The sequence below is a fragment of the Phyllostomus discolor genome, chromosome 6, assembly GCF_004126475.2.
Source record: "Phyllostomus discolor isolate MPI-MPIP mPhyDis1 chromosome 6, mPhyDis1.pri.v3, whole genome shotgun sequence".
Taxonomy (NCBI): domain Eukaryota; kingdom Metazoa; phylum Chordata; class Mammalia; order Chiroptera; family Phyllostomidae; genus Phyllostomus; species Phyllostomus discolor.
In genome coordinates, this window is record NC_040908.2 from 16,978,667 (window position 1) to 17,260,416 (window position 281,750).

At 45.8% G+C, this 281,750-nt stretch overlaps 1 protein-coding gene and 1 long non-coding RNA gene across 5 annotated transcripts; one reads left to right on the forward strand and one right to left on the reverse strand.

The window, feature by feature from the left end:
- Positions 1 to 40,896: 40,896 nt before the first annotated feature.
- Positions 40,897 to 60,060, reverse strand: LOC118501045. Its single transcript, XR_004903611.1, has 3 exons — positions 59,794 to 60,060; positions 52,127 to 52,190; positions 40,897 to 41,912 (listed from the first exon to the last, which is right to left on the reverse strand). It is a non-coding gene; the product is annotated as an uncharacterized LOC118501045 (long non-coding RNA).
- A 26,545-nt stretch (positions 60,061 to 86,605) lies between these two features.
- LCLAT1 (lysocardiolipin acyltransferase 1) lies at positions 86,606 to 237,190 on the forward strand. Of its 4 annotated transcripts, none has more exons than XM_028517438.2 (6): positions 86,606 to 86,771; positions 146,483 to 146,651; positions 156,461 to 156,659; positions 177,265 to 177,411; positions 183,866 to 183,982; positions 233,160 to 237,190. In XM_028517438.2, the coding sequence occupies exons 2-6, from the start codon at positions 146,487 to 146,489 to the stop codon at positions 233,660 to 233,662; spliced, it is 1,131 nt and encodes a 376-aa protein (XP_028373239.1). In that variant the 5' UTR covers positions 86,606 to 86,771; positions 146,483 to 146,486; the 3' UTR covers positions 233,663 to 237,190. The 4 variants fall into 4 exon arrangements, with proteins under 4 accessions (XP_028373239.1, XP_035883692.1, XP_035883691.1 ...); XM_036027799.1 differs by lacking the exon at positions 86,606 to 86,771 and adding an exon at positions 86,809 to 86,969 and having other exon boundaries at positions 233,160 to 233,662; XM_036027798.1 differs by lacking the exon at positions 86,606 to 86,771 and adding an exon at positions 110,704 to 110,769 and having other exon boundaries at positions 233,160 to 233,662.
- Positions 237,191 to 281,750: the final 44,560 nt, after the last annotated feature.

Here is a 281,750-nt window from a genome sequence, read left to right on the forward strand (position 1 = left end):
AATGAACGTGTGTTGCCATACAAAAGTTTTCCCATGAGTGTTCATAGCAGCATTATTCTGATGGTAAAAACGTGGGAACAATCTAAATGTCCATCAACTGGTGAGTGGATGAAAAGAAAAGTGCAGTAGCCATACGACTAAGTATTATCTACAACAACACGAAAAGGAATGATGCATCCAAAACATGAACCAACCTTGAAAACATTATGCTAGGTGAAAGAAGTCAGACACAAAAGGCCACATATTGTCTAATTGCATTCATATCAGATGCCCAGAATAAGCAAATCCATAGAGACAGAAAGCAGATCAGTGGTTTCCAACGGCTTGGGGAGGGGGAAATAGGGAGTAATCACTAGTGAGTACGGGGTTTCTTTTTGGGGTGACGAACATGTTTTGGAATTAGGTAGTGATGATGGTTGCTCGACTCTGAAGAGTCTAAAAAACCACTGAACTGTATCCTTTTTAAAGGGTGAATTTTATAGGAGGGAAGTTACATCTCGATAAAGGAGACACAGAGGGAGAGAGAGATGACATCTCAAGTCCAGGATGTGAAAAGTGACAGAGTTTGCTTAAAAAGAACAGAAGAAGTAAAAGACATCTTACATTGGTAAGAATTGCAGATAGTAATTACTAGGGAGCATTTGCTTATGAGAAAGACTGGGGAAGAGGAAAAGAAAGTCCCTGGAGCCAGGAGGGACCCAAGGGCAAACCACATCCCTCATCAGCTCCCTACGTGTAGTTTGATTTTGGTCGGTAGCCTGGGATCTCCCCATGTATGTTACATAGTGTTTTGGCTCCAAATGGACCCTGAAAGACATAATTTACTATTAGGGATTTATTGAGAATTTGTTACATGCTACATACCATGCTGACACTCTGGGGAATAAGGAGCCGTGTCAAGCATGGGTCCCCAAGAGTTGCACGCTGGCTGCCCCTGTGTCCTCCAGCCCCTGAGCCCACCTTTCCCTGTCACGTTCAGGTCAGCTGTCTAGTTCTCCCACCCCACTTGCAGTTAGATTTCCAGGCCCTCTTTCCTCCTCCCTGCCCAGTCCCTGGGGGTTCTGCATTCCATTGATCTCAGTCCAATTTACTATTCTGGAATTCTTTATCGGCACTCTTACAGGTCCGTCACCTGGAGCTGCCCCCGGTTCTCCATGAGGCTTCACTCCACCCATGACATCCTCTCTCTCTCTCTCTCTCTCTCTCTCTCTCTCCCTCCCTCCCTGCATTCCCCAAAGAAGCACCGATACAAGGTTATTGGTGTAACCAACTTTTATTGTTTGGTAGGAATAGGGGGGGTGATCACAGAGCAGAAGAAAGGAAGAAGCTTGAAATTGAGCAGAAACAGCCACTGTGCAAAGGTTCCTTTGCCAGCCCTGCTTCGGGAACCTTCCCACCAGCCAGCCGCTCGGTCCTCATGGTGTCACCCACCGCCACCACTGTAACAGAGAACTACCCCTTCTCCACTCTCCTCCCCTCTTCTAGATTCCACCACCTCTCAGGAGGAAAGACCCATACCTTTCTTTTTGGGCTTTCAAGAATTCCTTACAATTTCTGTTCCTGTATTACATGGAGCAATTTAATCCTCCTTTTGTTTGGCCCCCTCCTGTCCAGCCAGGGTGCAGGCTGTGCCCGGTGTGTGTGATGAGGGAATGTGAGAGAGGGAGTTGCTTTCCAAATGGACCATTGCTCCCGGAGCGGTTCTGACCGCAGCCAGCTGGTACAAGCGTTGCTTTCCAGCCATGAACCGCAGTACCTGTCCTCCGAGCTCAGGAGCCAGGCCAGTGAATGGCTCCTGGCAGCTGATTGCAAGCAAATCCTGACACCTTGGTCAGCCTCAAATTCCCAACTGGCACCTTTATGTCGTGGAGGCTCCACACTGCTCCTCAGACCCTTCCCAAAGGGCTAGGGGGGTGAGGGAAAGGCTTGCCTGCTGGGTCAGCGTCAGGCTGCCGTAAAGTTACCGCCAACTGGCTGGCTAATAGCAGCAGAAAACTATTCTCTCACAGGTCTAGAGGCTAGGAGTCCAGAATCAAGGTGTGCCACAGAGCCACACACCCTCTGATGGCTCCCGGCGTCCCTTGGCTTGGAGTGGTACAATTTTACTTCCTCTCTCTGTCTTCATTTGGCCTTCCTCGCTGCGTATCTGTGTCAAATCTTCCTCTCCTTTATTTTATAAGGACATCATCACTGAATTTAGGGTCCACCCTTGGGATCCTTAACTTAAATCTGCAAAGACCCTGTTTCCCAGTACGGTCACCGAGACTGAGGTCTTGGACACATCTTTTTGGGTAACTCGATTTAACCCATTATACTTGGACTAGGGCTACATTAAAATTCGGGCTTGTTAGCTTTGTGGCTTTAAAAACACTAGAGAGGAGGGTTACAGAGGCAGTAAAAGGGAAAGACTGGCAGGCCAAGGGTCGAGACAGTGGAAAAGCGATAAAGAACAGAGACAGGAAATTCTTGTGTGTGGAGTACCTTACTCCCATCCTGCCCTGTTTCTCACCCCTGCCCCTTAGCGGCATCCCAGACTCTTCTTCTCTGGGTGAAGAATGAACGAGTTGCCCCCTTCCTGAGACACCCAGTGGAGCTGGCTAGGGGACATGCGAGAATATGTCAGCCCAGGAGCTTAGCCAGCCCATCCTGGAAACAGACCTCTATCGGGGCGTTTGCCTGCTGAGCCCCCCTCTGTGGTGGGAGAATATGACACCTTGACCTCGCACAGTTCTGTTATCCAGAAGTAGGTTCACACAGGGTGCTGGGGTGAAGTGGGTAAAAGTTACATGCCAGAAGCTTGGTGTGTTGGGGGTGTTTTCCCAGTACCTATTTCCAGGTCCATAGAACTGAACCTGATTCCAAGGAGAGAGGAAGAGGCTGTGGCCAAAGGGCAGGCTCTGGAGTCAGACTGTCTGGGCCGGAATCCCAGCACTATCTTCTTGCCACCTGCAACTTCGGGCAAGAAAAACAGGTGAAACATCTCTGAGCCTCAGTCTTTTCATCTGTAGAATGGGGAGGTGCATGTGTCTGCTTCACACAGTTGTGAGGCTCCAATGAGGCGACGAGGCGTGGAAAACACGGTGCCAGGCACAGGGCTGCTGCCCAATATTCACCAGCTGCTGTAACTACAAGGAAAAATCGTAATGGTGTTGATTAAGGAAATAATAAAAGACCCCAGTTGCCTTGTTCAATGAGGCACTCCCAGAAACAACGTTTCAGAAGTTTACAGAGAGGTCAGTACTTTGAATCATGTCAGCCCCGCAGCCACAGAAGTGCTGACGAGGCACCGGGCTCCTCTCTGTTCCGGTCTTTTTGGTTTGCAGGCGCGCTCCTCGTCTGTCTGAGAGCCAGTGTCCCCGCTGACAGATAACAGAATGGACAGGGAGGTGGACATTGTTCTCCGGCAGGCTGGGGCGAGCACTTCCTTTCCAGCGTTCTAAGAGGTGACAGTCCCAAAAGATAATGAAAAATCAGCTGGCAGCCACGGCCAGTGTGGCTCAGTCGGTTGGCGTCATCCCGAAAACTGAAAGGTCGTGGGTTTGATTCCTGCTCAGGGCACATGCCTGGGTTACGGGCTCAGTCCGAGGTCAGAGCATGTGCAAGACCCATCGGTGTTTCTCATGGTGATGATCCTCTCCCTCCCTTCCCCTCTGTCTAGAATCAGTAAAAAACAAACAACAAAAAAATGTAATCAGCTTGCAGTGGCAACTGTGAGACAGCTGCTGAGCTCCTCAAGCTCAGGGCAGGCAGGGCAGCCCAGGTTATTAATTAAGTGCACTCGCATTTACATGGTGTAGAGGAGAACCGTCAAGTCAGTAGCTGTCAGCTCTGAGTGGCGTTTGTGCATCTGGATGACTCGTGGGTGATGGGGGTCAGAGAAGCCCTGCAAAGCCAATTTTTAGCTGCTTGGAGGAATGGTCGACACACAGCTTGCATTTCACCATGGTTTACCCTGCAGCTCCATGGGGATTCCAGAAAGCCTTGGCTGTAATGGTTTCGCAACATGGGCCTGTGACATGGGTCATATCTCACTCCCCCTGCCATCACTGGAAAAATTGAGGGACAGAGAAACAAAGCATGTGACACAGCGTGACCAGGATGCAGGAGTCCAGAACCTCCCAGATGTGTGTGACTGAGTGTGGACAGCCCGGCAGACTGCGCCACCACCATCTCTGTGACCAGATGGAGGGGTGACTCAGGCCTGGGCCTGCAGTGAAAGAATCAGGATGTGATGGACTTCAGTCCCTGGGACGCTTCAGGGACCAGGCTGCTAGAGAAGATCAAGGCCACTGTAGCCAGGTAGCTGGCTGTGCCAACCTCCGCCAGGGTCAGAAGAGGGCCAGCATGGCATCTGGATCAGGTCAAGGTGAAGTTTTCCTTCTCATCTACCTTTTAAATGTCATTCTTACCAATAAGGGGTAATCCACAGACTGGCAGTTAGAGGGCTCATTGACTAACCCTCTCTCCTCCACGCCCACTCCCGTCCCACATGGTCAGAACAGAAGCTGCCATATTCCCACAATGTGGCCCTGTCTTGGTGGCCACAGTTGATGGGTCCAGATGAAGAACCTCACCCAAGACATTGATCAAGTTAAGAGACGACTTACTTTCTCTCCAGGTATTCCAATGACAGGTACAACTTGGAAGCCGTGGGCAGTCATCTTCTGCCATGCACATTGGGAACAGAGAAAGCGTACAGTGAGATCAAGTTCAATCATACTGAACTTGAATCCCAGCACCACTATTTACTGGCTGTGTGTCTTAACTTCTCTGAGCCTATCACACAGGATGGCTGAGAGGCTTAAATAAGATGATGCTTATCAGGAACCAACCACAAAGAGGTGATCAGTAAATGGTTACCCTCCTTCCCTCTTCCTTCCTTAGTTTCCAATATAAGGCAAGGTCCGGGCAGCTGGGGCGATGTGGTCCTAATCCACTGTCTATACAGAAGCAGGGGTCTTAGGCCCCAAATATAGGTCTTGCTGACTCATGAAGGATTTATCGTACCACGAGAGCAGAATCATGTGTAGCCTTAAGTTGCAGAAACACTCGTTAAGGAACACAAAGGTGAATGCGATGAGTCACACTCTCACAGTAGACGCATGCCACACACACACACACACACACACACTCTGTGGCAGTTGGCAGAGCCCACGCCCAGGATAATGTGATGGGGCAAAGCCAGCACTGGGGCTTCACTGGCCAATGAAGACCCCTTGTCCAGGGTCAGGAAGGACTGTGTCGCCTGACCCCTGCCAGAGTGAGCTGTGCTGTCCCTAGTGGACCACTAGCACAGTTGTCTGTAACCGGAGGAGGACCACAGTCTCTCAGCTCCTCTGCTGCCCTGAAAGGAAGAGTTTTCTAGAATGTGCTAAAGCGGGGGGAGGGGGGGGGAAGGGGCACGTGTAAAGTCCCGTAAACAGAGGTAGCGGTGCCATGGTGCCGGGAGGAAGGAAGTCCGAGGGCAGCACTGAACCATGCAAGTAAAGGAGGGGGCTGGCGAAGCATGGTACCAGCCCACAGAGGGGTAACCATAGGCCTTTTTTATTAACGGTGACCAGTACATACTTCGCTCCTGCCATGGGCTAGGTCTTAGCACTGCACGCTTTCTTTGCATAGTCTTACTCAATCCTCAGACAACCGTGTGGAGCAGGTACTATTATGATCTAAACTTCACAGATGAGAAAACTAGTGCTGAGTGGTGGGCCCAGGACCCTAACCCAGGTCTCTGTGAGTCTAGAGCCCCCGGGTCACCATTTCTACACAACTCCCAATATTGAAGCCAAAAAAAAAAGCCTTAGTTAGACATCAGCTCTGGACTTCATGTGTGTCTGTTGGACCGGTAGCATCAGCATCCCCTGGAAGCTCATTGGAAATGCAGAGTCTCAGGCCACCCAGGCCTGCTGAGTCAGAATCTGCATTTTACCAAGAGCCCACGGTATTTTGTACACACCTTCACATCCGAGAAGCCCGGCTGTGGAACAGACCATCACTTCGCGTGTGTTTTTCTCCAGTCTCTAGGGCTCCAGCATGTTAACAGGAATTAGAACTTTTCGTGGTCAAGTGGGTTTAAGAAAATGTGAGTCGAACAAAGCCAAACTGGTTTCTTGGTTACCGGATCTCTCCGCACCGTTAACAAGCTGAGATGTATATTACGATGTGCTAATTGGGGGTGGAGTTTACAGCATTCCTCAAACTTATCTGACCTTAGAGAACTATTTTTTTTTCTTTTTCTCTTCGAAGCAGCTTGCAAAACGAGTGTACCAAATAATTAGCTTTGGGGAAGGACTGATTTAGACCAGCTGCCTACGGCCCAACTGTGTGAATGAGGCTGAGCGCCGCCCTCCCTTTGCCCAAGGTGGCACTCAGCTGGGGGCTGTGTGGGGGGCTGCACGCCAGCCTTGCAGACTTTGCACACTGTGCTCTTTCCAAGGTCTGGGGCTGGGAGGCCCAGGAATTCACCTTTGATCCTGACCCATCACGTCCTCAGCTCTGTTTTTTCCAGTTGTGAGGAAGTAACCATGCCCTTGGCTCGACAGGAGGAGGTTGGAGTCAAACAGGTTAATGAGCTCCTATCCAGAGGCCAAGCCACAGAGCTAGCAAGTGGCCAGGCAAAGGAGGGAACACAGGTGTGTCTGGTCCCAGGGCTCGGGCTCCCTCCCCGGGGGCAGAGATATTTCCAGCTGTGCAGCCGCACAGGGCAGGGCTGAGCCCAGAGACAGTGTGAGGGTTGAGTCCTGAAGAAGAACCCAGGTCACCCCCTGGCCAAGCCCACAACCGCAGGACCACAAAAAACAGTGAGTCGCAATCCAACCCTTGGGAGATATAAAGGACAGTGTGTGTGTGTGTGTGTGTGTGTGTGTGTGTATTAGGGGGCGGCGCATCAGAAAAGCTTTTCTGGACTTCTAAAAGCGAGAAGGGTTTGAGGAAGTGTCTACCACCTGGCGGAGGCACCGAGCTGTGAAGGGCCTTCTCTGGATCTCAAAGACGCAGCTCCTCCAGTTTACGCCAGGTATTCGGTGGTTGGGCTGGACGAGGCAATTTCCTTGTGGAAAAACAAGCCCTGCAGCTGGGCACCCCAGGGAGGGGGGCGGTGAGGACCTGTGAGGTCACGGAGATGACCCCCTCATCAGCCAAAAAAATAAAAATAAACAGTTCACCTTCTCTGCACGCATCTGCCTGTCTTCCCTCTGGTCCTTCTCCTGGATCAAGACTCTGCAGTGCGATCCCCCAACCCAGACCTTGTAGGTACAGAGGGCGTTTCTTTGGAGGGAGCAGGAGAGGAGACAGAGGAAGGGCCCTTCTGAGTGCCAGGCACTGAGTCGGTGCTTCCCCCATGCCATCTCCCTCTCCCAACAGGAAAATAGACAGGCACTATTCTGCCCCACCCCACTGTTTTACAGGTCAGGAAACAGGGGCACAGAGAGGGTACACAGCGGGCCTGAGGTCAGCAAGTGAGAGCCCTGAGGTGTGAGCCCCCAGGTTCTGCACTCTAGCATGCTCTTGGACAGGAACATGTTTAGTCTGAGGAAGCAGACCCAGGGAGAGGAAATAACCTGGGGGTGAGCAACCTCCATATTTCCACAAGGGGCAGCCCAGCTCTGGCCCTCCTGCCCTCGGCCCCTCGTACACACTGCAGAATCATGGAAGGTGAGACACTCAGACCCCACCCTGACCTATTAAAGCTGAATCCCCAGGCGGAACCCATGCATCCCTTTGTTAAAAGTTGTCCAGTGATTCCAGTGCAGTCAAGGTTGAGAGCCAACCTCCTCACTTTATAGATGGCGACGCTGAGCCCAGGGAGGCAAAGCAGCTTTTCCAAGGGTGTGCAAACCATTCACACCACAAGGACCTCAGCCGAGGGGTCTAATTCTCCATCAGCCAGGACTGGTCCTTCGGACCACCCTTCCCGCTGACTAACTGTATAGGCTTGCATGACACATGTAACCTCCGGATGAAAGATTGAAATGTATTTAAATACTTTCTATGGTATAAGTGTTCAGAAAACACATCTTCTCCCTCCCCATCCTCCTCTCCAAATTCAGTCCACTTTCTAACTACTATATAATGATGGACGGAGTAGATTGTGAACAAGGGTGACACTGAGAATCTGACTGTCCTTGAGCTTTAAGGACAAGGCAGGACTCGGGGTGCCTGGGGGTGTTGTCTGTCCAGAGGGTTCCTGGGGAAGGACTCAGGCACCATCCAATGACTAGCTCGAGGTGACCGGGGGTGGGGGTAGCAGGGAAGGAGGGCACAGGGCTGAGATGGCTGCTGTTGACTGGAAGGGCAGCCGGAGCTGGGCAAGTCCATCCTACCGGGAAATGCAGGTACTGCAGGCAGAGCCTCCTGCAGGTGGACAGTGATGCTGTGTCTGAAAGAGCCCTGGCAAAGTGCCCTCTGGGCAGGGACGGCTCAAAGGCGAGCTGAAGCAGGGGCCTCTCCTCCTGCACATGCCTTTGCTACATAAATAAACGACTGATTAAAACCCTCATATAAATATCCTATGCTGTGAACAGTGTTTATTTCCAGCACGGTGGAATTAGCGGGGACTTTCGCTTTCTTGGTCATCTGCTTCTTTGATATTTAGCTTTTCCCGAACAACCATTGTACTACTTTTGTCATAAAAAATAATGAATTTTAAAAAGCTAGTATAAATATTTGCAGAACACCATTTACTTATGCTTTCAAAAGGACTTTCAGGGGAAATCAGTCTCTGGGAGGGAGATTTTCAGATTACTGCAGCCACGGCACAATTTGGTGCCCTCTCCCTTATCTCGGCCATTTAAAGTGACAGCTTCCTCGATCCCGGCAGGTCCTGCGCTCTGCCGACAGGACGCGTTTTGGGCCTAATCAGCTCTTCTGTCCCTACTATTGCTGTGCCGTCGAAAGCCCTGCTGCCTTTCTCCCCAGGCCATGCCCAGGTGCTCTGTCAGCTACAGCCACACTGGACTCTCACTCCTTGTTCCTCAAGAGCAAGAAGATTGCTTACCCTGTTAGCAAGTGGTTAACTTTCAGTGCAAGAGAAGGGAGAGGGACGAGGCTCTAAAAGATGATTGTACTGAAGAAATGCCATTGTTTTTGTGGCCCCAAGACTGGCTGTGCCCAGATGTCATGTAGTGAGGAGAAAGCCACAGGGAGCACTTCAAAACGAGAAACTCTAGAAAACAAAGCAAAGGTGGCCTGGTGCACAGGGTTCACCCCTCTGGGTGGTGTTCACCCCAATCCTGCTGCCTTGCCCGGCCTAACACACCCAGGCACAGAAATGCTTAGCAAAACACTGTGCAATGACATCTCGTTAGCTTAGGGAAGATTGTAGGAGCACCTAAGGCCTGCCATCCAGTGGGTGAGCACAGAGGTGCCGGAAGACATGGGTCTGCCTGAGTCATGGGTGAGCCTGAGTCTAGTGCTTAAAGCACACACTTTTCACACAGCATGGTCCCTAAATGTAAGACAGCCACCTCTCCGCAAGCTCACCCGAAGTCACGGCATCTGTTCCCATGCTGATGGGAACACCGGCAGGCGCGACTCAGTGACAGACAGCTGGTTGGTCTCCAACGTGGTACTTCTGAAGGGGGAGCCAAGATGACGTGGACTGGGCACACGTTTTCCTTGTGCACCGATTTTGGAGACTAACCTTGTATCAGACATGACTTCCGTCAGTGTGGGATCCCAGCTCCTGCCTCACTGGCAGCGCCCACCATTCCTTTGTTCTCTTCCCATCTGGCTCCAGACCCTTGACTCTAGCTCATGACACCATGCAGGCCTCTGCTTGGGGTGGAAAGCCAACTGCTCCATCACAGGGGATACCTGGGGTGTCTGGGTGGGACAGGTGCCATCAGAATTTGGGACGATTCTTCTAATCCCTTAATTGCCAAAAGGACACGAGGGCCTGGTATTTAGTGAAAAAAGCATCAGCTTTCTCATGGAGCTAAGCTGGAAGGGTTCACACTCGGGGATGCCAACCCCATCCTAGTTACAGGAATCTGAGCTATGAAGACACTGGACGGGGGACAAGGCCCTGGGCTCGGAGACAGAGCAGTGTTTCTCTGGAAAGGAATCTTGGCCTCTTGCAGACCTGGGAAGTGCCAGGGCTTAGCTCCTGAGTGAAGATGGCTGGTGCCGACAGCTGGGGTCAGGGCTCTGGGGCAGCTCTCTGCGCAGGCCGGTGGTCCTGCAGCGGGAGGCGCTCTTCCAAAGGTGGGGCTTTGGATTCTGCAGATATCCCCAGGCTGGCCCCTCGGAGGGCCCTGGTGGTGTCAGAGCCATTTCACAAGCACTTGCCACAGTTATCAGCTCGGGCTGAGTGTTTGTGGAGTGTGGAGAAAGGGCGGAGGGAGAGGAGCAGCTGCGGGCTTCCTCCCCAGCATCTGGGCGGCCCAGAGGGGCTGGGGAGTCATGGGACACTCATCACCGATCTGTCTCCAGCCGGCTGGTTCAGAGCATGCACGCGGGGTCTGGGAGGCTGAGATGCCAGTCCTGTTCCAGCTACACACAGGCCGAGGGCTGTGGACAACTCCCACTTGACTTCTCTGAGCTTCAGTCTTCTCACCTGCCAAGTAGAGATAATAAGACCATTGTCACAAGGCTGTTGCAAGGCTACGGGAGAAAAGGGACAAAAGGGACAAAGGCATGTCACGGAGTCTGAGCCTGCTGAGGAAGGCTGGGCCACATGGTGGTGGGAGCAGACAATGACAAGGCTCTTTGCATCCTCAGTGATGTCCTCTGTCTGTCTCGTTTCTAACGAAGGCTTGGAGGAAAGGAGAGGAGCTCCCTGTGAGGCGCGGAAACGGTCTAGAACTCAGAGCGCTACTGCAGGGAGGGAAGCCAGGACTGGCAGGGAACCCTCCTCCTGGGGGCCATGGGGTCTGCCCACATATGTTTGATGTCTCATATATCAGGCAAAGGCTCCTATTAACCAAAATAAACTGTTCCCCTGCTTATAAAATGAAGGGATTGGATGGGCTGAACTTCAAGCTCTGTCCAACTACAATTTGGTGTCTCTAGATACACTGAGAAACCATCCTACACATGCACACGTACAGGTTCACATGCATGTACACACTCACATGGAGTCATGGTTGCTCACACCGATATACACTGTTCCCTGGGTTCAAGTCCGAATAAGCTGGTCTTGGTGGAAATGCATGGGCTTGAGCTCCAGGCTTGGGCACACCTGTGCTGCTACTGTTGGGCCTTCCCTTGAGGGAGATAAGAACCAAGGCCTGGGGCCACTGTCCTGTCTGGTCTCTCTGCATTACCCTAGTGGCGAGGCAGACAGCCAGGCCAAGGAGGATGCAGTAAAGAAGAGGAGGATGAGGATCCTCCCTGAGGTGAGCCAGAAGGTGGTGGTGTAGGGACTTGGCTGTAGCACAATCCCAGATGCCCCCTAGAGAGGACAGAATGCCAGGCTTAGCCCAGGGAGGCCCAAGAAGACCAGCCAGTGCTCAGTTCACACCTTCATGCTTGGGGTAAAGCAGGGGGACTCAGGGGTGACATTTACAGTCATCGTCCATAGCTCCCCTGATGCAGGACCAAGCAGCGTGGCTCCCGAGGGCAGCAGCATTGAATCAGGAAGTGATTCGTGCAGTCACCTGACATCCTTCTGAAGCAGACCTAGATCCTGCTTCGGAGGAGCTCAGGGCTCTGTGCCCTGATGTTCGCCGTACAGTGGATTTCCCGGCAGGATTAGGGAGGCCTTCTGCTGGCCTGATGTGAGTAAGCCTCGGTGTAGCCAAGTCCAGGGTAGGGCTGAGCGTACAACCTCTGGGTTTTGAGTCTCCTTCCAAGCCTTGGAGCAGAGACCTCCTTTGCCCCGTGTGCCCCATCCCTGGTTCCCACCCTGTGCCTTCTCAGGCTGATGCCAGGCTGGACCCTGACACCTGGCCTGACGTGTCACCACACTTCCCAGCGCACACACCGCAGGTCAGGACCAGACAGACGCCACAGCCCAGGGGTTAACAGCCCTGCTGGAAGAACAGATGGAGGCGATACTTCTGGCTCGGGGAAACAGGGAGAGCCTCGGAAGAAGGAAAAGGAACGAGCGCTGAGAGAAGGCTAGGGTACTGACGGAAGCCTGAGGGAATGTTATATCAGCAAAGACTTGGAGGCAAGAACAAATGAGGGCCGAACACATTTTTGGCAGAGACCTCAAACAGCTCCCTTGCTCAGAGGCGATCACTCCTTTGTACATGGGCGAAGGGATAAGGGTTTTGGAACCCAAAAGATCTGACTGCATACTAAACATGTGACGTTAGGTAAAGCATTTAAGCCCTCTGAGCTCCAATGCTCTCTTCTGAAAAATGAGAACGTCCCACAGGGCTGTCGGAGCTTCACATCTATTGTCACGTGAAGTGGCGCGGCAGGGCCTACTGAGCACAGAAGTGATGTCTCCTCCCATTTCACCTTCCCTGCAAAGGCAGGAAGGTGCTCCGCCCTCACCCCAACACCATCCTTCTCAGCAGATGGGTGGATCACTGAGGTGTCCCACTTCCGCAGAAGTGAGCAGCGCAGAGGGAGAAGCCAGGCTTTGGGCTGGGCAGGCATCAGATGCATACAGGATTTCTCCGGTTACTGGTGCCTTCAGACTCCATCAGAAGCCGAAGCTTCCTTGGAGAGCTAAGGGGAGAACTGGGCACCAGCCGGGACTGGGAGGGAAGGAGACAGAGGAGGGAGGGCCGATTTATTTTTCATTTGCGCGACTTCCAGCTATTTAATTGCTATTGGCATCACAAAGCCAGACATCTTGGCTTGGGCTGGATTCCGCAGCCCCACCCCCCACCCACCGTTATTTTTTTAAAATCCAAAACTGAAGAATGTATCTCCTTTAGAACTGTGTCTGCCAGCCCATTCCTTTCTGTTCCTGAGGGTCTAGCTGGCGTTAGTCCCCATTTGCCAAGGTCAAGGGCCGAAGGACGTTGGCTCGGGTAGGGCACACTTAGGACGAGACAATGAGATGCTGCAGAAGGCCAGGCAAGGAGGGTCTCTTCTGGTGGAAAGCAGGCCTTCGGGATGCCTTTCCATCAGTCTCTTAGGCTCCCGTCCTCCTTCTCGTTCCGGTGCATGCGTGTGCCTGCGTGTGCCTGCATGCCCATGTGCTGCGTGCCCGCTGTGGGGCCACATTCCCAATGGGAAAGCGTTTCTACATCTGTCTAAAGCTAGAATGCAAGCATCCAGTAAAATGGAGATATTAGACAATTATTCTAGTTCTTCAAGTTTTATTTAAGCTGCTTCAACCTAAAATAACCAGTGAAGTGAGGTTGGAGCAGGTGGTCCTTTCTGCTCAAATGACCCATATAATTATCTTGATTTTCCCATTTGCTTTGTGTGTACATGACAATATGTATTATTACTATCACCCAGATCAAAGAGAAAGAGGTATTAAATAAACCTTGTAAATAAAGATAGAAGTTCCCAGCCCAGTCTCTTCACAGGTGGCATGTTTAGTCTTTTATTCAACACATCTTTTTCAAACAACAAATATTTATTTTGGCAGATACCACACTAGGTGTTGGGGATACAATGATGAGTAAGCTCAGATAAAGTGTATATTTTGGTAGGAATAAAAACCAAAAAAAAACCCAAATATAATCCTTGAAAATTAAAGGAAGAATCAAAACTTTTCTATGCTCATTGTAAGCAATTTTTAACAACTGTCCAAAAAAGTAATGAACACCTGTGTGAAGTCAGATTACCTATGATAATACCCGGTTATTTATCTAGTCACCACCACTAGCCTCTTCCAAGGTCAAGGGCTCACCTCAAGGCTGTTAAATTAACAGGTGTGTGGTGGGGGGGGGGGGAAACCATTGACTCTGGCATGAGAAGCCTTGAGCTTCCAGTCTCTAACAGACAGATGAATGACCTTGATCAAGGCACTTCAGTCTCTCCTTTCTAACCCATGAAGTGGGCGTCCCATCTGCCCTAGCAAACCACAGCAGTCTTGTGAGGACCAAGGTCACGGTGCAAGTGCTCTGCAAACTGTAAAACTCTAGATAAAGGACACAGTGTTGGGAAGGTTCTCCACACAGAAGTTTGGTAAATCCAAGAAGGAAGGAAAGGGGAAAAGAAGGGAGAGAGAAAAAGAGGAGTGATAGGGATTGCACTGCCATAGTCATACTTAACCGCCACGACAGCGCTATAGAAGTATCATCCTCATCTGCGGATGAGTAAACTGAGGCACAAAGAGGTTAAAGAAGCCATGTTGCTGATCTGTTGGGAGCTGGGGTTTGATCTGCCCTTCTCCAAAAGCCTAGCTAGACCTGTGCAGAGAAGACACCAGCCTCTCTCTCTCTCTCTCTCTCTCTCTCCCCTTTACACTTTAAGACCCAAATTGAGCTTGCTGGGGAAGTGCCGCAGTTGATTCTTTTTAAAGGAAGAATGTGACAAAGAAACATAACTTCAGGGAATCAGGGAGATATTGGCCAACCCCTTTTTTCATGGATTAAAAGAAAAGGCTCCAGAAAGTGTAGGTGGCTTCTCCAAAGCCACGTCACCGATTAGTGACAACATCAGAGAAAAGACAGAAGGTAGGATAGACGGATCGCCTTTTCAAACCATGGATGCTTCTCCCCAGTGGGTCATTAAATTCATTAGTGAGTTATAACCAGGAGTTTTAAAAACTGAAATGAAATAGGATAGAAAATAGAAGACCTACTAAAAGAAAGCACTGCTCCCTGATACTCTTCAGTTCTGTGTGCACGGAGCCCGAAAGTCAAATGACTGGGAGTCATGGTCAAAACCTCTGAGTGTCCCGGACGGGAGAGTGAGCGTGAAGGAGGAGGAGGCCCATGGGACTGACAGGATGCTTGAGCCAAATCCAAGATCTGATCCTCCGATTCAAGCAAAACAGCTCTAAAATAACCACAGGGCCTATTTTTAGCACATTCCAAAATTACCTTTCCTTCATCTCTGGCAGTGACCAGGAGGGCTCCTCCACACCCCACAGCTCCTAGGGAGAAGACAGGGGCCCAGAAAAGCCGTTGTGCAGGAAGGAGGCCAGGGGCCAGACTTTTATATAAACCCCCAAGCTGTTTCCCCTGCCTTACTTCCTCTGCCTGCCTGGCAGGGCCTCGGAAACAGGGAACAGCATCCTTCACAACAGGATGGAGCAGGGGGACCACACACCGCTCTCTGAGTCAGGCCCCCAGTGAGCCAGGCTCTGGCCCTGCTTAGTCACTGCAGGACACCTTAACCCTTCAGAGAACAGGAGCAGGCACAGCAGAGGGGCTGAAGGGAGGATGCAGGGGAGCTTTCCAACCTGTGGCCATGTGGACAGGCCTTCCACGGCCTCGGCGCCCACATTCCTGCTCCTGCACCTGGAGCCCACCCAGCACCCTAAGCTTGAGGGCAGAGAATAGATGGCATTTTAAGGGTGCCTCCTATGTCAAAAGGCATGCTTGGGTGCACGTGTATGTGTGTGCATGCGCATGTGTAATGGGGGGAGGGGTGGGTGGCAAAGAAACTAGAAAAATCAGGAAGCTCATCTCTGGACCATGGGAGGGGTTGGTGGGGGCCCCGCCTGTTGGTTAGCAGAAGGGCTGACCTCTGCCTTTTCATACGTGTGGGGATGGGTGTGTATGTGCCTATGAGGAGTGGGAGTACAGTGAGAAGAAAACTATTCATGACACCAAGGAAAATGTCAACCCTGACAATGGATTATCACTCAAGAGCCAGCCAAGTGAGAATAGACAAAGTAAAAATTGAACACTGAAGTCAATTTCATGAGCCATTCAACACTGAGGTCTGATTTCCATACAGATCGCTAGGGATTATGCTTGTCATTAAATCTCACGTGAGACAGACTCTGTTGTGGGTCTATCTGATTACATGAAGCTCTGCTCATGGGTGGTCTGCCTTCGCTGAGTGTTGCTCCTGAGACAGGGCTGCTGTGCTCCCAACTTAGAACATTCAAGGGGAATCCTGGGAGCCAGTTCCCATCACTGCCCAGAGCCAGCCTCCTCGGGAGGAAGTGTCTGCTCAGGCAAATGTGGCCAGTGAGAGGTAAAGCCAAGTGCCTGAGTGTTCCGACACCCAACTCCCAATCTGCAAGGCTTGGCTGTTCACAGTCCCCCCGTCTACACCCCAGATTCTGGTGCAAAGGGCTCCTGGGAAAGAGATTCCTGGGAGAGACACCCCGGGTGGCTCTGCAGCATGGCCGAGTTCCGTGGAGACGCACAGAACCTCTAGGGAGCGAAAGCTCCTAGCCCAGGGTAAGCAGAGTAATCTCAACACTGGAACTTTCCCCCTTTGTAAGGGTGGCGTTGAATTAGAGCTTATCCTCAGGGCACAGAGGCCCAGAGTCCCCAGTGTGCAGGCTGGTCTCCTGGCAGCTCACGCTCTTAACTCAGTGAGGTCTAAGAGTTCTCTTCCTTCTAGCACGGCCTGGGAGGAGCTCCCAGGGCCCTGCAGGCAGAGAGCTGCTGCCATGGCTCCAAAGCAGTTGTGGCTTGGAAAGAATCTCTGGCATGTGTCATGTGTCCTCCACAAGCCGTGATCCATGGTGTGTTGGAGAAGCGCTTTGTTCCGGGGCCAAGAGGTCAGTTCGTGGGAGGGTCGCCCATAAGTCTGCATGCGAGGCAGCTCCCCTCCCCAGAGCCATCTGCTCTGGATCACAGATCCAGCCAGGGAGGCTGGGTGGCTCAGGCCTGAGCTCACAGAGGGCTGCTAATGAGCTGTGGCTGGGGGTCAAGGCTGAGGGTCAGAGAGGAGGGGCCATGGAGTAATTGGCCCACTTGGGTGGACCCGTAGGGACAAGAGCTGATTTGGGACAGGGTGGTGGGAAAAACCCAAGAACCAGGCTTTCTCAGCTCAGTCACCTGACTGCATGGGGACCCCACACAAGTCATGTCCTTGCCTTGGGCCCCAGTTTCCTTCCTGGTGAAATGAGGGGGCTGGACAGTCTCAAAGTTCATGTCTAGCTTTGGCATGTTTAGGCGATCATTTTCTGGGTTTCTGCAAAGACCCACCCTTCTCCTGTGAGCAGGAACCACAGTTCAGCAAGTTGGAATGGACAAGATGGGGTACAGAATGGGGAAAGGGGTACTGAAGGCAAGAAGTAGATGCAGAGAGTTTGAATTTCCCAGTCAGACCACTGGTGTGTACAATGTCATTTCCTTTATTTTTCTGTAATTGGGTTTAATTTTGTATCTCAAGCCCCTATTCTGGCTGATACAGAGAAACTAGTGTAGTTACTTTCAGGTAAATTGGTCACTTAAGTCATTTTCTCAAACATTTGAGTGCTCAGTTCTATTAAATTCAGGGTGCTCATTCTCATTTCCCTCCCCGGGGCTGAGGCCGAGTGCAGGACCCACCAACTCTGTGGAGAGAAGGAGGCTGTGCCTCTGCTTGGTCTGCCCCGAGTCCTCCTTGTGATGTCACATGTCCCTGTCTGGTCTGCACACATGGCCCCACCACGTTTTGGCCTGCCCTTGGCCCAGTGCTCCACGCTGCCACACCTCCCTGCACCCTGTCTTTGTTCCTGCCTAGACCCCTTTGCAGGCTTGCAGCCACCTCATGGTCACCCTTTCTGGTCTCATTTCCACTCCCCTGGGTAGAGCCATGGGGACCTGGGGGTGGGGGATGGCCCGGGGGAGGTGTTCTTTACCTAGACTCACCACTTGCACTTCTAGTCTGTAGCACACCATGGTGGCCAAGGGGACTCCCTGAGGCCCCCCTGAGGTACCCATGCCCATCCTTGTAGGAGTGTTCTGTCATCCCTGCCCCCCACCCCAGGACCCAGGAGGAGACAGGGTTCAGGGCTCCAGAAAGCCCTGAAGGTGCATCTAACTCTCCAAACTGTCTTTCTCTTCTCCAGCTTAGCATATTAGTTGGGGATGGAGGAGAGTGTTACAAAAATGATTTACACATCTCATATGTCATCTTTCCATCGTCTTCCCTGACTCACACCTGGATGGAGACCTTGGGCCTCAAAAGCCAAGCACTTGGTGTCCTGGCTCTGTAGTTTTTTTTAAGACAACTACCCATTTCCTGCCTACGTGGGGAAGAATCACACAGCATTAACACTTCACATATCAAATCCCCCAGAAAAAGCTGGGCAAAGGGTCGGCACCAGTCCCAGGCTCTGAGATGTCTAAGACAGTCATATGAAGAAAAAAAAAAGCAAAAGCCTCTGAACTTTCAGGTCTTCTTCCTTATGGACCACCTCAACTTTCTTCTCTCCACCGCTTTCAACTAGAACTCCGCGGGCCTCTGGGCAAATTTCCTTCATCTCTCTGAGCCTGCTCCTTCATCTCTCAAATAGGGTTGCTCCTTTATTTTTCACTGTGTTAAGGTGAGAATTCTAAGAAGTACTATAAGCAAATCAATTTTAATCAAAACTGGACTAGAAGTGAATTCTGTCCCAGGGCCTGGCGTTGACGGCAGGTTTCACAGGACTCAGTCTCCTCCCACCACGATCTCCGGCCAACCCGAGCGCTCATATTCATCCAGCTCTACTAACGTGCCTCCGCCCTCACCAGATACACTTTATCCAGCTTCCACCACAAAGGCACCTCTAAAATGCTACCACCTCCCGGAATCCCCTGGACCAAGATGGCATTGTCCTGGCCCTTCTTGTGTGATAACTACTTAGGCTCACAACTCCTCTTATACCCTTGATGTTTTAAGCTTACTAAGGGCATGAACTCTGTCTTATTTTATACACCTTGCCTGTAGCCATTGAAACCAGCCTGAGGAACCCACGGACCACACCCCCGCTGTCTCACCGGCCACCACTTGGCATTCCAGGCAGCTGCCTGGGGCCACGCCTTTCCTCCCAGCCCACTTTTGCCCCGATCTCATTTCCAGCTGACTCTCCCTCTTGGACCTGTGATTCTGACCATACACATCAGCCCCTGACCAGTCCACAGATGTGTACAGACTCAAGGATAACCATGTGAAAATGCTCATAGAGGATTGCTCAGGAGGTGTTTGAGCCAGTGTCTGGGGCGTGAGGTTCCCATAGGTTTGACCCAGCCAGGCTGGGGGGAGATCCGTGTGGGACCCCTGAAGCCATTATAGGAGAAGAGTGCTGTCAGCATCCTGAAATCAAAATGGGTAAAATAAACCTGGAAGATTCCTCCAAAGTAGGACAGACCATGGAGTGAGCTGCTACGCAGCCTCTCTCCATCTACCTTGGGGAGAAGTCATCCTCCCTGCGTCCTTCCTGTGGGATCCAGGCGCTGTGCTGGGCACCGGGGTGTGGCGATGAATGAGACATATACCGGCCCTGCCCTCTCAGAGCTTGAAAAGAGTTATAGACAACAAACAAAGAACAATAAAGTACAATGGCTACCGTGACCCACCTGGGAAGCCTCTGGGTGTGGGGAGCACTTGGGGAGGTAGGGGCAGTTAGGGTTGGTCAGGGAAGACTTCCTGGGGGAGGTGACAGTTAAGGGGAAACTGGTGTTTTAAGTCAAGGAAACAGCAGATATGAATAAGTCACCGGAGGGAAGACATCGTCTGCTAGGACCTGAGAGATGTTCAAGGTCAGAGCACCAACAGGGTGGAGGAAGGTGAGCTTTGAGAGGTAAGAGGGAACAAGAGGTGAGTGAGTGCACTTGGTTAGATGGTGGTGACTAAGTACTTACTCCCTCACTCCCTCTGACCTTTTCATGGCTTACATGGTATCTAGCATGGGCCTGTGCATACAGTAAGTGCTCAATTAATACTTGTGGAGTCCTTGACCCAAGATAGGGGTAAATGAGGAGTTAGGGACCTAGTTCTACATACACACCCTTAGAAAATTGTAGCATGCACTTCCAACCACATGACCTGTAAATTTATGGCCCTGTAGTTGTGATTTTAAAACGAAAACAAAATACTCGTTAAAAACTAATAGGAATGTGTAAAATCAGCACTGGCAAGTCTCCGTTGGCAGGCAGGAAAACCTGGCTTTCTGAGAGGCTGCCTGGCTCCATGGCTGAAACATGCCTGGGGTAGAGATCCAGAGGCGGAAAGTCATTCAACTCAAACCCAAAGGAGTAGGCTTCAGCTCTCTAGGGCAAAATGACCCGGTGCGCCTGCAATCGTTACAGATTGCCAGCTCACAAACACATCCATTGCGATGGGAACTCAGAAGAGGCAGGCAGTCCTAGCCGGGGTCGCTGAGGGGAAGGTGCAGGATGCCAGCCTTGTGCTGTAACTGGGCCTCGGCCAGGTCAGAGGAGCCCAAGGCCTCCTGGTGCCTACTGTCTCTGTCCTTCAGAAGCCCACTGGCCTCCCAGACTTTGTCCCTTCCAGCCACCCCCTCCCACCTGGGCCCCACTGCCCACCTGCCTATGCCTTCTCAGTCTACATTATGCACACACAGGCCACCTCTAAGCCAAACACTCACTCCTGGACCAAACACCTTGGATGACTGATTTCTCAACATCATGCTAAATGCAGAGAGTCTTGTCTTGCGGTTAGACAACATCCTCAGATACCTTCTTTTCTTACCCCCAATCTCCATCCCAGGCCTTCCTCCCCTGCCCTCAGGCCCTCCTTTGTTTGATTTAGGAGTCGATTGAGTTTTCGAGAAACACGCCATAGAAATAAATTCCTCAGAGGCAATGCAGTAAATTATCTGAGATACGCATGAGTGATGGAGCCTTTTGGTAGGAGACGCTGAAGAATGCTAATCGTGGAAAAACAAACTTCAAGGGGCCAGATTCGACAGGGAGCCATCAGTACTGAATGAGAACATGTCAGAGGAACCAGGGCATTGGAAACTGGCTGCCACTGCCTCCTTTTGCAAGCGGGGCTTACTCAATGGAACATAATGATATGGAACCAAAATACTGGGAGCCCGTTTCTTTGCTCAGGAGACTCAGCCAACAAACACAGTGGAAAAATAGGAGAGATACCTTTCACTCTGGGAATGTCTCTATTTTTCAAAGGACAGAACCTAGAGCCTTGAAAAGTTCTCCCAGTCAAAAGAATCAGTGGGAAAAGCTCTTCGACTCCCCTGAGCTGGGTGCAGATAAAAATATCACTTTTACAGAAAGACAAAGCTGTAATTGTTAGGTTAGATGCTTGTATTTGCAAACCTTCTGTCCCCTGTTAAGAAGGGGATCTTTTTTAGAATAAAAATCTGTGTTGTCATCTAGATGATTGGCTGGTTCATGCCCCCGTGGGGAGTCTAAAGAGAAAACTATTTGGGGTTACAAAATGGGAAAAATTAGTCACCAGTGATTCACAGAGACTATAAATATGTGGCTATATTGTTCTCTTATTTACGATCCAGCTGGGATGAGCTGTTGGGGAGGAAGCAGGAAGACATACACACAGAGCCAAAGGGATACAAACAGCGCCCGGCTCCAGGTTCCCTGAGCGAGGTTGCCCCCAGCCCTCCCCTCGGAGCCTCCGTCGTGGTACTCAGTCCGGACTGCAGAGCACCAGCCCCCACCGAGGGCTGTCCAGGAACTTTTGCCGGAAAAGAGAACAGGCGAGCACCACCCTGCTGTCCTTTGTGCTGCTGCAGGCAGCCCAGGGGGGATGATCGTGTTCTGGGGGGTATTAGTGGCTTTGCCTTTTCTGTGCTGACGAGGAAAGCAGGGATGAAGGGAGTTTCCAGCTGGTGGAGTCTACTGCCTTTCTCTCAGAATACCAGAAATTTTGCTTACACACACACACACATTCATTCACTCATTCACTCACCTATTTACTCACCCATTCACTCATCCACCCACCCACCCATTCATCCATCCACTCACCCATTCATCCATCCATCTTCCAAGGTATACTGAGCCCCCGTGTGTGGAGTGTTGGGAAATGGTGGTGAGAAAGACAACCACACGCCCTGCCCTGGTGGAGCTTTCAGGCCAGTGGAGAAGATTTGCCTCAGCTTTGGGGGCTCTCGGCCCTGGTGTTGCTCTGGTCTGGACCCACTATCTGTCTGATTCACACTGACCCCCCCCCCCCCGCCCTATCTAGGCAAAAGCTCAGGGTCCCAGGAGCAATCTCAGGCTTGGCGGATGGTAATGGTGACCTGGACGATTCTGCTGAGTTGATCTCCTAGTCTCAGTCCCACCTCCTGGACTCATCCCACCTGCCAGCCACCATCTGGATCTGCTTGAGTTCCTAGGTGCATGTCTTTCTGCTCTGGCCCATCTTGGTATCACCTGAGCACTAAACAAAGACTTCCTGAGGCCTTCAAGACTGCCAAAGACCGAAAAGGTTTAGAAAAAACAAATCTAGAAGATAGACTATGAGCCCGTCGTCTGCATGCTCACTTCCCCATTCCTCAGAGAGTGCCCTGATGAGACCTTGGGAAGATTACTGTTGATGCCTTGTTTTTATCACGTCATCCCTTCCTTTCTAAGCATCCCTGGACTGATTCATACCCTAGTACTTCTGACTGATGAGGCAATATTTTGTGCACCTGTTTTACCTGCTGTTTAAACCTGCTTTCTTTGCATCTCTAAGTTTGCCTTGCCTCAATCTTAGCTTTCCAGCACATGGGTCAGCTTAAACATTCCTTGTTCTGCGAAACCCTTCCTGACCTGTGACAGGATTGGGTGCACCTACTGTGTATTTCTATTTCAGCAGAACTTCCCCATCTTCACACTCATCATTCTCCATCATAATCGCTGGGCAAACATCCTTCTTCTCCACTAGGATGAGAGTGAAGCTCTAGCGCACACTTGTCAATAAAATGAAAACTTGAATTCAACCCTTGACTGTATACTGTGAGGCTAAAGACAACAGGAACTGTACATAGACACTGTGCTCTAACTAGTGTATGAGATGGGCCCAGACCGGGAGGACACCCAGAGAGTCGGCATGACAACATACCCCGTGTGCTTGGACAGTCACTGTTTATACCTGTTCTCCTGGCATCCACTTTAATAGTGTCCCCTTTTACTGTAAACGTGTCCTGGTTTGAATAATAAATCATATGGCCACCATACACAGAGGACAAACTTAACTTTTCTGGACCCACTGGCTGGGAAATGATACCCTGGACCCAGGGGTAGCAGGGCCCACCCCGTGGGCCTTAACCATGTCAGCGTGACCCTCTGGATTGCCCGCTGCCAGTAGTTGCCACTGTCAACTTGAGGACTTTTTCATAAGCCACAGAGAGCTGCTCTGGCCAAGTCACAGCCCGCTGATGATGCCCGACACCCACATCTCCCAGAGCAGCCCTCAGCCAGTGACGGAAGGGGAACTGTGTGCAACACAGCCCCGCATCCTCACCCCCATGGTGTGAGAGAGCCCAGGCTCCACACCGTTTCCCAGAATTCCCTGCAGGATTCTGCTCTGGTCACCCACAGCAGTGGCTGCTTCCTCTCACACCCTTCATTAGCCGCTGCCTCCCCTGTCCCATTTCCTCGTTCCTCTACCAGCATGTCCTGCACTTGCCCTATAAACTACTTGCCCTTGAGTCCTTGCCTTGGGATTTGCTTCTGGGGGAGCCCAAGCTGAGATACTAAGCTACCTTCTTTTTCCTCCTCAGAGCCTAAGGTGCCTTGTTGTTATGAACTTCCTTTGCACCTCTTTCCACATACCACATTCTCAGCCAATCCTGGCTCCACGAGCTTCAGCCCTTCACCTGCCTACGCAGTTCTCCCAGCCTGAACCCTTCCTTCTTTCTCAGCTGAGCCAGGGCGGGACTGAGTCACCAGGCGGTTGGAGAGGGCCGGAGTCTGGGTGGCTGAGACTTCCCGTTGGCCATGCCCTCGCCCTGATTCCTGATGCTTTGCAGCTTCTCTAATCAGGTGCTGCTGTGTCGGATTCCAAGAGCAGTTCAGGCACCCTGGTGATCGATCCACTTCTGGATCTGGCTGTAATATCCGCATCCTTGTCCATTCTGCAAGGAATGGAGCCCACGGGGATGGCCAGGGCCAACAGGGGGAAGAGCATGGCCAGTTCTGGGGTGCCCCATTAGTATGTTCTAGGCTGGTAGGCAGGCGTGGCCTTATACCAATCATTAACAAGCAAAACAGATTTTCATCAGATTTTAAAAACTAAACATTTTACCCTCGATAGAAGAAATAATCTCTATAGAAATTTCAGAAAAAAGGGGAAAAAAGAAAAAAGACACCGCCCATGTTTGGACCATCCGGAAACTATCTTTGTCCGATGTTAGTTTTTCTTCTCCTCACCCTTGATCCTTGTGTGTCTAGCAATCGCCCTGGCTTCCTTTTTCACTCAGTGCTAAAGTGGGAATGTTTCTCCCGTGTTCCTTCACCCTTTGCAAAACTGGGACAGAATGTTTGTCTCCTGCCCCCATTCCACATGGTGGAGAAAGAACACCCACGCCTCTCCCAGGGGCCAGGCGCTTCCGGGAAGGATGTTCCTAATGCCGCTGATCCTTGATAGATAGATAGATAGATAGATAGATAGATAGATAGATAGATAGATAGATATCGAAATAATCAGCTAACGCAGTTGAAAACAGTTGCCTCTGGGAAAGGGGAATGGGCACGAGTTGGGGAACTGTCATTATTCTTACAAGTCTCATTGAACTACTGGCCTCTTCAACCTGGTGTAACTTCAGTGAAAATGAAACCACTTCAATGAGGGTGATAAGGTGTGATGAACTGACCCAAGAGTAAACACAGATTTTGTTATTAACTTTGTAAACATTTTTTTTCATCTTGTTTTTTATTCAGTTTGCTGCTAGAGCACAGTCAATAATAATAGAAATCACAAATGTTATTTTGATTGGCTCACAAGCCTGATCCGTAAAACCTGAAAAACAAAATGTTACACGAGCTGCAAAGAAAGTGAACCCGCTGAGTTCACTGACATGATAGCCAGTGGAAATACTATAAATGCAACAGGTGTTACCATTTAGAACAGCATTTGTAACCTGCTCCTTTCTGGACAATTGACACCCTGAGGCAAACCCTTCGTGTATTAGTGCTGATTTCCTTTGACGTGAACCAGGACGTTACAAAATTCTTCCTAGGCCTTACTCTTGCTGAACCTGAGAGGTTCCTATTCCTACAGCGAGGACATAAGTTGTCAGGGTCTCCACTCTCTGTTTGGTTTGTAGAGTCATCTGAGCTTCCTTCAGCTAGTCCTGAGCCACTCCTCTTTCAACTGATTGACAGCCTTTGCTGCCAGCTCCAGATCACCATGCTCAAGGCAATAGAGGCACATGATAGTAATTTAAATGTGTTCATATCCTCAGGGCGGAGCTCCACTGGTGGCTGTTGTTGCTGAGGCAGGAATGGGAGCAGGGAACAGAAATAGCAGAAGTATCAGTATCAGCTACTGCTGGTCTCATCATTCACTGCTACCCTTCATGCCAGTGTTTGGATGCATAATCTCAAATTTACAGGAAAAAAAGCTTTATGCACAGGGTTGCTCATCATGATAGTATCTCAATACAATTTAGAAGCAAATGACATGCAGTAACAGGGAAATAGACAAAGTTTAATATAGCCACACAATGGGATGATATGGAACCATTAAAAATGATGTTTATGCAGCTCCCTGCCACCACCACTACTGGATTAGGGGCTCCCCCTAGTTGCCTGGTTTCTGGCCTGGAATGATAGGGCTGGGGACAGTGGCTCCACCTGTGAGAGCTCCATAAAGGAGGAAGTTGGCAGGTTGGGGCACTGGATTGGTTGGTTTGCCTATGAAAAGCACACTTACAGAGGGTCATTTGTATCTCCAGGCACTAGCCAGCCCTGGGTGGCCCATCTTTAGGATCAGCAGGGCCCCACAAGCCACAGCATCAAAAATACAGAAAATAAGAAAATATAGTTAGTGTGTTCATGTAGTAAACTGGGCTGCTTTGGGCCTCTTGTCATAGCTAGAATGATTATCATCAAGCACCACCAGAACCATAAGAACAATGCCCTATTCTTGTACAAGTGTGAAGTCCGGGAAGGCAGTGATCATGTAGCACCCAGCACACAGCAGCTCTCAGGGAAGGTCTGTGGGATAAGGGAATGAAGGAATGGTCCCAGGCCTGCTGAGCCTAAAGTTTCTTGCTCTATGAAGGACACATATGTGTAGGTGCCCAATAAATTCATTATTTTCTTCAGGTAAGCAAGAGGGAAAGAAAGCCATAGCAATCCTAGTAGCCAGGATCTAGAACTGTGCTTGCAAAGAGCATTTCCTAGAGGAAGATATGTAGTTTTCAAATTTTGTCTAGTGAAGATCTCTTGAAGTCACCAGAACTGACTTTTCAGAAAATACGTGCTGACTCCTTACCTGACTAGTGATCTGATTTTAATCCTCTGTCTCTAGGGCCCAAATGTGTTGGGAACCACCATGCCTGGTATCAGGTAACCCCCGCCTAGGCTAAGGCTAAGGGAATGCCCTTGGAACCATAAGCTAGCAAGGAGACAAAAGCTTATCTCCCTGGCAGGAGCACTGCTTCTGCTGCTTCATTCATAACTGAACCCCAAAGCTTGGTTGGTTAGCCAATGATGGGTAAGATTCCCCAAGGGGGGAATGACCTAAGATGGGCACGATCATGTGGGAGGCCCCCAAGAAAGGACTTTGGGGGCTACAGCAAAAGGGGGTGATGGACCCTTGCTCCTCGGCTTTGACATAGCCTGAGTCCTCATCTTCTGGGAGAAAATCTCGTTATCTCTTGGTTGCCTTAGTTCCCTTGCTCCACCTAAGCCTGAAACAATGACAGGGTGGTATAGCTCTGTGCTGAAAAGGGCGGGTTCCCCGGGTGATCAGGCCTAAGAAAGAACATGTAAATTCCTGTGAAACCTGCTTTGTTTAGAATGCTCTCAGTTGAATGAGAAGGGTCCAAGGAGGAAGTTAGTTTGTTCCTTAAAGTTTTACAGCTGTTTGACCCTGACTCAAAATAGGCCCTCAGAGTTCCTTGTTATCTATTGTTTGATCCTTCCTTCCTGGCAATGAGTAATGAGCTTTTACCTGAATTCTTATTCAAACGAAACCAATAAAAAGCCTCTCTGGAGGGGGAACAGCGCTCTCTCCCCACCAGGGAGGGTGGCCAAGCGGTGCTTTCCCCACATGAGGAGTGGCCATTGTGCCCTCCAGGAGAGAGAGTGGCCAAGGCGCTCCCCACATGAGGAGTGGCCCTGCTGTTCCTATTCCCCCACAGGACCTGGTTGTCTCTGTGTATGTTTTTCTCACATTTCGATGAGCCATCCACAGTGTTCCGTGATCACTGTTGGCCAGTGACCCACGCAACACAAATGCCTTCCCTACTTGGGCTGTCAGTCACCTGAAGAACACAATCAGGACATCCTGGCATTTTTCATCCTCACATTTCAGCCCTCATCCCCAAAGTCATCCCAAGCATCTTTAATCATTTATATTTATGCATACACTTAAGCGTGTTAATTGTGCATAATAATTTGGACTGGTCTAGTTCAAAGTTTACAACTGTCTTACAGGACAACCTGCACAGGAGAGTCCTATTTAATACATTTCAACCATGTGTCAGCTTTTGGGACCCTGGCCGTTGACAGGGTCAACGGGGCCATTGACAGGTAGAGAGCGGAACACAGCCTTTGGGTAGGCATCCTGAGCCCTAGGAGCATCCCATGCCGCTGCATCACACAAGCTCCACCAGCTGAGCAGAGGAGTGCTCCGGTGTTGTGCAGGAACCTAAAGACAGGCCTGTCTGCCTTCAAGGGGTTTACAAAGGCTAAAAAGCAATGGAAACAAAAAATCCACAGCATTATGGTACATTTACACAATGAAATACTATGCAATAGAAAGAAAGAAGGAGCTCCTACTCTTCCTGACAGCATGGATGGGACTGGAGATCATTATGCTAAGTGAAACAAGCCAAGTGGTAAAAAACAAGTACCATGTGATCTCACCTAGAAGTGGAACATAATCAACAAAACAAACAAGCAAACAAAACACATCCAGAGACATTGAAATAAAGAACAATCTGACAGTAACTAGAGAGGAGGAGGGAGAGGGATAATAGGGAATAATGGGGGAGGGGCATCAAAGAACATGTATGAAGGACACATGGACAAAGCCAAAGGGAGAAGGTTCGAGGGTGGGAGGTGGGGATGGGTGGAGTGGGGGTAGTGTGGTGGGGTGACAATGGAGACCAGTTGTATTTGAACAACAGTTTAAAAAAAGATCCACAGCATTAAATATTATCGACATGAAGTGACAAATATATTTTCAGGGGATCATTGACAAAGGAAATAGGCAAAAGTAAAATAATACAGCATGAATTAGATGCTGAGCTCCTCCGTCCTCCAGAAGTTCCCAAGGCTCACCCAAGCAGCTTGACCTCCCATCCCTCTCCTCATGTTAGTGGGATGTCCGACCCTACGCTCTTGCTCCTTCCCATGTCCAGCCCCATTGCAAAGGTATTAACTGTGGAAAAGATTTTTTCAGAGAAAACAAGAACCAATGACTGTGCAAAATTAGAAGGGCCAGAGAGTTGGAGAGATAGATGAGGCTTCAACTCAGGGAAGAAGCAGAAAGGCTCACCCCGTATCCAGAGGCTGTCATGTCAACTTTCTTTACCAGCCACAGTCCGAAGACATCTCTCTACAGTTATTCAGGGATGCCTGTTGCCATGACTACTGGGTGACAGAGGCTTTTTGAATATGGTATGTGAAGAGCTCTTCCAATTTGGAATTCGACCTGAAACAGGTGGCTATTTTTAGCCATATGTTGCTAAGACATGCTTTAGAAAAGTCAGTTCTTCGCCCTGTACTTAAACATCACCTTTCCCCATACTCCCCCATTTGACTGCTGAAGTGGCTTGAGTCACTGGCAGGAACTTTTATTTACCATTACTACAATGTGAAAGACACAATGAAGACCCTAAGGTTCAGGCTATGGATGCTCTATTTCAGACTCATGAGGAAGCCAGCACAAGTCCCAGGCAGCCAGGGAGGGGCAGCTTTCTCTCTGAGACCGAGGACTGCCCTCTCCAGGGCAACTGTGAGTGTCAATTCCCACTTGATGCTCAGAGTGGCTGGCCGCCACCTTGCTCAAGGACTCTTGTGCTTGCCTCATTCTCCATTTGGTCAAGTTCTCCATTTCACATGCACAAATCTGTGCTATTATTTGCAAAATGATACTTAGGATTCTGTGTTTATCTCATGCATGTGTGAAGGCAGCTTAGTCTAAGCATATGAAATACAGACTTCTCTCCCCTCCAAGTTAGTTTGGCATTGAAGTCCTTATGGTGTGTCCTGAAGTTATCTCTCTAAACTTCTAAAATCCTGTAAACCCCAAGTTTGAAATCCTCAGGGTGTTCTCCAAATACACAGTGTATTTCCACTGGAAAGTCACATGATTTTCAATGCCTACATCAGACTCCTTGTGCCCAAGAATTCCTCCCTCTGCCATTTCTCTTCACCTCCTAGTAAAAAGCATTTGAGCATTCTTTCCTTCCTCTTGGCTCTCCTATTTCATGAGTAAATGTTTTAGAGCTTGAATCATTGCACATAGCACCTGGTACTGGTATTTGACCATTTCTTTCTTAACTTCCTGTTAACCACTGCAAACTTCATGAAACCAGAGAGTGTGGTTTTTCTCTATCTTGTATCACTAAAGGCTAATTCAGTGCCTTGCTGATAGTAGTGACTCAAGAAGTATTTGTGGAATTGAATTGCTCTATAAACATCTTCAGACCGTGTTTCTAGTATCACCTCTGTCACTGACCTTGAACATGACTTTTCCAGATATCAGTTTCTGTATCTGTAAAAAAGAAATGAATATATATATATTCTATCTATCTATCTATCTATCTATATTATATATATATATATATATATATATATATATTTCACTTCTCTCACACTTTTGTCCTTAGAACCAAACTAGCTTTGCCTTGTAAATGGTACCTTTTATGATAAAAACAGATGTGCTCTAGAAATGACCAAAAAAAAGTGAGGAAGTACTATAGGAATACTGGAACTATTCAAACTAGATGCTAGAGCTTTAGAAAACCCCAGAGCAATTCAAACAGGCTACCCAAGAGGAAGAATAAAGAAAAGTGGGGTTAAGGTGAAGGACAAGGAAAAGGATGAGGAGGAAGGAGAAGCAGGAGGAGATGGATTCTATAGGGCAGTGTGGTACAAACCATACACAGTTCAGTGGGGGCCAGAGGACAGCACAGTAGAAATGGTCACTGAGAGGAATGCAGTGTGAGGTCTCAGAAAGGAAGAGCTCAGATCTACTTTCTCAGTGCTGGCCAGGCCTTTGCTAGGGATAGAGGTTTCCAAGTCCATAAGAAGGGAAAGCAGAAGGGTCCCAGGTCAAAGCAGAAGAATCAGTCCTAAATGGAACCCAGAAATCTAAATGTTAGTGATATAGCTACAGAGGATTATGATTCAGATAGACTAAGGGTCATTTTTGGGAAACCCTAAGCCAGGTAAGACAAATCAACACTAAGAAGCATATTGGTTAACTATTACCTGAACCAAAGCCCTAGAAGTAGGAAGTGGCAATAGGAGCTTGAGGAGTAAAGAAGAGACAAACAAGACAATTAAAGAAAAAAAAAACCAAAAAGACCTGAAGGAGAAAAGTCATTAACACAATATTGGTAAAGCAAGTTGGAAAGCACATATACATGGAACACATAGCATAAATGTGCAGAAAGGTAAAAAGAAGAAAATGGATACAGGTTGATTTTTATTTTTCAAGGCTGAAGGTGAATAGGGAAATTCATTATTTGTCAAGGAGCTGGGTTCACTCCTGGATTCAGAAATAGCAACATGTTGGGAAAAGCTTTTATGGAGCATGTATGGAACTCTGGACCCATAGACACTGCATATCCTGAGACCTGCTGAAATGTTAACCAAGAAGAGAAATAGAAACAACATGAGGCAGAATAGTCAGTGAGATTCAAAAGAATAAATATTGCAGTAGTGGCCAAGTAATGAACAAGTTCAATGGGCAAGAGCGCTGGGGGTCAGTGCGGGCTCAGGACAAGTGATCTCAGGACCATGGAGAGCTCTGTGCCTGCTCTGTGTCTGGGATAAGCAGGCCTATAAACACAGTGGTACCTTCAGGGGTAGCACCACCTGGATCCCATTTTGGATGTTGAAAGGATCTGCTTACCCAGGTAGGGTATAAGTCTTTAGATCTGGGGAATAGTTCTTATCTATCTGGTGGCCTGGGTGACTCTATTCGGACATGGTATAGGACGGCAGAAAGGAAGTACTGGACTTGGAGCCAAGTGACCAAAGTTCCACTCCTAGCATTGCCACTTGCTAGACATGTGGTTTAGTGAAATCAGTCTTGGTGAAGCTCAGTTTTCTCTTCTGTAAAATGGGTTTCTAAAGGTTTTCCCCTATTTTCTGTAAACACCTACTGGACAAATCAAATAAGATTATGCATGTGAAAGCATTTTAAACTAAAACCCTATTTAAGAATGAGCAGTCGTGGGAATTAGTTTCCTGCAAAATGAAGAAATGGGTTCCACAGAAACTCTGCAGGGTCGGGAGACAGCGGCGACAGGCCAAAGATGTGTCGGAGCCCCACATCTCCGCAGTAGGAGGAGGGCCCTGAGAGGCATCTGGGTTTTCAACAGCTATGGAAAGACGAATGAATGTGGAAGAGAAAGTGAAAAATAAGAGGAAAAGAGAAAGTAAAAGAAGAGACTTGCAAATGTGAATGACTTTTTCCCCAAAAAAGGGAAAAAGGGAAAGGTTGTTTTATGTCAATTTATGGATCACACCTGAACAGGTTAAAATAACAGACAGGTGAAATAAATTACTCAGAAATTTAAACTCATTTCATTAATATCAAACTTCTTTGGCAAAATTGGATCTCCTTTTTATTATTTTTAAAGCCTTAGTTTTAATCGTATTACAAAAGTAATATATAATCATTATAGAAAAAAACAGAAGAAATAAACAAGCCTAAAAAGATAATATTTAAAAATGCTCTTAATCTGATGAACCCACAGATAATCTTCAGCTCTTCTTCTAACTCTTCTGTGCATGTAGAAGAAACTGGGTTCACTCACCTTTTTAAAAAACAGATTTGGGACCATCATGATACCATTTTGCAATATGTCTTTTTACATAAACCACATGTCAGGAATATTTTGTCATATAAGTAACAATGAATGAATTTGAGTAATACAGTTTTAATGGTTATATATAACACTCTGTATAGTTATGTTGTATTTACTCAACCATTCCTTTATCGTGGGATAGTTATTTCCAACATTACTTAAGTGCACACTGTGCTGTCAAAGTTTGTGTAGTGGTTAAACTTATACAACCCAGTGACAACCTAACATCAGTTCCCAGATTCCCTGCATATTGGCTGTATGCTTTGGGAAGTTAATCTCTTTAAGACTCAGTTTCTTCATTTATGGCATGAGTTTAATAATATTATCAACACCAAAACCTATTGTTAGAATTAAGTAAAATAATATATTTAAAAACAATTTATGCAATGCCTGTGCGTATCATAGATACTTAGTAATAATGTTCATAATTAAAAACCTAGTAATAATGTTCATAGTTAAAAATCTTATAGCTAATTTATGTGCTCATCCTTAACTGTTTCTATAAGATAAATTTCCAGAATGAGAATTTTCTGAATCAAAGGAAGGACATATATAATTTAGCACAATGCTGTATTTTAAATGTAGAGAGAAGCATTCAGTTGCCAAAAAGAAAAGGGATAGAGCTAAGTGTTAAAAATAAAGAGTAGTGTATGGGTGCAAGAACATAGGGACCATTGCTATTAAACTAAAAGTAAGCATATCCTAGAAGCAATAATTCTTTCCCTAGGAAAATACAGTGTCTGGCAGAAGTAACACCTGCTTGCGTGTGGTTGGTAGGGTAATAATGTGGGTGTAATCATTTATAGTTTTAATTTGAACATTTCACCTAAAATGTCATATGGTGTGCCTGAGCGTGGTATTGTTATGTTACAGAATTACATGCATACCATTTTGTAGTAAAAAGGGGCATTATTTGTGTAAGACCCTGTATATTAAATAAAGTTTGCATACACACACATTCACTGTAGTATTATGTATAATAGCAAAAAATAAAAATAATCTAATTATCTCATTGCTATGAGAATGATTAGATATATTATGGTACATCCATACAGTTGAATATTAAGCAGCCATTAAAAAGAATTACTAAAGCTACAAATGTTAAGTTTCTAATGAGTTCCTGGTACAATGTTATGGGGGAAAAGCAGAGTGGTAGAAAGAAAGCATACCTTGATCATACATTGATGTAACAATTTTTAAGGATGCAGGATTCATGGCTTATTAGTTACATGTGCTAGCAATAGAACAAAGCCAGATATTGCATATGAAAGGTATGTGAAAACCGTCAAGTGTTGTACAAGCTTTATTATCTCAATCATCTGACAAAACTTACTAAAAGAAAAGTAAGAGAGAAATAGGCTAATAAAAAGAACAGGATATGCAAGAAATAAAGGTTATTACAAAATAAAAGCTGACTTTTCTGATCATAGAAGTCCAGCTGTTAAGCAGTAAAGATACTGGGAAACTGTCTTATCCTTCGACTTCGCCATTCGGTGAAGTATATTTATCCTTCGTGAAAAAACGGAGGTTCACAGAGCTAAACGACTGACCCTAAAGTCACATGGCTCAGGAAAGTGGAGCAAAGACCAAGATTCTCTCACCTGATCAAAATGGAATTCTCAAAATCCTAGAAACCTGAAAAGATCCAATAGAAAATATACAATTTTTTACTGGAACAGGAAGAAATTAGAACTATCATCAGTGATCATTAAAGAGAGAGAAGACTCTTTTTTCAAGATGCCACAAAGAAGGAAATGTTAAACACACACACACACGCTCAAGGGGAAGCATCAAGCCAAGGTCTTGAAATAACGGAATAGCTGGCCCCTTGCTCAGGAATGATCAATGCAGAGTATTTTTTCCTCCTGTAAAGGTGAAGAAAATGGACCTGAAATAGCAAAAACCAAAGAACAAATGAGCAAAGTCTTCCTAAACAGGGTCTTGGAGAGGGGTGCAGATGGAGAAGGTTAATCACGGGAAAGGGCTACACCTACGGGCACCTTAGAGGACAAGGGGAAGGATGGAGTGGCACGGAGGAGGGAGAGGTCCCGAATGTAATGTGCCTCCCAAGAGCCACTCACGGGACAGCCCTGCGAAGGACCACACAGACACCACTGCTCAAGGAAGTAGCACCATCAGGCTGACAACAGGGACATGCTCCTGAGCATGTAACCCCACTGCTGAAAACCACACGATTTCCCACAAATGTAGCAAGGTATAGAGAAATAGAGAAATAACCAACAGGTGCAGTGAGGTGGTGTTAATTTAAAATGACGTGGGACAGGACATGACGTTGGGAAGGAACTCAATGGGTCAAGGAGGGAGAGCTGGTGAAAACTCTAGATGGACACACAATCTCTGCGGTCTTTCCATCCTTTGAATTTCTGCTTCTGCACTCCAGCTCACTGGCTTCTCCCTCCTTCTTTCCCTGGGAGGGTTGGGAGCAGCACTGTGAGTATCTTTACATTTCTACACTCTGTGTAGTTATGCTGTATTTATTCAACCATTCCTTTATTGTGGGACAGTTATTTCCAACATTATTTAATTGTGGGTTTTTCTCTTTGTGAAAAGAGATACACTTGACATTTTTCAAATGAAACCTACAAAGAAGACCAAGAATATTTGGGAAAAATAAACCCAAATACTCAAAAATACAATAATCATCGAAATAGATTCCTAAAGCTTGGATTGGCGTGGCTGTCACAGAGTAACGAGTATGCCATATACCCTAGGGTTATTCACAACTTAACTCATCTTCATCTTGCCCCGTTTTCCTGAACTGCATTCAGGAGTCGGTCGGTCCCACAATTGCTCTGCTGGCCCATTGTTCTACACTTGTTTCTCGGCCCTGTTCTCACAAAAGGTAACATTGGCCATCTTCCAAGGAGCATCTTGACCTCGACTCCTGCTCGAAAGACAACCTTCTCGTCTTCTAGAACTAACAGCTTCTGGTTGAACAGAATGTTCTCAACCCCCCAATCACCTCAGCTCTTCCCTGCTCAAATGGCCAGCTCCTTGCCCATCCCTAAGTGAGTGCTTCAAGGGAACTTGTTCTTAGGAGATAGTTGTTAACTTAAAAAAACTAATATCCCTGCTTTTGTACAAGGACTGCAATCAAACACAAAATAAAAGTTCAGGAGATTGGTTGCACACACATGTGAATACACTTAACGCCACTGAATTGTACACTTAAAAATGATTAAGAGGGAAATTTTATATTTGTATTTTATTGCTATTGTTTATTTTAAGCTCCTTAGGAAGCTATAGAAAAATTTTAAAAATAGGACAAAACAGTATCATACTCAGAATGAGTCTTATTAATAATGGTGCTGGCAGAACACCTTTTAATTCAGAATGCACTTTTTTTTTAAAGATTTTATTCATTTATTTTTAGAGAGGGAAGGGAGGGAGAAAGAGAGAGAGAAACATCAATGTGCAGTTACTGGGGACCATGGCCTACAACCCAGGCATGTGCCCTGACTGGGAATCGAACCTGTGACACTTTGGTTCGCAGCCCACGCTCAATCCACTGAGCTACGCCAGCCAGGCAGAATGCACTTTTATACACTTTCTGTTTGATTCCTACCGCCATGTAGATTGATGAGTACAGACGATTTTTATTATCGCCATTTAATGCACATGCAGAGTGAGCCTGGGATGAATGCCCAAGGAGGCAAAATCTGGAATTAAACATAAATCTTGGATTCTACAAACATGTGTTCTTCTCTTCTCACAATACTTCACTCCTGGTTGGTGGGAAAAGAGGAGAAAGTGCGATGGGGAGCTTAGGAACTGACATTTGGGGACCCCACACCATGCCAGGTACGAGGCTCTATAATACCCAGGCCCCATTATCTCTTTAAGTCTTTACCATAAACCTATGAGGTCAGTGCGACAAGTATCCTGATGTTAAAGTTGAGGAAACAGAAGAACAGAGAGGTTAAGTAACTTTCCCAAGGCTGACCAGCTAGTAAGGAAAGAGCTTATATATTCTGGACAATATAATATTTAGGAGCAGAACCACTGGAAGAGGAGATGATTCCACAGCACCCATCTTTGTGCCTGTGATTGTCCTCCGGTCATGAAAGAATTTAAAGACTGTTGGCTAATCTAACGCAGGGGGAGTAGGTAAAGGGGCAGTGACAGGTACAAAGAACAAACCTTCTGAAAGTAAGTGGGAAAGGGAACAAAGGAGTACAATGTTGGAGATGTAGACAGGAACGCAAAATTGCAAAACAAACGAACAAACAACAAACCCTATAATTATGGTATCCAGAGAACTGCCAGAGGAGGAAAGACTGCTTTAGAAGAGATGGAAAAAAAGGTCAAAGGAACTTTTTTTGCATGTGCTGCATTTATAAGAAAGTGATAGACAATGTTTGTAGGAAAATATGTGAGTTGGATAGGACAAATTATAAACACGTTTAACATTTCGCTAATTTTTAAACAATGTTAGATGCTTGAGGATCCAAGAGATAATGCACGGGAAATGCTTAAATTATAAAGTGTTATATGAAAGCAGAGTGGTACTTGTTTTTCTATGAGTGTACTTCTAGTAAAAGGAGAAAGAAAACCCAGGCCCATGGGCTGGGCTGGTGCTCCCCGGGCTCTGTGGCCACTCTCGCCGCACAAGTCTCGCCCCCAGGCCTCTCTTTATCTTGTTGAGTTACGGCTCCTCTCCGGTTCTGCCACTGAGTTCTGATGCAGTGCAGCTGTTCAACAGCTGGCCCACGTTTACCCTAGGTGGTGGTATTTGAGGAATCAGTTGAGCAATTCCTCTGCTATGTGTTGTTTGGGGCTTGCAAAATCCCATCACAGTCCTGAAAGACTAAGTCATCTCTGAGGACTCCCTGAAGCTACCACCCCGTGTTGGAGAAGTGGGTCCTGCAAGTGAAGGGAAGGCGAGAGGATCCCCGTGGCCTGGGGTAGAGGAGGGACCTGACGGTTGCAGGGAAGGCACCCTTTCCTTCGCTGAGGGTTTCTAAAAGATACAGTCGGCTGCGTGGCCTTATTGTTTTTCAGGCGTCACTAGTCATACGCTTTTTTTTTTCTTTCTCTTTCCTCAACTAACTCTTTTTCCCTCTTTCACTTCCCTCTCTTCACTTTCTCCTTTGCTTTTCATTATACTCTTTCTCACTCTGCTCCTCTGTTTTCCTCCTTGCTCTTTTCTTTTGGCCAGTTACCATTATCAGAGCAGATGATGTGGGAGGTGAGCTAAGATGTGAGATTTTTTGAAAGATGAACTCCTCTCGTATCAAACACCACCCAAAGGCAGCTTCTCCCGCCACCATGAGGGTCAGGCTGTGCAATCAGAGGCCAGGGCTGCAGAAGGGTATTTGCAGGAGCTTTTCAGTGCTGGCCTTCTTAGAATCAAGGCCATCAGCCTCCCTCCAGGAGAGCCTTCTGGGAGCCCTATGCTGGGAGTTTCGGCATTGGACGTGTTTTCTGCTCAGTCTAACCTGATGTCTTCACACTGCTCCCTCCTGGCTCCTGGATCTGCTCTGCTCTTAGAAAGGTGGATCCTTCTGGGGACTGAATGTTTAAAGGAGTGACTCCCAATATTTTTGCCTCCAAGCGCCTCTCCCTCAACATTTGCTTTGGAAAGCTTTGGTCTCCAAGCAATCAAAGGTTGTTTTTTTTTTTTTTTTTTTTAAATGACCCATTAAATGACTTTGTTTCTCCATGTTCTAATTAATCATAGATGAATGTGTTTGCCCGCCAGGCTTCTGATGAGCACAAGGCACTCAGTGTCCCCACATGAGCAGGTACAATTGGGCCTGGTTCAATGCCAGCTGACATTTCAGTTGACCTTTGAGGTCTGATGACAGACAAATGTGCTTCTTCCCTCGGCTTCCCGAAACGTTTGAACACTGTTGGAGACCCCAGACGCCCAATCTACCTTCCTGGGGAACATTGCTTTGAGGCACAGAAGATGACAATTAAAGTGACTGATGAAGGGGACGCTCAGAACCAAGGAACCCGGCATTTAAAGGGGCACTTAGGAAAGGACTGATAGCCTCAGGGAAAGGGGCAGGAGAAGCCATGCCTATAAGGGAGAAGGAGGAGGGAGATGCTCTGGACGGGGCTGGTGCAGGTTTGGTAGAGTGTGAAGCTATGCATTTAAGAGATGCTCTTTAAGGTAAAGGTTGCAAAGTTACAAATGTAAAATCAGGGGCCAGGCCTTGTTTGTGGGGTCCGGCAGCTTTAGGTTTATCTGCTCTGGCCCCGTCATCTGTTCCTTCTGAGGGAGGCCCATGGCAACAGCCTTCACGCCTCCAGAGTGTCCACCTGTGGCCACAGCATGGGAGCCAGTGACTTGCAAACTACATTTTGTAAACACCAGCTGATGGTCTAGCTTCCCGCTAAGGGGTTTCCAGAAAGGTAGAGAAATGTAGTATTTAAGTTCAGAAACTTTGCTGGAACAGCTCCCATGTTATCCAGGCTCTCCGAAGCGACCTAAGGCAGGAAGAGAGCTATGAACAGAAGGGCTCTAGACTCACACAGACTTGCACTGAAACCTCCAGCTCTGCCACTTACTAGCTGGGTGACTTTGAACTCAGCTACTCCATCTGCTTCTCCCCTATAGGAAGAAGGTTCTTGTGAAGATTACATAATAAAATCTATGTCAAGGTCTGGGCTAATCAATGAATATAAGTTCCCTTTCCCCCCGATCCAGAGTGGAGCAGATATGGCACTGGTACCCACAAACATACCTGGAATGGGTTTTCTGTGGGGCAGTTTAGTATGTTTGAGTTGGACTTTTGTAGAATTTTAAAAATCCCTACTGTACCAGTATCTACTCTCCCAAAGCGCTGCTTGTATCAAAAGACTACTTGTGACAACCCTGAATATGATTTTTTAGATAAACGATTTTGCCTTTATTTAAAACAAAATGCATTTATACAGTCTTTAAAGCATGCATTATTGGACAGTACTGGTAAATCACCCCACCCTGGCACCCCTTTGGACTATGTAAGCTAGGGATGTTTCAATGCGCTTCAATGTAGATTGTGACAGCGAGACAGATTAGAATGTGGCCAGTCCAGGCATTAGAGTGAAGGACATTGTGGCAAATCGTGACTATATTGAAGTCATTCTTAATTTAGCAGATATTAAAACTGGATATTAATTATATTTTTAAAAGCATTTAATGTAAAGATGCTACATATTAAGGCATTTGCTAGTTGTGAATAATTTTTAAGAAAAAAATGTATGAATACAATTTTTAGAAAACCATCAAATCGTGTACTTTAAGTGAGTGAATCGTATGCTGTGTGGAAAATATCTCAACAAAATTGTGATTTAAAAAAGAAGGATTATTTGTAGAGGTCAGTTTTCTGCAATCAAATTATGTGGCTACAAGGAACCAAAGAGAATGAGATGTAATTACACATTGAAATATCATTGTTTGTGCTTTTCTCTTCCACCATCCCAGGCTTACCTCCCCTCAAGACAGCCATGTCACCTTGGGGGTAATCAGGGTTGTTCAAACAGAAATGCAAAGGGGAAATACAAACCAATGTTTGTTGTTTTACTTCCAAACTTTAAAATGCTGAAAACTAATTTTTAAAAATCTATACGAGGAGCGTTTTATTGAAAGGAGAGAAACCCGTGACATCAAGGGGGCAGCCCTGCGAGAACAAGGCAGGGAGCTCTGGCCGGGTAGCTCAGGCGGTGAGAGCGCCGTCCGCACTACGTGCCAGGGTTGCAGGTAGAACAACAAATCAATGTTCCTCTCTCTCCCTCCTCCTTCTCTCTCTCTAAAATCAATCAATAACTTTTTTTTAAAGACATTGACTGGCAAGAGCATGGGGAGACCAGATCACCCCACTTTAGACCCTTCCCCCAGGCTTGGGGTGTCAAATTCATTTTCACCGGGGGGCTAGCTACATCAGCCTCACAGTTGCCTTCAAAGGGCCGAAATAATTTTAGGACTGTATAAATGCAACTATTCCTTAACTAGGGGCAAGGAGCTCTGTATCTGGCCCTTTGAAGGCAACCATGAGGCTGATGTGGCCCCTGGTGAAAATGAGTTTGACACCCCTGCCCCAGAGGAACCAGAGAAGGTCCCCTGCATTGAGATCTGGGTGGGAACAGGATGGAGCAGGGTCCTGGAAAGATCAGTGGACTGACTGGAGAGATGTGACATGGGGGGTGAAGAGGTGGTCCTGGGAGAAAGCAAAGTCAGCAGGGACTGGGTGAGTCTTCTCCATTGACAGGACAGGGGGCTGCTCACTCCCAAAGACCGTGCCTGAAGGCTGCTGTCACCACTCATGCTGAAGAATAGTATGGATGCAAGTCACTGTCCCATGAGGGCCTTTCCTCCCTACTTGCATGCTTGTCACTGGTGGATGTGATAAGTGACATTTGTGCATACCCTAAGATTTTGCTAAGCCCAAACCCAGCGGCCCCAATTGCCTAATGTCATCACTCTCTTCCTCGGTGGCCCCAGGCATGAGGAGGGGAGTTCTGTAGATTCTGAGAACATCTCATAGGCAGAGAGCGGCAACAAAAGATCCACAGCCATGCATGGGTCTCCACTGAGTACTTTTCCTGAGTATTTTATGTAGGGGTACTTAGCTGTGGTTGGGTTGTTTTCATCTTCTTGCTCGACTCCTACTGTGTCCAGTTCTTGCATCAGCCACTTCTTTCCTCCCTGGCACTAAATGTGAAGCATGAAGGACCCATTCAGCTCATTTTCTGAATCATTTGATGTTTTCCAGATTCCCTAGCCTAAGGCTAGCCAAGAGGAGGAGGAGACTCGGGAATGTGACCCATATATGATTTGTCACCTATGACTTGACTTTGTCAGGAAAATTTCCAGCTCAAAAAGTGGGAGGACTGAAAGGGAGGACAGGACAGGGTAAGATTCTTGTCCAAAAAGAAGAAAGCAGGACGCCTGGGGGCAGGAAGGATGAAGTCATTCAGCCTCTCCAGAAGGCCCCTTTCTGAGGAGTGCCCCCCTCCCAAAAAGCCTTCACAAGAGAGTGTTAAGATCAAGATCAGGGGAAGATAAACAACTCAGCAAGGATCCAGGCTGAGCTGGGTTCTGGCTGGCATTGATGTCCAAGTCCAAGTTAGACCCTGGCTTACTGAGCCCAGCCAAGCTTTGAATTTTAAAATTATGACAAGGCTTTGTTGTGATTATTTTCAAAGGAAGAAAAAGATGAAGAGAGGCAAGATTGCATTAAGTGTTCTTTTCTCATCCCAGAAAATGTCCCCTGAAGCTGGAGAGACAGAACTAAAAGCTAAATCTATATAACTAACTCTTCATCTGAGAAAGGATAGGGACCAAGTGCCTTAAGGACAATTCATGTGCAGAGGTCCCACAGGCATCACCTGAATGCCCAGCAGTTGTGTTGAAGCTTCAGAAGGTCATGTGCATTCCAGGCTGGGGCTTCATTAAAGGCCAAGGCCAGGAATATGGAGATCGTCCCTTTATGCCTCTCACTGGTTGGACCATGTTTGAAGTACTGGGCTGACTTTTGACAAAAAGGAGGTCTTCCAGGTGGCAGGCACCCTCAACCCATCGCTCTTCCCCTTGCTCCACCCCAGGCCTGGTGTCCCCAAATCCAGAGCTAATCTGATGTGAGTCAGAGCCATGGACACCTCCCATCTATGCTTCCCCTGGATCTCACTTCCCTCCATCTGCCCCTGCCTTACATGATGAGAGGTCTACCTCTGAGCTCTGCAAATATGCACATGACCCAATTCTGGGACTTAGTATTGAAATTCTTAGGAAACATAAGCTCATTTTTCAGCTGAATATGAAGCCGGGAGGAAGTGAACCAAAGCTGCTAGACACGCCCCCTTGGAAATGTCTGCCTGAGAGGAACAGTGGCTTAGTTGCTTGGGTCCAACAGTTTCTGCAGCAGGAGCTGCCCTCGGCCCCAGTGCCTTGGAGCTATTAGAGCCAGTAAGTTTCCTCTGTGCTGAAGATGAGGCCGGGTGGGCGTCTGCCCTTCCAGGCTGAGCAATCCTGAGAATATAGACAAGGGATCAGTCAGCATTCTGTTGAAGCTTAGAATGAAATAACAATTTTTTTCAAAATTTGGATCTATTTTTATTTTATGTTTATAGTAGTATGTTTATATTGACCTCAGCTGTCAGAAACATTCAAAATAAAAAAAAAAAAAAGCATAAGTGGGGGAAAGGGCACGAGTCCTCTGAACAGCCCAAACTGGGACCATAATGTTCAGGTTTTCATTAGTGAGCCCCTCAGGCCCGCGGTCACTGTGCTTACCCCTGTTCACTTTTCCTGTACTGAGATTTTATTTTACTTTTTTACTGATGTGTAACTGACATGCAGTATCCTATGTGTTTCAGGCACATCCTAGTGATTCACTGTTTATATACATTACGAATAATCCCCCCAATAATTCTTGACTCAGATGGCTTCTCTAGCCTCCTTCATGTCACTGTTACTACCCAGGACCCATACCCCCAGGGCATGGGGCTTACAGATTTGAGTTGTCTTCACTTACACTGACCTCTCTGTCCTGATCCCAGCCAACATCTCTGCACTTGGTCCTGGATTCTGACTCGGTGGCCTGGCCCCCCAGCCTGCAATGCATTCTCTGGTCTGGAGCTCTGTCTGGCTACCCCTGAAGTGCCTCCCTCCATCCTGGGAACAAGGGTCTTGAGCCAGGCACTCTGAGATCTACCCCTAAAGAAGCTTCCCCTTAATTCCAGTGTGGTTCAGACACACCCAAATGGGAACCTCAAAGGGGACCAACCAGGATGGCAAGGAGCCTGGAGACCATGTCCTTAAAGTCAGATTCAATGGGATAGGGTGGCATTTGGCATGAAAAAAAAAAGGAGGTTAAAGGATAGACTTGATGTCTTTCTATAAATATTTACAGGACTCTCATATAGGACTGGAGCCAATGGGTGAATGTCCCAGGGAGATGAATTGGGTCAATAGAGGAAGGAACTACTTTGGATTGTTTTTATGCACTTGAGAATTGCCCTTGACTTTAGCAGGAACATCTTTAACATCCTTGTCCGCTCTCAACGTCCTCTCCCTGTTCAATCTGGCAAATTCTTGTGGATGGATTCCTGGGAATGGCACCTGGGAGGGGCCTGGGGAGACCAGAAGGGGCTCAGAGTGGCTTTCATGGGGAACACCCACAGCCCAGAGCTGGAGCAAACTAGTGGACTTCAGAAGTCTAGGAGTTAGAGTCATTGCCCATAAGCCAAGCTCATTGGGGGACAAAAGAAAGAGCCCCCTGTGCTCAGTCCAGAGGCAGCCATTTTTACAAAACTGGTGGGAAATGGGGGCCCAAGTTTAATCATGGTACATCTATCAGAACCAAACGGACATATCTCACATCCTGTGGGCAATAAACATCCACAGGTGAAACTTTATGAGGTTTTTAAAGAGAGCTTTATGAGTTTTGAGGGAACCTTTGTAAAAACTGAAACCAGCCATGGAAAAAACAATATAACGTGAACTGTGGAAGGCAGTATCTGAAAATTCTGTCACTGTTACCAAACCAAAGAAACTGTTCAGGAGAAGAAGAAAGATGTGCTAGACTTTAGGGCTCCCCCATGATTTCTGGTGAGGTAGACTGTTCTACCAGCAACATTTTTAGCTCCTTGAGAGCAAAGGCTATTAAAGGTCTCCTGTTTCCCACACAGCACCTCGGATAATGTGGGTCCACAGGCGCATATGCAAATGCACGGATGTGTCTGAGGGATGGGGACTGTTGGTGAGGACTTCCGCAGGAAGCACCCACTGTTCTGGGGGCTTTTCGTACCACAGGTAGGAAAGTTGAAACTGAACGTTGAGAAGATTTCCCAAGGTCACGTGGTTAATAATAGCTGAATCCTAACTTGAACCCACATCCGTCTGTCTCTAGAGTCCATGCCCTTTTGACCACAGCTGTGGCTACCAGACTTTTGGATTTCATCAACCAGTAGTTTCAAAAACACTTGGGACAACCCTGATTAGGTTGCCAACATTTTATTTGAAAGGATATTGTTTAAAACTCAGAAAGTTGTACTAACAACAGTCCAGAAAGACAGGACATGATCTCGGAATAAAGAAAATTAATTTATGAAATACTCCATTCCTTACTGCACATGTGTGCATGTGAGTACCTGTAAAAACATTGCCATTGACGCGCACCAGATGAGCTCTTAGAACTGCTGCTCTCTGCCACACTTACCCCCAGTCCCTTGTAGCACCTGACACAGTGTCCCGCACAAAGTAGGTGCTTAAGTCTGTTGAATGACTAACACTATTTGCTCTTTCTCTTTGATCCTCCAAAAAGAGCTCAATTGTACATGTTCTCAGTAATGTCACAGACCTAGATGACTTGCTTCATCTTGTTTAACTTTGTATTTATGGCTTAGTGAAAGCTGAACTTTGCCACCACCTCTTCCTCCTCTTGATGGATTTCTCCTCTTGGTGGATTTCTCCTCTCAGTAGGCTCTATCAATACAAGTTCGTCACTGCCCCTCTGACCTAGAATCTTATCCTCAGAGTTTCTTCAAGGAAAGGGCTGTGCAACCCTCAGAGGTGGGTGGATACCTGGGCCTTTGTGTTCTGTGGTTTAAGGGTCTCATTCTCTTGTCCCAGCTCTTCCACTGGGTGATCTTAGGAAATTCTGTTTTCTTTTTGGATCTCAGGGATTTTGTTTTTTAATGTACAAAGTGAGGAGGATTGGCCAAAACATCTGGAAGGGTGGGTGCTCCCACTCTTGGCGACCTCCACATCTCTCCCATCTGGCCGATTGCAGCTCCGTTCACATCAGGGCTCCTTTGGTTTGAGAAACTCTGGAATTTGGGGATGGAATCCATGACAAGTTGGCTCTTGAGGAAGATTCTGTAATACAATCACACAGCTGTTTAGTGATGCTACGTGACTGCAACATCACTTCGGGGAGGAACATCAAAGTTTACCAGACGTTATCTTGGGCCAGTTCTCCCATTTCCATGAGACCAAATCATTGTCCTCAAAAGCATCACTAATCGTGCACATCCCCGAGATGCCGGGAGGCCCCGGCTGGGAAGCAGAGGACCCATGCTGGGGGCATCCACCTTGCTCGGGTTTCTCCTTGGCTGAACATACGCCGGAGGGCCTGGCAGGTGGCCAGGCTGTGCCCTGAAATCAACGACTTGTCACGCAACCAGCCCCAGCCCCAGGAGGTGCTCTCACTGTCGCTCGGCCTTTCATTTTTCTTTACAGCAAGGAAACTAGGATGGCAGACAGGTTACCCCAGAAAGCCTACCTCACGGAGAGGGGAGGGTTTTGTTACAGGGCCCATGTTTCAAAACACTTTTTTGAAAAAACATCCTTGCCCTTTAATTTTAGAATAGCTACTCTCTGGCACCCATCTGAAGAGGGCTATTTGGATGTTATCTAGAAACAGAAGAAAAAGAGAGAGCTAGCCAACTGGGCTGCCTGCTGGATCGATTTTGGTTACTCTTTCACACACAGATCAAAAGCCTCCTGAGCAGTTAACCCTCAGCCAGGCAGCGACTCTCCAAATAGAGTGGATCTAGCGGAAGTGAGAAGGCACTGAGTGCAAAGGCACTGCATTAATCAGTGCTGGAGCTTTCCGAGAGCCTCTGCAAAAATATCTGGGAGATGAGTTTTGGCTCCACTCTGCCAACGGCCCTGGGATCTACTAGCCTTCTTAACCTGCAGGGGCTGAGTTTCCCCAGACCCTTAGGGTTTGCATGGTGGCCCTTTCTCAAGCAAGATAACTGGGGTGAGCAGGGGGAAAGGGGCATTGAGTTACAAATGATCTCTTTGTCCTTGGTGATACTTTTCTATATTATCTCTGGCCATTAGTACAAGAGCTAGAGTAAAAATAGAAAATTGAGGTGTTGGAGAAGGGGCAAGACCACGAAGGCAGATAACAGAGTCAAGGGCTCAAACAAGAAATATGGGGAATGAGTGGGTTCAGAAAAAGCCTTCAGGGAGTGGCCACAGAAAGAGTTTGGAGAGCAGGCGGGACCCCAGAGACCCTCCGAGAAACTGACTTGGGGAAGGGATGCCCCAGACTAGGGGTACACCTCCGAGGGAATGCCTGTGAATGGGAGACTGGGGAAGACCACTGCTCAGGCGGCATTCTGAAGTCAGGGTGCATCTGACCTCTACCGAGGGCCCAGAGAACCTGATGGAAGGGTTCCCAATCACTCTGCAGCCAGGGAAGTCAGAGGAAAAAAGCCGGTCTAAGGGCAGCTGGGAGAAGAGGAAAGGGAAGGAAGAGACTGGAGAAGGAGGTGTTAGGGGGAATTTGATGGGGCTCTAACCACTAATGTGGAGTCCATGCGCCCTAAGGAAAAGAGCTCTGACCCATTGCAAAGGGCTATGGAGAAAGCGTCAACAAACTGAAAGGGCAGAGGGAAGCCTTCTCTTTGGGATCCACGTGGACCATCCCACCGCCAGCCTGGGGAGCTACAGAGGCTCATTTCTTTCTGTTGATGGATTCCCTCTACAGCTGCCAATACAAAACCAAGTCCTGTCAGCTTCGCAGAATTAGAGACCCATCCTGCCCCTCCTTTTACCAGTGAGGACACTTCAGGTCCCCTGAGAGCTGGGGGTAGAGCCCCAGCTGGAGCTCTCCTCCTCCCCTCACCCCGAGTCCCTCCACTCCTGCACCAACCTCTGACCCCCAGAGAGCGTGTGTCTAGGCCCCCATTTTTGGAATCTGAGAGCCTCCCATGGTGTCTGCCTGTGGCTCCGCCCTGAAGATCCTCCCATCTCGGCCTCTTGCCTACCTGACTTGTGTCTTCTCCTGCTGTGTGTGCCATGTCAGTGTCCCCTGGGCTCAGAGGGTGTCAGCCTCTGCTGGCTAGTGCGGGCCAGTCTGCTGCCCCCTTTCACCTTCAGCTCGGGAGCCTCTCCTGGCCTCCTCAGGGGTGCATGCTTTTGGTCTCAGGCGTGAAAAAGACCAAACGTTCTCACCCCTCACGTTCCTCTTCTCATTTCAGGACAGGAATGTGTGCAATTCTGAGAAAAAGGGGGGTGGTGCATTGCACAGGGAGCAGGAGAGCATGCAGGCAGCTGCTGAGACCCATTGCCAGCCGCCTTCCAGACACACAGATGGGGGATGATCACATGTGCGTCTATGGGTAACACATGTGTGAGCGCAGCTTACATTCTATTCTAGTCCAACAGTGAACAATGAGACTCTTTCGGAACTGAGAAATGTGACTTTGCCGGGCGTCTGATTAGGGTTTCACTGCTTAAGCCCAAAAGTTCTGTCATTTTGCTTGAGAACCAGTGAAAGGCTAAGAGGATCTGTTCAACCGAGGGTCACAAAGGTCATTGGAAACAGGTTCCGTTAAACCAAGACCTCGTACAAATCCAGGTGCAGGGGAACAGAAATGAGAATTAGAGACGAGAAGAGAGGCTTCCCGGGAGGAGCTGGTTTCTGTCTGAGGGGGGTGAGCTGTCACATCCTTTGCTCCGGAGGATCATGGGCCCCCGAGTGGCCTTGACCTGGGATGGACTCAAGGCTGACAGACGGGATATAAGAAATGATCTTGCTCAAGGCCTAGCCTGTGGGCCTTGCCCAAGTCTCTAGAAGCCCCCTCTTTGTTCTTTCAAAGGTGAATGACCCTAGCTCTCCTACCGAGACCTTGTAGGTGCTACCTGTTTCTTCTAAACAAAACAAAACAAAACAAAACAAAACAAAACAAAACTTACTAAATGTCTGTTCTGAGCCAGGCACCGTGGCTGGGGCTCATGGGGATGCAAACGTAAGCTGAGCAGGATCCTCGGCTTCCCAGAACTTAGAACAAGGTCAGAAGAAGTCAAACTTTCTTTAATTTGGGAAATGTTCAAATGTTTCCCAAAATGCTTCCCCTGCGTTGCTGAGAAGTCTGCTCCGCAGCAGGTCTGATGGCAGGTGGCTCTAGAGCCACCCTCTGATGGAAGCACGTGGCTACGCAGTCATCTGCCTGGGTCTCCTTCACTTTCCTTTCTATAGCCACTCCCTGAGTGGCTACCTGAGCCAGGTGCTGAGCCGAGGCCAGCTCCTGGCCCTGGGGGCATTGCTGGCCAGGGCTGGGCACCTGGTGCTCCGGACCATGTTTTATGAGTCTAGGTGGGGACCTGTCTGTGCCTCAGCCCATCCTTAGTACCTCCTGGGTTGGCCCAGGATGCATTGCTCCATTTCTGTCTAGAGCTTTCCTTAACGTCCACGGATAGAGGTATTGAATGGACCCCCAGGGAAGCTTTAAAACTTGAACGCCAGCCCTGCCCAGGGCCCCACCGGATGGTGAGAGAGCAAGGGAGGAAACAAAAGTGCTTGTGTTAACAGAATGTCATTCCCCAACATGATTCAGGCCCCGGCGCTCAGGCAGGAAAAGGAGAGCGAATGCCTTGCCATTCATCACCTCGGACACAGTTATTTTTAGAGTGCACACCAGCCCGGCGCTGGGCTCCAGGGCGCTGCCGTGGAAGGAAATGAGGCTGGGCTGATAGAGCCGGTCGAGAATGCAGAGCCTGCAGGCGTTTGAGTGAGTGGGTATGTGTGTGTGAAAAAGAGGAGTGGGCAGGTGGCCCTCCTCCCAACTGTAGGCCCTGAGCTTGGCACTGTACGTGAGCAAGAGGAAGGAAAGTGGGTATGGGGATGGTCATTGGGGGAACCCTTAGAGGAGAAGAGAGGGCCTGGAACTCTAGTGGGCCAAAGCTCAGGAAGGATCCTTGGCCGTTCCCATGGTGGCCTCACCTGCCCTTGCATAAACACACAGGAAGTCCTCCCAGGTTGAGGTCAAGGCAGCCTCTGTCCTAGACGTGGTAGGACACCCCATCACAGCCTTGGAAACATCTGGCCGACTCAAAGGGCTCCGTGCCCGAATGAAAGAGGGCAGACCATCTGGACCCTCTGAGCTGTCATCAGGAAATAACTTCCGCCCCCATCAGCACCCAAGCACCCATTTTTCAAAAAGACAAGTCTTACCTGGGCATGAGAAGAGACCCCTTTTTGTAGGAAAGAGGTTTCCCTCCATTTTCACCTGTTTCTGGCTCCTTCCTCTCCCTAGTGACTGAAGGGAGAGGGAGGCCCAAGGTGGAACTCAGCCCTGAAGCAAGATCAAGCCCAGGGCTGGCCCCGGGGCCTTTCTCTGCTTTAATATCAAATACCCCGCCCTCCTGACGTCCACCTGCAGGGATCTCTGGGCCGGGAAAAGAAGGAGAAAAAGAAGGGGAAACGCCATCCAGATCCCACCTCTGGTAAACAGCCCAGGATGAGGCTAACTCTCCCTTCCTTCTTTCCACAAGGCTTTCTAGATGTGCTCCAAGGTCTACGGAAGTGTACTCTATATTACGAGGAGCTTCCAGGGCCTCAGGCATGATGTACTTGCTGTTAATGGCTCAGCTGTCCCTGAGGTCCTGGTCAGTTTTGAACCTGCTCACTGGCAGACAGGGGCTAGATGACTTCCTACTCAGCCACGGGGCAGCCCCCACAGACAACGCCTCTCAGAGGGCAAGTCCCTGCTACTGTCCCCTCCCAGGAGGCAGGCAAAGCTCACACGAAAGCCTGAGGAAGCCACCAGCGCACTAAGTCTCGCCACTGTCTCTGCTTGTCCCCAGGAGATGGTTTATCTGCTTTGCACCATGACCTGGGGTGGTAAGCGGGGAGGAAAGGAATAAGGAGGGGAGACCTCCAGTCCATTTGTGTTGCCTGTATCTCCTCTTTTGAAGAGTTATCGCTAAGAAGTGCGACCCAGCTGCCAATCTGGCAGCGAAAATGCACGGGAGTGTGTTCAAGGAATAGTGTCAGGATCACCAGTCCACAGGCAGGCAGGTGAAGAGGGCTGCCTAGGGAGCCAGCTGGCCCTGCCTCAGCTCTGCCACCCGTCTGCATCCATCGTGACTTTGAATCGACTGTTCACCTATCTGGACCAAAAAAGGAATAGCTTTGACCAAATATTCTTGGTACCTTTCCAAAATACCTCAGAACAAATATAACTAAAGAAGGGGGATTTCTAGAAAATATGGTCCCTGGAGAAGTTAGTCCTCATGCTGCTGGTGGGAGCTAACAGACTATAGGAAAAAATAATGGCTAAAAGTTATTGACCTGCCAAATGCCAAGTACCATACACGTCACTGCCCATCCTTACAAAAACCTGTGTGGAAGGTATTATTCTCCCTTGTGGGCAAAACAACGACAACAAAAACCCTGAGAATAAAAAATGTTAAAGCAATTGCTCAAGGTCACCAATGGCAAAGGCAAGACATCTTTCTGTTGTCAAAGCCCACACTCTTTCTGTCACACCATATGTCTTTCAATGAATCAAAGAGAACAACGTTTGTTCATTTGTTTTTCTTATATCGAATATCTTTTTAATGGCTGTCCCTTCTCTGCACATTTTTTTTTCTGTCCATAAAATCACTTATTGTAAAAGAATGCAATTCTATCCACCTGAGGCTGTGCTGAGAAAAGTAAAGAATGATGTGGATAAAGCTTCTGGTCCCTGTGCCACCAGACTGGAGTCTGTTACCACTCACAGTCACGTGACCTCATCGGAAGGCTTCCGTGAGTGCTGGGTGCTTGCAGCAGAGCAGGGTACGTCAGGTGCCGGCCCACTTCTTTTCCCAGGACCTGAAACCGATGGACTTCCTGCTTTCCTTTCCTTTGGAACCCCGTGTTTGGTCATGCTGGACGGTCCCTGGGAGGATTAGGCTGTTTGTCCTGGCCTATCACAGCGGGCAGGGCAGCCAGCACAGGGGCCCCGTCTGCCATGTTCTCTCTGCGAAACCTGCTCTCCTTTTCTGTTTGGCTCGCCCTGTTACTTTCACATGCATCACCTGCCCCTCTTTTAGAGTCTTCTCAGTCTTTCTTTTCTTCTCTCCAGTCGCTCTCCTTCTCCCTCTGATCTCTATGCCATTCCTTCTCCTCCTGGATCATCGGGTGGCTGCCAACTGAAGAGACACAGCACTATATGTGCGGCAGGATGAAGCCACCTTCCCGCGGACTGCAGCCGTCTCCGCGGCACTGCAGAACCAACGTGGGGGACTGCGGGTGGGGAACAATGGAGACATTCCACTTGACACTCAGCATGGTCTAGAGCTGAAAGAACTTGACTCACAACAGGAGAGGTCTCGGAGAAGAGCCCTCAGCCTGCAGGAAGCGACTGCAGGAGTTCCCTTTTCTGTTCTTTCTCTTTCCTCTTCATGATGCCTGAGTTTAACCATGGAGTATTTTGGTCACAAGGGCCACAAAGGAGTCCCGGAGACACAGGATGTTGGCAGCATCCTGGAATAATCTGGTGCTCTTCTCTTGCTTCCATTCACAGCAAGGTTTACTTTCAGGGGGAATTTACAAATAAACTCCAGCCTCAGAGACTGGTACCAGCTTCCTCTGAGCCCACAGAACTCTTCAGGTTGAAACACCAGTGAAATTGGCCTGCTTCACTGCATGCTTAGCACAAATAACCCCTTGTCCTTGGTGGGAGGATGGACTGCGAGCAGAAAGAATTGTGGAACTAAGTGGAGGCTGTGTCCAGATGCACTGATCTGAGTTGCACCTCCGACCCTCCGTGCGACCCTAAACATTTCTTTCTTTTTCTGTGTCTTGGTTTCCGTATTTATAGATAGGCTTGTACCAAGAAGAAACCGACATATAATTAGAGAAAAGAAAATGCTATGTAAATAATATTAGAGATTCCCCTGCTGTTTGCTTGACAGGAGTTCACTCAGAAGATTCAAGATCCTTTTGATCTGAGATGAGAGGGACCAGCTGCTGGGAGATGGAGTCTGATTTAATCCAGTGTTAACCTTCCAGAAAATCTCGGTGGATAATTTGTGATGCTTCTTTGTCGTCTGAATCCAGGACAAAGGTGGGGCGTATGATTTGTGGAGCTGGTAACGACCATAACCTGGCCTTTCTGGTCAAACTGCTGCTTTTGCATTTACCACTTCTGCTGTCTTGTTTACATTTCTCACATAGTCATCCTGTGCAGACTTAAGGAACCAGCGCCTCTGGACAGCTGCTTCTGACCTCACAAAAACCGTTTAACCTGTATATTTCAGTAAAAGTAAGAAATGATAGCCCCACCTATCAAGAGCTATACAAAATTTAGAATGAAAAGTAGTGCTTCCAGTATTTGGACTCCTTGCTATGAGGGGTGTTAAAAAAAAATGTGGCTCCATATTGCCAACACAGAGAAAGGCTGGTTGGTGGCGGTTGGGGGTAAGTGGCGGGGGGGGGGGTCACACAACGTACTTACTGGACTACATACAACTGTCTCCCGGCAATCCTCCCTCACGTCTCCAGGGCCAGATTGGAGCAGCCTGTGGAAAAAATTCCTGTCTATTTTCAGAAACAGATAAAAGCATTCAGATTATGCAGTTCAACTCTCAGCCTGCAAGCGGCTGGAAAAATCTGTTCCTTGCCACTGTCACTGACCCCCCGACCCCTCCAAGTAATGACATTCAGGCCCACTGCCCCTCCTCTGTCCTCTCCCCTGCCAGTACAGACTGACCCTCCACCGCACATCTGGTCCTTGTCTGCGCTGTCAGAGCGCTCATTCCTTGGAGAACTGGAGACAATGGAGTAGAAGCTGATTAAAAAAATTACCAGCTGGTTCAAGGAGAAGTCAGTGTTAAATCCGTGTTTCTTTTTATCTGAGTTTGGGGGCAGCAGATTTACAAGGCTGCCTGGGCCTCAACTCCCTACCCAGGGGTCACAAGGCGGCAGGCAGGCCCAGTGGCCGGCAGGCCTGGTTTGCTAACGAGATGCCCCCTGCGGGGGACAAGTCCACCCCGAGCAGAGCTGCCTGCCACCAGATGTCTGTCTCCCTGTCCTGATCTCCCCTAAGCACACGAGGTGTGGGGACACTGAATATTTCATCAGACTGGATTCAGACTGGATCTCTGGGGCAGGGGATTATTCCTGGCTTTAGGGAAAAGCCTGCTCTGAGACGCCTCCACTGTCCAGTGCCCTCCTGTTTACAATAGATCAGCCATGCTCTGAAGATACGAAAAGGTAAACACAATAAACCAGGCTTATGCTTCGTGCACCAGGGAGCAAATATCAGTCAAACACGCTCTGGAGGACCACTCTGTTAGCTTTATCAGCTGGGAGGCATCAGGGGGCTCAGCACTCCTACTGAAAATGCCTTTTCTTCCAGAATGCTGTGTGCTTAGCACTCCTCACTGAATCATTCATTAAGCAGCAAACTCCTCCTAGAAGAGCACTTGTTTTAGCGGCTTGTTTTTCTCCCTCCACTGGAGGCAATGGGTTCACAATCCAAATAGCAGCCCAACAAAACCAGCTGCCCAAGGAGCCAGACCGGATGACTCGTCCTGAGGGAAAAGAATGAGCCTCTCTTTCCCTCCTCCTTGCAGGAGGGCAGGGCTAGAGCGCGGAAGCCACCATCAAGCAACAGACTTTTAAAGAGGGAAGCAGGGCCTGTGCATCTGGCAAGAGCCAGTCGGTGCTTCAAAGACGGGTTCCCAGGTGGGAGACACAGAGGGCGGGAGCAGAGCTGCAGGCCTGACGGGGTCCAGGCGCTCCCACAGCCACGGGCAGGATGTGGACAGAGCAAGGGAACCTCGGGGACCCTGCTAAACCCCACCAAGGCTCAGGGCCCACATTTCCATTTCTTTCCTTTTAAATCAAAAGCTCATAGTCTATGGGACTGAGAAGCAAAGTGGAAGTGGTTGTGATATTTAATGACAAGCAGTGGCGGAATACCAGAAGGAGAGAGAAACCATAGCTCACATCATATCTCTGAGGTATGCTTTACACATCTCCAGGCCTTTGCTCGAGCTGGTCCCTCTATCTGCAATGCACTGCCTTCTCCACTGGTCAAATACCTACTCATCCTCAAACACTCGGTTACAATGTTTCCTCTTCTATAAGGCTTTCCAATATTCCCTCACTCAGAATAAACACGCCTGCCCTTGCATTCCCCCAGAACCAGCTCTCTCCATGGGGATGCTTCGCCTCTTCTGGAATGCGTTCCGGTCCGTGAAGTATGTCTCTGCATCCTCCAAGAGACTGTGCAGCCTTGGGGACAGAGCCCATGTTTTTTATTTGTATTTTTTTCCAACCCACTCCCAGAACCTGGCACAAAAAGTTCTTGTCAGATTGAATCGTATCACTTACGGGTCACAGTGGAGTCCCAAATGCCAGCTTAAACGTAGTGTGGTGATGTGTATAGGACCCTTCTCCTTCTTTTTTCTTCCTTTTGAGATAAAACTCACCCCTGTAATCACTTTAAAGCACAAAGTTTGGTGGCTTTTAGTACGAGTATGCTCACCATGCTGTGCAACCATCACCCATAATTCTAAACATTGTATCTCCCCATAAAGAGACCCTGGACTCATTAAATAGCCATTCCACATTATCCCCTCCCCCAGCCCGAGGGAGCCACTAACCTACTGTCTGCCTCTCTGCATTTGCCTATTCTGGACATTTCCTATACATTGAATTATACAGTATGTGACCTTTTGTGTGTGGCCTCTTTTATAACAACGCTTTCAAGTCCCGCCCCTGTCGCAGCATGTCTCGGCGCTACTTCCTAGCACAGACAGACCGCATTTTGTTTGTCCATTCCCCAGCTGCTGCCGTGAATATTTGCTCATGTGGTTTTCTGTGGACCTGTATTTTTAATTCTCCTCCGTGTATATACTCATAGGAATAGAACTGGTGGATCATATGGTAACTATACTTATTTAATGTTTTAAGGAACTAACAGACGTTTCCAAAGCATCTACACCATTTTGCATTCCTTCAAGCAATATATGAGGACTCCGATTTCTTCATGTTCTTGCCTATACTTGTTATTTTAGTTTTTTTTTTTTTTTATAATAGCCATCCTAAGGGCTATAGAGTAGTATCTCATTGTAAGTTTTGAGTTGCATTTTTTGTAATGACTAGTGATGTTGAGAATCTTTTCATGTGCTGATTGGCCATTTGTGTATCTTCTTTAACAAAGTATCTATTCAAGTCCTTTGCCCATTCTTAAATTGGGTTGTTGGCATCGTTGTTAGTGATTTGTAAGAGTTCCTTATATATTCGGTACGCTAGACTCTTATTTGCTCCCATTTTCGTGGATTGTCTTTTCACTTTCTCAGAAGTGACCGTCAAGGCACAAAAGGTATTCATTTTGATGAAGTCCAGTTTATTTCATTTTTCTTTTGTTACTTGAGCTCTTGGTGTGTTATCTCAGAAACCATTGCCTACTTTAAGGTCCTGAAGATTTATACCTACGTTCCCTTCAGAGAGCTTTACAGTTTTAGCTCCTACATTTAGGTGTCTGGTTTATTTTGAGCTAATTGTTTCTGAAGTATGAGGTAGGGGTCCAGATTCACTCTGTTGCATGTGTGTGTCTAGTTGCTCCAGCATCATTCATTGAAAAGGCTATTCTTTCCCCATGGAGCGGTCTACACACTCTGCTTGGAAATCAATTCCTCACCCATATTTTGTGCTGTTACTTCCTTGAATCCATCCCTTGAAATAAGGTCATTGGGATATGGAAAACTTGACAATACCAACATTTTTTAAATATAGCAATTCATAACCTGACTTCCTCTACGCGCTTCGAGACCCATTTCAGGAAAAGTTAACAACATCCAAGGTCGCACATTTCCACCAGCAGACGTGGCTTGGACTTCTAACTTGCAGTGTAAAACAAAGATAATCAGAAGGGTCGTTCCCTGGGCTGTTCTTGGAGAGCAGAGCACATGGACAGATGGGAGAAAGAGAGCTGGCCTCGGTGGGTCCTTTATGAGAGCCGTCCACGAGTGGGTGCATCTTGTTAGAATGGGTCCTAAGTTAAGCAAAACGAGAGTCATTCCTTGGCTGTTGCGGCTGTCAGCACTGAGCTTGGGAGCCGCTTCTCGGAGAATTCTTTGCCCTCCCTACCCCTGCCTCAACCCAGGCATAGACAAGAGGCTGAAGAGTGGTGGGGCAGCTGTGGGAAGTGTAAACGTGGGGTCGGAGAGGAAGGTGCAGCAAAGGCAGGCGCCCCAGGGAGAAGTGGGAAGAGCAATGACGGAACTACTAGTGAGAACAGGCGTGAAAAAATGAACCAAGAAACTGGGGGTCTCCGAGGGTGATGTTTGAGAGGGGGGCTTCTCTAGCATGATGGGGTGATTAAAAGGAGTGGATCCTGGACACTGAAGTAACTAAGTAACTAAAATAATCAGAGAGCTGAAAGGTAGTTCTTAAGCCCACTGTCTTGCCGTCTTTCAGGCTGGTATTAGCTGGATAGCAAGCTCCTTGAGACTGGGGACCATGTCTTTGAAAGCCATGGGCTTGGGACGATATATGGTGCTGAAGCCTGCTGAACTGAATTACAGGTGAAAGTAGGGTCAACCTGCAGAAAAGAACAGGGACTCAGGGGTTGGCCCTAGGAAGGGAACTAGAAAATGGAAGGGGAGAGGAATGAAGGAGAGCACACAATTCCCTCCGGTATTCTCTTTCAGTCTGCTCCAAGCTAATTGTGTATGCTCTCACTGTGTACTCCTAATCAGCTAGTCCGAGCTTTCTTCTCACGATACGGGAACAGCTGGGCACGTCGCATGGAGTGGATGCGTGTGCTGCTCTCAGGAGGCACTACGGGGCCAAGAGGGGTGTTGTGCTCGAATAGAAAGGGGGAATCTGGGAGCTGTCAAAACCATGTCCTTCCTCCTTTTCTGCCAGAATAGTGGTGACACAGAGAGCGACATCAGAGAGCCGTTGGGCAGCCAGGTATCTGAAGTTTGCCCTGTAGCAGAGTTGGGGGTGGACAATGGGGCAATCTGTCCACAAATCGCAGAGCGAAGTAGAAGTCGCGAGAGCTAAGATAGAAATAGACCCAGAATTTAAGTTCGAATCTACATGGGGAGGTTTTCCCTTCTTTTTAATATTTTTATCCAAATCAAAAATCGATATAACAAAATCAAGAAATCTATTTTTTATTTTAAAAGTCACTATCAAAGTGTCGCAGGTTCAATTCCCAGCCAGGGCACATACATGCCTGGGTTGCAGGCCACGGCCCCCAGCAACCACACACTGATGTTTCTCTCTCTCTCTTTCTCCCTCCCTTCCCTATCTAAAAAAATAAGTAAATAAAATCTTTTTTAAAAAGTCACTATCATAATACCCTAATACAAATATTTTCATACTTTTGCATTCTTTCTTCTTCTTTTGTTAAAAGGTATAATTCATTCTACATAATTATAATTATTATATTGATACAATCTTAAATATTATGTTCTCCTTCTTGTCATTTTACCATAAACAGTTTCTACATATAAATCTTTTAGTATAATTATTTTAATTCTGGTTTATGATCATAATACTTCTCTGTAATGTATCCTTTTTCTTGAGCATTTACTATCAGTTTTCGATTATTGTACAAAACTAAAACACCAATCATATCACTTTTTTTGTTGTTGATTTCTTTCTTTAGGATAAACTTCTAGAAGAGCAATGTCTAGCTCAGAGGGTATGAATATTTTTATGGGTTTTGATATGCATCATCATATTACTTTCCAAATGGTTTATAACAATTCAGATGGCCACCACTATTGTATGAATTTCCAGTGTTACCCATACCCTGACCAGCACTGGATGTCACATTTTATTTTAACTTCTGATCTAACCATGTAAATGGGGACTTCAGTGTTGCTTTGATCTACATTTATTTAATTATAGAGATAAACTTTTTCCCTTGAGGCTATGGGCAGTCTCTTGTTTCTCTTTTGTAAGTTACTTTTCATCTTGTTTTTTCATTCACCCATTGAAATCTTAATGTTTCATTTATGTTTTTAATGAGGAACTTTAAAGTATCAGTATATACTTTCTGCCATGCTTGATAAAAAAATATTCCCCAGCCTTCTGTTGGCATTTAACGTTAGTTACCATTTTTCATTATTTTAAAGGTTTAAAATTTAAACCTTATTTGTGCCCGTCAGTCTAGATGATTTATTTTATTGCTCCAAAATTGAAAAAGCTATTTTTCCATTGATCTGGAAAAGCCTTTATGCTGATGTTTAGTTTTGCCTCATAATTTATCAATTTATATATAATTCTTAGTCAAACTGGGGTTTCCTTTATGATATGATATATGGTATCAATCAAAATCAATCATTTTCTAAATGTATGACTAAATAAATCTTACTCTCTTATCACATATTAAATAGATTAAGTTCTGGATTTTTTTTTCTGTTACATTGATCCATTTTCTTTATTTTGTAATAAAATCAGTCTATTTTAATTATTTCTATTTGTTTTTCTTGGTATCTATGGTGTTGACCAGATTGACTGGCATGTAGTACGTGTTCAATTAATCTTTACTGACTTAATTAAATTGGCAGTATCTACTAATAGCATTCTAAGTTGCAATCCAGAGTATTTTGTTAATTAAAAAAAAAGTCAACTTCACTGGCTGATTGAGTTATACCTATTATCTCCAGAGTCTCTCAGTTCCTCCCCACCTTGGTTTCTTTTGAGAAGCGCAAGAAGTGGAAACAACGGCATGTGAGAGCAGGGAAGTGTCCACACTGCTTTGGCACGTGCACCATCGCCTCTCAGTCCTGGCAGCATCCCCACCCCCCACGAGGCAGGCATTCCCTCTGCACGGGGGAAGAGGAGGCTCAGTGTCACCCCCTTGCCCAGAGTCACACAGCCTGGAATCATGGCCCAAACCTAGATCCCATGGTCCTAAATCCAGTTTTCTTACACGCCCCTGATTTTATAGGCCCCAAGCTTTTACGCCCTAGTGATCTAGGCCCTATAGCTTGTGAGTCTGTCTGTATTTCCAGACCCAAGGCCGACATGATGAAACGTTTAGAAGGAGCATTCTGGCAGATCACCCACAGTAAGATTTGTGAGACACAGCACAACTCTCCACCCAGAACTAATTCTGACCACAACACACGCTGTGGGTATAGATGCGTGGCAGGGCTGAGCAAACCCAGACCCCTAATCTGATATATGACTTACCAGGGGGTGGGAGCAGCACCGGGTGCACTCAGCACTGCTTCAGATCGCAGATTGCTAAAGGAAAGCCACAGTGGTGGGCTTGCACTTGGGTGCAGATCACCTCTTTTTAAACACAAACCTTGAACTCAACCACAGGGCTCACAGGCAGAATGGCACACAGAGATAGGACTATAAATAGCAGCTGCAGCTGGAAGGCAGAAGACAGTCCTGACCTGTGCAGAGTATAGAAAGGACCTCAGGCAAAGCATCAGTCTTGCTCTGGTGCACCGAGCGCCCCTCCCCCAGCAGGCACCCTCCTCTCCAGGAGACACAGGCTGCACCACATTGCCGGGAGCACCGGGAGCCTGCACGGACCTCTCCACTCCAGTGTCAGCACGTCAGCCCTGGGTGTAGGGACAATGCTCCTCCGGGCTTGTCTCACAGGGCCAGGAGCTGATCCTTTATTTATGCTGGGCTGTCTGTCTTTGTTCAGTTCTGTCTGCTTCGCCAGATTGGAAATGGTTTGCTGGAAAAAATTATGGTGCTGTCTAACATGATGTAACAAGATGTCATCTTCTAACTCCAATGCATAAAATGGATTTACAGGGAGGAGGAGGGGAAAAAACACAAAGCCCCAGGGAGCACTTGACTCAGATAAAAACCCACTGGGTTTTGTTTGTGAATGTCAAAAAGCTGCATGTTATTTCACTTAAAAGAACATGAGAACAGACTGGCATTTCAGGGGAAAGCACAAGATATATGCTCTGCAGCCCAGAGGAAAAGTTTGCTGAGAAAACTTCAACTGATATTCATTTCACACGGCACACATACACACACGCCGCAGGGGCCTACATACAAATCAGACACACAAAATATGTCACAACTACCACACACACACACATGAACACACATTGCCACCCCATCTAAACCTCACCCAGACACAGCACATGCTCGCCACCCCTACACGTCAGCACATACCTTCTGGCATCATCCCACCGACGTCGCCACAGAGGCACACACACAGTCTTTCTCATCGGGAATTCTGCGGCTCCTGCACCACTGAGCCACGGGAGTGAGCGTCTGCTTGGGGTCCAGGCTTTTGTGACGAACATCTGCAAGTCTGTCGTGAGCTTTCCGGAGCTCTCTTTTACAAGGAAGCATAATGGAAAAGACAAAGTGGGAAAGGGGTCAAAGATTCTGCGGCTCCTTTTAAGTATCCAATGCTTCTTGAAAGGCACATTCCGACCTAGTCCTAACATGGTGCAGGGGGGTAACATGAGTAGGAAAGGATATGATAGGGTTCCCTGGTCATCTGTGTTTCTTAAAACACCATTGCCTTATTTCTGCACTCAAAGCAAGGGCTGGTGTGGCCTCTGGGGATGGCCAGTGCCCCTCCCCCCACACACACACTGACCGAGAAGGAAAGAGACCCATAGTGAACCCTAAAGCATTTTTTTCCCTCCCTTTTAGTCCTTCCTTACTCAACAGTAAGCTGAAGGTAAAATGTCATGTATAAAGAAGTGAATTTTTTAAAAAAGAAATGAAATAAAAATAATTGGCCCTGGCTGGTGTGGCTCAGTGGGCTGAGCCCCAGACTGAGAACCAAAAGGTCACCGTCCCATTCCCTGTCACGGCACATGCCTGGGTTGCAGGCCAGGTGCCCACTTTGGGGCGTGTGAGAGGCAACCGATCAATGTCTCTCTCACACGTTGATGTTTCTCTCCCTCTTTCTCCCCTCCTTTTCCTCCCTCTTAAAAAAGAGAAATAAAAGATAATTGAATTGGATTCATGCAGCATTTCCACTATCCTAGAAAAGCTAAGTAGATATGCAAGGGGGAGCTATGAAACACTTATTATGTAATTTCATGATTGAGTGAAATGCTCTTGCATTTAAAACTGACCTTGTGCAATATAAAGATGGATGGTGAAATTCACGCTGGTAATTTTTAAACTATACTTTTTTCTTAGAATGATATTACATTGTAAATTGAAAATGTCATGACAAGTTCAGAAGGGGACCACAGGGAAAAAGAAAAGACTTTATACTTTAGTGCCTCTAACAACACTTCTTCTCTCCCGTTCGAATGAGAGGCCACACTTTAGCTTTGCCCTGGGCCTCTCAAAGAATGTAGACGGATGGGATTGCCTGTCCGCCTGCTAGAGTGTAAGCTCTCCCTGGGCAGCATTTTATCTGTTTTAATCACTGTCGTATCCTACGCTCTCCTACAGTGCCTGAGACATAGTAGGCTTCCAATAAATGGTTGTTGAATAAATAAGTGAATCAATTAATGTCAGCCCAAGGTGCCGTCCCTAGTCATCTGAAGGCAGAATTAGCTAGAAAGCCTGGCACCTGTGACGTATTTCGTCCTAGAACCAACCTACTTACTTATTCACCCTCATCTCCAATGATGTCCTCATCCATTCATTGATTCGATGCACACTCATGGAGCATTTTTATTTGCCAGGCAAGGACAGATAAAGCATAGTCCTCAGAAATGCGGAATGCGGATAGACAGGTACAAAAGCAACGGAGAGTCGGAGTCGCTTGAGAGCAGAGAAGCTTGCGTGGGGCACGTGGGCAGCACTGCTCCGTGATACCTCCAGGGCCCTGGAAGGGTGCAGGGAGGGAGGAACACCGGCTTCCCCAGCATGAGCCCCGGGCTCTGTTTCAGCCGGGCTTCCCGCTGCCCCGACTGCGGGACCGAGCTTTCGCCCCCCTCACTACTCTCCTGCTTCCCACGGCCACCTCCACCCCTTTGTACCTGTTGTCGTTCCAGGGAGGGCCTCTGCCTTTTCTAGATGTCTTTCATCCTGCAAGAACTTTTTAGTTGAAATTGGACTCTTCTATTTCAGAATGACTACGGAGGAACTCAGCCCTTCAACCTTCATGGGCTCGAATTGCTCCATCCTCGCTTCATGTCGATAAGTCACTCTGCTGTCCGCCCAGCACCCCACACACAGCAGACCAGGGTGGAAGCCGCTGGAGAGCAGTGAGCACCTGTGCTGCGTCTGTATAGCATGCAGTGTGTGCCTGGGGGGAAGCGTCTGAGCGACAGCAAATGGGACACCTGTGGGCCTCCACACCCCAAAATCGTAGGCTTATTATAAAGGCCTACAGTCTGAAGCCCACTCCTTTAGGGAAGAATAAGTCAGCCCTGAGTCAGCCAAGACAGATGTGAGATCCTCTTCTTCCAACGGTCCCAGCCAGATGGGCTTGGACCTGCGCTAAGAGGTCCAGTGACCTAAAGCGCTACCTGCAAAATGTGAAGGAGTGAATCCAGGCTCCCAAGCCCCCATGTTCCAGCCAATGAGCTAAAACAGAACCCTCTGATGCAGACAAAAAGCTATTAATTAGCTAACCAAAAGCTGCTTCCTTTCTGACTAGCCTGGGCAGATGTTCTTTCTGGATTCAGCTTTTCCACAACAATCCCCGAGAGTGCCAAGACAGCCGCCTTGCATCTGAGCTTCAGCATTTGCCCTCCCACTTGGGGTGAAGCACTGAATTGCCAGTGACGAGAATTTACCCTGTGCCTCTTCCCTCACTGGGTCACAGCAGGCCGGGGCTTGAGACCTGAAAAGTGTTACCTCATACGACACAAAGTGGGCCCGCTGATTGAAGGACATGAGCTGATGGAAGAGGTGGCCATAACAATGCCCTCAAAAGCAGGATCCATGCATGGGTCAGTGGGTTCCTCATGCAACTGTGAGCACCAGTGAGCTCAAGACTCATTGGTTTCCATTACATTGACCTCTATTTAGCATCTACTATATGCCTAGCCCAAACCTGTAGAGGAATTCAAAACTTTATTTTTCACTAGGAAAAATAAGATAAGGAGAATGATGAACAGGAGTGGAGTCTAATGGACCAGGTGCAGGCCAGAACTGCCACTCCCCGCATGCACTGGGCAAACTAAACCTCAGTTCCCTCATCTGTACAATGGGAACGATAATAGCGTTTCTTAAAGATTATTTTATTGTTGTTCAATCACAGTTATCTGCATTTACTCCCCATGATAATAGTGTTTTGTTCATTGTATTGAGATGAAGGTTGCACAATATATTAAATATGAAGCTCTTAGCCCAGTGGAGTCACGGGTACTCCATATCTGCTTAGAGGAGGAGGATGATGATGGTGGTGGTGGTGGTAATAAACAGAGGAGGTCCTTGATTTTCTGTGGAACATGGCAGAAATATCTGTTTGCAAGTATATCCTCTTCCCAAACTTATTTTTGTTTTCTATCTCAGTGTGCAAACAGAAAGGTCCTGTACCTTGTGGTGGCCCAGTAAATATTCATTGGTGGTGGAGATGCTGAATTGATGAGCCTGGGGCAGGACACCAAACGGCTGAGAGCAGAATCTGGAAAGCGGGATTAGAAACATGGGGTCCAGGGCCTGCGTAGGGAGGTCGGGACCACCATCCAGCCAGAGGCTCCGCAAAGACCTGAATAAAGGGAAGATGATGATCAGACAAGACAGATGTATGCAGAGTTCAAGTCTGTACGAAATCACACACATTCAGTGTCCAGAGATTAAAATGGCCAATGTTTTAATTCTACTCACTGAGACTGATCAATAAATTCTGTGGTGTCCTCACATGAGACCTGCAAAGCTTTGGGATCTCCGAGGCTGCAGTCATCTGTGGCATTCAGCGGGGCTGCCACTGGGTCACCCCTGGGTCACCTCTGGCTTTGGGGGCCCTGCACGTATTCACAGACGTAGTGGTAAAGGGCAACAGAGTTCTCTCCTGGAAAAGGACCAAGACCCCTGGATGCTTTCAATTTTCCAATGTCTCACAAAACTTTCCTGTTCCTTGACTGAACTACCCATCCGAACCCCTGTCTTTCCTCACTCTGCTGTGTGTAAGCGGGTTTCCAGTTTGGTTCGCACACTGTCCCCTTAACTCCAGGCACATGGTCTCCACTGTCTATTTGCATCGTACCACGTCTGCCTTTGCCAACCCTAGTCACTACATAAAATTAATCTTTTCTCCTTCAGTTTGATTGCCTTGTCCTTGATTATTGCTTTGCCTTTGTTTTTACTGTGTGGTCAAAAAACTTGGATATGATATGTTGGCTGTCAGCATCCTCAAGTAATAAAATGCTCTCCCAAATCTCTTTCCAACTCTTCGTCACCAACCATTTCTTCCTGCCTTGAAATGCTTAGTTTGATGACTCCTCTTTGTTTCCTGCCCTCGCCAGCCCACATTCTGCTGGTGCCAGTTTTCCTTTGCCCCTCAGACCTGCTCTTAGAGGCCGTTGTCATTTCAGGCCCTGACAGGAGAGTCACATGGTTATTGCTTTTTACTGAGTCCCGTCTGCTTTTGGGCAGAGACCCTCCATGAACTGTAATATTTTGCTTGCAATTTCCCCCATGTCCCCACCAGCCTTTGTCTTGATGGCCAAGCCCAGGTGATAACTACTCTGCCTTCTTCCTGTAGATGCAGAGCTATGTGTCCTGGGATGTGAACACGCCCACATGCACTGTCCAAGTCCTCCTTCACTTCGCCACCAGCAGAATTGCTTTCCCATTCAGTGCCCTGTCTCGTGTTCAGATGCTCTCTGGTAGAACTTTTTGGTTTGTTTGTATAGGCTTCAAAGTCTGACTAATCAGGAAAGAGTTCGTTTGCTTTTCTAGTTATTCATGGAGATGACAAGAAAAGAGGGAGAAATTCCATAGCTTGCCGTCACTCACCCCTTCTCTCTGATTTGCTTTTCAGAAGCAATGCTTAATGCTTTGGTGTTTACACCTGAAATCTGCGAGCGTTCCAGCCTACCTCTTGCTCTGCTCTCCTTTCCATTTGAAGCCATCTCTTGGGTCCCGAGAGCTCACCAGCAGACAGTGCCTGTGAAGTGATGGTGTCCTGACAGAACTCGAAGTTCCAGCTCTATCTTCCCATCCTCACGAAGGGGTTCTGACACAGACTGGAACTTCCCACTTCCCTAAATCCAGTTGAAGCCATGGTACATTTTGGCAGCCCCTAAACACATGCTCCCCTTCCCGAATCTCTGCTGTCGGGGCGTGGGAGGTACTTCCTGTGTACCAGTAACTTTGAGGAGCACGGTTGGGCTCGCACGTTTAAACCTACTCCATGGAGAACTCGTTCTCAACATGAAGGGTTTGTTTGCAGGGTTCCCTGGAGGTCCGTCTCCATGTCTTGTTTGGAGGAGGGGCCCTGGAGTGCAGGAGGTGATTCATGGAGGTCAGAGGAAGCCAGGAAGTGGTCCTCGGGGCCGCGTGGTTTGGAAACCTCAAGCAGAGTGGTGACCTCTGAAACTGCACACACACTTCATCAGCAAGGGAAAAAGATGGACTCTACTAGTTCTCTCCCCACCCCCAATCAAACATAGTGTTATTAATGCCAATGTCTCCAAAGCAAACAAGACAGAATAGAAACCACAATCCCGCATCGCGGGCCCCAGTGAAGGGCCCCCTCTGCAGGCCATGCAGGCCTCGGGACCGGTCTGCTGGTTCTTCTGAAGCTTTTTTCTTCTCTCTCGCAATCCCTTGTATTTCTTCCACTGGTTATCTTATCTGGGAAAATCTGGCCCTGGCTGGTGTGGCTCAGGGGACTGAGTGCCGGCCTGCGAATCAAAAGGTCTCTGGTTTGATTCCTGGTCCGGGCACATGCCTGGGCTGTGGGCCAGGTCCCAGGTTGGTGGTGTGTGAGAGGCAACCAATCCATGTATGTCTTGCACATTGATGTTTCTCTCCCTCTCTTTCTCCCTTTCTCCCCCTCTCTCTAAAACTAAATAAATGAAATCTAAAAATAAATAATAATAAAAAGAAAATCTGGAGCTAGCTGGAGGGATGGATATACTTGGTGACATTCTACCCTAATAAAGCTTAACTTGGAGCACTTACAGTGAGACTAACACCCATGGAGTCTGGTCTTAAAAGTATAAAATCCTGTAAAGTGAGTTTAAGTCTACCATTTATTAGCTGTGTGATTTCAAGCAAGTCACTTAACCTCTCTAATTCTCAGTTTGTTTTCCCTTGAAATGGAAATTATAAAAGCACAAAGTTGGTAGGGTTTTATAAGATTTAAACTAAATAATTTTAGTATAAAATTTAGTATATAAAATTTGAGGTATAAATTTTTACAAAAAGCTATCTTTGGATATAACTCCATCATAAAAATATTAGAAAATAAAGAAAAGAAAAACAATCCCAACAGAATACAATAGTTAGTCAGCATTCTGCAATATTTCCTTCCATGAATCTTCCCTAAGCCACTATCTTTTTATACATAATTGCAAGCATACAATTTAGTACCCTACATTTTTCCATTTAACATTGTATGGTACAAATCTTTCAAGTTGCTACACAGAGCTAGTAACATATAGGTAGATTGTGGAACACAAGCCAGCTAAACACAAACCGTTTTAACCCAACAATGCTTCCCCATCCGACCATGAGCCAAGGGCACCTGTCAGAACCCACAGCTGGGGGAAGATCACAGCAGCCCGGGCAAGAGACTCAGCCCCATCTCCTCCCCAAAGAGCAGCCCTGACCTTCCCAGCCGTCCATCCAATCTAACATTTACAGAGCAGGCACTGTGTTAGGTGCTGAGCATGAAAACAAAACAAAACCAAACCCAGACTCCGGCCCTGCCCTCAGGGAGCACATGATCTCCTTGACAAGAAAACAAGATGAAAGCGGGTGGTCTGGCGCCCTACCAGAAGCGCTCGGAGGAGGCTGTGAGCCCAGGCAGAGGCTCACCTGGCCCAAAGTGGAGAAAGTGGGGCGTTTCCTGGAGGAACAACACTGCTGACTTCTTGCTTATCTCTTAGGCATCTTAATCCCTTCCTGGCTATCTTTTGACCATTCTTTCACTGCCCTTCACTTCATTCCATCCCTTTGACCTCTGGCCCTGCTGTCCACATGCTTTCCCTGGCTCTGATTTCTGGTATCAGCTCTCCATCATCCCCTCCTCTTAGCTGGTCAGGCCCCGTCAGGTACAGACTTGGCAGGAGATCACCTGGACATGTGAGCAGCCAGTTCATTTCATTTGACTAATGTCTTCTGAGTTCTAGCCCTGGCTGGCATAGCTCAGTGGATTGAGCGCGGACTGGGAACCAAAGTGTCCCAGGTTCGATTCCCAGCCAGGGTACATGCCTGGGTCGCAGACCATAACCCCCAGCAACCGCACATTGATGTTTCTCTCTCTCTCTGTCTATCTCCCTCCCTTTCCCTCTAAAAATAAACAAATAAAATCTTAAAAAAAAAAAGGTAAAACAAAATTGAAATAATGTTTTCTGAGTTCTTCTAGAGTTAAGACTCTGCAAAGGGCTCACAGATGTGGAGGGGTACAGAGATCATGAGACGAAATGGTTCCCTGCTTGGGAGGGCCATTTGCTTCTTGGGGGTTGAGGGTGGGAAGTTGCATAGACACAGCTGAAAGCTGTTTAACAGCCAGCCAGACTGTGACCATGCTTTGGTGAAGTTATAAACAAGAAGTAATGGGAACACAAAACAGAAACTAATTAGCAAGCCTGGTTGGGGAGGATAGGTGGAAAGTAAGCTTACAAAAGAGGGAGGGAGGAAAGTGCTCTGTACCTGGGTCTTGGAGAACGAGTGGGATTTAGTACAGTGAGGACAAGAGAGGGAACGCATCACAGAACTGAGTGTAAAGACCTGGAAGTGGAAGAAGTTGTGTGGAGATGAGTCCCACTCGTGTGGGACCCACTGATGTGACTGGAACACGAAACACACCTGGTAGTGGTGGGGGATGGGATACTGTCAGCTGCCAGGTGTTCACCTCCAGGCTGTCTCTCAAAGAATCCCCTTCAGACCCAAAGAACAGCCCCTGAAACCTGCAGCAGTTGACACTGGGGGTCCCACTGCATTGGTGAAATGACTGCCTCCTTGCCCCATCCGTGAAAGGCAATTTCTCCCCATCCACCCCTATTGTCCCTGAGAGTGTCCAGTAGCTTTTTCTGCCTCCTCTTAAATATGGACAGGTCAAGAATATTTCGTTGCTTGGTGATTGAACCAAGAATCACCTGACACTTGAGGAAAGCACCAACATAAACACAGATGAGCTAAACACACAGAAAAAGGAACTCAGAAGACAAAGAGGCAATCCATGAAATAGAGGGCAGAACTTTAAAAGGAGATATTAAAAGACAGTTTACCTATAAAACAAGAATAGGATGCAATTAAATGAGATCACAGAACAAAAAACAATTCTTGAAATTCAGAAGTTGCAGAAAAAAATTTCATAGAAAGTTGGAAAATAAAGTTAATAAAATCTTCAGAAAGTCGAAAAATAATTAAGACAATGATATATGAGGGAAAAATAAATAAGCTTCATCCCAGAAGGTCTGATAAGAAGAATCTGATATTAATATTTGAATAAGTATTTTAATAAATAAACCGACCAAACTTAGTGAATAAAAATATAGAATTCCCAGTTACTTTTGAATTTCAAAATTTTAGATAAACAATTATTTAGGGTAAGTATATCCAAAATATTGCATGGAACATATTTACATTGAAAAATATTGTACAGTATACATTTATAATAAAAATATATTCATTGATTCCCTGAAATTCAAGTTTAACTGGGAATTCTGTACTTTATCTGGCCACTCGACTGGTAAAGATAGAACAAATAAGTTTTAACAAAGAAGTTAGTAACCAAATAATTCAATTTTTTTCAGAACTGAATAACATACACGCCCAGAATTAAAGTCTCACTGAACGTTAAGAAAAATGAATTTTAAAGGATCCACAGAATGGCATTGGATTTCTCAAGAGCAACTGGGGAAACTAGAATGCAATTGATATACTTTCCAAAATTTGGCGAGAAAAAATTGTTTTCATCCTACAGTTCTATAACTAGGCAACCTACTAATCAGGTATGAGGGCAGAATCAAGATATATTCAGAAACGCAGAAATTCAGGAGACTTGCCTCCCCTGTGCCCTGGGTTGGATAGTTACCATATATGTGCTCCATCACACTGACGGGTAAACCGAGGACAAGTAGAACCCAAGACCCAGGCAGCACTGGGTCCACGGCACAGGAACAGCCAGGGGGACGGGCAGGAGGAGGGCTCTGTGACAGCACGCCGGTGGCGAGTAGAAGCAGGTGGCATGTTTTCCCTTATGGGTCTTTTGGTTCTGTTTGATATTTAAACAATGTGCAGGTATTATTTGGCTTTCAAAACTATTAGAAGAGAACATTTTAAACAAGAAAGTATAACGTTAGGTTGTGAAAGTAATGCCGGTGGCGTTTTGGTGACTGGACCGAGAAGAATGGCATCAGGACACGAGGGAGCTCAGTTCAGAGACTCCTGTGATGGATGATCTCGGTGAGGTGGAAACCAGAGGATAGCTGAAAGTCACCGCTCCGTGTTTTTGATGTGCAATGCAAGCGATACCTCCAGGCTCCTCTCTCAGTCTGAATCCCGTCACTCTCTCTGCTAGTCCCCGCATGCTCCCCTCTGCCAGCCACCAGGCTCGCATTCTGAGGCACGGCATGTGTAGCGATCATGAAGGGACCCGAGGTGTGGACATGTAGGCACCTGGCAGAGGAGCCGTGTAAGATCAGGGTCCAGTCCCCAAGCTGGCGGCAGGGAGTGGGTAGGGGCTCCCTCCGATGCTGTTAGCTAGTTACATCGGGGCCAGAGCCTAGCCTTAGGTTCGCTCTTCACACAACCATGTGCTACATGGCTGCTACCTCACCCCCTTCAGGGAAGGCCAGTGTCTGAATCCAATTTCAGGACGCCGACGCTGGAAGCCAGAGCTTGCTGGTCATTTTCATAATTTTTGCCAGTTACCCATAGTCTCTCTTAATCATATTCTTCCCTTTCGTTGAATTCCTTCATTCCTTTTTTGCCTGTGCTGTTGACATTGGCTATGGCAATGGAATTTTCCAGTTTCATAGAAACTTTAGCAGTTTTGAGGCTATGGCTGCTCAGTAAACTTTGCTTCTGTTCTAGCCTTAGCCCTGGAGCTCTTGATGAAACAAACATTTTCCAGGCTGCAGGGTTTCTCCAACAGTGGTCAAAGCACAGATGACCACTCCATCGGTTAGCTAGCAAAGACCTCCATTGTGGATTGATGTGGGTTGTTCTGACTAATGTGGCTCATTTTGTAAAGAACTGTAAGCAACTAATGACAACAGAAGTGGGTGTGGGGATAATAATAGGGTCAGATGACCATTTAAGGCAGCAAGATATTGTCAAGTGAACAAAGCAGGTTACAAATCACCGAGTGCGGCTTGGCTCCATTTTTCTTAACATGAATGCCTGTGTGCACACACGTGTGTGCATGCATACACACACAAGGACTGTCAAACAGTGATTCCCTAAGACTGGGGGGTTTATGGAAGATTTATAGTTTTTATTTTTGCTTGCTCGGTTTTTCCAATTTTTTTCAAGCTAACATGTGTTATTTTGTAATAATAAGAAAAACAAGTTACTTAAAAACATAAATAAAAACAGCAAGATCCTATTCAAAAACACCATATGTTTTTGAATTCCGAATATCCCTCCATGAAAGGCCAAGGGCCAGCCTGGCTGGTGGGGGGACCCAGTAACTGTGGGCGGTAGAGAGAGAATATTTCCCAGGTGGAAGCAGGGGACCTCCAGACAGAGGAACCAGCAGCCTGCAACCATCCGATGGGCGGCCAGAGAGCTGACAACACGGAAGAGACAGAGGCCTAGATTAAAGTTGCTCTCAAAGCCAGGCACATTCATTCATTTATCTGCTGAGCACTCACGTTGAGCCAGCACTGTGCTGAGAACCAGGGCGATGGGAGCAAGGGCGCCAGGGTGGCCCTGGGCAGGGCCCGTCATGCAAGTTTTGCTGACAGAGCTAGGAGGTAGGTCAGCCTGCAAGGCCTCACGGTCCCCGAGAAGAGGAGTCATGCTGGGCTCCACCTGGAAGGAAGAGGGACTATGCAGTGGCAGTGAGGGTCTGCCCCACCAGGACCCTCCGTCCAGCCTCCACGCAGCACTTCCTGCATGAAGCCACGTTGCCAGGTTTGTCAGGAAAACCAGGTGGCTAGGATGATGGTTATGTTTCATTTCTACATATTTCTTAATAACGTGCCAATATGCAAAGCACTTTTGCATACATTACCATCACAATAATGTTGTGGGTAGGATAAAGCATCTACTGTTACTGCAGCAGAGTAAATGGAGGCTCAGAGAAAAGAATTGCCCGTATTTGGGTAGTGGTTGGGTCAGGGCTGGTCCGACATGTTGTTTTCAACACCTCGAGTCCCAGGTGGTTGGTATACCTGGAGATGGCACTGGCTCCCGCACGTCTCACAAGACTGCCCCCATTTCAGATGCCAGTCGTTGACGGCAAGTCCAGACCTTTACTTCTGACGGACTGGCTGTAAATCCAAGGTTCCCAGGACCCCCTTCCTGGATTCCATTAGTTTGCTAGAGTGGTTCACAGAACTCAGAGAAACATTTCACTTACTAAATTATTACAAAAGGGCATACATCTGGAATAGACAGATGGAAAAGAAGCATAGGGCGAGGCATGTGGGAAGGGGCCTGAAATGTCCATGACCTCTGGGTGTGCTATTCTTCCCACATGTCCACGTGTTCATCAATCCGGAAGCTCTCTGGACCTTGTCATTTTGGGTCTTTATGGAGGTTTTATTACATGGGCATGCTTGATTCAATCATTGGCAATTGGTAACTGAGGTCAGTTCCAACTTCTCTTCCCTCCTCAGGGGGGTGGGCCCGAAGACTCCAACCCTCTATTCCCAGGGTGTTTACCCTGGCCACCAGCCCCCGCCCTTAGGTTGCCGAGGGGCTTTCCGAGAGACCACCTCATTAATATAAAAAAAGGTTCCAAGGTTTTTAGGAGCTGTGTATCAGGTACCAGAAAGAAGATTAAATATACATTTCTTATTCTAAATCAAAATATCACAGCTGGAAACATGCTTTTCAGGCCTATAGTCTAATACTCTTTCTGCTATATTGTCTCATACTTATTTTTGTCATTCATCCATTTATTTCCCCAACATTTACTGAGTGCCCTACAGCATGGGAGGCACCATGCTAAGTACCGGGATTCAGATACAAAGGCATTTACACTTTCAACCCTCCTATGTCCAGATAATCAATTACCAGCCCCAGTAACTATGTTCTAGTCTCTGACCTAGATCAATGACTCTCAGTCTTCAATGAACTTAGAATTGCTTGGGTAGTTTTTAAAAATATCAGTGCCCAGGCCCCATCCCAAACCAATACAGTTAAGATTTCTGCTATTTTAAAAGCTCCCCAGGCTATTGTAATGTGTAGCCAAAGTTTAGAACCAAGGTTCTTGAGAGTAAGCATGAAGCGTGACCATTTTAGCTACCTTATGGGAAGCAGCAGAAGTTGCAAATACCTGTGAATCACGTAATTCTAACAAGACTTCTCTGTTAGAGAAGGTTTTGCCCTCAGATACTCCCTGAGTGGTGGGAACTAAGTTGAGTCTGGTGGGCGATGACTTTGAAATAGGATAGTCCAGGAGAGCGAGTGTTCTGGACGGCCACCAGAGGCCCCGATGCATGCCTCAACCTCACACTAGAGAGAACTTGCTCTATGTACAAGGACTTCACTTGGCTCTTCACTGCCATTACTATTTTCTGAGTTGTTGTTATGCAAGTAGAGATAAATGGGTAGAAGAAGGAGCTGAGAAGCACTAGAGGAGGCTTAAAGAGGATCTTATGCTTTTACCAGCTAGGAAATTGAATCCCAGAGAGAGGAAATGACTTGAAACAATTAGAGAACAGTGCAAAACAGGACATGATTCAGTGCCAAAATATGGCTGCGGGCCAGAACTGCCTCCTCTCGGTGCTTTTGAGGACTAGTGGTTCACCATGGGTCAGAGTGTGCTAGCACTTTCCTTCTAGGTTGATTGACATTCACATTTTCATCTCCCCAGGGGCATTTAGCTGGAGCAAGTTCATAAGCTAAATTAGATAAAGGTGGACAGGAGAGGAAGAAGGGAGGAGAAAGCAATTTCCATCTGCTAAGCGTTTACTGAATGTAGCACCTTACAGCAGCTCCACAGGCAGAAACAATTTATTACTCTCATTGTACAGATGAGAAAACTGAGGCTCAGGGAAGTTAAACTAATTTGCTTGAAGTCACAGAGTTGATGCGTAGCAATGGAACTCAAATGTGTCTGTCTCCTTCTGCTGTATTTACCATGTATGAAACCATGGCTATGTCTTTTTTTTTAAGATTTTATTTATTTTTAGACAGAGGAGAAGAGAGGGAGAGAAACATCAGTGTGTGGTTGCCTCTCACATGCCCCCTACTAGGCACCAGGCCCACAATCCAGGCATGTGCCCTGACTGGGAATCGAACAAGTGACCCTTTGGTTTATAGGCTGGCGCTCAACCCATTGAGCCACACCAGCCAGGGGCTATGGCTATAAGTCTTAAATTCACTGTATATTGGCAATGCACCTGCTGGTCTGCGAACTAGACAGTACTTTCTGGCGACAAACTGAGGCTTGCGGCATCTGCTATCCTTTCCCATCATACTTTTATTTATTGGTTTATTTATTTCTATTTCCCTAATTTAACTGATGTGACTGACATAAGCTGGATGTAATCATCTAATACGCATGGCCTGGGGCAGAAAAGGTAGATGGAGAGATCAAGAAATGGAAGTTAACCCGAGGTGAACTTCACAACCTGCATCAGAAGCCTAAGACCATCAAGGGTGGAGGCCACCCCAGTAGACAGTGTCCCATAAAGAAAATGGAAATGTGGACTTTTTCTTAAGACATTTTCAATGTATCTAGGAACAGAAGATACTGTTTTTTAAATACACAAAAACACATAAATGATGGCAACGTGGGTACACTTTCTTCTTTTGTGGAAACCCTGGACTGGAAACAGTTTTGGGCTTCTTGACCGGCCAGGAGCATCGTTCTGCTTTATTCCACCAGGGTGGACCGAGCGCGGGGCATCATCAGTGGAAAGGGCTCTGTGACCTCAGGTACAACGGTCAGTATTCCCGTCATTGTAATAATGGGAAAGTTTCCCCATGCTTGCCTTTCTTCCTTCCTTCTTTCTTTTTTTTTCTTTGCCTTTTTTTGTTATTTGGTCTTTATTTGCTTGCTTGATTCTTATTGGTTCATGAGCATCGTCTCTCAACACCAGTCAACAAAATGAACCAGCTTGGATTTCCAAGAAACCTGAGTAACACATTTATGCCCGATCCTGTGTTTTGGTTTGCATTTTAGAGTCTGGGATGCTTATGGCTGAGAATCCTTGGAGATGAGGCCTATTCACTACCTTGTTGGCTCCCTGCAGCATTTTTCTTAGATGTTCTTCTCTCCCTCTCTGGTGAAGAAAATGTTGATTTTCAGGTTCTAGAAAACAGAATATACTTTGGGATACTCAGAAACCTTGGGTTGTCAGGAAGTCTAAAAGGGGGAAAGGTGAGGAAGTGCCCATATGCTGAGCATCTAACCACGCACTCTCAGCTCTAAGGGGTGAGTATTCTCATCCCCGATGTAGGGAAGGGAGGGTAAAGGAAATGGCACTTTATCACAGGCACAGGTGTCAGCATCAGATGAACACACCTGGCTGTGCGTCCCGGCTGCCCAGTCTCTGAGCACCAGGGTTTTTTCTAATTTAACTTAATAGCTTTATTAAGGGATAGACATATAACATACTAATACTCCATATACGTATGGAGTGTGTGGAGTATTCAAGCATGCACTTTGATAAGGTTCGTTGTATGCGTTTACCCATGAAACCATTACCCAGCGAAGGTCATCACAACCATCATCCCCGAAGTTTTCCCCTGCTCCTTGGCAGGCCCTCTCTTCCCTCCTCTTCACCCTTGTCCCTGGCAACGCGGAGTGGCTCTCTGCTTGTGTGTAGTAGGCACAAATAATGGGCCCCCCAAAGATGTCCATGTCCTAATTCCTGGAACCTGCGAATGTTACCTTGCATGAAAACAATGGACTTTGCAGGTGAGATTTTCCTGGGATCCTGTAATCCCAAGGGTGCCTGCAAGGGGAGAGGGAGGGAGGCAGGAGGGTCAGAGTCAGAGGAAGGGGATGAGGGTTGCAGGGGTTGGGGTCAGTGAGAGACGTGCAGATTAAGGAAGAGCCGGAAGCGAGGGATTCAGGTGGTTCTCAGAAACTGGAAGAGGTGAGGGAGGAGCGATCTCCCTCTCCTGGGAGCGTACTCAAGCCTTTCCCTCCCCCACTTCCTCCCCCCAGGCTGTCACCTCTGCCTTTCTGCCCCCTAAGCTCTGAGAGCCCTTCTTCAGCCTCTGCAACTTGCTTCTGAGCCTGCTCAGCCCAGCTGGCTCATTTCTACTACCTCTGCAACTTCCTAAATAAACTTTCTCTTGTAATTAGGAAAAGGAGAAAAAAAAAGGAAGAAGAAATGGGAAGAGGAAGAGGAAAGAATTGTCTCCTAGAACTTCCAGAAGGACGCGCGCCGTGCAGCCTACAGGAGTGCTGACCCCCTTCGTTTAGCTCAGTGAAACCCAGTGTGACAGGCTGAATCACGGTCCTCAAAAATACCCAGGTCTTCGTTCCTGTCCCGTATTACTGTTACCTTATATGGAAAAGGGGTCTTTTCAAAGATACTTAAATGAAGAATTTTAAGATGGGAAGATTAGTCTGGATTACTTGGGTGGGCCTTACATGTAATCACAAGTGTCCTTTTCAGAGGGAAGCGGAGGGGGATTTTGCTATGGGAAAGGAGGTGACGAGATGCAGGACACAGAGATCGGAGTGGTGTGTTTAGATAGAGAAAAGGGCCGCCCACCAAGTGATAGCAATGGACACTAGAAGCAGAAAAGGCAAGGAAATGGATTCTCCCCTCACAGCCCCCAGGAGGGACCAGGGCGGCCAACGCTGTGACTTTAGCAGGATAAAATTGATTCTGGATTTCTGACCTCTAGACCTGTAAGATAATGAATTTGTGTTTTTTTGTTTTTTGATTTATTTATTTATTTATTTGGGGGGAGAGGAGAAGGGAGAAAGAAAGAGAGGAAGAGAAGCAGCCGTGTGTGAGAGATGCAGAGATTCATTGCATGCCCCCAGCTAAGGACCTGGTCTGCAACCCAGGCATGTGCCCTGACTAGAAAACCAACCGGCAACCTTTCAGTTTCTAGCATGGCACTCAATCCACTGAGCCACACCAGCCGGGGCTAATTTATATTCTTTTAAAGTCCCTAAGTTTGTGGTAGTTTGTTACAGCAGCAGTAAGCAACTAACATTGAGCCTCAGTTTTACATCTGTAAAATTAGAACAATATATCATTTTTAGGGTTATAGTGAAATTCAATAATTTAGTTTGCAACAGATAGAGTTCTTTTCCTAGAATGTCCCTTATTTTCCTTTCTCTTCAAGCCTGAGGCACGTGGTCTTTGTCATGACTTAAGTCACACTAACAGAGGTGGCCAACACGAGCAGGGAGATCTGTTTGCTTTGTGGGAACTCTGGGGACATATGAGCTCCTTCTAGGGAGGGACAGTAAGACCTGACAAACCAGTCCAGGACCCACAACGGTGCAGAGCTGATCCCTAGCTAGAGAGGGCAAAGAGGTAGGAAACCACCAAGGTAAGCAGGTTATGGAGGAGGGTTTTGTTTCACAATGTAAGTCTTATTATTATTCAGGTAAGGCAAAGCCAACAGATCAGAAGGCCACCATTGAAAAAATAGCTTGTTACAGTTCCCAAGAGGAGGGAGCACACACCAACCTGGGGGAGGGGATTGCCCACAGTGAAGCCCCAGGGTCAGTCAGGGGTCAGAGGACGGAGAAAGCCTTTGTCTTGATTTCCAGGGAAAGGAACAGGGGAGCCAGAGTAGGCAGATTTAGGGTTAGTTAGTTTGGGTAATTTCAGCAGGCTCTGAGGTCCAGCAGCTGTTCCCAGTTACCTGGTACCTGGCCTTGGGGTGATTAGGGCAGGGAAAATTGGCCAGGTTATAAAAAGCCTGATAGATGGGGTGCATGTGTGTGTGTGCACCCATGTGTCTGTCTCTGTGTGTCTGTCTGTCTGTTTGTGTCTGTGTCTGTCTGTCTGTGTGTGCTGAGCTCTGGGTAGGTTAGTCTGCATAAGGAAGGCACATTCCCAGGCAATTGTTTGCTCTCTCTTGGGACTGAGAACCCAGATGCCACAGAATCAGTAATAGAGAAATAAGAACATATAGTCAATACATTTTTCTGGATGTCCATCCCAAATGGATTATGTGGACATCAGGGGCAATTCAGTGGGGTCATAAACAGACATTGAATTAAGTCTTCAAGTTCATTTCCATTCAGAGAAACAACAGGGGAGAGGTAACAGACATTTTTTAAATGGAATGATATATGTATGTATTTATTTAATTTATTTTCTCCTTTTCTTTTTTCTTAATTAATTGATTTTAGAGAGGGATAGAGGAAAGGAGGGAGGGGAGGGGGGAGAAAGACAGAGAGATTGCTTTGTCATTCTACTTATTGATGCATTCATTGGGTGATTCTTGTGCGTGCCCTGACTGCGAATAGAACCCACAACCTCGGCATATCTGGACAATGCCCTAACCAACTGAGCTACCTGGCCAGGGCTATTTTTTTCCTTTTCTTATTTTTTATTGAATTTATTGGTCTGACTTTGGTTAATAAATATATATAGGTTTGAGCTGTTGTACCATCTGCATATTGCATTGCGTGTTCACCCCAAGTCAAGTCTCTATCCATCACCATTTAACCTCCTGTACTCTTGCCAACCTCCCCAACCCCCTTCCCTCGGATAATCACCACACTGTTCTCTGGGAGGTTTTCTTAATCCCTTCACCGTTTCCACCCAGCCCCCACCTGCGCCCCTCCGACAGCTGTCAGTCTAACAAACATTTGTTATTGGAAGGTGGCAGAAATAACTTCTCAGAGAGGGACAATTGGCTCAAGGGTTCACCTACAGCCTAGGATGTGAGAAACACGTTTGGTTACTCAATTTCTATTTCCATTCCTTTTTTTTTTTTTTGCCAGTTCTACCTATGGAGTCTAGAAATTCAGATGCTTGCCTTCTCGGACTCCTTGCAGATAAAGATGGTCATGCGACTCTGTTCTAGCCAATGGGACGATTAGGGACATTTGTTGGGGGAACTTCTGGGAAGGTCTTTTCCTCCTGGATAAAACAATAAAACATCACAAGGAGAATACATTTTCCTCAGTTTACTGTTTTCTGCCTTTGGATATAATCAATGATACTTGGCATTGTGGTAACCGTCTTGTGACCGTGAAGCAGCCAACATGAATATTTAAAGTCCATATGCTAAGGCAGGCAGGGCAGAAGGTTGGAAAGAACCTGGTCCTTGTGTCATCTTTGAGTCGTATAACGAATTCTGAGATTGCTTACCTCTATACTTCGGAGTTCATAATAGTGAACATCCCTGTGGTTTAAGCCATTGTAATGTAAATTGAGTTTGCTGTTCCTTAAAGCTGAAGGCACCACATCCTGCTGGAGAGGTTTTGTGTTAACTAGCACGAGGACAAACATATGTGTCGATGTTGGTTGACTTGCTTGTCACCAGGGTTCTAAATTTACTTTCTGGCGTTTTTATCTATTTGGCCTGAGTGAAACTTGGGTCCATCAATGAATGTCAGGGTTTTGGCAAGAAACAAAGGGAACATTCAGAAGGGATGGCCAAAGGGATTATTGCAAAGGTGGAGTCAGGGCGCAGGGGAATTAAGGGAGGCTGATGAAGCACTCCAGGGCTAGATATAATACATTAGACTACCGCAGGGCGGGCCCTGCCTGAAGGGACCAGGGGAGGGAGTGGGTCCTGAAACTCAGTGCAAGCTGAGCGGTGGGTGGGAGCAGTGCTGTGGCCTCTGGCGAAGTAGAAAGCTTCACCGCCCTGCAGCCCCACGGTGCGGAGTGCGGCAGGGAGCCAAACTCCTTGATCTCTTCCTCAGGCCACTCTGCGGGCTCCCGCAGTGCCTCTCCACTGGCTGAACCCCACCAGAGACCAAGCGTCAGGGAGCCAGGAGACGTGAGCTGGACAGGTCAGAACAGAGTGTGTTGGGGTGGGGGGGAGGGCGGGACGTGTGTGGCGGAGGACAAGGGGCCAAAGAGAATGTCAGAATTCAATGCCGCACCACCGGTTTGTGTTACTGTAAACTTGTCAGATTTTCTAAACCGTTCCTTCTAGCACTAAGACTCCTGAACTACTGAAGACAAGACTGCCGCTCAGGAAATCAAAACCTTTCATTTCAAATGCCTTTTGGATTCCAGAATATCTCTGGGTAATAAGAGCATGCTACGTGCCAGTCACAGGGATTTTTGCCAGCAGGGACGATGGGGGCTTTCAGCACTGGGACCGGGGGGGCCTCCGGTTTGGTGTCCGAGGTCCGAGGCCTCTGCCAACGCAGCGCCGCCTGCTCCGTCCACGCGTTCCCACCGAGGAGAGCCATTCCGATTGTTTTGGCAGCGCCTCCTGGCTCTTTGCTGAGATCCGTTATTGAGGACACATTTTACCTCATTAACATCACATTTTGAAGAGGAGGAAGCGATGGCATGGGCAGAGAGAGTATCCCACTAATTATAAAAGCACAATGAGAACAAGGACTTGGGTTTCCTGTCTGTCACCCCGTCTCCCTGAGCACTGCAGAGAGTGGCCTGTTAAATGTGACTATTAAATCAATGGCTCATGAAGTGGAACCGTTCGTAGGAGTGTGGAGGTTCAGAGCTGTGGGGGAAATTACCCTTCTGGGCAGCAGAGCAGGTTAAACACCAGCGCTGAAGCTCACTGGCGCCTCAAAGCAGCTTTTAATTTTTTTTTCTCCCCCGAATTAAAAGAGTAATACCTACATCTGGCTAAAATGCAGACCGTACAGAAGGAAATACTTTTATGTGGCAGTGTACGGAGGTCCAATTTCTCTTCCCAGAAGCAACTACTGCCGTGGTTTCTCTGCTGTGTAGCCTTCCCAGATGTTCTAGCATGTGCACTCATAAGTAGTCTCTGAAAAAATGGAGATTTACTAGCATGTATGTTGTGTTGTAGTGCATGCTGTTGGTGCCCCTCCCAGATGGGGGCCCATCCCCCCGCTGCTGTGAGCATTTGTAGCTAATGGCACATAGCTGCCCCCTTTCTCCAAGGACCCCCCTCAGCCAAACAGGAGCTGCTTTGGCCCACGCATCAAGCATGCCTGCTCTCAGGTAGCCCACAGCCAGTAACTGGCTGATTAGGATTATAAGGGGTTGGCTCCCTCGTCCAAGTGGTATATAATTCATGCTTCACAACCTCCCATGAGATCAGGCTAAAGTAAATTTCCAGCTGACACCAGATCCTAATCTAATTTATCTCTCCTGCCACGCATCCTGCTTCTATCACTTCTCTCCTTTTGAGAACATTTCCTTTAAAAATTAATCTGCATCAGAGTCCCTGCTTCCGTAGCTGCTTCTGGGAAACATATTCTAAAGATTGGATTCTGAAGAAAAATCATTTGACGGCAGGAAGGCCACGAGGATCCACCCCATTGCCAGTAGGGAGAGGAAAATTGAGTGCCCCTGGTGTGCTGTGGCAGATTACCCCTGGTGAATCAGAAAAGGGTGCAGATCAAAGAGGAGGCACTGGCTGGTGTAAAGTCTCTGGTGTTTGAGGGGTACCGGGGAAAAGAGCATTTATAGAGATTGTGGAACTGGGTAACTGATGCTAAGTAAGCAGTGAGTGAGAGTCAGAAGCCTTCTGTAGCAGCGCTTAAAGAAGGTCTCATATGCAAACAGAGGGCAGCCAGAGCTGAAGACTGGACCTAGGGTTCAGCTGTCAGAGTTGCAAAACTTCACAGAAAGCTGAACTCTCAGCCTAGGCAAATCTCCAATGCCAAAGTCATGGCCTTGATAGAGAATAGAACTCTGAGATGACAAGAGGTAGCAAGTTTCAGTGAGGCTGTGAAGAAAACGAACCCTAGTGCTCTGTTGGTGGGAATGTTATTTTTGTGTGTGTGTGTGTATGGGTTTGTTTTTTTTTTTTTTTTTTTGTAAGAATGTTAATTTGTGCAGCCACTATAGAAAGTAGTATTGAGGCTCCTCAAAAAATTAAACCCACCCTGGCTGGTGTGGCTCAGAGGCCTGAGTGCAGGCTGCGAACCAAAGCATCGCAGGTTCGATTCCCAGTCAGGGAACATGCCTGGGTTGCAGGCCATGGCCCCCAGCAACCGCACATTGATGTTTCTCTCTCTCTCTCTTTCTCCCTCCCTTCCCTCTTTAAAAATAAATAAATACAGTCTTTTAAAAAACGCAGTGGTTCTTGACTGGGGATGATTTAAAAAAAAATTAAACCCAGAATTACCATATAATCCAGCAATCCCACTTCTGGTTATAGATCCAAAGGAAATGCATCACTATCTTGAAGATATGTCTGTACTCCCATGTTTACTATCACATTATTTATAATATCCGAAACATGGCAACAACCTAAGAGCCCATTCATGGATAGATGGATTTAAAAATGTGTTACACACATATGTGTGTGCACAATGGAATGTTATTCAGGGAAATCCCATCATCTGTGACAACACGGATGATCGTTGAGGGTGTCATGCTAGGTAAAATAAGCCAGAGAAAAAAAGACAAATTCTGTGTGATCTAACTTCTACATGGAATCTAAAAAACAAATCACAGAAAGAGTAGACTGTGGTTGCCAGGGCAGAAGGAGGGGTGCGGTGGGAAGAACAGATGAAGTTGGTCAAATGGTGCGAACTTCCAGTTATGAGATAAGTAAGTTCTGGAGATCTAATATATAGCACGGCGACCACAGTTAACAGTGCTGTACTCTATACTTGAAAAGCGATGAGAGTAAATCTTAAAAGTTTTCACCATACACACACACACACACACACACAACTATGTGACATGATGGTTGTGTTAAGTAACCTTGTGTGGTAATCACTTCATGATATAGCCATATACCAAACCATTGTTTCACAATATATTGGTATATCGAATCATCACTTTGCATACTTTAAACTTACACAGTGTTATATGTCAATTATAACACGATAAAGCTGGGAGGGGAAGAAACTTGAGATTTGGGGTTGGGATGTCTGCGTAGACGGACTTGAGCACGTTGACCCTCAGGTTCCCCTGAGCCACCTGGGCCTACAGAAGTGGGCCTCTCTGCCTTGTGGGAAGACAGAGGCTCAAGGCAAGGATATACCTGGACGAGGTCAGTAGCAAATGGCTGAGATGGCTACTGAGGGGTATGGTCTGGAAGGAGCAAGCTTAGAAGACTGGAGACAAGAAAGCCTGGGATTGAGACCTAAGAGAGTGCACAGAAATTGGGAGGATTTTTTGTATGATGTGTTAATCACCCCGAAAGAGCATTCAATACAGCTTGAGAGAAGAGTGAAGGATAGGGCTGTGGTGTCAGAGAGACCTGCATTAAATCCCTGACTCTGCCATTCATTTGCTGTGAGACTGTGTGCAAATTTGCTTGACCTTCCTAAGTCTCATCATCCCCACCCATCAAAAGGATGTTTTGAGAATTAAATGATGTGCATGAAGGGCGAACATGGTGCCTGGCACACTATCGGTGCTTAATAAATGGTAGGTAGTCGTTATTTCAATCAATATACTCAACAGTCCTCAGAGGTAAGCACTAATAGCCAAGCGTTTCAAATGTGAAACTGAGGCCCAAGAGAATTAAGCGACTTAACCATATTTTTAAATTTACCAGCTTCTGAAAATAGGATTCAAATTAAGATCTGTTTGGCCTCTAAGTCCATGTATGGCTGTAACACTCTGACTCAGAGTAATTGCACTAGAAGTGAGATAAGACCAGGGCTTGCTACTCAGGGTAAATTCTTTCCTTTATAATTCTGAAGGGTTGAAGGAAAGGAAGATCTATAAACCTGACAAGCTCAGTGCCCGAAAGTGACCTACAGCACAATCTGATCACAGACTCCTAACAGGGTAGGTTAAGGTGAGTGGTCAGCCCCAGGCCTCTCACTCCCTGGGAAAGGTTTCTCTTTGTCTCCCGTAAGCCCTGTCTGTTGTTCTTGTGCAGGTAGGTTAACACACCTTGGAAGCGCCAGAGTAATCCTCTTCCTTTAGATTCCTGGGGAGGCTTAACCACCATCTGGGGAGCACATAATTAACTCCAAATGCATGAAAGGCACTGCAAAACTCCTCACTCATTCTCCAGAGCATTTTGAGATTTTGCCTCCTGCTCAAATAAACTCATAAAAATTCTCTCCAGGTTTGGATGCTCTTATGTCCACAAGGGAAAGATTATTCTCCCCCTTTTATAGATGAAGGGACTTGAGTATCGGAGCGAGTACCTGACCTGTCTAAAGCCATATCAAACAAAACAGGTGGGATTTAACTACTGTCTCTGTGCTACTTAAATGTTTCTTTTAGTAGGAGCAGGATTTGTAACAGGATTCATTTTAGGGCAATTCTATGGGGGAAAAATCTAAGAAACTATTATTCCATTGTTGACATAAGAACATGCAAACCTGAACAGAATTTTAATAAGAGTTTATTCAAGCCAAAACGGATGACAATTGCTGGGAAGCAAGATCACAAATGCTCCAGAGAATGACAGTTTTGTAGTTCCTTTTATGTATTTGATATTGAGGAGGGAATGTAAAGAAGGTTACATGAGAGTGGAAGAAAGCAAGGTGGAAATTGGATTCCAGGAGAGTTAACAAGGTGCTCTCTTGAAAGTAGGTAAGCTTATTTCAAAAGTGTGTTAACCCAGATGCCCCAAAACAATGGACAAGGCTTGCGGAAGGCAAAGATAAACCTTTTACTACAAAAGTTGTAGACCTGGGGTGTGACAACCCAGCATGACCTGCTCAGTTAGGAATTTATGATCAGATCACCCTGTGAGGTTACTTTCCATAGAACCCCTTTTTTATCCACACCATCAAGGATAGGGGGTTGAGAATAGTTTTACCCTCGTTCTTAATGCAAAGGACCTTCCTTACCAAGCATCAGTAAGTTATGAATAGAGTTATCACCTGATGTGGGACAAAGGTGTTTTCTGTACAATTTGAATTTTTTTGCTTCCTTGGCATTTACCTAACTTATAAAGTTTATGATCAGAGATGTTCATGATCCAATTGTATTATAAATTGATGTGTTATTATTATTATTATTATCTTCATCCTAGGGTATGTTTATTGATTTGAGAGAGAGAGGAAGTGAAAGAGAGAGGGAGACATTGAAGTTGCTTCCCATACTCACCCTGACAGGTGATGGAACCCATAACCTAGGTATGTGCCCAGACTGGGAATTGAACCCGTAACCTTTTGGTGTATGGGGAGGACACTCCAAATGACTGGAAAACCCAGCCAGGTTATAAGTTCATGTATTTTAAGTAGCATGTTGAACACACAGTACAAGTAATCAACATGGGAAATCCTAGCAGATACATATTACAGGAAATGTTCAGAAGGTCAGTTGTGCATTGTGAGGGTACCTTTTTTTGTAGGGGACTCCAGACTACTCCACTCCCCACCCCTCCCCAATCTTCTGGATGACATCAGCATAAATTTACCCAAATTGCAGTAGGGTGGTTTGGGCCTCTATCTGGTCATACCCTCGTTGGGACTTAGCTGGGTGCTTGAATGCCACACTCCTTGCATTTGTCCTGCAGTCTTTCCCCTTGTACCTTCTGTAATATTGTGATATAATAAGAAATATATATTTGGTCTTTGTCCCTATTCCTAGAATAGAGCTTCTGAAAACCTTGTATTTTGTTGAGGGGTGGGGATCTTTTGTTATTCATAACAAGTCCCTTTTAGCCTGAATGTATGCTCATGACTCTTTGAGGGCGGAGGCTGCTTGCCCGAAAATCCAACTCTGTGATTAGAGAGTTTAAACTTTGAACCCCACAGTTAGACTTGCAGGGAGGGGTGAGGGGGGGGGTTTGAGTTTATCACTAAAGGCCAATGATGTAATGAAATCCTCATGAAAAAAACACTAGCAATGGATTTCAAGAGCTTCCGGGTTGCTGAACACATTGAGGTGCTGGGAGGGCACACGCTTGGAGGGGGCGTGGAAGCTCCCCACTCCCTCCCACCTACCATACCTCACCCTATGTATCTCTTCCATTTGGCTGTTCCAAAGTCATATTCTTAAAATAAATTTGGATTCTTTCTAATACCAATAAAAGTAAAGTGTTTTCCTGAGTTTAGTGAGTTGTTCTAGCAAATTCAAACCCAAGCAGGGTGTCTGGGGAATACTCAGTTTATAGTGAGTGGGCCAGAAGTACTGCAGGCCTGGGCTTTGGATTAGTGTCTGAAGTGGGCGACACAACAGACTGAGCCTTAACCTGTGGGGTCTGCATTACCCGAGTAGTCAGCAGCAGAATTGAATTACATTGTAGGACACCCAGTTGGTGTCCACAGAGAATTGGAGAATTGCTTGGTGTAGAAAACCCACCCATGTGGTGGGTGTCAGAAGTGTTTGGGGTACAAAAAAGAGCTAAAACCCCTGGACCCCACAGTTTTCATCCTTTCTTTCAGGTTCCACCACTTCACCCAAAGAAAGACCAACAGCAAAAGGTGAAATGAGGAAATCAGGATGATTCATTCAAGTCAGTTAACCTTTATTCAACATCCACTATCTATGCAAATGCATAGAGTTCTTTTTCTCAGTTGGCAGGTCTATTCATTTACAAAGATGCAGAGATAAACTATTACATGATTTTGGATTTCAAAACCCATCTCCAGGGCCTTCAGCGTTTTTCCCCTGGTCTCTGACATTAAGAAACTTAAAACTTGTAGGAGTGGGGGAAAGAAAATTAGAGATCTTTAAAAGATCTCAATTGCAATCTCATTTTAAAGATAAAAATGTGGGTAAAGTTCACAGAAGTACCTGGCTTTTGTATTGGCGTTTCCCTCTGTCAGAGTTTAGCTTCCTTTCCTAATCATGCAATTTTAGCACATCCAAAATATTTCAATATTTCTGAACAAAATCGGAGAGTTTATGAAACCAACTTAGGAGCACAGGAACTTGATTCACAGAGAATTTGGGGATATAATTTAACTATGTTGGGGCTATGCATCCCTAACCTAGAATTATTGTTACAGCATACAGTTTGTGAGGAAATGAACCTTTGTACTTAAAAAAAAAAAACAACCCTCGCCGCGTGCCTTGTTCAATAAACTACTAAGATACATAAACATAACATGAATGACAGAGGCTATGTGTGTGATCTGTGGCTGTGTTTCATTATTTTAAACATTTGAATTCACTGAATCTTTGTTGAAGGTCAGCAGGAGGAAGACATTGTGTAGAAAATGGAGAGGTTTAACCGGTCCCCACCATTATGGTGCTTTAAAGTCTAGCAGGTTAGGGACCCACATGCCACAGCAGAAAGTGATGACTAGCTACCTTTTATCAGGGGTCTGAAGAAAGGGCTGTGGGTGCTCCGAGAAGGGAATGTTTCCCCAGCCCTAGGAAATACTGCTTGTGCTGGGGAGAGCTTGGCGCTGCGTATCGGGAATCTGCGTTCTAGAACGGGTTCTTCCTCTGATTTGCCCCGGGACTTGGTGCTAGTAAATCTGACTTGTAAATTAAACCTCCCAGGTTTGTTTTCCAATCTGAAACTTGAGGAGCTGGACGGGCCATCAGTTCACTGGGGCAATGGCCACTGTGAGATTTCCTCTACTCCTTCTCGCCCCTACAAGCCTCGCTCACTCTGTCCCTCCCGGCCAAGAGGCCAGGAGAGGAAATGAGCGCGGACCCTTTAAGGAAGCCCCTCTACTACAGGAGCCTGGGGTGCCCGGGGCAAGGGCGGGGTACCTAGGACCGGGGCTTCCCGTGTAGCCGGGGACGCCTACACGTCACCGAGCTCGCAGCCAATCAGTGTGAGGCCTGTTCGGACGCATTACTACGGCGACGGGCTGGACGCCTCCCGCTTCGGGATGAATTAGCGGCGGGTTCTGCGCTGAGGTTGTGACCCCGACGGATTCCCCGACTTGTGCACGCGCCCCCACGGTGTCACACGTTGTCTCCTGCTGGTCACAGGTGGGAGACTGGAACTGTCAGGTGGGGTTTACGGTGCGGGGAAAATGGCGGCAGCGGCCGAGGGATCCCCGAGTTGGAGGGGGAGCGGTACTACCAGCTCTTCCCCCTGAGCTTCGGGCCTCTCGGGCTGCTGCCCGGGTAACGGGCATTTGACCGGGAATTGGGATCGCGACGCAGCTGGTGGCGTTGCTGGCTCAGGTAAGGGGAGGCGCTGAGAAGCGACTCCCAGAGGCAGGCTGAGGTGTCGAGGGCCGCGGGGCCGCGCGTGCCGGGTCGCGAGGGCAAGGTGGCTGTGGGATGTGGGGGACCTGGTGTCCGGTCTCTGTTTACAGATGAGCATCAGCACCTTCCTGCGTCAGATCTGGGTGGGTCTGGGAGCCGCACCACCCGGAACGTAGTCTGAGCTCTGCCGTTGTTAAATCACGTGTGCAGAACATCCCAAGAGGCCACCAGGTGTGAGTTTTGGACGCGAGCTGTCCAGCACAGGGCATGGAGCTGCCTTATCTGTGTATTCTACAGGTACCAGACACCTACCTGTAAGTGCCAGAGTGACAGTGCCATAACAGAAAAGGTAGACCTTTCCCAGGGGCTGTGGCAAGTGTGATCATTAAGATCTATCCTAACTTCTGCGTGCCCACTTGAAGAAAGATAAAGAGAGGTGTCGTTTTCGTGGTGTTTACTTCTTTGTACTTACCTGGTTCAGGTGGGTGCATCAGGGACATTGCATCTGCCTTAGAAGCTTATTAACTATATTACATGTGCACATGGCTGTAATTAAGGCTTAGGTTTAGAATTCAGATTAAGCCCAGGAAAGTACTTTAAATAAGTACTGGTAAAGGTTTTATGGAGATGAAATACTGTCTTCTCATGTCAGCCACTTATTTATGCAAAGGCATTTTGGGTTAGTTTTCAAAAAACTTGATAAACTTGTCTTGATGAGAGTCCTTTTTGCAAAACTTACAATTTTGAGGGCAAAAGGAGATTATTCACTAAAAATTATTTTCTTTTTTAAGTTTGTATGGCCACATTGTACTTTGATGGGACAGATAAACATAATATTAAGGGACTTTTGGTAGCAGGCTTGCTTCTGTGGAGTGCCTTGTTCTGTTATTCAGAAAGCACAGTGGTGCTTTGTGTTTTGGTCATCAGAGGCCGTCTGTTGTCTTTGGAGTGCCTTCTCTGTGTCAGAGGCTGCTCCTACCTTTGAACTTGAGCAAGTGGGGTAGTCCATCTGTTCCCACCGGTTTTTAGGGTGGCCATTGCTGACAAACCATAGGAAACAGTGTGGAAAACCCAAAAGGACCTTTCTTCCAAACTGGATTGGTGGAGGTTTGCTCATTTTGGCCTGGGGTTAGGTATGGTTTCCAGTTCCAGCTCTGCCACTTAAAATAGCTTAGGGAAGTCAGTGATCTCTCTGTTACTGCCTTATCTCTGAAATGGGCATAGCATGTTTGGCCAATCTCATTACACAGCTGTGAGAAAAGAGAAAAAGACCCTACGCTAACAGTTGACATTTATCACTGCTCTGCCAGTCACTGTCCCGAGGGCCTTGTGTGTATGCTAACTCAATCACCCAGAAACTTTGTGAAGTGGCACTTCTGTTGTCCTTGTTTTACGGATGAGGAAACTGAAGCACATTGAAATTTAGGTTATTGGCCAGAAGTCACACAATTAGCATTGTGATTCTAGCTGATGTTCTTAACCACCATGCAGAAGTGTTACGTGTTGAGGGGATATATATATATATGAACAAATTTTTCAGTGAAGTAATTTTGTTTGTGATCTTTTATTAGTATAAATAACTGTGATTCATTCTGTTGGCATCCAGTAGGGATTTATATGGTGATGACTACAGTTACTTTAGTTAAGTGGCATTATTCATTCTATCTTTGATGTCCATTATTTTAAAAGGTATTTTAAAACAAAGAGCTATGACTGATTTCTAACAGGAAGCACAAATCAATAGTTAAGGGAGATTTTAGTTTTTATTAAACTTTTTAATTTGCTGGGTGACTTTTAAAAGAGAAGTTAGCTTTATTGATTTGATGTATCTGCACTAATTCTTTTAGTTTCTGCTTACAGAAAAAAAAGATGACATGAGTCAAACAGGCTGGGACATTCATTTTTTTTTTTTTCATTGAGCCTTAATGGAATTGTTCTAACAAGTCCCTGGGATGTAAAGATTAAATCCTGACCTTGCCCTTGAGGAGTCTAGGGAGGTGCCCTGGCTCTAGAAGTGTATAAACCAGTGAACGAGATGAACAAATGAAATGACGAATGCAGTGTGATGTAGTTGCGGTGGGTACAGAGGGCTGTGGGAACACATACAAGGGAATAGTTGCCTTGACTGGGGTGGCCCTGGCTGAGAAAGTGAGGGAGCTGCCTGCAGGATGAAGGGAGAAGGGGCTTCTAGCAAAGGAGAAAGCAATGCCGGGTCAGGGCGAGTGAGAGATCATGGGTGTCCAGGGGTTAAACCAGAGTTTCGCAGGAGCTGCTGAGAAAGAATCCAGGGAGGGTTCGGGCCAGGTTGTAAATTCTCAGCTAAGAGGGTGACTATCCCATAGGCAGTGGGACCTATAGAAGGATTTTAGTTGGATGAATAACATGGTCAAACCTCATGTTCTGGAGAGGTGACTTTGGTGACAGGGCGAAAGACAATGTAAGGAGGAGGACAGTTTCCATGCTCCAGACAAGAGATGATAAGGGGGTGAACCAGGGTGTTGGCTGTGTTCAGAGTCCACAGCACATACTTGGAATGAAGATTGGATGTGAAGAACAGTGAGGTGGGGGAGGGGAGCAGGTGACCGCTGACGGTAAAGAGGAATAAAGTGAGTGTTTTGTTTTTTGGCAGCTGTATGTTTACAGATTGATATTAGCTCACTTAGGAAAAAGGACAGAGCAGGCAGTTCTTTGTTGCTGGGTTTTGGGAGAATTATAAATTCTTTTAAGTTTGTTGGGTCAAATATGTCACAAAATCAGACTTATAACTTCTTCTAGTCCTCTGATTTCTGAGACTAGAAAACTTAACTCTGTCATCAAAAGTCAGCAGTGTCTAGTGTAAAGTTGGCCCCATTGGAGATTGGAAGGCAGCCACACAAAAGGAGTGGGAAGAATTATCTGTCATGTTCAGGGTAAAATGCAAGAATAGCAAGAATAATGGGTATTAGAGTTTTTTTCCACATTAAGTGTTTAGTACATGTATACAGAAGTCATTCTAATATAGAACTAATCACAAATGAATTCTCTAGTTATAAAGCTGATCTCTACCGAAACACTCATAACACCAGAGTTGTCTAGCACCCGACAGCATAAAACAAATGCATTCCAAATCGACTGCCAGGTGAAATAGCAAACCTTGCGGAGACGCAGGAGTTCACGAATTCCGAGCAAGGTGGAGAACTGTTCCAAACATAAGCACTGTGAGATTCCATTTCGTTGAACTTCAGAAACAGAATAGTGTTCCTGTGTGTGGGGGAGGGGGTTGGCAGTAATGACCAAGAACCGGCATGATGGAACCTTCTGAGATGCTGGGAATGTTCTGTGTCTTGAGCTGAGGGTGGTTAAGGGGTGTATGTTCATGTGAGAATTCAGGTTGCACGCCTGAGGTTCGTGCACTAGACTGTTATAAAGAGGCTCTTGTGAGAATTTGGCAGTGTTAGACCAGTTACCTATTGATGAGGAAAATCGGGGTTAGGAGAGAGAGGTGCTCTAGAATGTTTTTTGTTTTTTTTTTTTTTAATTTTTAGAGAGGGAAGGGAGGGAGAGAGAGAGAGATAAACATCAATGTGCGGTTGCTGGGGGTTATGGCCTGCAACCCAGGCATGTACCTTGACTGGGAATTGAACCTGCGACACTTTGGTTTGCAGCCCGCACTCAGTCCACTGAGCTATGCCAGCCAGGGCTTTCTAGAATGTTTTTTAGAGGTAGTATGAGAGGCTCTAGGGGAATGAATGATGAAATGTATCTATTTTTTTTAAAACAACATTTATTCTATTTTTATTTTTTAATTTTAGAAGTTTTATTTCTGTTTACAAAAGCAGAGTCTACTCAATTGTTGTGGGTAAAAAATGACTTTTATATAATTGTCTTGCAAAAGGCAAATGTGAAGTCAAGTTTGTCATTTATGCTCATATACAGTTCACAAAATTATGTTCCAAATTCTACCAGTTGATTGGTTTCTTTAGTTTCTTGTCCTAAGAATTAGTGCATAGTTGCAAATGTAAGGTAAACTTTGGTAAATATAAGATACATCATGAAAATAAATTAATATTTTGATTTTTTGGGGGGGAAACTAATCAAATCTCTTTCTCATCATTGTGAAGTGAGGTCCCTGTTTAAGAGAAGTCATTCCCTTTTTCCTCCATGCTGACTGCTCTTGGGTAGCGAGGACTTGCCATGATTCCTTTGGCTGCAAGGTTCTAGCTGTTATAACAGAGCAAAGAAAAGCCTCTGGTGGGTTTCCTGTAGCAGTGGGGGAAAGCTCAAACAAGGCCTCTGTGGGCTTCGGTCTGATCGGACAGAAAGTGTCCATTGCGTCTCTCTCCCTGGTCCTCCGCCCCTGGCAGCAGGGCATCCTCCTGTGATAAGGAGGAGGCGGCCGGGGCGGACTCGCAAGAGCAGCCATCACTGCAGCGGTGACCCGCAGTCCTTCTCAGCTGAGGTTTCTGAAAACGTCCTTTGTCCACTCCTCGGAGGAAGCAGATGACTGTTCTGGGGACAATGAAGAGAAGGTTTGTGCTTCCCTTAGTTTTCCGTCTCAAATAGGGGATCACCCCCATTGTATGTTTATTATGGATGTAGTTAATCCTCTTGGGAGAACTTGTGGAGCAGGGAGACGGCACGTTGGTGAGCTGGTATCCAGTGGTGTGACAAAGCAAGTGATGGATAAAAGATGGGAATACGGGAGTGACGAGGGAAGAGAAGTGAGTGGTGGCGCCCTTTCTTTCTGCTGTGTGGCTCGAGGGTGGAGTGCAAGGGTTGTTTTAACCCTGACAGTGACTCTTCCCCCACAGGAATGTGCAGGTATCGTGGGGAAGGTACCCTTGTCTGTGGCTCTTACTATTTCTGCTGGCCTGTTGTTGTAATACAAATACTTTCTTAGAATTATTTTTTCTTTATATTGTATAGCCTTTAAAGAAAAGTTTGCCTGTTTGGCATTAGGAAGGAAATGATGGTAAAAAGGAGTGGCTTGAAGTAAGTAAATGTTTATTTACTTAATGCAAACATTTTGGACACTTACCATGAACTTGGTAGTTCCAGCAGAGTTGCATAAGACTTGGTTCCTGTCCTTGAGCTTACTGTCTAGAGGGGTGTAAACAAAGCTATGCCTTTAGTACAGAGATCAATGAAATTTTGTCACCAATAGGTGTTCTAAGGTGCAAGGTAAGCATGGCAGTTGCAAAACTATTACGAGGTCCGTATGTGGTAATAGTGATCCTCTATTTTAATAGATAATAATACTAATAGGAGTCAAAATTTATTGAGAGCTTACTAGATAACCAGGTTCAGTTCTAAGTGCCTTAAGTTTTTAACTCCTTTAACAACTTCATAACTTCCCCAATGAGGTAAATCTAGGAGGAAACAGAGGGCCAGAGAGGTCAAGTTATATGGATTTGAACCTGGGTAGTCTAGTTCCAGAGTCTGTACCATAATGCCTGTTTTAATCTACTTTAAATTTAAAATATACTGTACTGATGCGGCCTTAAGTGTAAGAGATTATTTGAATAGAGTATGCCTTGTATTACAAGTTATGTCCAAAATTTCTGAATGTCCATGCTGAATGAAATTTCCTATTGAAATTAGCTGAATGTAGCTGTTTGGGGTGATTCTTTCTGTAACGGAGTTTTAAATGAGACATCTGTTTGCCCTTTTCAACTTCCATGTGTTAACATGATTGTTTTGGCACTGTTTTCATACTCTCGCATGTCCCATTACAGCATTCTGAAATTCATTAAACATATGTTACTGGATTTTAATTTTTCTGCTATGAACATATATAAACTGGTATTTTATGATGTATTCAAACTGGAGAGAGAGTTTGTGAATTAAGGGAATCATATACTTGTTAGCGTGAATAACTGCAGGTTGGAACTTAAGTTGTATTTTTAGCGGGTCTGTTCATTAGGACCAATTGATTAAGGAAGAATTGTGTTACTTTGATCTCTGTAAGAATGGGAGAGACCTGTGGAAGCGGGCTGCAATGGCCTAGAGTAGGCCAGAGAGTGCTGATGGGTTCATTTGTGGGAGCGGCGAACCAGCCCCCTGCAGACCGTGCTCGCTGCGGAGAAGAAACACGCTAGAAGTCAGAGTCAATCAAGACTGGGTCTTTGCTACAGCGGCTGTCTGTTGAGATGACGAATCTTTGGTGAACTGAGTCTGCATTGGATATGGTTGTTCCCAAAGTCATATTTATCTCTCCTTTTATATAAATATCTTTGACCCTCCAATCTTAGGGGTACTATATATTATTCTTTTGAATCAAGAACTCTTCTTTTTTTGCACTATACTTCAGACATCTCAGAGGCCTTTTCCATGCATATTTGTTAGCTGTGTACTATAACGTTTCAGGAGATGGATGAGAATTTGTATTAGTTTCTTGTGGCTCCTGTAATAAATTACCACCATCTTGGTGGCTTAATACACCAGAAGTGGTTTTTTTCACAGTTCTGGAGCCAGAGGTCCAAAGTCCAGATCAGTGGGCCGAGATCAAAGCGTTGGAGGGAGGGCGGTTCCCCACTTCAGAGGATCTGGGGGAGAACCTGCTCCTGGCTGCTCCTGGCTGCTCCTGGCCTCCGGGGACCACCCTCGTGGCTGGTGTGTGGCAGAGCACCGCAGTCTCCAGCTCCCTCCTCCGTGGTCACGTTGTCTCCTTTTGTCTGGGGTCAAGTTTCCCTTGGGCTCCTTCTTAAAAGGATATATATAGTATTTATATATTATAGTAATAATATAATATTTATAGATTATATTATCTAAGTATTATAATCTATTATATTTATAATATATACCCTATAGGTACCTATTATGTTTTATTTATAATATGATCTATTTTATTTTATTTATAATATATTTATATTTAGGGCCCACGCTGATAATCCAGGTTACCCCCCCATCTCAAAACACTTAATGTAATCATACCTACTAAGGTGTCCCTCCCCTGTCCCCTCCCCCAAAACACACGAGGTAATGTTTACAGGTTTCAAGGTATCTTTCGAGAAGGTCATTATTCAGTTGTGATATTTATTAAGCTGTGTTTTACAGGTGAAGAGATTAGATTAGTTATTTAAAGTTATGAACTTAGAGTCAGTCTCTCGTTCTCTCCCTTGGCATCTGTGTTTTCCTACTAGCTACTTCCATTTGGAAAAAAGTATTGGGTTGGCCAAAAAGTTCATTTTGTCGTTTCCGTAAGATGGCTCCAGGAGTGCTCAGCTGTCTTTAACTTCAGTGGAAACAATTGTGGTAGATTGTATTGTGACAGCTGTCATATCAGCGTGCACATAAGAAAAACTTATCAAAGTTGGTGAGTTTTTGTGTAGTCATTTTAATATTAAAGATGGAAGAAAAGAAGCAATATTTTTTGATATAATGCTTGATTATTTCAAGAAAGGTAAAGATGCAACTGAGACTCCAAAAAAGATTTGTGCAGTGTACGGAGAAGGTGCTGTGACTGATTGAATGTGTCAAAAGTGGTTTGCGAAGTTTCATGCTGGAGGTTTTTCAGTGGACAGTGCTCCGCAGTTGGGTAGAACAGTTGCGGTTGATAATGATCAAACTGAGACATTAACTGAGAACAATCACCATTATACTGTGTGTGACATAGGCGACATACTCAAAATATCCAAATCAATGAAGTTATTGGTGAAAATGAAAAATGTGTCTTTTGTTTCATGGAAAAAACCATGTGGATGTTTTGGCCAACCCAATAAATACTCTTTATGTTTATGTAGATTTATTATACAGCAGCATTTAGGGATTCCTTTTTAAAAAAATTACTCTATGTTGAGATAATTCTAGAATCACATGCAGGTCTAATAAATAAGAGAGATCCCATGTACCTTTTACCCAGTTTTCCCCAATGGTGACTGATGCACGCTCACTAGCTGGCAGTGACCACGGAACGCTGCAGATGGCTCGTCAACACGCAAGAAAAATATACACAGAGACAACCAGGTCCTGTGGGGAAGTAGGAACGGAATGGCCACTCTCTCTAGTGGGGAGCGCCTCGTCTCCATTCCCAGGCAGACTTTTATTGAGAATACAGACTTAGTTTGTGGATTCACAGTCTGGCAGAAAAGATCAAAAGAAGTAGGTGACTTACAAAGGTGCAGACAGAACCCCCGCTATGATTCTGGGCAGAGCTTGGAATTTTATCATTTGAAAGTTCTAACGGGGCTCAAAGGGCTAGTTTTGGTTTCCTGTCTGTATCTTCAAATTCTAATCTAATAACATCCTCCAGCAAACAGATCTCATAGGATCTTGTATATTCTATGTCCCAGGCCTGATTACCCCGGGGGTCTGCCGACTCTGGTCTGGGCTGCACTGCCCCTGCTATTTCTGCAGGCCTGAGTTAACAGAGAAGACAAAGGCAGCCAGGAGACTTGGATTACTCACTTCTAAGAACAAGAACTCAGGCTTTGACAAAGCCAAGGGGGCAGGGGTTGATGTCCATCACCCCTTCATTTCCACAGCCCCAAGTCTCTTCCCAGAGGCCTCCTCGTGATCACGCCTGTCTTAGGCAATTCCCTCCATGGGAAGTCTTACCTGTCATTGGCTAACTGATCAAGCTTATGAGGTCAGGCACGGAACAGGCAAGCGTCATGCCAGGGAAATAAGTTTTGTCTCCTTAGTGGCTCCTGGTCCAGAGGTCTCTCACTCAGCCTAAGTCACAGGGGGTTACAGCTTCCTGAGACCAGACAGGGTGGTCCCCAACAGGTAACCTTTTGCAAAACTACAGTACAGTATTACAACCAGAAATTGACTTGGTACTGCCAAGATACATGCCAGTCTCACCATAAGGACTTCTTCTGTAGCCCTTGGACAGCCACACACTCCCTTCCCTGACCCCTGACAGCGGGCAGTGTGTCCTCCATCTCTGTAATTCTGTATAACTGCAAGAATGTTACATAGATGGAATTATACAGTGTGTAACGTTTGGGATTGTCTGTTTTCATTTATCATAAAATTCCTCAGAGATTCATCCAAGCTGTTGCATCTATCCGTAGTTTGTTTCTTTCTTCTTTTCTTTACTGTCTTCCATATTCTTTGGTATGGAGTTACCCACTAAAGGACATCTTGGGTTATTTCTTGTTTTTGGCTATAATGAATAAAGCTGCTATGAACATTCATGAATAGGTTTTTATGTGGACATTTCACCGGGATAAATGCTGAGGAGTGCAGTTGCTGGGTCAGACGGTGGGTGGTTGTATAGGCCAGCGATTCTCAACAGGTGTGCTGCAAGAATTTTTAACACATGGAGTGCCTGACTATTTAGTCAGGGGCATTGACCTCTTTTTCCCTAGATTGTATGAATGCATCAAAATTATACCTATTTTTGTCAGATCAGCAAAAAAATACATTCTTTGGGGTGTCACAGAATTTTAGTAGATTATGTATGCCATGAGATGAAAAAGGTTGAAAGTCACTGGTATGGGTGCACGGATTTATTTCTGAAATTTCAGTTCTACTGCACTGAGCTATGTGTCTGTCCTTATGGTAGTACCCTGCTGCCTTAATTACTGTTGCTGCGTGGTAAGTTGTGAAAAGAGGAAGTATGAGCCTTCCTACTTGGCTCTTTTTCAAGATTGTGTTGTCTATTTTGGGTCCCTTGCAAGTCCATATGAATTTTAGAATCAGCTTGTGAATTTCTACAAAGAAGTCAGCCATGGATCTCAGTGATTTTTAAAATGTTCATTGAGCTGTACAAGCATCACCACAATTAATTTTAGAACATTTTCATCTACTTAAAAAGAAGTTTTGTATCCATTAGCAGTGACACCTCATTCTCTTCCCCCTCTCTTCCTTTGCTCTAGGCAACTACTGTACTAATCTGTCTAAAGATTTGCCTGTTCTGGACATTTCATATAAGTAGAGTCATATAATATGTGGTCTTTTGTTTCTGGCTTCTGTCACTTAGCATGTTTCCAAGGTTACATGTTGTAGCATGTAACAGTACTTAATATCTTTTTATGGTTGTATAACATTCCATTATATAAATAGGCCATTTTTTAAAAAATTTATTTTTATTTTTTTATTGATTTATTTTTAGGGAGGGGAAGGGAGTGAGAAAGAGATGGAGAGAAATATTGATTGGTTGCTTCTTGTACACACCATGATAGGGGACCAAACCTGCAACCCAGGCCTATGCCCTGACTGGGAATTGAACTGGTGACCTTTAGCTTTGCAGGATGACAGCCAACCAACTGAGCCACACTGGTCATGGAGGATAGGCCACATTTTATTTATCTACTCATCAATTGATGGACATTTGGGTGGTTTCCACTTCTTGGTTATAATGTATAATGTTGCTGTGAACGTTTATGTACAAGTTTTTTGTAAATGTATGTTTTCAGTTTTCTTTGATATATACCTAGTAGTTGAATTTCTGGGTCATATGGTAACTATATGTTTAATTTTTGAGGAACTGCCAGACTGCTTTCCAGGTTGTTTCAGCAAGGAATGGAGGGTTTCCATTTTTCCACACCCTCACCAACACTTGTTATCTGTCTTTTTGATTATACCATCCTAGAGAAGTTGCATTGGGTTGACCAAAAAGTTTGTTTCATTTTTTCTGTAAAATAAAAGACACATATTTTATTTTTACCAATAATTTGATTGATTTGGATATTTTGAGTATGTCGGCTGTCTCCCACTATTGGCTTCTGGCGGCCAGAGGCGCTACTAAACATCTTCGAATGTGTAAGACAGCCCCACAGCAAGGAATTATTTGACCAAAACATCAGTAGTACCAAGAAACTTTGCAAACCACTTTTCACATGTTCAGTCAGTTACAGCACCTTCTCCATACACTGCACAAATCTTTTTTCACATCTCAGTTGTGTTTTTACCTTTCTTGAAATAATGAAGCATAATATACCGAAAATGTTGCTTATTTTCTTCCATCTTCAATATTAAAATGGCTGCATAAAAATTCACCAGTTTGGATGTTTTTAAAGAATGCACACTGATATGACAGCTGTCACAATACAGTCTAACAAAATTGTTTCCAATGAAGTTAAAGACGAGTAAGCACTACTGGAGCCATGGCACTGAAAAAACTACACTAACCTTTTGGCCAACCCAGTATTATAACATCCTGTTGGGTGTGAGGTTGTATTTCACTCTGGTGTTTGATTTGTATTTCTCTGATGGCAAATGATGTTAAGCATCTCTCTGTGCTTATTGGGCATTTGTTTATTTTCTTTGGAGAAATCTATTCAGATCCCTTGCCCATTTTTTAATTGGGTTATTTGCCTTTTTTCCTTGTTTTATGTATTCAATTTGTTGGGGTGACAATGGTTAATGAGATTACATAGATTTCAAGTGTACAGTTCTAAGGTATATCATCTGTATATTGTGCATCGTATGCCCACGACCCATCACTATGTATCGGACCCCTTTTCCCCTTTACTGCCTTCGCCCCACTTCCCTCTGGTAACCACCACACTGCTGTCTGTGTTTATGAGTGTTTGTTTTTCTTTTTGTTCATTTGTTGCTTTTAGTCTTATATCCCATTGAAGTCACATGGTTCTTAACTTTTCCTGTCTGACTCATTTCTCTTAGCATGATATTCTCAGGTTCCATCCATGTTGTTGTAAATGGCATTATTTAATCTTTTCTTATGGTTGACTAGTATTCCATTGCATATATGTACCACATCTTCACTATCCAGTCATCTATCGAAGGACACTTGGGTTGTTGCCGTGTCTTGGCCACTGTGAATAATAATGCTGCAATGAACATAGGCAGTGCATATATCCTTGCAAATAAGTGTTTCCAAAGTTTTTGGATAGATACCCAGGGGAGGTGTTGCTGGGTCATATGGTCACTCTTAATTTTTTGACGAGCCTCTATCCTGTTTTCTGTAGTGGCTGTAGTATTTTGCATTCCCACCAGCCATGAATGGGGGTTCCTTTTTCTCCACAACCTCTCCAGTACTTACTACCTGTCTGGTTGATAATGGCGGTTTTAACAAGTGTGAGCTGGAATCTCATTGTAGTTTTGATTTGCATTTCTGTAATAGCTAGTGAATTTGAGCATCTTATCTGTGTTGGACATTTGTATGTCTTATTACTTAGTTGTAGCAGTTCTTTATATATTGTAGGTACAAATCCCTTATCATATATATGACTCGCCAAAGCTTTCTGTTACTCTGTAAGATGTCTTTTCACTTCATATAGAGTTGCTTTATTTTTTATTTTTATTTTTTTTAAGATTTTATGTATTTATTTTTTTAGAGAGGGAAGGGAGGGAGAAAGAGAGAGAGAGAAACATCAATGTGCAGTTGCTGGGGGCCATGGCCTGCAACCCAAGCATGTACCCTGACTGGGAATCAAACCTGCGACACTTTGGTTCGCAACCTGAGCTCAATCCACTGAGCTACGCCAGCCAGGGCTGGAGTTGCTTTATTTTTTTAAAATGTTATCTTGTATCTGCTACTTGGCTGAACTCACTCACTAGTTCTGGGGGACTTTGGGGGTAAAATTCTTGGGATTTTCTACATAAATAGTAATGTCATCTGCAAACAGGAACAGTTTTATTTCTTTTCTGTGTGGCTTTTGTTTCCTCTACTTGCCTTTCTGCACTGCCAGAACTCTCAGCGCTCTGTTGAGAAAGATAGGAATGGTGGGAGTGGACACCCTTGTCTGTGCCTGATGACAGGGCCAGTGTGTCATGCGTTTTGTCTCGTGTCACCGAGCGTCGTGATGTTCACTCTGGGCTTTTTTGTAGATACTCTTTATTTAATTGAGGACGTTCCCCTTCATTCCCATTTTTATTTCTTCCTAAGACTTTTTCTCGGGAACAGATACTGAATTTTACCAGATAATTTTTTTGTATAGATGCATAATGCACATGTAAATATTTTTCAGTTTGTTAATATGGTGGATTATATTAATTGATTCTTAAGTATTGAGATGAACTTGCATCCCGGGATTAAATTCAGCTTTTTGTATATGCGAGTTATGTTGGCTGTTACGTTAAGGAGCTTGGTGTCTGTATTCATGTACTGGTCTGTAGTCTTCTTTTTTGGCACTCCCGTTTTCTTGGTTTTGCATCAGGGTCATGCGAGCTTCATAAAACGAACTGAGAAGTACTCCTTATTATTGTGCTTTCCGGAAGAGAAAGTGTTAATTCTTCTTTAAGCAATTGGTAGAATTCTCTAAAGAAACAGTGTGGGCCAGGCGATTTCTTTTCTAGGAAGTTTTTAATTACAAGTTCAATTTCCTTAATTGTTACGGGGCTATTCAAGTGATCTGTTTCCATTTTGAGTAAGTTGTGAGTTTTCAAGGGATTGGTCTGTTAACACACGAAGTGGGACTCCCTGGGGCTGCTAGGCAGGGGTGGGAGTTTCAGCTTCTTTCTAGCCCTCCCCTGGCGCTGCCTCGCTGTCCTCATTGCCCTCCACGTGGCCTCGGCTGACACCACTGGGAGGCGACGACGGCCTTCTTAATCCCAGGAGGTCGTGAAAGTCCACACTCTGCTAGGCCTTGTCTCATACCATCCCCATGGGACTTAGAAGGGGGCGCCTCAGTGCTTTGCATGCATTACTAGGCCTGAGGTCCAGGCTCTCCAGGTGGTCTGCATAGACACTCTGTGGCAGGGGAAGTGGGTCTTACTCCCTACCACCTGGCAGGGAAGGTCTGGCCTTTGATATCACCCCTGCAGGGATGGGGGGTTCCGGTGGGGCATGTGGAGGCACAACCTTACAGCCGGTGAGAACGAAAGTTGAGGATCCCTCCTTGGCCTTTGCTGTCACGGTAGGGGCAGACCACAGTTCTTGCTCTGCGTGTGTTTTTCTCGGAAGTGCAGTGGTTATTATATAAATGTTTTCTGTTTTGCTGTGCTCCTCATTTCTTGGTTCTTTGCCAGAGCAGGGACTTTTTTTTTTTTTTTAATCAGCCCCTGTTGGCATTTCTGCATGACTGGCTTCTCGAGAGCTCTGTGTCCCTGTGGTATATGATGCTCAAGGAAAACCCAGGGAACTCCTCGTTGTGTCATTGTGTGAGTCCCAAGGCCACTAACTGGTTTGCCTTCTCTCCGCCTTCCCGGTCTTCTGCTTGTTTTTGTGTGCGTGGTTGTGGGTTGCACTTAGGTGGAGCAGTGGGGGAAAGTACATTTACTTGATTTTACTGGAGATGTAAATTAGACTGGGATTACTTTCTGTTGACCTTAAACAAAAAGCCATGTATTTCTGCAGCAAAATGGATTTATTTGGGAACAGCAAAGAATTACAATCTGGAATACGCAGTTATGGTGGGCCACTTGCAAGTGTGCTAAAATAAAGCTGAGGAGACCCTTTTATAGAGGGGGAAAGGAACTTGGGAGGGCTGTTACGAAGGGGTCTTCCTGTTGTTCTTTACTGCAGAGGTAGGGCGGGAGAGCTCCCGCTTTTGGTCATGTTAAATGTGGTTTTGTTCACTAGTTCTTTACACTTTCTTATGGAAGAAAACAGTGGAAATTAAGGTGCATAAGTTGGCCATTAAGACACTAATGAAGTTAATTTTGGGGTCAGTTACTTGTAAGTGACCATTTAACTATGTCTTTATTTCTCCAGAGAGTGATTCTGTTGCTACACTGTAAAACCAAATGCTTATTTGTTTTAAGACTCTTAGGAAGCTGGACTATCCAATGAATTGATCCATGTCTGCATTTATTCATAAATTCATAGTAAGCCTAAATTTCTGCCTTAGTATGTGATAAGAGAGAAATTTATCTTAGCGAAAGATTAGTTTTATGTAGGGGACTAACTCTTTTTCTAGTGATGGGCAGAGATCTTGAAGCCTTGGATTCTTTTCTAAACAAAGAAATAGGCGCTGTGCATAGTGATTAAGGGCAGTGTAAGGAGAGTCTGTGAGAGTCTGCGAAGTGCACCGAAAGGGCCACTGGGTGCCCGATGTAGAAGCCGGGTGGGTGGTGTCCGGAGCGCTTTTCCTGAAGGTTTAATCAATCATTAGTGTCTGCAGCTTTTACTATTTCTAAATTTTCTTTTACAACTTTATAAATTGTGAATAACTGACAGCATTGCAAATAATTCTCGTCCTTAGGCACGTCAGTGAGTTTTGTCGGTTGCGGGTACAGTTGATTCCTTTTCCTCTTTTGTGGAGGAAGCTCGTTTTGGATCCGTGAAGCAAACCGGTGTCATCGTTCCCCATTGCTTCTATGCTTGTGCTCTTTGTGTGATTAACTTTTGGACGTGATGGAACATCTTGTTTGTTTTATAATTAATTAATGAATTCATAGATAGGTGTTCATTTTACATTAGTGTGAGAGACCCAGTGTTGTCTTTTTGTTTTAGTTACCCTTTAAGAACTTGCACATCGCCTGATGGGCTTGAATCCCAGTGCAGCGCTTGATTGGGAGTGGGGAATCCAATCACTGTGATTTGGAGCGGGGAATCTTTTTTTAACCCAAGGCTGGTCGCCCACTGCCGGAAGGGGTCGCAGTGCTGTGTGTCTGCTGCGGTTGTGGTGAGGGTTAGAGACGACTTTGCACGCGTCACACTTCTCACTGGACCGCCTACTTGATAAGAACTCTGTTTGTTGTTGTCCTTGTTGTGAGCGACTCATTTTATCTTCCTGAGACTTAATTTCTTAATCTGCGAGAAAAAAAAAGATGAGGAAACTTTTTACTTGGTTGTTAGGTTGCAGAGGTTCCCTGGCAATAACCAGAAAGAATCAATGGAGGTAACTGGATAGTTGCCTTTGGAGGGGAGAACATTGTTAACATGCAAGTGACCTCGCTGCTCTGAGAGAGGGAAGTGCAGAGTTAGATCTGGCGAGCGGTTAGTGAGAACAGCAGCCTGCCAGCTCAGCTCCGCGCACACTGATTGATTGAGAAGGCCCTGCCCTGCCCGCCTTTGTACGAGGAAGAAGCCTTAGGGCTGGACATGTGACTCCACAGAGTACAGAATTACCCTTTTGCCTTAAACATTTTGGAGAGTGGGTCCTGTTCGATGCAAGGCTTCAGAGCTGAGCACCTTGATAGTTGCTGGCATGCTCACCAGGGAGTATGACCTGGAAGGGGCTGTTTGCTTAACCTAGGGATAAGCAGTGGGAGTTTCTAGGACAATTTTTAGGTGAGTAAGGATGTGGGGTGATTGAAGAAGAGAGGGGGGCAGGAAAAATGGCTCAAGGATCTTATTTAAATTGATCATTCTCTCTCACCCTAAGTATTTACAAATGTGTTTACTTAAGGGTGTTTTGGGGGGCTTGAGGAGGATGAGGGCGAGCATGTTACAGAACCCCGCCAGTGCTGTTCTGGAACAGCTGTGGGGTTTGATCGCCTGTCCCCAAGAAGCGTGACTTCTAATGCGAGAGTTTGGTGAAAAAGGAAAAGGATCATTTATTTAAAGGTTATACGCGTTTGGAATAATGGCAGGTTTCTGCCATTAAGCCCCATTCTCTTTAAAACACCCCAGAACACATAATCCTGCCTCCCTTTGCAAACCAGGCCAGCTCCAGAACGCGCCAGTCAGAGGTACCGTCTTTCAGAAAAGCCGAAGTCTGCAGCTTGGCATCCCGGTCCCAGGAGGGTCCCCACGCAGCTCCGTAAGCCCTGCCACTGGCTTCTCCAGGCAGGCTTCCCCGTGGGCCTCCTCGTCCGTGCTCCAGGCCTCGTGGCTTCCTGTTCCACTCCAGACCTCCCGGCGGACCCCCTTCTCTTTCAGCCTGTCCTCCTCTAAAAGTGTGGCTGGGAACTTCCTATGTGACCTCGTCCCCTCGAATGGTGTGTTAGTGTCTGCCGTTTTTGCCAGTTCTCCTGTATCTTTTGCTTTCTTTTGGCGGCCATTTTTAATTGGGGCAGAAGTTCCCAGTGACTCACAGACATTCAGGGAGGGCATCTGCCTCCCCTGGCTAGGTCCTCGTGAGTCATGCACGCTCTTGAAGTCACGTACAGCTTTAGCCCGTCAGCCCTGGGCGGCAGCCCTCTTCCTTCAGGAAAGCCGTGGCTGTTAACTTGCCATTGTTCCGCAAAGTGTCTTAAATGCCTTATCATCCACTTCCCCTGTCCCCCAGTCAGGGGTTTTGGGGGATATGCTCTGCTATTTTCAGGGGATGCCCACTGTGCACCCCGTTACAGAGAGAGCTTGGCAGGATTGGTGAATTGGTTGAGTTGGAAGAGGGACTCCTCAGAGGCTGAGAGAAGTTAAGCTGCTCAGGAATTAGCAGAGATCTGGGGTGTGTATTAATTGGAGCAAGCTGGGGGATGGTCCAGTCCAAGGGCGTCCTCAGCTGCTATCAGCTTAGGACGCCGAAAATAAGACTCAGTGGAAAATGTCTACCTTGTAAACACACGGAGTTTATGCATAGGTAGCTAACCTATGGTTATAACTGATAAAACAGAATTAAGTACTACTGTAAACAAAAGCAGCAGTTTGCCTGACACAGGCATACTTTAAAGTCTTATGGAAAATAAGATGGTTCTTGAAATTTGGCTTGAGAATCTGAGTAAATTAGAATTGTGCCTGCTTTCTTTAGGGAAAGTCTTTGAGCTCCTGTAAGCCATCTTTGGAACTTGAGCCCCCCGGGTGTTACGGAGTGTGGGAGGGGACTTGCCCCTTACTCTCTTTCTTCTGCAGGGTGGCACGTAGGCTCAGATTTTGCCCTCACTGTCCTACTCTGGCCAGGGGTGTGCAGTCAGGGAAAAGCTGCAGCTCCAGGGTCCTGGCAGGTGTTAACATTGCTGGCCCCTGGAGTGATGGGGAGGGGGAGGGACACGGGAATGGGGGGGGTGGATAGATGGATGGGATACACAGGGCCCTCACTGCACTCTTCTGGCCTCCCGGTCCCAAGCATAGGACCATCACCGTCCTCCTGGCTTCCCGAGTGAATAAGCCTGTTAATGGATCCCGGCCGTACTTGAATGTCTCAACCAGCTCTGTGGGTCCATGACAGCATTTTTACACTGTGAACCATCTGACTGGCCCAGTATGCTGTCCCCAAACTCTGCTTTCCCTTCCTTCTCCCATTGGTCACCTTCGCTGGCTGAAAGACAAGAGTTGGGACTCTTGTTTTCTGGGAATCTGGCAGCAAAAGGATGAGATGATGTGTGCATTGAGGGGAAAAACAAATTGTGATGCTTCTGAACATGGACAATGGACAAGGCAGTTCCTAGTTATTGAATGTACTTTTCTGAACGCGTTGAGGAAGCCTTTGTGACGGTTTCCATGCCTCAGGTGTTTATCCTGCTTCATAAACTGAATAATAGGTAGCTTCCGTGAATTGATCATACACAGTTCTGTTCACGTTATTGTGTTGTTAAAATGTTCTGTGGTTGTTCATAAACTTGTCTTTGAAAAATAAACAAGTTAAAGAGATGTTAGAGAGATGCATTGTAAGTTTCCTGTTGATAAAGAATAAAATGGTACGTTTCTGTCCAAGGACAAAACCTGGCATTTCTGTTTGGCATTTGGTCATGTGATTCTTTTTGAACCTTTATGTTAAAAATAAGGTACCATTTAGTTTAGACTCCCAGATATTAAGTGGAATGTGTTCTAGAGTTCAGCTCTTACGTTTGATGCCGTGTACAATACCTTGTTCTTACTTAGATAGATGGTTGTGTGACTCCGTTAGCTTGTACCCTTTGAGTAGTGAGGGCTTTTGTGGGGGCCTCGGGGTATCTTAACTATCGACTCTGACTACTGACTCTGGATAACCCTGACACCTGATTCCAGCCATGTCGTCTCCCATCTCTAGGTTCCTGGTCTCCATGTCTGTCCAGTGTCTATCCACAATCCCCGGTCATTGCCTTTGGTCTCAGCTGGGCTAGCACCAAGTTCATCCTCAGTCCCATTTTCCTTTTCTGCCTGGATGTGTCTGTTTCCGCCTATTTAATTATCTGGACTTGAACCTTCATACTCAATATGACTACTCTTCCCTCTTTTTCTACTGCTTCTCCTTTTGCGATGCTTTTGATGGTTTTCTCTCCTTGTCTTTATGCTTGTGTTATTTTAATAGCCTACTACTTGTTTTCTAAAATAACAGCTTTCATTTATTGTGTATGTGATATAATAAAAATCCTGTCCAGTCATTGACCCTGTCTCCAGATACAGAGCTTCAGAAACCCTTGGAATTTCCTGAGTGGTAGGAATATGCTTTGTTATTCAGAATGAGCCCTTTTAAACCATACCTGAGTTTGCACTCTTAAAGTGACTCAGGGTGGGCTCCACAGTAGTTCCAGACTGGGGGCTAGTCACACCAGGAAGACCTAGCTCTCCGGTAGAGGGCTGGAATTTGACTGCCCCCTTATTTGGGCTGGGAGACGGACTGGAGATTGAGTTTGCTCACATGATTTAATTCATCATGCCTCTGTAATAAAACCCCCATGTAGGCTATGGGACCGTGGAGTTTCGGGTTGGTCAAGGCATCGGTCTGCTGGGAGGGTGATGCCTGAATTTCTTGGAGAGGGCGTGGAAGCTCCGAGTCCCACATCCTCTCCTCCTAGACCTTGCTCTGCACGCCTTCCGCTTGGCTGTTCTTGAGTTGTGTCCTTTATAATAAAACTGGAATCATTGACGTATAGCATGTTCAGTGAGTCCTGTGAGTCATTCTAGCAAATTATCAGACTTGAAGGAGGGTTGCTGGAACGCCGAATTTGTAGCCGAGTTGGATAGAGATTCTGGTAGCGTGTGGAGGTGTGAAGCAAGGGCGGTCTTGTTTGGTACCTTGCGCTTCAGTTTGTGGGATCTGATGCTGATCCAGGTAGTGACTGTCAGAACTGAATTGTAGGACACGCAGTTGGTGTCAGAATGCACTGTGCTTACCCTTTGTCAGGAATTGAGGGTTTTTGTGGTTTTTTTTTAAATGTAGTACTCAGCACAGCTAGATAGGTAAGTTCTATTTTTATCATCCTTGTTTTAAGATAAAGAAAACGAAGTGTTTAAGAAGACACACAACTTACTCAGAGTCACAGAGCTAGAAGGGCTGGAGAACCCAGTGCACCTAACCTTCAAGCCCTTCTTAGCCCTGTGTGCTGCTGAGCCCACTGCCTTCCTTCTGCGTGTTCCCCCGCTTCCCACTGGCAGCGGGGGACCAAGGACTGCGTTTTCTGAAACGCTTTCTTTTTCCTCGCATCATTTTTGAACTCAAGGACTCTCAGTTCTCCATCCCTGCAGGATAACACCCATACTTCTTAGGCAGCCATTCAAGGCTCACCGTAGTCCATCGGGCCCAAACCAATAATACCGTTCCAGGCTTTGTGTAGAGGAAAACAAATATCTATTGTGTTTCTTGGGTGAACGAGTCCGTGTGTATCTCCAGTCAGCTGCATTGGAGATGGAAGGTGTATCTTCCAGTTCATTGTAAGCTGTAATTGGAAAGTCAGAATAGATGAAAAGAACGTCAGCATAAAAATAGCACATGCTAACCTGGTGAGCTGTACAGAAATCAGAATGCGTCTGAAGTTCAAAACAAGAACAGCTTCGTGGAGCAGGTATATTTCGAGGTAGGTCTTGAGGAAGTGGTAGGATTGCGGTAACTGTCGTGGCCGGGGAGGGGGCCGTTGTAGGCAGGAAGCCGGTGAGCAAAAAGCAGTGGTGGAGGTTGTTGGGCCTGCATAGAAAGGTGGTGTTGTGAATAGATCAAGAATCACCTTTTTAATGTGTCACCTGAGCTGACCAAAGGACTTTTCAAACTATAACATTTTTGCCAGTTTATGGGAACTAGTCTCAAGTTTGAGAACAGAAGGAATGTGTAGGTGGTCGTGATTTTTGCACTCAGTGTTTACGTGGTCGGGAAAGGACGGAACGCCCTGATGGAGACGGGGAAAGAGGGAGACGGGGCCTTCAGACTCTGAGCGGTCGGTTGCAGTTGATGATTCCGTCTGCTTCCAAGGCTTCGCCTTTTGTTATTGGCTTGTGGAAAACCAAAGTTGGCTCTGCTTGTGCCTTTTAAAGTTTAGTAAGTTTTCACGTGTTCATTTCTTTCTTGATTTGAAAGAAATGTTTGTATCATTTTCTTTTTCTGAGGCCTGCACAGGAGGTAAGGGTCATGGACCAATGACTGTGTTGCAAGTTGCTCCAAAAAATAGAAGCCTGTTTTCTTTTCTCGTAAAAATGCAAGTGCCCCTGGAGTCAGAATGCACATTGTTCTTGCACTTGGTAAACGGTTTCATTAGTTGTCTTCTTTATAGATATTATAATGATAGTCAGATAAGTTTTATGCAAAATATTTTTGATTGGCCAGGTCTTGGAAATATATTTTGCAGCCAGGCAGGCTACTGTGTGTTCTTTTATACTCATTTCTGATGTTTTAAGTTTTCCTAAGTATGTTTTGGGGAAAAACCCAAGAGCCCTATTAGAATAATTTTGCTTCTTTAAGTCTTGCCAACCTTGTCCCCACTCCTGTCTTATAATGGAATCTTTTGTGTCATCTTTAGCTACTGCGTTAAATGACTTTTATGTCACGAGATGAGAAGAGAGTAGCTCTGGATCGCTGTGTTGCCTAAAACTACTTTTGCATTAAACAAGTTATAATTATGCCTTTCTCAGTATTCTCTCTGGAATTTAAAAAATTGTGAATCCATTTCTTATCTCAGAATAGAACAACTACCAGTTGTTATCTGTGTGTGGTATGTCCATGGCCTCGCCGGACAGTGGAGAGCTGCTGTTTTCTCTTGGAAAATAGTTTGCCTGGCTCTCTCTCTCTCTCTAACGTGTGGTGGGTGTGTGTGCACATCCATATTTTAGGATTCTTTGTATTCTTCTTGGTGTCTCGGGGATAAAAGAGCAGGTACATGGAGAAGAATCTGGTGGACTTCGAAGCCACCCAGTTGTCCTGAACTGGGTCACTTGCATCCGGAACATCTTCTTTGACTTTGTTGCCAACATGTTTCTCATCCCTTTACATAAATGTTTTTTAAAGTGGCCTCACATTTATTAATGAATCAACCTACTACTGTAGGAAAAAAATCAACAGAGAAATAATTTTTCCAGTAATTTCCCAGTGAAAACACCAGATGGTAGTGATCTTTTCAGCGGTTTCCAGAGGCAGACAGCATGGATAGAGCATGCACCTGTGAGCCGTCTCTGACGTGCCCTCTTTGCAGGCCCAGTGCGGTGCTTCTCCTCTTGGAGTGGTACCTGATTACATTACCAGGTTTTGCCCGAATCCACTGGGCAACGGGCTGATTCTGCTTTAGTGTCTTGGCCAGGAACCTCTTGATCCTGAAAGTCTTGTGAGAAGACATGGCAAAGAGGAATCAACCTCACGGACCACGATGGTGGAAAAAGAGACTTTTACACAAATTATTCTTGATAACTTATGAAACTAAACAGAGACTTTTGTGCTGACTTCTTCTGAAGTGACAGGAAAATGTGCCTCCTCTTATGGACGGATAGATGGACGTGGGCTTGCTCAGCGTGTTGGTGAACTTCGGAAATGTCAGCAGACGGCCATGCTTATTCGTGTGTCTTCTCCCGTGAATTCCGCTTTTGGGTTGCCCCCTGTCCTCGGTCGTTTTAACTCTTTCAAGGGGACGAGTAAGTGGGTAGTGGAGGTGACTGGGCGGCAGCTTGTGGTTGCTGTCCCTGGCTTCACCGTTGTCTACGGTCTGCGTTCAGCTCTGCGGGCTCTGAACCCTGACTCCAGTGCCCATGACTTCACTCATGCCCAGGAAATTCAGAAGGGGTGGGCATTGAAAGAAGCCAGGGGCCTGTTTATTAATTTATGTGGAGAGATGGACCTTTCCAGTTCAGTTCATATTCACTGTAGTATCCTTTTGTGTTGCTAATCTAAGTACTGAATGATGTCTTAACAGTAGTAAGAAAGTTGACTAATGTGCCAAGAGATAACATAATGGCATAAGGATAAACACACTTTAAAGGTTTTTTAAAAAAGATTTTATTTATTTATTTTTAGAGAGAGGGGAAGGGAGGGAGAAAGAGAGGGAGAGAAACATCAGTGTGTGGTTGCCTCTCATGTACCCCCTAATGGGGACCTGGCCTGCAACCCAGGCATGCGCCCTGACCAGGAATTGAACAGGTGACCCTTTGGTTCGCAGGCCAGCACTCAATCCACTGAGCCACACCAGCCAGGACTACTTTAAGGATTTTACTTAATTCATAATGAGGGCATCAGACAAATGGTATAACTGGTTCAGAGGAAAAGTAAGAACAAAAACAAAACCCCACACATTTATATGGAGTTAGGGAATGTTGAAGTGGATTGCAAATGGAGACAGAAGTGGGTTGTGGGAGGGGAGACGCCAGGGAGCTGTCGGGGAGTCAGCTGAAACCTCTGCCTGACAGCGTGGGATCTGCACACCTCCGTTACCTACAGCCAGAGAGTGGTGCGGCCTCCCAGAGAGCCGGAATGCGGTACGATGGAGGGAGTGCTGTGAACGGGGCCTGGTTCCCCGTGTTTTCTCCTGTACCAGCTGGTGGGAATTACAAGCGGGAGTTAGAGGACATTCGAGGACAGTTCTACTGGACCCTCTCGGAGCCTGATGAACCTTTCCAGTTGTGCCATCACTTTCTTTTAAAAGCAATGGTACGTTTTAAGATAATTTGGTTTTAAGTGGGTAATTTAAGTGGTTGGTTATACATAGGTCCGGGTTTGGATTTTCTTACAGAAGCTGGTAATTTTCTTTCTGCCACTGGGTCTTTTTATGATAAGCCGGTGGTGACTTGCAGTATACCCCAAGGAACAATAATAAATGTAATCTGGCTTTGCATGCTTTGCTTTAATAAATATATAATTATTGAAGTTGCTTAAAATTATTGGGAGGCCTGATTGTGGGGTTGGAAAAAGCTTTATGAGGCTCTGAATCACCACATATCCAAGAACATGTAAGTATTTATGATTTTATAACCTAATCTGCTTTTAAGTCTTTTTGAACATTTTAATGTATATTTAAACAGAATAATTTTTAAATTAGCATGCGTGCGTTATACAACTGGATGCGATATGTCTCCATTAGCCAGGATAAATGTTAAATGATTCTTTCCTTTTCGTGATTCAGGCTGATAGATAATTTTTCCTAATATTGTGATGCCCTCTAGTGAATTCAGCCTTCCTAGAAGTTCATGAGAGGCAGTCATCGGTGCAGTGCGATCTTAAAAGGAACATTCTAGTCATGAGAACTGTTCCTCTCTGTGTTGTTGAGGTGGCGAGTCTCTGTCCCTGGAAATAATCTCTCGTGAGTCTCATTGTTGAATTAAGTGTGACTGTTCCAGAGGACTTCTAACATTTCCTTCCGCTTCAAGGTTCTAGGTTCGTGAGAGCCATTAGTCATCGGTCTGCGGGGTGTGAAGGTTTCCAGGGAGGCGTCAAGTCACGCACGTGCCTTCCCGTAACCTGGGTTCCTCGGCTTGGAGAGAACGTCAGTAGCTGACCTTTACTGAACGTTTATTTTGTTCTTCTGGTGCTCAAAACAGTGTGCCTTTGTTATTTAATCTTCACAAAGTCATGGAGTAGCTACCGTCTTGAATTCCGTTTTACTACTTCAGCCGTTGAGACCCAGAGAGGTTACATAATTTGCCCCACGTCCTACAGTTAGGGGTGGGACCAGGACTAGCTTGTATCAGATAGCAGTGGAGAGGTTGAGGTCATAGTTCATTGTTGGCAGCTCTCTGATAGGACACTGAGATGTCTGTATCAAGCCATGATAGTTATTTTTGGACATATTATCTTTACATTGCAGCACTAAGTGTGTGGTTTCTTGTGAGCTTCAATCACAGATGTGGTTGTTTAATAGTTTGTACCTGATTTTTTTAGTCTGCCTAAGATTTTTGGCCATGAGGTACTTATTATTTTAAGACTTATTTGACCAAATGATACAGTCTTACCTTCCTAGTTTACCTTCTGGAAAACATTATCCATTCTTTAAAGTTTAGAGAATCTCCTGCTCATTTCTGTGTCAGAGACTTCTTTTGAGGGCATTTATGACTTAGGTTTCTTTTGGCTTTCAGAGTCATTTACCGTCTTCATTGGGTTTTAAGGCCAGTGTAGCTCTTTTTCTTTTGGTTTTCATCACCTAGAGTAAGTAGAAAATGATTTCTCCATTTGTTGGTGAGTTAAGTTCATCAGCTCAGGGGCTGGTTTTTGGGTAACCCTGGGTTCTCCTTATTTGTGCTCAGGTCAGTGTTAGTTGTACAGAGACAATAAAGGATACATCTCCGGTCTGTTTATTAGAAAGATAGGGTAAGCTATGAGCACAAAGGAATTTTATAATATGAATGATATAAGGTGGTTATTTTTTTTTTAATTTCTGGGAACTTGTCTGGTCTTAGTTTATGAACCTATTTCTTTGTCCCAAAGCATTTTTGTATAGTCCCTAATTTGCATATAGTAATAGTCCCTAACTTGCATATAGTAAGTGACAGAAGTAATTGGCAACCATGGTGGCCCGATGACTCCTTAGGCTCTGTCTCTCCCTTATTTCAGTTCAATGGCATCTAAAGACTTGGTGTTATCAAGATGCCCCTCCCTCTCTTCATTTAGGGTCCAGATGGGAAATGAGAGAGGATGTGAAATGGAATGAAATAGCAAACTTTCCTGATGGAAAGGGAGATACTTAAAAGTGCCCAGTGTAGCATTTTAAAGAGTGTGGAGGAGTATTTCAATGAAAGTAGGGGCTTAGAAAAATTCCATGTGACTTCTTGAGCCTTTTGATGAAAACAGAGTAACTACTTTTTAGGATTTCTTGAGATTTTTGTGATTTTTTTCTTCCTCTTTCTGTTTGTTTTTCTTATTTCTCTACCTTTTTCCTCCCAAAGATTTTCTAGCAGTGAAAATCTCAAAGGATTATTTAGGGGACAGGAATTATGGGATGAGTTGTGGGCAGAATTCTATAGCTCAGAACCTGGGAGCATAGAGTGAAGAGTATTGGTGAGGGATGAAAATATAGGCATAAGCTGGTCAGAGGGTATATGGGAAAAAAGACAGGGAGATTGGAGTGGGTCTCCCACAGTTTATGAGAATTAATACAAGAGATTGGGGTATTAAGATATAGTTTTATAAATCATTACTTCAAACTAGGTTTTTATTCATAGTGGTTAAAGGCCATGTTATTAGTAGTACTATTTTCAGATACGTTTGGGTGAAGTTGACTTTTGTAGGCTTATCTGAAAACCTTATCACTGTGTATCATATAATTTCCATGAGAAAATGCCTCTGAATTCCAAACAGCTGATTTAAATGCAAAGCTTTGGAATGCTACCTGCTCATAATTTGGGATTGTCATCTCTGTTCATATTTTGATAGAATTCCCAATGTGGGACATTTCTAATCTGGGAAGCAAATTTTTATTTGACTGCAAATTAGATAAAACCTTTGTGGAATAGTGATATGTATGAAAATCAGTGACCTCTACACCAAACATTGTATTCTCGTTGAATGACATCAGTAAGGGAAGATTACATTTATTTTAAAAGTTTTCAGTGAAATAACTGTGATAATCAGAGAGTACGGTAACGTCTGGCCCAGTATTTGTGCCTGAAGACTTGCTGTTGCTCTGTGCAAGCACTAAACAGAAACCTTCAGGGGTCAGACGGACTTGTGACAGCTGTCTCACATAGTGAAGGGAAAAGGAGGCCTTCTGGGGCCTCACTGGGTTGCCCCAACTGCTGTGTTTCCTTGACTAAGTTACTTCTCTTTTATGGGCTTTAGCTGCTTCATCTACAAAGTAAGAGTGTTCCTAACAGCATTATTCATAATAGCTAAAACCTGGAATACTCAAATGTTTAACAGTAGAATGAGTAAATGTTGGTACATTTATATAATGAAATACTATGCAGCAATGAAAAAGAAGGGGCCATTCTCATGCTTTATAATATGGGTGAATCTCACAAACCCAATTTTGAATTAAAGAAACCAGATGCAGAAGAGTAAATACTAGTTGATTCCATTCAAGTAAAGTTAGAAACCAGGTAAGACTGTGGTCTCAGGAGTCAGATTAGTGGTCACCATTTGGGGTAGTTAATGGTTGGGAGGCGGCGGTGTTGGGAACCGCCCTGCCTGGTATCAGAAGCTGTAACCCCCGCTAAGGCTGAGGGAATGACCTTGGACCATAAGCCATCAAGGAGACAAACGCTTATCTTCCTGGCAGGGGCACTGCTTCTGCTCCTTTTACTTCACCCAGCCTGGCCCCCAATGCTTGGTCGGTTAGCCAATGACAGGCAAGATTCCCCAAGGGGAGAATGACTTAAGACAGGCACAATCATGTGGGAGGCCCCCAAGGAAGGACTTTGGGGGCTACAGCAAAAGGCGGTGATGGACCTTCGCCCCTCGGCTGTGATACAGCCTGAGTCCTCATTGTCTGTGAGAAAATCTCCTAATCTCTTGGCTGCCTTACTTCCCTTGCTCCACCTAAACCTGAAACAGTGACAGGGTGGTGCAGCTCAGTGCTGGAAAGGGCGGGTTCCCCAGGTGATCAGGCCTAAGAAAGAATATGTAAAATCCTGCAAAACATGCTTTGTTTAGAATGCTCTCAGTTGAATGATAAGGGTCTAGGGAAGAAGTAAGTTTGTTCCTTAAAGTTTTACAGCTGTTTGACCCAGACTCAAAATAGGCCCAATAGGCCCTCAGAATTCCTTGTTCTCTATTGTTTGATCCTTCCTTCCTGGCAATGAGTAATGAGCTTTACCTGAATTCCTGTGTAAACGAACCCAATAAAAGCCGTTGAGGAAAAGGCTCCTGGTCCTTCTCCTGTGAGAGATCGGCCACCTTTCCTCCCCAGGCAGATCATGTCTTGGTAGACTTACTGTCATCTGTGGCGGCCGGGGGGCTCTGTGGGCGAAGCTCCCCCACACTGTGGGAGTGCAGGGGGCCTCTGGGTTCTGCGTTGACCTGGGTGTACTAACTTTGTACCGTTCATCAAGCTACACACTTCAGATTTGCACACTTTATTCTTTCCTTTAGTTTTAAAAAGCCTGAAAATTTTTATGCACCTAAAGAAAACACAAAATAGAAAAAGTAAAAGAAACAAGGACTGACTGGACTGGGGTCCAGGAGAACACTGGGTTCAAGCCTCATCTATACGACTAAAAAACCATTTTCAGCAATTCATTGGCCTCTGAACATTAATTACTGTATCTGTAAAATCAGAATAATGCCGGCCTTCGACATTTCAGCTGTTAGTAAATAAACATTTGAAACACACTGGAGACTAGAAGATGCTCTCTGAAGCATTATTTTTATTATATTACTTTTATATTTGTTGTACTGTTACTCGCATATAGAATGGACCCCATATCAATTTAAAAGTAGTAAAAGGATCAATAATTGAAAGATGTTTTCATAAACTGAAACATTTTTGTTTATACCTGCTTTTGAATTCCTGAAAACAAGTAAAACAACATAGCAGTTTATTTGATTTTTCTCCTTTTTAATACTAAGCCATTCAACAAGTAGCCATCATGTTCTTGCCAAGTGCGCTGGGTCTTGTGTGGAGGCTGTGGCAGTGAACCGTGTCAGCATGGTCCGTGCAACTGCAGAGCTGTGGACCTGAACTTCTGGGGGGAGTGACAGGCCAGAACCGAGAAAACAGACAGAGTAACTGCAGGTTGTAATGAGAGCCATATGGAGGCAATCGCTTAATGTGTGTGAGGCGTCTCAAAAACCCTTTCAGTGAGCTTGGGGGTTTGCATTGGCCACAAATGGCAATGGAAAGGTAGCATTGGCCTTTGCTTCCAAATGTGTTTTCTTTAGTTAACATTTGATTGTTAATTTAAAATGGTTCTGAATTTCATAGGCAACCTCCGTTTTAGAGTAAAATCGAGTGTTCGGTCTGTGTTAACTTCTGGAGTTCATGTTAAGTTGGAACTTGGGGTGTTTACCTTGTCAGGAAAGTAATTACAAGCCTTGAAAATCATGCAAGGCCGGTTTCATTTTGAAACACTTAAAAATTCATTTTGGTTTTTTGTAATTACAGTGTTTCAGTAAGAGAGACATCTAAACAGGGATTACATTTGGCAGTTATGTGCATGTTCTTGTTCTAAACTAAGCACTGTTTCTGTGGTTTAGATTTTTCCCTTATAAATAGAATTTTAATCAGTGTAGGTTAAACTTTTTCCCAGGCATGTTATAATTAGCACTGGCTACAACTTAATCCTAAAATGTGTATAATAAGTTTAATATTTTGTAAGCACTCCTGTCATTAAATGAAAGCAAATAGGAATTACTTGGATATTTTAAAAATTCTCTAGTTTGCTTTTCCATAATAGTGTGGAAAGCATGGCTGCTTCGAGAAAAGTGAATACAGGGCCTCTTTGGTCCTGTCACCGGGGATGATGTTACTTATGTTTTAGAATCACGTGGTCTCAATGTACCATGGCAGCTCATTCATATATTCTTTGGCGTATACTCTGTATTAATGCCACTACTGGGAAGGAGAGTATTACTGAGGGTCTGCTTTGCAAATGTGATTAATTTGCCAGTTCAGGAGACCTGACTTTGAGTCCTTAGCTTGGCTCTAAATAAAACAGTTAGGTAATTTGGGACGATTTCCTTCACCTCTTAGAAACTTAGCTTTCTCATTGGTAACATGCGAGTTGGCTTGAGTGATAATTCTTTGTGAAGTTGATTCACATTGACATCCAGCCGAGAAGTGTGCGGAGAGCAGTCAGTCTCTTGGGGAGGCGCCACCTTCAGGGCTCCCTCACAAGGACACTGTCATGGCACGTGTTTACCTCTCACTTCGACCAGCTTTCATTGCTCTGCCTGGCAATCCATCATATTCTCACAGAGCAGTGCCCATGTGACTCCGTAATTGCTTCAAAAATCGAAATTCGTTTTCCAGCTTTGAAGCTCTGTTACCATTCATTGAGGGTAATTAATAGAATGTGCTTGCTGAAGGTTCTGTAGGGATTTTCCAAAAAGGACTTTTAACAATATCGTAAGTATGAGCTGTCGGCCTGAATATGGGAGCCTCCCTAGTCAGTGTGCTTGAAGCCTACAGGCCTTGTTTGGAAATAATGACTTCTGGTTGTTTTTTTTTCTTTTTCAAGTTGATTTACTTTATGGGACTTCCCATTGTACTCTTTGACCCTAGATTTGAGACTCTTCTTTTAAGATTTAGTATTTTCTCAGTATCATATAACTCATAGCTTTGCCATTAGCCAATATTATTTTACTGTAACTTTAAAATAATCGCACTGGAACATGAGATCTCGATTCTTTGTCCAGAACTCAGGGGAAAGCTAAAGCTGGTCCATACATTTAATAAATCTCAGTCACCCATTTTGATCTGATTAAAACTGGTAGGAGTAGAGTGTTCAAGACACACACGGTTGCCTAAGGCTGTAACATTTAGTAACATATTTGCCAGACATTTTAAAAGAAGTGGCTCATTTTTAAATAATTAAATTGAATTATTCATCAAATACTATTTCATTTTTCAAATGTGCGGCAAATTGGATTTCAGTGGACTGAAATTCTTTCTTTTTGTAGAAATAACTTGACAGATCTTTTACCATGGTAATAGCATGTTGTGTGTTAAAATTTTAAAAAAGCAGTAACTCGGTTAAGTAGAAAGTCCTTTAGAAGCCAACTAATTATATTATCTAAACATTATCAGACTGCTCTGTGGTAGAAGTGGTTTTTGATAGTAATTCTGCTTAACTAGCCGAGGCTGATCTTTCACCAGGGGATACTTGAATGTTTTCCATGGAAAGCACTGTTGTAAGAGGTACATGCTACTGTTGGAAAGTGTTAACTTGAGAACTTAGTAGCAGATGTATCCCTTGCCTGGTTGCTTTCACTGGGTTCGCTCATCCCTCAGCTGAGGAAGTCTGAGCTCCCTAGAAAGACGTGTGGCTGACCTTCACAAGGACGTTTGGAACTTAGTGAGCTTATACCAGGGTTCCGATAAATGGAATACGCATCCTTTAAATGCCTCTCTGACAGCTGCTTTTTCTCCCTCTCCATTTTTAAGGAGGCATGCTGTGCACTATCGTCTTTTTCAGCCCTTGCCATTGGAAGTATATAGGGGACAAGGTGGAAAATGTGATTTTTATAAAGCTTTGGTTTTGGTAGAGACTAGGAATTCGTTTTCTGTCTTCAATAAGCACGTATTTCCATTGGTCGTGGTAGTTTCTGACTGTACACTTCTTTAGTGTTTCAATTGAACACTTCTTTATTCCAAATAAAATTCTTTTTATTTCAGAGTTGAATGATGATGTTTGAATTTTTCTAGTAAAAACAGCATTTTACTTTACTGCTAGTTTCAATGGTAATTAACATTCCCTCAATCTATATTAAGTAATTAGAATAAAATATTATACCATTTTTAAATTAAAAGTAGTTATTCAGAGAAGAACATTTGGGGTTAATGCAGTAGCAGATTGTTTTTTAGCTTGCTATATTTTTCTTAAATTCCTCTTTTGAGTTTAATACTTCTCATGAATGTTATATATTTATCTAAGAGTTTGAACTTGGGCACAAAAGAGTCAGCTGGGGTTTTTTTTCTTCAGTCTTTGGGGTGTGTATTTTGAGTATAGTTTACATATGTTAAACTTTCTGCCCACTTTCATGTAACTCATGTTTTTCATATTTTAACCCTTATTTGTTTAGACATAACCCTTATGTGTTTAGGACTGTAAGTCTGTTGTAGTTTCCAAAGCAATACAAGTTTGTTAGAAAATATTAAAGCATTAAAAATACATAAAAACACTGGGAAGGGAAAGTCAGTCTCCACCACTTACAGGACAGAGACTGAATCTGTTGTGTTAAGGAGAGGGCACTATCTTAGAACTGTAGTAGCCTTAACTGCCACATCTAAAAACTTTTTATTGTAGAAATTAAAGTATGAAATTGTAACTTTATGATATCACATTGTATGTAAGTTACAGAAAATTGAATTATAAGTATAATAAAATTAATTTAGCATTCTTAACAAGTTAGCAACTTGTACTGACTTTTCTCACTCCCTTATGGACCGGTAGAAACTTGGACATATATTGGGATGGGTCTTCCGTGTGCATGGGGGCACCGTTGACCCAACGGCTTTATCTTCTCTCACTGCTCTTCGGAGTATAGCCAGTCGGCTTCTGCTTAGTTTAGACTCATGTGAGTCCCTCACTCCTGGTTCCGTTCTACCTGTCCTTCCTGCATTTCAGACCCTCCTGTGGCAGCGACTGCTAGCTGTCCAGCAAACTTTGTCCTCCTCTTCCGGAGCCTGGAGGTAGCTCTTGCTTCCCATGTGGCTGAGTTCCAGCTAGTGGAATGGGCATGGAAACGGCAGGTCATGCTTGTCTGTGTTCTCTCTTCTGATGGCTGGGTGGGTCCCGTGGTGTGGAGCATGGGGGATGTGGAGCCGTAATGAGGCAGCCTGGATCCTGAAGGACTGTGTGGAGGAGAGTCGTCCACCAGCCTGAGCCCTCCTCCCTCCCCTCTGCTGTTATACATGCCTGAAAGCAACTGTTGTGTTAAGTTGGGTTCTGAAATTTGTTACCTCGGTTTTAATAATAATAATACTTTAATAATACTATTCAATGCTTACTTCTGGCAGGCAGCTTCTAACTATTCCAGTTCACTTCGATTATTATTTTTTCTCTCAAAATTGTATGGTACTTATTAGGTATTTGCTATTCATATTTTAAAAAAAGGCAACATGCATTTAATCTGTGTGTATCTGGGGTGACCGTGTCCGGTATTTCTTTTGTATTCTCTTTGGTACACAGGTTAGGCACTCAGCAGAGACCATAGGAATAAAACGCTGGGAACAAGTCTTTGAAATAAGGCAGAGATATTGGTGTCTGCAGTGGTGTTAAATTTGGTTAAATTCATTTATTTTGGTTGTCTATGGTTAGGTTTTGATTCTAAAGGAGTAACATGTTATAGAAAACCCGTAATTTAATACGTTAGAACAAAGATCTTACAAACTAGTGAAATTTAAAGTACCGAAGCCACTTCCTTTTCTCAACTCTCCCTCCCTTTTTCCTTCTTACAAACACTAGACTTTTACAACCTGTCATGTTCTAGGCCCTGGGGGTACGGCAGTAAATAAAACAGACAAAATTGCCTTCTTGGAATTTACAGGCAGTAAACAAGTAAAACATCTGGAATGCCATGTGTGATCTATATCTGGAAAAAACAAAGTGGGGGTGGGGGTGGCAGGCAGTAGTTTGATGCCTGGTGTGTGTGCTGCCCGGGGTTGGGGTTCCAGGTCTCAGCTGGGCAGTCAGAGAAGGCCTCTCCATGAAAGTGACCTTGGGCTGGGACCTGAGTCAGGTGAAGAGGTGTATGTGGCTTACTGGGCCGATAAATGGAGGAGACCACAAGTGCTCTCCAGCCAGAGGAGAGAGCAATGAAAACGCACTAAAACTGGTTGCGGTGATTGTCGCGCTGCTCTGTGAATATACGAAAACCGCTGAAATGTAAACTTTAAGTGCACGAAGTTTATGGTGTGTGGATTATACCTCAATGAAACCGCTACAAACGAAACCGTCAAAGCTTTAAAGGTCTTCAGCACCAGCCCAGGAAAAACCCTTTTATTCCTAATGCACTCCTCAGAAGTGTTCGGTGGTGTGGTCGCAGTTATTACAGCAAATCAAATCCATCTCGCCTGGGTAGACTTGGATACGGCGAAGCACAACAGTCATTATGAGCATTAGCAAACTGGTATCAATCTGATTACTTTGGCTGTAAGTAAAAATTCCAACACTAAAATCTGGTCGTGTATGTGCAGTTTTCATCACTTGCTGCTAAAATAGTAGTATCCATGTATAACTTGGGAAGAGAGGTAATGTTGGCGTCACACTCATAAATGCACGGTCTGGGGGTGCTGAGCCCGTGCCGACTCTGCAGCCGCGTGGCCCACCAGCATGGCAGGTGCCGGAGAGCGTGGCCCTCAGAGTCACGCTTGCTTTCTGGTTCTTTGTCCTGGTTTACATTCACAACAGCTGTCTTAGGCTGTCTCCCTGCTCCTGATTTTTTGGATTCTGGCTCTGAGATATTATCTTCCATTTTTCTCCTCTCTGGGATAACCTTTAGCTCTCAGTGAGTGTGTCTTTTGTGCCTCAAGTCTAGCTGGATCCCACCCACCTAGGCCGCGTGGACTTAAGTTCTAAGTATCTAGGAGGAGAGCTCTTAGAGCTAGGAAGGGTCTTGGAGTTCAACACTATATAACCAGTCGCCGCACAGCTGTATTTAGCTTCCAAACAGAATTATATACCTAGTCACTGCGTCGCTTGTATTACATTCTCAATATCCTGAATTCTGTCCTCAGTGTCTTTTTCTAATGCCATTACTGTGTTTCCGTAAGGAACTGAATAATGCTCATCAAAGCCAGTGTCCCATTGACCCTAAGGAGATTCTTTAGATTCTGTTGCAGTGTTTAAAATCATTGATTCTAAATATGTATTTTATGTAATACACCGTCAAAATCATTTTGTCTCAATCTGTACTTACTCTTTGACACACGAGCAGTCTCTGCTTGCACTGGTAAGTCATCAATGGCCCACTGTAGTTTGGAGGTGGGGACACTTGACTTTGTAGTTCTAGGTCCAGCTCTGCCACTAAGTCATTCCGTGACCTTGGCAAGTATCTTAGTCTGAGTAAAAACAAATTTTGTATTTCAGAAGTACAGCTAGATATTTTCTCCTTCCAAGTGAATGGGTTTTGTACAGAGAATATAACTCACAAGTATGAGTAAAATACAAGCAAATGTAATGTTTCTTCTTTGCCTCCCTAAGACCAGTGAGGAGGAAAAGGATGGGTTTCTGTCCCACAGAGGAAGCAGCCGCACAGCTCTGTACCGCACAGGCAGGATGCCCCTCGGGGAAAGAGCCGGCTCTGTGTCATGTCACGGGTGAAGGAGGAAAGGGTGATTCTGCCTGCAGGTCCTACCACGGCAGGGCTTGGCGAGTGCCCTGCGGCCTCTTCCTGGCCTGAAGAGAGCCACCTGCTTCTGCACGAGAAACCAGCGGTTACTCTTAAAACGTTGTAAAAAGCTGGTCACATCGTTATCTTTCAGATGAAGCATTTGCATCTAAATTCATGTGATGAATTTAATCTAGCTGTATCAGTTTACTTATAGTAATGATAGTAATAACTAGTATGTACTGTGTGCTGTGTACCAGCCAACTGCTGCTTCAAGCACATTACATGTACTAACTCACCTCATTTTCACAACTCTTGGCCTGTATTGCTGTTGCCCCTATTTTTACAATTGAGGCAGTAGTCCGTTGGAAATTTCACAATTATTAACTGGCACATCTGGCGTGCCAGATAATCAGGGTTTGGCTAAATTGTGGGTGAGCCTGATGTTTCACGCTAGGTGGCCTGGGAGTCATGAAGGAGATTTTCCTGGGAGGTCCTGTATGGATATACCAAGTAACTTTACTTTTCTGGGTTTCTCCATCTGTAAAATAGAGTTTGAAGAAACTGGGACCTTGAAGTGCTTCCTGTTGAACAAGACTAAGATTTTGACTCACAAATTTACCCTAAAGTATTCTTGTTACTTTTCAACAGATTTATTTTAATGCAGCATGAATTTTTTTTAATAGATTCAATCTCGCCTAGTAGTCGTCAGTATGCACGATGCACTCCTGTGTACACAAGTGAGTGGAGCCGCACTGCCCGAGGTGGTGGCACCAAGCCCACACGGCACCGAGCCCTGGCCGCGTGTCTGGTGCGGATGGAGAAGCACTGTGGATTTCCCAAGTGCAGTCTGAAAAAAATGGATGTGAGGTAGCTTATTAATAATGTGCTTTAAAGTGGTTATATATGGAAATGGTATTTTAGATATATGTGTTAATCTATTAAAATTAATTTTATCAGTTTTTCTGTACAAATGACATTGCAGCTCACATTCTGTTTTTAGTGGGCAGTGTTGTGGCTGAGAGTCCTGCCTGAGAGAGAATGGTGTGGCTCCAGTGGGTGGGAATGTGTATGGCCAAAGGATAACCAGTAAGCTTTTTACAGTTTAAATGAGCAGTGTCAAAAGGAAATACAGAATTTGCTGTTGGATTTTCTGTGCCGAGAGGCTCTCATTTAGGCGTTAGCTGCCGGAACAATAACCTGTTCTATACGTTTTCATTCTGGAAGGGAAACTAGGATACTTTGTCCAGGTCCAACATACATTAGATAGAGATATATACATCACATATATTATATAAATACACTTAGGTACCATCCCGAATTAGTTTGTAACCTAAAGCTAAGAAATGTATGTATTTTCTGGCTACCAATAGGCGTGAGATGCTGTGAATAATACAAGAATAGATGTCCCAGGTCTCTGTCCCGTAGAGATAACACAGACATGAAAAAATGAAATAAGTGTCAGTTTGATTCAATAACCGTGTATATCATGAATGGACAAGTAAACCTCATGGGAGTCCTGAGGAAGGGAGGCAGTTGTTTTGAACTGGTCTTCTTTGGGGAGGGTGCTTGGAGGGGGAGAGAACGAAGCTGGTCTCGTAGGCTGGGGTGAGTTTCCTGAAGTGCAGCGGAGAGGGTATCGGAGTAGACTCTTGGACGTGAAGACGGACACGCTGAGTTGCGTGAGCAGGAGGAGTCCGGCCGTGGCCGCCGTGGGGTGTTAGGGAGCTGGGTACCCAGGGAAATTTGGGCTGGAAATTTGTGGAAGACCTCAGGTTCCAGGAATTTGGAGTCTTGAAGAAGTTTCGAGTTGAAGGGAGAAGAAAAAGCTTTGGGTTTATGACACTTTACCCTTGAGTCACTGCTTTCGTGGTGGATATCACTAGTAACTTATGTTCTTGACTTAAAATGCTAGGTAGTTTTAGTCATTGGTAACAAGAAACACTGCAGAGCTTGATTTTTTTTTTTTAATTAGTCAAGTCCAGTACATGAAATTGGCTCGTTAGCATTGTCTCAGACTTGCTGGTTGGAAGAATTTTATGTGACATAGCAAATACTTGACAGTTGTCTACTTTTAGAGATGAGAAATCAATATGTTGCACAGATTATTAATGTCATTTATAAATCTCCACATACTGTGGATCTGTCCCCTCATGGGGCACGCTACAGTGTGCTCTTATTTGGAGGCTCTGGTTTGTCTTGGCTCCACTGTCTTCTCAGCCCAGGAGCCATGGGCTGCATAGTTGAACCCGCTGGGTGCCCTTCATAAAAGTGGGAAAACATCTCCCTCCAGGGATCAAGAGTGTCCAGCGAGATAAGGCAGTTTCAGAAGTACGCGGTTGTGTTCGGCACATCGTGGAGGAAGATACTCAGTAATTTGTTCTTACTCCTTCCTGGTTTGGAATGGTGGTCAGTAGAAACTTACTACTTAGTTTAAATACAGAGTTTCATGGGGTGGAACTCATAAAGAAATTTGGAAGGCATTTACTTTTGTAAAGGCTTTATTTGTATAACAACTTGATTTTTTTAAATGTTGGCACATCAAGAGAAACTTATGATTTAAAAAAAGATAAACTTGTAGTTGTTTCTTAGCTTCTCCATAAAAAGTGAACTATCTAAGGACTGGAGTGTTTCTACAGAGTTATTTTATCTTGTGAAGTAAGAGCATCCTCTGTGGCGTTGAATGGGAATGAAGTCTGGGAGGAATGTTCTGTACCTACCATTTTCTGTATCATGCTGTTAGGAAAATGCAGTGAAAGCTTTTTTTTTTTTAATTGTCTTTTTTTTCTCTTGGTGTGCACCTGTGAATATTAAAATGTGTACCGTCGTGTAATGCCCACCACAGCTGGGATACAGAGGAGTTTCCTCACTCAAACTCCCCTGTGCTAATAACTCTTCACAGCTACATTCTCTCCCTGACCCATAGCGACTGTTGCAGAACACACAAGGGCGGGGGGGGCCTGGGACGATATACTATTATTAAAAGAAGGCCTCGGTCCGTTATGTCCGCCGCCCTAGGAAAGACGTCTCTCAATGCCAGAGATTCGTGAAAAGGAAAGAAAATGTTTATTTAATGCTATACTAACTTAAAGTAGTGACCTAATGTCTTCACCAAAATCTCAAAGTCCCTTAAAAACACCCACAAACAGACAGTCCTTCCTTCCTTCCCCCTTTGCCCAGTCCAGAGTACCGTATCTCAGGAAAGGAAATAGAAGTCCATGACTTAGGCAGTCCTCTGGTTCTTTCCAGTTAGAACTCCATCTCGACTGGGAGACCTCCCTGGATTCCCGGCACCCTCGGCTGAGTCACCAGGATCTCTGCTAAAACCAGGTGGTGGTTCCCCCTTCTAAAGCTGTGGGGGTCCCCACTCTGCCAGGCATGTGGTCCTCTCTCTCTCAGGGCTGTGGGAAGGGAGAGTCCCCACTCTGCCAAAACTGCATGGTTCTCCCCTCCAGGGCTGCCACGTGGTTCTCTCTCTCTCAGGGCTGTAGGAGTCTCCACTGTGTCAAGGCCACGTGGTTTCTCTCTCAATGGCTGCCGTGTCCGTGGTTAAATCCCCCGTGCCAATCTTCTTCTGCAGCCCCATTTCCGACTCCTCCTACACTTGGGTACACTTGCCCTCAATCTGCTGTCTTCTCCAGCTTTTCTGGTCGCCATCGTGGGTCTGGGCAGGTGTCACCCCATGTCATGGAGCCAATCTTCTCCCAGCTCCCACACAGGCGCTGTAACTCAGGGGACCTGCCTCCCAGGTCCCATCTTGGGGGGGGAGGTCCCTTTCCATCCCCCTGGCCTTGAGCATGGCCATAGCTATTTAGCATATCTAAGTGACCAGCCAAAGGCTATAGGTATGCTAAATGACCATGCCATGGATTAGCTGCAAAGCTGCCCTGCATGTTCTTGCTCTGTGTGCCCCTTCCCCCAACTCACACCTGTGGGGGAAGGGGTGAAGACACCGTAAAATCTCCTGGACACCTTGAGTTCTGGACCCCATTTCAAATGCCTATTTGGGGTCCCCCTCTTGGCTGCACCCTGTAACACGACCACTAGGCTGTTTTCCTCTCCTTCCTTATGGTTGGATTAGTGGAGGCTAGCAAAAGATAAATATCTTATCAAATATATCAACTAAGATAAACTATGAGAAATATCCAATAAGATAATGTGTGTGGAAGTACTTAGCGTATAGAGGCACCAGGTAGCTAACACAAAATAGTTGCATAAATAAAATTAGGTCATGGATAAAGCTTAACTGGTTATTTTATGGAGGCAGCTTTGTGTAATCTTTGATAACTTATTTCTTCTGACTTAGAGCTTTAGGCTTATTTTCGAAAGGCTTTTGTTGCACAAGGTCCTGATGTCTGGAAATCTCTGTCAGTTAATGTCTTTTAACCTCCTGTGCTTCATGAGAAAAAGTGGACAGTAAACTCTACCTTGATGAGTTGTTATGGCAGTCACATGAGATCATGCGTAAAAATATAAACACACCTGCACATGTGTGTATGTCTCTATACATGTGTGAGTGGCATGGCCCATAGTAGATAGTCTGTCGATTTTTAAAAAATATGTTTTGTAAAAACTATGGTTTACAGGAAGTTTCACAGGGGCAGGGTCGATGAACATCATGGCCCCGTGCTATCTGGATCTCTTCCTCCCTCCCTCCCTCCTGCCCCCAGGCTTCCGGCAGTGGGAAGGTTGATCCTTAAAGCATCACTTTCTGTTTTAATAATTTTTGATAGATGTCATTTGGAATGTATCACAATTTCTCTGTTTTGGGGAGGAGGGGAATATACTGAATCTATGTAGCTTTATTTTGATATTTCAGGATTCATTTCACATTATGTCCATTTCATAAAATACTTTTTAAATTGATAATTGGGACATATGGGCTGAATTTTTGCGAAACTCAGGGCTTCCTTTTTTTTTTTTCTTTTTTTAATCCTCACCTGAGGACATACTTATTGATTTTGGAGAGAGGAAGGGAGAAAGAGAAACATCGATGTTAGAGAGAAACATTGATGGGTTGCCTTCTGTACAAGCCCTGACTGGGGATTGAACCCGCATCCTTTTGGTGTACGGGATGACACTCCACCCAACTAAGCCACCTGGCCAGGGCAGGGGTTCCTCTTGAACTTGTATCCCTAAGTTGATTTTCTTTCTTTTTTTTTTTTTTTTACCATTTTCTCTTTTTCTTAAAAGTAAAGTAATAGTGATTTTTTAAACCTTTTTTTTTTCTTTTTCTTAATAGTAAAGTACACAGTATTGCAATAAATAATGTCCTAGATAATGGGATGGAATTGCTATTCTACAAATTTAATTATTTAATCAAGCGCAGAGACAGATTTAGTATTTTTTGTTCTTGCCCACAAATCATAATGTACACTGACTTTATCATTCATTATTAGTGTTCAGAATATTAATAGAATCAGTAAATTATAGTGTCCTGGAATGAAATTCACAGTTAATGAATTTTTTTAAAAGATATTTATTTTTAGAGAGAGAGGAAGGGAGAGAGAAAAAGAGGGAGGGAAACATCAGTGTGTGGCTGCCTCTTGTACTCCCTCTACTGGCAACCTGGCTTGCAACCCAGGCATGCGCCCTGACTGGGAATCAAACCAGTTACCCTTTGGTTCCTAGGCCAACACTCAATCCACTGAACCACACCAGCCAGGACAGTTAATGATTTTTTTACTCACATAATTACAATAAGTCGATGTAATTCCCAGACTGCAATATAAAGGAAGATAAAATGCAATATGAGGCCTGAGTGTGCTAGAAGACAGAAAACAAAGAACAACACGTTTCTGACTTGCTTGTTGGGGAGTGCCATTCCATGGACAACCACGATCCAGACCCGGTTTTCCCATTTCATGGGTAAAGAAGGAAGGGGTGGGGGAAAGGGCAGAGGAGGGGTGCTGGACTACTGGCCTTGGGATTAATACCTTCTCAGAATTACACAGGTGCAGTTAGTAGTAGAGTTTGAACAGGGAACCCAGGTTCTGAGACCTGCTGTGCTGCTCTTGTTAGTGCTTCTGAAGCCCCTCTTTGTAAGAGGGGATGAACTGGGGGGGTAGGGGGGGTGAGTCCAGGGGTGGTGTGTGAGCCATCAGTAGGCACAAAACTTAACGTGTTTCATGGTTTTCCTAAAGAACTGTGCGACAACATTTCTTGTTTTCAAATGAGGTATTCTGACTTGTTGCTTCCTGTGGAGATACAGATCATGTATTGGGGCTACTTTTTCTGAATTAATCTGTTGGCTAAGGGAGGCTCTGTGTGTGATGCAGTGACAGCACCACTGTATCTTCAACCTTTGGCACTCACGGGCCTCCCAGGAAGTGAACAGGATTACTCAGGGTCTTTCTGCTGGCTAATGTGTAGGTGGTAGATGCGTGGACACATGTAATAACTCTGGAGGCATCCTATAGGTTCATAGCTGCCTCCAGAGCTCCCATGTGCTGGCTTTATTGACCTTGGGCTTAAACTCGTTCCTTCATCTGTAAAATTCCCACCTTTTCTTTCTCACAGGTAGTCACAGCGTCCAATGATGGAGTGCAAAGGAAAGTGGTGTATTGTACTGTGTGATATTGCAAATTCAATGGACTTGTGTTAACCGAAAGCCTGGCATTCTCCCTCTCCAAGATTGTAAAGAGAATATGGTCCTATTTTAATACCCTGCAGTCTGTATATGATTATTATTACTAATTTATGTATTTTAAATTTGTTTTTCAATTATAATTGATATTTCAGGTGTACAACATAGTGATTAGACATTAGATAACTTACGAAGTGATTACCCTGATGAGCCTCGTACCCATCTGACATCGTAGTTGCAGTGTATACGTAGGTATGTTGTTCTAATGAAAACTCTAATCTGAGCCTGACTTCATTTCCTGAACCTGGCAGACACCTTCCTGCCTTGGAGACGTGGGATGGCACACGTCCTGTCCTTTCCCCAGCACCTGCCTGCACCTGCTTGGCCCCCATCTCCGCCTGCTCCATCCCCAAGTACACGCACAACCAAAAAGTCAAAACCAATACAAAAGTTTTCTGTTGTAGCTTCACTACTTTACTTAGTCAAGGAGGACTTGTCTGGCCTTTTTAGAAGAGCACACAGCCTTTATTGTATTCTTTAATAGCCTTTACTATAACTGTGTACACATTTGAGTACTCAATTCCCCTGTGGATTATAGGTTCCATGAGAATTTTATAATTGGCCATGTGTGCTTGTGTTGAAGGTAAAAGTATTATTTCCAGAATGCGTTACAATGGACTCAGGGGAGGAGCGCTGTGTTCGTGTTGCCGTCTCAGCCCTCCCCAGTATTCTGGTGTTTCCAGAGGTGCCTGGAGCGGAGAGCCATCCGAGGTGCTCCAGCGCCAGTTCCTGTTGTTTCTTCTGACCTGCACTGTGGGGCTCCTTGGAGGAGCACTGTCCCCTGTAACTTCTGGAATGCTGCTTTGAAGTTTATCAGTTAGGTGGAATTCTCTGGGAACTTAACTTTGATGCTTTTGATTTAGCATACATATACACCGAATTCTTTTTTCACCAACATTCCAGGTAATCAAGGTCAATGATGTTTTAGAGAAAAACTGAACTTTTGTGTATTTAAATGGCAGGCTTTGCACTATGAACTAATACTTTTGTGGTGTTTTGTTAAACAGCCGAAAGACATTTTTTGGTAAATTTTTTATTTTAAAGAAGAGTGTAATTTACTCTTTGGTGGCAGCCTTCTGACTTTGTAGTCTTTTTCTTTTCTTTTTGGACTTTATGCTTTTGCTTAAATGCAACAATTCCTTTTCTCCTTATTAACTTCCTGAATATGTGTTCATGAAACTTTCTTCGCCTTCAGCAGCTATGCCTCATTAATGTAAACCTGGCTTTGCTTTGTGGGTCTTAAGGTTATTTCATTTCTTTTTTTTCTTAATGTGTTGGCAACCCCACTCTTTATAACCCCAGTTCAGTGCTGCTAACTTAGGGTGCTCACGTGAGTGGGCACGTCCTACTTTGATACTGTTTTGATTCCTCTGCCTGGCTCACGGATTCCCCCTTTTTCTTTTAGTCTGACATCTGTGCCACCCAGACGTAATGTGTTTTATTGGAAAGAGCACAAGAGTGCAGGTTTGAATCGTAGCTTTGCCACAACCTTGCCAGTGTTACAGCCTGGGCATGTTTGAATGTTTCTGAGCTCACTTTATTCAGCTGTAAAGTGGGTACACTTTCACCTACTTCCAGAGTCGTGAGATCAGGAGTATTTTATGTAAAGCACTTTGTATAGTATTTCTCTCTCTCCCCCGTGTATTAGCAGTCTCTGAAAGAGAGGCAGAATGGACTAGACTGATAACGAGAAACCCTGGCCTGCCCAGAGGCCCCTTTTATGAAATTATGTGAATTTGTGATTAACTTTATGTGACCATCATCTGAAGAGCCAGCAAACTCCCAGGCAGTCTACACGGAATTCTGTCAGCAGGAAGGAACGGTGAACCTAGGCCTCTGCTGCGTCGTCTGGGCCGTGAAGGGCTTGCCTGGGCCGCTGGTTCCAGCTGATGTTCCTCAGCCTCCCTGAGGGAAGAGGGGCCCAGGGCAGGGTGGGAGGTCAGGTCTGCGGGCCGAGGACAGCTGTGAACGGAGCTGCTCTGCTCTTGTTGTATGCACGAGAATTCTTGGTAAAAAGAGTTTCTGCGCTGCGTGATTTGATGGCTATAAATGTACAAACAGACAGAAACTCGCCAGTCAGAATACATCCAGTGATGGCGTGTGTGAGTCCAACCCAGGGCAGCCTGCACCCCGTCCTTCAGAGTGCGGGCCCCTATGTCTTGGTGAGGTTTTCGAAGGAAGGATTGAATGTCAGAAAGGTTTGCAAGCCAGTGGAATTAAGTTATCTCTGAAGCCCCTTCAACCAACTTGCCATTACAGGTGATTTTATAGGCAGCGTGATTTTAAAATAAGATTTTAGAGATAGGTTTTGTAATTTATGCATTATACTGTTCTGAAAAAAAACTACCTCTTTTGTTCCTGTAATAGAGTAATTGCATTTGTAAGTTCTATAGAAAATTTTAAGAAGTCCTATTGATATCAGTTGCTATTCTTAAATCTTCACGAGCTTCTGTTACCAAGTGAAATATTTTTATTGGCATTCATATTTCCCCACCTGTGTTTCTATTTATTAGTGGCAAGAACGCACTACCTAAAACCCTCTAGAACACCTGGGGAGAGCTCTCGAGGCACCCTCCACCTGTTATTTGTTCTGACTTTTATAAGTTTAGGGAAGAGAAAGGTCATAGAAGTAATATTTTAATAGCAAAGTAGATATTCCAGATAATAACCATATTATTATTTGTACAAAATATACTTTTACACATGAACCAAAACCCAGTCATTGTTTTTCAGAATAAGTCAGAAATAACTTTTATATATTTGTGGCCTTCACCCAGAATTCCATGCTGTGGAATACCAACAATATTAATGGATTCAATCTGAAACAATTTTAATAAAAATTATTTGATTTAATTCATATTATGAAATATTAAATAATAAAGACATCTCAAACATTTTAAGACAAAGCCTAGGTCAAATAAATACAAATAAAGTAATATTATAACCTATAATATTTCTACCTTTGCTTACAATAATTTGTGGGTTTTTTCACTTCTCAACTTAAAAGTTTTTTTCTAGCCCTGGCTGGCGTAGCTCAGTGGATTGAGCGCGGGCTGTGAACCAAAGCATCGCAGGTTTGATTCCCAGTCAGGGCACATGCTCTGTGTGCAGGCCACGGCCCCCAGCAACCGCACTTTGATGTTTCTCTCTCTCTCTCTCTCTCTTTTCCCCTCCATTCCCTCTCTAAAAATAAATAAATAAAATCTTAAAAGTTTCTTTTTTTAAAAAAAAAGTTTTTTTCTAGAATAGTGACTGTATATGATTTATCCTTGCTTCTGTCTCATTGCCCAGATACTTCATAAATGTATTTCATAAATGAAAATTACACAACATAATTTCTTGAGAGTTAAGGACATTTCCAGAATTCCTTTACAACAGAAGACCATTTTAGGCCACGTATAGTTGTTTCTCAAAAGCAGTAGTGTCTTAACCTTCTTTGAGTTACAAACTCCTCTGATAAAAGTTGGTGACTCTCTGCAGAAAAATGTATACATACATACATATAAATGATGTGTATTTTTATATATATGCAGCATGCAACTTTAGTGGGTTTATTAACCCTTGAATACATTCCATGAATCATCTGTGGGTAAACTACCCTTTGCTGTGTGTGAAGACTAGATTGTAGAAAAGAAACTGATTTATGTATTTTCTTCATTTTGCTTGTACCCATTAAAAAAATACTATAAATGATAGTTGACTATTTGACAAAATGGTGGTGGTTTCATTCAGTTTATATTAATTTGTAACTTGAAAAAGTCTTATAAAGGTAATGACATAATTATAGAATTTAGAAATAATGCGATCAATTTGTGTTATTTTGACAAACTGTAAAATAAAATGGAAAGAAAGACATTTTATTCCTTGCCCAGTCAAATTACTTGTTAGATGCCCCCTTAAACAGTGGTATTTTATACCTTCCAGGGAGTACCATTAATTTATATTAGGGAAAAATTATCAGTGTTAGAATATTAACTCTTAGATATGAAAACAGCCTACCAGTGCATTTATATTGTATAACCCACATTTTATGCTCCTTGTTGTTTGGAGCATAAACAACATTGTTGGTTTACTCTGCCCCCACTGGTAACATTAGACGTGTTTCTGTCTAGTCTCTTCTCTGTTCCGTGATTCATTCTGCCCAGCTTGGACCCCGGGTTCCCTGGCTTTGCTTGTGTTTGTTCTTTTCTAACTTATGAAGTGGTAGTTATCTGTCTAATTTCTGTTTTCCATCAGTATTCGTAACCACCAGGGTAGCGTGGGTTAGCTGTTCATGTCTTCGTGGTCTCTCCACTAGGTAATTTACTGTTTGGAGCTGTGATCACATAACATACGCTTCACCCAGTTGAAGTGCACAAGGCGGTGGGTGTTGGACTGTTCACCGCTGTGCAGCCACCACCATTACCTGCCATTATGTGGACCGCAAAGGGACCGCACGCTAAACCTGCCTAGCTCAGGGGAGGCCTGTGTTGCCACAGGACAGTCTGAACAGAAGGATTCCTACCTAAAGGCAGGTCATGGTGGGTGGTCATGTCCTGGGCCTGTAGCTTCCTTGGCAAAGGTCAGTCTTTAAGTGAGCCTGTCTGTGGTCTTTTTGCATCTAAGACATACCTTTGGAAGGCCACACTAGTCCCCTTTTTTCCAGACCCCTCAGAGCACAACCTCCCGTCAGAGCAAGAGACCACGGAACCCCTGGTTGTAATCTCGTTGCCCACATACCATCTCTGAGTGGAGTGATGTTAACCATCTCGTACCCACCACCAGTGTAAGAGAAGTGTGTCTTTGTTTTACTCTTTCCTCGGTCCCAGAGGGCTCCCCGCTTCGCTTTCTTCTGCCTCCCTCATCTGCCGCCAGCGGATTTGATGGAACCCCCTTCGGTCTCCTTCGGTTACGGTGTATAAAATAAGATGTAAAACTGCCATTCTCCTAAGCGTTTCCTTAATCCCTTGAGAATTTGCTTCCCGGCAATTGTCAGTTTGGTTCAAATAAACTCTTCTAAGACTTTTTCTTAAGCTGGGCATCCTTTCATCAACATTTAGAACTTTTTTTTTTAAACCATCAAACAAACAATGCTCATGAGCAGTCACCCCCTTTCCACCTGCCGCCAGCCCTAGGAAACCACTCAGCTACTTTCCGTCTCAGCCGATTTGCCTGTTTTGGACATTTCGTGTAAGTGAGGTCATACAATGTGTGGACTTTCGTGACTGGCTTCTTTCACTTAACACAATGTTTTCACGGTCCATCTGTGTTGTAGCATCTCTCAGCTACTTCATTCCTTTTCGTTGAATGACATCCACTGATGGCTGTACCACTTTTTAAATTCAGTTTTCAAATGAAGAATACTTGGGTAGTTTCCACTTTCTGACTATTATGAATTATGCTGCTATGAATATTTCGTGTACATGTTTTTGTGTGGACATACATTTTTAATTTAGGTATATGTATGTAGGAGTGGAATTGCTGGGTTGTATGGTATATTTAACACTTGAAGGACTATAGTAAGTAATCTGAACAAGGAAGGTGGTCTTGAATAACAGGTAGGAGGGATAATAGAGTTGTACAAACCAGTCTTTCTGAAAGGGTTTTGTGTAGTAATGTTCCACTTGGTGTGGGTGTATGTGGTTTTAACTTTTATGTCTTATAGGGAAACCTTATGTAATAACAGGAAATTGTTGAAATATAGTGAATGTGCTTGCCATTTACGCAGAAAAAAAATGGTGACTTTTCATGAAAAAAATGCTTGCTGTTAATAATTCATTTGTTGGAAACAATGTGGAAGAAACAAAACCCAACCAAAATCCTGAGACTTTGACCAATGACGGGACAGTGTGTCCCGTGAAGAGTACATGATGTCAGGAGACCGGCCTCTCTGAGTGTAGCTCTTCCTCCAGGGCCAGGCCTTGTTGGCATCCGAACTCCTCTGCCTGGTTCAGCTGAGCGTCTCAGCATCTCTGAACCCTTCCTAATGGAAAGAGCACTGAGCCCAGAGCGCTGAGCCGGTAACTGGAGGTAGGCGGGCCTGGCCTCGCTGTGTCCCCATGGGCTTCGCCACCGACAGCACCCGTCAGGTCCCTCAGTTTCTCTGTCCCCCACTTTCTTCACTGGTGTGAAGAGAGTCACCTGTTTAACCAACAGGTGTTTAGAGCTCAGTGATCTTTTTTTAAAATAATTGTTTTAGTTTTCAATTACAGTTGACGTACAATATTATATTAGTTTCGGGTGTACAACCCAGTGCATAGACGTTTACATAACTTACAAAGTGATTGCCCCAATAATACATAATTAATACAGTATTATTGACCATATTCCCTATGGCGTACTTTACATCCCCGTGACTGTTCCGAAACTACCACTTTGAATGACTTAACTCCTTCACCCCTTTCGTCCATTCTCCCAACCTCCCCTCTTGTCTGGCAACTGTCAGAATGTTCTCTGTATCTGTGAGTCTGTTTCTGTGATCTTAATTCCAGCTCTAGACGTCTAAGAATGACAACGTGATTGTTACGCATACTGATTTTGCATGAATTTGGTATCTGTACACTCTTGTACTGCCCCCCTCTTTCCCTCCCTTCTCTTCAGATTTGTTCTTCTCTGCACCTAGGAGCTGTGCCCTGGGAGGGAGAGCCTCATGCCACCCTTCGTAGTGCCTTGCCAGCAGATGGTTAGCGCTGGGCTTTTAAGGCCTGTGGAATGACTCTAATTGGTAGTTATTTTCTGTTTAGATGAAATGATTGAAATAACTTGGTAAATTTAGGCAGATATTTTAACTGTTTCCCTTTTCTCTCTTTTTATCAGCATGCTTTTGACTAAAGTAGACATGGGTATAGTTTGAAATGAACATTCTGTTTTTGCTGGCTTTTAAAACAACTTTTATTGCCCAGACTGGTGTGGCTCAGTTGATTGGGTGTCATCCCACGAAGCGCAAGGCCCCTGGTTTGACTCCGGGTGGTCAGGTACAGCCTGGGCCGCAGTGTTGGTCCCCGAACGGGGTGCGCACGAGAGGCAAATGATTGATGTTTCTCTCCCTCTCTTCCCTTCTCTCTAAAAATAAACAAAATTAAAATAACTTTTTATCTTTCTTTGCTAGAACATTGTTGATCCTGTGAGATTATATACAGTGTATTCCTGTGGGGTTGTCTTATGAGTCTCATGAAGGGAAAGCAAAACCTGAACTTAAACTTCCAGTTAACAGAGATAAATGCCCCCGAGTAAACTGGGTGATGGTTTTAAGTGGCCGTTTTTAGGCCAAGGATGCTTGGAGGTGCCCGTGTGCTTTAGTTTTCCTGGGGCACTTTATCATCCCTATCTCAATTTATGTTTTTACTCTGTAAGAACTTACTTTGAGTTTGAAGTATGACAAACAGTAATTTGCCCACAAGGTATGGGTCATTTCTGCCTCCACATTTAATCATTCTACCTCTGGTCATGGGATAATGGGGAAATAGGCATAGTTGGCATTATTGGCAAGCTGATATTTTTTGCTCTGCTTAAGCTTCTTTTCCCCTCCTTCTTTTCTCCCTCCCTTTCCTTTTGACTATATAAGAGTAAAATGAAATGTTCTCTTTTTAAAACCTTACAGAGAGGTCTGTTCCTCTTTGACCACTAACCGTAGTCACAGCCCTTCCATCTTCTTAGAGGTGGGAGTAGTAATATTGGTGCGAACCCTTCTACACCAGTTTATGTGTATGTACATTTATCTGTATGGACCATATAGCATAGGGCTTTTTGGGTGGGGGGAGGGGATGCGGTTCTCCCCTTCCAAAAATGGTGCTATACTCTTTTTACCTAGTGGTGTGTCTTGGACAGCTGTTACTGTTAGAAAATAGAGCTTGACCTTATTCTTTCCGGCGCTGCATAGTGTTTCCAGTGTTGAATGTACCCGTTTACTCAGCCGTTCCCCTGTTAATAGACATTTGTGTTGCTGATTTTTTTGTTGCAGGCAATGCAGAAACGAAACCTCTTTATCCTTGCAGTTGCGTGTTCCTCTAGGGTGGACACTGGGCAGGAGTTTGTGGTGGTGGGCGTGCTCACAGTTACAATAGCTCTAATCAGTGCACTGTCTTGAAATAAAGTTTTACTGCATCCAGCTGTGACGGCAAAGGCATCAACAAATGATTTTTAGGATATCAAAGAAAAAACTTGAGACTTTTTTTGCCAGTCTGAGAGAAAAAATGGTGTTTTTGTTGTTTCGACTTACATTTTCTGAAAATAGTGACGTTGAAGATTTCTTTGTTTATTGACCATTTGTATGTTCTTCCTGTAAACTGCATATATTGAATTGGATTACTTATAAAGTACCCAGTTTAAATTATTCTATATATAACTTTCTGTAAATATTATTGATATATATAGAAGAGTGTATGGAAGAGCACATAGATCACACGTACACAGCTAGGCAACTCTTCATGAAGGGACTGCACCGTGTGTAACCGCTGCCCAGGTCCACACAGAGCCTCGCCAAGACCCGCGAAGCCCCTTGGTGCCCCTCCCAGTCACTGCCCCCTCCCCTCTTCCCGGGACAACCATTACCCCGACTTCTGACTGTACATCAGCTTCTCTGTTTTTGAACTTTAGATAAATAGAATCATACAGGACATACTCTCATCTTGTATGTATTAGCTTTTGAATATATTTTAAGAATTGCATCACAGTTTAGAAAACTATGACTATTTATACAGATAATTTTTTCTCTCACTAAATTTCAAGAGATTAGTCTTACTATAGTGACTTGGCCAAAAAGTTCAGGGGTTTTCTGTACGATGGCTCTAGTAGTGCTTAGTTGTCTTTAACTTCATTTGAAACAGTTTTGTTGGATTGTATTGTGACAGCTGTCATATCAATGTGCATTTAAAAAAAAGTTTATCAAATTGGTGAATTTTGGTGTAGCCATGTTAATATTGAAGATGGAAGAAGATATGCAACATTTTTGGCATATTATACTTTATTTCCAGAAAGGTAAAAATGTAACTGAAACACACAAAAAAGATTTGTGCAGTGTGTGGAGAAAGTGCTGTGACTGATTGAACGTGTCCAAATGGTTTGAGACGTTCCTTGGCACTACTGACACTCCGGCCAAATCTTTGCCGTGGGGCTGTCTTATGCACTGGAAGATGGTTAGCAGCACCCCTGGCCTCTACCCACCAGAAGCCAGTAACAGGAGATAGCGAAATACTCAAAATATCCAAATCAGTCGAGTTATCAGTGAAAATGAAAAATGTGTCTTTTATTTTACAGAAGAAACTAAACAGACTTTTGGCCGACCCAGTATAACCCTTGATGTCCTCACACCTTTCCAAGAACTGTCCGAGCGGGCTCCCTCCTCCTCCCCTGCCAGTTAGCAAACTTGTTTACTGAAATCCAGTTGATTGTTGAAAGTCCTTGCTTAATTTTGGGTAGATCTGAGGTTTGATCTGCTCCTTAACCGTCAGACCAAACCTCCTGCTCTTTAACTGTCTTGTGTTTTATCAGAATTGGTAAACTGTGGTTTTATTTTGTCTAGTGCTGTCTAACCAGAATACCAGCTTACCTTGTACCTTCTTCTTGCACTTGGGAAACTATCATTCTCTCGTGCTGCTTCAGGAAGCATGAAACCGTGTACTGTGTCCCTCTCCTGTCCCCATTTGTGTCATTTCCCAGACAGGTAAAGGTGCCAGTGCAAACTTTGTACATTAGCATTTCATCTTCCCCCGCCTGTCTTACAAATCCTTAGTGGGTGCGGAGAAGTGTTTTAAGTGCTTTTTGGCTTATTTTAGTTTTTTACTTCTTTTAGTGATTTACTTATTAAAGGAGTGTACCTTTTTGTCTTCAGAATATTTCTTACATAAATTCTAAAACAGAAATTTTTAGTAAATTTCTGACATGTTTTAGGAGAGACTTTTTGTTGTTGTGGTAAGAGACTTTTAAAAAAAATTTAGTAAAATAAGTAAAGATGATACAATTCCTAATGGTGGCATTCTTTTACATTTATTTTAAATTAATAGTCTGTTTACTAAAAGAATTTTGACTGATTTGCAATGAAAGACATAGATGATAATGCCAATAAGAATTCAAATAAAAAGATTGTAAGAGGAGAAAGATAATAATGACCATAATCTTTGCTTCTGGAATCGAATGTTAAATTTATCTATGAGCCACTGTCTTTTGGGACTTGAAGGGAAAACTCATTCAGTGCTCATTGGAAAATAAGGCATAACACTTCCTCAGGTGAGACCCATGTGCTTACCTTACTGAATTCTGCAAAATGCAGAAATGCACATCAGAATCAGGTCGTGCAAATTAACATGCATTTAGGGATTTAAAAATATATCGAATTTGAAAGAAATTAATTAGCTCATAAATATTTCACTAATGTTTGTGTAAAAACTAAATCAGTGTTATTGTGTCTGGGTGTGAAGTATCCATCCAGCTTACAAGAGTAGTGTGTAAAGAGCATTTCACTTAAATTCTTTAAGTAACAAACACAGTTAAATTCTTTCACATTGTGTACTCTATAATTAGGGTTAATTGTTTTAGCCACATGTTAAAGCATTTTTATTTTCATTGCTAAGTGACCACTTTGCAATAATTATTTCATATACAGGTGTGGCGGTGTGGCTCAGCTGGTTGGAGCATTGCCCCCTAAACCAAAAGGTCATGGGCTTGCTGGATTGCCAGTCGGGGCACATGCCTTTGTTGCGGGTTCAGTTCCTGGGTTGGGGCGTGTATGAGAGGCAACTGATCAGTGTTTCTTTCACATTGATGTTTCTTTCCCCCTCTCTCTCCCTTCTCCTCTCTTTAAAATCAATAAGCATGCCCTTGGGTGAGGATAAATATTAATAATCTTAATTATTATTACTTATCCTCACCCAAGGGCATGCTTATTTAAGATTAATTAAGGTTATTATTATTACATGTGCATATATGCAATAATTGACATTAGTTTTCACACTTTTATTATATGTATTTGATTTTGGCATTTGAATCGAGATCAACATGTCGCTTATTTACTTTGGAGTAGACTTGGAAAATACTTGTTTCATATATATATGTCTCAACTGATTCCCAAGGATTGTTTTTTATGGCGAAGTATTTAATTAGGCTTAAAACAAAGAGAGGTAATTCTCTCTCACCTGGATTAATGAATGTGTTCTTAAAAAGTTTATAATTAAAATATTTTAATTATAAAGTAGTGCATGTTTATTCTTTATAAAAATTAAAGTAATATAATAGTATATGAATTAAAAAGTAAAAGCTCTGTTCCTTTCCTATTACCAAGAATGGTAATCACTAAAAACATTGCTAATGTATCATATAGTTAGAACAGCATATGGAACATGGCATGTGTGCAGATTGGCAAAAATGTCTAAGCCCAGCCATGGATGGAATACTTTAAACGTCACTGTTGGCGAACTCTTAAGTGTCCTTAAGAAAGAGAGCATTCCCAGTGCCTGAGAGGCCTCCTGTGTCTTCCTACCATGACACGTACTGTTCTTTTGCTACTCACTGTTTTTCTATAAAAGTCCGTGTGTCCTTTTCCCAAATAAGATGTGTGTATCCCTAGATGACTTATTTATACTTTTTCTTGAAAACTTGAGAAGTAAGCGTTATCTATCTAACAGTGCTGCTATTAGATGAAGACTCCTACAAATACAGAGTTTCTGAGTGATAGTTTGACCCCGGCTTCCCAGAGGGTTGACAGGACCCTTTTCTGGGAAGGCAGTGGGCAAGTTCATGCGTAAATGACTCCTGGAAATCCACAGGCAAGGAAGGGCTCACTGCAGCCAGGGTATCTGGTGGGGCTCTGCAGCTGTTGGTGGGATCCTTCTAAAAGCTCAAATTTACAAATCTGTGGTATATCACTCCCCCCTCCCTGAGTGCATGTAAAGTAAGCAGAACAGAATGAAGGCCCATTGAGTTCGGATGCTGGACCGTTGGCCAGATTACTACCAAGTGACTTGTTTTCTGGAAGGCAGCTGTGCTCGCCACTCTTCCACCAACACTGACGTGATTTGTTTTTTGACACCAGCCTTGCAGTGTTCAGCTTTCAACTTGAGTTTCAGTGAAATTACAGATAACTCACATGTCCCGGACCTTTGTTGGGTTGTTCACGGGTAGTTGACCTTTTAGGTGTTAAATGAATAAATATCAAGAGCTTTCCATAACGTGCCTAGTATGTAAATAGCAGGTGCTTAAAAGGTAGTCAGAAGGTAGGCCTGCGAGGTGTTTTTTCCAGCGTCCTCATCTGTAAGCGCCTGGGGTCAGGGACGGGGCCGAGGTCAGCAGGCTGCTGAGTGGCGGAGCCATAGCAGGTCGGGCCTCGCAGCCCTCTGTGGTACCAGCGTCCGTCAGTGCTGGCGTTTTTGCCACGTGCCCATGCGCTGTCTGTTTTAAAGGGCAGAGAAGCTCTCTGCTCTTAAGGCCCTTTTCAAAACTAGTCTGTATGCTGATTGAGTCCATGCTTACGTGTACCATATTACTTTCAACATTTGTGCCCAAAACGTGAGTCATGTGCCTTCCCGCCCTATCCTGTCCTGGGTGTGTGCCCTCCGTCCCTAGCACTTGAGTCCTCGTGATCTCTTGCAGCTCCGGGTGTGGACTGTACACCCCAGCGTCTGATGAGTTCCAGCTCCCTGCTGCAGCCTTGGCGTTCCAGATTTCTCCAACTCTGCACGTGATACCGCCTGGAGTATTCTCTCCCCTCCTCCAAACTCTTGTCCTCCAAGAGTCTTTTGCCTTCTTTAATCCCTTGTAGCAGAGTCCACCTGGCCTTCCTTTGATCTACTCTCATACCTGTTGTGTACTTCTGTTACACCTCTATTATGGCATGTGTCACATTGAATTAACAATAATTTCTTAGCATACGTAGCTTCGGCATTAGACTGTGAGAACGATACTGGTTAACATTGGAATTGTTGTGTGATGAAATAACTGAGATTTTATGAAGTACAATGTGTTTTCCTTCCTGAGTAAGGAACTGGAGGTATTCCCAGTGGATTCTAGTTACCCTGGTCAAGGAGTACCCCACGCTGTCACACTTCAGGAATAACATATGCAACTCAAGTAGAAGTCCAGGGGGGCTGCTTTGGTCCCTGTACTCTGTTGTGCCTCTGTGGGGTGGTGTGAGCATTTGAACCACAGACGGTTAGACAGCATCGGCCAGCATCGGAGTCAGAATCACACGGCGAGCCAGGGCGCCAGGGGTCCAGGAGGGTCAGAGAACCTGTTAACTCCCTGAAGGGGGGAAGGTGGTGCTGTGGGAAACAGCTCTTGGGTGACACTGAGGTGTGGGCATAGCATCTCAAGGTGACCAGGAGTTCCGTGTCTGTGTCTCTGTTTTTGGCAATAAAATGGATGTGCCATTTCAAAACTATGATTGTTTCTTTTCCAAATGGTTTTTTTTAAATGAGAATGCCGTCAGTATTATACAAAGAATACACAATAGTATGAAATTGCAGTGATTGTAATTACTTCTCAGTGATATAGCCTTTTTTTTTAAATTTTAAAAGATTTAAAAGAGGAGATGTTTAATTTGCCAGTTATGGAACCAGACTCTTTTCCCAGCAGAAGCTGGCAGCCCCCGTCCTCAGCCCCCCCGCCCCCCACAACCCCCGAGTTTTTGTGTGCCCTGCATTACGTTAGGTGCCGGGGATGTTCACGCAAGAAAGGCATTAGGTTTCTTCACGAAGTCCCTATGAACTTCCAAAATTTGAAATACTTTTTGCATGAGGTATTAAAAATTTAGTTTAGAATTATTCATCTTATTTTATAGGGCAGTTGTTTTAAAGTGTGCGTGTCTAATAGAGTACAGAAGTAATCTATTCTTGAAAAAGAAGCATAGTGTAGCATTGTAGGCTGAACATGGACTTGGAGGCCGAGTTCTTGGATTCAGATCCCAGCTCTGCCATTTCTGTACTGGCTGTACTAATCTTGAGATGCCACTTAACCACTTTGTGTCCCAATAACCTTATATAGAAAAGGTGGGGCAACGAAAATACATACAGCGGGGGATTATTGCGAGCGTCAGATAAGTTCACTCGCAGAAAATATATGAAACCTGAAACAGTGCCTGGCGTATTCTAAAAGCTCACGTAGCATAATTTTAAAACTTCTTTTTTAATCTACATACGGTAAAAAGATCACGTTTTAATTGTACATTCTGTGAGTTACAACAAGCACGTGGTCTCGTAACTTCACTGCGATCACACAGTCACACCTCTGCTCACCCCCGGCCCTCGGCAGCCGCTGGTCTGGTTCCCCCTCTTACAGCTTCGCCGGTCCCCGAAAGTCACCCGAATGACATCACACGGTGAAAGAGAAGTCGCGCCGTTTGAGTCTGACCTCCCTCACGCAGCCTGACGCGTGTGAGAGCCACTCCAGCTGTGGCCTGTGTCAGCGCTTTGTCTCTATGGTCCGTAGCGTTCTGTTCCGTGGCTTTACTGCAATGTGTTCATCCATTCACCCCCGACCAGCATTTGGGTTCTTTCCATATTTTTTGGCAATTGTGGATAATGCAGCTATAAACAGTTGTGTGTAGGGTTTTGGTTCCACATAAGTTTTCATTTGTCCTGGATATTCAGCAGTGGGAATGCTGGGTAAATGTACGGTTAACATTTTAAGAAACTGCCTAAACTGTTTCCAGAATGGCCACACTACTTTGCATCTCCCCCGCCCCCAGCAATGTCTGTGTGAGTTCTGACTGCTCTGCATCCTAGCCAGCACTTGATATTGCCAGTTTTTAAGACAAGTTTAGCTGCTCTAAATAAGTGTGTAGCATAATTCCAACCATGTTTGTCTATCAAACCCTTGAGACTTGGGAGAAATTATGGAGCAGGGCTAGGTTAGATGCAGAGCCAGGGAGGTGTCCGTAAGGAGGAGGTGGAGGGACCATTAGATTCGTGAGAGGCTGGCGTGTCTGTCAGTCACTCTTGCACCCCCAGATGACTGGCACAGTACTTGGTACACGGTGGGTATGTTTATTGTATGTTCACTGAATCAGGAGCGAGTGATTGAGAGGTTAGAGAAGAAACGGGAATAGGATGGAAAATACTTTTAGATTAGACCTCATGTGAGTAATCCCAGTATAGTCATGGGACACATCCCTTTAATTCTCGGTTTAAATATATGTTTAAAGTTGACTCCATTCTCTGACTCCCAGCCCCTTTGCAGGAAAAAGCACAAGGCAGAAAAGACTTGATGCTACTCATTGTTGTGTGGATTTAGGAAAGTCATCTCCTGGTCCTCAGCTTCATTATTATAAAACGAAGAGATTTTATTAGATTATATCTCAGCTCGTGTGTGTGTGTGTGTGTGTAAATGTGGGGGGGGGGGGCACCACCCACAGAGCCACCCCCAGCCGCCACGGATGAGAACAAGTCTACCAAGACATGATCTGCTTGGGGGGGAAAGGTGGCTGATCTCTCAGAGGAGGAGGACCAGGAGCCTGTTCCTCAGTGGGCTTTTATTGGGTTCAGTCTGCACAGGAACACAGGTAAAGCTCATCAGTCAGTGTCAGGCAGTAAGGATCAAACAACTGGTAACACACAGAGAACTCTGAGGGCTTATTCTGAGTCAGGGTCAGTTAGCTAAAGGACTATAAAACTTTGGGAAACAAACTCATTTCATGCTTGGACCCTTATCAGAAAGTTGAGGGCATTCTTGGCAAAGCAGCTTTCACAGGATTTTATGCATTCTTTCTTAGGCCTGATTGCCCCGGGGATCCTGATCATTCCTGCCCAGGGCTGCACAGCCCTGTGGCATTGTTTCAGGCTTAAGTCAGGCAGGGGAAGTAAGACAGCCAAGAGATGAGGAGACTTCTTGCAGACAGAATGAGGATTCAGGCTGTGTCAAAGCTGAGGGGTGGGGGTCCATCACCCCCTTTTGTTTTAGCCCCCTGAGTCCTTCCCTGAGGCCCCCTTCACGACTGTTCCTATCTTAGGTCATCCCTCCTTTGAGGAATCTTACCCATCATTGGCTAACCACTCATCCACCTGGGACCAAGCAGGATGAAGTAAAAGGGGGCAGAGGTGGCGCCCCTGCCAGGGAGATAAGCTTTGTCTCCTTTGTGGCTTATGGTCCCAAGGTCTTGCACTCAGCCTTAGCCGTGGCTGATAACCCCCCATGGGGGGTTAACACTTCTGAAACCAGGCAAGGCGGTTCCCAACATACATATTTTTTTGTAATGACATCAAATACAGAATAGTTTAGTAGGTGAGGAAGAAGCATGCCAGAGCCTTTGATGGGGTCTGGGGGAGAGTTATCTATGAATGCATTGCAAAGTGCATCTTACATCTCACAGGGAGTTCAGAGGTATCTAAATATAGAACCAGCTAATGAGCAATTGGCAGAAACAAGCTGAGATAGAAAAGGATAGTTACAGGTTTTCAAATATAGTAGCCACAGTGCAGGATTTTTTTTGGCGGGGCGGGGAGGGTATAAAAGGAATTAGGGGTTGAGAGTGCTGAATTTAGAAGGTTTTTTTCCCTATTAAGAAACGTTTTAAGTTAATCTAAAGACTGGAGGGAAGCTGCCTATACAATGTCTTTCAATGCAAAGCGGAGGGCCTGGGCCCCAGAGGAAGCACAGCCCAGGGTGTGCATGGGCACCGCCAGTTCTGGGCCCCGTGTGATCACGTGGTTTGGCCGCAGCCTTCCAGAGGCCTGAGTCTCCGCCCTCGCTCTCCCCTCGCTTCTCAGCTCCAGATAGGAAAGGAGTTCTTGTGAGGTGTTTATTCTGTTTGCACTTTGAACGGTTTTGAGATTTGATAACATACTTATTACCCAGATAAGCTTATTATTCTGTGTTGTTAAGGGATTTGGTCTATTTTGTTGTTTGTCTGACATTATTTAAAGCACCATGGCATTTGAAATTTTGTTTGTTTCCTGCTGTGATTCTTTTTAAATATTCAGAGGTCTTGATTGCTGGAATACCTTTTTTAATATATAAATTTTCAGGCTGTTTTTGTTTTCGTTCTTTTTCCTTGTGATGAGAATTCTTAGGATTTATTCTCTTAATCATTATTTTTTTCATAGTTTAATATTTCCAATAGTTTTATTTTTATGAGGTAAACCATATTTTTGCTCTAATACAGTTTAGGTTGTAAAATCAAACGTCTGATTATTTATCTTAGACTGTGTTTCCAGTAGTTCGTTTTAAAACATCAGTATTGTGTTCTTCTGGTCCTGAGGCTCCACAAAAGTACAGTCGTCCCTCAGTACCCCGGGTGTTAGTTCTCCCTGATCCAAGGATGCTCAAGCCCCTCAGATACACCAGCATAGTGTTTCCATGTGATCTGCACACATCTTCTCTGTACATTTCGTCATCTCCAGATTATAATGCCCAATACAGTGTAAATGCTGTGCGAATAGTTATTAACACTGAATTGTTAATGGAATAATGATAAGAAGAAGAAGTCTGTGCCTGTTTGATACAGACATGACCATCACAGGCCTAACTACATGGTGTACTTCAGCAACAAAGTAACATTTTTTCCCCCGGTATTTTCTGCCCACAGTTGCATTCACAGACGTAGGACCTGCAGATACGGCTGGCTGCCTATAACCCTCTGGCAAATAGTTTAGGGAAGAGAAGGAAGAGTCCAACTTCTGTTTAACCTTCCAGCTCCTAAAGAGCCGGTCTAAGACTCATTGACCAAATACATACTTTCAGATTCTAATGTAAATAATTAACATTTCTAGATTAAAAACTTTTTTTAGTGCGCTGTAAGATTGTCATGACTTTTAGGTGTAGTCACCCTTAGGAAGCTGTCCTGCCATTTTTAGTCCGTGAAGTCTGTTTGTTACAGTAGGATATAAAAAATTTTTGGACTATTTTAAGGTTTTGTGCTGGATAATATTCTGGAAAGGAAAATATACAGGTTTATGTTAATACTAATAGACAGAAAACAAAGGCTTCATAAACTGGACAGCTTATTTTGGGGGGCCATTTGAGTAAATGAATTTTGAACACACTGGCCACTTGTCAGACCAGTCAGTCATGTAGGAGGGTCACCTCTGTGGTATTCAAGCTCTATAATTAAAGGTTATGTAAGCATCATTCTGAAATTGAACTTGGGCGGTTATGTGTATTAATAAAATATACCTTTTTTTTATATCTTTCAGAATCATGGTGTCATGGAAAGGGATTTACTTCATACTCACTCTGTTCTGGGGAAGCTTTTTTGGAAGCATTTTCATGCTCGGCCCCTTTTTACCCTTGATGGCTGTGAGCCCGTCCTGGTATCGCTGGATCAACAACCGCCTCGTGGCGACCTGGCTCACGCTTCCCGTGGTAAGCTACACGCCGAGTGGCCTGACTTATTGATTTTCACCTTGTTAGAGTCAGATTCAGTCAGATGTTAGACGTCAGAAGTCTTTGCTGTCGTATAAGACATGCATTAGAATTTAAAGGGGGGAATACAAAAACTAGAGGGAAATAAAAATAATTTATGTCTTTTGACATAATATCTAAGAGACATTATATTGTCGTGATTTTTCTTTTTAAAAATTTTCCTTTGAGGTGTGCTTTATGTCTAGCAAAATATGCAAATCTAAAGATACATATTGAAGAATTTTTTGCATCATTAATTTTATTTTCATTTCCATATATTTTACAAAACAATGACAGAAATTAAGATTGAGATAACAAACTTGTAAAAATTTGTGGTATTGATGTGATCGATTTAATTCTTCCCTGTAAGCACCGAATTAAGAAATAAAGTGGTTTTCTATCTGCGGGCTAAGTTAACAACATCTGTAAGGTAACAGCACATACAAAGTGTGTGGTAGGTTGTTAGAACTGCCAGGTACTCCCTGCGGGGTCAGTGCATACTGCTGGCAGCAGACTCCCTCCCACCCCGAGCCCCAGGGAGGCGGGTGGGGGACTCATCCTAGAGGGTCCCACACCAGACTCCTCCCTCGTCTGGGACTGCGGTGGCTCCCACCCTTCTCTCTCGCTGCTGGCCGGTAGTGCCTTCTCAAAAAATGGAGGGATGTGCGTGCAGCTGCCTTCACCTTGAACGGGCTGCATTTCCTGAGTGTGATGTCCTTCCTTTTGCTGAGCAACGCCTAGAGCTCAGCGTTTACTGGTTTATTGACTCGTTATGGGGGAGGTTGTACCTGAAGAAGACTAGAGCGGCATCCTCTTCATTCAGTTGCTGAGGGATCTTCTTTACCCGATTCTGCTGAGTTGGGTCCTCTGTTTCTCCTCCAGCGGCCTGCCACGGCGGTGTCGGTGGCGAGGAGAGTATGGGGCTCAGGATCGGGCCCCTCAGGAGAGACTGACTGGGGGATGTTCCGGAGACAGTGGTGGGTGTACCTGTCTTGATGGAACAGATATTTCTTAAAAGTGTCCTGTGAATTGAATTTTAATAAATCATTTACAGTTTACCCTATTTTCATGTTTAAAAAGGAATCCTGTGAGTAATTTTAGAGATTACATTTGTTCCCCTTTATGAGATTAATTTGTGTTTGAATTTTTATTCAGAGATATCTGTTTATGAAATGCGATGCTGTTAAACTAAAAGTAGTCCCCTGCCTGTCTGTCCGTCCTTCCTCTCCCCTCTCTTCTGCATCTGCACTTACAGCTGCCTGTTCTACAAGCACAAGGAGAGGGACAGCGTACTGGGAGAAAATAAGTAACTGTGGTGTGGTTGCATATTTAATTCAGATACAAGGGGAAGAATTAGAAGATTTTCTTAAAAGGAAAAATCAAAGTAAAAACCCAGGGTGATGATGATCCTAGCTGTTGACACTGGATGGCAAGTGTTGTGCTTTAGGAGGATGGCTTCATTTCAGGTGTGACCATTACCCTCATTTTACAGAAGAGAAAATAGAAGCTTTGAGAAATTAATTTGCCCAAGGTCACACACAGAAAAGAATTATTAAAACACAGCTGAGATTAAACCCAGGTTGTCTGCCACCTTTAGAGCCTTAGGTGGTAGGATTGGTCAGCGTCTCATGGAGCCTTAACAACGCCCCAGCGGTAAGGAGTTCGCTGGTACCTCTTGATTGTTTCAAAAGGAGGTTTGGAGTTCTTCTGAACCAGGGATGACCAACAAGAAAAATTATCTGAGAAACTGATGCTAGTAATAAAATCAGTCTCAGTAATGTATGATTCCCTCACAGAAGAAGAGGAAAGTTGGCAAGAAAGCCTTCCCTTTTGGGGGAAGTCACAGACACAGGTTGCCAAAATACTCGGAACAAGGTATTATACATATTGGTTGGATGAGTAGACAAACATAAAGAAGTTTCAAGGTCAAACTGCCCAAACTTTGGTGTCAATTAGGCTGGCTTCGTAAAATGAGTTGGGCAGTGTTCTCTCCTCTGTTTTTGAAAGAAAATTATATCTCTGTACAGTGGTACCTCAGCATTTGTTCATTTGTTCTGGAACTCATGACGAGTACCGAAGGAATTTTTCAAACCACCGGTGATGAAGCATTTTCTCTCGAGGGGCGGTGTCGCACAAGCTCTAGCAAGCGCAGCGAGTCCCCAGCAAGCAGCAAGTGCTGAAACCCTTTTTTCTCATCAAAATGCGACCAGTGCAGGGTTTGACAAGTTCTGAATCTGACGAGTACTGAGGTGTGACTGTAATTTTTTTAGTCATCGCTTAGGGATTACCTAATACAACCTTGGAATTAATATTTACTGCTCCATGTAAAATGTGGGAACCTTGTGACTGTGAAGTGCATTTATTCTTACATCCTTTGTGCTGCTTTATCTTACTGCATCTGTACTTAACATAATTGCCTCCATACTGCAGTGTTGGAATTTATTTTTGCTTTAAATCATCATGTCTTTTAAAGAAACTAGAAGAAAAAAGATAGTCTCTTACATTTATTTACATATTTTCCATTCTAGTGTTCCTTATTCTTCCTGTATATTAGAGTTTCCATCTATTGTCATTTCTCTTCAACCTGAAGAACTCCCTTTAGCTTTTTTTTTTTTTTAAGATTTTGTTTGTTTATTTTTAGAGAGAGGGGAAGGGAGGGAGAAAGAGAGGAAGAAAAACATCAAAGTGTGGTTGCCTCTCACGTGCCCCCTATCGAGGACCTGGCCTACACCCCAGGCATGTGCCCTGACTGGGAATTGAACCAGTGACCCTTTGGTTCACAGGCCCATGCTCAATCCACTGAGCTACACCAGCCAGCTTTTAGCTTTTCTTACAGTGAGGGCTCCTGTAACTGAACTGTTTTCATTTAATTATTTTCCTTATTTTGCCTTCGTTTTTGAAGGATAGTGTTGCTGGTTATAACATTTTTTTTTTAATTTTCACACTTGAAAGTTTTACTGTCTTATGGTTTCCTTGATATTTTATAAACAATTAGCCATCATATGTATTGTTGCTTCTCTTTATGAAATGCCTCATTTTTCTCTAACTGCTTTTGAGATTTCCTTGTTGTTTAGCAATTTCATTGTGATACAGCTAAATGTGGTTTTCTTTATGTTTAATTTGTTGTGTTCATTTGGCTTCTTGGATCTGTAGCTTAGTTTGTTTCCTCCAAATTGGGCCATTAATTCTTCATATATTTTTTTCAGTTTAATTCTTTCTCTTCTCTCCTTTTGGGACTACAGTTATATGTGTGTTAGATTTCCTGTATTGGAATCGTGTCTCATAGGATACCAAGTTCACTGACTCTCCTATTTTCTTCACATAGTGCATTTCTGTTTAAAATACCGTGCTTTGTATTGTTCTGTGCTGGTTTCATTACTTTCTTGAGGTTCTTCCGTGATTTATTCATTACAACAACCATAAGTTCCTGTAAGTCAGCTGGGTGGCGAGTCTGGTACCACTTACTCTGCCAGGGCTGGAAGCAGCGGTCACCCTCCTTGTTTTCTTTTTCCCCCCCTTTCCTTTCCTGTAGGAAATACTTGGCATTGAATATTTGTACTATCCCTATGCTCTTGGTGTGGATCTTTCTTATTCTTTTAGGCAAAATTTCTTTTTCTTTTTTTAATGGGAGGATGTTTTGTTGTAACTTTTGTTTATTGCAGAAGTAGTTGGCAGGATCCCGGAAGGGTCACCCAACAGCTATTAAGTGTCTACCGCGTGCTGAATGCTTTGCTGGGATGTGGTGGTGAGCCTGTCTCCTTGCGGAAGCAGTGGTCCTTCCACCTGAAATACCTTTTCAGATTTAGATTTACACAGCTTGGCCACCTTGACCACCTTCTTTTCTGGCTTATATTTGGCTGAAAGACTACTTCGTTAGAGGACAGAAGTCGACTTTCCAGGCCACGAATTCTTAGAGTTGGATTTCTAAATCAGCTTTAAAATGACAAAGTCCATTATCTCATAGCAGCTGTCAAACATACCATTTAATATAAAATATTCATCTTGTGTCACGTAGCCACTATCACTCGCTTATTTACAGAGTATTTCTCTATAAAATGTTTATATTAAGTAAAACAAGCACAGTTTCAGTTCACACAAAATTAACTGTCATGAGTAGTTTTTCTAAAAAGTCACCCACAAGCTGTCTGAATGTTCAGTTATCCTACTTATAGTCATTAATAAAACCATAGACATTTCATTTAGAAAATGTTTAATTCTTTTAAGTCATTTATGTAACTTTTTATTGTTTCATCATCTGTAAAATAAGGAAGTTAGAGTATATAACCTCTGAGATCCAATCCAGATTCCACATTATATATAGGTTTCTAAAACAAACATTTAGAGGTAAATGATTTTTTGGTAACAGTCTTATTTTGCTCTTATACTTCATTTTCTTTAATGTCATCATTTTTCCATAGTATAATCTTCTGGTTTTGAATCTCATGTTTGTGGCTGAACCTCTCTACCAAGACCTTAAGAGATTTGAGAACTTTCTTATACTTGCTACGCCGGTAGAACTCATTGCAATTGTAATGATTTGCAGTGAGCAATCAGATTTCCTTGGAGAGCCAATATAAGCAGAATGCTTATTGGCACATTTGGTTTCGCTATTGGCCTTACTACTTTCTAGTCGTTTAAACTTGGCTAAGCTACTTAGCTCTCTAAACTTCTCTTTCTTCATCTGTAAGAAAGGGTACTGATACTATCTACGTATCTCAGAGAGTGATTGTGACAACTAAATGGGGTGCTAAGAAAGCCTTTGTAAAGTGTGCAGCAAATGTTTGCTCCTGTATTCATTTTAAGGGGTAGGCTCGACTGTACTATCGAAGAAAATTTAAAATACAGTGGCTTGAGTAAGGTAGCACTTTATTTATGCTCAGGTCCAGGTTGGCAGGGCTCCTCTGCTCCTTGGCTTATTTAAGATTCCTGAGATTCCTTCTACCCAGCCTGGCATAATACCCTCCTCTGTGTGGTCAGGGCCGGCCACTGCCCTGTCTTTGCTCCACTCTGCGGGCAGTGGGGAGGGGAGAGGTCCAGGGCACGTTTCTTGTAGACCAGTGCGTTACAAGGCACGCATGTCTCTCTTGTTCACCCACTGGTGAGAACAGCTAAAAGTTGTAATAGAATCTGGGAAATATAGCCTTTTCTTTTCTGACCAGTCATGCACACAATTTAAATTGTATTGTTCTGGAAGAAATGCTGGAATTTACTAGACAAATTGCAAAGTAACACCTGCCACAACTGCTACTACTGGCACCATTATTATTACCGCAGAATTACACTGTGCATCTGTTTACCTGATACAGCTTCAGTCACATACACTAGGATGGGTGAAGGAAAGTGGAGAGAGAATACAGGGTCCCTCCCAAACCCCCACTCCACGTGAGGTGAAATGGGAACTGTGAGTGGGCCTGTGCTGAGTGTGACTCACGTGTTGAAAACAGCAAGTGACCAGTCACTTCACCTGAGTGGTCAGCTGCAGAAATTGGATCCAACATTCAGAAAAAACTGGCTGAGCTGGACTCATTGGTAGGTAGTGTGCTGGTCTCTCGTGAGGCACTTTCCCATAGATCTTCAAAGGTAATTCCATCGGTTCCTCACTTCTGCCTTATCACTTGATGTGAGAATTGGCAAGATTCAACCACCGTCATAGTATCATATCGTATGTATCTGCAAAAACTTCTGTTACCTGGCTGTTTAACTCAGTGCCTTGCTTACTCATAACAGGCGGAGAGTCGGTTAGGAAATTGATCAACGTCCAACCTAGGGCTGGGTGACAGAAAACTGATGTTAGAGATTTGAGATAGTGAACATCTCTGCTCATAGAAATGGAGGAAAACTGTCAGGGTGTCTCTTATGACTGTTTATTTTATACTTTTATAAGGTACTGAGGAGTTTTTGTCTTGAAGCAAATAGGTCATTTTTTTTTATTTAGAAGGAATTTAGTCATTGTTCCCCTGTGGTAGGTGTGCTTTATTTTAAGCAATCCCAAACAGTTAAAAACCACTTTCACTACAGATAAATTAGGGTAAATGCACTTAGAGTGTTTTTCACAGAAATAATCACAAGATGATCGTTTTTGTAAGCTTTTATGCATTAAAATGATTTTCTTGGCAAGATTTTTCTTGCTGTACTACTTTCAAAGAACACGTTTTCTGTCTTTAAGGAGGTACCACAGTAAAATCTTTTAGAATCTTAGATGAAACTTAGAAGTCGTTGAGCCTACCCTACCTGTGTGTGCAAGAATCCTTTCTAGAACAGTGTGTGGAGTGGTCTCTCTTTTGGTCTCTCTTGGGACATTTCTACAGTAGGGGGTGCGTGTCTCTGTTTATTTCATTTTCAGAGAGTTCTGTTCAACACGGTACTAACAGGGTCCAGCCTTGCATGTGTCCAGAGCAGTTTTTGCTTTTCAAAACTGAGTCTGTTCCACAGTTCAGTGTTAGTTAATTACCTGGGATTATGAAAATTACTTAGAGTTCTGTCCTTTCATCGTTAATCACGACTTAGGAGCTTAGAGGTCATTTTCTAACCCCCCACCTAGGATGTGAGTCTCTTCCGCAGCCTGCTGGCTTCCTTCCAGTCCGAGAGCAAACAGGCGTTCAGCAAACACAGGCTAATGGGCGTCATTTCTGTCTAGACTGCTTCTCTTAAGAAAGGGGGTGCTCAGTGTTTGATGGGTGACTTGGGATTGCAAGGCCTTAACCAGCTAAGGTTTTGAGGAGCCACGCCTCGGCCGAGTCTTAAAAGACAAGCAGAGGAGGAACCTGGTTGTTTTCACCTCAGATTTAAGGCAGGTCCGTTGGAATGAGAAGTGAGCGCCTGGGTCAGGGTGGAAAAACCCGTTCTCTGACCGTGAGGGGAACCTCTCCTTTCAGTGTTTTCATATCTGGTGGAACTCTTGGAGGTAGAAAATAGTGGTTTATAAAAGCTCCTCAGAAATTGCCTTTTTATTGCTAATTCTAGCAGAAATATATTTGTCCAATTAGGTTAAAGTTATGACAGGGGTAGCACTAGTTCAGCAGAAGAAATGAAGCATTATAAAATTTTATAAGGTTAGTGTCTTATTGCTGAGAATAGCTTCAATATTAGAAATGGTACAGATATGAGAAATATGAGAATAGTGTCCATTTTCTAGCTTTTAATCTGGATTATTTGAATCCTGGAGTTTTTTGTAGACATTGCAACTTATCTCTGTGTGGTGCATTTGCTATTCTGCCTTGCAGGAGCTGTAAGTAATGTTGACTAGAGATGTCTTGTCTGGTATTAAAAATGATTATTGTGAGCCTGAGATCTGGGCTGCCCAAAAGGTTACATGTAACTTGCAGGCACGTTCTGATAGAGTGCTAGACGGTCAGGGAGAAAATGCCATGTGATATGCTCCTGGAAAAAGAGTCTGGGGTTTTTTATTTTGACATTTTCCTAATGAAAAGCAAATGATTGTTTGGGGGTATCCATAGAAAACATGCATTAGAAATTGCACATAAAAGGTTAGAGTTGAGATTTTGGGTTTATATAGGCCACAATTAATATTCAGCTCCCTCTTTCATACCAGTTACGGGAAGGGTATCCTGCATTTCAGTTCTCTGCAAATCTGTAAAGTGTATTGTATTTGTAAAGTAGAGTGGAGTTGATGCAAATTACTGTATTTTACTGTGTATAATGTGCACTTTTTTGCCCAATTTTTTGAACAAAAAATAAGGATACATGGGTAGTACTAATTCCGTATCTATATAAATATTTTTAATTCTTTTAGTTCTGCTTATGCGTTAAAATTGTAACTCTAGAAAGCAATAACCATATCTATATGCAAGCTAATACCCTGGAATACGATAATTGGTTTTGTTTCTAAATATAAATAAGTAAAAAATTGAATTAAACAATTAAAACGGAAGGTTTTTTCCTGAAAATTTGAGCCTAAAACGTGGGTGAGCACTATACACTGGAATGCATTACACATGGCAAAATACAGTAACCTTGGGTGGTGAAGTCACACATATCCTGTTGGCTAAGACATAGAAATGGAGTGATTCATTTCGGTGGTTGATGATCCTTTATGCTTAGAAAGTAGAAAAAGATATTTCTCACTGCAGGTCCAAGCCCAGTAGTCTCTGCCATGATTCTCTCCGTCATGAAGTCTTCTGCGCAGGACTTACCTTCCCGGGGACTTGGGAGTAGGGGTTACAATTATTTGAGTGTTTGGACATTCACCCCTTTGGAAATCTGATAAACACTAGAGGCATTTTGCCTAGCAACGTTCTGTGTGTAATTTCAAGGGTTCATGTTTGTTGACCTCTCGGAGGCGATTCTTCTAGGGCTTAATAAATGCCAGGTTGAATAGCCAAGCCCTAAAGTGAATCTCAGCCAAGGGAAAGCAACTTCTTGGGGTCCCCTGGGATACCCAGAGCTGCGCTGGCCCAGGTGATCCCTCTTTACTCTGCTAGTGTCTTAACACTCTGACTCTGCACTGCTTTGGACAGAAAACATTTCAGATTTCTTTTTTCCTTTAGCTAATATTCATTTTAACCTTTAATTCTAGGCCCTATTTATTCTTATGTTGTTGAAGTCCTATTTTTCTTTTGTATTATATTCCTTAAAAAATAGATTTTTGTGTGTGAAATAGAGCAAACATACTGAAAAGTTAGTAGAACACAAACACACACTTTGATATACAGTTTCCAAGCACAACTACCAAGCAGGTCAGGAAACAGCACACTGGCAGCCCTCCAGCCGGCCGCCTCGCTGCCACTCACGAGAGCCTCGTGCCGGATAGAAGCAGCCACCAGCCTGGCTTGTAAGGCAGTTATTTCCTTGATGTTTATAATTTCACTCCCCGTCCGGTTCCCACTGAATTATCTGAGCTACTGTCTGCATCTGCGTTAGAGAGGTTTATGTGTGGGTGCTTACTGTACATGCTCTTTCTCGTTTGCTTCGCTCCTGTTCCTCGGCCTGATGCCTGTGTGTTAGCAGTATCGTTGCAGGTGCCTGCGCTTCATTTTCTTACGTTGTGTCGTGGCCCGTTGTGGAACTCTGCCGCAGGTTATTTGCGGCCGTCCGATCAAGGTTCTCATGATACTGCCAAGGAAATTGTAACTTACTTTTTTTTTATTGGCCTTGGACTAGTTTTCTCTCCATTAGTAGTGAAGTCAAATATTAACTAGTAAGTTTAAAATTATTTGAAGATTTAAATGGGGATTGAAATCAGCAATCAAGTTCTCTTAGTATCTGTTATTTCTCTTTCAAGAACTCAAGTCTATAATATACTTTTCTTTTAAATATTTTAGACATAGTATTAATCAGAAAAGTTAATTTAAGAATTTGGCAAATATTTGAGCATTTTCTGTGCCAGGCACTGCTGTGAGTGCTAAAGCTAGTCAAATCCATTTTATTCTTTACATATTGTTAAAATAAAGAGGTGTGTATTGGTTTTTAAAAAGATCATGTAGAAGGTATGAAATAAAAATTTTGACTTTCTGTTCCCTCAGCCATTTACCCTTAAATAATCACAGTAGAGTTTAGTGTGTCTTTTTCTTTTTAAAATAGTATCATCAAGATTTCAATGAAAGTTAGCCTTTTTTAATTGGGAAACTGCCAGGCACTGAAATTAGAACTCAAAATAGAAATGGTGACTTCACATTCTCATTCTTCCAGATGAACTTCTTTTTCCTGGTTTATCATAGAAGACCTATGGGAAATACTATGCTTCTGACTTATTTACTTATATGGGAAATAATAACTTTAATTTCTTATGTATCTATTTTGTTTTGCCCTAGGCATTGCTGGAGACCATGTTTGGTGTAAAAGTGATTATAACAGGTGATGCGTTTGTTCCGGGAGAAAGAAGCGTCATCATCATGAACCATCGGACGAGAATGGACTGGATGTTCCTGTGGAATTGTCTGATGAGATACAGCTACCTCAGACTGGAGAAAGTGTGTCTCAAAGCCAGCCTCAAAAGTGTTCCTGGGTTTGGTAGGTTGTTCACAGTTAAGTTGTTCATTCATTTTATATGTGATATACCAACTTAAAAAAGAGTAATTTACTAAAATTCATGGAAGTATAAGAGCATTACCATTTTTTCTTTACTGGCCTAAAAACAATCACCAGTTTCATTTTTTTCGTAGTGGATCATAACAGATTATTTTATTTGAATCTCTTTTTTGAAACATTTAACGTTGAAAGAGAAAATAAACTATTTACATTGTCTTTAATCCATTTAGAGTTTATTCTTGTATATGGTGTAAGAACATGTTCCAGTTTTCCTACCATCATCTATTGAAGAGCCTGATTTTACCCCTTTGAGTACTTTTGCCTTTTTTCATAGATTAATTAACATTCTAGGTGTATGTTTGTTCCCGGGTTCTGTATTCTGTTCCGTTGATCTATGTGTCTGTTTGTATGCCGGTACCATGCTGTTTGCACCACTATAGCCTTGTAGTGTAGTTTGCAATCAGGTAGCATGGTACCTCCAACCTTGTTCTTCTTTCTCAAGATTGTTTTGGCTATTCAGGGTCTTTTACAGTTCCATATAAATTTTTGGATTATTTATTCTAATTTGTAAAAAATGCCTTTGGTATTTTTATAACAATTGCACTGAATCTGTAGATTGCTTTGGGTAGTATAGACATTTCAGTGATGTTAATTATTCTTATCCGTGAGAAGTGCGCTTCCATTTGTATCTTTTTCAGTTTCTTTCTTCACTGCCTTACAGTTTTCCAACTACGTGTCTTTTACCTCCTTGGTTAAATTTATTTAAATTATAAATGAGATAATTTCTTAATTTTTGTTTCCTCTGTTTTGTTATTGGTATATAAAAATGCAACTGATTTCTGAATATTAACTTTATACCCTGCTACTTTACTGAGTTCATTTATTCTAATAGTTTTTGGTGGAAGCTTTAAGGTTCCCTCTATACAGTATTATGTCATCTGCAAATAATGAAAGTTCTAATTATTTCTTTCCAATTCAAGTAACTTATAAAAATCATATCATGGTCAATCAGGAATGTAAGGACAGTTCAATTTTCATAAATCAGTCAACATGATACACCACATTGACAAAATGAGGGATAAATATCATGTGATCATCTCAATAGATGCAGAAAAAACATTTGGCAATATTTGACATCTGTTTATTATAAAAACCCTCAGTGATGTGGGTACAGATGGAATGTACCTCAGCATGCTAAAAGCCGTATGACAAGCTAACATCATGCCCAGCGGTAAAAACCTGAAAGCTTCTTCTGTAAGATCAGGAATAAGACAAGGATGCCCACTCTTGTCACTCTTATTCAGTCCGGTATTAAAAGTCTTCACCAGAGCAGTTAGCCAAAAAACAAACAAAAGACATCCAAAATGGAAAATAAGTGGAACTGTTTACTAGTTGCAGATCACATTATATACAGAAAATTCTGTACTCCACCAAAAAACTGACAAATAAATGAATTCAATGAAGGTACAAGATGCAACATTGATATTAAAAAACATGTTGTGTTTCTATCCACTAACAGTGAACTATCAGGAAGAGAAATTAAGAAAACAATCTCATTCACAGTGTCATCAAAAAGAATAAAATACTTTAGAAATAAATTTAACCAAACAGGTGAAAGATCTGTACACCAAAACTATAAGATATTATTAATGAAAGAAATTGAAGAATATACACATACATGGAAAGATATTCTGTGTTGATGGATTGGAAGAATTATTGTTGTTAAAATGTTCAGACTATCAAAAGCAGTCTACAGGTTAGTGAGATTTTTCCTGAAGTTCCAATGCAATTTTTTTTACAAAAATAAAATAGTCCTAAAATTTGTATAAAAACACATAAGACCCTGTCTAGACAAAACAGTCTTGAGAAAGAAAAACAAAGGTAGGGGTATAATTCGTCCTGATTTCAAACTGTATTACAAAGCTATCCCAATCAAAATAGTGTCGTATTGGCATAAAAACAGACACACAGATCAGTGGAACAGAGTAGAGATACCAGAAATAAACCTATACATAAAACTATACATAGTATAGAAATAAACCTATATAGACAAAGGAGTTAAGATTATCTAATGAAAAAATGAAAGTCTCTTAAATAAATGGTCTTGGGAACAGTAGGCAGTCACATGCAAAATAATGCAACTGGACACATTTTCTTATACCAAACACGGAAATTAACTATAAATGATTAAAGACTTGAATGTAAGACCTGAAACCATAAAACTCCTAAAAGGAAACAATACCTTAACATTGGTGTTGGTGATGAGTTTTTGGATCTGACACCATAAGCAAAAGTAAATAAGCAGAAGTACCTCAAATTGAAACGTTTCTGCACAGCAAAGGAAACCATCAACAGACTGAAAAGGCAGCCTCTAGAGTGAGAAGAAATCCTTGCAAATCATATGTGATAAGAGGGTAAGATCCATAAAATATAAAGAATGAGTGTAACTCAGTAGCAAAAGACAGAATCTGATGAACAAATGGGCAGAGGACCTGAATACGCAGTATTCCAAAGAAGACACACAGACGGCCAACAGGTACACCAGGAGATTCTCAGCATCACTGATCGTCAGGGAGATGCCAGTCAAAACCACAGCGTGAAATACCACCTCACACCTTTCAGAATGGCTGTTTTCAAACACTTGAGGAATAATACCATATTTTACGGTGTATAATGTGCTCCCGTGTATAATATGCACCCATGATTTGGTGTGCATCATACACCAGCTTATTATACCCACGGTATGTAATCATTATGCCCACATATAGTATGCATCCTTAATTTCCCCTCAAAAATTTGGGCAAAAAGTGCACATTATACATGGCAAAATACAGTAAATGATAGCAGGCGTGTGGAGAAATTGGGCTTCCTTATGCACTACTGATAGGAATGTAACTTGCAGCTAATATGGAAAACAATATGGAAGAAATTTTTAAAAATGTATTAAAAATAGAACTAGCATTTGATCCAGCAATTCCACTTCTAGGTAACACAGAAAGATTTTTGCACCACCTTATTCTTTGCAGCATTATGTACAATAGCCAAGACATGGAAACAACCTAATTGTCACTCGATAGGTGAATCAATAGAGAAAAGTGGTATACCCATACACACAATAGAGAATATTATTTAGCCATAAAAAAAATAAGGAAACCCAGCCACTTGTGACAACATGGATGGACATTGAGGGTGTTAGGTAAATCAAATAGAGAAAGACATACACATGTGATCTCATTTGTGTATGGAGTTAAAACACACATGCGCGTGCACACGCACGCACACACACACAAATGAACTCATAGATTCAGAGAACAGACTGATAGTTGCCGGAAGCTGGGGTTTAGAGGGTGGGCAAAATGGGTGAAAGTGATAAAAAAGGACAAACTTCTTTGGGGATAAAAAATAAATATCATGGGAGTAATGTCCACCGTGGTGACAATAGTTACTAAGGCTGTGGTGTATATTTGAACGTTACCGAGAGAGTAGATTCTGAAAGTTCTCATCATAAAAATAATTTTGTAACTGTGTGGTGATGGCTGTTAACTAGACATATTGTGGTGATCTTTTCACTACATACCAGCGATTTTCGGAGACTTTTCAAAACATGCAATACCTGACTATTTTGTCGGGGGGACTGACCTCTTTTCTCTTGATTGTCAAATAAAAAAATGACAACATCCAGCACTTGTCAGGTGTGAATGAATCAAAATTATACCTATTTTTTGTCATATTGGCAAAAAATACATTTTTTGGTGTGCCGCAGAATTTTAGTAACTAGTTTGTGTGTGCCATGAGAGGAAAACAGTTGAAAATCCCTGCTGTATACTCGTATGGGATTGGCAAAGTAGTTTTACAGTTGTGAGTATGTGAAACAAAGAGTTTTTCCTTATGTTATTTTCACACAAACAGCTATAAACCTACTTTTGCCCAACAGTGTATGGAATCATTTTGTCACACCTGAAACTAATAGTGTTATACATCAGATTATATATATATGTAGTGCTGTTTACTGGACGGTTGTGAGGATTAAGTTCAACGCCAACACGATATTCCTTGCTTGCTGCCGCCTCTTGTCTCTGTAGTTCCACTTGGAGCGTCCGCCTTTTGCCTTGCGGAGATCCGCAGGAGACCTCCGATTTTTCCTGAGTCTCACAGACTTGTCCTCTCTTTGGTTTCCTCATCCTTATTCCCGCCTGCTCTGCCCTGGCGTAGCCGTCTTCTTCGTCGCAAACCTGTCCCTTCTCTCACCACGTGTTTCTGTGCCAGGATGCTGTTTTTAACTTTTTTCCATTTCCCTATTTTCTTTTCTCACATGAGTTATAAGCGTCTCAGAATGTCTTACATAGTGTAGGCTCTTAAATATTTGCAGACTTGATGAGATTTCATGAAAATGCAGACCACTAATGAGAATAGATTTTGGATTGGAGAAAAAGATTTTAGTATCTCTACAGTGAATCAGTGCAAAGTAAACTAGGCAAGGCAAAAGTGTAGGCAGCAAAAAACCAACTCGAAACCAAGTTCGTTTGCCAGTGAGAGTACTACAGTTGGAACTTGCAGGAAGAAATGAAACAAAGGGAGAAGAATAGATGCGTCTTAGTGGTCACAGCTCTGTCTGGCCTCAGACTATGCTAGACTTAGCTTGTTGACAACTTAGCATAACTTTAGGGAGTATTTACTATTGCTGTTTATAATTGATTTTAAATAAAATATTGCTTACCAGATATTTGGAATATAATGACTGAAGAAAAATAATATTTTATATTTATAGTACCAGGCTGGGGAATGGATGAGAGTTGGGAATTTGAAAGTTCTGTTCTTAAAGTATAAAAGTAACACACTTATATGACAAGCTAGGAAAGAAATCATTAAGAGTGTTTAGATTCCAGGTTAAGTTACAAAGAGTTTTGGTAAGTTAACTAAGAGATATGCAATTAGATTTCAAGAAAAAAATGCCCTATGGTTAGATGTCAGCTGTTTCCATTGGTGGCATACACATAGATTCTTATTTTTAACCAACTTTGTAATCACTTAGCAAAATCTAATGAAGTGAACTATTAAACCCAAAGGTGTCATAAAAAGTCCATTTGCCTGTTGAGCTTGTACTAGGAAATGCACATGCCATTTGTGCCCACCCAGCTCGTGGCCTTTTGGTTTTTCTGGATCATTAATTAATCACACTAGAGGAGTAGAGGAGTTTGAGGCTTTTAGAAAGCACAATGTGGTAAAATTAAAGAGATTGTGATTTAAAAAGTGGCCACATCAAGTACTAAACTAAAAATCTCCCTGACAAAGTAAACTGTAACTCAGTTCTAAAACTGCAACATAATGCAATGGCGAAAGCCAGGAAAATCATCAGTTGTGAATACATCCAGAGTATTTGGAACGAGTCAGGGAGAAGTGCGAAGTACCGGGGTGGCCCTCCGTGGATCTGCTTGGTAAAGGCGGCCAGAGCCTGTGAGTGTGTGTGTGTTCAGGAGGTGCTGTGGCGTCCGCGTCGGCAGGATGTTCGAACCTGGCTGGGTAGGAGGGTCCTCATAAATTCAGCCTCCCAGAGTATCCTCTGTCTGCCAAAATATTTAAAAAATTTTGGTCAAACTTGATTTACAGGAATAACTGGAATTTTGTTTTAAATGTCTTTGGTGTTTTATAAACATTTCTCCTTTTAAAGATCATGAACAAAACGCCAGTCGGTTCATATTTGTTGTGTCCCTCACCAGAGCACTCGGAGAAACAACGATAGTGCATGTTGTTATTCAACATGAAATCGGTGCAACGCAGGGCCCACATGTCGACAGGAAAGACAGCCCACTTTGTGTGGTCAGATTTGCAGTTTTAATTGTACTTCATGAATGTGTTTGTAAATGTCAGCAAGGCATAGATTTATTTAAAGATACTGTTGCTCGGTTTTAATTCTAAGTTTATAGAAGTCACTTAATTTTATTATGTATTGTATATTAAGCATAAAGAATGAATGTTTCTCTGTTTGAGATATTGACCGTTTACAATAATAGCAGACTTCATCTAGTGTGAGAGGGAAAACTCTCCCTCTTTTATCCAGCTCCTCTTACTTAAATGGACCTTCACTGAAACTAGAACCATCTGTAAGCCCCAAAGTCTTTGACTCCATCCTTTTGGTTACACCTATTTTTTTAGTTCACAAAATTTTATGCTGCTCTTCTGTTTTACAACTCAGAAAAACAAGACCAACACACTTCTAAATTGGAGAAAACTCTCCACAGGATTCACTACCAGTAACACTTCACCTCTGTTCGTTTCTTTGGTGCAACCAAGGTGTATCGGTTTGGTCACTTAACATTAGGTAAGCGATCCTCATCACCAAGCTAAGAACTGCCTGGGCCTTTTTGGAAGGACTCTAAAGCGAGCATATTTGAGTGTTTTCCTGAGTTCCACAGTGAATTTCTCGTACATCGTAAACTGAGGGTGAAAAGACCTGATACTGCCTGCTCAGCCTCCTTGGCTAGTGTCACCGCGGGGACTTAATGCGGAGTCTGTCAGGATGCAGACCTTCCTTCTCACTGAGAGGAAAGGTTGATTGAAGGGCTGATGTGCTCCTTCCCTACTTAGGGACATTATCGGGAGAGCACATCATACTTGGAGCTGCTGCAGCCACCTTGAGCCCAAGAGGAAGGCAGAGTAGAATGTGAGAGCCTGGCATCCCAACCAGCCTGGGGCCCAGGCTTCATCCTGTGCAAGAAACATAAACCCAGATTGTTCAGGCGACGTTCAGATGGCATTCTGTTACTTGTAGCTAAAGGCATCCTGCTAGAACTTGTATTCCCCCATCTTACCAATCTATACAGAAAAGTATCTAGTGATTGATTTTCTCATTCAGTACATTGTACTGAATGCTTATGAACAAGATTTTAATGAAAACTCTCAAATGAAATACGGTAGTGCATACTAAACACATTTTGGTTCTATGGCTAGATATTCCATGCACACCTCTGTGTATTTGCAGATCCATAGCACAGATCAGTTTCATCTTCGCAAGTCTGCTGCCAGGTGAAAAATAAGTTCTTGTAACTGTTGATTTTGCAGTTTCAGTTGCCAGAGTTGCTTGGCTGAGAGATGAGTGAATTTTTTTTTCCTTTGGGGGCGGAAACGCATTGGGAACAAAGGCTCAGTTCAGCTAAATCACGTGTCAGGCAGTATACCAGGATTACACTTCTTTCTAGGATTACATTGAGAACTGAGTAATTTTTAGGATTGCACTGAGCTCTAAGTAATTTAAACGAGGCTTTTGTTTTGCTTGTGTTAGCTGACTTCTTGACAAATCTCACGCCCTGAGCTGTGTGGAAGTGGACAGTTTCTTTGGCTGAGAGAAATGGCTCTGGGTTTTAAAGTTATCCGATCCATCACTTACTGAAGTTAATACAACTGGTTTCCTAAGTTGGATGTCACGTGGATGTGTGCTGCTCCAGTGCTTCGGTCAGATGTGCATTGCTTCAGGCTGCTGGGAGACACACTTTGACCTGAGGCCTCTCCGTACCCCCAGGTCTGCTGTAAATGAAGGAATTCCTTTGCCTAAACTAGTAAGGAGATTCTAAAAACGATCTCAAAGGAATGCTTTTATAGCAGGGTGATTTTGGGAGAAAGCAGTAGAAGAATTCTGAGGTAGCTTCAGGGCTTTGTGTATACTTTGCATTGAGTGGAGAAGTACAAATAAAATAGAATAAACCTTACAAGGATCAGTTTGAGCCAACTTTGAAAAGGGTATTTATGATAATAGTAAAAAGATAGGAGAGATGGACCCAATGTACCTTATAGTTTGTTTTTTCATCTTAATTTCAGTCGATTGTTTGGCGCCAGTGCCTTCAGCTGTCTGGTGGCTGCGGTGAGGTGCCGCTAGGTGGTGATGCATCTTCGAGGAGGAAGCAACATTGCGTGCTCGGAAAAGCTGACCTAGCTGTTGTGTTTATTGTACACGTTATTCTGAGGGGAGTTTTAAAAGCCTGCGTGGCTTGTTGTAAATCTTATAGAAAATATTTTCCGTGTGCTTCAAGCAGGTGTATCTGAGTGTTACACGACTGTGTAAGGAACGTCTGGCAGGGGCATCTTGTGTGGGCAGGCACTCTCAGTGTTCTCCCTTGATAACAACAGTGCCGAGACTGCAGCTTAGAGCTGTTGGTAGTGGTCATCCTGTAACTATTACAGTCAAGCAAAGGGTATAGTAAATAAATCCTACGTAAGAATATTTAGGTCTTTGATTTTAGAAGGTAAAGTGTTCATTGTTCGTGTATTTTTTAATCAAGCAGAGGTTTGCATCAACAAATAGATGGAATAATTTTAGACACACAGAAAACTTGCAAAAACAGTACAGAAAAACTCCTGTTTGCTCCCCAAGTCTCAGCCTCTCACGTAGCGGAGGGACGGGTGTCAACACGAGGGATGAACGTGAGTGTGCAACTCCTCACCAAACTCCAGACTCGGCCCAGGTTCCACCTGTGTGTCCACCAGTATCCCACCTCTGTGTCAGGGTCCGGCCGAGGATCCTGTACTTCTTTTCGGCTCCGTGTCCCCTGAGCCTCCCTCCGTTCCATGGCAGTCTGTCCTTGTTCCGGAGTTTTTGAAGGATACTGGGTAGACACTTTGCAGACTGTCCCTCGGCATGAGTTGGCTTGGAGTTTTCTCGTGACTAGGCGGGCCGGGGAAAGCACCACAAACAGCAGGAAGGCTTTGGCATCGGCGGGGCTCGTCCCTGGTGGCGTCGGTAGGAATCATTTGGTCAAAGTGGCCGCCGCCAGGTTGTTCCGTGTTCTCCTTTCTACGTACAGGGCTGGGTGAAAGTAGGTTTATAGTTGTAATACAAATGCATAATACAGTAACTAGTAAATACTAATACCAAAATAAACTCTGTGTTTCTTGTACTCACAACTACAAACCCCCTTTTGCCCACCCCTGTGTATTTTATTCACTAAGGACTCCCCACATACAAGGGCGGGGTGGGGTGAGAGCTAAGCTTACCTCCTGGAGTGGGGAGTGTTGACATATTTTATTTGCAATTCTGTAAGGATTTGTCCCTTATCGTTGATTGAGTCAATTAACTATGCCAATATAAACTTGCCAGTATTAATTTTAGTTGGGTTATCATCCAGGACTGTCATTTCTTTTGTTGCTGAAATGTTCCAGATTTGGCCATTGGGAGTTCTTGCAAGTTGGCTCTTGTGTCCCTTTGGACCCCCGTCTTTTTTCCTTTGAACCACTTCCCATTGTCTCTTGGTACAAGCCGCGTGTGTTTTCCCTGCCCCAACCCTAGGCTCAGCATTCCTCTAAGGAACCGTAGTTCCTTTTCTTAAAGAATGGCGTTAGGGGGACTTCCAGTCAAGATGGCGAAGTAGGTGAATGCTGTGCTAGCCTCCTTTCACAACCACATCAGAATTACAACTGGATTATACACATCCACCATTGAGAACCATGTGAAAACTAGTTGACTAGAAATCCTGTACCTGAGGATATAAAGAAGAACCCACGTTGGGATGGGTAGGAGGGACGGAGAAGTGGAACAGGCAGGCCCCACAGCCGTGGTGGGACAGTTAGGAATCAGTAGGGATACCTTGGCTATGGTGGTCCCACCGAGGAACAAGGAGTCCCAGCCTTCCATGAGGCTCCCCAGCCCAGGGCGCCTGTGTTGGGAAGAGGGTTCCTTATAACATCTGGCTGTGCAAACCAGCAGGGTTTGTGTCCCAGTGAGAAGGAGAGCTTCTGGAGACCTAGGTAGGTCTTTTGAGGGGCTGCACATAGACTCACCTGCTCAGACACTCACTTGCTCTAACCCCAGCATAGGGGCAGCAGCTCAGAACCATGGACATACGAGGAGGAACTAAACTCACTAGCTTTAGGGTGAGGCCTGGATGGGCAGCTTTCTCCCGGACGGAAGTGCTGGCAGAGGCCATTGTCCCCTTATTGAACCCTCCTCCCCTCCAGGCTGCCCGTGAGAGGCCAGTGCCAAATCTGAGCTTTCCAGTAATGAGCTGTCAGAAAGAGAAATTGATAAAACAGTCCCGTTTAAAATTGCATAAAAAGAGTAAAATACCTGGGAATAAATTCAACTAATGAGGTACAAGACCTGAAGTCAGAAAATATTAAGATGTTGAAGAAATGGAAGAAGCAACAAGTGAATCGAAGGGTATACCATGCTCATGGATAGAAAGAATTAACACTGTTAAAATGTCTATGCTACATAAAGCAAGCTATAGATTTCATGGCATTTTTCACAGAACTAGAACAAATAATACTTAAATTCACATGGACCCACAAAAGACTCCAAATAGCCAAAGCAATTTTGAGAAAGAATAACAAAGTTGGAAGTATCATGCTACCTGATTTCAAACTATACCACAAGCCTATGGTAATGAAAACAGCATGGTACTGGCATAAAAAAAAATTAGACACATAGATCAATGGAACAGAAAAGAGAGCCCAGAAATAAACCCATGCCTGTATGGTGGTGGGAAAACTGGATCACTTTCTTACACCATGTACCAGAATAAGCTCAAAATGGATTAAAGACTTAAATGTAAGACCTGAAACTGTAAAACTCCCAGAAGAAAACTCTTTGATATCAGTCTTAGAATGTTTTTTGGACATGTCCTAGAGTAAGGGAAACAAAGAGTAAATAAATAAATGGGATTATATCAAACCAGAAAGGTTTTGTACAGCCGAGGAAACCATCAACAAAATGAAAGAATGACCCACTGAGTGGAAGAAGATATTGCCAATGATACGTCCTATAAGGGGTTAATGTCCCCCCCAAAAATAAGAATGTTACAACTTAACACCAAACAAACAATTTGATTAAAAAATGGGCAGAGGACCTGAACAGACATTTCTCCTACAGATGGCCCACAGACATATCGAAAGACGCTCATCATCCCTAGTCATCAGAAAAATGCAAATTAAAACCACAAGGAGATACCACCTCACACTTGTCAGAATGGCTATCATCAGTAAATCAAAACACAAGTGTTAGAGAGGCTGTGGAGAAAATGGAACTCTCAGGCACTGTTGGTGGGATTGTAAATTGGTGCAGCCACTAGGAAAGAGTACAGAGTTCCTCAAAAAATCAGACTACCATGTGACCCAGCAATTCCACTGCTGGATGTTTATCCAAAGAAATCCAAAACACTAATTGAAAAGATGTGTGCACCCCTATATTTATTGCAGCATTATTTACAACAACCAGGTTATGGAAACAACCTAAGTGTCCATCCACAGAGGAATGGATGAAGAAGAGGTGGTATGTAAGAGTATACACAGCAGACCATTACTGAGCCATAAAAAGAATGAAATCTTGCCATTTGAGACAACGTGGATGGACCTAGAGGCTAATATACTAAGTGAGACAAGTCAGAGAAAGATAAATTACACATGATTTCACTTACATGTGGAATCTAAGAAGTAAATGAACAAGCAATACAGAAACAAATTCAAACACAGAGACCAAACTGGTGGTTGCCCGATGGGAGGGGCTGAGGGGTTGGGTGTAAAAGGTGAAGGGTTGGGGGGGTACGCACTGGCAGTTAGCTGCAGCATAGGGAACCTAGTCAGTAATATTGTAGTAACTATGCGTGGTGTGGTGGCTGCTGGGCTTATCGGGTGATCACTTCGTAAATAATATAAATGTCTAATCACTGTGTTGGACACCTGAAACTAATGTTGTATGCCAAGTGAAAATTTAAATTAAATAAAAGTAAAAATTACTATGTTAACTGACACAGTGCAAATTAAAGTTTTGGGATATTGAAACAAACAAAAAAAAGCAATAATGAAAGTGACACCAATTGCTAGAACAAAATAGTGCTGGAAACCAAGATCTGGGCTGTGATTATGCTCTGCTCTGTATCACTCTCCTGTTACTGCTTGTACTGTGAATGGAGTGGGTTCAGTAACGCGTATTTACTGTCTCGCCGTGCTGGAGGCAGAATTCTGATGCGCGTCTCATTGGGCTAAAATCAAGGCGTGGGCAGGACTGGATTCTTTCTGTAGGCTCTGCGTATTAATAGAATCTGTTTCCTTGACTTTCCCAGCTTCAAATGGATGTCCACATTCCTTGGCTCTTGGCTGCCCTCCTCCATCTTGAAAACCAGCAAGGACTAGTTGAGTCCCTCTCACATTACCTCACTCTGACACCGAGTCTTTCTCTGCTTCCTTCTTCCATGTTTAAGGACCCTGTGATTGCACTCGGCCTGCCAGCATAGTCTCCGTATCTTAAATTTAGCTGGTTTGCCTTGTGACATATTCCAGGGTATAGGACTTAGGAGCATGTGGACATCAGCTTGCCACTTGCTAGCTGGTATCAGCCCTCTCAGGGTACAGAGCTGGTAACACACTTAGTTTAGGAGTCAGTTTCACAACAGGGACAGAGGTGCCTCGGATGGCAGTGCCTCAGGAAAGTGATTCCATGGCAAACCTCACCTGGGATGAGAGATCGATTTTGGTCTCATCGTATAGTGAACCTCAAAATCGTGATCATAACCTAGAAGCCTTGTCTCGCCAACCGGAACCCACCAATAAATAGGTGTTTCTTCAGTGCGAAGCAAGGCTTTGCTGTATGTACCTGCAGACAGTAGAGTCTCTGGGAGTGGGGTGATGTTTGCATTAAGGGTGGTTTCATCCATTTTTCTCCATTCTTTGGTTTTTCAAATTTGAATTAAGTTTAGAATTAAAATTACATTTAGAATTAAGTTTACTTTAGAGCATTGCTTAATTGCCTGCTCATACTTTATACTTCGATTTCTGTCTTGTATGTTCAGCACAGACACATCTGAAACCTAATGATAGAAGGCGCCCTGTAACAGGGCTGTTGCAGGAGGAGTTAACTAAATTAGCTGCCTCCTCGCGATGACTTTAAAGCCAGAGCCTTCATGGAAGTTAATCATCTTAGAAGAGGGGTGCAGAGCGCACTGCTTAATTTAGAATACGAGTTCAGAAAAGACAGAACTTCCCCGACTTTGTACGGCATTTAGTTCCCTGGCAGAGGTTGAAATTCTGAGAAATGTCATTGCTTATTCTAGATGTATTTATGTAACTATTTTTTAAAGTTTCATGTATTTATTTTTAGATTGAGGGGTGGGAGGGAGGGAGAAAGAGAGGGAGAGAAACACGGATGTGGGAGGGAAACGATGATCGGTAGCCTCGCGAGCACCCCCAGCCGAGGACCTGGCCCGGGACCGAGGTGTGTGCCCCGACTGGGAATCGAAATGGCGATGCTTTGGTTTGCAGGACGATGCCCAGCCCACTGAGCCACCCAGTCAGGGCTGTTTGTGTGATTGCTGTTGTGTAGACCCAGTAAACACAGTGTTTGACCATGATTGTTGGGATATGAGTTTATGTAAAATTTGTAGCTGTTGATGTTTTCACTCGTTCTCCTCTAATAGAGTCCTGTGTGCAGCGCTTCCTCGGTTGCACCCACACCCACTACTCAGGATTGAAAACACACTGAAGAGGACTCTGTGTCTGTATCTCCCACGTTGCTTTTTGTTTCGGTGCTGTATGCATAGGCCCATAGTACAGTAGGTACGATAGTGAATTAATCTGTGTGGACAACCGTGATAAATCAGATTAATCTGTCCTTGAAGTTGAGCTTCATTAACTTCACAACATTAGGAGAGTAGTGCAGATATTTTTATGATTCCTTAACTATATATATCTCCACTGAAAAAGGATAAAAATGAAAAAGGATAAAAATGGTTTACTTTTTATTGAGAAAGAACGAAGGTTAGAAATATACTCAAGTGAATAGGTTTGCCTTTTTTCTATGGCCACCTCTAGAACTCGACAAAAGAGAATTAAAGCCAAGGAGAACCAGGTTCTAAAATTATGGACTAGATCTGAGCAGTAGAGTTTGCTCAGGGATTGGGGCTGCCTGCTTTGAGTCGGCCGGGCTGATAACATCAGTGGGGTTGCAGGAAGAAGACGGTGGTGGCAGGACCACTCCAGCGCACACAGGATCTGTCTTTATCAGCCTCCAGACTCCCAGCCCTTGTCTGAGAGATTGAGGTGATAAGCGGAATGTCCGCCGATGGGAGAGTGTGAAAGCAGCAAGTTGTACAGCCTAGTTTCAGATGACACGATCACTTGCACTCCCATTTATCAGTTCATGGACATACGAAATAAATGTCACAAAAATGTACACGAGGATTTTGAGAATGTGAAGGACATCTGTGTATTGCTTTAAACAAGAATAGAATGTGCTTTGATAGCAATGAAATGGGGAAAAACCTCACGAGGTGTTCCAGTGATTTTTAGGAAAGGGAGAAAAATGTTTAAGCTAAAAGCAGTAAACAGTGCAAAAGCATGAGCATGTGTGAAAGGAACGTGACTGGGCAGAGGCATGAAGGGGAAGGATCGCCCTGTTTTCACAGGGGAGGCCCAGAGGCTGGCGGATGCAGCCGTCTCACTGCCCCTTCTGAGATGTCCGAGACCCGCGGAACGGCACCAAGCAGAACGGCGGCCCAGTTGGACGGTGCCCCGCACGCGTCTCGCCGTGGGCCCTCCCGCACGGGAGCAAGGGAGGTCCGCCCCTGGACTGGAGAGACGCGCTCAGCCTGCCAGGACTGTTCCGTGTAGAACGTCCTTTACAGACGTGAAGACAGTTCAGAACTGACGTTGTAGGAAAATGCACCACTTTAAAGATGGCCTAGTGCTAAAAAATACGAAGTCCAGCCTCTGAGGAATAGACAGCTCTCTGAGGAGAATCTAAATCCTGTTTAACTAGTAAACACCCTCGCAGCAAGTATGTATCGCAGAGAGCATGTTCAATCAATGCGCCGGTTAAAAACATCAGCTTTGGAGCCAGGCCGCCGCATGTGAAACCTGGCTCCGCCACCTGCGAGTTCTTGGAATCTGTGTCCCCGGTTTCCTCACCCATAAAACAGGGATAATAATTTTACCTAATTCATAAGGTTGTCTTGAGCACTTATTGAATTACAGAAATGTACTTAGAATAGTACCAGACACATAGTAATCAATCATTCAACAAATATTTTTATTTAAATTATTACTGTTGTATTTGTCATAACTTTATTACTTATTCATGAATTTTGGCTGCTATGAAAGAGAACCAGTTGTAAATCTTGAAAACTAAGGAGGTGATTGCCGAAAGAATCTCGGTCAGCAGGCCGTGCTCAGCCGAGGACCAGATTAGTGAGCGGGACAGTCAGGCGGGGGGGGGTTTTCCTTGGACACGTTGTAGAATGAAAGCAGATGAAACGTGTGAGAGAACAGATCCAGAAGTTTAGCGTCTCACTAACAAAAGCTCCAGACAGAAAGGCTGAGAGAATGAAGGGGAGAAAACTGTATTAACTAATGGACGAATCCTCCCTGCGTTGAAGACTCAAGCTGGAACAGCATGCCCACTGCCGAACAGAATTGGTGGGAAAGTTCTGCACCTGAACTCAGACCTGTGAGCCTCCATCACACCGAGCGTCATTGCAGCTTCCAAGGAAAGGAACTGGGTTATCTACATACATCAGTCCCATGTCAGACTTCTTATGAGCCCTGTTAGATGACAGGAAACAGTGGAAAAACAGCTTGAACTCCTGAGCGGGAAACGGCTTGGAATCTCTAATTCTGTTTTTAGCTCTAGTAGCCTCCAAGAGTGAGAACAAACGCATTTCAGAAATGCAAAGACAAACATTTTTGGAAGAGATTCCTTCAGGACTAAGGAGAACAGAGGATACAAGAAACACTGATAAGCAAAGAAGCCAACACACTTAGGGCTGAGTCTAAATAGTTAAAGATCTTTCTGTGAAGCATAAGGAATGTGTTGGTAATAGTAACAGCAGCAGCTTTGGGGAATTACTGGATATTTCTATAAATCATGGAAGAGGGACAAGAGGACAGCGTCCGTCTTTGTCTGGGGTTGGCAGACTCTCGGTGAAGGGCCAGGGGGTCACCAGCCCATGCTGTCCTGCTGCGCCCGTCCCTTCTGCCACTGCAGCGCAGAAGCAGCCGTAGATGGCACACGTGAACAATAAGTGTGGCCAAGTTTTCATCAGACTTGGTCTGTGAACAGTACAACTCGATTCCCCATAACTTTCACATAGTTCAAAATATTCATCTTAAGTTGTGGCCCGAAGATACTGAGTAAATAATGTGCTGGATTTGGTCCATACTTTGCTGACCTCTGCCTCACAGAACAAAGGAAGGGGGTAAAGAAAATGTCATTTTAATGAAAAACAGAAGGGGAGAAAAGTGGAGAAAGGTGGGCAAAAACCATAAAGAAGTCTAACAAATAGGAAACAAAAAACGTCAGTAAAAGAAAAACAAAAACGGTTCTAGTAAATGAATGGAGTAAACTTTTTCGCTAAAGCCAGACTCTCAGATTGGATATATTGTACCTGATAATAGGATACTAGATCAGTCTGTATATGTATGATAGGACAGTGCTTCTTAAAACGTGATCCATGTAACCATGCCAGTTAGCAAACTGTTAGGAGGCCACCATAAGTACGGAACTAGAGTGGCTGGAAACTTCTGTAGCATTGTGACAGTGTCACAAGTTCAAGTGTCATCATCTTTCCAATAGTTTACTGTAGTTTACAAAACTGTTAATCAGTAATGGTTTGGAAATTAAAAACAAAACTGGTTTGAGAAGCACTCTCAGAGAATACAACTCAGATACTAAAAAAGCAGGTCCATATTTATAGACATGTTAAATGAAAAAAGAATGGAACAGTACAAAGGTATGATGCATTGTATTTTTAAAAAAACACCAACCGTGTATGTCATGAATTTTGAAATATAGAACAATTCACGTCCAGATGTTAACCAGGATTACAGAAGAGAGACGATGGTTGGTGTGTGAGGGCTGAGGGACGGGGCGATACGAGAGCATCTCCGTGCTCTGGTCTGTGCATGTCTGTATTGTTCGGCTTCTTCACTGCACTGTGTCTTCTCACGGTGTAATGCAATATCTTCCTTAAATTAATAATCTCTTGGTCTTTTCAGTTAATGGTATTCGTCAATTGAATATCCATATGGAAAACAAGGACCTTGACCTATCTTACACAATATACAGAAATTAATCTGAGATGATCACACACCGAAATGTGAAAGATAAAACAGTAAAGCTCCTAGGAGAATACCTGGGACAGTGTCTTTCTGAATTGGGAGTGGACAGCGATTTCTTAAATAGAATACAAAAAGGACCAAGCACATTGGAAAAGATTTATTAGTTGGGTTTCATTAATACTGAATGTTAGGTTCATAACGAGATACCATTAAGGGAAAGAAAATGCAAGCTACAGATTGAAGAAGATATTTAATATATCCAATATATGTGAAACCGAAAATTACATATTTCCTGTGTGTATGTATCTCATGAAGAACTTTGTATCCTACGAGTTAATAACAGACAATTCCATTAAAAGTGGGCAAAAAGTTTGAAGAGGCACTTCAAAAAGAAGACAGCCAGATGGCCAATTTGCATATGAAAATGTTCTCAACATCATTAATCATAAAGGAAAGGCAAATTAAAACTCCTGTACCTGGATCTGAATGGCTACAATTAACAGGACTCATAAGACCTAGTGCTGGCGAGGCTATCAGAAGAGCAATGAGAAGTCTCATACATTGCTGGTGGGAGTGTCAGTTAGTGTAGTTACTTTGGGAAATGTGTTGTCTGCCGAAGCTGGACATGCAGGAATTTCATGATGCAGTAGCTAGCTGTACTCCTGAGTGTTCACTCTATACAATTGAATGCTTGTGGTCAGCAAAAGAGTGCTATGAGAATATCCGTATAAACTCTGTTCTTCATATCCCAGAAATCTTTCCATCAAGAGTATAAGTTGTAATATATTCATATGTTTACCACACAGCAGTGCAGAGAAGGAAATACTGCTACACATAACGATGTGGATGAATCTCATCGACACTATATTGATCCAAAGACAAAAGAATATCTCCTGTGTGGTTTCACTTTTGTGATTTATGGGGAAGGAAGAGACTAATGGCTTCCGCTGCTGGGGTGGGGGGCATTGATTGGCAGAGGGCACATGGGAGCATTCTGGGGTGCTGGGAAGGTTCTAATCTGGATGGCGGCCACAGAGACATATGTAACAATTCATTAAGCTCTGCACCTACACACTTAGTACGGGCATAGTTTATTGTTACACCTCAGTCACACCTCAGTAACAATGTAAAAAAGAACCCAAACCCAGCCAACCTATTCTCTATCCTCTGATTTGAAGACTCTCATTATCTTATACCAAATTTCTCACATATTCAAGGGCCTTTTTCTAGGTCCTGTAATCTTTTTTAGGTGTCTCTTTTTTGCAGATACACTGTTCTAAATTAATCATTGTTGCTTTGGAATACATTTAATGAATACATTTAATGGTGTGAATCTTTTCCTACTATTCTTCTACTCTAAAATTATCTTGGCTTTTCTCACTGCTTTGTTATTACAGACCCTCTTTAGGATGAACTAGCCAAATTCTCACACACCCTCATGCCACTGGAATTCGAGTGTAATTACATGAAACTCATAAATTATAAGTTTGGAGGTCATTGGCATATGGGTTGAGTTCAGAGGCACTGTGCGTCTCACTGTTTCTGCCCAGTTGTGCTGTTGTCTTCATGTGATGTGTGCAGGCTTTTGGTTTTTTTACATTTTTATTTTGCTATTTTAAGTGGGATCTTTGTTACATTTTAAAGATTTCTTAATACAACATCCTTTGTATTATTGGAACTTTTTAATCACAATAATAATCGCTGTTATTTATTGAATACTCCGTGCTAAATAATCTTACTTACTTCATGTAATAGTCTCGGTTAAATACTGTTACAGCGTTACACTAATTTTTACACTTGGGGTCAGTAAGGGACAAAGACTTCGGGCCCAACAGCTGGTTTCTGGTGGAGTTCTGACTCCAGCCCAGGCAACCTCACGCCAGAGCTCCCCTGCCTGCGAACTCTGCACTGTTGGTCTGGGTGTCCGTGGACGGGGGGAGAGCCATGCGGGAGGGTCAGTGTGGGGTCAGGCCCAGTGCCGATGGATGTGACTGGCAGACTCTGGGTGAGCAGTGATTGGCTGCGCAACAGCAACACTTACACTAACATGGATTTTTTGGTATATGCTTATTTATATTTGAAGGCAACAGTATTCTAGCTTGAACTTACTCAAGCCAAATAAAGTTCTATAGTTTTTCTAATCATTCAGAAATGATTTAATAACTTTATATATTCTCAGATGCTGCTATATGTACCGAATGCCGATAGCTCTTGTTTTAGTTTTGTTCTTTGTTTGTAAGGAACAATTGCTCATCCCCGCTAGCTGCAATAGTGGACGATTGTTGCGAAGACACACAGGGTATTTAGGGAGGTGCACTCTCAGCAACACCTAAGAGGTGGTTGCACAGACTGGCCGGTGCTTGTGGAGACTAAAACTGTCTTGTCCGCAGTCAGAATCAGCGTCAGGCACCTGAGCTGCAAGACAGTTTTTCAAGCTCTTCACTACAGTGCACTGTCTATCTCGCCTCAGCTGCTGCTGTCTCTGTCACGTGCCTTTCCGTCCACCCATTTGCATTTATATATACTGCCAACCTGATTTCTCCACGGGCCCGGGTAGAATTTCTGAGAATATTTAATTGACTAAGATACTCACTGTGTCTGGGCCAAGCATTTCATGCTCTGTAGACTATGGACTGGACTTCTGATTGGCTGACTTAAGACAGGTGTTCCCCGCAGCAGGTCTAGTCGTTTCTGGCCAGGGGGGATGGCTGCTTGGGTGAAACATGGCTCTGTTAGGGCCCCCTCTTTGGAGACCAGGTTGATCTGCCCTAGAGAAAGGGAATGTGATCACAGTGTATACTCTGGGTAACATGTTTATAGCCACTGCACGTTTTCCCTTTCAAATAAAATATAAAGAAGTGGCTAGAATTGCAAATAGCATTTGGATTAACAGTTGAGTAGTGCAGAAGGGAAATATTAAAGTGTGCTTGTATACATGACTTGAGAACAGCCCTTTGCTGACTGCTGTATAAGCCTGACAACACACAGCCGTCTGTCTCTTATAGGTTGCTTGGTTAAGATGCCTGTTTAATTAGGATTGCTAAAACTTTGGATGAGTTACTGATAAATGTTAGGGAACTTTTTTTTTTAAAGATTTTATTTGTTTATTTTTAGAGAGAGAGGGAAAGTGAGGGAGAAAGAGGGAGAGAAACATCAATGTGTGGTTGCCTCTCACGCACCCCCAACTGTCAACCTGGCCCGCAACCCAGGCTTGTACCCTGACTGGGAGTCGAATCAGTGACCCTTTGGTTTGCAGGCCAGTGCTCAGTCCACTGAGCCACACCAGCCAGGGCTCTTTGATACTTTAATAACTAGGCTTGGCTTGAGAGAAGCTTTTGAGGATTTTATAAACCCCAGAATTTAGCAAACTCCTTTAAGAATTTTCTCTGATACATGTTTTTAACCTGAGATCAGGGCTACTTGAAGCTATATTATGAGATTTTCATTATGATAGTAAACCATTCATAGTAAAATGAAAACACTGAAGTACTATATTCAGTAATACGGACATTGGAGTAAAACTGGATGTAAATACTTGTTAAATTGATCCTAGGTTGGGCCATGCAGGCTGCTGCCTACATCTTCATTCACAGGAAGTGGAAGGATGACAAGAGCCACTTTGAAGACATGATCGATTACTTCTGTGACATCCGCGAACCACTTCAGCTCCTCATATTCCCAGAAGGGACTGATCTCACAGGTAAGGTAGTTCGGGTTTGGGTCACAGAAGTTTTAAAAATGAAGGAGCTCAGAAATCATCTAGTCTAGACTTATTTCTTAGATGAAGTAACTGAATAGCAACAAGATTAATGTCCCACCCTTCAGGCCACTCAGTCAATCAGTAGCACATTAGAGCCCAACACTCCTGGTCTCCAGCCCACAGAATCTATGCTGGGCAACCCCAAGAGATCATTATATATTTTTTTACTTGCCATCCTAGACCTTTGTATTTTGAGTCTCAGTATGTATGTTAATTATCAGCCTTCTATATAATTTGTGTGGAACCACAAAGGCTCTGAATAGCCAAAGCAATCTTGAGAAAGAAGAACCCTCTTCCTGTTCTTTATATTTTCTGCCCTCTTCTGAGGTACATATTCACCCATTAGACCTTTTTTCCTCAATTTCTTATTAGAGAAGCACACAATAGTAACCAGTTTCATTTATTGTTGATTTAAGTTAATATATTGCCTTTCTCCTGGTATTTTAAAGCTTTATCCCTGTTATAAGTAGAAGGGCTCTGTCCTTTCTCAAGAAAACTAGCCAGAATTGAGTTGTGGAGGGGACACAGAAGGACATAGGATTTTCGACCTTCCCAGATTTAAACTATCGTGTTTCGCCGTGTGTAATGTACTAGGGGGGAGCTTTGCCCACAGAGCCACCCCTGGCCACCACGGATGAGAATAAGTCTACCAAGACATGATCTGCCTGGGGAGGAAAGGTGACCCATCTCTCAGAGGAGGAGGACCAGGAGCCTGTTCCTCAGTGGGCTTTTATTGGGTTCAGTCTGCACAGGAACACAGGTAAAGCTCATCAGGCAGTGTCAGGCAATAAGGATCAAACACTTGGTAACATACAGAGAACTCTGAGGGCTTATTCTGAGTCAGGGTCAGTTAGCTAAAGGGCCATAAAACTTTGGGAAACAAACTCATTTCATGCTTGAACCCTTATCAGAAAATTGAGGGCATTCTTAGCAAAGCAGCTTTCACAGGACTTTATGCCTTCTTTCTTAGGCCTGATTGCCCCGGGATCCTGATCATTCCTGCCCAGGGCTGCACCGCCCTTTGGCATTGTTTCAGGCTTAAGTCAGGCAGGGGAAGTAAGACAGCCAAGAGATTAGGAGACTTCTTGCAGACAAAATGAGGATTCAGGCTATGTCAAAGCCGAGGGGCGAGGGTCCATCACCCCCTTTTGTTATACCTCCGTCATGATTGTGCCTGTCTTAGGTCATTCCCCCCTTTGAGGAATCTTACCCATCGTTGGCTAACTGGTCATCCTCCCAACGACAGGCAGGATGACGTAAAGGGGGGCAGAGGTAGCGCCCCTGCCAGGGAGATGAGCTTTGTCTCCTTAGTGGCTTATGGTCCCAAGGTCTCTCACTCAGCCTTGGCCATGGAGGGTTACAGCTTCTGAAACCAGGCAGGGTGGTTCCCAACAATGTGCACCCACGTTTTTGGCCAAAACTTTCAGGAAAAAAATCTTCTGTTTTAATTTTATAATTCAGTTTTTTTATTTATATATATTTAGAAACAAAACTGATTATCCTATTCCAGGGTATTATTTTGCATACAGATATCAGTATTGCATTCTAGAGTTAGTCTTTTAACACAAAAGTATAAATAAAAGAATTAAAAGCATTTATATACATATGGAAGTAGTACTACCCATGTCGAATGTGCATCCTTATTTTTCCCTCAAAAATTTGGGCAAAAGTTGAGCATTATACATGGCAAAATACGGTAGATAGGCCAGGAATGCCATTGGATTTCAAGGAATTCTTTAGAAGATTAAAAACAAAGTAAGACTCTTTCATTCTTGCTAAATTAGTACTCTTCACATGTTTTTAAACCGTGGGTGAGTTTTATAGATCAAGCCTTCAGTGGTGGTTTGGAGTTTAGGGCAGACTGAAGAACAGCTGTGGTGGAACGTGGGTGGGCGTGGGGAGGCAAGCTTGCATGACAAGTTCTGTAGAATTCTTAGACTCAGAAAAGCAAAATTTAAAAACTTTTTTTACTTCAAGAGCGAGCAGAATTTGAGAAGGATCTTAGTGGGTGAAAGTCTGCTATACAAGGGAGACAGACTGCAGTGGGACAGACCTGAGGTCTAATGGTCACACAGCGTGGAGAGATGGACCTGGAACTTGCCTTCTGAATCCTCAGTACCCGATGAAGGCAACTAAGAGCCACTGAGAGGGGCACCGCTTACAGCTGAAGAGAGGAGAATGTGTAAACAGGCAAACCTATTCACTCTCTGGACACAGTTATGTGTGGAGCCAGTACCCAAGAGAATGTAATGAAAATACAAATCACACAACTATTTCAGTAAGCGAATGGGTGACTAGGCCATAATGGGAAACACTGATAGCAAGGAAGAGACCCTTGACTCATTCATTGCAGATGCAACTGAGCCAGATGAACCATGGCAATTTTAATGTAACCAGTATCGTATGCTAAAATGTATGCTTACTGTATTCTGTATGCTTGATTTTTATAGTTAAAATTCTAAAAGTAGTCAGTCACTGATGGGTAATATTGTCTGCATGTTGTTTCAGCTTGGAAATACAAGTTGATCACCAGACGTAACCTGTCATTGGGAAATTATAATGGACAGAGCCATATTTAAATTCTGTAATACTTAGAAAGTATAATACTTGAACTTGGGTGTTGAAATAGCAGCTATATTAGTGTGTTATTTACTGAGATGATAGATTAATTTATATTTGTGAATGCCATAATGTGCACTAAGCAATGGCACCTTTGGAGGTTATTTAGTAATTAGACGCTAATGGGGTGAAAGTTCACAGGCTGCTGCTGCTTTGGTGCATCGTTGTTAGAATTTTCACGCATTAGACCTTCAGAGCCTACACACATATATATTTAAAACTTTTTTCACTCTATATTTTTTCTCAAGTGTCTTTTTTTAGGTGATGAATTTAATTAACATCTAGTTGCATATTTTCGGGGTCCAGAATACTCACTGTTACATGATGTAGTTGCATATTTTTTAAGTTAAAAGGGCATGTACAGACCATTTGCCAAATAGAGAAAACAGACCACTCCTGAAGCTTTAAAAATCTTTTTAAAAATAGAGCATTATGCAGATAGTTTAAAGTTGGGATAAATTTTTTTAAAAGATTTTATTTTTATTTATTTATTTTTAGAGAGGGAAGGGAGGGGGGGAGAGACACATCAATGTGCGGTTGCTGGGGGTTATGGCCTGCAACCCAGGCATGTACCCTGGCTGGGAATCGAACCTGCGACACTTTGGTTTGCAGCCCGTGCTCAATCCACTGAGCTATGCCAGCCAGGGTGGATAAAATTTTTTTAAATAGGCTACCAATCTACTTTCAATTTTGAAAAAGTGTTAATTTGAAGGGTTGTTTAAATTATGTTTTATTTTTTAATTTGTAAAGATTTTTATTTATTTATTTATTTATTTTTTAGAGATGGGGAAGGGAGGGAGCAAAAGACCAAGAGAAACATCAGTGAAAGAGAGAAAAATGATGAGTTGCTTCTCATAAATACCCAATCTGGGGAGAGAACCTGCAACTCAGGCCTGTGCCCTGACCAGGAACCAGCGACCTTTGGCTTTGCAGGATGATATCCAACCAACTGAAGCCACACTGGTCAGGGCCAAAGGTGTTTTTAGTTAACCACAGTTAACTCTAAATTTGGTCTTTTAAGCCCAAAGAAAGTGTTTTGTAATCTTCTAAGTTCTGAACCCAGCTAGCTTGCTTACGTATTTTCAGACAGGTATATTTAAGTGTAATTTTACATATATTCTGTCTTTATATGTTATTGTTAGTTATAACTTTTTCTTGCTTGTGGAGGTAACTTATATTAATTTGGGGAAATTTAGAAGTATAGGAGTACAAGAATTAGTCTAATCCTACTGCCCACAAAGAAACCTGTTCTAATTTTACTCTGTTGCTTTTGTGTCTTTTGGTCACACACACATACATACACATGTGTACACACACACACAGGCACACATATGTGTGGGCACATAAACACACACGTACATTTTTAAACAAAATTGGAAAATTAGAATTACAGTTTTTCTTGTACTTATATTGTAATCTCTCACATTATATTCTTTGAAAACATGATTTAAAGATTGGGTAGGTTTTGTTTTTCATTATATTGGTTATTAGTTAGGGTTGTCTTGAAAACAGAACCAAAAGGGTGTGTGTGTGTGTGTGTGTGTGTGTGTGTGTAGAGAGAGAGAGAGAGAGAGAGAGAGGTGAGATCTACTCACATTATGGAGGATAATCTGCTTTACTTGAAGTCTACTGAATTAAATACTAATCTCATCAAAAATGTCTTCACAGAACTATCTGGAATAATATTTAGCCAATTTGACACATAAAATTTACTGTCGCAATTGGTCTACCATAATTCTGGCTTCTGTTTCTCTGATTTGGAAAGATTTTCTAGGTTTTAACAATTATAACATTAAATGCAATGAAACACCCTTGTACATAAAAATTCTTCATTTAGTGTATTGAGTGCCTGGAACTTTATATACAAAACAAAGTCCCTTGTAGGCTTCATACAATGAGGAAAACTAGATAAAAGACAAATAGGTTAATGAAACTATGCCCGGCACTCATAAACGCTGCGCACAGAAGTAAAGACAAGGAGGGAGTAACAGAAGGTGGGGACGCAGGGTGCTATGTTACATAAGGTGGTTATAGAAAGCCCCTTAAGTTTCTATTTAAGCAGAGACTTCATGAACAGAGTGGAAAACCATGCAGGTATTTGGGCAGAAGGCATTCTGGGTAGAGGGAAGAACAAATGCATGGACCCTTAGGTGGGAACATGCCTGTCTGGTTGAGAACAGCAAAGTGGCTGGTTGGCCAGTTGGACTGGAAGGAGCGCTGGCCTTGGAGTGTTACAGGGAGTGAGCTGACAAGACAGGAGGCTGTGGGCAGAAAGTGGGGTGCTTGTGTAGTTACCAGCAACCACAGAGTCCACGGGTGGGTAAGTGAAGTGGGCGTGGAAGGGAAAACCTGCATCTCTGTCTTGCCGTCTCTGATCATTTTTGCCTTCCCACCTTGTGGCTGTGTTTTAGAGGTGCCTAGACGGGTATGCACATTCCACAACAGGGTTCACTGTGGTCTTCCGTTCCCTAAAGTCTATGATGAGCTGGAAGAGCCCCCTGCAGAGCAGTGAAACACTCATCCTCTGGTGCCCGCAGGGGCTGCCTCACCTCGTGTCAGGTCCTGTCTGCCATCAGTGAGGGACTGCTGTGTGCTCCCGTGCCCCGGCATTCCCCTCAAACGAATGTGAAAGGAGCTTGTTACTTTTCATGTGTAGGGCCTTTACCTTGGACTTGCTGGGGATCTGTGGGCGTTCAGTTCTTTGACTCAATTCCTCCCTTGTAATAGTAATAAAAATGTAACCCCATTTATAGGAGTGTTCTTTGAATATTTTGAATCCATCTGTGGTTTTTTGAGGTTTTGAGGGTTCCATGGGCTTAAATTTATTCCTAGGAAGGCTGTGTTTATATAAATATATATGTCTTTTTCTTGTGACTTAGAGTGGCCTATAAATTCCAGGATGCAGCTGAGTTTTGCATGTCCTAACATCTGCTGTCATCAGAAGCTATTTCCTGATCTCCCCCAGGGGTTGAGGCCAGATTTCTGAACACTCTACTTTTTCCAAACATATTTGCTGAGTAATGGGTTTGGTTCTTCTTGGAACTTATAAACTTACCTCATGGAATGGAAAAAGAAGTTTTTGCCAAAATTTGGAACATATACTTGACTTTGTAACTCTCCTCAGCCAAACCACGTTCAGATGTTGGTACGTGATGTGCTGATCGTGTGCCCGTCCGGCCGGCCGTGGGGTGGTTTTGGTCGGTGGTGTCAGCACGCGGTGCCCGAGCGGGGAAGGTGTTTCCCTCCTCATCGAAGCCCTAAATTACCGGGTTAAAAAAAATGTCGATCTGATTGATATATTTGGCAAATTACTACTTATTTCTTCTGGATGTATAAATCTCCTTATGTTTTATTACTATTTTAGTTTTATTTTATTGGCATCTTATATTTAGTATTTCAGTGTTTATTATGTAAAAATTATTTTATGGAAATTTAGTTTATTAGGAATTTATTTGTATTTTAGTTTTCACTGTATATTGACTTTTTAATGAAATCTCTTAAAGAATTTTAAAGATGCAAGTTTGCATTTATAAACCATTATAAAAAGTCTGTTAATACCTTATAAATTTTTCAGAATTCCAGTAAATACATACTCTAAGATCTTTGTTAGGGATTTACATAAGTGTTTATATCTTCTTATTTGACTCAGTTTACTATACTCGGTAATTACAGAAAAATTAACTGCCATTTTTATCAAATAAATTCTGTCCTGTTTTCTTACCTCACATTATCTTCCTTTGTTTTATTGCTTCTGATTTTCTATTGTTTTGTTCAGAAAACAGCAAGGCCCGCAGTAATGACTTTGCTGAGAAGAACGGACTTCAGAAATACGAGTATGTCTTGCATCCGAGAACCACAGGCTTTACTTTTGTGGTGGATCGTCTGAGAGAAGGTAAGCACCCATCTCAAAGTACTCTTTTTTATTTAAGTAGCAAAAATTGCTAAACTTTATATATATATATATATATATATATATATACCTTTAGAACTAACAAAGCACTTTTTTTGTATTTTATCTCAAGAAATGAGAGCCTGTATTTTTATATTAGGTTGACCCCATGTACTAAAATGTTCTCTTGTATATTCTTTAGAAATAGAAAAGATGTCTTTATAAAAACAACACTTTTCCCCCTTTTCTTGGAATAGACAAAATGATGTATACCGTTAAACAATCATTCCATTTTTAGATGTTTCTTGAAGCAGCAAAATTGTCCTGAAAGTATCTTATTACTTCTGCTAGTCTTTTATAAGTTAAAAATAGTTTTGCATTTATTATTCTAGTCACTCCAACCAATGATTCTGGTTGGTAGGAAGGCAGTAATGCCGCCTTCATTTTATGGTTGAACAGAACTGCCATCTAGGGCGGTCCGTAAATGTTTGTAGGTCAGGGGCAGAACCTCCTTCTCCTCCCGAGTCTGCGTCCCACACCGCCAGCTGCCTGCCTCGCCTGTTGGAGAGCCTGTGGGGACACGGGGATTCCATTGACGGGATCACACTCAACCCCCGTCTAAATGTTTAGGTCTTGGTATTTTTATTGGGTATTTTAAAATGTAAAACAGTTTTACATTTTATTATAGCTGCAGATTTATATATGTATGTAAGCATGCACACATGTACGTACAAATAGGTAGCGCACACATTGCCGTATTTGAGGAGGAAACATGCTGAAGTGTTACTGATTTCACAAGAGAAACTCAAAGCCCGGAGTCACCTGGCAGAAGGAGACTCTGGTGACACCTGTGATGAATTATCACCTTCATCTGGTAAATGCTTCTTTGTCACAAAACTGCTCATTCCTAACATTAAAGGCCTGGAAACATTGTGTGAGTATAAAGTTCTCTCTTCTTCCCCTAAATGGCATTACTGTTTCATTAGGGTTTGATGTGCTTTAAGACACTAAGTACAGTATAACCTTAGTTGGTGAACCTGGCCAAGACGAAGCACTGTTACAGCTAAGTACCCACGATTTCAGAGAAATATACGGTCAGTCCAAAATTAAATTACAAACTGAACATGTTGTCCTTGTTCGTGTGGCTGGCTTGCGTTTGGAATTCTGTGTTTGTAATGAATACGAAAATGGACTTGACGGTTGCATGGTGTGTGACGAGGGAGCGCCCCTCTCCCCATGGAAGCGCGTGGCGAGGGCAGTGCTGTGTGCCCGTGGCAGGCCTGGGGGGCACACAGACGTGACAGCAGCGAGGCTTCTTGTCTCTCACTGGGGCACCACTCGCTGTGGTTCCCATTCAGAATTTCCCTTCCCGCTTGGCAGTGTGTTTTTTTTTATTTCCTCACGTCACCTAATGCTTCATAGTACTTCATGGTTTTATTAAAGGTGTTTCTGACATCAGGGAACACAGGCATCTGCTGGATTTCTCTGTTAACACAAGTATGCTGTCGGAACACATCTTTTGCTAATAAAAATCTTTCTAAATCTGGGCAGGATAATTGAGAGATCATTTTATAGTGGGTAAGGATATATCTGTAGTTCTGAAATCTGGAAAATATTTTAGTAGCAAACTGATTTGTAACTTTGGAGAGTGTGTTATTACTTAGTCATCACTCAGAGTACTAGTCAACAACCACAGTATGCAATTTTTCCTGCCAGAACTGGCAACTGATCCACCCCCCTCCCCCCATACAGTAAAAAGAGAAACACAGATGATTCTATTTGCTTTAGTTAGAAAAGTGTAACGGGGCCTCTGTACTATAATAGACGTAAGACATATGATGATGATGATGATGATGATGATGATGATGATAGGAACAGCAGTTAGCGTTTATTATTTGCTAAATACCAGGCATGATGCTAAGTGTTCTGTCAGTCCTCAACAGTCCTACATGGTAGTTCCTACTACTAATATTTAATGTGTAGAGCAAACGGAAGCAGAAATTGAGGTGAAGCAGTTCTTCGAAGTTATTGGGATGTGATTTGTCTGATTGAATAGCCGTGCTTTTTTTACTGTGACTTGGTGCCTTTTGTATCTGTAGTATGATTTTAGTTAATAAAGTACCTTTGTGATACTAGTGATCTGGATGGTTGTCTTAGGGAAGATTTTTTAAAAAGAAAAAAAGATGGTGGGCACAAGGCAGGTGGCTCTGAAGCTGCCTGAGATGCTGAGGGGAGCGGGTACAGCCCAAGGAGGCCTCAGGCGGAGGGTGGAGGCAGCTCTGCTCTAGGCGGGGTTAGGCAGGGCTGGTGTCCTGTGAACAGGAAGGACACATTTCATCGAGAATCAGGGGTGAAGAGGTCATCCAGGCCAGAGTATCTTCCTTCAGAAAAGAAGGGCCCAGCACACCTTCCTGATCTTTAGGCCCCTGAGATCTGCATCTGATAATCAATTTGAAATAGAGCGATACACCTGAAACCTTTAATTTTATTAACCAATGTCACCCCAATACATTCAATAGACTTTCTTTTTTAAAAAGAAGAAAAGAAACGTGCTGTTAAAACAAACGACTATTAGAAATAAATGTACTTAATGGAACCCTGGAGACCACATACTAAAACCAATTATCACTAAATAACATTTCTACTGCCCACACATGTAACTGAATTTAGTGGTGCTGACATCAAATAGAACAAGTGGGAAAGTGAGAAATTTATGACATCAAGAAGTTAAGGATAAAAGGTCTTACTAGGAAGGATTGAATAAGAAAAAAAATGCAAAACAAGGAAAGTCATTTCTGTTCCTCTATTTAGAATATATTTCATTGAGATGAAGAACATTTGGAAAATGAAAACTTATCCCGAAATAGAAAACCCTTTATAACTCTGTATAGATACATTGTTCTTGGAATAATAACTGCAAAGAGTGTGTACCCCACCCCAACCACGTGCCGTGATTTCCGTCATCCGTGTGCTTGCTTTCCCTCTTGCTAGGTCATAGCCATCCTAAGGCTGTGCAGGGCCCTGCAGATACTGCATGGAGAACCAGTATTAGTTGAATTAATATCATTTTCTTTCATCTGAAGAGTGAGACAAGCATAGAATCCTAGATCTGCGTTTGTCATGGATGGTTTATTTCATATGTACCTCAAATCATAGGGCATTTCAATGTGTGATTATATAATTTTTTTCCAGTAGTAGATTAACCCAAACCCAAAAGGAAGTTGTTAACTTAGAGAAAAGAGACCTTTATATGAGGAGGTTTTTGTTGTTTATTATATATTTAATAATAAACTTCTAACTTATTGCACCAAAAATTAGTTATATTTATTTCACCTCTGGTGCTTCATAATTTTTTTTTTAGCAATAATAGCTTTATTCTTCTCTCATTTTATACAAATAATGATTTGGTCCAGCCATTAATTTGGTTTGCTGTTTGGTAAGCCAATTAACTGTAACCATGCAATAATTACTTTTACCATGAGGCGGCACAAGCGTGCACATTTGAAACCTGTTGAAATTAGGTTCAAGTAGTTGAGGGTAAGGGTAAAACACGTCGTATTTGTTTGCAGGTATATCTTGTTTAAGATTGACCTTGCCCTCAAGAACTTTACCATCTTCATGGGTCGATAATAACACACATGGAAAAAAATCTGAAGAACAATGTAAGACAATATGATTACACACTAACATATGGTATGTAACATACACACATGATGCTGAGTAATCACAGGAGTGTTCAGTGGAGAGAGAGCAGACAGTGTTGGACTACTCAGGGAAAGCTTTCTCAAGTTGAATTTTCCTTAGACCTTGGAGACTCTAGGTGACCAGACAGGCAGAAAAAACGAGCATGGCCGAGGGCAGAAACAGAAGAGTTGTAGAACGGGCACAGAATTTGGGCCAGTGCAGAGCTGAGCAGTCAGCTGGGCAGAACCAATCTCACTGAGCTGAAGGCTTGTGGTGTAGAGTAACAGACAACATGTAAGAAGGTTGTGTGGGGCCATTATTGTTGGGAAAACTTAATTCCTCTCCCCAAATAGTCATGTTTTTAGTTTATCCATTTCCAGGTCAAGTCACTCAAGCAAGTCAGCTCATGTGTTAAGACTCTAAAATATCACATGCATCTATGTATGGGTTTGGGGTTTGAAATAAACAAAATGGTTTTGAATTTAAAGTAGAACAATCCATATTTCAATCCATATTTAGTTCATATGCCTAAATTCTAAATATGAAGGAATGAAGGATACTGTCTTTCCACTAATCTGGGTGATAGAGGGTTAACCACTAGAGGAAAAATAGATTCCCGCTCAGTAATTTGGGTCAGTGCATCTGATCAGAATTCTTCAGTCTGTATCAAGGGAGAAGGGATTGCTGACTTAACACCCAGATTACAGACGCAATATCTGATCGCACTGTCTTTGGCTCCCTCGTTTTGGTCGACGGTGGTTCTCATCTGCTCTGAAAAAGCTGGCTGGCACCTGGGAAGGAAACGCAGGGTACTGATGATAGTGCAGTTCAGCAGCACGGATGGACCATTTAATTTCTTGAGCATTTTGCTTTGCACACAAGTACCTGCTGATAACTCATTCTGTCCCCTGCCTACAGTGCCTGTATGTAGTGGGAAGAGGAGATGGCCAGCAGCCACCACTCTCGGTGGCTCACACTGCACTTGTCTCAGCTGGCCCCCCCATCCCCCGCCCCAAGGATTGCGTTTCAGCGATCCTCTTCCACAGCCGGCTTGTTCTAGGAGGCCAGGCCGGAAGGCAGACAAACTGTTGAATTATTGGGTGCACTAAATGCCATGTACTCTGACCTTTTCATGTGACTTTTTATTGCTAGAAACTATTTATGAAATAGGATGAGACCTTTCCTTTATGTTAAGAAATGCAATTGTACAGTAGATCTTTGACATTTGCTAGAATATTTTGAATATTTTCTGAGACCTTTCACATTTCCCCAAATTTGCAGAAATATCTGCGGCATAGTGGTTGGCTCTCTTTTGAGGCCATTTTACAAAGAGGGACTCCCCAAATTTGCAGAAATATCTGCGGCATAGTGGTTGGCTCTCTTTTGAGGCCATTTTACAAAGAGGGACACTTTTCTCTGTTTCTGGTGATGAACAGAATACAGCCAAACCTAAGTGAAATTTGGATGCTGATTAGTGGCAAAGCACGCAGATCGACCAAGTGACCTGGTCCTCTGTGTCGCGAAGCAGAAATGATTCAGATATGTTTCAGCAGGATTATGCACGGCCACGTGTCAGAGACCTTCAGAGTCACTTGTACTGAATTTTCGAGTGCTGTGGCACTGTTCTGGACCATAAATGGCATTCACATTGTCTTATTGTTGATTTTAGTTCATTCTCCACCCCACTTCTCTCATAGCAAAAAAGTCTGATACCCAGGACAGACCTTGTCACTGTGTTTAATTAAAAAGTCATGACAGCCTTACGGAAAAGTGATAGAAGCCCTGTATTTTGCACACAAAACCAACCGTCTAACATTTACCAAGCTGTTCCGTGTGCCAGGCACTGAGCTGTTCACATGTTTCTCCCCGCTGCCCACGCAGTAGACTTACGCAGGAAACCTAAAACCCCGAGACTCAGGGTCAGTCTCAGACCTGCTGAGTCACACGTGGGTGGCGGGGTCCTGGGCTCCCAGCCACCCCAGTAGCCGCTTCCATACAGACTAGTTAGTTCTCATCACGGGGCTGGGTGGGGTTTTGTGCTGCCCAGGGCCACACGGCTGCTAAGTAGAGGCATTGCGCCTTAAACCCAGGTCTGTTGGATGCCAAAGCCCATAGTTTTTCACGTTCTGTAATAAGTTAACAGGTTTTCTATCTCAAATGCTCCAGGAATGTCATCTTCATAGGGTTTTTCTCCCTCTATGCAAGACTTCACCCTGGTGTCCTTGGCTGCACTGTGCATTTTGTTTAAATGAAAAATTGCATCGAAGATATCCTTTTGTGAGCATCTCTTTTTCTAGATCCTGTGTTCTCCAGCTTCTCCTCCATTTCTCTAATCCTTAAAGTGAAGCAAAGTCTAACAAAAATAAACATAATGCTCAGACTGACTGTCCTTCTGAATTTTGGTTGGATTTTTTTCCCACCACCTCTCAGAAAAAAAATAGCCTGACAACTTGATTTTCTTACACGAGTTCGCTTCCTACAAAAAAGGGATATTTAATTTTTACTATAAAAACAACACATTTATTTTTTTAAAATATTGGGAAATTAATTAAGAAGAAGAAAAAGACACGTATAGCCCTGTCAGTCGCTTCTCAGAAAAACCCAGTGCCTGCCTTTGACATAGAGTCTTCCCGTGTTCTTCCACATTTTTACACAGATCACACAAAATTAGGGCCCAGTTGTATGTTTTGTTTCATAAAGTTTTTCATGGCTCACTAGAATGTACACATGTTCTCACTCACAACTTTATGAGTATGATGTTAATATACGCATGGTAGCCTGTCAGCTAGAGAGATGGCTGTTTATTTAACTCATCCTCTGTTGTTCAGAGTTAATGTCATTTCCAGTTTTGCACCCTTATAAATAATACCAAAGTAGGCATGAGTCTCTGGAATCGTTTCCTTAGGATGTAGTTCCAAGTCTGATTACTGAGTCAGAGGGTATGTGTGCCTTGTTGGTCTTAGGCTCTGCCCCATTTCATCCGTCACCACATTCTGCTGATACTGCCTCGGAAGCCTCTCTCAGGGACGCATCCCCCCTTCCAGTGTTTCCACAGTGGCCCCGCGGGTGGGGTCTCCTTACTCGCCACTCTTCCCGGCTTTTTGCCTGGCCTGCCTCTGCTTTCCCCTTGGCTCATCCGTACTGCACACAGTTGTCAGTCTTCGTGAAGTATCACCCTGACGTTGTCTGGCTTGCTGAAATACCGAGGCACAGCCCATTCTCTTGAGTAGCAGAAGACTGAGGAAACATAATTGTATGCAATGTCCTAAGAGATCTGAGTAGCAAGTAACTTGAGGACATAAAGAAAGGTTAGTTCATCTTTGCCTAGATTGACACTAAGGAGGTAGCATGTAAGCAGAGAATTAAAGAATAATTAGGTGTTTTCCAGGGAGGAAAGGCATTTAAATATTTGTATTACCGCCATATTCCTTGGTCAGGACTTGGTATAATAATGGTTCGGTCTGCTGTTTAAATTTTACCACTCAGAAGCCCCCTTCGGGCAGCGGGAGCCAGCCTATTTGAATTAATTGACTGTTCCTCACCGCGCCTTACGCTGTCTGAATTTTGCCTCCGGTTGTGTCTGTGAAGTCCAAGACCTGCAGTGCTTTGATGTTTTCTTTAAACTGCAAATCCTGTTCTTCTTTTCATGATCTCCTTCGGAGAGGTCACTCCTGTTTCCCCCAGCTGGCAGTCGTCTGGACTGAAGGTCTTTTTCCTCCCTAATAGGCCTTAGCAGGGCAGACCTTATATTAATAGCTGTTTTAATACATGCTGCATTTTACCTTCCTAATAGGACAGCAGTGGCCATGTCGCCCAGATCATGAAAGGCAAGAGTTTTATTTCTAAATCCAATGAATGCCTTTCCATCCTTACTACCTTATTTCCCTCTTAGCAACGTTTGGTACTGCTGCTTCTTTTTGAAATAATACGCTCCCTCTAGCTTCTCATTTTTTCTCCTCCTTCTCTGGTCACTTCTCAGGACTCTTGCAGGTTCCTTATACCTGTCTGTGTCTTCAACATCTGGGCCCTCCAAAGGCTCTCCTGCGTTCCTGGGTTCCCTCACTCCACCCCTTCCTCCTGGGCCATGGCATTCTGGTTGGTGGCTTAAATGACCATCCACCTGCCCATAACTCTGAAGTTTAAATCCTCAGTCCAAAGCCCTTGCTTAGTTCGGAGCCATAAATGTGACCATTGCCACTTGGAGGTTGTGTAGGTCCCTCAACTTCAGTATGTGCAAATTGAACTTGTCATTCTGCCTTTTGCTTCTATAACCCCTACACCATGGAATGGCGGTGGTGGTGATATTGAGTGTTCATTTAGTGGTATTATTCTAAGAGGTTCACATGAATTAGTTTACTTAATACTTGGAAGAGGTATTATTATCATCTCCATTAAATGCAGGAGGAAACTGAGGTATGGAGAATTTAACTAATAGTCCAAGATTCTCATCTTTTATTTATTTACTTGTTAAAGATTTTATTTATTTATTTTTAGAGAGGGAAGGGAGGGAGAAAGAGAGAGAGAGAGAGAAAGAAAAACATCAATGTGCGGTTTCTGGGGGCCGTGGCCTGCAACCCAGGTATGTGCCCTGACTGGGAATCGAACCTGCAACACTTTGGTTTGCAGCCCGAGCTCAGTCCACTGAGCTACGCCAGCCATCAGGCCTTTTTCTAAAGGTGGTTGGCAGTGCACTAAGGTCTGTACTTAGGCCCTGGAGTCAAAAGACCTGAGTTAGAAGCCTGGCTTCTCCAAGATGAGCAGGGTGACTGGTCAGATTCCTTTCCATCAGCAAACCTCCGTTTCATCACCTGTTGAAGGGATGATAATAGTGCTTACTGCACGTGGGTTTGTGGGGCCCTCGTGCGGACTCACTGTGGTCATGTCCGTAAAGCATTCAGCACAGTCCTGGAAAACAGCAGGCACTCAATAAATGTCTCAGGGCAAGTCTGATTGGGTCAGCTGCCGGCCGAACTCTTCCTGAGTTTCACAGTGCTCGAAGATTCAATCCACTTTCCTTAACATGATTCACCTGGTCCTCGCTTTCCTCCCTGGCCTTATCACCCGCCTTCTTCCTTGCCCCCTGTGTCCAGCCTGCCTGACCTGCTGTCCTTCCCCAGAGCGCGCAGTGCTCCGAGCCCGCTCCGAGCCCTCTCCGCCCACACACAGCCTCTCACTCGCAGACTCTTGGCTGCAGCTCAGCAAACACACGGTTCATTTGGGAAGCCTTCCCAGCTATCCCAGACCCCCACGTTCCCGTGTGAATGCATCTCCTACTACACTTTTCTTACGGTATTATCACCTGTTTAATTGTCTGTTTCATCCACTCTCAATTTCAGAGCATCAAGTCTGTCCCATTGACAGGTTTTATCCCAAGCCCTCAGCATAGGCCTGGCATATAATAAATGCTTTTGAAATTCTTTGAACAAGTCAGCCATTTGGTTGATATAATTTTATACCTTGTTATGTCCCAATAAAGATGGAAAGTTTGAATAAAGATTTAAACATAAATATGTATGCTACAATAACAGCAGCACCATAACATAAGAAAGGTAAAATAAGGGCGTGGGGCTAGTACATAAAATACGTAAGGTTAGTATATATGTTATAAGCTTAGTGTACACGTTATGAGGTTAATATGCAAAAATATGTTACAAGGTTCTATATTCCTATAAAATATGGGTCCAGAAATTGGCCCTGAGCTTTTTGGCACCTTTGGTAGAGAGAAACTAAATGGTATCTTTGACAAGGTCCATAAAATTAAAGCAAACCACATGCTCAGAAAGAGCATGGCTGTTCCTGAAGGACCTGAGAGAGAGATCTCCCACAGTTCCTTGCACTGCACCGTCATGGCCGGCATCCCCCCGTGACGTGGTCCACATAGCCCCAGAGTTCCCATCCATGTTGGTAATGGCAGAATGAGCAAAAGCAAGCAGGTCAGTAAAAGCAGCCTTGTAAGAAGTCCAAACATTGGACAGCGTGTGGATTTAAAGTAGCTCAGTTCTACAGGGGGTGGAGAGACTGCATGGGTGAGAATTGACTACTCGCCCTACAGGATATTTGTATCACAAGTTAAGTGCCAGGGGCTTTACTCTAGGTGGAGCTGGGAGCAGGATTCCTTCAGGGGAGTCGAAGAGCCTGGTGCGATTGCACGCGTGGGTCGAAGGCCTCCTGACCTCTGCCTGAGGTTGGCCAGTGCGATCCTCAGAAAACGATTGGGGTTGACATGCCTCTGTGTGCCTTGTGGTGCTTAGCAGACTGCAGCCTTGCACACAGCAGACCGGCGCCCCAGCTCAGTCCCTGGCAGTGCTGGTCTTGTTTCTTGCTGCGACCCCACACCCTTTCTTCAGTCCACTAACTAGGTGGGTATATTTTCTTATGCTATTTCTTCATATAAACTGTTCCCAGTCATCTGGCTAGGTCCTGTTGGTCCTTCGAGACAATTCCGTGGCTTTTCCACTTAAAACAGCCTCCTGCCCACTCCAGGTTACTGGGTTTCCTTCTTTCTCGTCATACTTCATGCATTTGTCTCAGTCGCTTCTTTCATATACTTGTATATGAAAATGATTTTAGGGTGGATACTGCGTCTCATTTGCTTTTGTTTCTGAGGCTCTAGTAGTACAGTAGCATGAATATTCTGTTACTCAGTGCTCAGTATGGGTCTGCACACGTTTCGTAGATGATCTCCTCTCGGCATCTCACATCTCACGTCTATGTGCATATTGACTAGTCACGCCCCCGTCACCTCCTGCCTGGTCATCACACACTTGGCAGATACAACTCGCTCGGACCCTTCTCTCTCCCAGAGGTTAGACTTACGGCAGTTTCAGAGAGCCGCATAAGGCAGGTGCTCACGTGATAAAAAATGGTGCCTTAAGACAGTCTCCTCTTTTTTGCTAACTACTGAAGGACAAGGGGTGATTTTTTCATTTGTTTGTGTTTTAGATGATCTGTACTATTAAGAGAGACATACAGAAGCATGGTATCTGTAACTTAATTGAACAGGGTCTTATCACTTAACCATGGAAAAATCAATGTGGAATTGTGGTTCTTAAATGTTTCCCTGGTTCATTAATAGTTCTACTCAGTGAGTTTTTGATTCTGAGATAGTGCTAATGAGACAATCACCGCAGCCTGTGCCCCTCTGGACCACTCCAGTGGGAGGAAGGCCTTTTCCCGAAGCTGCCCACTACTTCTCCAACATCGGCCAGCTGGCATCAGTGCGAGAGTGCAGCGGGGCCTGGGTGGCGGCGAGCGCATGTCTCACGGCACCATTAATAAGAAATTCTCAAAATAACATTCTCTGTTGGTTAGATTATCATTTTCATAGGTAAGTGGACATATGCACGTGTATTTTGCTCATTTGAAAGAGTTGTCTGTGCTTAAAAATGGATGTTCTGTTATGTTTATATATTTTCTTGAGTACCATGCAGAAAAATGTTGATAACTGACACAAAATATGTTTATTTTAAAATCTCAGGATTGTGGAAGGAGCTTTGTAAGTAAGGTTTGTGGAATTGCTTTTGAGTGACAGCTGTCCGTGGATTGTATACTGGCTGGAAAGGATATTGTTACATACGTTAAGCGTTCCGTCAGTTTCCCCTAGACGGAGGCGAGAGGTGGGACGGCGGAGAATGCCGGCTGGGCCGCCAGCGCGGTGCTGACTCACTGCGTGGAGGCCCGCGCCACGTCTCTGTGTCCTGGTCGTGCTGCTCTGAAGCACAATACAGGCATTTCAGTGTGTCCATGCAAAATGTATGTAACAATATGGCCTAGCTTCCTGTTCAAATGAAAGTCAGAATTTGTTCTCACTGAGGGTGAGATGTTGGCCTGATCTAAAAACCCTGTGGACCCTTGAATGCAGATATTCATCTTAACAGGAACGTGTGCTTGCCTTTTGGTTTCATCTAGTATACAATTGCACTGTGGATATATTACGTTTCTTTTTTGGGTTTGTCCAAAAAAGTGTTACCTTGTTTCTCCTTTATTCTGGGCATGTGTCCATTTCATTATTTATAAAACTTGTGCCTTTTCTCTTTTGGAATACTTTCTCTGTATTTTTTCCAGTTGCTAGGCTCTTTTCTCATTATGAAAGATGAATTGATGTTTGTTTTACGTATCTCAAGGGTATTGTGAAAGCGATACTGACCTTGCTGGTGTGTGTGTGTGTGTGCGTGTGTATATGCGCGCACACGTGCAAACCAAGCTCCTGTGTCTTTACTTACGAAAAGTATATTCTGATCAAAAGTCAGTCCCATAAGAACATGAAACTAAATACAGAAGTTGTTACTTCTCAATGTTGAAAATTGTTCTAACAGTTTCTATAATGAATTGTCTTCTCCATTTTGTTCTGCATAATTATATTTTACATATATTATAAAATAAAATTATTACATGATTGTGTGTATAGATAACACCATTATATATGTGTGTTATAACACAGGCACCCTACACTTATCCTCTGATTGCCAACAGTGCCCAGACTCACTTTGTCGTGGAACCTGGGCTGAGCAGGACAGGTCCTGGCAGTCATCACAACTGGCTGCTCGGAGCTGCGGGAAGCACAAGGTGTTGACAGTGTGTTAGTGACTTTCCAGTTCACCTGCATTCTCCTAGTGAAGTTTTGTGGGAGAAGAAAGCATGCATGTCTCCAGTGACTTCCACTCCCTGCCCCAAAGTATTACATTTGACCATGTGGAGCAATTCCAAGCATCCTCTTGCGTGGTAAGATTGACTTGGAGCAGCTGTCAGAGCATGATGCATAAACACACAACATGCCTATTTCAGTGTGTTTATTTTCTGACAATTGTAACATATGCAAATACTTTTCATTGTGGCTTAGTCATCTTTTTCACAGGGAATGAAAATTGAAAGAGAAATTAAAGTAATATAACCATGATCTTAACATTTATTTCTCAATCTTTGTTTTATAAAGTAACTTTTCCAGTTAGAGTCTCCTGTGAATGCAGTTAACTAACAGGAATCTACAATGCATTGGATTCTTTTCTTTGTAACATTTTACGTGGAAAAAAATCGCTGTCTTCAATCTGACAACAAGCGTCATGTTTGTGCTCTTCGTCTTTTTCACTCTCTGTTGTTGGCATTGCATGTCTGTGTGTGGGGACCAAAATACTGTTCTAACAAATACTTGAGTGCCATTAAGTATTCAGCTGTCTTGTGATTCCTTTTTATTATATGTAACATTTTAAAAGACTATAGAACGTGGAGATTTTTAGACTTCTAAGCCACCAGCCCCTGATGGTGTGAGGGTGCTACACAACTTCTTAGATGTTAAATGTGAGAAATCGGTGTCGAGCGTTGTCTGCATTGTCATTGATTTTTGCAGGTTAATAGCTGCATCCTTTGAAGTGATAGAGTTTATCTGTCAAACCCCTCCATTCTTTGGATTAGTTTTGTGTTGTGTAAACGTAGTCTGAGAGTAGTTGGGGGTTCAACTACTGTAGAAACTTTGACAGAACTTTTGAGAATGTTTTACGATAGTGTAAAACTTTTGTATTCACAGTTTATGTATGGTTTACATCCTCCCTGTTCCCTCACCGATTTGGAACGGCTTTAGCAGAAGATAAAGTAAGGAGAACAGTGCTCACAGTGCCAAAGTCAGGTACTAGTGTGTGTGTATAGGGCTTCCTACCCAAGCTAAGAAAAGCTGCTGTCGTCACCCGTGAACCTTAGCAGTGACCTTCTTAGAGGTCAAGGTCTTCCTACATTTTACTCATTTCATTAAGTTCTCGGTGATTTACGGTGGTACTGAGCCCGGTTGTAGCGGAAGAAGTGTTAGGGCCTTTCCAAGGACCAGTCACCGCTGCTCTGGGGCAGCAGATCCCACTGAGTGCGGTTGACAGGCATTGCTCACATCCGGGCAACAAACTTCCGACTTCCACAGATGGCTCTTAGATGTCCTTCTTGTAGAAGAGCTACCACTTGGCCATGATATGCTTCCACTCAGGAGAGGAACTTGACACTATGGTTTGAATACGAGGAAAGTAAAGGAAGTCCTCACCTGACACTATCCCTAGATTCTTGGAAGCACAGCAGAACGATACATAACAAACGAGTTTTATCATAGGACAATCAATACAAACAAGGCTTAAGTTCCAGTAGGCTCTTACCAATGTCCTAACAAAACAACAAACAAAATGACATTATTTGAGAACCTGCTGTACTCTGAACATTCTTTTCTGGGCCACAAGACTTACTTTCATCTAGAACGGAATTTTAGCAACCACAATAGGTTCAAAATAGTAAACAGAGTTTTCACACAGTTTACCAATTAGTTTTTGTTGAAGAAATTATTAATAAATAACCTTTCTGATCAGTAAAAACATCATTAATGTGTTGGTTGCAATATTAGTTTCTTTAGTGATTCAGGTAGACTATAGCTACTTCTTATTTACAAAATCAGTCAAAATGAGGGCCTGCATTTCAATACAGTTGCTCCTTGAGTTCTGAGGGGTTATGTCCTGACAAACCCACTGCAAGCTGAAAACACTGGAAGTTGAAAATGCAGTTAATACAAGTTAATACACCTAACCTGCTGAACATCGTAGTCTAGCCTACCATAAATGTGCTCAGAACACTTAGATTAGCCAGTAGTTGGGCAAAATCATCTGCCACAAAGCCTGTTTTAAGTGTCGCATATCCTGTGTGAATCATTATGTGTATTACTTCTGCCGCTGTAAAGTCAAAAAGTTGTCCGTTGAACCACTTTAGGGATGGACATTGGTAAGGATGGAAGTTAGGAAAGACGGGATAGGAAGCACTGACTCTTGCTTAGACTCCACAGATGAACAGAATTTATGCTGAGGGAAACAAAGTTTGTCTTGTACATATTATCACTAAAGTTGTGCCTGTTAAAGGTGTTGATATTTAAAAACTCTAAAGGAAACGTCATCTTTATAAATGCACATAATCTGAACCTTAGGGAAGGTCTGTGTTTTGTGGTTAATACTCTGCCATCAAGGTGTGTGGGTGATAGCCTCAGAATGCAGATTTACGAAGAGCCCAGGGCCACACCCTCGCTGACCCAGCACCACGGAGAGAGAATACAAGTGTGAGGTAGAGAAGGGTTGCGGTGAGCAGCAGGGTAAGGGGGGGGGGGGGGGGGACTGAACCTTGAATTAGATCTTGAGAAATAGCAGGATTTGATTTGGTAAAAAAGAAAAAAAAATTGGACGAGTACAGTCAGTGTGGGAGACCCACCAGTGGAGCCCACCCTGAGTGGAGCCGCGCTCACCTTTCTCAGTGGTCGGGCCTGCGGGTAGGCAGGCGGGCGGTCTCTGCGGCCGTGCTGAAGGGGGTGTTGATGAGCTTATGAATGCTCTAGGGCTGGTGAGTGAATTGTTCCCTTTTCAGAATTCTGAGAGTTGGTTGTCTTCCTAAGCAACTTAAGAGAACATCTACTTTGTTCTCAGATAAAATAAGTTCTTTTGGCTTTATCATCATCACAGTTGTCCCAAAATAGTCTTCTTTTGAGATTTCTGCATTAATTATGTTCAGGTCAAAGGAAGACAGTGAAATAATTGCATCTCATGTTTTTTTATATATATATCTTAATCCACAAGTGAGGTACTTACAGACTGCATAATGGCATATAGTGGGAAAAAGTATGATTCATCCTAATTACAAAGCTTTTTCCTAGGAAGGAGCCCTTGGAAAAATGTCTCACTTCTGTTTTTAAAAATGGCTTTGAGACTTAAAAAAATTTTTTTTCTTTGTATGGCTGTAAATGGTCATAATCTTATAATTTGCAGAGTTCGATTTGATGTAAATTAATTTCTTTCAGCAGCATTGGCCTGTTTGCAAAGTCAGATACTCATGGGCTTTATAGATTCCTTCACTAAAACATCAGCGATGTACCTGGAATTCTAGGTGCTAATAGAATCTTTGGACATGATGTCTGAGAGGAGGCAGTGGGTGCAGCAACTGGGGTGTGTTGGTTGACCTTGCAGAGAGTAGGTGCACAGGAATGGGGGTGCCAGAAGCCAGGTTTGAGTGCAATGAAGACTGGTGTACGTGACGTAGGAGTGAGGATGGTTCCTGCAGGGCGTTTGCTGCTAAAGGGCAGGGGAGAGTTGGAGTAGCCGAGGGGATGGCCAGGGGAGGTGGGTATTTTTAAAGGCTGAGAAAACCCAGTGGAGGAAAAGCTGAAAGTGGAATGGATTAATGACGGAGCAGATTTTCTGAGAAATTAGGAACGGACAGAAGCAAGGGAATTCCTCATTTTCTAAAGCAAGGCTGAAGAACTAAATGACGTATTTTGGTTGGGGAGGAGGTACGTGAGAAAGTGGAGGGTTATTTGATTGGAAGACTGTTCTCTCTGTGAGATCAGAGGTTACGTAACCGGATGACGATGGTGGGGTGGGTGGAGGACAGGCTGATCCATGAGAGTGTGGAATAGTTGCTGTGGAAATGAGAGAAGGAGGCTGATGAAAACATGTGCAAGCATCGCTGAGCTCTCTGATTCAGGCTCCAGGCCCAGGCTGACTTCCCACCAGCTGTCGGCTCCATCCAGAGCGGTGACTCACGTGGCCGGCGCTGCCCTGCTCCTTTTCACCCCACAACACTCCCGCAACACCCCGTCCCTTCTGAGTGTGACCGGGCCTGCCCGTCTCTTCTGCCCAGCCCAGGTGCGCCACTTCCCGATCTGTTCTGTTCGGCTGGGAGCGCCGTCAGCGCCCCCTCCGGTCTTCCACAGCGATTGGACCCCTCCTGAGAATGACATAATCTGCAAATACATTTTATCTTCCTTCCTAAATTGTCATTTCCTTTGGGGGAGTAATCATGGCTTTTTTAGTGTCTGTTTCTCTCCCTCTCTCTCTCCCTCTCTCTCTCTCTCTCTCTCTCTCTCCCTCTCTCTCTCTCTCTCTCTCTCTCTCTCTCTCTCTGTAGGGCAGTGCTGCTATAATGTTCAGTAAATACTGAACAAATAAATTAATGCACGAAGCAGATCCACCGCTACCACATTGTGTAAGAGAGCAGTAGACCTCTATAGGAAGGTGAAGTTGGTCAGAGGTTTTTATCAGGTCAGTAATCCACAGGCCTCAATTTAAAAATGCTATTTTGTGTACCTATTGAACACCCCTTTCACAATAGCAGTGAGTTGCATTGTGTTTCTAGATGGTTGCTGCAGCGTGGTGGCTCACGTTTTCTCGTATTTGGCGTGCTTGTGTTCTCCGAGGCGTGAAGGGCTCACACCGAGCACAGTCTCTGTTGTGTCCGACTTTTTTCATTATTGCAGCATTCATGTTGGCTTTTCTAATGGTGAAGACGCTGGTGCCAGGAACGTACCACACACCCAAAGATTAGACTTCCTTTTTAAGTCCCTTTTTAGTTTCTTACTCAGTGACTCACTGTGCTGTGCTGAAGGAACCTCATGTGCCAACGTGAGCATCTTGTGCTGCTGGCCCTGCAGCGTTTGGTCAGGACAGGAAACTCTGGATGGAAACAACTAGGAGGTGGCAATACAGCAAATGGCAGCGTGCGGCCGAGCCACGCACGGCGGGGCGTGCCTGAGCACCCCCAGCTCGGTGAGGTCTTGGTTCCTGTTGTCTAGGAGCTCGTGACATTTCCGTAAACATAAGAGATTGCTGTTCTCTCTTGTAAAGGTCATCTTCTTTTACATCACTTCAGAATTTCTAATAATTCAGATATGTGTTCTACTGACCATTTTTCTGCCCTAAGAACCAGTTCATTTCATGTATATTCTAATTATTTCTCTTGGTGTTTTTATGGAAAGTGTTGGCCCCCACAAATTTAAGATACAGCTAAATTAGCCAGCAGAAATAACTACCTATTTATTGAGTATTAATTAGAAGGACATTATTATTATGGCTTTTTGTTTAAAAAAAAGAACTTAGCATTTGGATCTTAGTTTTGTATTACAGAACTGCATTTGTGTTATTCAGTCGAGGAGTTAAACCAGAAGTTTCTCAGGCTTCCATGTGCCTCTTTTGCCATTTTGGGTGTAGAGATACAGATGGCAGTCATCACTCAGCGCCATGTCTGTGAACTCCAGGACCATGGGCATCGTTGCTTCACTGAAGCGCAGTAAGGCGTGGTTGTCTGCATCAGCACGACAGTAGCAGCCTGGCCCTGGACTGCCATTGCCCCTCCCCAGGGCCTGGAGAGCACACGCCTGAATAGTTCCCTTGTGTCAGTGAGACTGACCCGTGCACTGATACCCAGGGTGTCCCGCCGCAACCCCAGCACAGGCTCTGGAAAGGTGCTAAGGACAGATAAAACCCTTAAACTCGAAGCGTGTCTGCTGAAGCTGTCCAGAGTAGGGCAGTGTATTCTCGGTGGGAGTGAGGAACGTGCAGAGAAAAGAGGAAAAAGTCTTGCCATGCAAACTGCCATCATTTCCGGGGCAGTTTCTGCCTGTCGCTCATTCCGTTTTTCACATTCCTCTGGCTTGGTATGTATGTAAACTAATTTCATAGGAAAAAAAGGCAAACCAAAACAGTGATAAAACCCTAAGTGTTTTTTCAAACAAAACCCCATGTATGTCGGGATATTTGAAATGGGCAAAAAGATGAGAGAGAAAGAGCAGCTACTGGTTGTAGCCATTTTCTCCGGGAGGCTTTCTGGTGCTGTCAGCTCAGCGTAGTCTCTTCTCCCCCTGAATTCCGACGGCAGCTTAACTGTACTCTGTCAGGGCACCTCCGTTCGTGCCGTCGCTGCCTACACAGACCGCGCTTTCCTGCACGGCTGGCCTGTGGGCCCGCCTGCTCTTGCTTCTTTCCCAGCTCTCGATACATAGAGCCAAGTGTAGCTTTGTCGTAGCGATTGTTGTTCTTGCGCTTGGCCAGTTCATATATGGGATGGTTTTAGTAATATTAAAGAGGACTCCTTTGTGATTTTAGTGAATTCATTTAAGATATAGATGCCACAGTCTTTTCTTTGTTTCTTTTTTTTTTTAACCTTTGCCCAAGGACACTTCCTTCAGACAGAAACATTGACACAAGAGAGAAGCACTGTTTGGCTGCTTCCCATCTGAGAACCTAAGGATCCCACGCCTGGCCTGAGGATCAGGCCTGAAATCTAGACATGTGCAATTCCTGACTGGGAATTGAACCCGGGGCCTTTTGGTTATGGGGTGGTGCTCCATCCAGCTGAGCCACACTGGCCAGGGCTAGATGCCACGGTCTTAAAGAAGGCTAAAGAGGACCACTGCTTTTTATAGTTTACAGATCAGTAGCATATGGCCATACAAACCCTGACAGTATTTTGGAAGGTTCTCTGGATTTCTGGTACTTTTCTAGTTTACTGTCTGTCTGTAATTGGACAGTGACCTTTCCAAGTAGCAGAATTTGGTCATAGTTGCTGATTCAGCTTAGAGACAAAAAAAATCTTTCCATGAGGATAATTAGTCTGACTTTTTTCTATTTTGGGGTCATGCGACCTCTGTAATGATGAGAATTCATTAGAATTGGCTGTATTCTCGGCTCTCATCTAAAGGCCCCTGACTCAGTGGTGTCCCCTGCCTCTCAGCACATCACGGAGCACCAGCGGTCTTTCCAGCAGCCATTACTTGGTCCCCATGAACTGAGGGGCTGGGAAACGAAGAACCGATGGCTCTCTCCTGACTAAGGAACCAACATCGCTGTATTTATACAACTCTAGGCTTCTCTAAAGGACATGAACAGCAGAGTAGCTTCGTAATAGCCAAGTTACAACATTTATAGAATAAATATGCGGTGAGATAAGAAATAAGAAATAATCTCAGTCATCAGGGGATGGGTCATTTTTCAAACAGCTGTCCCTCTGTTGACCATCCTGTCTGCCTTATTGCTTTTAATTTTATTTTTTAAAGATTTTAATTACTGGTTTTTAGAGAGGGGATGGGAGGGAGAAAGACAGGGAGAGAAACATCAGTGTGTGGTTGCCTCTCACGCGCCCCCTACTGGGGACCTGGTCCAAAACGCAGGCCTGTGCCCTGACTGGGACTCAGCCGGCGACCCCTTGACTCGCAGGCCGACCCTCGATCTGCTGAGCCACACCAGCCAGGGCATTATTGCCTTTGTTAAAACACCCACCTCCTGTGCTTGTGCTTCTTCCCGGTTGTCCTTGAGTGAAAGCTGTTTATTGTTACATCTTATTGACCTTTTGATCTTCTTAATTCACCTCTAACATACACACTTTGGAGTTGAAAAAGAATCCTGATCTGAGTACTTTGCATCTAGTAACTGCACCGTCACTGCTCTCAGATATCAGTTGACCCTGCTCTCCGTCCTCTGCCTCAGCCCCCGTCTCAGTGGACGGCAGAGACAGCCCGCGGCTCGGCCTCTCATTCCTGACGGTGCATTTAGCCCAGTGCCGTGATCTCCCCGTTACCCACACCGCTTCATAATTTGAATTTTTCTCTTCTGCAACTGATCTACCTGTTCAGTGTTAAATTTAAACTTCTCATTCTCTGACCACAGTCTCTTATATTATAGCTGTTCTCTCTTTATTCTCATAAAGATCTCTCTTCCCTTAATGCCTTTGTTCTTTTTCTCTATTCATAATCAGCCTCCTGCCTTCCCTCTGTTCTCCCATCCCAGTTACATTCTGTGGCCCGTCCTTTAAAACCACGCTCTTGTCAGTGTCCTGTCGCTCACACCTGGCAGAGGGCCTGGGTCTTGCCAGAGGCTGCCTTCCCTGTACTTGCACTGGCTTTGGACTCCGCCTCAGAAGATGCCCCCAACCATGCAGATCGCTGCCACAGTCAATTCTGGGTTGCTGAATTAGTTATCTAGGGCTTCTGGAACAAATTACCACAAACTGGGGTGGCTTAAAGCAATAGAAATGTATTCTTTCACGGCCTGGAATTTAGAATCCTGAAGTCAAGGTGTCTGCCAGTAGCCACGCCCTCTGAAGTCTCTGGGATGAATCCTTCCCTGACACTTCCAGCTTCTAGTGGCTGCAAACCACCCGTGGATTGTGGTAACTAACTCCACTCTCCGTGCCCGCATCCTCACATGGCTTTCTCCCTCGTGTCTTCTTTTCTTATAAAGATACTACTCACACTGCATTTAGGGCCCACCCTCATCTAGAACAACCTCATCATAACTAGTTACCTCTGCAAAGATCCTCTTTCTGAGTAAGATCACATTCTGAGGTTTCAATGGACCTGAATTGTGTGTGGGGGCGGCCGGTGGGGGGTGTTGACACACTTTTCAGTCTAGTATAGTTGCTGATCTCAAAAGGATCCTCAATGCTGCCTGTAATGTCCCGCCCCCTTGCCCTTCCTTGGCATGTCGGTCCTCCTTCCCCCTGTTTCTCTTACAAAGGCATCAGACACTATCCACCCAGAGCCCCCTCCCCTTTCTTCAGACCTGAAGATCGCCTGAATCTACGCCCATTGTTTCTTCCTGTTGCCGTGCAGAGCTCATCCCCCTGTCTAAAAGGTGCTTTCTTCCCCGCCTCCATGCTGGACCCTGTACCCACGTGCCCCCTCAGGAAAGCTCACTCTAAATTTGTGCCCCCCGTTTTTACGTATCTTTAAGCTCTTACTAACGGTTACTTGTCTTCAGCACTTCATGTCATTCAAATGTCTTCAGTCTTTAAAAAGACAAAGAGAAAACTGTACAACTACAGAGAAATTTTTTTTACCTCCACCCCTACTCCAGCCTTCCTTCCACCTCTTTCTCCCCCGCCAGCACGGACTCCGCGGAAGAGATGTCGCCTGCCTGTCGCCACATCCTTGTGCCCCGACAGCTTCTCAGGCTGTGCACTGTGTCTGCCACCCCGTGTCCCACGGACCCCAAACAGTCTTTCAAGTGCCCTCCTGGCTGCAAACCCAGACCTCGTTCCTTCTGGTGCTTCCACCGTCACTTGGCCCTGACGGGCAGTCCGTTCCTCCAGAAACATCCCCGGCCTTGGGGGGAACCTGGGGAGGACTGGGGAGAGAACGAGCTGCGTAGGACTGGAAGACTTCAGAGGTCTCTTCTGCTTCTAAGAATTGACAGTTTTTCTGAGATTTCAGGAATTTCAGTTCTCTTTGTTTATAAAACGGTTAGGCAATCTGTGGTTGTTTAAACATAGTAGTGCTTTAAAAAATAATGTTGAAACTATAGAATGCATCATCTTTCTCATGTATTACTGTATTTTCAAAGAGATTATTTTTAGTAACTATTTGTTATTATAAAATTTCCCAGAAACAGAAAACACACTGGGGGAACTTTAAATAGAAACTAGCTGTACTGAAGTTAAAATTCTGAGATCTGAAGATACAGACTTTGATGTGTAAAGTTGTCTTTTTAAATTCTGAAGGCTGAAAAATTCTCTTGTAATATAAGATTTTTTTAAATTTAATTTTATTTACTTTTAAAGAGAGGAGAAGGGAGAGAGGAAGAGAGGGAGAGAAACATCAATGTGCAAGAGATTTGGTTGCCTCTCACACGCCCCCAACCAGGGACCTGGCCCTTAACCCAGGCACGTGCCCTGACTGGGAATCGAACCAGTGACCTTTTGGTTCTCAGGCTGGCACTCAATCCATTGAGCCACACCAGCCAGGAATAATGTAAGATTTGTATACCTATAAGAAGGCTTATTATGCAATTTAATTTTTCAAAAAGAGTAGAACAAGATAATAATATAAGAGAAAATGAAAAATAAATGGTATAAAAGAGTCAAGCAAAACTTGAATAGTTCAGTTTTCTCCCTTTCCTAAAGGTATCTGTTGTATGAAGAACGCAGTTGTTTATGGTAAACTTTTTTTTTCCTGAACAGCTCTATTTTAGATAAATAGTTCACCTCTCTGAGAAATGGAGCAGTTTGATTTTATCCAAAAACAGTGTTTAGGAGATAACTGGCTAGTCTTGTTGTAGTCATTCCAAATGTTCCCAGGTCTGTCTTAGCCTGAACATGCAGATGAGATCTTATTCATACCACAAAAGTCCTGTCTCGAAGGCCCCTCCCACCTGGCTGCCAGCTTCAGCATCCTCTTCCAACAGTCCACCAATAATTTCCAGATATTTCTGTCCCCTGGGTCCGAAGTCTGCTCTGGGGCCCAGGCAGGAAAGCCGCCCTGACCCTGTCCTCTCAGGCCGGCCCGCCCCGCCCCACTGCACAGGGCGTGGCTTCCCGCGCGCCCAGCTGCCACCCGTTCTGCCAGGGGCCAGGGGTGCCTGTACTTCTCTGCCCCATGGAAGCCCCTCCTGGAACGAGTTCCTTCCGCTTTTCGTTAGAATCTTCTCCCTCCCTGGGGCGCAGACCTACTCCCTGGGGAAAACACCTTACCCACCTCTTCTGCCCTTTTTACCACTTCTGCTCCCGTGTCAGGCCCCGAACATGTTCAGAGGCCTCTCTGCACCGCCACATCGTTCATGCTCACAGACAGGGGTGGGCGGAAGGAGGAGCGTGGATCAGAAGGTATCAGAGACGGCGGCACCACTGTCAGGCCAGAGCCCCAGGATGCCGAGGCTTCAGGCTCCCCTTCCCTCCAGGCCCTCCACCCACTTCACCTTTTTCCAGCTGCCACAAATAAGTAAAACACCCGTGAAATCCTGTAAAATAAAACTGCAGAAATCTTCAAAAGTTGTTTCAAAAATGTTTCCTTTCCAACACGAATTGCTGCAAACTTGACAGTTAAACAAGATTTTGGTAAACAGTACATTTTGTAAATTTTGCAAATTGGTTATTTGGCAGATGGATCCGTTAGCAAATTGGCCTGCTCTGCAGCTCATCAGATGTTAAATCTCAGGTTCACTCAGGGCTTCCTGCTGCCATAGCTTGTTCGTGATGGTGAGCTTCAGAACACCTCTGAGATTGTTATGTGGCGTCTCCCAACTGAAGTGATCGTTCCACATTTAGTCTTATGGAGGACAAAATGTTGTCACTGTCTTGAAGTTTATAATCAGTGTATGCAACACAATTACAATAGTTCTTTTGGGATGTAATGTCAGAGAACTCTCCAGCATAGCTGGATACTAAACTTGTTTTAATTTATTTTTAATGGGTTGAATTGAGGAAACTACCCTTCAGTTCAACCGAAATATGTATTTATCCCAAGCCTGGAGAATAACCAAGGGATGCCAGGTGAAGGAGAAAACACACAGAAACAACTATAAATAAATGCTGCTTACCCTTGTTGTTCAGAGCATGTTAAAGCATCCCTCCCTGAAGGGTGAACTTTCACCCAGTAATTGTGCAGTGCCCTTTGGGTCCACCGTTGTTCCTACTAGTTTCTGTGTCCCTTTTGTTGTCTGACAAATACTCGGTAAAAACCAGGATTCTTTTTTTGCTGCTCATCCAGCATTTGATTTGAAAAGGGTCCCTTGTAATAAAACCCAGCATCCAAGAGGTGATTCAGACTAAGTGTTCTGCCTTCTGTATGACATTTTCAATTTCATTTTATTGAATTGTTTGTTTTGAAACAGGTAATAATTATGTTTCCTCATGAGCAAGAAGAGTTCAAGGGCATCTGCCTTCAGTGCTGCCCTTCTGGTGCATTTGATTCCACTTAAATAGTCATTCTACTCTTGGACTTTATCTAGACAAGTTGTTTGGAACCTGCTCTGTCTATAAAGAGTTCTGGAATCTTCTGCATAGGAAGGGCCTTCATCCGAACAAACTCCTAGTGATTCTAGAACATTTGTGGGTGAAGAAACTTAAAAATAGTTTTTGCTGGTTGTTTACTTTAAACGTCCATCATTGACATTATAATTACTCTAGGGTGATTGAGAGATTGCCTTTCAGATGGGAAGAAAGCTGCTTAGTTATCCTTTTGTTAAAGCTAAATTTATAGGTGGCAAAGAAAAATCACTTGATTCCTTAAGTGAAGAATGCATTACAAAGGATGAGAGATTTGATTTGCCCTACCAAGAGTCGGTGTTCTATTACCCACCTTATGTGAAGGTGGGCCTAATACATGTCCTGGGAGCGATGAGGCACGGCTCATACACAAAGGAGGCAAATTAATAAGCAAATTACAGATTTACTTTGGAATGGAAACTTGACATTAAAACAAATCATCTTAGGTTTCACTGTTTGAAACTCAGTAAGAGTTTCGGAAACTAATTATCTAGCAGCAGGTAGTGACATGGAAACATATTAAATATACATAGAAAACTCAGATACTCAAGGGCAAGATCAGTTTATTTTCACACAAATAAAACAGGGTTCAAGGGTGCCAAATATTATACTAAAATGAGAAAATATAGTAAGTACTAATAAACCACTAAGGATCTGCCTGGCCAAAGCTAATTAATATGCCACCCATTACTTGTCTAGATATCACAGACGAAATACACCACAGGATTTGAGACATCAGTGCTATGATGTTACCAGTTTAATGTGTAAAATCTTCCCTTCTGTTTAGTCCTCCAACTTAGAGGTAGAATTGGGTAGCTGATACACAGTTTGCTTTGCATGTATCAGCAGATAGAAGAGTGCTCATCTCCATCACATCTGTACAATGAGGACACCTGCCCCACTGGATTATCATCAGAAACACATGACACAATCCGTGCAGAGGGTTTTAGCTCAGTGCCTGGACCACACTTAGTGTTCCATAAATAAATCATCACAAGTTTCACTAATTGTGTGTTCAAGTATGGATTTCAGCTGATGAGCTCTGAGTTTAGCATTGAACTTAATTAGAATATTATGTTGCATTCTTTAAGGTTATCAAATGAAAGTCCTTTCAGAACTATTTTTATTGCATTAAGTAAACAATGTATTAATTTTTAAATTAGGGTTATCATCTACAAACATGAAAAAACAGTTGTTACATTTGGAATGTTAAGCGATGGAGGAAATAATTCTACAAAAGTTTTACTGAGCACCTGCTATAACCAGGCCTTGAAATTATACTAGCTAATAAACCATAGACCTGTCTTCCTAAAAGCCTAAAGACTACAGGTAATTAAAGGGAGACAAACGTGAACAATTAATAACACATGACATCATTTCATCTTTCTTTTTCTCTTCTTTTTACCTTGAATACCCCAATTAGCATGGAGATGTTACCTATTCACCTTGAAAACTGAGTGTGGTTTTTGCTCTTCTTAGAAATTTCTCTTCCCTACCCACATCACCATAGTTATTCATTCCTTCCTTTGAATGTTTCTGTAACTTCCACATTCTTGTGTTGATAGCACAGTAATTCATTTATTTACATTGCCTATCTCTCCTACCAGACTGTTAATGCCATGAGCTACCATTCATCGTAGTGTTCCTCACTGCTGCCACGGGACTTAGTACCTATCAAGCACTTCCTAAATGTGGATGAAGAGTTACTGTCTATTCTTCACCCCCCTCCAATCCCTTTCCCATATTCCGGTATGCACCTTGAAAAGAAGTGATGGAACATCAAATAAATGAACCAAAACTCATTAATAGAAAGGAAATAGCAAATAATCAAATTGATTAAGAAGAAAACATCTTTTTCTACCTTAATAGTTGCATTCACATACAGTGAAGCCCTATTAAAGTGACATTCTCAATTTAGAATGAATTACATGGTTTATAGAGCAGGACTGAAATGTATCATTATTTCTTGTATGAAGAAGGGACTTGCCAAGCAAAGAACAGTATGCATGAAACTGCTGGAGGCTCATTTCATCCATTTCATACATTTTAATAGCATCCATTTATATATATTCAGTTTATTGATCGATAGCAAGTGATAATAAGAGTCATCTATTTATTCAAGTGCATCCAATAGGGATCTCAAGATGGTGGAGGAGTAAGTGGAAGCCACACTAACCTTCTGTTAGGACCAATCAGGAATTACAACTAAATTGTAGAGAAATCATCCTGAATAACCAACTGAACACCAGCTGGGGAGAAACCTTGTAACCAAGGACAGACAGAAGAAACCGCTTCACCACAGCGTGACTGCTAGGGAGTGCAGAGGTGTGAGAGGGCTGGCTGGGCTACAGCACCAGAGCAGGAAAGGAGCTAAAATAACACCCAGCTGTGAAAAGCAGCAGGGTTTCTGTCCACCGGGGAAGGACAGCTGGAGATACCTCTGACAGGGCCAGTGCCAAAATTACGTTGGCAGCCACTGACCCTGGGCTCTGGCAGAAGGAAGGCAGAGTAGACCAGAGACACTTGAGGAGAGTTTGGAGTTGGCGGCTCTGGGGAGAAAACAGAAGGAACAGCTGCCAGATCCCTGTGCTGAGTCATCTCCCACGCTGCAGAAGCCCTCCTACTTGGGCACCGCACTCCCCTGCAAGTGGCATCAGCCTGAGGGGGACCAACAGCTCTACCCTGTGGAGCTTGAACTGGGTTGCTGAGTATAGCTTGAGGCTGTATTACTGATTAGTTGAACAACTAAGGCAGACAACTGGGAGCTCCGAAACTTCAGCTGACCCTCCCCAAGGCCTGGTGTGGGTAAAAGCCCACCTCGGTGTGCCACCTGGTTATTCCTGAACACAAACAGGTTGACCAGGGCAAGTCACAAGCAGCATCTGACAAAGGCCTACAAAATTAAGGATACAGAATTAGTATCCAGAAATTAGTTGTAATTTTATACGGCAATAATGATCTAACAGAAATGGAAATTTGGAAGACAGTTCCATTCATGATTGTTTCAAAAACTATGAATAAACCTAACTAAGGATGTAGAAGACCTGTACTTGGAAAATTATAAGACATTGAAGAAAGATACCCATAAGTGGAAGCACATACTATGTTCATGGATGGGAAGAATTAACATCATTAAAATGTCCATACTACCCAAAGCAATCTATAGATTCAACACAATTTCTATCAATATTCCAGTGATATATTGCACAGAATTAGAACAAATATTTCAAAAATTTATATGGAACCACAGAAGGCCCTGCATAGCAACAGGGATCCTGAGAAAGAACAAAGTTGGAGGAATCACACTACCTAATATCAAACTATACCATAAGGCCATAGTAACCAAAACAGCATGGTACTGGCATGAAAACAGACACATAGATCAATGGAACAGAATAGAGAGCCCAGAAATAAACCCACACCTTTATAGTCAATTAATACTCAACAGAAGAAGCAAGCACATACAACAGACTAAAGGTAGTTCATTCAATCAAGTGTTGGGAAAATTGGACACATACCTGCAGAAAAATGAAACTAGACCATTCTCTTACAAGACACACAAGAATAAATTCAAAATTAATCAAAGACTTAAATATTAGACCTGACACCATTAAAATCATAGAAGACATAGCAAAATTTGGGCATTGCTCGTAACAATATTTTATCAGATATAGCTCTCCAGGCAAGGTAAACAAAAGAAAAAATAAACAAATGGGACTACATCAAACTAAAAAGGTTTTTTTGCACAGCAAAGGAAAACATCAACAAAATAAAAAAACACTCCACAGAATGGGATAACGTATTTGCTGATACATCTTATAAGGGGTTCATATCCAAAATTTATTAAGAACTTACAAAACTCAACTCTGAAAGAACAAACAACCCAATTAAAGCATGGGCAAAGGACCTGAATGGACACTTCTCCAAAAAGGACATAAAGATGGCCAATGGACATAAGAAAAGATGCTCTGTGTTACTAATCATCAAAGCAATGCAATCTAAGATTTTCACAATGAGAGATCCTCTCACACCCATCAGGATGGCTGTCATCAATAAGTCAACAAACAGGAAGTGCCGGTGAGGACGTGGAGAGAGCGGAAGGAACACTATTGTTGGTGGGAAGGCAGACTGGTGCAGCCACTATGGAAAAGTGGCATGGAGATACCTCAAAAAAGTAAAAATGGATCTTCCTTTTAGATCCATCGATCCCACTTTTGGGAATATGTCTGAAGGAACCCAAAACACTAATTCGAAAGAACATAAGCAACCCCATGTTCAATGCAGTGTTATTTACAATCGCTAAGATATGGTAGCAGCCCAAGAGCCCATTAGCATATGAGTGGATAAAACAGCTATGAGACATTTACACAATGGGATACTACTTGGCCATTAAAAAGAAGAAACTTTTACTCCTTTTAACAATAAGGATGGATCCATTGTGCTCAGTGAAATAAGCTAGTCAGGGAAAGAAAAATACCATATGATTTCACTCATATGTGGAATCTGGTGAACAAACTGGACTAACAAGAGAAATAGAGACAGAGTCGTAGATAGAGAGCAAGATGACAGCTAAGCGGGGGAGGATTGGGAGGAAGGATTGAGCAAAAAGGAAAAGGACTCATGGACGTGGACAGCAGTGGGGTGATTGTGTCAGGAAGGGGGTAAAAGGGGACTAAATGGTAATGGAAAAAATACAGTAAAGATTTTTTTAATGTTCAAAAGAAGACAAAATAAGTAAGCAACAAGCGAGTGAGCTGGGGGAAGAAACAAAAATAATCAGTACATCCAATAGGAACTATTATTTCCAACCTGATACCAGCAGTTTTCTTCAACAAAGTATACTTGAAGCAATGAAAATGCCCTTGAAGAAATCTGAGGTGGAAAATATTCCCCATTCTTCCACTTAATGCAAAGGAACGAGCTCTTGAACGTCCTACCCTCAGTGATGAGTGGCTATAGAATAAAGGTTTAGTTGAAGGACTTTCTTGATTTATAATCAAATCCAATATATCAGTATATTCTGGCATATGGATCATAGATTCCATATATCCCTTCAAAACCAGTATTCAGTATTATGATAAGCATTCACTAGTGATTAAATTTTTTAAATATTTTGTTTATTTTTAGAGAGAGGGAAAGGGAGGGAGAGAGAGAGAAACATCAGTGTGTGGTTGCCTCTCATGGAGCCCCAACTAGGGACCTGGCCCGCAGCCCAAGCACGTGCCGTCTGACTGGGATTTGAACCAGTGACCTTTAGGTCCACAGGCCAGCACTCAATCCACTGAGCCAAGCAGGGTGACTGGTGGTTAATTTTTTAAGGATAATGGTAGGTGTATCTCATAAAACTTATTCAAGAATTATTCTCAACACTTGAAAACCTACTTTTTGTAAGATGAAATTAATGATCTAGGTCTCAGCTCCTTTAGGGAAGAGAATTACTTTTTTTTTTTTACCACTAGTGGTTCATTTTAATTTAATATTGCCTGATTTGACCTTTCTATGACTCTACATAACAAAATTAAATATTTTAGGATAGTGTTCCCTTTCTCTAAGAAGTTTTTCCTGGTCAATCATATTGGTTATTTGAAAACTAGGGTATATTTTATATTTACACTAAAAGGTTTATTTTGTGTGACAAAGCTGGAGTAGGTTAAAAAGAAAAGTTGTAAAACTGCCATCAATTTTGGGTCTCCCGGACTTTAGTGTTGATTTCACGTTGGTGTGCTTGCCTGCCCCTCCTCTCTTCACCCACCTTTCTGTCTCCTCGAGCTCTTTCCAGCTCGCATATGTGGTAGAGAGCTGAGAAATGCAGACAACCCAGTTGTCTGGGTTACCCAAGGTGAAATGAAGTTTTAAACTTTATTAGGAGAGTGCCAACACTGTTAAGAGGTTCTCATACTGAAACTTCAGTTCAATATCAGATTGATTATAGTTTGTCTTTCTAAAGAAAGTCACATTCAAGAAAATATTTTCCTGTGCTTGGTAAATTGTTTAATTACTGGCAGAACAAATTAATTAGAATTTAATGTCACTTTTTTAAAAGAGTGACCCTAGCAAGCTAATCCAAGAATTTGACTATACTAGTTAAATCTTAGTATGGCTTCAAACTTCATTATGAAAAACTTTTTAAATTCTGGCAAAATGGCATATCACCCTTATATTTTACTTGGGATTGATCTAGTTGGGGAATTGAAAATTTTGCCTAACACAAATTTCAAGGAAATTTAAACTAGCCTTCTCATGGAGCATTGCACTCAGCTGTTCTTTTAATCGGTTGGGACAATGATGTGAATTTTCAAGTCTCAATAATTAAATTGTTTTGGCTTCTTAGTCAGCCGAGCTCCCTCCTCTTTCTCTTGCCTAAGGTATAAGCAGCACCGCTGAGACACCCTGGCCATACAAGGCTCCCTGTGTTCCACTGCGACTTCTTCGTCCTGTCTAGTTCCGGCAGGAGACATTTCTGTGACGCTATTTTAGAAGACAATTTTGTGTTTCATCAGAATACATAAAATCCTAAGTTTCTTATTCCGTGACTGTCCAATTTGTTTCATTTCCCCCTACCATCATGAAAAATAAAAAATCTTATGCAAAGACTAGAATAGGTTTTATATTTTAATACAGTTTTAATCATTTCACCCTGGGTTTTTAGGACCTGAAAACTCAGGATACGGTAGGGGCCTGCCGTTTTTCATTATAAGCCTTATTGTGCCATCTGATTTTTTAATCTAAGTGTATACGTCATTCTAATAAAAATTAAGGGGAAAAACCCAAACATTTCATAAACTTGTTTATGACAGATACGTATTTTTCTCTGTATTCACATTATCCTACCAGTTCACCTGGTTTTTCCCCAACATTTTATTATGAAAAATTTTAAACATACAGCAAAGTCCAAAGACGTTTACAATGAACACTCTTCACTTAGCATCTAGATTCTGTCCTAAACATTTTACTCTTCTTGATCACATATCCATCTGCTAGATAATTGATTAGTTGAACATAATCCTTGATTAGGTCTCTTTTTTGAATTCCTTTTTTTTTTTTATTTTTTGGCTTAATTTTCTTAATTTGCATCAAGTTGTATTGCTCTTCCATTTAGTCCTATTTACTGAGATGCCTTTAATAGTGTGTGCGCACACGTGTGTAGGCGTGCACACATTTTCAGGATCGGAGTTCCCAGGCGTCGGCACCAAAGCGGCCCGTTACTTCCAAGGTCTCTCACTTCTCAGCACAACGTGTGACGGTGTGATGCCCCTTCTTGTTCTACTCGCCTCAGGAATCCCATTTTAATTCATGTGGAATGGAACATACTTAGCTCTTCCCCAGGCAAAGAAATGAAGCCAATTGTATTGGATATTTTTAAAGGTGTCTCTAAAAAGTTTATGCTGTATTGGAATCCTGTTATATAATTCTCAAATGTTGTAACCAAGCATAAAATAAGCATTATATACATATATATCTCCCCCGTATAAATCATGAACTTAACCTCAATTATGCTAGTTTTCAAAAATGATTGCCTACAGATTTTATTGGTTTGTCTTTGACCTTTTTCCTCTTCTTTTATGTTCTTTAAAGATCAGTCTTATTACAGTCTTTTTGTGATCAGGGGTTTATTAGGTATCTTCTATTCTCTGAAACTTAAAAAGACAATCAGTTTTCATCTTGTTGTCTGGAATACACTCGGTGCTCTCCACTGAATCTCCCTCATCTTTTACCGTCCTTCTCTCTGGGTACTGCTCTGTAATACGTCATTCCTGGTGTCACAGCAGCCCTCCTCGCCTCTGCCCTGCTCGAGTGGTTGCCCATTCCTCGTCTCTCGCTTGGGTCCATCCTTCCCCTGCCTTCCAGAGTAGACCCAGCTTTACTCACTCACTCAAGTCACTAACGTACTGAGTGAAGGTTTGTGCCGGCACTCACTGGAGCCACACAGAGATGCCTCCACCTTATCGCCGCTCTGCTAAAGTTAGTCTCCGTGCCTCCTGAGAACAGCGCGCCTGTTCCCACCCGGAACAGTGCCCTTGTTTGCAATGCCTCTCTCATCCGTCCCTCCTGTTTCATTCTTACCTGGCATCCCCCAGCACCCAGCTACTTGGAGCTTTTGCTGACCTCAGTCTGTACATTAAAAAGTAATGCATGCTAAGTGAAATGAGCCAGTCAGAGAAAGACCAGTTTCGCTCATGTGGAATCTGGGGAACAAAATAAACTAACAAACAAAACAGAAACAGACTCATAGATACAGAGAATAGACCGACAGCTGTCAGAGGGGAGGCGGGTTGCGGAGGCGGTTTTCGGGGCCAGGTCAAAAAGGGAAGGGATTAAGCAAAGAAGGAAAACAACTCACAGACACTGACAACAGCATGGTGACTGGCAGAGGGAAGGGGTTGGGGGTGGGGCAATAGAAGAAGGTGCAGGGGTAAATGGTGATGGAAGGAGACTTGACCTGGGGTGGTGAACACGCAGCACACTGTACAGATGATGTGCTGTAGAGTTGTACGCCTGAAACCTATCTGATTTTATTAACCAGTGTCACCCCGATGAATCCAATAAAAATGAAAGAAAAAATAAAACTAATGTTAGAAAACTTTACTTACTCATTTATATCAATGTGATATTTATACCAAGGGTTTTAAATAATAGGTCTGCATAGTTTTCCAGAAGGGAGCCTGAATTTAGGGATTCTAAATTTGAATGTGGTATGTTATCACTTTTCAAATATTTTTACTGCATGCCAAGAACTGTTGTAATATTTCTGGGCAATTTTTCAACACCGAGTTGCTCAGCGAGTGGAGATCATTTCTGAAGTGGTAAAGCAACCAAAGCAGAACGCTCACTTCACTTCGGTATATTATTTCTTTTGGTTAAAGACCAACAAGGCCAAGATGGTGGGTTCAATCCCGTGTGGGCCAGTCGCTTCCCACCAGCACATACTTTCCACATTCACGCGAATGCGACTCGCTCAGCACAGACCCATCTATCATGGTCAGTGGTACAAGCCTCATATCCCAAGGTTAGCAAATGCAGAAAATAATACGTGTCGATGAAAGCATTTAAGTTATTTGGCAAGGTTTCTGTTCTTTTTTCAGTGCGGTGCCAGAGACGTACCAACGGTGATATAAACGTTGCGTGTAAGTTCTTTGTAAATAGTATAATTCAGTTGGTACAGCAAGTAAAATAGTTGTCAAACGCTATGAATTTCAAAAATGCAGAAGGAAGAAATAGCGTGAGGTTTAGAACAAGACGTGTTTGGGGCCAGCTTCAGCAGTGAGCTGTGAGGATGAGTGTAAGCGATGCGGGAAAGGGCAGCGGCCAAACCTCTCTCGTTAGGTTGCAGGGAGCGGTCCGTCCTTGTCCACCCAGCTCCTTTCCCAGAGGGATCTCTGTTGCTATGGTAGTTAGGTTCGAACAGACAAGTGGAAGACATGTAGGGTTTTCATCAGGAAATAATGGGCTGATAATGTGTCTGAGAGACATGATGCGTGCAGCTGTGCTAACAGTACAGCGAAGTAGATTGCTGGGCTTTTAAAAGCCTTGAGCACTTCTCTGCTACTGTGGATCTCACTGGATCTTACCAGCAGCTTGGAAAATACCCCTCAGGAGAGTCTGTGGTTCATTCCTTCTGCACCAGACAACCAGGTCCAAAGGATTTCAGCTCCAAAGTTGGAACTTTGAGGATTCTTTCGTGATGGCAGTCTTTGGTAAAATGGCTGAGGGAGTGAGGTTTGTTTCGGAGCTCCCCACCTGCCCTTTCTGTACTCCCCGCCGTTGACCGAGGCCCTGCTGGTCTTTGGCCTTCTTAGGCATTCCCCTGGACACTCACACACGGGGGGTTGTTCTGTCCCCTGGACTTACCCAAAACAATCAGACTGGGTCTCATTCTTTAAGAGCTTTTCATAATACAATTAATCCAACCCACTGTTTCTCCCAAATGCCTTTCTTCTTCCTTTCTGTGTATTATGCACATTCTAACGTGGGAAGTTCAAGCATCACGGCCACCTGCGAGGGAGGCTTTGATGGCACACTGGTCTCTGCGTGGTGCTCCTCCAATCACTGACTCCCGTGTGAGGTCAGCCCTGGTCTCACATCCCTTGTTTTTTGATTTGATCATGTATTTGGTTTTTTTGAAAAAAAAAATTTGTTTATTGATTTGAGAGAGAGAGAGAAACAACCTTGTGAGGGAGAAACATCAATTGGTTGCCTCCTATATGCATGCACCCTGACTGGGGATAGAACCCACAACCTTTTGGTGTGCGGGACAGTGCTCCAACCAACCGAGCCACCTAGCCAGGGCTGATCATGTATAAATTTAAAAGAAAAGTAAGATCTCTAGAAATGGAGACTATACAATTTTCTATCAGACACAGTAAAACAAACAATTGAAAAAGAGCATTTCAATTAAGAAAGAGTTGAGCTAGAATCCTAATTCCGTGTCTTCCTAGCTGTGTGTCCTTTGTGATCTACTTATCACTTCATTGTTAACTGAAGATCATAAAGATTTACCTAGTACTTACTGTGTTGTCTCAGTGAAATAATATACATACAAGAAGCTTAGCACTAATATATAATGCAAACCATATTAAGAAACAAAATATGTAAGAAACAGTACCTGGCTCAGAGTAAACACTTAAAAGATTATTTCCTGAAAGTTTTAATCTTTGCCACAGGGAATAAATTATCAAATAAATCATTCAAGAAATGGTCCCAAGTTCTTTTTAAAACACATGAATATCTGGATGGGGAAATCCTAGTGAGCATACATTACAGTGAAAGAAGGAAACTGCCACAGATCATAGTCATTATTAAATTTCCCAACACCTGAAACAAAACAAAGATCCTAAAATCTTCCAAAGAGGGGAAATAACATTCAAAAGCTCAAAAATTAGAATAGTATCACATTGTCCAAAGCAACATTGGTAGAAAAAGTGGAGGAAGTTTTTCAATTTGGGGAAGAAAAATGGTTTCCAACTAAGAATTCTGAATATACCTGCTTTCCCAACCAAGTGAGAGGCCAGAATAGGCATTTCAAACAGTCGTGATCTCAAAATTCACCTCTCATGCGCCTGCCTGTGGGGGCTACTGGAGGGTGAGTTCTAACAATAGAAGTAATCCAAAAATGAAGACAGAGGATGCAGGGAACAAGGAGAACAACCCAGGGAGGGGTCTCCAGGAATGTGGTAGAAGGTTCGGGAACACGGCTGTGCCACGGACCTTCGTGACTATCGTCCTGTCGGAGCAGGAGTGTGGCGGGTTCCTGGAAGAACATCTCTGAGTGACAAAACTGATGGACCGCCTGATGTGCACGGATGTCCTGGAAAGAGGTTCACCCTCCCAACTCAGTTCGGGTATTACCTAGTAGCAGGTCTCTAGAAAATTATGCAGGAAGAACAGTGAGGTCATATTAACTCCAGGAGAAGGTAGCAGCACTGCAAAGCTGCTGCACAACTATCCGTTAATATCAGCCTCATGATACAATGTAAGCCCCAAATACTAACCTTACCCAGAACTGTGGTATAGCTAATTTGGGACTATGGAGGAAGGGAGATACGGGGAGAAAGGTAAGAGAAAAATCTTATCTTTCTTATAGTAGGAAGCTGATAGATAACAGGAAAAGTGAAAAAAGAATTAAGACATGTCAGCATATTATTTAGCTATGTGGAGGTCAATATAATAAACAGTTTAAAAGGTTGGAAGTGGTTATCTTTGGGAAGTGGCATTATAGATGAGGAAGAAATTGGGCAGGTGATGGCTTTTTAAAAGATTTTGTTTATTTATTCTTAGGGTGAGGGAGGGGGAAACATCAATGTGTGGTTGTCTCTCACACACCCCCTACTGGGGACCGGGCCCACAACCCAAGCATGGACCCTGACTGGGAATCGAACCAGCAACCCTTTGCTTTGTGGGACATCTCCCAACCAGCTGAGCAGTGACTGTCTCTTGTGTTGATCAGAAGCCACTGCAGACATCGCTCATGCTCCCCTGCTCTCATCCCTGGGCAAATGCAAGCACACTGTTCCCAGGCATGCTCCCAGCTAGTCGGGGCCGTGGGACTAGCTCTGGCCTAGACAGAGCAGCGTGAGGTGTGTCATCTCTGGGCTCCCACGGTGTGACCCTTCCACGCCTTCTTCCTGTGCCCCAGCAACCGAGAAAGGACAAGGACAAACCACAGTGCATCCAGCAGTCTGGAACCTTTCCTGCCTTCTTTAGAGTCTGACTCCTTCACGGAAAGAGGAGCGCGGAGTAAGAGGAGATTTGGCAAACTTCTCTGAACCTTCCAGGCTGTGCCGGCCGTATGGTTACCTCTGCAGCTGCGTAGCTCTGCTGTTGCAGGGCAGGGAGCGTGTGGGTCTGTGCTCCGGTGAGACTTCGTCTTCGGACACCAGCATTTGAATTTTACAGAACTTTCACGTGCCATATATTTTTACTGTTTTCAATACTTTGAAAGTGAAAAAGAAACCATTCCTCACTCACAAGATGCACAAACGCAGTGGACCTGGCTCCTGGGCCTCAGGGGCTGCCCCTGCTGTGAACGTTCCCAGCACCACGTGCACAGAAGCTCGGGAGCGTCGTTTGTTCTTAGAGGACAGAACTGCAGCTGGAGAGGGGGAGTCGGGGGGGATGGATTTCAGCCTCAAGTTTCCTCACATTCCGACAGTTTCTGCAAATTAGAGCTGCCTGTGATAAAAAAGGCCTCCTCAAGGTGTCCCTCCGCTGGCAGTGGTCCCAGGGAGGTGGCCCCGGGTTTGACCTCACCGCCCTCTTTGAACTCTTACGTTCTCAGTCCTGCCTGTAACACAACTTACACGGGTCATTCCGGTAGAGCCGTTCTGATGTTCTCCATGGGACAGTCGCTTCCCACAGGTTTTTGGACAGTTCTAGGAGAAGTTAGACGTGTGTGTTGCCTTAGGTATTTTAAACTAAACGTTTGTGGAGCCAGGGCTGGCAGAAACTGCTCGCTAGCCTGAACGTGTTTGCACACAGCAGTCTCTTCTCATTTAAATTCAATCCTAATTTCCCAGCATTCCCTAGCCTAGACTGGCTGAAGGTGTAGACTTCATTTTCATCTCATTAGACCACCTGGAAGCCGGACTCAGTAAGTAGTCTCAGTGTAAATCGTCTGTCTGCTTCATTAAAATGTTAATTTCATGGGTTTAATTTCCTTTGTAAAGTCTTGCACTCATTGCAGGACACTATATGCAGATTTATTCTAAAGAAGACCAAATTGCATGTCTCATTTTAGTATATTTATTTCTCTAGATTTCTGTGTATTGCTATTCCTAGGAATTGCTTTTGTGTTTCTAAGTGTTCAAATATCTAAAATCTTTAGATATTTAAGGCAATTTCAGCCTAACAAAATAAGTTTTAAAAGTAATTCTGAAAGTTTTCCTTATCACCGACATACCTTCCACTTTTTGCTCCCTGTAGCTCTGAAGCTCCATCTTTAAGAAAGGAAAGATTCAATCGCAGCTTCAGTGAATGATCAGAATGAATCTAGGTGGTGCCAGGTAGAAAGAAATGGATGAGCAGAATCTTTTATATCCTATCGTGTCCTCTGAATTATCCTTTATGTTTTGAAAGTGCCCATTTAAATACCAGGTTCACATTTTCACTCCCCACATCTTACATTCTGACCGACCAGGAGAGAAGGTTAACCGAAAGAAATGGCCCAGCAGCGGCCGCTGCCCCGACAGGAGCAGGGCGTCTCCCTGTGGGGCCTACCCGGCCATCACAAAGGCCACACTGTGGGGGGGCCACACTGCGGGGGGTGGGGTGGGGTGGGTTCAGATAAGAATGCTTTCGTGTGCCCAGACCTGGTGGGCAGCTGGGGCTTCTTCTCTCACGCGTTTGCCAGTGCCCTTACACCTTGCTGATTTTCCTCGGAACCGTTCTCTCCTTTTAAGTCTCCTTTGCTGGCTTCCTTTCCTTTTCCGATCTCCGGGGGAAAAGCCCTTCCCCAAAGCCTGGCCCCTGCATTTGGCTTTCCTCTCATTGTAGTAGATTCGTCTCTCCCTTAGAGTACACCTGCACGCCCCTGGCTGCCCCTCTCCTCCGTCCCCCGGGGTCTGTCTGGCTGTGCTCCCAGGAAGTGGAGCGGATAGTTTCATTCATGTCTGTCACCTCAAATACATCCAATCCCAAACTCGCCTTCTTCCCAGAGTCTCCATTTCCGTTCGCTCAGTGACTCCATCCTTATGTGCTCTCCAGCTAGACATGTTCCGGGAGGTGGCCTGCAGAGAGTTCATGTAGAAAATCAAACCTGCTCCTTTTGACGAATGCCGAATATTGTCTTGTGCCAGGCCAGGTGAAGAGTTATGGTCTTCTCAGACCAGGCAGATCCAGAAGAGTCCATTCTGTTAATAATGACCCGGAAATTACTGCTGGTCCTCGGTTGTGTCCCCTCAACTCCCGCCGCAGCTCCACGCAGACATTTGTGGTCATGAGGCCCGGGGTGAGGGTGGGGCGTTAATTTGACCAAGACTTTGCAGATCATTTGAAGTTTTCATTAAAATGAACATGATTACTCTGAAATTGCTCTTGGCCAAGCCGTCACCCCAGGGCTGTTGGCTGCAAGTAGACCTTCCCTGGTTACTTTTTAAAAGAGCTTAGCAAGCGGCACTGCACTCTGTTTCCTGGGTGAGTGGCTCCTGCAGCTCCTCTTTGGGTGTGCAACCGAGGTCCAGACACAGCTGGGGTGACAGTTCAGGTGCAACAGAAAAAGGAGCACCCGACTTTCTGGCCAGTCCGACGCCAGCATCACCAGTTCATCATGAGTTAGAGACACGTGTGTTTAAATTCATTATTTTAAGACAAAGTTAAATATGTTTCATTGACATTTCAGTGAAAATGAATGTTAACAAGGCTGAGACATACTTGTTAAGCCGGTTATGACAGTCATCCATTTATTTAGCAAATATTGATTGATTGACTAAATTGAGGCAGCGTTGAACCCAGTGCTATTGGACGTACAGAAGTATCACAATACCCATTACTCTTGAGAAACCTATGCAGCGTTATAAAGTTCTTGCTGCGTTCATGAGTTTTCAAAAACAACGAAGAAAGTCTGAGATGAAAAGCTTCCTGCTTCTGTGTAGTTCAGTGATGAATTCCTAACGTCTGTGACAATTTTTGAAAGTCTCATTTCTGTTCTCCCATTTCCATAGGAGTCTAGAGCTGATTCTGAGACTCCTTTTAAGGCTTTCTAAACACGAATAGGGTCAAGAATGACGTCTTCTCAGGGAACCCATCCCGCCCCCAGAGCAGGGACAGCTCAGTTTGACTTTGAAACTGGCTTTGACCTTGGCACTTAGGGCAGGATTCCACACACACACGTACAGTTAAGAGAGAGTAAATTGTGGCACGACAGTACATGAGACAAATTAGCCGTAGAATAATTGAGCTGTTTTCCAAACTGAAAGATACACCAGAATGAGTTTAGCATTCACTTTAAATATGCAAACTAGTGTTTCTGAGAGGGTCTTATTGAATTTACTCTTGCCGTCAAGTTGCCTTTCCTGACTTTCTCAGTGTGCGCAATATTTATATATTTTTGGCAGTGGTCAAGAAAGGCAGGTGACATCCAGAAAGACGTTGAAGACAGACAAGTCAGAGAGACGGGAAGTCATACCGTGACTCTAGCCGAGCCAACTGTAACAGTACTTCTGTTTCTGTAGAGAGAAAAGGGAGTATTGCCCCAAGAGTCACTGATGGATTTTTGTAAAAATGATGAATAGGAGCAGCACCGTGAGGAAAAAGCCAGAGGCAGAGATAAATGAACGGCAGGAAGACATTCCTTTATACGGTCATTCTCCTCGCAAACCTCTAGTTTTCTCTGTCAGGCTGGATATAAAAGATACTTAGTAAAAGAGAGTTTATTCGTATTATTAAATAGAAAATTTACTCTAAGCAACGTAAACTCACTGGAATAAAAGATAACCTGGTTCACCCCAGGAATGGGATAGATCGTACCGGTTCTCACGTTTTTGCAGGTCAATGAAGGAAGCATTTAAAAATTCACCTGTGAGCCATAATTCTCTCAAATAGAATTAGGTTTTCATAGCCATACCTAAAAGAGTAATGGAAAATTTTCCATTTCAGAACCATATGCAAGAAAACATACCGTAATTCAGTCCTTTTCCATTGGACACATTCTCAATTAGAACAGTGTGTTTCTTCTGCTGTGGGCAAATGTTGATTAATTGGTGTTTTGTTTGTAATATGTTTCAGAAATGGAAAGAATTTCGGTTATATTTGCAGTGTAATTAAGATATTTAAGTTTGTCTAAAAGGCTTTTGCTGCCAAACTTAACATATTGAGAGACTATTAAAAAGATAATGTAAAGACCAATTGTATTCGTCCGGATTTTAACTTTTGAAAATTGTGCTGATTGGGAATGCCAAACGGCAGCGTGGGGGCCCGGCCCCCGTGCCTCTGTGCAGTGGGAAGAGCTGACTCAGGCTCGGGAGGCAGGAAAGCTGGCTTCTAAATGCAGTCCTTGTATTTAGGCAGCTCTGAGCCTCTTTGAAAGATTACTTCATCTCTCGGATCTTCAGTTTACCAAACTGAAAACGAGACACGCGGCACTGGCTCCCAGCGTGAAGTTCCTGAGCCCAGCCCCGGGGCTGCAGAGTCAGACTGACTAGGTTAGAACCAGCCCTCGCCCCTGATGGCTCTGCAGCCTCAGACAAAGGCTGCAGTCGGCTTGGGTCTCCAGATCCACTCCACGGGGTTAATTGTGTTGAATAAAATGATACGAAAAAATACCTAGATACTGTTCGGCATCCAGTGTGTTTCTCTCTCTCACTCTCTCTTTTCTCTTAGTCTTCATAATACAGAGGAATCATTTCTCTAACAGGTATTTCTGTGAATAGTATGTTCATTCATAGCTGTGTGGAGAATACAAAGATGAGAAAGACATGCAGCTTGCCCTTGAGGAGTATAATCTAGTCCAAGAGATATGATGCTGACATAAACACTTAACAAAAACTGGGAAAATGGTGAGCGCCATGAGAGAGGCTCGCATAAAGAGCTGTGGGATCCAGAGAAGGGGGACCAGGTGTATATTATCATCGGACCCCGAGTTCGGGGCACTGGGAGAAAAGGAAATGGCCCTGGGATGTTGCAGTCATTAATGCCAACCGTGGCAATGTGCGCACAGGAAGTGGCTGGTACCCCTCCGGGCTGGCATCAGTTTGTACCGAAAGATAGTAGATCCTGAGGGACTTGCTGGGAAGGGCACGTTGTCACCTCTGAGGCAGTCATGCCAGAGGGCCTGGCTTGGCTTTAATTACAAGGGAACCTCAGGGGAGCCACCTTGAGAAACCACAAAACAGCCATCAACATTAGTTCCTGAACTGTCCTGAACCAGAAAAAGGATAATAGTGGAACAGTTGGCAAAATTTGAATAAAGTTTGATACGCAGATTAGCTGATAGTGAAGTATCGATGTTGATCTGGTCTTGTTTAAGTGTTCCATGTTTGTACAAGGCGCTAACCTTTGGGGAAGGTGGGTGAAGTTTACTGAAAGTCTTTTTAGTACTTTGCAGCATTTTTTAAAAGCCTGAAATTACTTCAAAGTAAAAGTGAAAAAAACAGAAGAAAGATAATAGATTCTCACATAGTATAAATTCTTTCAAGATTAAGATAGCTGAAGTAAAGATCTATTTTAGACTTACACGTGAGAATTAAGGAAAACGAAGTGGTCACCGCAAAGCTGTTCCTAAATTTTAAAATATTTTGACAGGTTTCACTTGACTCACGACTGGAAACTGAAACGATGCCCATAAACACCAGAGAGACCTAAATAACCTCATCCTTGGGACCTGCGTGCAGCCGTCCAGTGTAGAACAGTAGAGTAGGTGTCACTACCCGGGACAAAACACCCGTCCCCGTCCCGGGAAGCGTGCTGTTAACGTCACAGCGCTCCCCTGGCAGTGGGGACTGGTGCTGGGGTTTTGCTTTGCATATTTTTTTGTTAGCTCTTCCTTTCTAAATATGCTGTTATTTCTGTAGCTAATACAGAGTAGCTAATTTAGATTAAGGGGGGGTTAGAGAGGCTGTTATTTTTAAACGGGCCGATTTCAGTTTTTCTAGTGTTCATTAATTACTTAGGAATATTTTATTACTTAATGAAGACCTCAGATTCAGAGGATCGAGTTAATCGCACTCCTCAGTTTACAGAACAGTGTCTGTCATGGGTCTCGGGCACAGCTTCTCTTGGGTTCTGTTGCTTGTTCTCCATCCCACTCTGTCCCTGCACCCTACTTGCACTTCTCCCCCTTCTGCAGTCGTCATTCTGACACATTTAAGGTGCACCTTTTTGCTTCTGTGAGTTCCTGTAAAATTTTGTTTTGTTTCACGTTCGTATGTTTTCAAGTTTACATAACTAGGACTGTTATGGATCTTGTTCTATTTCCTGCTTTCTCACTTAGCATTTTGCTGTTAAAATATGTTCATGTTGTTATGAATATTTCTAATCCTTGGCTTCTAACTACTGCCTTCTTCGCAGTGTCTTTTCTGCATTTCAATTACTGAGGCTCCCAAAGACACCCAGGCAGCCGCCAGCTCTTACCATCATGGAAGAGCTTGCAGCAAACATCCCAGAGATGCTCTCTGTACCTGTGTGATCATTTGTTCAGGGTGCGTGCCCAAGGGTGGAACTGCTGAGTCATAGGATTAGGTCACTTCCGTGTGACTAGCTCGGAACCACTCTCCGAGATGGGTTGTCCCCTGGAAACTCACACTAGCCGTCCACCAGTGTGCCTCACCCCTCGCTCCTACCAGCGCTTGGTATCACTCAGTTCTGCTTCTTGCCAGTGGACTGTGGGTAAAGTGATGCCTTGTTGTTTTCATTTGTTTCTGTCTGATTACAAAGGATTTTCATGTGCCTGTTAGGTTTCTGGGTTTCCTCTTCTACGTTCATGTGGAAAATAGTACAACAATTAACACATAATAAACTTCCCCATACTCACAACCGGAAACCTACTTTTGCCCCACCCCTTGTAGCTTCCAGTTGTTTATGGAGATTATTCTAGTGATGTATCGATTTGCACTAGTTCTTTTGTGTTCTGGATATCAACCCCTTGTTGAGTGTTGCACATTGTAAATGTTCTCTTACTCTATTACATATCCACCGAACAGAAGTTCTTAGTGTGAGCCCTGGCTGGCATAGCTCAGTGGATTGAACACAGACCTATGAACCAAAGCATCGCAGGTTCGATTCCCAGTCAGGGCACATGCCTGGGTTGCGGGCCGGGTCCCCAGTGGGGGCCACATGAGAGGCAACCACACATTGATGTTTCTCTCTCTCTTTCTCCCTCCCTTCCCAACTCTAAAAATAAATAAAATATTTAAAAATTTTAGAAAAAAAGAAATTTTTAATGTGATCAACATGATACATTTTTTGCCTTATAATTTATGCTCTTAGAGGTTTTTTTTTTTGTTTTTTAAGAAAAGTTTTCTTGCGACTTGATCACAAAAACAGTCTCCATTTTCTTCAGTCAATTGTCTAAGTACATTTTACATGTAAGTTTTTATCCATGTGGAACCCTCCTGTAAATGTGTGTGTCGGTGTGAGGATCCAGTTTTATTTTTCTCCAACACTGTATTTAGCATCTGTCCCTCCCTCACTGATCTGTGAGGTCACCTTTGTGTCTGTTGTTTCGACATACCCATCAGGATGGCTTTGAACTCTGTTCTGTTGCATTAGTTTGTTTTTTTAAGAGATATACTCGTAGGATGTGTGTTTTTCCATAACTACTTGATTTTCCCAGAATTTACTTACAACGTTGGAGTCCCTGTCTCTTCTGAGTTTCAAGAAACTAGTTTGTGCACGCACGTGCTAGACCGGAATCGCGACCTTCCCGCCATGAGAGCTGGTGGGCTGCTCAGCCCACCGTGACCCTGCCCTCTCTGAACTCACTCACCGCACTTTTCTGTGACGCTCACGTCGCTTCTCAGAGTTTTATGTTGACTTTTATCATTTCACGTGTTTATTACTTAATTTTTCATGTGTTCAGGTCCTGTGTTTGAACTGGATCGTAGACTTCCAAGGCGCAGGGACTTCTCCCCGCCCGTGACTCCCCCACGGCAGCGGCGGCCAGTGCAGGATCTGGGGTCATCACGTCCCTAAGCTTTGGTGAGCGCTCACCGGACTTCCCGTCAGCGCCTGTGACTGGCTGCGTTGAAAGCGCGGAGCAGAACTGGGGGCACCGAAGGGCCGCAGCTGCCCTCCGGAGGGGGTCGGTAGGCCGGACGCACGGTTTCTCTGTGCACCGCTTGGCCACAGCCACCCCCCCCCCCCCCCCCCCCCCCCCCCCGGCTGTCTGCTTCTTCACGACTGTGCAGTCAGTTACATCTGAATTTCCCCATATTAGGATAGGTTTTAATTTACCAGTTCTTTTCTTCTCCCCCCATTTATTTTTAGTAATTGCATTTTATTTAGTTTCCCGTAATGAACCGAGTGAAAATCGGTTGTGGTAAATAAATCATGTGCAGGGGAAAGCAATACATGATCATTAGGATTCCGCTATCATTTAATTAGGCATTCCATTATTGAATCGGTGTCTCTGGCTTCTCCTGGTCTCTGACTAATCTCGAAACAAATCCTTCTTTGTGGACAAATATTAGCCCGTAATAATTAGAGTAGTCATCTAAGCTAAGGCTTTTCATTAAATCTCTTTCTGATTAAGATAGCTCCCCAAGTACAGACTGATTTAATTTCATATGATTTATCCACTTTTGTATTAAAGTCTGCTGGAAATTGTTTCTACAGCAGAGGATTAGGAATATCAAGACCATCTCTGTGGTCACGGATCTTTTTTTAACTCCTTGGACTTGACCGGTTTTGCCTCCTCACCTGTTTCCTTCCTTCTGCTTTTCCTCTGGTTTTTGATGACGGACACTGAATTCTGTTCCTGGTCTTTTCCCTTCTGTCTTAATCAGTTTCCCCCATGCTCCTCCCCCCGTTACTTGGCCCAGCTGCACCACTTGCTCATGCACTTTCTAGCCTTTTTCTTCTGACCCTTTTGTCCCGGTTTTTGTTTTCATATTTTGTCCGTTTCATCCTTCTGCCTTCCCCACTCTGTGTGCGTGAGTTTGCTTTACTGTCTGCATGTGAATGACTGAAGCTACGTGAGTTAGTCATATGAAGCCAAAGAATACATTCTAACTTGCTACAGCCAAAACACCTTGACACTATTTTTTGTGTGACATCAGGGAAGTCCATTATGAGCAGAGAGGACGAATAGACGTTCTCAGTTGAAGAAGAGCCGGAATGCCAGGGGAGGGGGGTGCATTTCTGCCCCCTAGGAAATGCTCTCTTGCAAGGGCAGTGGTACACTAGGAACCTGAGTCAGCAGTGGGGCGAAGGCTGGTGGGAGGTGTTTTGGAGTCAGGCCTGGGCGCCGAGGACCTCAGACCAAGTCAGGCTGGGACTCCTAACAGGCCTGGGCAGGGATGCAGGGGCTCGAACAGCTGTGTCCGTCAGCAGAGGGGGTTGTTGATGGGCTGGTTAGGAGGCCGCAGGAGCTGAGAGCGGGGAGATCTGTGACTGGGGAGAAGCTGCGGTGGCTTGCGGAGGAGACTCCCGCCCCCACCCCGGGGAGAGGCCAGAGCAGAAGCAGCAGGAGGGTGGCTGTGTAAAGGAGGTGGCCACTCGCCGTGGCGGAGTGCGGTCTGCACGGATGGCAGTGCCAGCTCCGAGAGTGTTTTCCAGCTCGTGGGAACCCCACGGTTCTCAGGGACGGAAAGGAAAAAGTAGCACAGTGGAGAATGACAAGGTGTTGGCTGAGGAATTGGGAGTTCTATTTAAAGACGGGTTTTGGGGAACTGATGAGGAAACAAGTGCCCCTGTGGTGGTACCTGGCTTAAAGAGGAGGCTGCATCCCAGCATGCATAATGAAGTGTCCTCCTCATCGGGGGGAAGTGATGGAGACAGTACTCGGTACTGCAGTTCAGACTTCCAGGTTAAAAACACTGTCCAATCTGCCGTAACTAGAAAGTATTTAGGCACCTCTCCAAGGACTTATAGTCCTTATCCCAGTCAGCCGTCCCAGAGCCCCGTGAGGGCAGGCACTGTTGCTGTGCCCGTGAACAGATGGGGCTCGGAGTGCACATGTCAGGGTCATGGCCGATAGGGGGCAGGGCCAGGAGCTGTCTGCCCCCACCTTTTGTTCCGCAAGGATCCAACTGACACAGAAGGAAAGGGGGGAGTGTTCCTGGTAGGAAACAGTGGTATTTACAGTGGTATTTTCTCTGACAAAGAAGACGGTGCTGTCTGAGCCTTACAATAGCAGCTGATTTTAAGTGGCTCATGCGTGCCCTTTTATTCTGAAGCTTGAAGGTGTCTTATTCATTGGTATTTTTAGTCTAAATATGTCCAAATCTGTCCATCCAAAACTGTTCCTCAAAGTGTACTGAGTGGTGCCGATTCGTCACGCTTATTATTAGCCATCTACTGTTATTATATGTCAGTGTCAGAGGGTCACAGTGAGTAATTGTGCAGTTACTAAATCCAACTTTTATCCAATTGGGGTAATTTTCTTTTTTAATCTTAAAAATAGTGCACATATCTGAGAAACATGCTAACCTCTTACCTGAGTGTTCATCCTTTTCCTTTCATGCAAAGCAACCTAGATGACATGCTACTTTCTCTAAAACGATAATATATTACATATTAATATGTAGTCAGATTTATGGATCTGGATGTGGCTAATAGAAAATAGGCTTAGAATTTTTAATTTTTTAAGCAGGCATTAAAATGAGATCCAAAAAATTACATTTTTGTATTCAGCATACATTTAATTATGGAATGGGGAAAGTTTCTGTTATCAAAATTTGTAGATCACTTTGGGCTAAAAATAAATGGAAGAGCATACATTTCTTTTATCCCGCCACTGAACTATATCATTGGATCTGATCTTCAGCAGCCACGGGCAAACCAGGGTTTCTTCCCTCGGTTCTTTCATCTCGAACACACAGATGTGTCCGTCTTTGGCTTTCTCCCATTCCCAGGGAGCTTTCCACATCGGGTGGATTCTCCCAGTAAACACGGGCTCCACCTGACAAGCCGGGAGACACTCCCTCCGGTAGTTACATTTGCAAATTCCAGTCATATCTTTTCGACTTCTCGTGGTTAATGACACGCGACGAATGTATTGAGAATCCCCTCAGCTTCAGTCCGAGACTAAAGATTAAGATCTGAAACACACGCATTGAGCAAGTGTTCGTTCTGTCCCCCCAGGGAGAAAAGAAAAATCCAGGGACCCCAGTGAGCACGGTGGTCCCAAGGGAATGGTGGCTTTACACAGTGGTCGTACAATACGAGCCTTTCCACACGCACCGTATCCGAGACGGAACAGGTCCTTCCTGTCCAAGCCCTGGGTCAGCAGGTGATAAGTGTCCAAACAGCATCAGATTTGTAATTTAAACTATCTGCAAAGCAGTGCGATCTTTTCAAATGGCTTTTACTGAGGGTAGCCTCTCCATTTGCATATTTAATTGGATTATTTTCATACTAAAAGATTTAAAAACAGTATAAATCCTTTGCAGTTGCAAGGATTTCTCTTTTCTGAATCTTTTAGTTCCACCATATATTGGTAAATAAAGGCATATCTCAGCGTTTGAATATTCATTTTATTGTTGTCCCTTACATGCGAACCAAGCCCGGTCAGCCACACCAACCCCTTCCCTGTTTGCCTCCTAGGGGGAGGCCGACACTACCCCGGGCTGGAGGCCCTTGGGTCCAGGGTCACTGCAGGGTGAGAGGAGGAGTCAGCTCTCCTGCTGGCAGTGCAGAGTTCCCTGCTGCGCTGTGTGGTCAGAGACCTTTTTTTACTTCCAGAAAAGTTTGAAAATTACCAAGACAGCCAACTGGCTCCCTCGGTGGATAAAAACCTTCCTCCACTTCCTCCTCTTTGGCTCTGGCGTTTCTGCCACTACCTGTTCTTCATTTCTTGCCTTCCCTGCCTTGTGATGACTCTCAGGTCACTCTACCTGCCTCTCTTGTCCTTGGTCCTTCTAAGCCATTCTTGTCATTGCCCTCAAGGCAAATCTTGCTGAAATGAAACCATCTGATCCCTTTTCTGTTAAAAATCCTGAAGTGGTGCTGCACCGTCTGAGGGGCTCCTCTGCCCCTACAGCGCCGAGTTCAGACTCTCACTGATCACTGATCGCTGAGGCCTCTCCTGTGTGCCTCCAGCCTGCTGGTGGGCTCTGCGCTCGCTGGCAGGGAGGCGCACTCTGCCCCTGGGCAGCCTGCTCCCTCCCCCTCCCTGCCCCTTCCCGGTGCTCTGTGGTCTGTTTAGGGCTCTGTGCCTGCCTGTCTCCCTGGTTGGTCCCAAGCTCCTGAGCGAGGTCAGGCCCCACCGTTGTCTCCAGCATGGAGCACATGACTTTGCTGGAAACATCTCCCAGGTAATGTATCTGCATGTGCTGGGGATGATGGTGATACCAGGCCAGGGTCTGATTCAGACTTCCTGTGGATATGTTTTTAAAAATTAAAAAATCACAAAGTTTTCATGGGTTTCTGACCATTTCATCAGGTCAGATTCTGAGTTTTTCTTTCCATTAGCTGTCATGGTAATACTGGGTTAAAAATGAGAAAGTGTGTGTTTTATTTGGAGAGAAGGGTGTTTGAATAGGGACCTCGAAGCATGAGTCCTATTGGTGTAGAAGGGCTGGTCCTGTGCCCTTTTATTCCTGTCTCAGATCCGACTTAGGTGCTTATTTAAGTTCTAGAATGCAGATTACTGCTTCTCCAAATGAGGATGATCGCTTTCTGAAGGCCCCTGTGGTCATTTAGCACGCAGACGAGAAACCCCGGTGACTGGTGAGTGCTGACCCAGGTGCCCAGGAACACCAGCCTTCACAGCCCTGTCTGCTCCTCTCGGCGCACTCTGCCCCGACTCCCCCTGGCTCTGGCCCTGCCTGCAGTGTGACTCAGCCCTGCTGCCTTCTCTCTCTCCCAAACCTAGGCAAGAACCTGGACGCCGTGCACGACATCACGGTGGCCTACCCGCACAACATCCCTCAGACGGAGAGGCACCTGCTGCGCGGGGACTTTCCCAGGGAGATCCACTTCCACGTGCGCCGCTACCCCGTGGACAGCCTGCCCGCGGCCAAGGAGGACCTGCAGCTCTGGTGCCACAAGCGGTGGGAGGAGAAGGAAGAGCGGCTGCGCTCCTTCTACCAAGGGGAGAAGGACTTTTACTTCACCGGGCAGACCGTGATTCCGCCTTGCAAGTCTGAGCTCAGGGTCCTTGTGGTCAAATGTCTCTCTATACTGTACTGGACCCTGTTCAGCCCTGCAATGTGCCTGCTCATCTATTTGTACAGTTTTGTCCGGTGGTATTTTGTCATCACCATTGTCATCTTCGTACTGCAAGAGAGAATTTTTGGTGGACTGGAGATCATCGAGCTTGCATGTTACCGTTTTTTACACAAACAGCCACAGCTAAACGCAAAGAAGGGTGAGTAAGATCAGGTTCACAGCATAACAAGCTCGGGAGTACTTGGGAAGTGTGGTAAGCCGTTGCAAACCAAGATGCGTTTCTGCATGACGACGTCAAATATTTCTCACTACCATCATTATTTGTTAAAGATACTTTGCACTTAGTTTTGTGGGAAAATATTGCTACACACATTTTTTTCCTTAAATCTCTGAATGTAATTTCAACACGCATAGCGGGGAGCAATCGCTGTGACCTAACTCAGGCCAGAGTATTCTCAAACGACCGCCAGGCTGTTCCCAGACGAGGCACACACAAGATTTTCCCGGGGCTCTGTCCCGTTTCCTCACCGATGCCCAGCCCCAGGCGCAGACCTGGGCTCGCGAGCACCGGCCCAACTCAGAAGCTGGCACTCGGCTGTCCTCAGTCAGGGTGAGGGCCCCCCTCCCACACCCTCCCACTCTCCCTCCCTCCCTCCCAACTCCTCTGTGCCAATCACACCACTGCATCCTTCCTTAAGACCAGAAAACAGACATCTCTTGTCCTTAAACTGACCAAACGTTTTGACAGGAAGACCACCTGTGCCCTTTGCTCACGTGGAAAAGAAGACCTGGACGCGTCTCGGGGCAGCCTCAGGCTCCCACCTGGAAACCTGAGCTTGAAGTTTTAAAGACAGGCATTAATACGTTTCAGTTCTACTCAATCTCGCATGCCTAGTGCTGGTGTCTTTACGGCGTGTGGGCAGGCGTAGCCCCTTCTGTGTTAAAGACAGTAAAAACCACTTACTTTTTTTTAAAGGAAAGCATGGAACATTCTGTTATTGCAGTCAGAAACTCTCCTTTGAAGTTGTGTCTTTTGAAATATTTCTGTGAAACCTGCCCCGAAAAGGAAGGGGACTATGTTTTCTCCCCGCGCGTGGCGCCCTCCCTCCCATCCACCCACCACTAGAGCAGCAAGAGCAAAGCAGCAACGACAAGGCGGCGCCTGCAGACGGGCGGCCGTGGCGCACTCTGCCAGCCAGCCCTCGAAGCCTCCGCAGTGCTCACCCTGCGAAGCAAACGAACGCAAAAGCTGGCCCTTCTTTTCCAGTAACGGGGAGGGAGTCTCGTTTTTAGTGCCAGGCTTCCTCCTTCAATAGTAAAGTTTAAACATTTCTGGCCAGCAGTTCACCTACACATCTAATCCCTGTTATTTGGAGTCAGTGGAAAATCCAGCAAACCAACGGCGCCGACCTCCTGCTGAGGCACAAAAACTGCGTGGTCATTTCCACCCTGCGGAAGGCCGGGCTGCGTTTTTGGTGACGTGATGAGGATGCCGGTCAGAGCAGCAGAAAATCCGAGGCCATTAAAAGTCTTAAGCTGTCAGCAGACCTGCCAGCTGCACTCCCGCCTGCACCAGCCTCAAAGCCACCAACTGCTTCCTGCACTGCTCTGGCCTGAACGCCTTTCCCCGAGTTACATCTCATTTTTGCTCCACACTGACTTTGACCCAACAATGAAACGCGCGTTGCCGTGAAAGGTAAGCACTTTGTGAGCTGAACTTACCGGGCAGCTTCTCTCAGAAAGTGCTGTTTCCGGCAGTTGCTGTTGACACACCGCCCACCGGAAGAGGACTCACTAGTGCTCCCACCCCACGCGCCCGCTCACAGGTAGCTGTGCCCTGGAGGCTGTTTGTAATCCTGCTGGGAGCTACTCATCGGTTATTAGGGACATCTGCTGCAAACGCAGCTGTAGGGCGATAGGTTTTTTAGGGTGTATTTTTTTATTTTATTTTTCTCTTAATAAAGGAGGTTTGTGATTTAGGTTTCTCTCAGACCTCCTTCGGTTAAGTTTGGAAACACAGAAACAGTCTTAACGCCCAGGATTGCGTTTGTCCTGGACGCAGGAGGAGACAAGGGGGTGCAGCTGGGGTCCCTGCCCCACAGGTGTTCCCGCTGCAGCCCCGCCCCCTTCCTCCAGCCTCGCAGCCCACAGCTCACAGTCTGCATCCCTTTCCCTGTGTGACCGGCACGAGGGAGCATCTTTTCTCTTCAAAAATGTTTTTTTGACCATGTTTTATTTTAAGATAAAACGCATACTTTTTTTCCCTTACCTACCCAAAATTCATAAGCACTAACACTGGGGAATAGAGAGAGGATGTACTTCCTATAAGAATCAGAAATAACGTCAAAAAGAAAAAAGTTGCTTATGTGTTTTCCTACACATGTGTACTTATTTTAAACAAAATTTTTGAAAGGAATAATGCAGTTCATGACGTGAACGCTATCTAAAGTCGGTAAGACGATAGCGGGAGCTAAGCCAGCTTCCTGGGGCGAGGGGCCTCAGCAGGGGCGCCTCCGCGCCTTCCCGGCCAGTGCTGCGGACGCGGCCGCTGCAGACGCACGCCTGACGCCTGCCAGGCCTTCGGAGGTCGGCTCACGGCCCTGTGTCCAATTGCTGGGTCTTTACCGTGCGGGGATTTTTTAAATTGACTATGCTATTACAGCTGTCCCATTACCCCCCCCCTTCATCCCCCTCCACCCTGCACACCCCCTCCCACCCACATTCCCCCCTTTAGTTCATGTCCATGTGGCATAAGTTCTTTAGCTTCTACGTTTCCCATCCTATTCTTGGCCTCCCCCTGTCTATTTTCTAAATACAGCGGGTGTGGTGGGTGTAGGACCTGAACCCTCAGACTGAGAACAGGACCCCGCAAGGAGGGGCGCCGGTCAGGTCGCACGTTCTCCGGGCAGACGTCTCCGACGAAACCAGCCACACGTGCTGCGAGGGTCGGGAGGAGAACGCGGTGAAAGGCTAAAAAGAGAAAAGGTGGTAGAGCCTTCAATGTAAAACTCCTACGAACATCCTTCCCTGCTCGTTACACTGTTAGAACACAGCCAGGGGAAGTGGCAGCCTCCTCCCGAGTCGCTGGGAAATCGGTTCGACCCGCAGCTCCACGCACGTGGGGGGGCGGGGCCTGGGTTCTGCCGAGAGGCCGTGCTGGTGCTCGCCCGGACTGCGCGCCCTGGCCCCGACCACCACGCCCGTGCGCGTCCACTAGAAACCCTGGTGGAGGGAGACTGTTGGTGTTCAATTGTTTACATTTCTTTATATAAATAATGTGCTTTCAGTGCCTTAGTTACAGGTCCCTTTCTTTTACTTGTTCCAAGAATTCTGCAGCGTGTTTCCTGGGTACAAGTCTCCTCGCTGCCCTCGGGGGGCAGTTTGTGGACCGCTGGGCACTGCGGTAAACACTACTTCTGATGCCGTTTGGAGAGGGGGGCGCGGCGCTGAGGCAGCGGCCGCCTTAGCGCCCTTAGGTGTGAACACGAAGGGTCTCGTCACGGGGGCTCCAGACTGGATACGGCCCGAAAGTGGTCCTGTGCCGACCTTACGTTTTTATTTCGGAAGAGAATCTTAGTTTTGGTAATTTGTTTTTTAAAGGATCATTATGTGCAAAACACCAAATTTTAAAAATAACTCACAGAATGGCCTTAGTTTTCAATGTCCACTGGTACGTTTGTGAGTTGTGCTATCTGTAATGTAAACCCCAGAATAAAGTGGAGCAAACTGAATAGAGTTCACGTGTGTGGTGTTTCTGTCTTTGCAGGGATGACGGTGTACTTAGCTTCTGTGCATTGTTCTAGCCTTACAGTATGTGGCAGTCCAAAAGCTAGTCAGTCAGAACCCTTTCAAAGATGTGTTTTTCAAAAATGTCTGAGCAAGGAGGGAATGCACCGCCTCGCTAACGGATGGTCCCGAGGTCACAGCTGGATTCCGGGGTAGTGAGTGTCGCCAGAACCTGATCGCCTTCCCTCTCTCAGCTCAGCCCTGAGAGCAAGTTCACGGCTCCGCGAGTGCGGGGATCTCACAGTCACGTCAGCCTCACTAGCTGTACAAGGTGAATGGGACCCTGTGTAGGCCCCCTACCCCCTGCTACCAGGGCTTGATCTACAAAGCCCCTGGCCCCTACAAATCTTGAACCACCCCTGAAAAATGTATAAAAAGGTACATAGCGAACAGACACACGCACATGAAAATCATGGAGCTGAGGGGTAGCAGGGTACGACGCCCCAAACCATGTTTGTAGGAGCTCAGGGCACACCAGACCAAAACAAGCCACGCTGGTGTCATATTTTGAGCTGCAGGCACTTGGGAAACAGGAAGTACTGGGAGAGGCTCTCACTGCTGAACTCCGTCCGCTTACCTGCCTAAACTGGACAGTCCTCCAAAAGGAACTCAGCTGCCGTCAGTCCCCTCCCTGGGAGTTTCGTCAGCCAGGGAAGACTGACCCTGTCACGGGAGGGGAGACCCTGAGCCCTCCCCACCCCCAGACAAACTTGGTCACAAACCATCAGACCCGCCATCTCTTCCAAGGGCCCATTCATTCACCTTTCCTGTAAGTCACTGATTCTCCCCTAAGAGGCCTACTTCCCCTTTCCCTATGAAGGTGGAATTTAATCCTGACTTTGAAGTCACCTTGGGGAGGTACTCATTTTTTCCCGGGTTTCTCCCATGTATACCTGAGGGATACATGTCAACAGACTTCCGTTTGTTTTTCTCTTGTTAATCTGTCCTGTATCACAGGGGGCTGAGTCAGAGAACTCGGAAGGGCAGAGGGACAATTATTCTCCTCCCCTACGCAACCTATTCTTACAAGCTCTGCGAGGCCCCACTGTCTTCTGGTTCTGCCGCAAGCACTTGGCTTGCAAGAGGCACTCTGTGGGGAGCCCGTGGAGCCATGCTCCGGCAAAGGGGCGCAGGGGCCAGAGGCGCACGGACCTGCGGAGCCCGTGTCGAGGGCTGGCCCGTTGGGCCGGCGGGGTTTCTACATTCCTGTTTGCACACGGGGCTTAGCGCACGCCCCTGTGGGGGGTGGGTTTCCGATGAGGGTGCTTCGGGTGCCCGTCAGGAAGCCCTGGGGGTTGCACAGATGCCACTCTGCACGCAGACAGTGCCGTCCTCGGGCGGGAACAAGTTAGTCACTAAGACACTTGGGCGCTCCAGGATGTGCCGACGCAACTTGCAGGATCCATGTGTAGCCTGACGCCTGCAGCCCCTTCAGCCCTCCATCCTCCCAGGTTCAAGTCCAGTGGGAAAGAGCCAGAAAGGCTGCTTCCCAGGTGGCGCGACAGAAATCCTAAACTGGGATTCAGTGCTCGTTCCCGAACTGCGTGTTTGCCCAGAAATACAATGGGGGTTACTCGCTGCTCCCCGACCCCAGCCAGGGGCAAAGGGCAAGTGAGGGATGCATTTCCAGAAGACAGTTAAGGTCATTTTAAGAAAATAGGATGAAATGCTGCAGGTGGCCAGATGTCCACCTCAACTGTGGAACTTCCCAGCCCCGCAGCGGAGTCGGGAGAATATCAGTGTGGCTTCCAGAGGGTCCCTGACCTCTGCACGAAGCACCACAGAGCAGTCGGCAGCTTCTCTGTCCACCAACACCGGGCTGCGCCCAGACAGCCTCACCCACAGTCGGTCACCTGCGTCCGTCAGCCGTCACCTGCACCGGCTCACCCAGATGTAAGCACTACAGTAGCAGAAGGAAGCATTTTTCTTTCCACGGGCAATCTGTTCCAGTATAAAGGCTGCAGCTCTAACACCTCTCCCTGTCGGCTGCTGCACTTTCTCTCCCAGCGCTGCAGGCACAGAGTCCTGCCGTGTCACCCGTGTCACCCGTTCCTCCCTCACTTGCCTGGACAGTCAAGGTGTCGCCCACCTGGGCCCTCCTCTGCAGGGGCAGCTCGTCCTTCCTGTCGTATCAGTTCCGGCAGGCCCGCGAGCCTCCCATCAGTGCTCCCCGCTCCCAGGCCTCCGTGTGCCAGTCTCCATGCTGAGGCCCCAGCTGGTCCCACGGCGGCCCCCAGATTAATCAAGGGACCCCCCTCTTCTCACACTCCCAGTGGTTTCCTGCTGACTGTCAGGCAGCCCGCACCCTACCTATCCCAGCTACTCCCCAACCCAGCCCAACCTCAGACCCAGCATACCTCCTCAGGTGAGGAGAACCTTTTTGTATCAACACAACTGACTGAGCAAATCTCGTCATTGCCCAAACCTCATGTGCCCCCTCCCCCCTCGCTCATATCCCTCACCTGTGAAAGGCGCCTCCTCCACCGACCCAGGTCTAGTCAAATCCCGCTTTCCCTCTGAAGCTTCTCCCGATCTGCCCAGCAGGCTGTGTCCTCCTGTCGTGGTGATACTCCTCGGCCCCTCCCGCCGGACTGCACTGCGCTCTGCCTGGTGTTACAGGTAGTTTCCGGTCTTGTCGCCTCAGCCGGACGATACGGTGCTGGAAAGCGAGGATAAGGATGTCTCCCGTTTCTCTGGGCCCAGCGTTCAGCCCAGCACCTTAGTCACTCTTTTTGCACAACAAATTCCTAACAGCGATTCCCTGGAAGCCACTCAAAGGGTCCCATTCTAACCTAGATAGAGTTGGGTGCAGAGATTTACAAATTCAAACAATGACAATAACAAAAGTAGCGATGCAAACCCATCCACCCCTAGAAAATAGACTTTTTTTTACAAGAATCAAATTACGTTTGACTAATAATATGATTTACCAAAATATAATAGTATGTGAACTTCTAACAGTAAAAACTTGGCTTAGCATGTACTTTATTCTTTGTCCTTCCTGCTCACATACACACTTTCCTTCCCTCAAAAAAAAAAAAAAAAAAACACGAAAACCAAAAACACAACACTGTTGAAGACGCAGCACCTTGTAGGTCTGAAGCCACCAGACAGAAGCGAAGAAGGTGAGTAAGAGTGGATGTCCTGTCCTGCCCAAGGCAGAGGCCTATGTCTGGTGCCAGAGTGTGGGTGCCCTGGGGCTGGCGGCCACCAGAACACAGCTGGCCAGCAGAGGGCACCAGCCCTGGGGCTGCTTTGTCCGCTGCACACGGCTAAGGAGGAGTTGTGACAGTAGCTGTGGTGCCACTTCCAGAAACCAGTGTAAAACGACAAATGACCACGCCCACGGTGGAATTTTCCATCCCGGGGGCTGGCAGGAGGCAGGGGCTGAGAGAGAATGCATGGTTGTGGTGGACATAAGTCACTAGGGCTTGGGAAGTGTGTTACAGAGCAGCGGAAAACCCAAACACGGTGCTTAGTTACAGTGAGAACGGAAGGAGATGGTCCGCAGACCACGTGCAGCGCGGCACACCCGTAATGCAGCTGTGATTTGTATCGTGGCCATTTGGAAATTGTAACGAGCCATGGAATGCGAACCGTTCTCACTGTCCCCACACAGACAGGCACCAGTGAGCAACGGGCAGAGAGTTTGCAGTTTGCAGAGCGCTTTCTCAGACATTCTCCACAGTATGACAGCATGAACCCCAAAAGGGGTTAGGGGCATCCATGCCCAAGATGACTCAGCTCCTAAGTGGGTGAGGCAGGATTCAAACTCACAACCCCATGTTCCGAGTATTCTGCCGTTTAACTCCAAACACTTCCACACGGGCAACAACGACTAGACTTGGGAAGACATGCAACAGTGAGGAGGCACCGTGGTCCTCTACTAAAAGCTGACTTGGGGTAGCTTCCTGACTGTGGGATCTTTCTTACGCAAAACCCCACAGCTGGCCTTCAGGCCCACATCCGGGAAATGGAGGAAATGCCCATGGGCCGGCCTCCTTCTGTCACAAACGGCTATGAGATTCGAATCAAAGAGTGAGTGGAAAAGGGTAAAGGGTTCTCAGCAGTCTTCTGTAAAATTCTTTGACAGGGCCTGGCCCCTTCCCATCCTCATGGTGGGCATGTGTCCCGAGTGGGACAGAGCACCCAGTGGACCCGTATGTCCCGCCCTCTGGTCACACAGTGTCTGGGAACATCCGACCCTTGGTGCTGATGGGACAATGGGTGCCACAGGCCTCGGCCACCGGCCAGCCCTGAATCTGGGCCCAGCCCTTGTGCCAGGGAGTGGTGGGCAGAAGCTGCCCATTGTTCTGCCTAACACCACTCCCATTTGGACATTGGCAGCCCCCACTCGTGGCTCCTACCCTTGACCTTCATTTCTTCCAGCGAAGAAAGATGACGCACTGGCTCAGCCTCTCCCACCATTGATATTTTCCTTCCCAGGCTCAATAGGAAGATTGTGGGGTTATTTCCTAGAAAGTAAATGGGAAGGACGTGGCTTGGTGGAATGACATCCTCCCACAGTGGAAACACTGATGGCATTTCAGGCCTCCACATACTTGAGTAAAGACAGGAAGGGAATGAATGAATAAACCGTGTGGCTATCTGGGGAAAATGCTTCTTGGCAGGAGGAGCCACAGGGCAAAGAATGTTGAGGCAGGAGTGTGTGCTTTACCCAGATCCCCCAAACCTCACCACCGTGCGGAACCAGAGCGCAGTCAGCACACCCAAGAAATGAACATGGGTGCCCTAAGACGAACCCTTGAGCACTGCTGGTGGGAGGATAAACTGGTGCAGCCACCCCAGAAAACAGTAAGGAGTTCCCTCAAAAAATTAAAAATGGAGCTGCCGGGTGACCCAGCAACCCCACTTAGGAAAGCACTGACTCAGCGAGCTGCACCCCCATGCTCATCGCAGCGTCGTTCATGACGACCAGGACGTGGGAGCAACCTGAGTGCCATCGAGGGGCGCATGGGTAAGGATGTGAGGTACACACACACACACACACACACACACACACTCGCAAGGAGATACTGTGCAGCCATAAGAAGGAGGAGAGTCTGCCTTTCGTGACAACGTGCGTCGTCATCACTGAATGAAACAAGTCAGACAGAGAAAGACAAGTACCGCATGACACCAGGGGGTGACACCACTTATCTGTGGCATCCAGAAAAGCTGAACTCACCCAAACAGAGAGCACAACGGTGTTTGCCAGAGGATGAGGACTGGGGAGATGGGGAGGTGTCGGTCAGAGGGCACAGCCCCAGCTGTAAGCCAAGTAAGATCTGGGGGTGAATGTGCAGTGTGGTGACTGTAAAGAACAATGCTGCATTATATTCTTGCAAGTGGTTAGGAGAGTAGATTTTAAATGCTACCGCCACACACACACACACACACACACATGCACACACACACACATCGGCATTATGTGAAGGGATGAAAATGCTAACTGGCCTCAGTGGTAATCATTTTGCAATATATATATGAGTATTGAATCATCACGTTTTATGCCTTAACCTTGTATATGCTATACGTCAATAATACCTCCATAAATCTGCAAAAGGGAAGATCGCAGGGCAGACAAGCTCCAGCCAGCAGCTCAGGTCTGCTTGCTCACTCATTCCACTGGCGTGTACTGAGTCTCCTGGGGACATGAGTGTGGGTGGGTTGGCTGTGGCTCTGCAGCAAAGCTACGGAGGTGCAGAGTGGTGGGGAGAAGGAGACGGAGGGCCAGTCCATGCAGGACCTTACAGGTTACATGCAGCATAATGTACATGGAGTGGTGTTTGCACACTGGAGAGTGGGCACAGGGAGTAACGATCTGGTTTGTGTTATAAATAAAGAGATCCCCCTAGTGCTGCATGAAGGGTGGGTTGCAGGAAACCAACTTATCGATCAATTCAGGGGAGGCCACTGAGCTGAGGCACCTGCTGTTCAACTATAAGGAGCACCAGCATCTCACCCGCCCCCACCCTTTGCCAAACCTCCAGAATCTCTTCCTTAGATTCCTCATTCTGTGGCCTGGTGATGTCACCCATCTTCCCAGCCATCCAGCTTCCTGCTCCATGTCAAAGGTCTGCTCTGTGAAGATTCAGGCAAAGGCACAGGCTGTTGACAGGGCTCTCGGGCCCCAGACCCTGCCCTCGGACCCACAGCTGGTCTGCACCCCACCCACTGATGCTGGAAGTCCTAGGGACAGCACACGATGGCTAGCATCTCTGAACTTCTGGCCAGTCTTGGGAAACCAAAGGGGAAAGACATGTTCTCACTTGCAAAGTCTTCAGGGGGAGGCCATAGGGTACCACAGAGCGGGCTTCAAGGCTGGCTCCTTTCCCAGCTTCCTGCTCAAGCCACTACTGATAGAAGGAGAAGAGTCCTGATGCTCAGGGATTCACAGCATGTGACGAGCTAGTCCTGGCTCTGCTCCTCTGCCCTGGTTTGCACCCTTGACCATTCACGACAGCTCGCCCTCTGGTGACTAACAACTCTGTCCTTCCCGGGACCTTCCAGGTCAGTAAAGTTCAGGCTAGAGCTGCCGGTCTTCCACAGAGACTCAAGGTCATGGGTGGGACTTGCAACTTCCCTGAGGGCAGCCTGGTGCTGGGAGGAGGGCACATACTCTAGACACAGGCCAATCTGGGTCTAACCCCAAGGTCATCATGGGCCCGCTGCTGGAGCTTGGGTGAAGCTCAAGGCTGCCTAAACTTCCCGAGCCTCAGTTTCCCCAACTGGAAAATAGAGATGATAATACCCAGCTTGGGGCCACCAGAAGGATGATAAAATGATAACTGTAAAGCACACGATGAGAAAATGCCACTCCCTGCCCCTACCTTTTGGTAGCTTACACGGGCTCTGGATTTTCCATCTCACGTTTTAGATTTAGCCCTACAATGAAAGCGTGGACTGGGAGCATTGGAGAGGTTAGTTTGAACTGAACATATGCAATATTTCCCCTCCCCCCAGCTTGCTCCCGGGGAAAAGCAGTGCTTTGTGGTCTCTTCCTTTCCTTTCCGTCTTTATTAGCAAAAGCCGGAGCTGATGGTAAAACTGGCCCCAGAGACGGCAGGCAACTTGTCCAAGGACACACGCGGCAGCGACTTCTCCTGAGCTCCTCCACGTGCCAGGCGTCCTGTCCCTTCGGCATTCTGTCCCACCCCCTGCTGGGACAACGCCCAGACACCCTACACACAGAACTACGGAGGGGGACTTTCAAAGGCCACTAGGGAGGCTGACCGCGTGTACTCGTAGAGAATTTCTAATCGGTACTGTCTCAACTAGAGAGTCAGGGCCTTAGGGACAAGAAGATGATGGGTGAAGGTTAAGTGAAAACAAAATCATGGAAGGTATGGTTGAACAGGCTGCATGAACATGTTCAAGGAAGCCTGAAAGGGAGAGGAAAAGACACGACCCCTCTCCACAGCAGAGAATAACGTTTTGGAGCCCGTTGTGCCATCTGGTCAACCAGCTCACACTCTGGGTGCTTCCAGGTAGTGAATGTTGACTTTCCCTTTTATGTGAGGCCCCCAAGTGGTCTGATAACTATGCTTTGGTATCATTTCAGCCCAGAGTTGCAATTCTTTTAATTTATGGTCCTGGTTCATCCGGACTGTAGCGCAGTCCTGACACTGAAAAGGGAACCTGCAAAGAATATGTAAATGGCAGGAAGTTGGGCCTGATAATATGCATGACTCCTCTGGCCCATGTCACGGTCACGGACAGCGGGCTGTCCCTCCCAGAATGTCAGTCACACTGCCCTTCATGGGGAACACACCCAAGTCAGTGTCCTTCGCTTCTCTGAGGGTACAGGGGGTCCTTCTGAAACGCACTTGGTCTTCCTCCGATATACATGTTCCATGAGGTTCATTCTCATTGTACAGTTGATGCAAAAGTATGCAGTTGATCTCCCAAGCAACTGAGATCTAGAACATTCTTGAAATGAGTGGTCTGCACAGAACACAGGCCTCCGATCCAAGAGCTGTGGTCCTGCACAAGTTAGTTCAGGATACACGAGGTCTCTCTTAGGGTGAAGCTGTGATTAGTGGAGCTGGGGCTTAGCCAGTGAAACAGCATGAAGCTGTTCTTCCTCAGAGGTGTGGCCTGGGGTTGAAGTTGAGCCCGATCTGTCACGCTGCCCAAGACATCCGGCATGAGGTGAGGGGCGGGAAATTGGAGGGAGAGCTGAACTTGATCAAACCTCCTGGGCCTATGGGAACCCTTGGGAAGGAGTCTTTGAAGCAACAACTAAGCCCTCCAAGGCGAGGATTAAGGATCCCCTCCCAACCCCAGCGGAAAACAGCTCTTCAGCTCGCAGAGACAGACAACTTCAGAGGAGACAGAGACCCCCGTGAGGGAGGGGGGGTGGAAGAGTGGGGGCGGGAAGCAGCTGACTACTTGTGTCCTGCCTTGTTCAAGGTGATGATTCCTAATGAGCAAGGAGAAGCTGGGTAAGTTCTTGTGTAGCCAGTGCCTTGACCTTGAGGAGAAGGGATAGTAAAACAATCCAGGCAGGTGTCTACCTTCCCATGTACAGCCATGACCTTTAATGAGATTACAGAGGCTCTAACTATGGAGACCAGATGATTACTTTCTTGGGAGGACAACCTCCTTCATCTTGGCAATGTCAAGGCCAAAGTTATGGGGGAGAAGCCTGGCAACTGACCTTCTCCCGAAGGAGGAGACACAGGGCCTGGCTTTGACCCTGCGGTTAGTGCCCTCGCCCCAAGGGGCTGGCTGGCATGGTTGGAGTTCCACAGCAGGTACTGCAAATGGGGCCCAAGTCCTTCATTTGTCCACGACTGGGCTGTGATTCCATGTCAGCAACGAAACAGCTTCTTGGCTCAAAAAGGAGAAGACCCCATTGTCACCAGCTAGCCCCTTCATTGACCACCAGCGCCTGTCTGTGACCATTCAGGGACTCCCATGAACTCCCAAAGCCACCAAGTCAGGGGTCACCTTTCCCCCAGCTCCACCCCCTGCCACTCTGCGCTCTGTTTGCCAACACCCCTGCCCAGTACCTGCAGATGAGGCCCAGACTCCTGGTCCGCCATCCTCATGGGTTCTCTAGCCGCTTTCTCGTGGCTATAGCCCTTGAAGCATTTTGCGTGTTTCATCTCCCCAGCGGATTGTAAGCATCTCGTGACCAGGACTCCTGGCTGCTACCTTTGTGCTCTGCAGCGCTTAGCACAATGCTCTGCACACAGGAGGCACTTAGAAAGAGCTTGTTGGAGGACAGGTCTGAACACAGACTTGGGATGAGAGCATTTGCTACGGGTGCGGGTCCCTTAGCAGGTCATCTTTCTCTCCTTGGGAACTCCTCCGCCCGTGAGTGCAGCCCCTACATAGTGGCCCATCATTGCTTTCCCTTGGTGCTCACAATGACCCTTCTCATCTAAATGTGAACCGAGCACATGGGTGAAGGGGGAATCACCCTGGTGGGCGGTTCTGTCTTTCTGGATGCTCATTCACATCTAAACAGCCCATGTGACCAGCAGCCGCACACGGCACCAGGGCGGTGAGAACAGGCCTGTGTGCAAAGAAGTGAGCAGAGCTGCCTCCTCCTGAGGGCCCCTCTGTTCCCACAGGGAGGCAGCTGGCAGCTCAGCCCCGCATCTGGAGGCCATTGACGCCTGGCTCACACCTCCTGGGAAGCCAGCCAGCCTTCCTCCATTGTGCTCCTGTCCTTCCTGGATGCTGGGGCCCACATTCCCAGCCCCTCGGGGTCACAGGGAGGAGCAGGCTGTTGACTCGAATGAACTGCGAGTCCGCTCTCGCGGTTCCTCTGCACCTGCTCCCTCCTGGGCCCTGAAGCCAGCCGTTTCCACAGCAAACAGTTGTAAAGAGCCAAAGGGGGCGGGGACCTCAGGTGCGGGCGGCGGGTGGGGAGTGAATGCAAACACTCGGCCAAGGCCCGTTTTCATGCAGATGTTTTTAGCCATAAACCGGGGTGGGGGCACTGCACAGCATGAAGCGGGCTGGGCTACTAAGGACAAGGCCTGCGAAGAGCATTAGGCGGAAGCTCAGCTGGTGACTCAGAGCTTCCACAGGTGCGGATCTCCACGCCCGCCCGGCAGGCTGGGGTGGGGCTGAGGCCTTGGGGACACTGGGTGTGCGGCCCAGGAGGCAGGCCCTGGGTGTGCAGTGGGCTTGGGATACCAACACCCAAAATTCCCAAACACACTCTGTGTTGCTGTGTTAGTTCACCTTCCTCCATTCCGATTAGCGCGATTCCTGAGCTGACCCTGGGGCGGCTGCCGACCGTGTTCACAAATGAGACGCAGAGGCTTTGCCCAAGAGTCCCCGCTGCGTGGGGAGCACAGGCACAGAGAGCAAGACGGTGCCTTGCGCCAGGACAGAGCTGCAGCGTGCGGGGGCAGGGGGTGAGCGTGAAGCAGAGAAGGTCGGAGTAACTGGACGTGGGGCCGAGGCAGGCGGGGCTAGGTGACCCTCCCTGGGTGGCTAGGACTTGGACCGATGTCGAAGGGACCAGACGGCGCGAGGAGCAGCATCCGCGGGGGTGGGGAAGTGTGGCAGAAGTGGCCCGTAGCCCAGTGCCCTGGAGTGTGGCATGATTTGGGCCCTGTGCAGGGAGGGCTGCACCAGGCGCTGGTGCTGGAACGTAGGTGAGGTCCAGTCAGGGGACGTTCTGAAATGCCAGACCGAGGAAAATTTTCAGTGCTTTGGATGTGAATTCGTTACCAACTTTCATCAAGTAAGAGGTTTCATAAACAAAGCCGGGTTCTTAGGAAACTCTGGGAGGTCCAGCAGCTTGGGGCCTTGGCTCCCTTGTGGCTCTGCCTAGCTGTGGCTTAGTGGTGGCCGTCCCACGCAGGACAAGCCTTCTCCAATATTCCCCAGTCCCCACCACTCCCTAGTGCAGCCCCGTATCCACTCACCCCCAGCCTGCTTCCCTCCTTCCTGTCACCCGTCTGCCCTCCGTGGGTCTGTGAGTTTGTGGGCTTCGCCACAGACCCTGCAGAGACGCCAGCGGAGGCTGGAGAACTGCCACCGAGACTATGGGAACTATGTCAAGGCTAGTGAGTGGGCTCCCAAAAGAGCCCTTGTGCAGGAGAAGGCCTGAGAGAGGCCGAAGTGAGAGCATGGAAGGAAGGGGAAGACTGGGAAGATGGGAGTGAGGGCAAGGGAGGGGTGGAAGCGAACCCCAGGATTTCAAGGCCAGGATTTGGGGCAGTGGGGGAGTTGCTCGAGGAGGAGATGCAGGGGGCGAGCTGGGCTCCAGCAGAGGGTGGTGAGCTGGGCTCAGGTGTGTGGACTTAGAGGTGCTGGGGCAGGGGCAGCCCCAGGCAAACCCGCACATACCAGCCTTGGCGTGCAGGGCACCAGAGACCCAGCTGGGGGACCCTCGGCAGAAAGGTCAGGGAGCACTCTGCAGCGGCAAGAGGTAGACTTGAACCTGATTTCTCATTTCTCCCCTGGCAAGCTCGGCTGCTGCCTGGGAAATGAATCACCTAATCACGACTCGTGTTCTGAGGACATCTGCCAGGAAGGGACCGTCACTCACTCCATCAGCACATCCTTGAAAGGATGTGTCACTCAGAGGCCAGCTCAGTGCCCACCACTGTTTTCCAGGCAGGGAGGGAGCAGTGGGTGTGGGCCAGGCCAAGCTGCACCTCTCTCCGCCTGAGTCACAGGGAGCGATTTTGTCTCCAGTTGCTCCGAAGCTGTGCTCCTATGGGGCGGGGGGAGCGTGGGGCCCTGAGTCATGGGAGCCCGGGCGGCAGATGAGGGTCATGACTCAGGGCTCTGTTCTTGATTGCAAGCAAGTTAGAGACCAGGTCTGGGGCACCCAGCTTGCTGGTGACTGTCCCTTAAACAGTGACATTGTGACTGTCACCTGGAGGACTTCTCAGTTTAGAGGGCCACACATATTCCCCCACTGGATCCCAATTTTGGATTACACCTTCGTGTGTGTGGTTCTGTGGTGACTGTCTGTACCCAGGGCTGGATTCTGTGATGGCAGGGATGAGGTGCGCCCTTAGCATCTAGTGCATTTAAAGTGAGCAAATGAGCAAGTGGCTCCCTTTGGGGTGAAGATTCAGTAGAGTGTGTGGGTGGGTGCATGAAACCTGTTTACACACACGAACAGGTGGGACAGAGTAGGTTTGTCGCTGTTCGTGCAGAAAAGGAGACAATAATTAATAAATGACAATACAGGAAGAAACTCTGTGTTTCACATCCTTATAACTGTAAACCTCCTTTTATCCTTCCCTGTGTATGTTGTTTTCTGTACAGAACGACTTTGACGGACAAGTAACTCACAAAACAATAGAGCTTGCTTCCTGGACACGTGGCTGGGGAGAGGAGTCAGGGACAAGAAGATGTTCTCAGTTTCTCTCTCTCCCCACCCCGACCCTGGCCTTGGCTTTTACAGTGTGGCTCATTGCTAATCAAAGGGTTCCACAGCTGTCTCGGGAGGGCATCTTTCCTGTCTGTCTGTCTGTCCAGCCTTGGCCTTGCGCCCAGTGGGGCTGCTGTTCCATGTTTGGCCCTTGGAGTCTGCTCTGTGTTGGGTGGACTCCCCACATGGGCTTGGGGCTGCTGGTGTGACCCCTGGTCTCTTGGGTGTTCTGTCATTCTCGAGGAGATAAAGGCTTGCAGGGGATCTAGCCCTGGAAGTAGAAGAGCAGGGAAGGAGCAGAGCGAACACCGTTTCTGAGCACGGACCCAGGCAGATGGGGGATGTAGTCAGGGCTGAGAGGGGTCGGCGTCCAGCCTAGAGAGCGGTGGTAGGGGGTCCACTGTGAGCCTCGGTGGCTCCTGCTATGGCCAGTGTGCTGACTGGCCCTGGCGGGCAGGGCGGGGGCTTCCGCGCAGGGGTCCCCGCCTGGCTGTGCCTTTCCGTCTCCGGGGACAAGGATGGACAGCTTATTTGCCCACCGATCTTCCCCCTGCAGTTCATGGTATGTCATTCTATCTAGCAAAGCTTTCAAAAACAAAATTAAATGAAAAAGCAATGTGCATATAGATATATAAACCAATCTAGCTCTGACAGAAATGAATCTGAACATATCAATCATCTCACTAAGTTTGAAAGGATTAAACTTGCTCCTTTTAATAGAAATTGTAGGATTGGTTGGAAGAGAGAAATAATACTATATTCTGTTGGCAAGAAATATATGAAAAACATAAGGGATCCAAAGAAACGTATATAAAATATAAAATATAGAGACGCCAAAGGATAAAAGTGAAAGATGGAAGAATGTATACCAGTGAAAGGCTTGCAAAGGGAAATCTTATGTAACGATAGTCCCACCGGAAAAACAGCCTAAAGCGTTTCAGAGAGGAACTGGCAAGTTCACAGTCACAGTGAGTCACTTTCGCACGTTCCTGGCACCATGGTCAGGCCGTAAGGACAAGCCACAGGTAGGGATATGGAGGGCCTGCCAGCTTCAGTAACAAACATGCTTTCAAAATAGAATTTGCCACTTACTCGTCAGAGAGTACAAATTCTTCTTAAATGTGTCTAGAACAAATTGTACTGTTCTCAGTTCTTTTCTTTCTCTCTCTCTCCCATTCTTTCCATCCATCCTTTCTTTCCTATCCACCCACCCACCTATCACTATCAGATATTTATAAAAATTGTCTGTGTGTGAACCAATCAAGCCTCCACTACTGTCAAAGGACCAGCATCACACAGACCGTGAGTGAGAAATCAGAGATGAAACATAACATAAAACCTCTCACGTATCTGGAAATAAATGCAGGCACACATACACGTCTAAATAAGTCATGGGTAAAAGAATCAAACAGCAGCTAGGAAACTATTATGGTTTAACGACAGTAAAAAATGTTACGTCAGAACCTCGTGGAATGCAGCTAAGCTAGAAGTTATAGTGGGACCTAATATTGATATTAGAAAGTCAGAAGGTTGAAGATACCCGACCTAAGAGCAATGCAATCACTTTAAATAGAGAAGAGAAGGAAAGAAACAATAGCATTACGAGCAGAAATTAATAGAACAGAAATGTATGGTACAGAGAATCAATCAAGCCCATATCTGGTTCTTTGAACAGATAAATAAAAAAATCTCTAGCAAGGAAAAAAAAAAGAGGCACACACAAATATACAGTATTAGGAAAAAAAAGTTAAAAATGAGTATTACTAATCATTTTATGTGAATAATTTAAAATTATAGATGAGATAGATCATATCCTAGAGAAAATATTTAGTATGGTTTAATGAGAAATATAAAACCTGAATTTTCATTTAAATAAATTAAATTGGTGACTAAATAATGATTTAAAAAAAAATAAAAGAAACATTTAGATGGCTTAATAGGCTAGTCCCTACCCACCCCACACATACAAAATTCCACAGCTAGATATACCCTCTTTTAAAGTACAAATTTTCCTAAAACTGAGATGAGCTTCTTAATGAAACCAGTAAAACTTATCATCAATACAAGGAAATAAGAAGAAAGAACAGAAAATTATAGTTCAATACCACTTATGAACATGGTTGCAAAAATCTCGAACAAAATATTAGATTAAAAATTCATTCATGTCCTGCCTGATGTGGCTCAGTAGATTGAGCACGGGCCTGTGAACCAAAGGGTTGCCAGTTCAATTCCCAGTCAGGGCACATGCCTGGGTTGCAGGCCAGGTCCTCAGTAGGGGGCGTGCGAGAGGCAACCACACATTGATGTTTCTCTCCCTTTCTTTCTCCCTCCCTTCCCCTCTCTCTCTAAACATAAATAAATAAAATCCTTTTTAAAAAAGTAATTAATGTATGAATGAAATTATACTTTATGACCAAGGTTAGCCCAGGATTATAAAGGTAAGTTAGTATTAGATAAGGTATTAATATACTTTATTACATAAAAATATGACAGAGAGGCAGCATGTTGTTATTTCAAAAGATGCAGAAAAAGCACTTGCTATGATTCACCACCCATTCATAATAAAAATGATCGGCTGCCTCGGAGAACGGAAATCAACCTAACCAAGTTTCTGCAATATCTCACAGGTAAGAAAGGTCAGTATTCTAATGATGTTATTTATCTCCTAATTAACGTATATATATATATATATTTTTTAATGATGAGGATATTTTTTTAAGATTTTATTTATTTATTTTTAGAGAGGGAAGGGAGGGAGAAACATCAATGTGTGGTTGCTGGGGGTCATGGCCTGCAACCCAGGCATGTACCCTGACTGGGAATCGAACCTGCGACACTTTGGTTCGCAGCCCACGCTCAATCCACTGAGCTATGCCAGCCAGGGCATTTAAAGTATATTTTTAATACAATCCTAATAAAAAGCCCCCCTTTTTTTCATGAAAACTGACAATAGGTTGTAGAATCTAATTGAATAAACAAAGGGCCCGAAATATCAAAGATACTTGGGAGAGGAAAGGGTGAACTCTTTTGGCCAGATATCAAGACTTATAAAGTTATAGTAACTAAACAGTGTGGTATCGGCACGTGGGTAGAGCAATAATCAGATGGAAACTAGAGATATTTCAGGAGTGTCATTACAAGTCAGTGGCAAAGTGGTAAAAACATCTGGTTATCTAAATGGAAAAAAATAATATTTACTTCCTCTTATACCAAAAAATAATTTCCAGATGCATTAAAAGATCCAAATGTGAAAAGCAGAACTTTAAAAGTGTTATAAATCTTGTATCACATTGAGACAGGAAAGAATTTCTTAAATCAGCCACAGAAAGCACGCACTTTAAAGACTGCGAATTGATTCTACTAAAATGAACTCTTTCTGCTGCTCAAAAAACACAAAATTAAGGCAAACACAAGTCGTGTGTTGGGGGAAGATATTTTCAAACCATGAAACTGAGAAAGAATATCCAGAATAAAGAACTTCCACAAGTCAATGGACAATAATACAGCAAATGAGCAAGAGAGGAAACCTAAATGGCCGTAAGTATATAAAAAATACTACACAGACTCTGTGTGTTGAGGCAAATGCCACCTGAGACCACAAGATACTCAATTTGCAACAGAGTAGCGAGAATTTGAATTCTGCCCGTTCCACGGGTGAGTAAGGATGTGAAGGAAAGACAACTCAAAAAACCCTAATGGTAGAGGCATAAATTGATACAAAGAATTTGGAGAGCAAGTTGGCTTTATTTTATAAAATTGAAGCTGCACTTACTCATGCCCTGACCCAGCGATCCAGCTCCCAAGTGCAGATCCCAAAGAAACTTTGTACATAGGCACGAGGAGGCATGAACAAGATTGGAAAACAACAACAACAAAAAAATCAGAGCCGACCTCAATGCTTATCCCTGGGAGAATGGGTACATTAACCGAAACAGCTCATTTACAGCAGTGAAAATGAGTCAAGCATGTCACTCTTTAACATGGATGGGTCTTGAAAACACAAGGCTGAGTGAGAGAGGGCTTCCTGGTTCAACATCAGTCTACCATCAACTCATTCCTGTGTGTCCCCTCCTGACCAGCCACCCTTAACGTGGGTAACGGGGTCGGGTCCTTCCGTGGGAAGAGCATCCGGGCTGCAAAGCCTGGCTCTGCCGCTTACTGCCCGACAGGTAATAATGCCCTCCCGGAGATTCACTGCGAGGATGAAATGAATGAGTGTTTGTGAAGAGGTTGTGAGCAAAGCACTATAACTAAGGAGAAAGGTTGATGAGAGAGAGAGAATAAAGTGAGATGGGGGAACAGGCGCAGGACACGTCCAGCAGAGAGTCTCGGGGCAGACCCCGGGACACATCGCCTGGCCCACCCGTCTCCGGACACAGAGAGGCGGGGAGATGCCTCACTCTCCTGCCCCGTCGTGCACAACGGTCCACAGGCCGAGCTGGGGCCAGGACCTCGGCTTTGCACATAGTAAGTGAATTCTAAAAGTGTGCTATTACCAGCACCTTGAATAAGCCACCTCCCCGAGCCCCAATTTCTTGCCTATAGAATGAGTCTGTTATACCCCACAGTGGGAATTTGAGGACCAGTTGATAGAGTTTGCAAAAAGCACATCGTGATTGTGGGGTGGTCCCTTCCATTCCCCGGCCACTGTGATTTCAGAAGGTCATGCCCTGTAGCCACCAGGTCTGTCTTAGGGGAGTGGGAGCCACTGTCCCTGGAAGGCACTGTGCTAGGCAGGCCAAAGTGAAGGCCGGAGCAAAGGAGCAAGAACCGTCTTTGCCTGCCCAGATCCAATGGGGGAAAGAGCATTATTGCTCCTTAGCGCCTCCCGCCATGTGGGATGAATCCTGGGCACGGAGGCACGGAGCTTGGGCTTTGGCCCCAGCTCAGCCTGTGAACCATTGTTCCTGACTGGACAGTAGTCTGAGGCCCCTCTCAGGCACTCTGTGTATTGAGACAGGTGGGCCCATGGCTCCCGCTGGACCCATCCAGGGCCCGCCCATTCCCCCTCTTCCTCGTTCTAGCCCACTCTCTCTCGTCAACCTTTCTTTCTGATTATAGTTTTTTTGGCTCATGGTCTCCGGAGTGTGCTATTCTCTGGCACAGCCCAGCATATTCATTCCTCCCAGATGCACTTCCCTGCTCCGCCTGGAGAATGGTGATGAAGTGACATCTCCATGGAAACAGATGTTGATCCCACAGTTGCTTAGCGATGTGCTGCAGGATGATGTAAGCCACTCTCTGGTTTCCTGAGGGGCTTGGCATCCTTTGATGTGTCTGCTCTGCTGGGCTGGGATGAGTAGGAGGTTCCTTCGCTGGCTTCTCTCCTTTTTATGAAAAGGAAAAAGCAAAAAGAACTGGAAATTCACCTTCTTTGGGAGGAATGCTATTGGAGGGAGAGAAAGGTGTTAGGAGTCAGAGTTTGAATCAGAAGGAAAATGATGAAGATGGCGTGTTCCTCTACAGTTCCCCGGGTGGGGCTGGGGCAGCCTTGGAAACTGTCCAGAGCGGGCAGCTGCTGGCCAGAGACAGAGACTCAGGTCCCTCAGTCCACCGAGTGCTGCAGCACCACTCACCGCGCCTGTCACAGCTGCCACCAGAGCAGCCCTAACGTTTGTAGGACCCGGGGCACCAGCACACAGGAAGGCCACCCACCGTCTCTCTAAATACTTAAAACGATGAGCCACGTCGACAGATTGTTCAGTAAAGTGCATCCTATCCTCTGCTTTTGGCAACTGCAGGCAGAATGGGGCCTCGCCCCCTAACAAAGATGCCCAAGTCTTGACCTCAGACACCTGGGAATGTGCTATATCGCATTAAGGTTGTAGGCAGAATGAAGGTTGCTAATGACCTGACGTGAGGACGGGGAGGTCGTACCATAAATGACCGGTGTGGGCCCAGTGTAATCAATCACTGGGGTCCTTGAAAGTGGAAGAAGGAGGCAGAAAACAAGGTCAGGGTGATGCCGTGTCAGAAACACCAGCCTTGAGGAAGGAGGAGGCCACAAGCCAAGGAACACCAACACCCTCTAGAAGCTGGGAAAGGCAAGAAAATGGATGTTCCCCAAGAGCCCCCAAAAGGCCTGTGGTCCTGTTGGTGCTCGTGAGACTTCTGCCCAACAAGCTCCAAGACAATGAACTCGTGTCCCTGTGGGCCACTGCGGTCGTGGGAACTTGCCGTAGTGACGATAGGAACCCAATACACAATCAAGCCCTGACCAGCATGGAGGCCGCACTGGGTCCTCCTGGCAGGCATGGTCCAGGGCCCGGCCTTCTCGTCTGGATGGAAGGGCAGGACCAGCCCTACCACTGAAGAAAAGAAAACTCATGTCCTCGCCTTTCCCTCTTTCAATAGCCTTTTCAAAACAAAGAAAAAGTCCAAACAAACTAAAGAGCCAAAACCTTCCCCTTAACGTCAAAACCAACTCTCCAGTTAGCAGGAGAAAGGAGGGCAGCTCTTCTGCACTAGACAGGCCCATGGCAGGCCTCGGGCCCTCTTGACTGGGGCCTCCTTGCTTGTCTGACTTGACCACTAACGGGCCCTGGCCTCCTTGTGCCTTGGGGTGTCCCCTGCAACACAGTGGTGGCAGCAGCAGAGGGCAGGAGGTTGGGCTGGGTGCTCCACGCCTACACCAGACTCCGCCCCTAGGCCTCACGCAGTGCCCCTCCCTGAGGGTCCCTGTGGGGGAACGACCTTGTGTAGGGATTTGATTGCGGCCACCTGTAGGGCAGTTTACAACAAGTAAATTGGTAACACGAGGCCGAATAACACAGATTAGATTGCAGTTCCAACCTTGATGGAATTCAGCGGTGGAAGCAGGGCTTAAACAAACAAATGAACACATACAAGCCACACTTAATTTTTAGTTACTTAATATAATAAGATGGGCCGTGAGTCTTTCAAGAAGTCCTGGCTGAGACTTCTTTGTATCCAAGAGTTGTCGTGAGTCAGTTACAGTTCAAGAAAAGAGGAAGCCCTCTCGCCTGGACCACGTCGCCGCCACAGGCAGCCCACGAGCGTCTGGGAGTGATGCACACGCATGTCAACACAGAGAAGCCGTGGGAGCCACCCCGCAGACGGTGCCGCTGGGACGCTGCACCTGCACCAGAAAGTCACCCTAAAAACCCAACTATTAAACATTCAAATGACAAAGGTGCCGCGCCAATTTCACATGTAAAATAAAGGTTTGCGTTTATTATCGTATCCCGAAGAGTGTCTACGATGGCAACATTTGACTTCGGCTTGGTGTTGAACACTTGGCCGTTCTACCCCGGGCCAACACGAGTATTTGGTATGCCTCTAAAGGGAGCCTTTTGTGTTTCTTTCCTCGACAGATATTTTATCGCATTAAAAATAGATAGAGCCTCACCCAAGAGTTGAAGACAGGCTTCTTTCCTCACTTCCTCTCGCTGGTTCTCAGCCTCCTCCCGGGTTATCACCATGGAGCTCAGCCAAGCAGTCCCACGTTTCCTCGTGGAGACTCTCCGCGGGCACCCACCCTGCCGGCATGGCACCAGCCCAGCCCAGCCGGATGGAGCTGCCCCTTCCAGAGCCACCTCCCAGTCTTCCTCCAGCCGAGGAATGACCACGGCTTGTGTCCTGGTTGGAGGAAGCCGCTGGGTCCCAGTTTAGCTACAGCCCATTAACACCTGAGCCCTCAGCCCTCAGCCCCACTCCGGGTCCGGTGCAGTTTTGAGCCGTGATGAAATGGTCCATGCAGCATACAAAGAAGGCAGAGGAGGAAGCAGTGGCAACAATCCACAGGGATGGCCAGTGTCAACTGGAAGATGCCACCAACCCCTCAAAATCATGGTGAATGGCTGATTCCTATCTTCAAATGAGTCTGGATTTCACATGTCCGGTCCCACTGGCCTGCTGTGTCCAAGGCATTCTTGTGAGCCAGACCATTTCTGCATCTGGAATCAGAAAAAGTCCTGACAGCCTGTAGAGCCACCTGGCTGAGTGAGGGCACGGTCCCAAGGCAGCTGGGACTGCTGGGGAGGCACCGCCCACCCTGCAGGCAGTACTGCCATCCAGTAGGTTCTCCCCACCCTGGAGCACTCCTGAAGACCTCGCCCCCCTCCTAACGAACGCGCCCCTGCAGCCCCGGACAGGCAGCCTTGGCCCCACGTCTGCGGCAGTGTGACCTCCACCTCCGCACACGTCGGCTGGTTCACCCGCCCAACGCGCTGCCTTGGCTGTAGTTTATAAATGGCTCCTTCCCAGGATTTTAAGACTTTCTTCAAGATTGCACTTGGCATTTTCCACACTGCGCGCCTTTTCTGGGAGAGTGTTCTTGGAGATGGGTCACTTTGGTTCGCCCAGATGGTCTTCCTTCCAACCACTTTTCCTATTTTAAGGATCCCTTGCTCTTATAGATATATTTTTGAAGTGATATGTTTGATTGGAGGACTTAGGCTGAAACACGGCTTTTTACTACAAATTCCTTCCCATGTGCCATTGTTTCCTCTTATGAGCCACCTGGGGGAAACCTACAGTCAGCCGAGGTCACCAGGGCGCTGTCTCTGAGTGGGAGTCCGTGCAACCCCGGGTCTGCAACCAGCCTGCTCCCAGAAGGCGCACGTTGCCGGCCCTGATGCAAACACACTGACCGAACATCTTGGTGGGGCAGGAGGAGGCCCTGGAATCTGCATTACCCACAAGTGTAGCAGGTGGTGCTTGGACACCAGAGGGTTTGAGGACCCCGATTCCAGATGTCCTCTGGGGCTGCCTGTCTCCTCGCAGCTCCTCAGCCCACCACACCGTGGGAAAGATCCTGTGGCTTCTTCCTCTTGCCTGCCCTGGTTGCTTTCGGTGACTTCCATATCCTGTAGGCTCTTGATGGCCATTCTTTTTTTTTTAGGTTTTATTTTTATTTATTTTTAGAGAGAGAGAAAGGAAGGGGAAAGAGAGGGAGAGAAACATCAGTTGGTTGCCTTCTACACATCCCCTTCTGGGGACCTGGCCCACAACCCAGGCATGTGTCCTGACTTGGGAATCAAACCAGCAACCCTTTGATCAGCAGGGGACTCAGCTGGCACTCAGTCCACTGAGCCACACCAGCCAGGACGATGGCCATCCTTGGAGGCCAGCCGCCCTATTGTAGTTGGAGTCCATGAGAGGAATCTGACCGCAGTGCCTTGGGTGAGTCTGAGTGGGCAGAAGGGGGCACTTGAGAGATGGGTGGTTCCCCAGATTTCCCACGTGGAAGCGGCATAAAAGATGATGACATTTGAGTGGCGCACGGATTAACAAACAAGGCTTTCTGAGGCGGCAAGATGCTAGTGGAGACTCTAGTGCCCCCCCCCCCCGCCCCCACCTGGTCACCAGAGGGTGAGCAGATGGAGCTCTCCGCACACCTGCGCCTGCGTGTTTGGGAGTCCTGCACTGATTGGGTGTCTGCTGCTCTTTCTTGGCCAGAGAAGAAGTGAATGATGGCCTGCAGAAAGAAAGAGGCGGGGACACAGCAGCAGACACTGAGGTGGCAATGTCAGACCTCACAACGGATCAGATGTGGGGAGAATGAGGGAGAAGGTGTCAGGGGGCTGGGGGGCCCGAGCGCGGCTGGGGTGTGGGGCCCTGAGCAGAAATACTGGCAGAGCCGGGCGTGTCGCTATTGTTTACCTCTGACCTCTGTCGCCCTCATCCTGGCCGAACCGCACGCTGCTCCCCGGTGCTCCGCTCCAGGGGCTGCTCCTCGAGGTCTGTGGCTGGAGAGGCTGGAGGACCACGCTGGCGGCCTCCTCCTCCTCCTCGGGCCTGTGCTGCTGGTCCCGCCGGTGAGGGGAGTGTGTGGCGTTCCCCCCGTTCTACTTCCTAGCCGAGTAAGGCACAGCGAGCAATGCTCCTCGTTCCAAGACCTGCCGGGGCCGAGGAAGGGAGCGTATCTCTGGCCTTTTCGTCCCTAAATCCGTGTGTTCTGTGTCGTAGCATCACCGCCGACACCGTCCTCTCGGCGTGTTGACCGGTGGCCCAGTTGTTCTTTTCATCGACCTTGTGTTGTGGCAGATCAGGTCTCTTGATCGCATTTTATTGTTTTATTATTATTCAAGTGTAGTTGGCACACAGTATTAGCCTCAGGTGTATGACACAGGGCGCTGACACTTATGTACTTTGCACTGTGCCCACCACACTAGGTCTAGTATCCAAGTGTCGCCGTGCAAACTGATCACACTATCATCAACTGTGTTCCCCTCCCCCTGCTCCACCGAGCCCTCCCCCCTCGCCCCTCTGGCACCCATCCGCTTGTTCTGCGTCTCTGTGAGTCTGCTTTCGTTTTGTTTTGTTTTGCTTTCTACAAATTCCACATATGAGTGAAATCATGTGGTATTTGTCCTTCTGTGTCTGACTTATTTCACTGAACATAATACTAATACCCTCCAGGTTCATCCACGTTGCAAATGGCAATATTTCATCGTATATGTGCGCCGCTTCTTCTTTATCCGTTGCTCCATCAGTGGGCACCTAGGCTGCTTCCAGGTCTTGGCTGTTGTAAACAAAGCTGCAGGGACCGCGCAGGCGCATATGTCTTTTGAAGGAGGGTGTTCGTTTCCTGGTGGAGGACTCCCAGGCTGAGGTTGTGCGGCTGCACCGAAGTCTCCCCGCCAGCAGGTGGCAGAGCAGGGAACTCTGACTCCCTGAGGACCCCCAAGTCCCAGGCTCCGTTCTGCTCCAACAAATCGCCAAACTCTCTAGCCCGCAGGGCAACCCCCTCTGTGACTGGCACCCCCAAATCTATTCTCCAGTTTTAAACTGGCAATAATAGGCACGGTCCGCTTCCAGGCAGAGCCGACCCAGGAGCCAACGCTGGCTTGAAATCCAGAGCCGGATGAGATAGTGTGGAGTTTATGTAAGTCTGGAGCGCATCTTTTGGACACACCATGCAAGCATATACTGTTTCCGCGAATTTCACCGAGAACACCGGGCTTTGCGGGGGAGGGACCCTGCAGATCCTGCGCCCTCAGCTCCCTGATCATCTGCCGCTGCCTAACCAGGCTAAGGACTGCTGAGGGCATGTAGCACCCTGGGTCACTGTTCCCTTCTGCTGGCATCTTGCCCGGCACAGGTGCGAAATTACCGAACCCTTGCATTTGAAAACAGCGCTGTCATCCCCAGGCCCTCGAGGCGCTTTGTAAATGTCAGGCTAATTATTAGATGATTAGATAATAGCTACAGTGTGTGCTGTCTGGGTTAGCGGCTGCTGCCGCTGCTGCCAAAACACCCCCGTGAGCGCAGGTGACGTGTTTGGAAAGATGGGAAGGACTAAGTGTCACAGGTCTGGATGGCGAAGACCAGATCACAGGTGACCCCTGCCAGGGAGACACCTCAGAGGCAGAGTATGGGGAGGGCGGGTGGGGTGGAGGAGGCGGTGTGGGGTGCCCACCTCTTCCCCAGAGAAAAGGGTCAGGTTGCAGAAGGAATTGACTGGGCCAGTGAAGCTCTCCACATGTATCAGTTCATTGAATGCCCCCAAACAACCTTCTAAGGTGGGGCTACTATTATTACAAATTGACAGAAGAAAACCGAGGCCATACAGCTGGTAAGTGGTGGAACCAGTGTTTGAACCCAAAGCTCCCGGTGAAGAGTGCCCTGGGCTAGGACACTCTCTCTCTCCCAGTTTATTTCCAGCGCACACGGGAAGCCTCACCTGGAGCTTAAAACTGATATCTCGCTGACCCCAACGCCAGACCCGCCCACAGGCAGGACTTCCCTGGGTGGAGCAGGATGGGAAGGTGTGAGCTTTGCGCTGCCCCTCTGGTCCCCAGGAGGGGGTTGCTGTAGGCTGATGGCTGGCAGATGTGCTCTGTGCAAACCTACAAGTCCATGGGGCTCTCTCAGGAATGTGGGAAGGGGAGCAGTGGGTGGTAGGGTAAGGTAGCTCTAAGACACCCGTCCTGCCGAATCCAGCCAGAGCAGCTGCATCTTCATGGCAGGGGCTGAGCTTCCTGATATACACTTTGGTTTGCGCAAAGCGATGTTTGCAGGACCAGATGACCTTCCCAGCCCCACACCCTGCACGCTGGCTGGTTGGGTTGGACTGTGATGCCAGGGGGTGCAGGAAAGTGGATCCTTAACTTCATTAAAGCAGTCTGGAGAAGCTCTGACCCCCTCCTCAGAGCAGTGTGCTTACATGCACGAAAGAAGGTATACATAGGATTGCAAAGGAAAGGAATTACATTGAAAAGCAATGACCAAAATATTATTCAAACTCTCCAATTTGTCATATTGCATCCCATGTGCCTCGTTAACACATTCGGCAAGATCTAGAAACGGGTCTGCCAACCACCAATAATTCCAAAGTCGAGATGAGCTTAAACAATAATTTAAGATATCTGCCACCAGTGCCCTGTGATGTGAAAAAGCGTCTGTGGTTTCCACTGGTGACAAGTCAGAGACGCTGCTAAAACATCTGAGGCTCATTGCCCACTGTCTTCATAGCAGGCAATGCTAAGTTTGGGCCGAACGTAAATGAAAATACAGAATTGAAATGTTTTCCCATCCAAGCTCGCAGACCCCTTGAATTCTGGGCCCGTGGGCTGTAACGCGAGTCCGTCAGCGCCCTACATCTCAGGCACTCGGGTTCTCACCCCTGACTGTTTTACTCTGGAGCAGCGGGGTCCGCGGTGGCCGGCTCCTCTGAGCTCCGCAGTGCTCATTCTCTGCTCGAAGTCCTGGTGACCAGCGAGGACGAATGTTTCTTCTTATTTTTCCCACCGGATTAAGATCTAAGGGCCTCTAGCCCCAGAGTCTGTCCCTTCATCCGTCCCTCCACCAGGGAAAGCTGCAAAAGCAAGTTGGCAACCTTCCATCCTGGGTCCGTGGGACTTGATGCTTTGCCTCAAGACCAAACACTCTCCTCTGACCCAGCCAGCTCTCGTGTGCACGCTGCCAGCCCCTCAGGTGGCCTGCTGGGCCCTGTCAAAATAACCCCTCTGGTGCAAAGGCATGGGATTAGGCAGCCACAGAGCTTCGGAGAGCTATTTTGGGACAGCGGCTGGTTGTTCCTCCCTCTGATGGTTTGTTTTTGGAGTCACTCATGAAAGCTATGGAGACCTCAGGGCTGAAGAGAGGGTGGCACTTTCTCCCTGCACCCACAGAGGGGGGCGGTGTGGGGCACAGGGTCCAGCCCACCTCTGCTCCTCCTCAGGCAGGAGGCTGCTCCTTTTCTGCAATCTCTCCAAAGCCCCATGGTGGTACCCATTCCCCTCTCAGGTGGCGCACGGTTTGGTGGGCTCTTGGCTCAGGCTGGAAGATGACAAGGGCAGGGCAGGGCCTGGATGAGCCCAGACAGAGCCAAGAACACCAGAGCTGGGAGGGACCCTGGAAGGCACGCAGCCCACCCTCCTCATTGCCCAGAGAAGGGGCCCAAAGCCGGGTCCCAGGGGACCATGGATGGAGCCAACACTGGCAGCCCTTACTCCCTTTCCTGGGGTCTGACCCAGTCCCATCCTCGGGTGGATCCCCACCCACCCCCACCCCAAGGCTCAGTGAACCTTCTGGGCTGTGTAGTAGCTCCTGCCTCTGAGTCTCTGAACACGGGGACCACAGAGTCCGCCGGCAGGCTCTCCCGTGCCAGCTGCCCCTGCCCAGGTGGAGTGACAGCGTTCCCGCGGCGGTGTCGGGGGCCCTCCTCGCCCCTGTGCCAGCACCACCCAGAGCCAGTGCACAGAAAAGGCCACCCCCCCGGGGGGCGCCTTTGACTTGGGGTGTATATGGGGTGGGGGCATTCTGAAGTGGACCCGCATGGGCCTCTCCAGCTTGTGCTTTTCAATGGACCGTGCTGACCCTTGCTGCAGACTTCCTTCACACGAATGCTCCTCCTGCAACCCTGGATGAGCCACCCGCATGGGTCTGCAGTCTGCTCTCTGTGCTTCCTTGACGACAGAGCGCCCCGCTCACCGGGACGCAGCCCCAGCAGGCACCTCCCAGGGGCTCTCCTGCCCCCTCCATGCTCCTCCGTCTCACTGATCTGGGAAGAAACAATAAACATCTTTTTTCTCAGCTTCCCCAAACCTGATGCCCTGTGTCCAGTTCCCGTCCACTCCCTCCCACGCTGAGTCCTAAAGCACTGAGGTGTGGGCCCCCAGGCAGGTGGTCCCTGGTGTACCAGGGGAATGGTTTGGGGGGCCCCTGTCTCCCTCCTTATGGACCCTCTTCCTGTGGGCAGCCCCCACCTCTGGCCTCAGGGGCCAGTGTCCTCACACCTTCCATTCCCTGGCCTTTTCCGAAAGCATTTAAGCTCCTTCACTCAAAACAAATGGGGCCAGCTCAGCTGGGGACGCTCCCAGCTCTGGGGCATCGCCAGGGCTCTCAGCCTGAAGCTGAAAGAACACGAGCCCCCACCTCAGGGAGCCGGGGCAAGGGGCGGGGCCCTAGGGTAGGGGTGGGGGAAGGTGGGGGCCACTGGCCTAGAAGCAGGCTTTCCGTGCAGAGCTGTGAGGGCCGCTGGGTGGAAGCCCCATGCTAGAGCCACGTGAAGCCCCTTGTTCGAACCTGGAGCCCCCTGCGGCTTCACAAGGCAGCTAGTGAAGGCTCGGTGGGGACGGGTGGGCCTGTCTACAGATAAAACCCAGATCTCAGAGCCTCGGGCTTTGGCTGCGTCCTTCTTACTGGAGACGGGAGAGGGCAGAGAGATGCTTCCTCTCCAGCCCTCTCGTCCCCTTCCTACTCTCATGCTGGGGAGGGGGGAGGAAAAGGCACTCCGAGTGGACCCCGAGGGTGGGAGAGCCACAGAGCAGGGCTGACCACACACTTTTCCTGCCTGGAGCCGCAGTGGCCCACCTCCAGCCCAGCACCGCCTTCCCTCTCACCGTTCCTCCCACTCCCGCCCGAGTCAGCCTGTAACTGCCCAGCGACCACACCCGAAACACATCAGGCTCACATCGGGCCCCGCAGCCGCTGGGCCTTTGCTTTTGCTCCTCCTCTGCCCGACTCCCTTCCTCTGCTGGTCTGCCTCAAATGACCCAGCCACCCGCAAGCCCAGTTCAGACCCTGCGGCTCCAGGGAGCTCCCTTCGTGAGGGCGGAGCTCCCTCCGTGAGGGCGGAACTCCCGGCCGCGTCTTGCTCTTTGAACCCACCGAGCCTCCCCCAGAGCTGAGCTTGAAGTCCAGAACACATTCACGGAATGACTTCTCAGGCAGCAGCGGGGCACCATGCGCTTCGCTCTTAGTCTGGCCACTTTGTAAGCCAGGTGGCGAAGCAAGACACCAACCCTGCTGGGTGGGAGAGGTGAGCACGGAGCCGAACACGGAGAACCAATCAAGGTTCAGGAGAACGGAGGAGCTGAGACTGCAAGTGTAGTTTCAGTAGCAGAGGCCTCAGAGTGGGGCACGCCCACCCATTCATTGGTCCCACCCTAGGATCAAACTATTGATCTTCTGTTTATGTTTATTTACAGCTTTGTACCTACTACTTTTATATTTTGAAAGTTTTAATGTGTATGATATATCCATGTAGTAATTTATGCCATACAATTTGAAAATGAATCTGCATTTCTTGAAGGGCACGCCGAAAGGCGCTTTACCAAGAAGAGGGCGGAATGAAAACGAGTTCACACTGAGCAGGTGGGAGCCTCCCTGTGAAGGGAGGGTCAGGGGGGGGGTCGGGCCCCTCCCTGCTCCATGCCGCCCCCACCGAGGGCCCAGCACTAGCCACTTACTGCTCCAGCCCCTGTCACCTGGAGCCGCCCCCCAACCGCCCCGCCCAGATCTGGGCAGCGAGCAGGACAAGTGCTGGGGACAGACAGGGCTCAGGCCCTCGCAGACAGAGGACGTGGCCTCGGCCCCCAGCTGGGCTGCGGGAGGGAGTCCCCACCCAGCCGACCTGGGAGAGAGCCGCTCCGATGGGGGAACACAGATGGAATTATTTTCTGTTCAGCTTTCCCAGCACGAACCACTTGGAATTTATGTCCCTGAACATACCGTTCCATGTTTTTGCTCAAATCCCTCCCACCGCTGCCTAGAAACCTTTCAGTGTGCAAATAGCCGAGCTCCGGCAGCTGGGGGTCAGAGCTGTCCGTCACCACAGGCGTCTTGTTTCCGCGGGGATTCTGGAAGTCCCCGCTGAGAGCCAGGTCTGGGACAGGCATCAGCCACTCCAGAGAAAGCACCCCAGAGCGGGAGGGGCTACCTTTCATGACCCCGTTTTCAACTTCCTGCCAGGTATGGGCGGAGCACCGCAAAACAAATGAAATTTGCTCTCTCTACACCCTGCGAGGTCCAGACTGTCATCCCTGGTTTATAGGTAAGGGCATCGAAGTGTGGTGGGCTAAATAATGCTACCCCCAAAGGTGTCCAACCAGGTTCCCAGACGTGACACAGGGGCTTTGCATGTGTGACAAAGGATTTGGGGAAGGAGGGGGATCCTGGATTACCCGGATGCTCCAGTGTAATCACAGGGGTCCTTACAAGCAGGAGGCAGGAGGCCAGGGTCAGAGAAAGGGGAGCGGAGCGATGGCGGAGGCAGATGTCCCAGTGATGTGGGGCCACGGGCCATAGGGGTTCTCCCTGGAGCCACGGGGGTCACAGCTCTGCAGACGACCCGGCCTTAGTCCAGGGAGGCTGATGTTGTCGTCCACTTTCCTCCGGAACTCTGAGATGATACAGTGTGTCGTTTAAGGCACTGTCTGTGCTCATTTGCTTCAGCAGCAACGGAAAACTAACGAAGGGCCTTGGTTTTCCCAAGGCTGCAGATGTGGGGAGAGGCAGCTGGGATTTGAACCCAGGCCTGTCTGGCTCCACAGGTCCAGAAGATGTCAAGAAGCTTTTCACCAGAGCTTGGAGCCCGTGAGACGAGGTGCTGTTGCTTAGCCAGGTAAGAGAGGTGTCCCGGGCCTGCAGTGGCACTGGAGGGACAGATGCTTGGGGCACTGGAGGGGGGTCCAGGCTGAGGTGCGGGCGAGAGGAACGTGAGTCTCAGAGGAGCTCACAGTTGCTCCCTCCTAGAGGACCTGTGATGGTCTGACCACTCTGTCCCCGCAACAATTTGGACCAGGGGCTGCCCGTGGGCGGCCACAGCTAGCCGGGCCTTCTCCTGACAGGCAGGGTTGAACGGGGGCGTCAGCGGACTTCACCCCTTTCTTGTGGAGCAGGAGCGAGGCCAGGGGGATTTTCCCCAGTGGTCTCAGAAGAGGGGGAGGCCAGCTCTGCCACAGCCCACTGTGGGACCCTGGGTGAATCACCAAACCGCTCCAGCCCTCAGTCTCCCCGCCTGAAAACTGGGACGACAATACCTGTCTCCCAGGGCTGCTGGAAGGATCGACTGTGTGTGGGTCTGAGCCAACAAGAAATGCTGCCCCACCATGCCCTGCCTTTGTCGAGGGCTGAGTCCATTTTCTGGCCGGCAGGTGCCTCTGCTGTGCTGGTGGCCAATGATTTTAATGGCACATTTGGGTTCAAGTCACACGTTCTTAGCTCCGGTGACCGGCTCCAGCCACCGCACCTGGTGAGTGTGGGTCCGCGGGGCCGGCCTCCTGCGCTGTGCTCCCCTGTCACAGGGAGAAGCGACTTCTGGGCTCTTCCCTGGAGGGGGACGTCTGGTGGCCCGGACCTTCTGGCCAGCAGCTCTTTAAGGAGCATCATTGCTCCTGCCGCTGCTCCGCGGCTTGGCCAGGGTGCTGGGGATGCAGAGCACTGCCCGCCCCTCCCCACCTCGCTCCTCCTCCTGACCGTTGTCTGGGAACGCAGGGGACGGGGCAGCAAGGAGAGAGCCAGCAGCGGCCGCCTCCTCAAGTGGCTCTTCCCAGATTTGTTCTGACAGCACCGTTCAGCCACACCTCCGCTCACACTGCTGTACTTATCTGTGGGAGGGGCAGCGTGTTTCTGAGCAGATGCCATTTCTGGCTCTTCCCCTCCAAGAAAAGAACGTCTCATTTCTACTCATTTCTTCCTGCCTCTGCCATAAACACAGGCATGCACACATGTGCATACCCCCCCACCCCCACATACACACAAGGAGGCCGGCCTCATTCAGTGACACCCCAGACCCTCTGGGGTCTTCTCAGGCCTACGTAGCAGGTTGGACAGACAGAAAGGTGGCTGGACAGACAGAATAGAGAGAAAAGCACTGAGGAAACTGTGGGTTTGGTTATTTATTGTTTTTTAAAAAACATTTCATTTATTTTTTATTTTATTTTTAAAGTATATTTTATTGATCATGCTGTTACAGGTGTCCCATTTTTTTCTCCCCTTTGTTCCCCTCCATGCAGTACCGGCCTTCCCTCCAGCATCCCCCCTCCCCCCCCTTAGTTCATGTGCACGGGTTGTACATACAAGTTCTTTGGCTTCTCCATTTCCCATACTATTCTTACCCTCCCCCTGTCTATGTCGTACCTACCATTCATGCTTCTTATTCCCTGTACCTTTTCCTGCATTCTCCCCCTTCTTCTCCCCACTGATAACCCTCCATGTGATCTCCATTTCTGTGATTCTGTTCCTGTTCTAGTTGTTTGCTTAGTTCGTTTTTGTTCTTGTTTTTTTAGGTTCAGTTGTTGATAGTTGTGAATTTGCTGTCATTTTACTGTTCATAGTTCGGATCTTCTTCTTTTTCTTGGATAAGTCCCTTTAGCATTTCATATAATAAGGGCATCTGTTACCTTTCAGCTTCACCGAACACCCACTCAGTGTGAGGAGCCCCGGGCGAGGGCGGGCCAGCAGGCTCTCCAAACTCCTTTGCCTTTCCACATCAGTGTGGCCGCTAGCTCGTCGGTTTCCATAGAAAATTTTGCAGGGAGTGTACTGCAGTGAACCCAAATGTACGTATCAATTCAGAATGACCAGACATCTTCATAAGCCCAAACTTTAGGGCTCCCTTTGTGCCTGTGTCTTAGAGAAAATGTCTCTCCATGCTTTTGATCGTCCCCTGGTGATATATTGCCATTAGCACTACTAAGCGCTTGTTAGCCTGGGCTTGGGGCTGGGGTGGAGGTGGGGGCTTTCGGCTTCCCTCTTAGGCAGCTGCGGTGTCCCTGTGTCTTGCAGGGGACATAGTTCAGTGATCATCCCCCTCCCCCTCCATCTGCAGGAGACTCCCTGTCTGGAGGTATTTCTGCCCGCCCCCTCCCCCGCAGGGGTACAGAGGGTTTTACTCTTCTCCGGTCCCAGGTGCAGCGGGTCTCCTCCTGGGCCCCAAGGATAATGCACTTTGCTGCTCTTTTCCCAAAGACTTATTGATTTTTCTCCACAAGGGATTTGGGGAGAAAGATCCATGTGGAACCTCATGCATTTCCTGGAGCACTGGTTTCCCCCCAGCCCCCAGACCTGAACCAAGAGAGGCTTTCCTCGGGTGTCTCCCCACCCCCATAGTCCTTCTTGTGGACGTGCAGCGTGGTCCGTGGAGAAGAGGGTGGTGGGCGTGGATTTCCCTCATGTCTTCATCTCCCCAGGGATCCACACATTCATGCAGGTCTCCTACTTGGCCTTTAGCGTGTGGTAAAAATGCCAATTCCTTAAAAAGTTGGGTGGCATTCTTCTTCCCAGCTGCACCAGGGAAGCAAGCCCCTGCGTCCCGTCCTGCTGGGCGGGGGGCAGACTTCGATCTCAGCTGTTTGATGAGCCCAAGAAAAGGGGTCATGTGCAGATACTTGCGCTCCAAGCAGGAGCCGGGCGTCCTAGGACTCCTTGAGCTTAGAAGTCTGGAAGCTTATTTACTGAGCAACTTTGGAAAATATTTAAAAATAGAATTCGCTTCTTGACTTTGGGTTCTTTGAGAGAACAAATCACTCCGTGTACCGTTAAAGCAAGAGACTAAGACCAGTCTTAATTTTAGCTCATAAAACTGTTTTCTTTTAGTTCTTTGTTCCTATATAATTTTTAATTCAGGTTTTGAATAGGATATGCTATCACACGGTTCAAAATTTAACGGCGCATACAATTAAAGGTTTTCCTCCATCTCTTTTCCCTCACTGCCTCATCCCCTCTACAGGAAGCCAGAGTTACAGTTGCTGGTTAAACTTTCAGAAGTACTTTATGCAACTACAAAACGATCCTTCTGTACTCTTCCCACACTTATTTTCACACAAAGAGCAGCATGCTTTGCACGCTGTTCTGTGACTTTGCCTCTTCACTTAGCAATGTGTGTGAAAAGAGAAAAATTCTGAGGTGCCCTAAATTAAATCACAGCTGGCTGCAGAGGGAGAGAAAGAGACAAGGCGGCTATACCCAGGTAATGACCGGGGAACACCTCCGCAGTAGCTGCTCACACGCCTTAGAGGTGTGTGGGGAGCTTTGAAGCAACCTCTGCTTCAGCCACCAGAGGCCGCTGCACCTCGCATCCGCTTGGACTTTCAGGGCTGCTGCCTGCGTCCAATCAAAAGTAGGGAACATGTCTCCCTTACAGATTGTGCACCTATCAGAGAACTGCCCCCACTGGACCTTTTCCCGCCCCCCTTACCGGCAGCCAATGTAAATTCTTTCAAAACACATGCATCTTTCCTCCCCCAAAGTAAATAACGAAGAAGCCCGCTCACTCCAGAATGGGCTCCAGGACACGTGTGTCCTTCCTACCCGGTCCGCTGCTGGGAGTTCCCCAGCGGCCAGTCCTCTTCTGGCTAGCATTTGACTCAAAAACCCCTTTCTTTTAGAAAAGTGTTTGGCTGCGAAAGTGTTTGATCGATCGATTGATTTTGTTGAACATGTGTTTAGGAAATCTTTTCCTGATCAACATAAAAGATTTCCGTAGTTTAGTGGCTCTGAAATGTTCCATTGAAGGGGCACACCATTCAGTTAACTCTCCACATTGACGGATGTCGAGTTTGTTCACAGACAACACTCCAGGTCAGTTCCTCGTGCAGAGATTAGCTGCAGCATCCAGTCCCGCCCGTGGAACTTGTGGTTATGTGTGGTATACTACAGATACTGCCAAACTGCCCTCGCGGATGGTGCATCGGTTGAGATTCTCGCCTACAATGCATGAGAGTGCCTGTTTCCTGCACCGGTGCCAAAACGGAGCATTCCCAGCCTCCTGGATCTTTGCTAATCTGATGGAGCAAAAGAGGAACTCAGTGCAGTTCTAATTGGCATTTATCTTACTAAGAGTTAAGCTGAATGTCCTGACATTGGTCGAAGAGACATTTTAATTATTTCCCATTCCGTTCTCCAGGGCCCTGGGTGCCTTCCATCCCTCCAAGTTGCGGGTGTTGTGTGGTGGGAACCGGGGCGGGGCGGGGCGGAGCGGGACAGGCAGTAGAATCTGAGCCCAGGACTGAGACCTCTCTCCTTCCCTCCGCCTCCTGCAGACTCAGCTGAGCGGTTCTGTTTTTACTGCTTTATAGGCACTGGGGGTCCTGCATGAAGTTTGGTTGTGAGCAAAATGTTTCTGTTATGTGAAAAAAGTTAGAAATGATAGACCGAGTGCCCTGTATTTTTGAGCCTCAGGGATAAAGACCTCCGAGGCAGGAGTGAGGTTTCAGACACTGTCGGGGAGACACCGCTGTGAGGAGGGTGAAGCCACTGGCCCGGTGTGTAACCGCGGAGCTGCTTGGACAGGCGGCTCTGGTTCCGGTTCCGGAAGAAGCTAACCTCCGCATTAGCGGAAGTAGGGTAGGCAGGGGCCTTTCTAGGAGGAGGCAGGTCCTTGCAGGCCCAGGGCGTGCTCCTGTGCTGTGGGCTAAGCAAGGCATGCCCCCTCAGGAAAGGCCTGGAACCTCTGCTCCAGAGAGTGTGAGAGAGTTGTTTGCATTTCAGCGTAGCACAGACGTAGAGAAAGGAGACAGGATTGTGACAAGGCCAACACCTGGGAGGAGACAAGGGACCAGCTACAAGCCCAGACAGAGCAGGGGGCCGGGGTGTGAGCACAAGTCTGCAGGAGGGAACAGGGCTCCCACAAGGATGCTGAGCCCAGCTGACCTCCTCCTTAGGGGCAGGAGGACCTGCTGCCTCGTGGGTTACCAAAGACCCAGTACCTGGGCCTCACTGATGAAATCATCCTGTCCTGGTCACAGAGCTGCCACCTGCAGCATCTCCCTGTGTCCTTCCCCTGTTTTCTGGCTTGGGCTGGCCTCTTCCTATCTGGAATTGGCGGGGGACACCTCAGAGGTGCCCCCCTGCCTCCCTGCCTCCCTGACCCTGTATCCCCATGTCTCTCAGCAGGCTGAGCCTCAAACCTGACCACGTACTTTCTCAGAGCCACAGGTCCTCGGGCCTGTCTGCGGCCAGAACTGCTGATGCACTGCAGCTCCCAGCCCTGCATGCACACCGCAGGCCCCCCTACCTGGCCCCTCTCAGCCTCTGTGAGGAGCTGCTGTCCCTCGGGGTCCTCACTTCTAGAAAGGGGAGAGAAGAAATGACTGGTAGTCATGGAGGGCTGGGGCGGGGTGAGGGGGGGTGGGCAGATAGACACTCTAGGTCACAGGTGGCAAACACAAGGCGCGTGGGCTGAATCCAGCCTTCCACCTTATTTTTTATCTGGCCCAGCACCTTGTTTCTACCTGGTGGCAGCGCCGAGCTCCTTGCCCCTAGTTAAGGAGTAGCTGCATTTATACAGTCCTAACATTACACTCGGCCCTTTGAAGGCAACCGCGAGGCTGATGCGGCTGCCCATGAAAGTGGGTTTGACACCGCTGCTCCAGGTTAACTGTAGCTAACTAGCTCTGACTGTCGGATTCCAGACTTTGCTTTCTTCTCCTTCACTAGCTCATCTTAGCACATCCTTGTCAGCATCCCCGTGTGGAGAAGAGGAAACTGAGGCCCTGACATCTAACAGGGGTGCCCTTCTGAGGGCCACTGGGGGTGGAGAGGTGGGGCAGCCTGTGCTCCTTGGCTGCTGTCAGTGAGACCCCCAGTGGGGAGAGAAAAAGGTAGATGCTGAGGGGACGCGCCGGTGGTCTCAGGCCTCTGGCTCAGACCTGTGGGCCAAGGGGCCCAGCAGGGCGCATGTCTGCACGTGTCCCTGCCCTGGAACATGTGGGTCCAAAGGAACGAGAAGCCACCAGCCAGAAATACAACCGCTGAAGGAGCTCGCTCCAGGGGGGACTCACTGGGATTTGGAGGACATTTCCCACAAACCACGGTGTCTCCAGTAGCACAGTTACTTGGGGGTTTGAATAGGTCCTGTCAGATGAGGCAGAGATAAGGAGACATGGGTGCTGGCTCTCCTGGGGTTCTCAGTGTCCCACAGGGAGCCCGGGCTGGCACCACAGCAGTGGGGACATTGACTGATGAGATGCTACCTGGATGCCAGGCTGCGTGGGCAAGGGCAACTTCCTGGGCATCGGGACCCCGACTTCTACTGCCTGGGGCCTCGCTGTCCTTCTCTGCCAAGTGAAGATCCCAGAGCCCACCAGGAGGCCATCTGGCTCAGTGGGCCAGCGCCTGGTCTCCCAGCAGAGGGGACTGGGCCTGAGTCTCGGCTCTGCCCCATTAGCTCTCCTCCTGCTGGAGTGCATTTTCCTCTCCGTACAAGGTGGATAGCTGTACCTCCCTCATTTGCCCTTACAAAGTGTTTGTAAAGTGCCCCCCATGAGCCCTGTGGGGTACGAGCTCAATCAACAACCCTGTGGTTATTGTCACCCAAACACCAACACACTCTCCTCAGTAAGGAGGCCGCCCCAAGAGGAAGAGGGCTCCGGTTCCATGGCCCCATGCTGCCACCTGGTGGTCAGAGTGAAGGACCTACATCCAAGATGACTCTATCCAGGAAAGCTAGCATTTAGAATGGAAGGGCGGATAACGTGCTCCCCAGACATGGTAAAGCTAAAGGAGTTCATTATCACCAAGCCATTAGTATATGAAATGTTAAAGGGACTTATTTAAGAAAAAGAAGAAGATCAAAACTATGAACAGTAAAATGACAAACTTACAACTATCAGCAGCTGAATCTAACACCCCCCCCCCCCCCAAAACAAACTAAGCAAACTAGAACAGGCACAGAATCACAGAAATGAAGATCTCACAGAGGGTTATCAGCAGGGAGGGGGAGGGAGGAATAGGGGGAAAGGTGCAGGGAATGAGAAGCATAAATGGTAGGTACAGAATAGAGAGGGGGAGGGTACGAATAGTATTGGAGGAAATGGAGAAGCCGAAGAACTTATATGCATGAACCATGGACACGAACTAAAGGGGGGGATTCCTTGAGGAAAGGCAGGTTCTGGGCAGAAGGGGGAAAAGGGGAAAAATTGGGACAACTGTAATAGCATAATCAATAAAATATCCTTAAAAAAACCAAAAATAAATAAAGAAGAAAAAGGGATCCCAGTGGGAAGGACCTGAGGGATCGCCCGGCGCACAGCCGGCACTCAGCAGTGTGTTCGGTGAGCGGAGGAGGAGGAGCCTGGACTGGGGAACACCGCGTCACAGACAGTGGGAGGGGTACTCCCAAGGTCACGCAGCCACCACAGAGTTTACTCCCAAGGTCACACAGCCACCACAGAGTTGGGTCTAAACCTCAGGTCTCTGGACACACACTTGCTCTCTTTCTGCTCCACTGAGTGGCAGGCACGCACAGAGGCTGCAGGGGTGAGCGAGTGGGGCTGGGGGGTGGTCTGTGTGCCAGGCAAAGGCACTGGGGAGCAAGCGGGGGCTTCGGAGCAGGGGAGTGGCCAGCCCGGTATGTGCTGCTGCTGGAGCGCCCAGTCCTTTCCCGATCCTTCTGTTGGCCACGGGAAGGTCTGTCTGGAGAGAGGGAGGAGCTGACCTCACGGATCCTAGACCTGGGCCTGTTATTAATCACACTCACCCCTGGGCCATGGGTGCTGTCCTTCCTCCAGACTTACCGACAAGGTCCTCGGCCCAGTCTGTTTCCGCACCTGCCCCTGCCCGAGGGCTCCCTGAGGGAGGTGAGTGGCGATGGAGGTGAGATTGCGCTGCTTCTGCAGAGTGTGGTCCTCCGGGGTCTGTGCCACGCTTTTGAGGGGACACCCCCCCCTTCGTGTGGCTACCACGGACCCCACTTGTGTGCCCATGGGGCTAGGCCCTCTGATGACATTGTCCTATTCAATTCTCACGACAACCTTAAGAGCCAGGGATTTTTCCCTCTTTTAAACAGACTAGTTCTTCAGTGTTGGGTTCGCAGGAAACTTGAGGAGAGAGCAGAGACGCCCCACGTCCCCCGCCCCACACGCGCAGCCTTCCCTGCCACCAGCATCCCACCCCCGAGGGACACATTGGTCACGACTGGTGAACCCACAGTGACACGTCCTCACCACCAGGAGCCCCCAGCTTGCACGAGGGTTCACTGTTGGTGTTGCACATACATTCTGTGGGATTGGTGGAGAAGTGCATTTTTAAGTGCTGGTTTGCAGAGGAGGGCAGCTAGCCCCAGGGGGCCTCACACAGCCGAGAGGTGGCAGGGGTCTGAGCTGGGACCTGTCTGACTCCACCAGGCCACTCAGTTTGCTACGGATGGCCTGCCATGTGACCGGCACAAGCTGGCCACTGGAGAGAAACCTGAGCAGGTAGGCTGTGGGGTGGGGCGGGGGGGGTCACAGATGCCCCTCTGCTGGTTTCCACTTTGTAGGCACAAGGCCCGGGTCAGCCCCACTGCGTTCCCTGGCTGGGCCGTGTCACATGGCTGCGCTCAAGCTGTTCTTACCGTTTTGTAGGGTTAAACAGGCTGGCACTTGAGACGTTTCTGAGGTGTCCCCCTTCCTGGATGCAAGTATATAAGAGGCCATTTCTACAGTGACTCAGGAGAACGGGTCAGATCCTGTCACCTCACTGGGGCCCCAATGACTGGTGAATTGGATTACTCTTTTTTAAAGGGCCACATCCCTGCCTTTCCCTCAATTTCTCTCACCTCATATCTGGGCATCCCCTTCTCCCCACTGAGGCACTTCCGGGGCCTCCTGGCCCACGTGCTGAGCCAGCCTCCCAGGGCAGCAAACAGTCAGCCCTTTGTGGGATCAGCCTGGCCCTCACCCTTACCCACTGCAGGGGCCCTGCGCCAGGAGCTGGTTCCTCTCCCAGGCCATGTGGGTCCATGCAAAGAGTCCCACCCGCACCTGAATTTGCTCTCTGCCCCCTGAATCTGTGTGGCCTTGGGCAACACCCACAGTTTCTTCATCTGATAGTTGTGTCGTTAATCTTCGCAAGAGGTTTAATGGGTTGGAGACCATGGGACGCAGTTCCTGGCACAGGGTAGGCCCTCAAAAGCTGGTGGCCCTTTTTCCTGAGCCACAAGGAAATACCTCTGGCACGTCCTAGCTCCAAAATCTCTCCTGTCCATAGGAAATGACCAAAGGGGCCGCCAGGCAGGGAGGCTAAGACCCCCAGAGCCCATCTTCCAATTATACAGCTGTCAAATAGGAATCAATTCTGCCTCCGTTAGAGTGATTACAACTTCATCACCCATAAAGCAGATCCATGTGCCCTGTTTGATTTTCATTTCAGAAGCCAGGTATCAATATTGACCTTTCCACGGGGCGCGGGGGCTGAGAGGAGCTTGTTAGCATGCAGTGTCCCCTCCCCCGTCCCCGGCCAGCAGCTCCGCACTTGCCACTTCTAGCCCAGTCGAGGTCATGCTCCTCTCCTGGGGGTGCATCGGGCGCTTGGGGGGTTTGCTACATGCAGATCCCAGCCTCCTCCCCCCAGTCTGCTAACCTGAAATCTGCAGAGCCGGGCGCAGAGGCCTCTGTGTTCACAGGGCTCTCCCAGTGACTGTGCCGTGGGGCCACTGCCTTAGGGCACCCACAGGGCATCGGGCTCACTGACTCTGTGAGGCCTTGGGCAACACCCACAGTTGCTTCATCTGATATTTGTGTCGTTAATCTTCGCAAGAGGTTTAATGGGTTGGAGACCATGGGATGCAGTTCCTGGCACAGGGTAGGCCCTCAAAAGCTGGTGGCCCTTTTTCCTGAGCCACAAGGGAATACCCCATATCGCCCTTTTAAGAAGTTACCTACCTGGCACTAGGAATAATTCTTGGGGGAGATTGAATGTGGGAGGTGGGTGGTGGGGAGACTAATGGGGGGAAACAGGGACAAATGTAACTGAACAACAATTTAAAAGATGGGAAAAAAGAAACACTGTGGGAATACAAACAAAAATAAATCAAATCAGTACATTATAAAAGAAATAAAACAAATGTTTTCTATTCAAACTGCTGGTGTGATTTTTTTTTGGGGGGGGGGGGGGCTCTTGACCAGACCTTGACTAATAGATGTGTTTTAAAGTGATAGGTCACCTGATCTCCAGCTCCAAAGAAGCGTTTTTACACCCACCATTTAACGACAAGGAACAAAATGACCACTCGGCCCCAGCAGCAGCTGCGGCAGCTCTAGCAGCTACATCCCCAGCCGGAGTGAATGACCTCCTGCTGCGAAGGTCTCCGGAGTGCCACCGCTGTCTACCTCTCGGGCGGCCATGGGCAGTAAAAGTCACACGGACAGCCTCATGCAGCCTCTTGGCAGCTGGCGTGTTGGAAAACACCAAGGTCTTTCTTCTATGGAAATCACGCCGCAATCAAAGGATATACTTCGAGAAAGATTAATAAGCACAGACCAGAAGTTAGTGATGAGGGCCCGGGTTCAGGAGGTAGGGAGCCCAGCGCCGCCAGGGCCGGAAGATGTGGGGCTCAGGAGACACCCGGCAGACACAGGCTCTGTGTCCTTCGCCATCCTACCTACAGCAGGGTGAGCACCTGGGCCCCGCAGGGCGGGTCTGAAGTCTCTGCGCGCCCCCTCCTTCCGCTCTCTGTGTTAAAAGAACCCATCTGCACCGTCCTTTAGAGGACAGTGGGCCCTAGGGCCCCTGCCAATAGGACAAGGTTCTGGTACCCAGAGTGGGCGACGTCAGAGGAACACAGAGCTACTCAGCAAGGCTCCCTTCCGGCTGGTTCGGTCACTTTCCTCTCGCGTGGCACCGGGCAGCTGGGAGGGAGGCAGGCCTCGGCCGGGAACACCTGCGGTCAGGGAAGCCGCCTGGTCCTGTCCCACGGCCTTGCGGAGGCAAATGTGCGGCGGGACTATACACCCAGGAAAACCCTGGGCGAACTCTGTGCTGCGCCTACTTGGCGGGGATATCCTGCCCGCCACGTGGGCCTAGGATCCCCGACTGTTCAGCATAAGCCACGGCAGAGTGGCAGAGAACAGGCGATTGCAAGGGAAGAACGCAAGGGCCGAACTCCTAGTTGAAGAAAGTAAGGTCAGACAGAGAGGCAGTTGCAAGACGAGTCTACAGCCCAGGGCCCTGCATTACTCATTACTCACGCTGCTGCGGGTTAACGCTGTCCGTGTGCCGTGGGGAGCAAGGCAGACTTGGGCAAATGCTGAGTGGCACTGTGATTAACGAAGATGGCCACTGGGTGTCACTGTCTCACCACCACCTGCAGCTGCTCTGTGGCTTGATTCTCCCTCCCCAAGGCTATGTTAGTGCTAATGGCCAACTTGGGCCGAGTGAAGGGGCTTTGGAATTTCCCTTGTCACAGACATTTTACAAGAAGCGGCAACTCCCAGCCTGCGTGGAGGAGGAAATCACTGTCTGATTTACTGCCCCAGAGAGTGGGTCCCGGGAAGAGCTGCTGGTGCTGCGGTGCTAGCGGTGCCTTTCCTGGCTCGTTGCTGCTCCGTAATGATGACTGTGGATTAGCATCCTTAGGAACTCCCTCTCCAAGTTTGTGAGATGGAAGGGACCTGGAGATCTTCGAGTTCAGCTCCTTCATTTTAGAGAAAGAGAAGGCCATTCCCCAAGGCACACACGGCAGGGTGAGGCAGAACCGGGACTCGAACAGGAGGCTCCAGAGTCCTGGCCGGAGCTCCACGCACACCGGAGCACTCCCCACCTCTGCACGCCCGCCCCACGTCCGTCATTCACCCTCTAACACTGGTTGAGCACTGACTGTACGCTGTTTTCCTTTCTTTGCAGCCGGACACAATTGGAAACACTTAAAAACGTAAGATGGCAGGGCCCATCAATGACCAAGTCCGGGTGGCACAGCTGGGGGTCGGTTTGTTTCCCCTTGGTCCAGGGTATTTGCCAGCGTCATCCACTCTTTGTGCAAAACAGCAGAAATCCGGCCAGAACTCCGGCAGAGATGGAGTCAGACAGGCGACGGGGCAATTCCCAGGGGTGGCGGCTCAGATGGTGCGTGCTCCACGGGGCTGGCTGCAGGTTCCTGCCTCTGCGCCCACCCTGGATACCGGATGGGAAAGAATCATAAAGATTCTTCATGAAGCAGGTGGATGCTCCGAAGCTGCAACAACTGCGACCACCAGAGGGCGGTGTTTTCTCACATCCTGCCTGGTCAAAAGGGCTGTATTCCTGGCAGTAAAGAAAGTAAATCTTTTAAGGAACGGGGGTGTTTAAGATAACAGTCTAAGTGTGGAAAAGAAAAAGATCTATCAGTCTGGACTTGAAATTGATCTCTCAATGGCAGTCATTTCATCGCCTCGCCCGTCTCTTTCTCTCACTCCAGCAGCTATAGAGTTGACACAGCTGTAAGCTTGGAGAATTATGTCTTTATGTCCCAGCTCCTTTCACAGGGACCTTCTCTCCTGGCCCAGAGCTGTTCATAACCTTAGAAATTCTCTCGAGGCATTCGGTGGCCTCAGAAAGAACCACAGAATCTGGTTAGAGATAGCCCAGCCTGCGCAGCCTCGAGCCAGTCGACCTCCCTGTAAGGTAGGGCCCCAGCCCCTCCTGCATCTATCTTCCCAGACACAGCCATCACCTGGTCTGCAGCAGCCCGTGCTGCTGCTGCGCTCATTATTGACCATTCTGCTGGGATATTAAGCACTTTTGGCTCGACCGGGGGATGGTTAATCAACCACCTTGTCAGAGTGATGGATTCTTCTAGGAATATTGCTTAATTAGCTTGTTTAGAGGTAAGAGCCAACGAGGACATCAGTTCTCTGGGAGCTGGGAGAAAGGGGGGAGGGAGGCAGGAGCACCTGTGAAGAGATCTTGTAGATGTCTCAGGCAGTGTGGTGGCTGGGGGTGGGGCAGGCGGGAGACCTCTGACCCTAGGCAAGCCCAGAGCTTTCAATTCGTTAGGCATTCCGTCCATCACCACCCAGGGTGCTGCAGCCCAGAGCATCACCACGGCTCAGTGAAGGTACAAAAGCAGTGTGATTCCTGAAATGTCACCCAAGGGCCACAGGCACCGCATGAAGAACTTTAAAAATGCAGACACCCGGGCCTGGCCGCAGACTTTCTGGGTCAGAATCTCTGCAGCTTGTTTACAATGCCGATCGAGGCTGATTTTCAGGCACAGTGAAGTCTGAGGATCACAGCCATGGCGCCGGTTGGTGTTGTGCAAGTGGAAACACCGCCTTCCTGGGCGGTGGGTTTCAGGTGGCGGGCTCTGCAGCCGGCACTGCCATCGGCATTCTCAAACACCAGTCTTCTCCCTCCTGCTTTAACCTGCTGCTTCCTGTCTTGTCCCCTGATTTCTGTCTCTCCCACCTTATTCTGTCTGCCTTGCTCCCTGCCTCGTCTGCCTGCCCCTGTCTGAATCTTCCTTCTGCCCACAGCTCTTCATCTTGATCCGCTTGTCTTCCCTCCTCTCCATTTTTCTCTTTTCTCTGTGCCGACTCTTGTCTGTTGTCACCGGATACACCCTGCTACATTCTCTCCTGTCTGTCAGGGGCTGGTAGCCCGAGAACTACCACGCCAGAGGAGCTTTAGATACATTTTAAGTCCCACCAGAGATGCACGTATGTGGCATTTGCAAAGCCGGAGAGAGGCAGCGCTGTACACCGCGCCCCCAGCAGGTGGGCAGACACGGCAGCTTCCGCAGCGGAGAGGTCTGCCCCTGCAGCCGCTGCCTTAGGGCTGCTGGCAGTTTGACCGTCTCTGGCAGTTCCTGCAGTGTCTGGCTGGGGTGGCGGAGGCAGCAGCTCCTTGGGGCTAAAAGCTAGTGGGTGAACCTGGGAGTCAGTGGTAACTTCTCTGGCCTTTGTTCCTCCAGCCAATCCAATAGCTCTGTAAGCACCTCAACCCCCTGGGTAAATGCCTGTCTGGGAAAATCTTGCATGGTTTCGTCTTTCTGCCTGACACGCTCTGCCCTTCCCTCCCACTTTCCCTCTTCTTCTATTCCACCCTCTCTCCCTCTTCCTATGTTCAGCCCTGAATCCATCCATCCACCCATCAGCCCCCCATCATTCATCCACCATCATCCATCCATCAATGTTTAGTTCTGATTAAGTTCTATTATCTCCATTCGTAATTTAAAACATAGGTGCGTTGAACATTTTATGTTGACCGCCCCCCCCCCCTCATTAAACTGAGTTGCTTCTGTAGATTCTGTCCTAGGAGGTCGGGGTCCTTGATGGAACAGAGGGTATTGGGGGGACAGTGGGGGAAGGGAGCGCACAGACATGGCATGCCCTCCACAGACTGAGGGAAACCCCACCTCTGTGCCCCTGGGCCTGGAGGTGCCAAGAACCAGGTCAGGCAAAGGGCTCACTTCTGTTCCAGGGAGAAGCAAAACAGGTTACCCTTAAGCCACAGTGTGCACACTGAGCTGCTTCCTGGGGCTCAGCATCCTGGGTGCATGCCGTGTGTGCGTGTGTGTGTGCATGTGTGCGTGCACGCTTTTGGATGTTCGCCTCATCCAGGGAACCCTCAGCTCTGGGAAAGCAGGACTTTCCCCATCCCAGGCCAGCCTAACATCCAGTCACTGCAGAGGTCATAGTCACTAAGTCAAGGGGCTTGGGTTTCAGTCAAGCACCCGCCACTCCTAATGGGGTGGCCACCTCTGCGCTGGGCCTCAAGGATCTCGTCTGTAAAATGGCGAGGAGGGCGCTCCTTGAGGGCCTCCGCCCCTCGCCGCCCTGTCTGGCACCCACTGTACTGCTGGCCCTTATTTCCAGAGACCATGCAACCTGCTCCAGGAGCCATAGGTAAGAGGCTGGAAGGGCAGGGGTGGGGGTCTGAGCTGCCGGCCCTGCTTGGAAGGCCTCTCTGGGCCTCGGCTGAAGGGTGTGGGGATCCCTGAGAAGGTACAGCCCAGGACGAGCCAGACGGTCTGCCCTGTGCGGGGGCTGAGGATCCAGGCTCCTCTCCTAGGGGGACAGAGATGAGGACCACCCCAGCCCAGGCCCCTCTGCCCCTGCCACGCAGAGCTTCCCTGCGTCCTCTGGCCCCAGTGCAGCTGTGAGGCAGCTTTTCGAACCATTGGGCAACCGCTACATTTGTATCCTGTTCGTTTAAGGGGAAAGGCAAGCGCTGGCCCCTGAGCTCAGCCCTGTGAGGTAGGACACCACTCTGTGGACACCCACC

What these genes read in the sequence shown, in the direction of transcription:
- LCLAT1 (XM_028517438.2), top strand. Translation starts at nt 146,487, where the DNA reads ATGGTGTCATGGAAAGGGATTTACTTCATACTCACTCTGTTCTGGGGA. An exon ending in AGAAGGGACTGATCTCACAG is followed by an intron (nt 177,412 to 183,865) that starts GTAAGGTAGTTC and finishes TGTTTTGTTCAG; the next exon opens with AAAACAGCAAGGCCCGCAGT. An exon ending in GGTGGATCGTCTGAGAGAAG is followed by an intron (nt 183,983 to 233,159) that starts GTAAGCACCCAT and finishes TCCCAAACCTAG; the next exon opens with GCAAGAACCTGGACGCCGTG.